The 288,358-nt window shown below is 41.5% G+C and overlaps 8 protein-coding genes, 2 long non-coding RNA genes and 2 pseudogenes across 27 annotated transcripts; 6 read left to right on the top strand and 6 right to left on the bottom strand.

The window, feature by feature from the left end:
* Positions 1–2,310: 2,310 nt before the first annotated feature.
* LOC110980574 (uncharacterized) lies at positions 2,311–54,257 on the bottom strand. 6 transcript variants are annotated; one of them, XM_087135022.1, is made up of 13 exons: positions 54,220–54,257; positions 44,268–44,332; positions 43,984–44,043; positions 37,972–40,310; positions 26,589–26,878; positions 25,744–25,866; positions 20,597–20,824; positions 14,672–14,820; positions 14,016–14,172; positions 12,881–13,246; positions 12,032–12,247; positions 8,913–11,672; positions 2,311–7,146 (listed from the first exon to the last, which is right to left on the bottom strand). In XM_087135022.1, exons 5-13 carry the CDS (start codon positions 26,820–26,822, stop codon positions 6,706–6,708), a joined length of 4,674 nt encoding a protein of 1,557 aa, XP_086991148.1. In that variant the 5' UTR covers positions 26,823–26,878; positions 37,972–40,310; positions 43,984–44,043; positions 44,268–44,332; positions 54,220–54,257; the 3' UTR covers positions 2,311–6,705. The 6 variants fall into 6 exon arrangements, with proteins under 6 accessions (XP_086991148.1, XP_022093086.2, XP_086991154.1 ...); XM_022237394.2 differs by having other exon boundaries at positions 20,600–20,824; positions 54,220–54,255; XM_087135028.1 differs by lacking the exons at positions 43,984–44,043; positions 44,268–44,332; positions 54,220–54,257 and adding an exon at positions 42,030–42,315.
* LOC110980622 (uncharacterized) lies at positions 49,302–58,483 on the top strand. 2 transcript variants are annotated; one of them, XM_087135049.1, is made up of 4 exons: positions 49,303–49,686; positions 53,112–53,240; positions 55,669–55,762; positions 56,620–58,483. In XM_087135049.1, the coding sequence occupies exons 2-4, from the start codon at positions 53,133–53,135 to the stop codon at positions 57,546–57,548; spliced, it is 1,131 nt and encodes a 376-aa protein (XP_086991175.1). In that variant the 5' UTR covers positions 49,303–49,686; positions 53,112–53,132; the 3' UTR covers positions 57,549–58,483. The 2 variants fall into 2 exon arrangements, with proteins under 2 accessions (XP_086991176.1, XP_086991175.1); XM_087135050.1 differs by lacking the exon at positions 53,112–53,240 and having other exon boundaries at positions 49,302–49,686.
* A 2,065-nt stretch (positions 58,484–60,548) lies between these two features.
* Positions 60,549–61,303, top strand: LOC147800728 (uncharacterized; annotated as a pseudogene).
* A 2,475-nt stretch (positions 61,304–63,778) lies between these two features.
* On the bottom strand, positions 63,779–70,308 carry LOC110980546 (uncharacterized). 3 transcript variants are annotated; one of them, XM_087137132.1, is made up of 5 exons: positions 70,079–70,308; positions 66,959–67,570; positions 65,582–65,871; positions 64,884–65,091; positions 63,779–64,366 (listed from the first exon to the last, which is right to left on the bottom strand). In XM_087137132.1, exons 2-5 carry the CDS (start codon positions 67,452–67,454, stop codon positions 64,134–64,136), a joined length of 1,227 nt encoding a protein of 408 aa, XP_086993258.1. In that variant the 5' UTR covers positions 67,455–67,570; positions 70,079–70,308; the 3' UTR covers positions 63,779–64,133. The 3 variants fall into 3 exon arrangements, with proteins under 3 accessions (XP_086993258.1, XP_022093034.2, XP_022093033.2); XM_022237342.2 differs by having other exon boundaries at positions 70,098–70,308; XM_022237341.2 differs by having other exon boundaries at positions 70,156–70,308.
* Positions 70,309–72,568: 2,260 nt separating this feature from the next.
* LOC110980545 (poly [ADP-ribose] polymerase tankyrase-like) lies at positions 72,569–116,598 on the top strand. Of its 3 annotated transcripts, none has more exons than XM_087137112.1 (46): positions 72,569–73,071; positions 74,037–74,136; positions 74,425–74,778; positions 76,181–76,483; positions 77,501–77,966; positions 78,380–78,676; positions 79,140–79,173; positions 79,822–79,917; positions 80,462–80,590; positions 81,677–81,757; positions 82,430–82,593; positions 83,172–83,284; positions 83,695–83,801; positions 85,297–85,456; positions 86,179–86,387; positions 87,120–87,377; positions 87,745–87,891; positions 88,990–89,133; positions 89,468–89,524; positions 90,057–90,123; positions 91,117–91,277; positions 91,713–91,774; positions 92,190–92,302; positions 93,398–93,623; positions 93,956–94,142; positions 94,552–94,628; positions 95,494–95,692; positions 96,091–96,243; positions 96,512–96,629; positions 98,217–98,334; positions 99,364–99,631; positions 100,388–100,514; positions 100,978–101,046; positions 101,156–101,418; positions 101,996–102,159; positions 102,592–102,694; positions 104,690–104,859; positions 106,369–106,519; positions 107,219–107,340; positions 107,478–107,619; positions 109,779–109,959; positions 110,123–110,230; positions 111,523–111,725; positions 114,582–114,671; positions 115,161–115,281; positions 115,639–116,598. In XM_087137112.1, the coding sequence occupies exons 1-46, from the start codon at positions 72,910–72,912 to the stop codon at positions 115,770–115,772; spliced, it is 7,278 nt and encodes a 2,425-aa protein (XP_086993238.1). In that variant the 5' UTR covers positions 72,569–72,909; the 3' UTR covers positions 115,773–116,598. The 3 variants fall into 3 exon arrangements, with proteins under 3 accessions (XP_086993238.1, XP_086993245.1, XP_086993240.1); XM_087137119.1 differs by having other exon boundaries at positions 72,569–73,096; XM_087137114.1 differs by lacking the exon at positions 87,745–87,891.
* A 3,770-nt stretch (positions 116,599–120,368) lies between these two features.
* Positions 120,369–190,330, bottom strand: LOC110980508 (poly [ADP-ribose] polymerase tankyrase-like). Of its 5 annotated transcripts, none has more exons than XM_087133313.1 (46): positions 190,000–190,324; positions 184,903–185,002; positions 184,329–184,682; positions 176,871–177,182; positions 172,066–172,582; positions 171,355–171,651; positions 170,906–170,939; positions 169,146–169,241; positions 168,474–168,602; positions 167,806–167,886; positions 166,909–167,072; positions 166,440–166,552; positions 165,932–166,038; positions 158,618–158,777; positions 157,989–158,200; positions 156,948–157,205; positions 156,466–156,612; positions 155,102–155,248; positions 154,689–154,745; positions 154,157–154,223; positions 153,170–153,330; positions 150,959–151,020; positions 150,475–150,587; positions 147,823–148,048; positions 147,181–147,367; positions 144,630–144,706; positions 142,453–142,720; positions 141,569–141,721; positions 141,197–141,314; positions 140,748–140,865; positions 139,251–139,518; positions 138,222–138,357; positions 137,617–137,685; positions 137,202–137,485; positions 136,572–136,735; positions 134,265–134,370; positions 133,300–133,469; positions 131,634–131,784; positions 131,055–131,176; positions 130,731–130,896; positions 129,729–129,909; positions 129,471–129,578; positions 127,632–127,840; positions 123,216–123,305; positions 122,222–122,348; positions 120,369–121,515 (listed from the first exon to the last, which is right to left on the bottom strand). In XM_087133313.1, exons 1-46 carry the CDS (start codon positions 190,102–190,104, stop codon positions 121,385–121,387), a joined length of 7,422 nt encoding a protein of 2,473 aa, XP_086989439.1. In that variant the 5' UTR covers positions 190,105–190,324; the 3' UTR covers positions 120,369–121,384. The 5 variants fall into 5 exon arrangements, with proteins under 5 accessions (XP_086989439.1, XP_086989443.1, XP_086989448.1 ...); XM_087133317.1 differs by having other exon boundaries at positions 172,066–172,528; XM_087133322.1 differs by lacking the exon at positions 190,000–190,324 and adding an exon at positions 189,465–189,616.
* On the top strand, positions 179,899–182,541 carry LOC147800727 (uncharacterized; annotated as a pseudogene).
* A 1,548-nt stretch (positions 190,331–191,878) lies between the features above and the next one.
* On the top strand, positions 191,879–202,572 carry LOC147800726 (uncharacterized). Of its 2 annotated transcripts, XR_015424420.1 has the most exons (4): positions 191,879–193,594; positions 194,763–195,039; positions 198,468–199,037; positions 199,465–202,572. It is a non-coding gene; the product is annotated as an uncharacterized LOC147800726 (long non-coding RNA). The 2 variants fall into 2 exon arrangements; XR_015424422.1 differs by lacking the exon at positions 198,468–199,037 and having other exon boundaries at positions 191,886–193,594; positions 200,196–202,572.
* On the bottom strand, positions 195,345–224,992 carry LOC147800725 (monocarboxylate transporter 12-like). 3 transcript variants are annotated; one of them, XM_087133342.1, is made up of 6 exons: positions 221,870–222,084; positions 218,803–219,030; positions 199,976–200,116; positions 198,875–199,705; positions 198,381–198,562; positions 195,345–196,408 (listed from the first exon to the last, which is right to left on the bottom strand). In XM_087133342.1, the coding sequence occupies exons 2-5, from the start codon at positions 218,978–218,980 to the stop codon at positions 198,411–198,413; spliced, it is 1,302 nt and encodes a 433-aa protein (XP_086989468.1). In that variant the 5' UTR covers positions 218,981–219,030; positions 221,870–222,084; the 3' UTR covers positions 195,345–196,408; positions 198,381–198,410. The 3 variants fall into 3 exon arrangements, with proteins under 3 accessions (XP_086989468.1, XP_086989465.1, XP_086989460.1); XM_087133339.1 differs by lacking the exons at positions 195,345–196,408; positions 221,870–222,084 and adding an exon at positions 222,683–224,992 and having other exon boundaries at positions 197,930–198,562; XM_087133334.1 differs by lacking the exon at positions 195,345–196,408 and having other exon boundaries at positions 197,930–198,562.
* Positions 224,993–225,519: 527 nt separating this feature from the next.
* On the bottom strand, positions 225,520–238,316 carry LOC110980507 (monocarboxylate transporter 12-like). Its single transcript, XM_087137612.1, has 5 exons — positions 238,041–238,316; positions 236,478–236,709; positions 230,419–230,559; positions 229,360–230,190; positions 225,520–229,069 (listed from the first exon to the last, which is right to left on the bottom strand). The coding sequence occupies exons 2-5, from the start codon at positions 236,653–236,655 to the stop codon at positions 228,918–228,920; spliced, it is 1,302 nt and encodes a 433-aa protein (XP_086993738.1). The 5' UTR covers positions 236,656–236,709; positions 238,041–238,316; the 3' UTR covers positions 225,520–228,917.
* A 16-nt stretch (positions 238,317–238,332) lies between these two features.
* LOC147800724 (uncharacterized) lies at positions 238,333–254,301 on the top strand. The gene is made up of 3 exons (XR_015425554.1): positions 238,333–238,633; positions 240,144–240,485; positions 254,163–254,301. It is a non-coding gene; the product is annotated as an uncharacterized LOC147800724 (long non-coding RNA).
* Positions 243,285–285,813, bottom strand: LOC110980550 (poly [ADP-ribose] polymerase tankyrase-like). The gene is made up of 47 exons (XM_022237350.2): positions 285,600–285,813; positions 280,706–280,790; positions 280,169–280,420; positions 278,091–278,397; positions 277,337–277,621; positions 276,999–277,083; positions 275,817–275,945; positions 274,266–274,385; positions 273,827–273,907; positions 273,415–273,578; positions 272,636–272,748; positions 271,453–271,553; positions 270,845–271,004; positions 269,435–269,643; positions 268,787–269,008; positions 267,965–268,012; positions 267,346–267,459; positions 266,646–266,792; positions 266,158–266,247; positions 265,775–265,810; positions 265,264–265,330; positions 264,476–264,645; positions 262,291–262,358; positions 261,772–261,884; positions 260,327–260,552; positions 259,402–259,597; positions 258,813–258,889; positions 258,334–258,643; positions 257,825–257,977; positions 257,210–257,327; positions 256,606–256,723; positions 255,787–256,054; positions 255,550–255,676; positions 255,325–255,414; positions 254,944–255,215; positions 254,283–254,464; positions 253,502–253,607; positions 252,923–253,092; positions 252,058–252,208; positions 251,267–251,388; positions 249,970–250,039; positions 249,292–249,469; positions 248,314–248,421; positions 247,810–248,009; positions 246,960–247,052; positions 246,053–246,176; positions 243,285–245,333 (listed from the first exon to the last, which is right to left on the bottom strand). Exons 2-47 carry the CDS (start codon positions 280,737–280,739, stop codon positions 245,212–245,214), a joined length of 6,696 nt encoding a protein of 2,231 aa, XP_022093042.2. The 5' UTR covers positions 280,740–280,790; positions 285,600–285,813; the 3' UTR covers positions 243,285–245,211.
* Positions 285,814–288,358: the final 2,545 nt, after the last annotated feature.

The following is a 288,358-nucleotide window of genomic DNA, read 5'->3' as shown; positions in this document are numbered from 1 at the left end:
TCCATACCCTAGGCCAGAATAAAACATCTTACTTGACCATTTAGTGTCTTTACATGTACATAATTTACATAAGCTACATTTACATAAAGGTTCTTCAATGTTTTAACAATATGATACAGTTTAAAGCCCTACATCATAAAATATAATTATTTGCTTTTGGCAAATGTCCAATTAATTCTACAGTTCATTTGAAAGATAGTGTACCTTTAACTCATCTTCATTTTGAATTCAGTTGTACTTTGAAGGTGGACCTAATATTGCACACAAATAACCTACATGTACATGTACACTCATCTTGGTACATGTCATTCCGTTAGTCCAAACAGTTTATCAAGAGGTCCTGGAGGCCGTTTGGACAACTTGGGAACTGTTCCCAACATCCTGCTTCTCTGCTTAAGTGGCACTAAAGTCCATATTCCTGATAATACTAAAGAGTCTTGAGTTTTTGTTTCACAGTAAGTTGATTTACAACTAACATCATGATTTTCTGTGACGGAGGTAAACCAGTAGTGTAACAGTTGTTTTTAGCAATTTATATATGAAAAATCTGCTATATCATAAATGGTATAATTTTAAGTAGCTGTAGTAATCAGAGTAAATTTATACTTAATACTATTATATCAATACTGCTTCAAAATTACAATAATACTTAAAGAGTTACCCTGCGTATAAACGTAAATCAATATTCCCATACAAGGGGCGTGGTTTGGTAGGATCAGCTTTCATTTGTGTAACCCCACCCCCTTATGGATATGTAGATGTCCCTGACATGTGACCATGCATATTCATACACTACAAACTAAATATATACTTAGTATTTTCAAACCAAGAGCCTTCCATCCCTTTTATGCCTGATTACTTCCATAATCTAAGTTTTCTATGTTGTAAGCCCTACAATTTTACGACAGTCATGGCCTGAGCAAAATCACCAATGTGCCCGTAAATCTGTGTTTACAAACTGCTTGTCGACTTGCATCACAGATCCAGTCTTGTTACAAGGATGGATCGAGTCTTGAAAGAACCCGTGCGTCCAGTCCTAACTTAACAGTGTTCATACATGTATCTTTTGCCTCCATCTGCAGATGAAACTTATCTCAAATTCCATGTTCACAAGAATCCTAGTTTAAGGTCCCTGCAACTTCAAATGGCCTTGTTGTGGCAACTAAGGCCAGAGAGAAAAGATACCAAATCCAAACAAATCTAACTCTCCTTATATCTCATATATTAACCACTTCGGACCGGGGCATTTTTCAACGTTGAGGATGCTGGGCCGGCATGACTATCATTTTTTCCGTTTTCAAAATCCTTCAACAATTCATCATTCCATTTAACAGTCGTTTATAGCCGCACAGAGTAATTTTCAGGCACTACTCTAAGTTGACAGGTGACCTTCATTGACTCCCGAATATTTCAGCCAGGCCTGCAGCCTTGTAAACAGAGCCCAGATTGTGCGGTGTTATACAACTGTCTTTTGTTCACGAACCTGGCTCAGTGCACTGCTGACCTCTTTTCAATAGGGGCCAGATTAGCATGCAGCGGTGCTGTGTGGCTCATCGCTTCGGTGGTGGAGAGCTTTTGTCCCCGGTGGTAATCCGCTTGCTCTAAATACCCCAAACCCTGGTATACGGTTTCAAAATAACGCTGGATTATCACCACTTTTGAGAGTGAAAAATGCTGGTCATGCCAAGCAGCCTGGTCTTTTGTTCGGAGTACGGTCTTTTGTTACAGGGCCCTGTTTGTTTTGTCCGAGTTCGGAGACCCCGGCCACACATATAAACCATACGGCTCCGATTTCGGAGTCCCCGGCTGGTAGTGGTTAAGAAAGCCCAGTGTGGCCTTTACATGCTTATGAGTTAAGTTCACATACTTATCCGTAAATTTAAAACAACAAACCTTTTCTTGAAACTTACCATGTACTTTTACTTAAGCCTAACAAATAGCAATGCCGTTTTTCTGATGTAACAATCTATGGTGTACCTCATAACAACTAACAGTAGACTCAGAAAGTGTTATCTTACCACACTGAAGAATATTTTGATGATGAAAGAAATGTATACAGGAAATATAAATGAAGATTATAGTTTGCTAATCTCTACTTTCTACCACCTCATGGTAAAAGAAGCAAATGAGCTAGAAATTGAAGTTGACTTTTATACATACTGCTGTCAAAGGCAATTCAAAACAATTATTATTCTAAGCTCTGACTATGAATCAAGCCTCTTTATGGCAAGAGGCAAGAGGAATGGCTGACCAAGGCAGACAGGTAGGCAGTGGGAGAGGGTTAGGAACAGAGAATGTGGATGATGTAGCTGGGTAGGGGGTGGGATGACAGGTGGAGAGCGGAAAGAGGGACGGGTACTGCAGCAAAGGCAGACCCGGTTACAGAAGGAGGGGCAAGCACATAGATGAGCCTGGAAAACGAGAGGGGAGGGAAGGTTGGTGAACGGGAGGATAAAGCAACGCAGAGAAGGGTGGGAAGAGGGAATGAGATTAAGGTGAGAATGGGATGAGGGTGAGAATAAGGCTAGGGTGGGAATGGAAAGGGTGGGGATGAGGCAAGGGTGTACAGGTGGCAATGGGGTTAGGGTGGAAAGGGGGTAAAGGTGGGAATAGGATAAGGGTGGGAATAGGATAAGGGTGGAAAGGGGACAAAGGTGGGAATAGGATAAGGGTGGAAAGGGGGCAAAGGTGGGAATGGGATAAGGGTGGGAATGGGGTAAAGGGGGAATGAGGTAAGGGTAGAAAGGGGGCAAAGGTGGGAATGGGATAAGGGTGGGAATGGGTAAGGGGGTGGGATAAGGGTGGAATGGGGGTAAAGATAGGAATGGAGTAAAGGTGGGAATGGGGTACAGGTAAGAATGGAGTAAAGGTGGATGGGGGGGGGTAAAGACAGAAAATGGGTTAATATGGGGATGTACTTAAGTGGGAATTGGTAAGAATGGGCATGGGACAATGGTGGGAATCAGTAAGGGTGGGAAAGATGCAGCAGTGAGAACCAAGGGACAGGCGGGCGGGATTGGGGTGAGATGGATAAGGGATGAGGTCGGGCAATGGAATGGTAGGGGCAGGTGAAGGTTTTGCAGGTGGCAAAAAGGGACTCTGTGCTGAGAACAGGCAAGAAGAAAAGGTGAGCAAATGATGGCAAGTGGAAAGCAAAGGGCCAATAAGAAAAGGGTGGGCAAAGGGAATATGAGCTGATTAGTTAGGGGAGGAGAAGTGATGGGCAGGCAAATGAAGCAGCATGCAACAAGAAGGATCAGGGTGGATGAGAGAAAGGGTAAGGCCAGGAGGTGGGCTCAAGGAGCAAACAAGGAATGTTAGGGGAAGGGGAGTTGAGAGTGCAAATGCTCAGCAAATCGGGAGGTAATAAGGCATAAGGAGGAAGTAGTAGGAAGTAAGGGAGAAGCTAGGGATTTGTAGCAAAGTTGTAGTCAAACCCATCACAAGCTCCTTCAAGTCCCTCTGAGCCCATCCCAAGTCAGCCAGTCCTGAACCAAATCACAAGCTATTCAACTGAAGTGTGATAATAGCATGCCTTTGTCAATGTTCTCCCTCTTGCTTATGACTGGTCTTGTGAAGGGACTTGTGAAAGGACTTGAGGTGGACTTGACCACAAACCTGTATGCAGGGACTGGAATGGAAAAGTCAGGCATGGCTGAGGCGGAAGTAGGAAGTAAGGAGAGGCAAAAATGGGGAACAGTAGTGCAGTAGGAAAGAGAAATGATTGGCAGGGAAGGCATGAGAATGGGTCGTGTTCAAAGGTGGGGAAGTGAAATAATTAGCTAGCAGAGTGGTGGGTTGGCAAACGAAAAAGGAGTGGGATGTGGAAAGGGTAAATGGGGGTGAAACAAGGCACAACGATGGGCAAGAGGAAAAGAACGGGACACAAAGTTTGGGTGGTGGCACTGCAGAAAGGAGAATAAAAGAAAGGACACCAAAGGTGGGTGAGTGGAAAGGTGGAAGGGTATTAGGTGGACCGGCAGGTGCGAATGGGAGATGTGAGGGCATGGGTCATGATGAGGAAGGGTAGGGCCACTAAATATTGGAGGGTGGGCCAGATGAGAAATGGAAAGAATGGGGTGATAGCAGGGTGAAGAAGGGAGATTGGAACCAGGTCTTGCCAAAGGGGGCAAGATTGATGAGGTGAAAAGGAAGGAACGGAAAAGAGTAATGCACACTGTGTGACACTAGGCAGACAGAGATTGGTACAGGGGCCAATTTCATAGAGCTGCTTAAGCACAAAGTTTGCTTATTAGCATGAAAAATACCTTGCTTGACAAATCAGGTTACCAGCCGAACCTCCATGAGATGTCTATGGTTTTTTAATGGTATTCACCAGTCTTTTGGTTAGCATGACAATCACATAGATTTTGAGCTGGTAATCTTTGTTTTGTAAGCAAGGTTTCTTTTTGCGCTTAAACAAATTTTGCACTTAAGCTGCTCTATGAAATTGGCCCCAGGGAGGATGACAAAGATGAATGAAAAATAAGATGCCTTAAAGACAAAATAAAAAGAGAGAAGTATGCCATGCTGATTGAATAGGCTTTAAGGATAAGAGAAGCTTATGATTTACTGTCATAGAGGGAAAGCAGGGAAGTGAACAGAAAAATAAGGCTGGAAAAGGGCAGGGAGCAATGAAGGTAAATGTATGGGACAAAAGGTCGCTGGGAGAGAGGTTGGGCAGGGGAAAGGTCTGTGCTTGAGCAGAAATGAGAAAGGATGGACACAGTTTGGTAAAAGGTGGAGGGGTAGAAGAATTATGGAGGGAAGGGGAACTGTGGCAAGATGATGGAAGGGACTGTGTGCAAGAGTAAGCAAGATGAGAATGAATCAAGTTAAAGTAAATGGCAAGACAGAGGAATAAAGTGACGAGGACAAGTCCCAGGGGGATGGAACCAGCCTGCCAAGGCAGCAACCTGCAACCATGGCTAAGACTTAACTCAGAAAACTACAAAAACCGTCTCTCCGTCTCTTGGCAGGACCAAATTTAAAAGACAAATGGGTCCTATGTAGCAGTGGGTATAAATATCAACGTTTAATCTACCGCTAAGTCACAGTGAATGCAGAAACAGTTTTACATGTACTTTGAAAGCAAAAATATAACACAGTATACGAAGGTGCATTGGCTACAGGACACAACTTCAATCATTAAAACTGAAATGGAAACCTAGTGTGTAGCCAATAATCTGTAGACATTTCAGAACACCTTGTCCTCATTTGAACGTGAACAAACAAAGCAAACATTTACATGTATATTTACAACACAACTGCTTAATATCAGGTGTACATGTAGGCTAGTACATAAGGGTGATTCTACAAAGCAGGGGTCCAATTCTTTAATCATGTCCCTGTCACATCTGACAAAGAACTTTGCAAGATTGGAACACAGTCTTTAATTTCGTATAGTGATTGAGTAATGCAAAACACCTGCTACAAACAATAAAATTTAAAATCAATTTCAATGATACTTCCACGTCAGCTTCCATTGGTCAGGTGTAATGGATGTTTTGACCCCAGATTTATAGAATGATCCATAAATCAGATTTACATGGCAAAGCAAAGCTTATACACCAAAGAACATGAGCACATTTTATATATACACTGTACATGTATATGTCACACCAATATATACATGATACAAGGAAATGACACAGGTATAGTTAACTGTATTTCCAATACAGTTGCGAGTATTAATGAATACAAACCGTTTTGTAGCTCTGTATTAAGTCAACAATTTCAGATGCCTGAAACATCTCTCACAAGATGCCACTTACAGACCGTTCATTCTTAGGATTTTCAACTTATCAAAAGGATCTGCTGGGTCTTGGGCAGTCACCCATATGTGTTAGTACGAGTAAATTCAGCATGGAGTAATCTCAGCACGTCAGCCTGGCAATGCAAGCAAGAAGGGGTATGGTGTATACCTGTACATCCAGGGTTTGGGGGTAAACACAATGGGTGACACTTGGACATTCCTAGATTGGATATCCAGTCAAAAACTGGATGGAGAGACACGTGTACATGTAGACTGACCAGCCTACCACAGTAAGATACAAACTCAACTAAGGTGCAAACACACTCACATGCAAGCTCAAGGTGCTTTTAAATGTGCCGTTCCCAGCCATTTGGGTGGTCACAAGTTTTGCGTCCTGTTAGTCCCGGGACCAATCACTGAATATGTACATGTACATGTATAACCTACATGTAATTAAAGTCCAACCTCAGCAAAGGCTTCTAGCTGTAGTGGCTGTTTAGTTTACATGTACATGTAAGTGAAAGAGTTTCACAACAGGTGTTGGACGATTTCATTCAACTTGAGTAACACTGTTTATGTACATGTCCTCTCCACTATTAAGCAGCTAAAATTTAACAAATTTTCAAGTTTTATATGCCATTTTAGAGAACCAGAGGTAATTTTATCGATCCCATTATCTTTTTTTGTTGAAAAAAGTGTACATGTACCGGTACTTCCTCACGCACACATGTATGCATAAGTTAATCACATTAACAGACCTCTGTACTGATGATTTCGTCACTGTATGTGGGTGTGTTCCAGTGGTGTTTAGTGGACCATGGGCCCCTCACTGGCTCCACAGAAAAAGCACTTGTAATCAGAGAATGATGTCACCAGTACAGAGGTCATCATCTGTGAGGGAATGAAAGGTCTGTTTATGAGTACTATCACATACCAACAGCAGGCAACAGCTACTGTGGTGGAGGTCCTCTGACGTAGTGTAGTAAGGGCTCCCAGCTCGGGCTGTGCAGCATGAGATTGTCGGTCAGCGACAAGGAGCAATCTCCAGTTGCCGAGACGATGACAGCCGGCAGGAGCAAGACAAAAAGGATGCAGAAGAAGAGAAAGATGCAGATGGGCAGGCCCAGACAGAGGACGCGGCCAACGTAGCTTGACTCCTGCCGGTGGGCGGAGACAGAGACGTGATCAGAGGTGACGGGAGGAAAACCCGAGCCGGATGCTGCATCCTTGGTGTCAGGGAGAATGAGGGCGGGGTGGGCTGATGGGGACGAGATGAGCTGGCTTCTTGCCTGGTCCTCATCCTCCGGAGATGCTGCATTGGGCATCCAGGTTGGATGGTCAGAGCTACATGTAAGTGGAGAGACGTGGTTCTCAGACAGAAGACTCTCATCCTGTAACAGCAAAACATTCAGAAAATACATCAGCACTGATACAATGATGGCAGGTTTCATTACATGCACAAACCTCCTGTAAAGGTACAGTCCATCATTTTCAGTTGTCCAAAAAGTAACTGGCACAATTATTGTTGAACAGCATGCTTGGTTTGAAAGACGGTCAAGGGACTAAACTCCTGGCAAGCTGTCATTTTGAAGAAAATGAAAGAAAACCTGCCCCCAGATGCTGAATTCGGGCGCAATACTAAACAAGACTCAGCTACTCTTGATCTGATATCAAAATCCTAGAATATAATTTTTCTTGTAAAATCAGTATTCACTGAGCTGAAATTTCATTAGATATGCTGTGGGGCAACCTTCTTTAGACTGTGAGTAATTGTGTTGCCAATTAGAGGAACATACAGCACAAATGACAAATGATGGACTATACCTGCAAACCGGGATCTTGTTATTTTTGTCTAGGAACTGCCAAAGTACACTTTAAGATTCACAAACTTCACATTGTAGAGAGGACACCACAAACACAGCAGTGGACTTGTTGACCGCATGTTTTTTCTTCACGTACACGCTTGGTTTGACCAAACAATGAATTTTGAGGTCACTGCTGAGTGTGCTGACACCATGCAGAGACACAGTTACCGGGTACATGTAACGGCTGTGTTCCACCGTTAAATCCAACAATATTTAACGACCGTTGTACAGTGCATGTATCCTTAACCAGGCTGTCCACTGTCAACTGAAAATACGTGAAAGTTTAAACTGAAACCTGGTGTAATGCTCTCATAACTCTAAGCTTCATATTCTAGTATTAACCCCAACTCCCTAGGGTGTGTGCAAAATCATATTAAAATTGGAGGATTCAGGGCTGTTAGGGTTAATGACATAATCCCAACAAAATGATTAAAAAGTTTGTCTCTGTAACTTGTCTGTGATGATTGTCCATACAAGTGGAAGACAACGAGTTACACGTAGACATCCTCCTTGTTCTAATAATGATAATTTTGTCACACAATCCACGTCCAAAGGCTTAAAATACTGGTCTCACAGTGAATGTTCTGAGAGGAAATGGCACGTTGGCTGTGCTGTTTGCTCGCTTACATCAACACTAGCCAGCTATACTGCACAAAGGGATTTCACTTTCATTTCCTGTGTTAAAAGGAAACTGATATCTGTGACTTCCTGCTTGTGGATAATCAGTAAAAACACAGGAGTTGCTTGAAATATGAAATGCTTGGGGGCTTTTGCAAGTAAAATGGAGAGGCTGAATGTTTAACAGAAGCGCAAATTCAAAGTGTAATCATGTACTTGTTACAACCAGCCTTGTCCTCATTGTTCAACATTACAACCAGCCTTGTCCTCATTGTTCAACATGATGCAAAAAGATTTTTAGGTTGGTGGACTAAAATATTTTGGGGACATGACATACCCAGTACAAGAACACTCCTGAAAGTACGTGTACGTATGAACAGTTGAACAAACAAGAAATACATGTACATGTATGACTTTCGGGAATTGTTTTCTTGCAAAGAATCAGTGTGAAAAAACTGACTCAATCTGTGAAGTACACCTTTAGTATTTTCTGAGCAAACCATAGGGTTTTCATGAAATACATGTACAAGTACATGTATTTTACTGCATTGCCCATTAAATAAAATCATTTATCACATAATCCACATTTTGTTTTAAGAGTAACATTTCTTAATCAAAGAATTTATCAAATGTACGAAGTACATTGAACAAAAAAGTAGAAAAGAGAGACTTACATCTAGTGTACCATCAGCTGAGAAGTTGCCACTGTCGATGAGTTCTGAGGGTGGTGACCATTGCTTTCCATTGGTGATGACACCATAGTCGGTACTTTCTTCATATGCTTCCTGAGGATTGGAGTCTGGAACTATACCATCATCGGTGGCATCAAAAGATGCGTCATCGTGGATTTTCAAGACTTCCAATTTCTGTTCAGAGAATAGACTTGTGATGTTCTTGCCACGCTGGCAATTGGGCTTGAATGTGGAGTCTTGCGTTCCTTTGTTTTTTATGACAGTATCTCTGACATTATCGCTGTTGATGAGGTCATCACTGGGAGCTGTGATATCATGTTCAGAATCAGTGACATCATCACTCTTGGTAGAAGTGGACTGCTCATCCAGCCACAGAACGATGACATCGCGCCAACTGCCGATCTCATTTTCCGGTAGAGGTTTGGCCTGGAGGCGGGCTCCTCGCTCCAGCTCTTCCACTAGTGAGCTTGATGCTTCAAGGAGTTTGTCGGTTTCGTCTGAACACTGGGAGGCAACATCCAGCCAGCTATCACTGGCGGTATCAAGTATATCTTGGGAGTCATCTGTGGATTGTTTAGGTTGATCTGGAGAGCCCCCAATGGACCACAGGTAGCATTTCTGGTGATTGAACTCTCCCAGGATTTGGCTCAGGCTCTTGTCATCGGAGCAAGACTCGGCCAGCTTGGACAGATAGGTGAAGTAGGCCTGCTTCTGGTTGGGCTGATCCATGATTTCTTTCCTCAGTCGTTCTTTGATGGCACTGAAGTCACAACTACTGTCCAGCATTGATTTACTGAAGCTGTATGAACCATTACTGCTCGCTGCACTATCAGATTCTGGAAGTGCTTCACTACATGCACTGATTGCAGTGCTGGCTCCATGCTGATTCACCACTTCCTGTTCAGTGAGGTTCACTTCCTCATTGGGCGCTTCCACACTCTCTGCGTCGGTGCAGTGACCCTGACTGGCTTGGCTCTCCAAGGGGAGTGACTCCAGGAAACCATCTGCTTCCTGTACTTGGTCTATTACTGGACCAGGGTGAGGCGGTAGGCTGTTCACCAAGTCTGGTGTTTCCTGCCCTGGGTTCACACCCTCGGGATTGCACACGGGCAGGCTGGGGAGGTCGTGGGTGGGGATTTGTTGAATGCCGCCTTCCAAGCTGAAGGCGGTATTAAAAGGCAACTCGGGCGGCATCTCCAGAGGAATGATTTCGGGAGGGGTTGGCATATTTTCGTTGATCCACTTTTGGACAAGCTCTTCTCTTTCTATTTCTTCGCTGCTGTCGCTGAACAAATCTGAATCAGAATCTTCAATTTGTTCAAGGAGCGGGAAATCCAGCGGAATGTCAACATCATCTCTTGGGGGACGAGCACCCGGCATAAGAGAATGCGTCAGCTCTGTCACCAAGTCCAGCGACTCATACATATGGGACAAGCTGAGGTCTGTGATCTCAAGAAGGTTGTCTCGGGGAGGGGGAGATGTCACTTTCTGCTGACGTCTTGGTTCCTCTTCACTGAATGGATTGGAGACTTGGCTCAGGCGTCTCCGGAGCTTACGGAGCTCAGTTGAGGGACTTGTGTTCATAAACTTCTCCTGTTTAACTGGACTGCTACTGAGGACTTCGTCAAAGGGGTTGGGTAAGAAACAGGCAGCATGGGAAGGGAAAAAACCTTTCTTTTGACGAGGAGATTTAGCAATGGTGACGCTCGGATGAGACCAGGAGTTGGGAACCGGTTGGGTGGGGTAGGATGCAGGGTAATCATGGGTAGGGATGTCTCTGCTTTGCAAGGTGTGATGGATCACTGGTAGTGAACGGCTGAGATGTTTCACAGGTTTGGGGACAGGGCTCGGGGTGGCAATGGGTTCATCTAAGTCTTCCATGGTGAACACAAGATTACCAAGGACTTGGCCATCATCATTATCATTTTCTTGGATTCTACTCTTGCATCGTTCATCAGTCAACGTCACGTCTACATCCTCTTCATCTTCATCATCTGCTTCATTTACATCGTCTTCCAGTTCGTCATCAGAGCAGAGGCTCTCCAGAGTATCTTCGACCACAGATGACATGAAATCCACCGTTCCGGTACTGTACTTGCCCAAGGTGATCCGGTGGTAGTTTGTTGTAGAGTGGGCTGAAGACGCTTTTAGGGAGTTAGCTCCTTCTCGGAGGAGGACCGGTTCTTGATCCAAGTCTGCCAGGGAAGGCATGACATTGGGGAGCTCTACCGAGTTGGACATTGTGATATCCTCCCTTGGCGACATGGACCAGAATTCCAACTCCGAGTTGCTCCTGCCTCTGATCTCGGCAACATCCGGGAGCATGTTGCCATCGATGGAGGCCTCCTCCAGCCGCAGCTGATCTTCCTCCATCTTGAGATAGGCGTCAATCATCTCATCACTCATCTCCATGATGTCTGGGGTCTGGGATGGGACGGACAGGGGCACCTCTTCGTCTTCCCCCTTCATAGGTAGGACATCATCAAATGCAAAGTCACCAAGAGACACCTCAGATGCATCGCTGATGCTAAAGGCATCATTCTCTGAAAACGCCTCACGGACTAGAAGTATATCATCATAGTTGATGCCATGACCAAGACTGAATAAAGCTGAATCGTCTTTAGCACCAGATGGCTGGTAGGGAAGGAGATCAGCTTTCATGGAGGGCAAGGGATTATTCCCTTTGTCACCAACAGAGGTAGCTTTACTCTGAATATCTTCAGCCACTGCTGTTCTGTTTCCCTGTAACAAAAGCATAAAGACATACATTCACATTTTTTTCAAAAAGGAATTTCAAATCAGCTAATATAAGAAAATATACTAAGAAAAATCATGTTATACGTATTTGTAACCAATATTAATTAAAGGAGCGATAACATTTACAAAGTTGAAATCAAATTTCTACAACAAATGTGTGTGGACTCACTACAACAGTACTTAAACTTTATCACAAGACACATTTTTTGAATTTTTAGAGTGATTTTTTTACAGTGCAATTATGTCCAGATGTTAACTCCGGAACAAAAATGTCAATGATAAATTTCAAAATTTTCCTTAGACATCTGAGCCCCCCCCCACTGACCAGATCTGTGTGTGTTTACCTTGAACGTTCGGATTTTTTCCTCCAGACTGCACTGTAATGCCATGGCCTGCGCCTGGATGGCTTGCCAACGACGCTCCAGGTTAAAAGCCGCCAACTGCAGCGATTCTCGCTCCTTCTCGCTGGCGCAGGCGTGCTTGTCTTTCTGCAGAATCTCACACATGTTGAGAACCACCTGGATGCCCTCTGAATTCTTAGCAATGTCAACCTGAAGCTCCTACAAAGAAAAGGACACCAATCTTCTTAATCTTATCCACCAGTGGATTTTCATTGGACAGCGCTTTGTGATGTCACTGACATGGAAAGTGTTTTTAAATAATTGCTATTGTTGTTATTACTATCAGAAATCAAGAGTTTCTGTTTACTTTTTTCATTCTTTTTGTCTTTTTCTTTTAATTTCACAACATTGAAAGCGATTCTCACACACACAGGTGACAATTCCAGATAGGGCATTTGTTAAATAAGTGATTTTAGATAAATTAAAAGAAAAAATCTGGACAAACGTGGTTACCTTTGTCATCCAAAAACCTTTCAACTTTACTAAATTTACTAACAACAGTGACAGACGCAAGTTATTTAAGCCGTTTATAAGTTATTATGATGAACAAAGAAACTGACTGGAGTGGGCTTCGAACCTGCAACCTCTGGAACACCAAACCAGTACATAACCAACTGAGCTAACCAGCCCTGTGTTGGTGGTTCATCCTTTCTGTCTGTAACTCTGGTTCTAATGTACTAATTGAAGCTTATGAGATCATGAAATAGGCCCTCAGCAAGTTTTTTATGGTTACATCAGACTAGGGTCGTTTGAAGTAAGAAATTTCTGAATGTAGGTGATGGTGACCCATACCTTGTGTGCTTCCAGTCGTTTCTCCATGTGTTCCACACTGCCGGGGCACTTGATGCTTTCCGTGGCAAACAGCTTCCTCTCCATCTCCGTTAGCCACACCTTCAGCTGCACTATGACCTCCTCCACCTCCAGAGTCACCGTCATGACCTCCTCCGAGCTGGCAAAGACAGCTGGGTCCCCTGGGGAGCAGGTGGTGGCCGTCGGCTGCTCCAGGCGAGCCTGGAGACTGGCCCACTGCTCATTGATGGCCTGGAGCTTGGTGGAGACCTCGGCGGTGGTAGAGGGGCGGCGGGCCACGATGCGATGGGCTTTCTTGTTAAGTTTAGCCCGCGTTACTTCTCGGAGGTGCAGCTCTTGTGTATAACCCTGGACAGTCGTCAAGAAAATAGGTTAATTATAAGGAAAAAAGATTTGTGACACTTTGTGACTCTCACCTGATTGGAGAATGTCAATTTATTTGGATTCAACAAAAAGCGCAGTCTAGAATTGTGGTGAGCAGACGCTAATGGAGACTTTTGGTCAAAGAGGGCAGCGGACACACTACTTCAAAGCATGGCAGATATCAAGGAGAACAATGCTTCAAAACAGAGATGAGAACAGCACTTCGTATTATGTGGTGACTTTGATCCAAACATCCTGTCCGATGGACAGAGGTTGGAGTGCAGCAGTCTGTATTTCCTGCCATTGAAAACAATGTAGTTGTATCATTCAGCTGTACGTGTAAGTCAGTGTTGTATTGGAGGTCCATCACAAGTCCCTGCAAGTCCATCACAAGTCATTCACTCTTACCTCATTCACGAGCTATTCCAATAAGCTGTCACAAAAACATTTTGGGGGGAAGAGATGAAGCAATGCCAAGTTTACCAACAGTTATTCAAAAGAACTTGTTATGGGCTACACTGAGTGCATGTATGTCTGTACTGCCAAGAGATCAAGTACAACATAGGCACGAATCTTGGACTTAACCAAAAATGAGGAAATATCCATCTTGACAAGACTTTGTACAGTGTTTTTCACTTTCAGTGGCATGAGCGGGAAGTGAAAAACGAGGAAATCTGCTGATCCAAGGAAACGTTGCACGCCCGACAACACTTTCTGACTTGTAGCTCACCAGTGCACATACTTTGTTCTTTACCTTAAACATCTGTTCCATCCTCTGATCTGACTGGCCTTTCTGGCTGTCCGTCACAGCCATGTTCAGCTCACTCAGCCAATCGGAAAGCTCCTCATACAGAACATCAAAGTCGGGGGAGGAGCTACAAGAAGAATCACTGGCTCCAGTCGAGGCCAACCTTTGAGGGTAGGAGGGAGCATTATGTGTGAAAAAAGGGACCCACCTGGATGAACGAACTCAAACTATGGCACTCAAGAAACTGTCAAGTGAGCGTGCTGTGTCAAATTCCGATTCTGATTAGGCCACTGATATTTACAGTCATAATTCCAGAGGAAAGTGGTATCGTAAAAGGGTTCCTGACAAATAAGATATGATTATCCTAAATGAAGCCAATTCAAACTCTCAAAATTCTGAACAAAATAACTTAGTGTCCAGAGTTGGTATCTGTTTTGAAAAATAAAATCTACACCTGAGCTCTTCCACCAAGATTTTAAACAATTGGAAATTTTCGTACAAAATAATCTGATGGCATTCACGAGGATCCTTCAAAGGCCAAAAATAAATAAGACAAAGAAAAACACCAGGCGACTGCAACTCTTTGCACATTTGCCTAAATGCGCACTTCAGAGAAAATGCCGGGAGTCTCCATACCATACTGGTTCTGGTTTTTCACTTACTTGTTGGATGTGTTGAATGTGTCCACCTGCTTGTTCAAGGCTTTCACACTGACTTCCATGGGAGAGTTGCGCCGCTTGCTGTTCTGAAGGCGGAACGACATCTGCTCGATCGAGTCTATGATCAGCTCAGCATCAAATGACCGGTGACCCTGCATTATGGAGAAAAATAATGGCAGAAAGTTTGTTCATGGCAACGGCAAAAATAAAATTAAATCATACTTTCTTATATCATAATATTATTAAGGCCTTTCCAAAAATTTCTGAATGACACTAAATTTATACTGTTTGAAGATTTTCAAATAATGACTTCTGTATGACATGTATGATTTGTACAGTAGACATTTGATGTACATGTAAGGAGCACTGTTATTGTAATGACACCCTGTTGTGGAATCCAAATGCAATTCCCAAGCCCTAAGTTCCCCAAATTTTGTTTTCTTTGTACTTCTGGTTCTTTTATGACAGGTTTTGGTTTGTCACAAGCTACATTGTATGGCCGGTACCATTTGGACGGTTGACTAATGATAATGGATAACAATGGATAACTCATTTTGTCAGACATCTGTTTTTCGTGGAATTGTGAAGAACAGCACTGAATAATTATGTGCAAATAACAATCTATATAGCACATGATTTAGCATGGATAAGTACCAGTACATGAAACTTTAAAGCAATCACATACATAAGTCTACAGACTGATTTTCTAATTTAAATGCTTTAAACCTGTACCAGTACATGTACATGTACATGTAGAGTTTCATTTTAATGCCATCACTTGAGATTGCCATATGTCAAATGAAACAAACATGGATATGAATGCAGTAAGGTCAACATGTAGGTCAGATACAATTCTGCATGTACATGTAGATGAGGTTATTTGTACATGCGAACATTATGTTAACCACAATGCTACACTGGGTTAGATTCTTCCTTGCAGAAGAGAAGTGTACACGTACAGTACATGTAATGTAGAAACTATTACTGAGAGATTTTCAAATTTTAAGTGAACCAATGTCACAAATACGTGTACCGTACTTCCATGTTGATAAATGACCACCTGGCAGAAATTAAAAAAAACAATGGTGGCAATAATGTGAAAAGCTGGGTAGATGTTGGAAGGACTGAAAGACTTGTGGTTTTCAGAAGTGATACACGGTGTGTGCAGCAAAAGAGGTGAAAGAGGAAGACAGAAGGTCACAAGTTCTTTGGCATTACATGCATCTGAAGATAAGGCAGACAGTAGTTAATGAAATGCCTGTGTACAATGTGTACCTGGTATGTACACATTTTGAGGAGTATTAGGATGGTCTCCTGTACAGGACATTTCCTTCTCATTAGGGAATAGTGAGAATCCAAGCAGACTAATTACCAACTTGATTATGGGCCATTCTATAAATTAGGGGTCCAATTGTTTTGTGTGTGTCCCTGTCACTTCTGACATATGACTTTGTAAGTTCAGAACACATTCTGTAATTTCAAAGGTAATGAATAAACAAATAGAAATACAAACACATAGTTTGGCATCAATTTCAGTGATTTAATGTCCAATTACACACGTCAAGTGTAACAAGGATGCAAAAATGTCACACCTTTGGACCCTGAAATTGTAGAATGACCCTTATACATGTACATGAACATCTCAGTAATTACAATCCTTAAACAAGATGACATAGCAAGTCCTCTTTTTACCTAGTCTAAGAACCAAGTATTGCATCGGACAAGGAGTGATGTGTAGCGAATATCTATGGACATCACATCACACATCTGATATCGTCACATCTGATATAAATACATTGTACATGTATGGTATCTTCATCCCGACAGATGCCTGCTTCTGTATGCTGAGTCACTCTCCTTAACGAGGTTTTTAATTTGGAACTCTTTGCAACACCAATTTCCCAAGCCTGTTCATGAAGCTCAGCCTTCAAGTTTTGTACACAAATGGTTCAAGGGTTGCTTTATTGCCCACTACCAAGAATTTAAAGTCTTAAAAAATCATCTCTTGAATTTTGAAGTACAATGTTACCAGTACTTAAATTTACACACCAGTACATGTACGTGTTCAAGGCCAAAACATTGTGTCTAAAGAGTGCACCTGGGATGGTGCCCAGGACCCGATACCAGACTAAAAATGGTGGGTACCACTGGGTACATGCATCCGGTTCTTTTGTTTTCTTTTTATACACCGGTGCTATGGAAACCTTCTTTGTCAAATCTGAGAGCAGAAGTTCTGAAAATAAAGAAAAACTTTTCACTACCCAGTATGGTACTTCAACATGTACATGTACACATATTTCAAGTGATTCAAAACATTGCTTTTGCATCCAAAGAATGCATCAAAAACTTCTTCTTTTTTAAATATGGGAGTAAAGCATCCATGTGGTGGGAAATAGTGCTTCGTGTCTGGTTTTGAATAATCAAACTCATCAAAGAACACCCAACAATGTCCAGCCATCTAAAATACATGTACATGTATGCACTATAACTGTCTGCTACATGTACATGTACAATGTACATGTATACAGCAAAGCTCTAAAAGGAAAGAATCCCAAAGTACCAGTACAGTCAAATAATGGAAGATTGGACCCCCAAGTGTCAATACCCAGCGGTTATCGAGAACAATGACGCTTATTGCTTGCTACTGGTAATTAGCCCATTCAACCGACTTGCCATGGTCTCACTAAAAAATTCCTGGGGAAGGAGTATGAATTAAATAGGATCGTCCTCCACATGCACACTGGTAATTGTTCCTTTAGGCACTGGTACAAGAATGCACAGAGTACACGTACAATAGAAACATCTGTTACGTCAGAGTGCTTTAGAGTTTGTACACAGTGCACAATGTATATTGTATTTGGGGTTACAAGCAGTGGGAGTCTCTAATGAACGAAATGCACCAAAAGACCCTTTCACTTGAGTGCTGAAAACAGGGGTCCCGTGTAATGAAATGGCACTGACATCATGATTGCAGAGATGCGCACTGTACATGAAGTATCGATCAGGTGATGGTGTATCCTTGTCACCAGATCGCAAGGATCTCTGTGTGATCGTCACATGGATCCAGACCTCCTTCAACATTTCCCATGGATGCGAAATCCTTGGGCTTATAAACCAGGATTAGTTGTGTAAAGCGAGCGATTTTTGTAAAGTTAGTGTGTGTTGAAGTCCAGTACTCATTCACACCTTTGGTTTTGCTGTTGCTACCCGTATCATTCAAGATGGCCGTCCATGAAAATCGCATCCATTAGTGATGGTCTTCTTGCCGTCTAGTCCCACGCATGCATTAGTACAGTGTCTTTATATTTGAGGGGCGGGACCAAGATCTATGCAGTTTGGGCCTTAACTGGAGCCACAAATGCCAAAAACACACAGGACTTTCCTTTCCCTTTAAAAAATTCCATTTGAGCCTTGAATTGGATAAAACTATTTTCTTGACAGCATTTCCGATGATCAAGCTTGACATCTTCTGTTTATAAATCAAACACCTACATTGTGCACTGGGCCCTGGCAACAAGGCTATCACTAACTGGGAGACTGAAGATCATGCTGCTATGTGAGTCCAACGAATGAAAAACGGCTAGAATTGTCACAAAATCAAATTACATGGTAATGTACATGTACAAAAGCTAGCAGACGGACAGGTGCATACCGGTAGCTAGGGGAGCCAACGGGCAAATGTTTCCTTGTCGCTGAATTTGTATACAGATGTCGTGGAAACTTTCCAAAACGCAAGGGAGTACATTGTACCAGTACATGTACTGTATGTACATGTACATCTATATGGCAAGAAAATCGCTGGTACTGTACATGTACCATAAACAATGCATACATGCTACTGCACATGTAATAAAGTTAGACTGGGGCTATAAATAGGTTCCACAGGCTTAAAGTGACACATGCAACTGCACAGATAAAATTCCCTTGCCTCAATCTTGAAAGTTCTATTTTTGGATCTGAGGTCATATACTGTACTAAGTAAATCACTGAATCTTGCAGAGAAGGCAATAAAGGAAATTGTCTTTCCTGCTGACCTGACTTCTACTTGTTTCTCAAAATAGTCTTGTGGGAGCAACCTTCAGTGAACAAAGTTGTTTTTTTTAATCCTGTGAAAAAGTCAGGAAAAAACATGAAGACTTGTGGCGAGGTTAACTTCCATCACATAAGACTGAGTTCATCTTGGTCAATTTGTACCAGGTCCAGGCGTATGGATGTACTGTACATGCAGTCTGACATGTACATGTACATGAAGGTCAAGTAAGATGCAACTTCTGTTAAACAACAAATGTGACATTAGACCACAATCCATTTTCAGTGCAATGTGAAGCAAATGTGAAGTTTATCCACTGCCCAAGAAAATGTTGTCCTTCCCAAGCCATATAAATAAAACCCACAGATTTTTTGAAAAATGCAAGCATTAATTAATCAATATCCAAATATAAATGTACCAGTATGTACTGCTTGTGACAGCCTACATGTACATGCACCGGGTACTGAAGACCTAAGTACCGGTACAGTGTTCTATATGTACCTCTATCTGGTTCGTAAGTGTGACATCACTTCAGTTTAAACCACACCCACTGCACACGTGCACTGCACATAGTTACATGCATTGATTGCCATTTATGTGGAGCCATGGAACCGGAAGTTAACACGCAACTTCTGCGATCGTCCAATGACAGCCTGCGAATCGTGGGCGCGTCCGCCTTTGTTACGAAGTCACTTACGAACCGGATACATCTGAATGGCTGCTACCGCTACATGTACATGCAAGTACAATTCAAACATTTTTCATTTTCACAGTCGTACAGTCCTGAACACTTAAAAATTATCACTCCAATGAAAAAAAATCAGTGTCTGACTTTTAATATACAGTACAAGTAGTCTGGGTGAAGGGTTCCATGTACATTGATATTCAACATTGAATTCTGTCCCTCCATAAGAGAACTGAGTTTAAAGCATTTCTACACTGTACAATGACATGTACAATGTAATGTACATGTACAGTATACATGACAGACATGTTTATGTAAATGTATACATTTTGTTGCGTTCAACAAAAATAAAAAATATCTCCCTCTGCAATAAAAATAACAAAAAATTTGAACCTGAAAAATTCATGAAAACCTCCTCCATGAAATCCTACTTTTCTGTCAACAATGTCAGGGCAAATTACATGTACATGTATTTTTCCAAATATTAAGCAGTACATGTAGTTCAAGTGAATTGTGTGCAACATAAACATTCCACATTGCATAGCAACGTCACATAAACAGACGCAGTTCAAAGATGTGATTCTGAACACTAGCAAGCACAAACCTGCCCATACAAGGACACACAGATACGGTTCAGTGACATCCATCACAAGTGTGTAACCCAAGCACTGTTACAAATCAACACTGGCTTGAACCCATACAAACCATGATCGGAACCACAGAAAATTCCCTAATGAGGGGAAAAAACCCACGCAACAGAGCAAAAAACCAGCGGAACACTTCCTGGTTAAATACATGTAGCGCACACTGTCGGCCAACTTCCCTACCCACACTGACAAAAAAGATGGTGATAATTAATCTCTGCCTAAACCTCATGTGTTATTTTGCATTTAGCTTTCAGCAGACTTGTTCAATTTCACTGTCTTCAAAATATATTTAAAATGGTAGGCCTACAGTGTGTGTATATGAACACAGCACACTAAAGTCAAATGAACTTACCAGACACACACTAATATAAATCCTGAATGGGACATCCCAACCAGAACAACTGCAATTAGAGACTGACTTTATTAGAGCCTTCCCCGATGCAGTGAAACTATGACTGAATTCACCCGAGCAAAAATATCAGCACAGGAACCGGTGCGTAAATGTGACTCAACACTCGCTGGCCAATGACGTGACCAGAAACTAGCGGTCAGGAATAACTGTCAACTACCTTCGAGTCTGATCTGGTGCTAGTCTCCAGGGCCGCCAGCGCTTCCTCTAGCTGTCTGAACTGGGTGTCTAGCCTCTCCTCCAGCCGCTGGTACTGCCTGGCGATGAGGTCCACCGTAGTCTGAAGGTTGCTGGCAAGGTGGGGGTACTGGTAGATGAGGTCTTGTCCCCGGAGTATAACGTTGTCTTTCAGATGCTGTCGGGTCTGAAGTTCCATACCAAAAGCCTAAAGGAAAACAGAGTGTCAGCTTGATTACAGTGATGGAAAAAAAATTGACAACAGGATGTACCTATTTTTTGCAGTAACACCGCTTGGCATTTTTCCCAGGCCAGCTTTAAATGCAGTGAAAGCAAACAAGGTGACTAATGATGCATCATATTCAGTGTTTTTACATATACTCCCTGTCAAGATGCATCACTGGGACACATGGTGGAAACTTGATAATTTATCTCCTTGAACCTTTCATATAAACTAATCAGTACAGAAGACCTTTCGCAGGTCTTGCCATGCCCATGCTTTGTGAAATTGAAGGGGCACTCCAAGTTGGTACACTCTTGCAGCAAGCTGACCGACAAATTGAGCAGGCAATCTGGGCCTATAAGTGCTAGTTGTTGGCAGTTTGAAAAAGACATGTACATGTACTGGCACAATCCTCTCGTGTGAGAAAATTTCCAACACAAATACTCGTATTTTGGGGAGTTGAATTAAATATCATATTCAAAATCCATGAATTTGTTGAATTTGTCTTCTCGGATATGTTTGTTCAGTGAAATACACTCTTAAGCAGGTCACACCACGTAGATCCTGATAAATTTTGAGCGTTTTTGTCAACGATCATAAAGTGTCCAATACCATAACTGCATTGCTCTGAGGCAGCATTATACACATACACGTACATATACATACATGTATACATGTATGGCAGAGACCCATTACCACAGCCAAAGTGAAGTGGATTAACAGTATATGATGAAGATAAGAAAATATTGTTATTACATCAAGACCGGTGAAGGCCAAGTCAACAAAATTATCCACTTAAACAGGATTTCGGCAAATCTCATTAATGTACCAGTACCTATTTCCTGATTTGTAGTACATGTACATGCATCATACTGGTGTTGTATCTGAGACCTTGATGTCCAAGACCAACACTGAGACCGAGGCATGTGAGACGAGACCAAGACCCAGACCCACTCCTTCACGGACCGACCGAGACTAAGACTTCAAGACTGAAACTTTTGCAGGTCGACACCGAGACCAAACATTAAATATGTATTCCATTTTATACAAGCAACATAGGATGATAAAATTACATGTATACCGCACATATAAAATAAAGAAATTACGGAACACAAACATGAACAGATTAAGTTAAATACTTCTTCAAGACTTGACACTTTTCATTTTACCTCTGGGAAATACAATGACGTTGTGATGAGCTGCAGACTTGATACCATTAGCAGGTGTATGGTTTAATTATAACAAATGAACTCCCAAGCCTATTTTCATGTACATTTAATTTCAACTGAGATACTGGTCCATGTACAGTATATGGCAAACTGGTACATGTACGTACATGTAGTTATACATGTACGTGTCATACAAACCTACGGTATTGGGAATAATGTCAAAAGTACCGTTACCCAAAATATGAAATGATCTTTACGTTAATGCAAAATGTCCCAGTGATACTACATTAATGATCACTGGACTCGTTAGAAAGGTCAGTTAGCGGAAAAAATTACCGGTACCTGTGGGGCACAGTGGGGATGTACCCGGTATTATAATTCCATCAGTGCTGAACACATGCTGAAACAAAGCACTCTGGTGCAGATACCGGTTAGCCTGATACAAGCCAAGTTTCCATGTTGTTACCGGTAAGTCTGGGATACTTTGTGCGGGGCTACTGCCAAAACTTGTGAATTTGTTTTACAATGAACATAACGGCGTAGAATGAATGCAGAAGCCACCAGTATCCCGTGTGTCCCATCAAGGTTTCCCATTGGGTACTGAGGAACATGAGGTGGTCCCTAATTTTTTTTTAATAAAACCAAAGTGCCTGCAGCAAATTACCGGTAGCCTTGGTCAAAGCATCCATCACTAGCTACCAGTACACCGCACCGATAGCTATTCGTTTCAACTGATGTTTTTCATATACATGTACATTGGAAAATTTAAAAAATCATATGCAAATCAGCTGAACCCGAATGATCGCCTTAGTTCAACCTTCCGTGAACATGGTGAAAGCTTCAGTTTGTCTTTATTTTTTGCATGATTTCTTGCAACTGACTTCATATGCAAATGTAAAATGAGTGTGGGCGTGCACTTTATAGATTGTCCAATCAGAGATTATCCCAATTTCATCATATTGATATGCAACTATATCATCAAAATATAATGCTGGTTAAGCTTGGCTGAGTCATGGCTGAACTGCATTGGTGTACTAAAACTCTCTTTATATGCACCGGTAATTTATCAGTTACTTGAAGTTTTGTCTCGATCAGCAGGCAACCATGAGGTGTGTGAGTCATGTTAACGACGTCTTTCGTGTGAGTTGAATGTAAATTTGATCTTTATTCTTCGTGTAGCCCTTCCCGTGCATGCTATGCTGCAAGGCACATGGGACGACTCAGGAACAAGTGGAGAAGACGTACAGCTTATATTACGGTGAAACTTTGGACTACTTCTCCATGCTTTGATGTTCTAGACCTCAATACCTGGGAAAATTTCACTAGTGAGTCAACAATCTGAAACACTCCACCGCATGCAACACGCGCTGGGTTCTACACACACACACTTGTAGCATGATGTCCATGACCACATGGTTGCACACAGTACATGCAGCAGTTACTCTGTTAACCAATGAAATAAAAATCTTTTCAATGTAAGCTGGGGTTATTATCATAACGAACACCGCCCAAACCTTTCTGGAAACAGATGAACCCAGGCATTCGTCTTGATTCAACTTATATACATATCCCGCGTGAGGTCGCTGTTCGCCTTGATTTTTCCACCAAAAACATGATTCAAATGGATAGCTACATGTAGCATGTACCATGTATCTAATGACGAATGCCTTGACCGAGGGTAGCAGCAAATACAAATGTTAGTGATTGTAATGTACATGTACATTGTACATGTACATACGTATTGGGTACTCTCACTCTATCGACTATAATGTAAATAAATCAATTTTATATTCTGAGGCCTTCTTTGCTAATAAATGACTAATAAAAAATGAAATATTCAAAAAACAAAATGTTGGACTTCTTTCGTATTTCTTTCTTTTTTTTAAGTACATTGTGCATGTTTTAGTACATTTTATGCATCTTCAACTTGTTGGATTGCAAACAGCATGTGTTCCTGATGCCTTAGCCTCCATGTACTGTACATGTACTGATACCAGTACGATACTCAGGCATACTGATGACAATTCAATTGAGGGTGTGGCACTAGACAAAGCTTTGAAATGCTTTGAGTTAAAATGAAAAGTTTGGAAGTTCTTACAGGCATGCGCAACAATTGAACTGTTCATATGTACATGTAAATTTCAAGGAAAAAGGGCGCTGTCAAACTTAAAACAATCCCCAATTCCCCAAACAACCATGCATGTACATGTCCATGTGCCAGTGTGGTACTGTACATGTACAGTATGTACACATACATGTACATGTACTAGTACCGTACAGTACACCTGGGAGATATCACGTCGGCTTACATGTACAATATGTACTATGTACACACTGAAACAGACAATGTAGCGAGTATTGTCCATTTGGTCAGAGTTAGATTTACACTGAGTACAGTGCACCTTCCTTATCACAATTTGCATCTACTTTCTTCCATTGTGCAGGTAAATGTACATTGTACATACATGCCTTTAAGTACCATGTAGTACATGTACATGTAGAGTAAACTCGGGCTAAGTTAGCACTCTTGGGACTCAAGAAATTATGACGAATTATGCGATGCCGACTTAGAGTTTACCGTGTGTATAGTATCTAAATGTGTGCTTGACTGTATTTTCACATCCCTCGTAAATGATGCATACATGTCATGCATGTGGTATTCAGTCAAACTGAAGCATGCATGATTACAGGGGATCAAGCCTTAAAAAAACTTTTACTTCTTCACTGTCTTTAATCTTACGGGGTAAACTTGGTAGGTGATAGCGTAAAATGAATGTTTTATCTACAGTGCCTGCATCAAAATCATTTCAGTGTTGAACAGCCTGCATCTTAATAAGAGATCTATGACTCTTTTACTGGTAAAAAGTGTTTAGTTTTAAATGTCAAAATTTTGCCTCTGAAGATAAGCTATCAAAAGTTTAATGGTGAGAATGGTAAACACACATGTAATTAAACACCTACCAGCAGATTTGAGTGGTTGAACTGTCAAGAAAGTTTTGCTTCCAGACCAAATGTCTTAAAATTAGAATTACATGTAGTTAATTGCTGGCGATATCCAGCAAACACCCTTGATCCTGCTTGTAATTATGAAAAATTCTTTGGGGAGGGAACGGCAAGTAAATCAATTTATAAGGTTCAACGATGCTTGATGAAATATTGATCCATCTGGACAGATGGCATGGTCTGTATTTTTCTAAGCTCAATCCCTGATTGCCAAATTGTTGGCATGCCATCCAAATAAAGACCAAGTTATATGTACATGTAGTTCATGCAATGTACTTGTAGCCTTTATAGCCACTGCATTACAGTGCTGTACTACATGCAGGAATGGCCCATGCCATAGTGTACATGTACATTGTACCTGTATACACATGTACATGTATTTTTCAAGATCTGAAAGAAAGAATACAGAGCTGAAATCTGCGATATTTTTGTGCCATACCGGTTTATACCGGTACTGAAAAACTGTGGACTGAACAAATTTCCCTTCTACAGGAACACAACACCAGAGGGAAATCACCCTTATGTACTTGCAAGCTAACTCTTGCACGACTGATGCGGCTGTCTGAGTCAAGTGGATGTGGCTGACAGTGGCATGTGTGTCTAGGGGAAACATGTTCTTCATAGTCGCGATCAAAACATCCAGATGCAGCTTACAAATGGCTGTAAAGCTAAGGAACTCATGCAAGTTGTCAAAGTTTGCCCGGGTGTCATCTGCTTTTATGACATACGTACCAGGTATTTTTCCAGCTGTACTCTGATGCTGAGTGTGTTGTCGGAGGGTGCTTTCCACTGCTCTGATTGGTCAATGGTGGCTGTTAACCAGCTGATCAGTCTGTCGAGATCTTCTTGGAATTCCTGTGGAAATCAGAATAAACACAAGATAACTTTTTAATTTCAAACTGTTTCAAGTCAACTCAAAAACGTTCAATATCTCAGGTGTAATTTAGCCTGCACCGTCTGTACAGACCTGTACAGTAAAGATAGCCGTGCTACCCCTATTTGAAATTTTTATTTCATTACATCTGAATAAGGCCACTGAGTTGCTGCCAATTGTTGCCTGCACACACGTACGATACACAAAGGTTTTCAGTTACATTTCAGTTTTCAGTTTCATTTCAGTTACACACTGTACATGTAAGTTACTGGTTAATGAAGGTAGAATGGGGCTAAAAGTAGCCAACGAAATGCCAACACCTACATGTACATGTAACAGGTGCATGTACATGTATTTAACTGTATTAGGATACTGGTACAAGGGACGGCGTCATGCAGACGCTGTTAGATTTTTTTTGGTGGGGGAAGGAGTACATGTGCGAGCACATGCGTGTGCCATCAGCTACATGTATATGCACAATGTATGGAGCTTTACACACTCATATGCATCCCTTTTGTATCAACCTCTCTGTTCCCTGAAAACTATCGGTATGGTACATGTAGATCCACCCCTGAGGGTCATGGACGACTCAAACGTTTAATACACCAACGAGAAAACTGTTTTGAGATTTGTTTGGACTGGATATGTTGGGAATCATTTACTCTATTATGTTCAATATTCAAATATACATGTACATAACTACCTGGCACTCGGCTACAGTAGCAATGTCTCTGACTCCATCTCTCTGGTGTCTCTTCTTGCCTCCTTGATGATTACTGGTAACTGTGGCGACCCCGAGACGCCGCCTGGGCCGAGCCGCCTTCTCTGCTGATCTGGGGGAGGAACGCCTCTTTTTAGTGAGAGGTGAAGCCATGCCAGTCCGCCTCTTCGGTTTGGAGGTTGGTCTTGAAAGGATGAAGGGCGAGTGAGTTGACATCTTGTTCTTGAGAACTGATGCCACGTCTAAGAATGCTTGTATGTTTTAATGGTAATCTGTGGAATATAAGGTGGAAAATTCAATTACATGTACCTGTAGTGCTAACACTACATGAAGATCCTACAGGTACCGGTATGTACAGTTTTATACGAGTACCTAAACACATACATACAGTACAAGTACATGTACATTTATCTTTCAGCAAACTTGAATCTTTGATCTTGATCAGTCAGTCCATGACAACAGGATTTGCGGTATACAACCACATACAGTACAGTACTGTACACAATGTACGGTACATACATGTACATGTACTGTACGTGTACAACGCTACAGTACAGCCCACTGCACTCTCTGTCTGTTCTATGGGTAAATGTACAGTATCACATCTACTGCATACATGTACATGTGTATGTACATGTACCTGTTAAGAGCAATTCAGAGCTCCTCACTACATAAAGTATTGAAAAATTGCGATGTGTGACGCATTTGCTTGAGAGAAATTCATAATCCCACTCAATCCAGTTGAGCAAGGAGTATATGTATACATTTTGTGTTGTGTGTCTGTGTCCTGTGAGCATATCACTTGGCCTCTACCTCATGGTCCACAAATGTAGACATATGTGTATGGGTGTCTCTAATTGGGGCCAAATGTGTGACATGGTGGTCAAAATTTCAAAATTGTCTAAATAAATTCAAAACTTGTTGATATGTAATTGATAGGTACAAATATGCACTAAATGTAAATGATTTTTGCTTTGAATAACTACTTGACGTGTAAAGACTCCATTTGTGCAGTAGAGCAGCAAATTGCTGGTACATGTACCGGTAAATATTTGACGTGTAACAGAGAAACCAAATATGATATGATGGTTCTATGCATGCCAGTTTTGGTTGGTAAAGGTTTCTTTCCAACTGTTGCCAATTTTGGTTTGTGTACATACATGTACCATGTATTCTAATCACAAGTTGTTTTTTCTAGATAGGGTTTCAGGTGGCATAAAAATGGGCAAGTATTTTCCCCAAAAATTCACTCTTTGGCTATTTTTTAAATTGTTTTGCAAAGTTTTGTTTGGTTTAACACAAAGTTGCTTAAATAGCAAATACATATGGCACAGCTCATAGGTATGCATGCCATTTAGCTTGTGCATCTTTGCCAGAACAATTCAGTGTTTTGAAGTTTTTAGTTTAAAGAGCTTTATGGCTCATTTCACGTACCGGTATAACAGAGAAACCGGTTTCTGTTACAAAAGTGAAAACTGTCACAATACAAACATTAATTCAAACTGGGAACTGCATTACATTTTGTTTAACAATGGCAACATTTCATGTCTGCAGTCAATGAATAGTGATCTCAAATTAATTAGGGATACAAATTTACTCTAAAACCTGTCCATATTTCTGATGAATGGGAATTAATGCGAAGCAATTTTGATGTCATAAAGCATTATAATTGTCATCAAACACTGCACATATTGCATTGGGTTCAACATTTGTGAATAAAAAAGAAACCTTTTATAGTGCAAATGAACAAAAACTAAGGATTTAGGCGTATAAAAGAATTCTTGTTAAAGGAAAACCTTGTATTTAAAATGCTGTTATTAATGAGGTTGGACTGCCATGACTAAACGCGTATAAAAACTTGTCACGCACCCACTGGCCTACTCGAAAGTTAAAAACATAACTTCTGTCTTTACTGGAGAAAGAAGAAAATTTCAAAGAATTCAGAGTTGCAGAGATACATGTACTTAGATGCCGGTTCACATTTTCATGCAAGTGGAATGCAAAGAAAGTTTTATGGAAAGAAAGTTTTATGCCAAAAAGTTCAACAAAATGCCAACGTCCGATTTTGTGATTTGAGCTGTATGCTAATGTATGTATGTTGAGGACGTCACAGCGTGCCGGCCTAGCGGACCATTCACAAAATAGCACCAGCATGCCGAGTCGGCGCGGCACACGCGCGTCGGTGACTGTTTCCCGAGAGGCGTAACATGCATTGCCCGTTTCGTGCTTTTTTCAGCAAATACGTTGAGTTTTAGGTAAATTTTACCTTCATGTCTGAAAATCAAAATTTCTCGATGATGAAGGGATGGCGGGAACTTGGCATTTCTGTGTCATGTGACGATCACATGACAGCGCATGCAGGCTTGCAATATGATCCTGACTCGGGTGAACGTTAGAAGTTGCACGAACTTTTTTATTTACAACGTAACAATTTTGCAAGTAACCAAAATATTTTCTGACGAGAATTGACAGGGATATCTTCAGAAATGTTTGGGATCTCAGATACGAGTTAGTAAGAGGTATATTTGGGGGTACTTAGAGTTGATATTTTAGGTTTTTGAAATGAATCGGAACAGCCTTTTGTTTTTTTTACAGCCAAAAATGATTTTAACTTCGCAACAACTGGAGAAATGAAATGTTACATTTTTACATCAGATTATGAAGGCACCTGTACTCTCAATTAAAATGAATTTCATTTGGAGATTTATCCGATATTATCATTTACCTTCTGTTGATAGCTTAGTTAGAAAATAAACGATTTATTTTTTTTGCCAGTGGCATGAAATGTCTTATGAAACAGGTCATCGAAAATGTCACACTAAATACCGAAAAACAGTGAGAAACAATGAGCTTTTTCCCTTGTAATTATTGTGTAAATCAACATTTTTCTAATGTAATCAGCACATACATGTATTAATTGACCAATACGTATGTGAAACTGGTCTTGTTTTAAATGGTCATGGTAATTGTGATGTACCTGAAATACACACTGGCCCCCATATTAAAAGACAGACCCATAACTGTTTCATTCCCCATTTCACACCACACACTGGAATACATGTACAGGTAGGCTATCACAAACCATATGTTCACAAGATTAAAATTATCTTTGACGCTCCCATACTCACGTGAGACTGCAATAATGGCTTTGCCTTCCACAGAAATGCCTGGTCTACAGGCAATGTACCGGAACCATACCAACCTGCAAGAGCACAACTTGCTTTACATCTGACTGGGATACTTTGGTGTTGCCAAATTTCCTATGCGGACTTTCAAAATCTCTTATCACACCCACCCCCACGCCAACAAATGCCGAGGGCAGCCCAAGGATTGGTTGGTTTTGGGCTGAGGGGATGCCTCTGAAGTCCAAGTGCTTGGCAAACAATTTGGTGTCAGACTTTGGCCAATGAGCCATCTGCGTTAATGATTAATCAAGGTAATGTGGAGGAGCTCATCTGAAGAGTGAAACATGAAACCCTTTTTCAAAAGCAATTAGTACTTCAATTGGCATGAATTATGTCCAAGTTCTAAATAAACCAAATGGAATGTTTGTGTTCCTATTCTTTAACTCATTATTCTTTTTCCTACATAGAAATGAAAGAACTGAATGAAAAAACTTGTGCCATACATTAACGTGTACTCGTACAGTACCATAGGTTCCAGTTCTGTACATGTACATATACACAATGTACATGTACAAGTGCTTTGTATATACGTAAACCATCCCTACGGTTCCCTCAGTTTACACTAGTTTGGTGCCATTTGCTGGTTAAAATCAAATTTAAATCTAAATTTCAATTTTGCTTTTCAATTATTTTTAAAGAACTTTTCAAACCAAGTCATTTTACAGTGTGCAAACACTCTTGTACGGAAAAGCTTTACATATACACATGTAACCCAAGTGAACCTTGGAAGACGTGTGAAAAGCTACATGATGTATTTGTTGAATGAATAAACAATTTGTCATTTTGACATACTGTACTTGTAAAATAAACTTAATTAATGTCATTTACACGTACAGTACATAAAATTTACCTGGCTCATGCACATGGTCTGATAAAATAATTATCAATATACTGATATGTTGTTAAAATGGAAAAAGATCTACGTAACATGTCCTAGTACATGTACAACGGAACATATACATGTACACTGTACCTACATGTACCATACACTACCAGTACCTCTAAAACTCATTCCATTTTATGAAGGCAATAAGAAAATAATGTATGAATTTTCTGAATGTTTACAATGTACAAGACTTTCTACTTTTCAAAGACAAGGATGACAAACAGAACGGCAAAAGCTTTAAAAATTTATTGCAATTATCAATTACCAGTAGTTTATTTTATCAAAGTAATTCCTGTTTCAAAAAGCAATTAGTTGCTGACCTTTTGCTCAGCACAGTGGCATCCCAGTTCCCTGCACGGGTGCAGTCTTGGCAGTGGCTGTAGTAGCGGCTACTACATATAAGTATAGGAGTGTGCGTTATTTCTAGCCACAACCAGAAGGTTTGGATGTAGCTTGTGACTCAATGCCTCCAGCAGGCAAAATTTATTGGGATGAAATGTACACAGTAACAGAGCCCACGTGTGGAAACAATAACAGGCTTGGATATTAATGTAGATAAATTTACTAAGCATGTACTCTACCAGCAAGTCCATCAACTTGATTAGTTGGCCCACTGAAAAAAGTCCTGAATTCCAAGAAAAAACCTTCAATGGTGCAAGTGTATTCCATGTATTCCTAAATGGTCTACCAGTATACATGTACATAATATGTACATACAGTAACAGGTTTTCAACGACCACCCCCAAGAAGAACACATCAATTTATACGAGAACTGGTCACAAACAAGTTACATGTACATTATACCCTTACTTGCCAAGTCCAATACATGGCTAGAGATACTGTACATCTACATGTATTTAGGATAATATCTACTGTATTGTGTACAAAGGGAATAGTGTAATGAAACCTTATTCCAAGCTCCAAAACAAGGCCGCACGGTTCAATAAAGATTGATCTTGGACAAAACGCTGCGGCCATTTCAAGATCAGTTTCCTTGAGAATATTCCAAATTTGTGTGGGTGCAACAGTGAAGGTCATCGATGACCAATTGATGTGGCACTGAACCATACATACATGTACAGTATTATGGGCAGCGGCTTGTAATTGAAACTGTGCTGAAGTGCTCAACAGTAGGCAGGAAATAAATCAGAGTTTGCATGATGGAATGTAGAGTAAATGTGCAACTTTGAAACAACATGTCCCGCATGTGTCTCACATGAGTACCGTAGAAACAGTTCTTACATGTACATGTATGTACTGTACAGTGTACAATATGTACAATGTGAGTACATACATGTATATGTACAGTACATGAACTGGTATGTACAATGTACAATGCTATTGTCTTCCAATAAAAAGGAGCAAACTAGAAAGTACTGTCAGTGACTGTGGCACAAACTTGTACGTGCATGTATGCATGTTATTTTTTCCTTATCCAATCAACGATAAAATGTACATGTAATGGATGAATTGCACATACACAGTACATGTACGCACTGTACATGTGTAGGCTTACAAAAAATAAACAAATTCCTGAATTGTATATAAATTTTATGAATTTTTAAAACGCATCAAAAACCTACTGGCACACGTACCGGGTATCCAAAACCTGCACTTACTGTATCTATTCACTTTACCTTTAAAAATTACTGTGTTTGAATACACAAATGCACACCACAGACTAAGTCTTCGATAATGGAAGACAACCTCATTCCCAGGGTCTGCCTCAACCCTGGTGTAACAAGACATTTTCACGGTTCAAACCAATTGTTGGCTGGACGTCAATGCCCCAAATCACACTGCTGATCTGCATGAACAATGAGCATAAACAGTACATACAGTCTATGCTTTAGTATGCACAAAAAACTTCCCCCTAAATAAAATGCAAACCCAGGTCGCTTTCGATGTGAATGACACTGTCGTTGCTGTACCATCCCTTCTGCTTTTAAAATTAATTTTTCCCTTTTTTTTGCAACAACAAATTTTCCACAGATAGTTGTATAAATGCTGAATGAATTATAAATTCAAAAAATCAACGATGTACACAATCATTCATGGTCAGCTCATCTCTTTGACATTCCGAAAATTTCCCTGCCCGACAAGCACAATGACACAGCAAGCCACTGACAGTCCCCGGCCTGTCCCTGAGTCAGCTCAGGCCATCCCTGAGCCATTCCTCCTGGGCTCTTTGCTGGGCATGACCTTTCAGAGCACAGTCTAGGCCTGCAGTGACTTCTAGCATTTACATACAAGTAAGGTACATGTACATGCACAATACGAGCCGTCATTGGCTCATGCTTGCATTCTATGGCAACCTGTATACCGTTCATGAATCAGCATCTTCAACTCTTTTTGTTTAATTCTACATATACATGTACCAGTTTGCACTCTTTGAAAATGATGACTGTATAGCCAAGAAATTATTAACATTAATATCAATAAATGTAATTTTAAAGCCTTAAAATACAGCATGCAGCTCCATTCAAACGGAAAGTTTAAACGGTATGACGGTAACCAAGTGAAATTGTGGGGAATGTTTATCGCCTTAAAAAAGAGTGAAAAATTTGGTTGAGGACTTAACATTTGGGCTTTGGTCTAACTGTACACGTACATGTACCAACAGCGATGGAACGGTTTTAATGTGGGGGAGGGGGGGGCCAAGCCCCAGCCATCAGACTGAAAGGAGTACAATATTCTAAAGTTGCAATGTACATGTACATATACATGTACCTCCAATGGTGGGCCTACTGGTACATGTTTAAAGTGGAAGGGGACATTATAACTACCTTCTCAAAGGTTGGAGGGGGAAAGGCCTGTTCAGCCGCCGGTTATTATTCCTGTAGTACATGTACATGTTTACACATGTACAGTATACATGTACTGCTGATCCCAGTTGACTGGGTTATGGGGGCTACATGTACTGCTGATCCCTGTTGACTGGGTTATGGGGGCTACATGTACAGTCTACATGTACTGCTGATCCCTGTTGACTGGGTTATGGGGGCTACATGTACAGTCTACATGTACTGCTGATCCCTGTTGACTGGGTTATGGGGACTACATGTGTTGAAGATACTCATTATTGCAGCCACAAACACTGTGGGGTCAAATGTTGTCCCATTGATGCAGTTCCCACTTCTTGTCCCCTGAATGCAGGAATGGCCTACCCACAGAGCTGATGCCAGAAACTTACATACTGGTACATGTAAGTGGCTCGGAAAGCCCACATCTACCGGAACCGTACACATGTAACTTAAATCAACAATTTATGCAGTTCAAGTTTCCAAAAGCTACGGTTCGTGTGCATACTCGAGCATATACTGACGTGAAATGGACATGGATTTTAGTGTGGGATAAAATAACCACAACGTGCTGTGATGTACATGTAACCACCCAGTTTTTCAAAGTGACACATGTACTGTGTACCTGTACCATTTCTAATGAAGACTTCATTACAAGCTGACTTTTGGATAAGCTGCACGGTTAAGCTATTGAAAATGCCGACATCAAACATCGTACCTGTGCATGTACCCGGCACCTGTATAACGTTTTATTGATATCCACTGCAAGTATATTCACATTGTAACTTTATTTGTCACTCCATTGGCACTTAGCTACAGCACAATGTACATGTACATGGACGTACACAATATGCAGTATTCCAGGGCATGTGTGCAGATCTTACACACCGACACGGTACACATGTGAATATGAACATGCACCAGTACAGATACCTAGTGAGGACATGTAAACAAAAGATGTTTACACTAAATAAATTACAGGATGTAGGATGCGAAGACATTCTGTGGACTTAATTACCCATGTCCACAGGACATTTCCCCTTCTCAGAAAAAGAGGTTTAGGGGCATCTTTGGGTGAGGGTCATCTGTCGTACAAAAGGAGAGGAACATTTAAGGAAACCTTTTACACAAACCCAAAATCATGTTTCCAGTTCCAGAAAAATTAGTCTTTTCACCAAGTTTTCGTAACTCTACAACAAGAAAGGAATGTCCACACGGTACAATTGTAGAATACCCCGCCACTCACCCCTTCTACCTCGTAACTGGCTACAAGGTCAAAGGTCACATTTGGTTGTTGACTGCCTGATGTCATATTCGCATAGCTGCCAACTCACGACTTCCTTTGGACTTGGACTTTTTTTGCCCTTTTCCAATGAGTTTCTGCTCTCCCCGCCCTTCTTCTCACATGAATCCACGAAGCCATCAACCTGGCCATGTCATATGATGTCATATCTGCGTAGCTGCCAACTCACGACTTCCTTTGGACTTGGACTTTTTTTGCCCTTTTCCAATGAGTTTCTGCTCTCCCCGCCCTTCTTCTCACATGAATCCAGGAAGCCATCAACCTGGCCATGTCATATGATGTCATATCAGCGTAGCTGCTAACTCATGACTTCCTTTGGACTTGGACTTTTTTTGCCCTTTTCCAATGAGTTTCTGCTCTCCCCGCCCTTCTCCTCACATGAATCCACGAAGCCATCAACCTGGCCATGTCATATGATGTCATATCAGCGTAGCTGCCAACTCATGACTTCCTTTGGACTTGGACTTTTTTGCCCTTTTCCAATGAGTTTCTGCTCTCCCCGCCCTTCTCCTCACATGAATCCACGAAGCCATCAACCTGGCCATGTCATATGATGTCATTTCAGCGTAGCTGCCAACTCATGACTTCCTTTGGACTTGGACTTTTTTTGCCCTTTTCCAATGAGTTTCTGCTCTCCCCGCCCTTCTTCTCACATGAATCCAGGAAGCCATCAACCTGGCCATGTCATATGATGTCATATCAGCGTAGCTGCCAACTCACGACTTCCTTTGGACTTGGACTTTTTTTGCCCTTTTCCAATGAGTTTCTGCTCTCCCCGCCCTTCTTCTCACATGAATCCACGAAGCCATCAACCTGGCCATGTCATATGATGTCATATCTGCGTAGCTGCCAACTCACGACTTCCTTTGGACTTGGACTTTTTTTTGCCCTTTTCCAATGAGTTTCTGCTCTCCCCGCCCTTCTTCTCACATGAATCCAGGAAGCCATCAACCTGGCCATGTCATATGATGTCATATCAGCGTAGCTGCCAACTCACGACTTCCTTTGGACTTGGACTTTTTTTGCCCTTTTCCAATGAGTTTCTGCTCTCCCCGCCCTTCTCCTCACATGAATCCAGGAAGCCATCAACCTGGCCATGTCATATGATGTCATATCAGCGTAGCTGCCAACTCATGACTTCCTTTGGACTTGGACTTTTTTTGCCCTTTTCCAATGAGTTTCTGCTCTCCCCGCCCTTCTTCTCACATGAATCCACGAAGCCATCAACCTGGCCATGTCATATGATGTCATATCAGCGTAGCTGCCAACTCATGACTTCCTTTGGACTTGGACTTTTTTTGCCCTTTTCCAATGAGTTTCTGCTCTCCCCGCCCTTCTTCTCACATGAATCCAGGAAGCCATCAACCTGGCCATGTCATATGATGTCATATCAGCGTAGCTGCCAACTCACGACTTCCTTTGGACTTGGACTTTTTTTGCCCTTTTCCAATGAGTTTCTGCTCTCCCCGCCCTTCTTCTCACATGAATCCACGAAGCCATCAACCTGGCCATGTCATATGATGTCATATCTGCGTAGCTGCCAACTCACGACTTCCTTTGGACTTGGACTTTTTTTGCCCTTTTCCAATGAGTTTCTGCTCTCCCCGCCCTTCTTCTCACATGAATCCAGGAAGCCATCAACCTGGCCATGTCATATGATGTCATATCAGCGTAGCTGCCAACTCACGACTTCCTTTGGACTTGGACTTTTTTTGCCCTTTTCCAATGAGTTTCTGCTCTCCCCGCCCTTCTTCTCACATGAATCCACGAAGCCATCAACCTGGCCATGTCATATGATGTCATATCTGCGTAGCTGCCAACTCACGACTTCCTTTGGACTTGGACTTTTTTGCCCTTTCCCAATGAGTTTTTGCTCTCACCGCTCTTCTCTCACATGAATCCGCAAAGCCACCAACCTGGCAGTCGATTTGGACAATCCCAATTCATTTCACGTTGCTTCGTGCTCAGAAAAGGAGACTTCCACTTCAAAGCCATGCAACCGCCAACAGAGGAGTTGGTAATTTACTTCTTTTTTTATTCATCTAACTACAATTTAAGTGCACCTCGTAGCCACTGGCTATGTTGCCAGGCCACAAAAAATGATGGATCCCCACAGTGATCTTTCCCAGGGCTGATTTGTCACGTCTACTGTGTTGTAATTGTGTAACCTTGGGTACGAGGGTGGATAGCCGCGGAGGTAATACTTCACTCATGGAATATGAGTATGCTCTGATCACTGCTTCTGCTGCGATCGTCGATGCTGTTTATATAAAACACTCACGTCATTGTCTTTTCTCGTTTGCTGTTCCATCTTGTCAATACTTTGGTGGGAATAATGTCTTGAAATTCAACCACTCGACAAAACCCCCAATCCTTAATGGATCACAGGTTTCTCTGTTTGTTATAAATCCTAGATTTCCCACCTCCCGCAAAAAATTAAAACATCCGTCAGCAAAGGACATATCAAATTCTTTGAAAAATTTATATCTAATTTATTGTTCAAATGTTTCAATTTGTCAAAGTGTTTTAATTTATCTTGCAATAAAATGTGCACATATTAGTAAATATTATTACCGATATAAGAGCATTCCAGTGGAATCTATGACCATGGTAAAACCATAGCAACTGTTGCCTGCCGTAACAGGGTCTATGGGTTCTTGTACAACCTCGGGGGCAAATGGCACCCTCGGCTTCATCTCGAGTGCCATTTGTCCCCTTGGGTGTACAAAACGCCATGGACCCCATCACCGTATGCAGGCAACAATTGTTAAAAGTATAACTTTGTAATTGTTTGTCACGCACGTTTATGGCAATTATGGTGTAATGGTATGGGATTCCATACTGTTCCCAGGCATCATATGTGAAATACACTGTGCAATGTAGAAGCGGTCCATGTGTATTCCAAAGTCTGCATGTACCGGAACACATCAATACAGGATTCACAGGTTAAAACTACACAACACATTCTTGCAAATAATCCATACACCCTGTACATTTATTGACACACGTGCGCGACGGCAATACGCCAGTCACACTCTGGTAACGTTAGGCCTACATCATGACATGGGCTAGATCACGGATGTACACAAATCTGAAATGACATTGGCACATTCGCAAATACAGTATTAAATATAACTAATTCTTATTCCTAATGTCGGGGCCACCAAACTCAAAAACAAAATAATCTTACCTTCGATACGTTTTCAGTGAAATAACCCGAAACTGATCCACAAATTTCAAGAGACAAATCTGACTAGCTGTACATGCTGTAATGTGTACCGATACACACGAAATGCACTACCAATGCGGTTCGTGCACAAACCACAGAGTGAGGGGGGACGTATCACTGTGGGATCGGTCGGGCATGCCAGAGATACCGGCAACATGCATTATGCACGGCTGAATCGGTTCCACGCTGGAGGTTTCCAAAGGATGACATCATCCCTTGACCATTTATAACCGGCTAAGCCATCATTAGGCTCTTCCATTATTCCAAAGAGAGAGGAGGGTACAACTACAATGCGCTTCAAGTTCGGCTTTGCCGGGATTTAGGCAACAGCCTTTTAAAAAAGGAAACCGAGATTAATTAATTGGTTTCTTGAATGGAGGCTTTGTGTTCACATGATATGAAACTGTCTTCACAACCTAATGTCTTCTCATAGAATTTGTTGGGGATACGATTAAATACTTGTTTTAATCAGTGTCCACATTCATTGATTATCAAAGAAGTCAAAATTGATCAAATTTTAGGTCGACTACCGTGAAACTATATATCTGATTGTAACAGAAATGAACTACAATTGTGCTCGCTTTTGATACTGAGGGAAATGTATTAAAACACTCATATAGTCATATCTGAAGCACAGGATGAAATTGAGAATTGGACGTACGTGTGCATGTATATTTGTTCTGGTTGATGAATTTTACCCTTGAAATTTCTGGCAGCTGTCTAAGTAACAGGCTCAAGTGGAGCATGACAAATCAAGCTAAGTAAAATTCTCTGGTGAAAAATGTGTATACAGTGATTACAAGCCGAGTCTTAATGGCATAAAGTGTAATTGTACTGGTACCCAACACAAAACTGTACATATGCAGGAGCTTGCAGTTGGGGGATCTGATTCTGCATAAATTAGAATACCATATTCATACACAAACTACATATTACTACGTACATTGTTTTAATAGGCCTACATATAACCCCAAGCAGTACTATACAATAAGACACTCATATAATGATTAACAAGTACATCATTAATGTCATTTGCTCATTAACAAAATAACCTTTACATAAAAACCTCTATACTGTTTCACAATGACTGTTCACATTGGCCTTATTTGCAAACAGTTCAATGATTTTTTCCAGCCTCATACCATTCCAAAGGAAAAAAACAGCGCCCATCTTACAAGCAAGAGCAACCCTTGTCCGTGAATGGAACAAACCGAGCCGCTAAATTAGGAAGTTTCCCTTGTAACTGTACATTAGTTATTAATGAGCATCCCAACTAATGCAGGTTGAATGGGAATTATCTCGGCCAATGCGTTAATAACGTATACAAATAGGCCAAAATCTCTGAACTCAACTGAGTTAAATGTATTTCCTTATTCCACTGGCAATCTTTCAGTTTACAGATGATGAAAGCCTTTCTTCTTCCTGTATTTTCAAAGTTCATTTCTAGGAGATTTGAAAGTTCGTTTGAGTAATGAGTTATATTTTCTTTTAAAGTTTGTTTCTGTGAGGAATAAATCCAAACCTGACAATGTATATCTCCTGAAAATTAACTTCGAAAAAAGATATTTCATCAAAAACAAACTTCATAAAGAAATATCTCGTAAAAACGATTTGTTTCCAAAAATAGAAAGAATGTTTCTCCCTGTATATCTCATTAGAATGATCTGGAGAAAGTTTGTCTCGAACTAACAAACTCGGGAAAATATATCTCGTAAAAACTAACGTGGAAAAATATACTTCATAAGAACGACCTTTGAAAAATATAGGCCTACTTCATTTTTGGAAAATAAATACTGGATTGCACTCCTGGGCTTTCGTAAGTTTGAAGTAAATTCTGTTTTACAAGTCCTCTGTCTATTCTATCAATTTCCAGTTAAACTCTCATACAATCAATGCAATAAGAAACACAATCAACATTTGTATTACTCAATAATTACTCCAAAATGATTTCATCAACACGTGTTTTCAGTAAAGCTCTGAACTTGTCAGATGAACAAAGTGATAGGTTTGCTTTGCACAGTAGAGGAATACAAGGAATTAATCACTCGATAGATGTGAGTAACAAATTCTTATTACTAAGCAGAACTAACCTGTAATATTAATAAATTGTTGCTTTATCTTCCTAAAAAATAGTACACGTTTTGCCACCTGTATAGAATGTAGTAAGAGTTCTGGCTCAGTGAAAGCCAGGCGCCAAAAACCCAACTGAAACGGAAAACCATAATTGCGAAACTCCAACAACAGGATCAGCGATGCAAATCAACATGCATGACTGGGTGTGTATACGTCACAGAAGGAGCCTACAATGAAAAAATAAAGAATAATGTGGGTAAATACCAGGTGAAATCCCTGTAGCTCAGAAATGAACGCATTTACAGAATTTTCAGAATTGAAACGCTGTATAATAATACCAGGAACAGGAACCAAATGGAGAGCACAACGTGGAACATGTTCGTGTACAATGGTCGTTCTGGCTTTGCTAAGTCTAATTCCTGACAGACCCTACAAAATATCAAATGTACGTCCATTTTTTGTTGATTTTGTCATCTAAAATCTTCTGTTTAATTTCTGAATCAAACTGCCTTTTTAAATTGATAAATTAGAGATTTGATGATTCAAACAAAGCAGTTCTGTGGTTGTGTTTTGTGTGTTTGGGTATGCACTTCCAGCCTATGCAACAAGTACCTCATATATACTGCTGTTTCATGTAATTTCATTTATTTCATTATTCGGGATTAACATCTCACGGAATACAATAGCAAAGTTTATGAGAGAGAGAGAGAGAGAGAGAGAGAGAGAGAGAGAGAGAGAGAGAGAATGAATACACAACTTGAAGACATAAAAAAGACAAATAAACAGTATTTAACCAGCTCCCGCTCGATTACCCAAAAGAAACATGGTTTCTGTCGAGGGGCTCTCCAACTGGTTAAACAGGAAACAATAAGAACAATAATAAATATAGATCAATACATAAATAGATATGACTTTTATGGCAGTAACATCGTGCAGGGTTGGAGATTTATACATTGGTACAAATGCTCCATGTTTGACTCGGGATCATAAAACAATCACAACTCAAATGTATCTGGAGTCTGGACAAGTTGGAAAATGGGTACCAAACTCTAATAAAACGTGTCCTAATAACAGCATATTCTTATAAAGCTAATTAATAAGGTACAACACCCAGAAAAGATAGGCAGGCAAAAAGCGAAGGGGTTAAATAGCATGAAGCAAACCACCAGCCAAAACAACAACAACAATAACAACAACAACACGCTAAGAAAACAGTAAAACCCTAGGCCAAAGTTAGGAAAAGACATATTAAATATGAGTGCACCATGGTGTTCTTGACAGCTCTATAAATTAGCAGGCTCTTTTCCTCAAAATAAATTGTACAAATAGAAACAGTTTGCATGTGTATATAATTGGGGTGGAGTGCAGGTTGGCACTATGGCTTTTTCCTTGCCTTCCTTCCCTGGAATTGAATCCCACCTAGATCCGAATTGTGGATTGGGTTTCCACTCCCCACCTAATAGACCATTCCACTAATAAATTCTAATTTATGTGCGCATGCGCATACATGTCATGTGGAGGCAGTTAAGTTCTAATTCTACGTAGCTAGATTTTTGTTCGACTTTCATGAGTAGTTATATTTGATACTTCTGCGCAGCGCGATCTATACGTTTTTATATCCAGCAACGTACGTGCATACCTACGCGCTTGTTACACACTTACCGCGGCGTATGAACACGTACGTACTGTACATGTACATGTACATGTACAATGTACGTGTGTACAGTACATGTGCATGTACATGTTCAGTATATGAACATACATGTACATGCATACATACAAGTGCATGGAAATTCTCGACGGAGCCGGTGTACATTTTCATGTGGTTCATGCGTGTATAGTACATGTAAAACTGGGGATTTATACCGTGAATTTCAACATTTTCCTGGCAATTTTATAATGACAAATAGACCTCAGTTTCGATAATAAACTTCATGTTAACTTACTGTACTTTTGAGTTCGTCTTTCCTTCCCGAGTCACTGAATTAAGTTACGCTCACAAGGCCGTAAATTATGCAGGATGAATGGAATCGGTGAGAGTTTGATTTTAGAACAGCTGCAAAAAGTAGAGAGATGGTTTCCAAAGCCATAGACAATGGGAAGTTTGGCAAAATTAACATTACTTATTTTCCGTAATACAGAAATGAATGTTCCTGTTTATATAGAAAAGAATTCAGTCCATCCAAACATTAACTCTCGAATAACGTAGCCTACAGGGACGCCTCCATGTTGCATGTCACTAACTACCAGCGATAACCGGTTGTTTGTTCCCGGCGTTCGAGCAGCCGACCGACGCCTTTATCGAGCTGTTCGTGAACATATGGGAACAAGCCCGCCTGAACTCAGCCTCGGGTGCAGGAGTATGCTCCCCGTCAGTGAGAGTATAACACTCTCGTCGACCTGCGAGTCGTACTGCAGCCGTTCGAGCAAATGGAGTATGTTCGTGTTAACACGAGTAGCTCGCTCGAACGCACCCTAAATGTCCAGCATGCACGGACGTCTGGACTTAAGGGTGCACTGAACCAATTCAAGCTCCACTGAAAATAGTGTAAAATCAACCAAGTTTGGAGCCCCATGGCAGGCAACTGAAGTCCCTGAGGCCTCTCAAACAAAAATCAATGTGTTGTTTGGTCCTTCAGAACTTCATTTGATTTTCAATTTTAAGTAGGTTAACCAATGAATTTTTAAAATATCCGCCAAAAACAAACTCAATCCCCAAAAAGTTAATGTTCCAAAGTCTTCTCAGCGGCCATTTTTCAAATGACATCACTCATCTTCCTCGGGCTCTTCTGACAAATTTTCAATAACATTTTTGTCTGCTTTGCCCCCAGATGGGTGCCCCTGAATCTACAGAGATGATCCCGGACCATACTGGCACAATCCCACCTGTTCTTGGCCCAAACAGACCCCTCTTTTCGAAACAATCTATGGGGGTACTTTTTGTGCGCCTCCGCCACAATTTTCTTTGCATTGGGGCACTGCACATTTAGTACTTGCAACGCCTTTGTATATGAAACAGAAGCCAACCAGCGGCCATTTTACCGAACCGATTACAAATGCGCGGGTTGGCTCGCTGTAACCTCCACATATGATGCAAGATATAGGGCGGAGAGCACCCCCCACCTTTGTGTTGGTCATTGTTTGATCGGAATCTCAGGAATTCTATGGGGGATGTGTTAGGTAACAATAGTCTAGAGTGTGAATAGGGATTGGACACGTTGGGGGAGGTACCCCTCGGTCTCATTTCTTGCTGGGTATACGATCCAGAGTAGTTCGGGTGGTGCATAGTACCCTGAAGTACATGACTATTTAATTTGACATGGTTGGAAAGGAGCCTTGTCAATTTCTTTCGACCTCGTGCGCTCGGGGAGGAAGCAAAGACTGTATTTTTTTATTAAGTGCAGTGTGAAATCCTTTTACACCAGAAAGTAAAAGCTATAATAATTTCAGAGGGTTTTCCGAAGACGAAAGTGAAAAAGTGCAGAAGCTAGGAGAAATAAGGACGTTGAAATTTGCGCCCCTGAACCTTTTCAATACGCGCTCAAACTTTTTACTTCGACTTGTCAGTTATGCGCATGCGCACATAAATAAGAATTTAATAGTGGAAGGGTGTACATTCTGTGGGTTTTTCCTTGAATGATATGTGCGATTTCTCTCCTAACCCTAACAGTGGACGTTTGGTCATCGTCTTCTTAATTGCCATATCATCCTCTTCTCTAAAAAGTCTGCATTCACCCACATTAGAGGCCCGCCAGTGTCAAGTGGTGTGATGCATTTGTCCGCCTTAATGAAGAAAGTGATAAGTTTGTCACATACTCCTGCGGACTGGATTGCTAAAAGAATATCTCACAAAACATAATACAAGTACAATAATAATTATATTACATTACATTACAATACCTGACATAACCGCCACTCATAGAAAATAATATACATGGTGGAAATACAGTGGTCCTTGCTCTGCAAAAAAATACAACATTAAAAATATATATATAGCAAAATACATTAAGAATATACATTAAACATTAAAACACCACTGTTTAAGGTTGATGCAGTTTAAGGTTGATATCGATGATGTGCAAAATTTGTTTAGTATAAACTCCAAAGTACCCGGTGGCCGCTGGCGACGTTGACGTTTGCCAAACAAAAATGTGTATCTAGGGTGAAGTGTACTATAAACTTACCCATAGCCGTTGGGTCCGACCGGACGGCGGACCCCACAGTTAATTCTGGGAGTACTATAGACTTCCTGAAAATACAAGGTATTAATCAATTACTAGAGCATTTCGATAAATAAATTATAAATACAAGACCTGCATTTCCAAAACGAGGGAAAAAACAGCTAAATCAAACTGCACAACTTTAAAGAAGAGAAATTAGGAGGGTTACATAAACTTTACCAGCAGGCAGACTTTTATCGGAATATCTAACAATCTTTAAGAGATGAACACATGGCTATACTGTAACAAATTTACTGTGTCCTTACATTCTGTGTAAAATTCAGACAAATTCGTTTTGATATATTCTCAAGAATTTTTGAGTTCTAACCTTTTGCAGTTGAACTAATAATCTTTACTCTGTATGATGTCCAAGGATGGACGGTGATCTTAGTTGAGATTGAGAGTTAGGCTGCATCCGAATCTGTTGTTTAGAGCTAGGTCTACGTCTTCACTCCATTGAAAGTACGTGGAGACGCGCAGACAATAGACCTAGCCGTAGCTCTGGAAGGCCCGTTTCGGACACGGCCTTAGTTTGTCTGAGTATAGTATTTAAAAGAAAGTTGTTTTGAGGCAAAAATACGATGTACAGCTACCTCAAATATTTACATGTATATGCAGTTACAAAGTTCGCAAAAGGTAGCAGTGAGCCATGTCCAGCCTTGTTCAACAAATTATGTACAAAAGCAAGGTGTGAGGGCCATGACCAACCCCTACTCCAATGTTGTCTAACAAAACTACGCACAGCATGTTGCCACGCCATTGCTGGCCAGTTCCGTTGTTAACAGAAAATCCCAAGGGACAGTCAACAGAGGACGCTTTGAACTTGGAACAGGAAAGGCCCTCAAAACAGTTCCCTTTGGATAAACAAAACGGCCATATCTTGTGGTAACCACTAAGCGAGAGGTGACCCTGGGAACGTGACAGTTTGCCAAGGTTGGTGGTATGGTAAATAGAGTTCGCGTTGCAATAGGCACTGGACTGTTACCTGTTATTCATGGCTGACAAACCTCAATAAAACGTTGTTCCATGAATGCCTTCAAGCAAAAAAGAAACAGGCACTTTTCACATAATCGCTTCCACGGGGGGGGGGGTTCTGTACAATGCCTGATCCCTTACAGACTTATTTGTGACATTAATAATTGAGTACATCTCTAAAGTTTAAATTCATTTCAAACATGGATGAGCAAAGGATAATTCCCCCATGATTCGACACCAGTTTCCACTCCCTGAAGGTCCAGGAGGAAAGTACAACTCAATTTACAACTCAACTGCCTGTGCACTTGTAAACATGCTTGTCTTATCTGTCTTACAAAGATCGATTTTTTCCTAAAATTTCATTGCATAAAATTGGTGTTAATAATCGTGATGCTTTACTGGAAAAACCATTGAAGGTTCAGTATGAACAAAATATTGTTTGTTGTTTTGTTTTAATGGCGCTTTCAGCAACTCAGGCTATTTGCGCCAATAACTGTACGTTTATTCATACACTTTATTAATCAGCATCACATTACGGAGTTAGGAAGAAGGTTCAATTTTAGAGGCAGGAGGAAACCGGAGAAAACCTGCGAGAGCGAGTGTGGACTGGAACCCAAATGCACTTAAAGACTGGACCAAATGCACTTAAAGCCATGCCCCCAACAAAATATTACACTGTAACGGTACGGTATCAGAGGAAATGTAAATGGGGTGAAGAGTCCACCATGGGTCCACATTCCAATTGCCTGTGCAGACCGAACCACGATTCGTAGGCTGTCAAATTCTCTGCTACGAGAGCATTTCGTGCATGTGGATTGGTTGGCATGTAAAGGAGGATGGAATCTACCAGCAGGACTGTCACCTTGTATTCCTGCAAGTGTCAGACCAAACGGGGCCCTTCAAATCGCTCTGTTTTACATTGGGGTGTAAGCATCATGTGTTTCAACCTGGCGATGAGCCTCATGGCTGCTTTGAGGAGATTACTTCTCGAGAGAAATATCTTCAAAACTTATTGGTTAAGCCACAGAAAATTGAATAGAAAACGAAAGATCAGGAAGTGAGCTTTAATATGATATTGTCTTGAATACCTGAAAAACTTGTATTTTGCTTGACCTTTTGAAGTGGGGGTATTCAGCATTGTTGTCTGTGGCAGTTTGCTTTATTTCGAAATTCTTTTCGGGTGACTATCGACCATCCGATCGATTAATAATGGACCGATAACCACCCAGTCACATTTCATTGTGACCATTGGGTAGCTTATGGGTGGAGTGAAGGGGGGATTGCTTTAGGGCCTGGGAGCTTGGCTAGTCGGGCGTTGACAGATGACAGCATATATGGTAACCATATTAGCCTGGTTTGGGGTTTTAGGGGGTTACATAGGTTACTCTTATTTTACAACTTGCTCCACTGAAACCACATAACTTTGGGAGCAATACAATGTCGGTCTAACCATGGAGCTATAAAACACACTATTGGATAGAAATGGGGGGGGGATGTGCCAGGTAACAATAGTCTAGGGTGTCTTTAGGGATTGGACATTAGACATGTGGGGGAGGTTATATTTTAAATGGTCCCTTGTTGGTCTGCACCCCTATCCTGATTCTGGGCTAAAACCTTGCATCCGTTCGCAGACTATAGCCTGCGTAGGGTACTAGCACTTGCCGATATCACAGTATATGGTTGTGATCGACAATCCCGCGCCTTTGAAAATGGTTGAGCATGAGTTAGCGGGCTGGCCATTGACACGGCGCACATGCAGTATGCACGTGTTGTTTATCGGGTGCCTTACCGTTAGGCGAAAGAACGGGGACGAGCAGGGACTTGGGACCTGAAATTTTCATTGTTGTTGGTTGACTGCACGTATTGTCGATGGATGCTCCCCTTATCTGTTTTTGACTATATTTTCAAAGATTTCTGAACCATGAGTATTGAAAGTGGATGTGTGGGAGGGGGAGGGCGCTCTCCGTCCAATATCTTGCTGCATGTGGCATGGGTAAGGAACAAAGGGATGGGAGGATGGAAAAGACTCTGTCAAAGAATAAAGGCGGTGAAAGCCCCCCCCCGTAAAAAAGAGTGCTAAATAGTAGTTTCCTTTTGGAAGTTCATGTTATTGGGCCAACTATCGTTAAATAAGGATAACAAAATTTCTATTTTCTCGAAAACAACACGGCAATATTGTACAAGATTGTTATTTACTTTCTTTCAAGTAAGATCCTCAGGGTGCACCCTCGTATTTAGGCTAGAAATATGTACACTCAAAATATTCTATATTAGAGGGTCCTGAGAGCCACGGAACTGGGGAATTGAAGAAATCTGAGACAGGGACATTTTTTTCATTTTAAGGGTGGTCTGCTTCTGGTGAAAATTTCTCAAAAATTCATCAGTCAACCCTCCGAAAATTGAAAGGAAAATGGAAGGGGACATGTGGAACATAATTTTTCTGTGCAGCCTGAACACCTGTGAATATTTTTTTAAAAAGTGTGAAGTATGGGGATTTAAGCTGACACATACAGCCTCGTTTTCAAACGCGGAAGTGCGCAGATCGACGCTAAAAGCGTCGTATTGGGATCCCTCTAAGTAACATAGAGTGCTCTTTTATTTATATAGTAGCTGGTCGGCGCATAATGGGGCTGTCCGAGCTATGCGACCGTTGCCATGCGCACTGATATTGTGCAAAAGGATCAGAGGGCATTTTGTACGTGCACCGTACCTACCAACTCGTACACGGATTGGTCAACTTGGACGCCGACCAACCCGTGCGTTGACCAACTGGTGCGCAGACTAACTTGTGCGCCACATATAGCCTTTTACACTTCTAGTAGGCTTATCTATGGCACCGCAACGTGACGCGCGCGCTGTTGGTTTACCTCCATAATTTAAGTCTGAACTCTAAGTCAAGTGACCGGAAAACATTAAAAACTGCTCTCTGTTTGACTTTGGTGCAGCTTATTGCTGAGTTAAAGTTTAATCAACAGTACACACAATTTTCTACCAGACTGGGTTGGTGTCACGTTGGGGAGTAAATCCAACATATTATAGCGGGCAAGCAGTTCACAGTGGCATAACTAGGGCTAAATGTCCGTTGGATGCACCCCGGGTGCACAAATATTTTGTCAAAGGCGCACCACAAGAAAATAAGCTGCTGCTTAGTTGAACTCAGCGGAGATTATTCACATACTTCAATGGGGGTTGGGGATGGGGGCACGGGCATCCATTGGGGTTGGGGGCACGTTTCCCCGTCACCGAGGGCAACAAAACGTCATGCTCTAACGTGTCGTATTAATAGTATAATTTGACGTACGAGTAGGTCGGCGTACGAGTTGGTCGGTGAGCGCTTATATGATGCGCAATATGCGGCAAAGGGGGACCTCCCTCTATTGTGTCTTCTTTTGTGTTGATGGAATCTTTGGAATTCCTTTCAGATTTCCGAGGGGGCGCGGTAGGCACAATAGCCTTAGGGTATACAGCTTGTGCATCACATTGGGGGGGAGGTCCCCCTTTACCGCGTGTCGTATTGGGTATCGTACGCTCGGCGCGTGCGTGTTGACATACGTTCGAGTTGACCGTTCGCACAAAAGGCTGGGTATGGTACTCGCCTAACATCATTTTCTTCTCCCGTGTGAAATAAAATAAAGGATTTATTTATTTTGGCCTTGCCCGAAGGCCAGTTCAAACTGGAGACAACATATTTGCAACAAAATCCGCCCGAGTTGAAACGTGTATAGGCCTAATTAAGTTTTGCCGATTCGTAGGACAAATTATACATGTATTGAGCCTGAGCCGGCCTATCATGGACGTCAATTTTCTTTGTATCAGTGAACCAGTTGCAAGAGCTTTGTATCACTGAGATGGGCTCGAGTAAACCTTTTGCACATTTGTCGTAACTAAAATTAAAATAACAACAGCTTCTGGGAAACCATGGAGACACCAGTAACGCATGGAGGTTATGTGTAGTCATAACGTGGCGTTAATGAAAACACAAGATGCGTACACACCCATCCGAAACCTTATCCTTGATTTTCTATAGCTTCTCTCTGTTGGGGGGTTCGCACGGGAATATTCAATTGTGATCCTGGGCTTCCTGGTTACATAACAAGACAAAGACCCATCCCCACAAATAAGAGAAGCTCTACCACATAAGGTGTAATGTCCGTCAAGAGATAGCGCTAGCGCCAGTTGAGATTCGTTTCTTGCTTGGATTAGCTGGATATTGCGCTAAATCGTGACGCCACTCACTGTTGCAGAAAACGTAGTTTACTGTATGCAGCGGAAACCCATTCCAGGACATGTATCGTTTAAGTGTGTTCAGTTCATGTTGAAGACGAGGTCCAGTTTGGTGGAATGAATTAAGGAAGTACATGTGTATCAGAGAACAGATCCTTGTATTTTTCTTCTTCAATATTTTGAGGTAAGATTTTCCTTGTGTTAAAGTTATCTCGCTTCTTTATGAACAGAAGAAAAATTCCAAACCTAGGACCTGCCAGAAATTTAGAAATATGTTGTTACTTTTATTGTATTTCCGTAGTATTTCAGAAGAATATCGTCCAGTAATTATTGAGGACAAGTAATTTAAGCTAGGAAGAATGTAGTCTGATAAACACATAAACTTATGCTATCGTCAAGTGGAACCTCTAAAGTCAAGAGAAACATTAACAAAGTAACTCAGTTGATTTGGTTTGTTTTTTTTCTGAGGACCTTTTTCGGTGTCTCAAGATAAAGAACTTATGTTGTCGGCAGTGGCCTAACTTGTGCCGGGAAATGTAGGGATAGGGGACTTTTTTAGAGGGGAAAGGACGAATTGCCAGGCCATGGAAATTTGAAAAGCGGGTGGTAGGGGTGTGCTGATACCGAGTGACAGGGGAACCATATTCATGATACAGACGTACACCTGTAATATGTATGTACACTCCTGTAAAATCCTAGTTCAGAATGGCGCATTTACGGCTTTTAAAAACTTGTTCTCCTTTTCGAGCGGAATTGAATATATATTTGGTTTTTGGAAGTCTAAAATTCACAATCTGCCTTAATTATTCTCACCACAAAAAAGTGGGTATTGACATAATAGCCCACTCCCCCCCGTCAACAAAAAAGTATGGTTGGGGGAATATACCCCGCATATTACGCTCATGGATGCAAACTTAAAGCGGTAATGATTAGTCCTATAGTCTTGAAACTTCTCCTGAATGAAATTTCTTTCACTATTTCATTTGTAAAATGACTGATTCAATAAAGCAGTTCTGCTTATTTAGTGTCAACAAACGTCAACCTGTGTCAACACACACAAGTGGCGTCAACAAAGTGTTAATTAACAATTTCATTTCATTCATTCTTTATTTCCACCTAATTATATACAGTAAATGTATGACAAGAAGGACAATTGTTGTGGATGGAATCCCAGAGAAGTAGTGCTTGTCGCGTAGGGATCCTATTAGGAAAAGCAACTTGAACAACCTCAACAACTTCAACACTGTCTGAACATTTAAAATCGTTTTATCATACTTTAAACACTCTAGCACCTGCCCCTGTGTAACAAAAACAGTGAATTTGCTTCTAGATAATCGCAGGAAAACGCAAGAATTTGTCGTGATGTATGGGGGCCGCTATCTTTCTTTTCTTTGCCATCCACGCAAAAACAAAATGGCGACCAGTCAGGCTGTGCCACACGCATTAATGAGCTGCATCCGATTGTCTAGGGCTAGGTCTAAGGTCTTTGCTCCATTGGAAATGTGTGGAGACGTGTAGACAATAGACCTAGCCGTAGCTGTGGAAGCCCGTTTCGGACACGGCCGTAGTCCTCGTCGTGCCAGCAGCCGAGGTCCGCGTCGTGTGTCTATAGAGTACCGAAGTGAATACGTCAAGCGCACAATTAGTGTGTAAAAGGCATTGGGTGCGTTCGATTAGCTTCCCAGTGTTACACTCAAGGGAAGCCTCGAAATGAGGGTAATCGAACGCTGCAGTGTACTCGCCAAGGCATTCAGGGGAAAAGGTCAAGTCCCCACCACGTTCCATCATGTACGTCCATGATGCGCGAACAGCATGCGTGACGTCATTACACTCGGGTAGCCTCCAGAGACCCGCCCGGCAGCCGGGGTAGTAGTGGCTGACCAAAAGTACCAAATTGAATTCCTAAAGCTTCTTAGGGCCGGCGACCATTTAGACCCGGTTTGAAAAGCACCCCCCCCGTAAGCTCGCCCTGTTGCAAAAACCCCTTTCATAGAAAGGGGTTTTTGCACGAAGAACAGGCACGAAGATCACGTGATGGCTAAACGAACGCTCTGACTTACACGTGTAAGCTAATCGAACGCACCCAATTCGTATTGTAAGAAAACAGCGCCACCAATGCTGCTATGTTTCTGAGCACATCATTGCACCAAAGTGAGAGTTTGCAACCTAAAGGGGCCAGTTCATACTCCAGGCGACAGCAAAGCGAATTTGGCATCACGAAAGATTTGCAGCGAAATTACACTCGAGTTGACGTGCTCAACTTTTGCTACTTTGTAACACGAATGTTTGATCTGACGTCACAAATTCGCGTTCGTGTTTGCGTTCGTGGTAGACTCGACTCAAGTCGGAATTTCTGTGACGTCTTCATTTATGCTTTCGAGATGCCTATCGTGACCGCGCGCGGTTACTTGCTTCGCACCCTCTTGTGCCCACTTATCACTAAGGGTTTAGTTCAGAATTCCCGACTTGACGAATTGACCAATCGTTTGTAAACAGCGAATGGGCTCATCTACCAAAAGTGGCAGCAGCCAATCACATTGCTGGACTTGTTTTTACGTCGTTCATACCTGCATTATAATGAACGACTACTTTGATCGGTGGAAATGCCATATACATTATGCAAGATCATGTCGTTCATGTGCAGTTTTGAATACCTACATATCACCGACGGGGGTCCGATTGGCTTTTCCGTCAAGTCAGACTTACTGACCGGTCACGCACGACACACGTACGTTGTACAATAAAGGCTTTCAAATGAGGGTGCCTTATAAGGGTTATGCGAGCTGCCGGGCCGAGCGCGACGACAGTGTAGTGCGTACAGGCCGAAGGGACGGCTGCCTTGGGATAATCAAGTAAGTCCGACTTGATTCAAGTCTACTTTCGCGCTGATATAATGAAGCGGCCTTCATAAGCTTTACGTACCTCTTGCAGGCCGACTGTGTACGATTTGATACCAATGTGACACCTCGCGGTCTTGCTGCGCAATAGTAGCTGATCCACTGAACCAGTTACTTGAGGAAGTGTATCCCACAATGCAGTGCGACATGGCCATTTAGACTAAGCATGGAGGAATAAGAAATGTGTTCTTAAATGTACGTTTAGACGAACGAAGTGAAGAGAAGTAGTCAAATTGACTAAAAGTCAAGTCAGTTCTCGACAATAATGGCTAGAATTATGGGTGTGTACTTTTGTCCATTCGCCGCTTTCAACAGTTTTAGAGCGTTTCAACTTTAGCCTAGGGATGCCGATCAGTCTGGATAACAATAGACGGGTCCTTGTGTGCTTGGACACTTCAAAAGGCAAAGTGATTTTGACGAATATTGGCTTCATGTGATGACGACTTCATCAGATGACAAATCACGTGACATTAAACGTGCCCTATTTAAAACTCTATATCTCCCGAACTCTTTTAGGGCACCCCGAGTAACCCGCGATTGTTCGTTTGTGTGCGCATGCCCGTCTTAACCTGCCACGACACCACGGGTTACCGCGAGGAAGTACTGAAACGCGCTGGTCTATTTTGGCCTTTCACAATTTTTATCTTTTTTAATTAATTAATTTTTAATTTAATTTTTTAATTTTTAATTTATTTCTTTTTAATTTTTACAGCTTATAATCGTTGGATACGTCATGCGTTCACCAGTACACTCCAAATGGGTAGCCAACCTAGCTCCCAGAAATGAAGTTTTTTCCAGTTACTACGGGCAGCGCGTGGGCCAAACATTTGATACAGGAACGGTAAGCAGGCTTGGACTACATTGCAGGCCGGTAACAATGACCTTTTGTGGTGGTGGGGGGGGCGAATTTTCAACAAAGCGGACCAAACATAGATCTTTTGCTTTTCATTTTGAAAACAGCACAATTCACTAGGTCGTACGAATAATTGTTTTAGGGCGGTTTATACAAGGAAACTCCCGAAGAGGGGATTGGCCGAGGCGAAAAATTCCCGAGGCGCGTGGCATTTTTTGCCCACAATGTTCTACTATAGCTCAAAATCTTTTCTTGCCTCAAAAGCGGACCTTTTAGTCACGTGAGGGGGATGCAGACGCATCCCGTCACCCCCCTTCCAATACGGGCCTGTATTGGGTCCCAACTTGTCTTCATTATAACCTTGAGCCAAGCACATTGAATAACGTCTGTATGCTCAAGGGAAGATCCAGAAGAGGGGTCAACAGGGGGCATGCCCTCATCCCCGCCAAAGAACACCCTAATTGAAAATAAAAAGAAGTGAAAGGCTCTAGGTCATTTCTTTTTCTTTTCAAAGCGTGTAAAAAGCAAAAAAGTAGCTTCAAACCCAAGGCAGACAGTGGAAAAAATCCCAGAATTTTTGGCCGTAACCAACAAGCCCCCCCCCCGAAATTTGTTTCTGGATCTGCCCTTGTGTATGCTGATATATAATATACCGGAAATGAGCCACTTCGAAATTTCTAATAAGCAAGGAGCACACCTGACGTCCTCGCGCCAATCCGTACCAAGCTATCACTAAGTCGAAACTCCGAGGAAATTTCCCAATTTCCATATTTCGAGTTCACCACAAATTTAAGTTCTCGATTTTTCAACAATCAAGTGTGACCTGTATTATTTGTCTGCATGCAGTGTTGCTCTTCCCGACAGCTGGTCTGTGGAAATCTGAAAAATTGTCCTTTATTGATTACAAGTAATGTAATTTATCTGTCAAAAATATGATCGTCGTATATAGATGTTTATATTGTCTTACCTTGAGGAGACTAATGAATGATATAAACGAGTCGAAGTGCGTGAAGCAAATCAAAATTTCTTGTCATGTTGCACCCAAGTTCGCATCGGCATATGGCACGCGCTGCTCCGCACGTAACACGAGCTGTATCTGGGCCAGCGAAAGCGATTGGGCTCGTAGAGGGATCCCAATACGACGCTTTGAGCGTCGATCTGCAAGCGCACTTCCGCGTTTGAAAACGAGGCTGTATGTGTCAATACGATCAGACGATAGGTAAGGAGTCAAGACATAAAATACATAAAGGTATGTTAAATTCAGACTTTTCAGGCTGCAAATTTTTGTGGAAGAGTCTTTCAGTATGACTCGACAAGTAAAATCAAAAGAAAAAATAACGGCAATTTACCGCGAACTGACGTACCTACGATATTCGTGTATCTGCATGTGCAGTGGGCGTGGTTTAAACTGAAGTGGTGTCACACTTACAAACCGGATACTGCATGTACTGTGTCGACTCCGCGGGCGCGCGCAAGGAAGTTCAACACAGAGAGCCTCGTTTTCGATGCAGATACGCGCAGACGGCGCTGATGTGAAATCCCTCTATTCGTCATACGGGCACAGGCAGAGCCAGCGCTGGTGCCCTGGTTACAATGATCAAACAAGCTGGCGGATATAGTGCCAGTGTATAGTATGGTTTTCTACAGCCGATAATATTGCGTCGCGTTGTGCCGTCGACTCCTTCCTCGTTACTTTTATGCTGTTTAATGCGTTGCGTCGTGCCTTGGCGCCTTTGCGCCGCCTGTCACTGTATGGTTTTCATACAGGGTGGGTTAGGCCGTCGTCGCGTCCTGCCGTCGCGTTCTGATGTCGTGCTGTCGTGTCATCGTCCGTCGCATCTGCCTTACTGTTTCTAAAACTGGCGGGCGATTATCACGGTCATCAGAAGGTGTATGTCACAAGTCCTGGAAAAAATAATGTGCGTGCATAGGGCCTACAAGATGTGATCATGGGTATCAAACTTAACTCTGTTTCAAAGGGAGCCCCCTGTTCCATCAGTAAAGAGGCGACGGCGAGAGTACGACGTGACAGCACGACACGACTCCTCGACGACGCAATGCGTGAAGGTAACAAGAAAAGGCGACTGCACGACGCGACGCAATTTTGTCGTTTATAGAACACCCTAGGATAGTGCGTTGGACATGGAAAATCACTCACGAAAACTTTCGCGACCTTTTCAGCAGTGGCCGAACAAACTTCTAGGGAAATGGAGAAAGGCCTAAACGAGAGGGCGCTTCGAGTAAATACAGAGGTATTCATGTACACAATATTATGTTCTCTTGACGGAATTGTTGTAATCTCGGGGTAAATAGAATTGCGAATTGGAGCCCTAAAGAGACCTGTTTCCTGAAAAGTCAAACCAGCCAATCGCTACTAAGTTTTGAAATGCAATCTCTCTCTCTCTCTTCTTTTCAGAATTCCCTGTACACTTTCTGTGAGCGACTGCTGTCTCCGAGATCGTTTTGCCGTGTCACTTTGGGAATGATATTTTTTGTCACCATTGCCAGTGGTAAGTTCTTTAATACAATCAAGGACCAATGCTGTCAAATTGCGATGTGGTATTTTTTTCAAGCTCTGGAGCACAATAGGAGTTGATTGACCACAACCTCCCTCTGTGTCGCTCAGGGCCGGCCAGGGAATTGGCAATAATAAGCTTTGATTTCTCTAATGCAAAAGAGTAAAAACTCTCTTTCAAACTGCTGAATGAAAACCACTTCAAGGAGCCATTAAAGGGACAACTCGAAGTCCATTGGAACTATGGCTTCACTTATGGGGTAATTTTCACTCGTTTAGAGTGCTGTCAATCGTTTTGGAGTGGCTTTCGCTCTTTTGGAGTAGTTTCTGTAAGGGACTCGCTCTCTTGCCTTCAGATAGAAAGGCCTCTAAGGTTGGGACTCGTGCATCAGATCGCTGTTGGTTGTGATCTCAAGCCTGTAAAGCCACGAAGGGCCTATTTGTTAACTCGTGCGGAAGGCAAAAACTCATTAGGATTTTTTTTATATTTACCACAGTATCTGAATACAGGATAAAAACAGTTCAGATACAGTTTTACATCATGGTCTTCTGTCTAAAGCCCCCCCCCACAAAAAAAGAAAATTAAAACTTTAAAACGAGACCAGTTTAGAAAACAAATTCAGCAACTAGAAAGGTTAATTAAAATATCGTGATATGCGTTAAAGTGCATTTTCCTCTACATATTCTAAACTATCAATAAAAGCACATTACCATAGCGGGTAATTTGTTCCAATTAATAGCACCAGAATAATTGAAAGATTAAAACGATCTATGTTAGGCTTGGGGGAAACCATTAGAGAATGTTGCAATCTGTGGTCAAAATTCTGATTTCTGTCCGACTTTTTGTTACAGTGGCTTTGTGGATTAACAAGACACCACTTGAGTTGAAGCAGGGCGTACCACTAGAAAATTTGGGCGAAGTTCAGAGGAGATCGAATGTAGATGCACAGGAAGACGCCGGTGACAACTCGACAGAAGACTACGCAATGGGTTACAGCTCCTTGTCCAACCAATCATTTGCTGCTGTTGTCCGATCTTTAGCGACGTCCTTACCCGAGAAGAGAATTGTCATGACCACAACCAACAAGGGATTCCTGGATTTCACCGAAAACATGTTAATTAGTATTCAGAAGGTTGGGATCCATCCGGAGGTGGTGGTGATCGCCGAGGATGTAGCCGCATACAAGGCGCTACTCAACCACAGTTACGGGCTGCACGTCTTAAAGCCTCCTGATTTTACAGAAATTCCGGACGAAAAGGATGCTCTTGCATTCGGCGTGGCGGATTACGTGAAATTTATCAACCGGAGGCCAGGGTACGTGCACGAGTTTATCCAGCAGGGCTTCGAAGTGTTTTTTGTGGACTCGGACACCTTTTGGTTCAACGACCCCTTTCCGTATTTCCAAGGCGACCAATATGATGTGGCGTTCATGAGGGACTCACGTAGAGTTTTCAATGCCGGCGTAGGTTTCTACCGGCCAACCAACCGTACCGAGTACTTCCTGCGTCTCTGGGTTTGGGTCCTGGACACGCAGCCAAAACTTAGGCAAGACCAGCACGTCCTCAATTATATCCTTTCCTCTAAGATCAGTCCTGATCTAAAGGTGAGATCTCTGGGATTTCAAAGTTTTCCAACCTGCAAGATTTTTTACAACTGGGAAAAGGAGACGTGTCGAAATGCCACAGTGAAAACTGCTGTTTTTCATGCTGCGTTCGTACCCGATCATGTCAACAAAAGAAGAGTCTTCGAAAACTGCAATCTGTGGTTAGTGAACAAATAAAATCGTTCTTACAAATCGTGCTTCTTAGTCTTCCCACGTCTAAATTTAACTCCAAAACAATTTCATGTCGAAAGATGCAACTACTTGCATGTATGTACTTTATGCACTATTTCCATGTTACAAGGGCACGTTCAACATCGATTTATGCATGCAAATACAATGCTACACTTAAGTGTATCATCTAATCTCTGTTGTAGAATTAGTCTCGAGGAATCACACGAACGCGCATAAGATATCTTTTTAAGTCCTTTATATTTGAAACTAGCGCTGTAAAACCTAAAAGATGTGAAAGGGGGTGCAGCTGTGGGTGAAGAATTGGGACGGAATTAGAATTTAATCTGAAATATTCAGCATTCAGGCAAGCTGTTCGCCAACAAAGACATTAATAGTACATTCCTTTAAAAATTTTCTCCACTGAACTATTTTAGACTAAGGATTCTTATACATTATAACCAGGCACGCCATTTTGATCTATATATCGGAAATTTTAACGTAAAAGTCAGTAAGTCTGTTAATGTAATTTGCAATGTTTTGATGGAAACGGTGTTAATGTTATTTGTTTATACATCAAGCTGGAGCATTCATTTATTGGTGGCACTCGCAAATATAAAATATCATGGAACTTACATGCCAGTAGCATTTGAGTTGAATTGATCGATCTGTTCAAGTGATCATAAATTTTTGGCGTATAGTGACTGACCCAATTGCGAGAAAAACTCCAGAAAGCAAACCTTCAGAGAAGTCAAAATTCATTTGTCTCACAAATTACAACAGTCCTCTCACTTAGGTAATTAAAAACAAATTGCTCGTCCGGCAAGTTTTACCATCGTAATTGTTTTTGTTTCACTGTTGTTATAAACCCATTTTTTAAATGACCTTTTCTGCTTCACTTTTATTGCGGAATAAAAGAACTGTGTATTGTCTTTCTATTTCAACGTTTGTTTTGATTGGTTTGAAATTCTTTCTTCTTTGTTACCGCTTGTTAAAAATTGTTAAAATTGTACAGCGTGAATCACAACTGAAAATAATGGAAGAAACTTTCTAAAACAACGGAAGTTGGTTCTTTAAAATAATGTAATTCGACTTTGGAGTCGAAACTGCAACAATCAATTTCTCTAACCTCTTCAGAACACAATTTTTCTCACTTTTATCCCATGTCTGTAGCCGATTGCATTGTCATTTTAATTAATTCAATTTTTGTGCCTTAAATCCTTATTTAATTGTTCATCTACTTGGATTGACTAGCGCTGGGGGTACTAAGAAACCGAAATATACAAATGGCATTTAATGCGATATCGGTTTTTTTTCAATATTTTGTTTGAAAACGGCATACTTGGTCATTTTGACGTGCTTAGACAAGCAACACATTAATGCCACCAAAGGCAGACATCTCGTTAAACTGCAGTCGATAACTGGATAGGGGACAAGCATTTGAAGCAAGATAAGGGACGGAGAGACCCCCCCCGCCTTTCTCTTGGTCATTGTTTAATCGGAATCTCAGGAATTCTTTACAGACTTCTAGGGGGGATGTGTTAGGTAAAAATAGTCTAGAGTGTGTATAGGGATTGGGCAGGTAAGTGGGGTACCCCTCTGTCCCATATCTTGCCTGGTATAAGGACAAGAGATTGATATACATGTAATTATCAAAACTCCTTTTCCCCCAAAATGGTCCATCTGATGGCTAAAAACCACTGTTTTAAAATTTTCAAGAGCTATGAGTTCCTCGCAATTACTCTAAAGGGAACACTGAGAAAGTATAATTTGAGTCTAAGAAGCTATATCTGAAAAGAGATAGCATTACACTCCGTGTAAAGTAAAAGAGCAGAAATGTACAGGGGGTGCCTTTTGGTTTTCATTAGTAGTAACACCCGTCATGCCCTAATCATGAACACTCTGGATTTTGTGGAGGCTACACAATGTACAAGTATTATGGTCTATAGGAATAATGTGGATTTTTTGATAGACTGTGAGTCAAATTCGTGATCAGCTCGTGCAAAGCTTGTCGCATAGCACAGACCTCCTTCAGAGTTGGTTACCCGACACGTAGGCATATTCATCAACCCACGTCATAAGATATACATCCGTATGTCAAAAATAGTGGTTACCAATTGGACCGAATCCAAGTTGATTGATTGTGAAGTCCTAGTACACGTACAACGTGAGGGTCGTTTTTGCATATTGCAGGCCTGACACACACAGAGTGTCAAAACGTAAGTAGGAGGCGTCTATCTTTTACTTGTGGGCTAAATCTATGTGTTCACTCTGCACTGGGATTTATAAATAAAAATGTGTTCCCTTTAAAAATAATCAAATGTCGTTTATAATGAGTGTGCTTTCTACATTTGAAAAAATACTATTTAGTGACCATGACAGTCTCCCCGGGCAGGGCCAAGGACGGGCGTATACCAACATTTTGGGCCTATAGAGGGATTTCACATGAGTGCCGTCTGCACATATCCGCATCCAAACCGAGGCTCCCTGTGTTGGACTTCGTCGTGCGCGCCCGCGGAGTCCACACTGTACCTACAGTATTCGGTTCGTGAGTGTGACGCCACTTCAGTTTAAACCACGCCCTCTGCACATGCAGATACACGACCATTGCAGGTACGTTAGTTCGCGGTAAATTACCGTTATTTTTTCTTTTGATTTTACGTGTCGAGTCACCCTGAAAGACTCTTCTTCAAAAATTTGCAGCCTGAAAAGTCTGAATTTAACATACCTTTATGTATTTTGTGTCTTGACTCCTTACCTTCAATCGTCTGATCGTAGAATTGAAGCTGACACATACAGCCTCGTTTTCACTACGCGGAAGTGCGCAAACCGACGCTAAAAGCGTCGAATTATCTTCTTCAATAGTCGTTGTGCTTTTCGTCTTAATAAACACTTCTTCCTCCCCCCTTTATTGCACATGAACCCTCTCATATTACTTAGCGAGGACAGGTTCAGAAGTTTACAGTATTCATCACCGAAGCACTGAAAGTTGGATAAAGGTCCCTCAAATATCCATGGCAACGCAAAAGAGAATTCTAATCTGGAGTACGCTAAGGTGTCTGTCCACCGTACTCATGAGAGCGCAATCGCCGCTTCCTAATGCCCTGGTCCTCCATAAATACATGTACCTGCTGTTAGTGTATTTTAATGAGATCCACGATGTCATGAAAGGCAGGAGACTGAGCTGGAGAGCCCAGCTTCAACATCAAGTTATGGAAGGAGGTGTATGAGCAACCATACCCTGGAAAGTCGTTCGTTCTTGGCAAAGAATTGTTACTCACCATCCTTTCAAGTCAATTACGTCTCATGAAAATCGGTCTTCTCTCTTCCACCTGAAGACATATTCTTCACAATAAAAGTCAACTTCTTCCAATCCTTGGCTAGCCCGTACGACTACGTCATAACAACGCTCAGCCAACAGGAGCCCGTAGTGCTAGATGCCGACGACCTTCTGGCCAACCCCGCCAAAACCTTGCATCTGCTATGTGAGGCCATCGGGTTGCCGTTCAGTCAGCAGCTACTTTGCTGGGAGCAAGTCAAAGAGGAACCCCCCTCCAACTGGCTGATGCCGATGTTAACGTGGAGCAACAACAAGGCAGTAGGGATGATTTAGTCTGCATTTGAAAGCACAGGCTTCCATGCCAACAAGGAGACATCTGGTGCAGCAAAGGAGACTGATCCCCTCCCCTGAAATTCAGCAGTTGATCCAAGATGCCATACCGTATTACGAAAAATTGCATAAGCACCGTTTACGGCGGGAGTAGATATCTTTCTACCATGAAAATCGCAAAAATAAAATCCATTACGAAAGAAAAGGAAACGATAGGCCTAATCATTTCAAAATTTGTTTACACAGTAGATCACTCGGAGTACGTCAAGTCGGTCGCCCAGTAATGTGGAACTTGTCACATGCTGTTTGTTCGTTTAGGATGGTTTTTCGACTTTTTCCCAAAATACTGTAGTCCCAACATGAATCTTTGGATCATATGTTATTCAAACAATATGGTGATCAGTCAAGCAATGGTATAACTGTGACTTACGGGTGACTTTTACAAAACGAAAGAGGTACATATGATTATGTCCAATCTGGTATTTTGCCTGATAACTAGATGGGTGGGTTATTATCCGCAAATAATAGCCTGAAGGCCAAATTGCGTGTTGGCCTACCGTTTCAATATTAATTAAAAGTAAAATTTTGTCAAACAATCTTTAGCTACAAAACACCAAAAATAAAAACCTTCACACACAAAAGACAACCATACACTGGCAGTAAGAATATACAGATATTGATATTTAAATTTTGGCAAGGCAGTTGTTCATAAAAAGGAACAGTCTAACAATACCCAAAGTCGAAATGGAACAACCCAAATTCGTTTTTTCAGTGTTAACAAATTACATTTGTTAACGCTGAAACTGAAAAATTAACATTTTTCAGCCGAACAGGACATTGTTCTAAAATTTACCCTCATTTCTTCTCATATCGAAAATAGTTAGCCGTGACCCCCAATCCCCCCCCTCGAAAATTCCTATCCCGATTTTTTTCCTCAGCTCTGAACATTTGTCTGTCGGTGTTGTAAGAGCGCATGCATTTCAATCTTGCTCAAAACTTAGAAATTGTACAAAATCCAACACATTTCTGCTGTGGAAACACCAAAACACCGACTTCTTCAGTGGCCAGTTGCAGCGTGGCACCAATCCATTCATTGTCAGTGCCCGACGCTCGAGTAGAGGGCGGGGAGAGGGATATGTTGGGGGGATGACGATAAATTAAACTTGCCGTGGAGTGGTGACTGGACGCACATTCCTCATGTGTGACGAGAGTTATTTTTCAGTTTCTGAGCAATTTCTTGTCCACTTTCGTTTTCTGCATTTCAACGGCTGGAAGTAAAAACGAAACCCCCTTAAACCCACAATTTATTTATGTTTCCTACAAGCAAAGAGTGCTATGTTGGGGGGGGGGGGGTTAATGCCTAGGCTAATCCCCGACCCAAAGTTGGGGAAGGTAATATTATCCGAATGTCCCTCGGTTTAAGCCCACTGGAAAAGTTAATGAAAATTCTGTACCAACCATTTGGATCTGATGAGCTTTGGCGGCCACTAACTACAAAATTCGTTTAGCTTTGTGAAAGTTGGTATGATATCGTGAAACCTCAGCCACTCTTAGCTGACGTTGAGTGTCCTTTCCTTCACCGCACAGCACTGTACAATGCCCAGAACTTTCTGAAAGTTTACCAAAAAAGGTACATAATGTAAAAAAAAGTACGTAAATTAGGCTAGCATAAGCGGGATTCAATCAAACCCACGCCTTGCCGATCAGTAAGACGTCAGAATCACTGGAGTAGTTATTATCAAAAGAAAAACGACCTTTGACCTCCAGACGACCAAAAGTAAGTTTGCCATACAGCTGGCGTCAGATGTCAACTTGCCTCTTCCAGAAATTCCTCAGGGGCCTCTTTGTCATGCGGACCATAATCCCCTCCGCGTGCTGGACATCGCATGTGATTTTTACGGATTTTGTTCTCTCACTAGATACAATTTCACAAAAATCCACTCTGACAACGGCCCAGATTTTCCTGATTCATATCAAGCTGATCCCCTGATTTTCGTTTGAATTTTATTTCATTGAGATTTTTGTAAACGTCCGCAAATCACAATTCATATTCGAAATAGTGAGTGTAGAGAAATTTAATGGTAAAGTGAAAAGCTTTATGTCATCCATTGTACCTGTACGTCCCTGGTTCAAGTCCAATCAAATTTAATGTGCATGAAGGTAAACGAGTCATACATGTCAATGGCTCCTTGAGGCTGAAGGTTTCAACACGAACTACACGTACACACGTACTTCAACTTAAAAATGTAGTTTAAAACCAACTTCCGTGTGAATCTCAAACATGGAAGAGTTTCATCCTTAATTTAATTTCTTTTTGTAAATTTATTAATTAGGTAGAAACAGTGTGTTGTAGGGAAGTCCACCTCAAGTCCCTGTAAGTCCATCACAAGTTTATTAGGTCTAATAAGCCAATTCACAAGCGATTTAAATCAACCGTGACGAAAGCGTTCTTTGTCATTGTTCACCTGTAACTTCTGATTGGTCTTGCAAAACTTTGTGAAGAGACTTGTGAAAGGACCACAGTAATGGTTAATAAGCATTATGTGCCAAACAAACGTAGACGATTTTGTTTGAATAAAACAGTGACAAGGAAATGTTACAAGTACATACTGCTTGACTAAATTGGATCTTTAGGTTTTTTTCCTTCTGGTTTTTATTCATTTAATATAACAAGAAGTGTTGTGTTTAGTAAAAATATGTACAAATAACAATGGCATTTAGAATTTATTGCAGTATTAAAACAAATACTAGTACATTTTCTCAGACTTTTCAATAAAGAGAATGTATTTTGCATAAACGGTAAATCAACAGGTCCTACAATATTTCTTTTCTGGTTCTAAAAATATAATAAATAAAATCATTCAAATAAAGTTGATACATTTTGTCACAACACAGAATGGTGAGTGAGTGTACAAGTACGCAGTTGAAACTCCTTGAATTGCATAAAGACAGATGTCAGTGCAAGTGAGTCATATTTCAAGAGACTAGCCACCAAGCACAGACTCCTCGTCAGAATCCTGCCGTACCCTATCGGTCTGCGGTATCTTATCCTGTGTTACATGACTACTGTCAGGTGGAGCAGATGGCGACGATGATGGTGTAGATGACCCACTAAACCATCTGGGAGTAACAGAATAAACCAGGGCTGTCCACAGCGAGTCTCCTGTCTTTTCCTGGAGAACTGGATCACTGATGACGCTGTTTGTGACTTGCTTCCCTGTTCAACAGGGCAAATTATTTGCATGTTTAAATTGGATTTCGTCATCTGCAAATGATTACTGCTTTCATGAGATTATTCGCGTGTGACTTGAACCCACAACCTCTTGCTCATCAGATGTCTTTGTTACAGCCTGATGCAAAATTTGATCCCTACGTGGGGCTCATTTCAGGCCACAATCAACATTATTTATAGAATCATACGATTTCATTTTAAGGGGGATTGAACTAAAAGCTTTAGCAGGTGATGACTCCTTGGCAAAATTTTCAAAATTGCACAATTCACAGTCCACTGGATTTAACATGAAGGTTGCCTAAGCATCTTTTCACATCCTGGGAAAATTTACAAGCCTTTTCACCAGAAATGGCAACTTTGATGCACTGTCTTAAACTTTCTAGTCAAAGCCCTACGAAGGACTACAATGATAATGATGGTGGAGCCAGTAATATTAATTTGTACTTTCTCTATCTCCAAATGAAACCAATCTCTCTATCCGAGTGACTGGCCCCAGCATTACCTAGCTGTGTTGCCTGGTCCACTACTGTCTCTGACTTCAGCACCTCCTGGAAGAAAGCTGCCGTTTGCTCTTTGACTTCCCTCTCTCGGAACACGTAGCCTAGCAGGTTTACGACAGCACGTCTGGTCTCCTTGTCGGAGAGTATGGTACTCAGCACTGATTTAATGTAGGCCTGGGAGTCCTCATCATTCAGTGCTGTTACTATTACCTGTTGAGACACAAATGGCCATATTAACCATGATTACAATGTTTCATTCAACACCTGAGTAAATCCCCAGTATCTCATTGATGGTGGTCCATGAAATCATTCATCCAAGTGCACAGCACGGCTGCATTGCCAAAGTAAAAGTTTTGTTCCGAAGCAAATAGTACACAAATAAAGAATGATTTACAATAGTACAACGGTAAGGATAATTTCACGAGGTGACAGATTGAACGCTCAATTCTGAGACAGACATAAATCTTACAATCTACATCAGCAACAAATTTTGTTTACCTTTGTCCATGTCACACTATGAAAACACTCGTTTTTGGAAGATTTCAGACAGTGCAGTGTGTAAGTTCAAAATGAAATTTTATTCAACAGTTTGATGGCAGGAAGGGGAAGAATTCATGATATTCTGAAAATTTTCATTATGATAGATGTCTTGTGAGATCTTGTGTTTGTAATACTTTCAAAACAGTGCATCTGTGCGTACCTGCTTAACTGTGGCTGTTAACTGTGCTTTGGTGTTAGGGTCTTTAAGCACGTCCATCACTAAGGTGTTCATTGCTTGCTTGGTCTCTGCACGCTGCAGCACCTCCACGACAAATTGGCTCGCTAACTGATGCATGGGCTCATCCTTCAGCAGGGCATTCAAGAGGCCCTTGGCAAACTCCTCGGCTCTCTCCGCAACGAGTCGGTCCTCCAGGGAGCGCGTGGCAACCTGGGACACCTCCTCGGCCACGTTTTCACGGATGGCCTCCCGGAAGATGTAGACAGCAATTCCTGAAACGGGTTGATAAAGACAATTAGACTAAAAGTTATGCTGCTAGTACTGTACTTGCTACGAGTACATTCATGACATTGTAATTCACAGTAAATATCTGGGAATAATTTCATAATTACCAAACCCTCACCAAAGAATGTCACACTATATGAGGAAGCAGATTTCCTGTGGACTTACAATTTAATCAGGAAATACATGTAAATAACCATAATAATAACAACACACTTGTAAAATGCCATCTATCTAGAAAACCATTCCAAGGTGCTAATTGTTATCATCTCTGCACATCATCTGAACATTCCTTAAACCATCTGAGCTCTCTGAGGAGTATACTAGCCTGGTGCTGCCATTTCGGCGCAAACGGCTTAACATAACCATGTCAGTCCTCACAGGTACCCATTTACTCCTTGGTGGAGAGAGGCACATAGGGGTAAAGTGACTTGCCCAGGATCACAACATGCTGCCACCACCTGGATTCGAACCCATGACCCAATGATCAGAAGCTATAAACCCTAACCACAGGCCACATGCCCCCAAAGTGAAAGTAAATGCAAACAGCAGCTCATTTCAATCTGCATATACGTGTACACTTAGCTCCTGTACAAATTTTCCCTGTTTTTAAATAAGTGAGCTGAAACTGGCATTTTGGCAATTAATTCTCAGTAAATTCTTACATGGAAGATTCAATTGCAAAAGTCACTTTTGGACTATGCCATGGTGCTGGATGTACATTTCAGACACTTCAACGGTGTCAATTAAGAGACTTATAATCCTCAAGCAGATTTTCATTTTGTTAAAAGGCATCAGCTAGTTGGTACATTGATTTAGTAAAACAATTACCTACTCAGCATTATTACCATTGAAGAAACAGATTCAAAACATCTTGATGTCAGACGTACTCAGAGAAAGTTAACGTTTTGAGTTTCCAATTTTGTATCACAAACTCTGGGCGACCATGTGAGATCGCTACAATAGTTAAATCTAAAGTTAACACACATGTACATGTACCGGTAAACATAATGGATAAATGGAAAAATTTTTTCCCCTTTTCATTGGAAGAACTTTCTGCACAAGCCTAAAACTTACCAATAACAACAACAAGAACCAACCCAATTCGGATGGTCGAATATCCATGGTAACGAAGAGAGTTCTCCAGTCTCTGCATGCGCAGTAACACCGTATCATGATGGGAAACAGCACCTTTGTTGCTTTTGTCATTGGCAGAGTGGGGCCTGGAGATAATGTGGCGTTTACTGGCAACGCTTTTGCAACTTTGGAGCACTGGCATGGATTCCAGAGGGGCCATCCTTGCTGGCCGGGAAATGTTTCTGAGACAAGCTGGTACCTCACATGAAGCAGACTTGTGGAGCTGCAATCGGCAGGGATGGGGGAACAGGTGCACACTTCCATAACATGGAAACTTTCTTGGTGAGATCACAGCACTGTTTCTGGTCCTGGGATAATTTGAACTTCGAAAGCTGCATTGACTGTAACTGCTAAATTTTAAGTACACGTAAATTGTATGCCTTATGGGCTCCTGCATGAAGTGATGGCAGAAGACTCTTGAAAACAGAGTGTTCATGCTTGGTGTCTGACGATGAAAATTATTCCAAGACTTGTGGACGTGCACTCTTTTTGTGGAAGTTAAATTGACTTTGATTTCCAAATGCTCTCATCTTTGAAGTTCTTCCAGGACCACTGAAAAGATGTATGAAGAAATACTTGGAGTGAAGTTGATGAAATTATTTTAAAATTCCTAGAAGATCTGGACTGGAGTAGGAAATACTTGTGAGACCTAAGACTCTGCTCAGCTTGGAAAGCCCCTGGTCTATGGCTCATGGCCCGACGAGATTAGTCAGTTATGAAATTCCCTGCAACATTAGACACAGTGCTGGTTTTCCAAGCTACATGTACGTGTACACCTTGCTACTTGATAAATGTTTTCCATCAACTCTGCAAGTCGAGCCTTTGAGACTGACAGCAAAAATTCTTGCATGCCTATAATAAAGAAGCCTCCTCTATCCCTTGAAGGACTTCCTTTACACCGATGATGCCTTCATTTTTCATATTAACCCCCTCCTATCAAGACTTTGATGGGAGAATCCACCCCCCCTTGACATTTTTTCTGATATCTCTGCAGTGAATTTTTTCAGGTGTTTAGCACATTTGGAGCATTAAAAGTAACTCTTTGTACTCCTTTCGAAACCAATTTGGCAAAAATGGAACATACATGTACGCCTACCATTCTTGCACAGCATGCATTTGTCCGAGACAGGTCAGCCAAAAAAGTACATGTGTATACTTTTTCCACTGCAATGCTCAATGCATACGGGCTGGCAAGCATTATACACATAGTAGCCTTGAACGAGAAGTTATACGGAATGTCCACTTGATGGCCCTGTGCACAAACCAACATGTACCGATATGAGACTTGTCTGAAAAACCTAGCCTCGGTGTTTTTCAAGTAAATGCTTCAGACTTTTCTCAGCTAAATTTCACTTTTTAGGACATGTTATCACTTTTCGATAGCTGTTATAAGCATTATTAAGGGAATATTAGTGTTGCCATATATAGAACTCTTACCCCTTAAAATTCAAATGGCTGTAGCACCAAAACACATGGGTTCGTCAATTTCAGGACACCCTTTTTTGGTTACTTTTACTGGTAAAGATCGGCCCCGAAAAAGTGTGTTACTCGGGCAATGTCTCTTGATTGTCATGACCCTTTTTAGGTTACATTTGGAAGAGTAAATCAGGAGAAACAATACGACTTTCTTAGTAGTATTTATGTCTGCCAACATACATGTAAATGCAGGGTCAACTGGACAAATGCACACACACCAGACTGCGTGACCTTTGGCAATGTTTGGCTGTTCTCTTTGATACTCTTACTCCCTAATCTACCTTCACAACCAATCAGGGATCCACTCTCTGAGGAAACTTTCCAGTGACCAATCACAATACCACTATGTGGATGCATGCGCTCATGATCTGGCTGTTATTTTCAATACTCTTAGTCCCTAATTGGCTCATCTTGATCAATCAGAGATCAGCATTCTAATGAAACCTTTCTGCTACCAATCAGAGACAATCTACGAAGCACTTTTTGACATTATTGCCACGTAAATTTTTCAGCGGATGTGTGCGTGCACAGTCTGTGTCAATGTTGTCATTTTTATCCTGTAACTTCCCTCAAAAATCAAACCCTGCCCTCTTTCTACAAAATTAACCCTGCAGTTTGACAAAATAATGTCATTGTCATCTGATCGACCAGATGAGTTTGAAAACTTCAATCTAATTCCTCCTACAGGGCCTATGTATAGGAAAGGGGTCCCGAAATTTACAAACGGCAACATACGATTAGACCTACATGTAGGAGTACATGTATGTCTGATTAACTTTGAACTTCACATTTATGATAAGGGTGTCACCAAGTCTACATGCATGCGAAGTTAAAAAAATCGAACTTGGCACAGCTGAGGGAAAAAATGTTGCATCCTGACTCCACTTTTCTCATCATATGTCATCTCAATAAAAGTCGGTCATTACAGAAATGATGGAAAACACGAATTCTGGGCTGAGAAACATTTACTGATGTTGTTGGGAAATACAAAAATTCTCTTCACTCCCCATAGACTTTGTACACAACTGCTGAAGCGGAGTCAGGATGTAACATTTTTCCCAGCTGAGTTCTGTCCCCTGCCCCCCCGGCAAAATAACCTGACTCATGTCACGACACAGGACTAAGATTATGGGCCTTGCACAAAATAATATTAGGCCTAAATTCAATATTAGGCCTATTCTGGCAGTTGGACATACTGGAAATTTAGTATAATTAGTAAATTGTTCATTATTGAATAGCATGGTGGGTAAATTTTAGAAATTAGAAGTAAAGCCTGCATTTGATTCATTGACATAAAGCACGAATAAGAACAAAGATTTTACAAAAATATAAATTTTAAACTTTTCAGTTAAAATCCACACTCATTTTTGTGTACAAAATAATCACAGTTTGCTCTGTGTTACACTTGTACAAAAAAAAATCTCAAATCATCCCCACTTCAAATCACTTTTGCTTTGCTCGGCAGAGTCAGATGGAATCCAAATTTTTATCAAAATATTTCTTACGACCCTGAAGACATTCTCTTCAAAATAACATTAAAAAATAAAACAGGATAAAAATAATTCAAAAAATTATTAGCCTCACGCGAGAATGGGATTAAAACCTTGAGTTGCAGACTTATTCAATTACATTCTGCCACAATTTTTTCCAGATTGACTCACGCTCTTTCCAAGTTGCTGTCACTAAGTAAGAAATGGAGAACTACATGTATTCCGGTGGACAATCGGCAATTTAAAATTCGATTTTCCCTCGCTCAGCCTCTCCCAACATGCTCAAGACTACAGCCCTTCGCGATTGACCGCGTGCATGCGATAGTATAGGGCGCCATCAAGAGTTTGCACTACTCACTAATGAGGGTTTTATAGACGGCGGTTTTGCCGCCTGTAGGGGTGCACTGAACTAATTCAAGCTCCATTGAAAATAGTGTAAAATCAACCAAGTTTGGAGCCCCATGGCAGGCAACTGAAGTCCCTGAGGCCTCTCAAACAAAAATCAATGTGCTGTTTGGTCCTTCAGATTTCATTTGATTTTCAATTTTTAGTAGGTTAACCAATGAATTTTTTAATTATCCGCCCAAAACAAACTCACCCCCCAAAAAGTGAATGTTGCCAAGCCCTCCCAGCGGCCATTTTTCAAATGACATCCCTCACCTTCCTGGGGCTCTTCTGACTAATTTTCAATCCCATTTTTGTCTGCTTTGCCCCCAGATGGGTGCCCCTGAATCTACAGAGATGATCCTGGGCCATACTGACACAATTCCACCATTTCCTGGCCCAAACAGACCCCTCTTTTCGAAACAATCTCTGGGGGTACTTTTTCTGCGCCTCGGCCCGGCGGAGAATTTTCCTTGAATTGGGACACTGCACCCTTTATATACACCCCTTTTTCACAGTCTGACACAGAAACAATGCTGAATGGTTGAGAATGTTCCAAAAAACTCAATTTTTGAAAATAAATTGGAAAAAAAAGTCGACTGGCTGTGCTATGGGGAGTAAATCATCAAGGTCAGCCAATAGCAAATGTGCACAAACTGCCTATACATACACTGTACATGTACACTTCTACTATAGTGCAAACAGAAGAATGTCCAATCAGCATTTGAAAATTGCACCTTTCCCCATGAATAGCTTCAACTAGCATGTCCTACTGATAAGGAAGGGTTACCGCTTTGGCCATACACTACCAACAGCAGAGATCAAATACAAGAAAATTATGAAACTTCAGCCATGCTTTGACATGAAAGCTCTACGTAGAATTTATTCCCGTTGACACGCTCCAGCCCAAGAGTTGAAAACCTGAGCCCAAAATAGGGCACTTCCAACACAAGAGTGGAACAAACCACCAAGGAGAGTGTTTCGAGAACTTTCAGTCACCTGCGCATATATCCACAGCTTGGTCAGTTGGTGCGCGGGCTGTACTTGACCATCGAGGAAGTACCCCCACCCTTGGTTAGGGCCCTGTTAGGGTTACCCTTCATAATTAGGGTTGGCCTCCGTTAGGGTTAGCCGTCATTAGGGTTGGCCTCCGTTAGGGTTAAGCTCGGTTAGGGTTGGCCCACGGAAACCATCAAGTCCTTCGGTCACTGCTGATTTCTTGAAAATTACACGCAAAACAGCATGAACAGTGACAGAGTTAATTGTTTTTCAGAATTTCCACATGATTGCATGGGTATTTACCAGTGGAGTGTTGCTGCCAACAATCAAATGTTTCTCATGTCTCACAATTCATAAAACTGCTATCCCTGGCTTGTTCCGGTCTTTCCACCACTGGTGTAACTATCGCAAACGTGAGAAATGATTTTTCAATCCAACCGCCATGACATCCAGGACGCCGCCATCTTGGCAATATAGGGTGCACTGAACTAATTCAAGCTCCATTGAAAATAGTGTAAAATCAACCAAGTTTGGAGCCCCATGGCAGGCAACTGAAGTCCCTGAGGCCTCTCAAACAAAAATCAATGTGCTGTTTGGTCCTTCAGATTTCATTTGATTTTCAATTTTTAGTAGGTTAACCAATGAATTTTTTAATTATCCGCCCAAAACAAACTCACCCCCCAAAAAGTGAATGTTGCCAAGCCCTCCCAGCGGCCATTTTTCAAATGACATCCCTCACCTTCCTGGGGCTCTTCTGACTAATTTTCAATCCCATTTTTGTCTGCTTTGCCCCCAGATGGGTGCCCCTGAATCTACAGAGATGATCCTGGGCCATACTGACACAATTCCACCATTTCCTGGCCCAAACAGACCCCTCTTTTCGAAACAATCTCTGGGGGTACTTTTTCTGCGCCTCGGCCCGGCGGAGAATTTTCCTTGAATTGGGACACTGCACCCGTAGGTGTAGGATTCTATTTCATTAAGTTGGGCCCCTGCTGAGTCAAGGGTGCAAGTTAGTTTAATAATATGCAGTAAAAATATAACAAAAAAGGGCGCCAGAATTTGGATCCAATTATGTTCAAACATATTTGTTGAGTCCGGACAGAATCGTTTTGTAGACGATTGCAATTGTGAAAACGCAATTACCGGGGGGGGGGGGAGAGAATTAGGACATGCATGACATGCACTGTGTGTGGGCGCCGGGCTGGTTGTGACTTGTCTCGCAAGCAATCGAGCAGTCGCAGCTGGGCGGGCTACATGTAGTTGGCAAGTCGAGCCTGATCATGTCAGATGCACATAACTGTGCGTCCTGTGATGAAATAGAACATAACATGTAAAGTTGTATGTAAACCCTGGCTGCAGACGAGAAATAGCCTCCTCACCATGCTCACAGACTCTGTAAAATCTGTTCCTTGCTGGTAATTCAGCCTCACCAAACGAGCGAAACGCACAACTTACTGCCAACCACTTGCATCGGCTATCGACTTAGTCTTAGGCTTGATCAGTTAGTTACGTGTAGGCTTATTTTGGTATCATCTTATCATGCCCAGCAAAGAAACAACAAAACATAGGCCATCATCAGGTACGAACATGATGACGAGGGGGTTAAGGAAGAGTGATGCTTCTTCAAAGAGGATAGGAACTGCTGCATCGTTGAAATTGAAGCCGAAGGTGGTTAAAGAGTCTGTGATGGTGATGACACAGGTAGAAATCATAACGATTAAACATGGTAGGCCAAATGAACATTATCAAAATAATTCACCTAATGTAGCTAGGCCTAATTTACCTCTAGAACTGTGGGGTCCGACATCAGCTCCGTTGAACCCCTCAGTTCTGGGGGTAGGCCTACTTGTTGACGGTAGTAATGTCAGTAATAAATGGTTATTAGACATGGTCAGTCGATCAGCTAGTCAGTCAACCCAGTCATCAGGTTATGCCTGCATGAAATTGTCCCTTTTTTTAAAAACAGTCTTCCACAGCAATGAATCAAAACACCTGCTTGGCTAATGGCAGATGATAGGCAAACGGTAGGGCCTACAACAACAGATTGCACAGCTGTGCAAACCAATTGCACCCAGCATGGTCACGGTGTTGAGTTTGAATTAAACCAATCTGCTAGTGTCTAGTACCATGGATTAATCCCATGCTGTAGATACAGAATCGGCCATTCTCTGTCATGTCTGTGTAATTGCTTTGATCTTGTAGTTTAAGGTGTCCATGTGGTGGCAATCCTTTTTTACTTGTTTCCCCTTGATTTGACTCTGTCAACTGCCAAAAAGTGTAAGAACGTCAGATTACATGTCTTCTACAAAACAAAGGCAGTGGATATTTGTGAACCAGTTACACATGAATCTATGCGTTTGATCACAGCTAACGTTACAGTTGGCTGTTCTCAGAGTGCTGATAAGTTAGGGTACTCGTAAGTGTAGTTGGGAAAGATGCTACAGCAAGAAACTGGGTCGCACCTACCCACCTTCTAGTTTTGAGAAGTAGACCTGAAACAGGCCTGGAACTGACGTATAAAGAATTGTTGCAGAGTCCCAATGCACATAGAGTGTTGTTACCTAAAACCCCCGATATTTTTAGAGCGCAGACTTTTACCATGCCATATCATCAGTAGATTATAAAATAACAAAATGACCTCTAGCAAACTTTTCTGCTTTGTATAGGCCAGAAAGCAGAAGGTTGTAGAGTCTCTTCGCAGCATCCCTTCTCCAATGGGTAGAGTCTCAAGGCTGTCTCCTGCATCTAAGACGCGGAGTGTGGATCGTAAGAAAGATGATATGAACAGGGATTATTGGGATTTCAACATTTTTAGTTTCATTTTGATCTTGTTAATTGCTACTCTACAGGCTAAAGTGGTGGATGGACTTGTTAGAAAAATAAACTGAACACTGAACCTAATGATGATTTGTGGTTATCTTTGAGTTTATTTGATGGGGAGGGTTACATGTAGATCTAAGTGTCTAGGATATTTTATACTAAATTAACTGCTTTGCGTTGTTCACCCATGAATGATTACTTTTGCATTTTTCACAAATATTCATTTTCCTTCAGGATTAGGTCATGAAGATGTTGATGTGCATGTCAGAGACAAAACTCGTAAGACCAGCAAGAATACTTCAGGCCAAGTGATGACTGAACCACCCACAAAGCTCAGCAAGGGCGTTAAGCCTAACACCCAGAGAGGCACCAGAGAGACCCTAAAAAGACCTTCCCAAGTTGAATCTCCAGAGGCCAGAGTGGTGAAATCTCGTAGGACAGGCAAAAACCAGGATGATGTTGGAGTGCTCGCTAAGGAGCCCAAGACTAGAGTCAAGACTCCTGCAAATCGAGAGGTACATGTATCCAAGCAGCTGATGAAGGGTGGAACGATGACCTCTCAAACCAAGCAGACAACTACGAAACAAGGTTTGTAGCAATTAATTCCAAAAGTTGCTATTTAATTACAAGAAGTAGTGGACGCTTTAAGTCTGCATTTATAAACAAGAATTGAAGTTTTTTTAATTCAAAGAGCCCAGTAGCCGATTTCTCAAATCATTTTGCTATGGCATAACTTTATTCATGCCACATTGTTTTGAGTAAGTTGTGCAACAAATGATGACACATTTTGCAAAGTTTACACACCTAGTAAAGCTGTGACTTGCACAACATTATATGGCATATTTTATGCATTCATCTTATGTGATGTAAGTTGCACCAAGCAAATTGAAAATGGAAGATTTTACAAACTGATGTCGTTCGAAGGCTCACCATTGCTTAACGTTACAATATTACAAAGAAACAGCTATTGTAAGAGCTGAGATTCTCATCATTTAAGATGTTTAGATAGCACCTTACCTAGCCACAGGGTACCCAACTGAGCAAAATTGAATGTAAAGTATATTGCATATCTTTGCCAAAACTTTACAGCTTACATGCGGTGCAAAGTTTGGCCACATTTTGTGAAATTGGCTGCAATGCTCCACCTTATGTTGTCAGAAAAACTTAATGACTGAAATTTGATTGAGTTAGTTTCATTGACTTGCTGATCTACACGGATAGCTTTTATGGAAGCTGCCTTCTAGTAAGTGCATTTCTGGTTTGTTTCCTGTCTAATAAATAGCAAAAGGACCCGTGCAATGAATTTTTTTAGACTCACTTTTTGTGCATGTTCTCTCCTTCAATGTATAAAACTGTTTCAATTCTTTTGTGAGTTAAGTGTATTGGAAATTGTCCATGCATTTCCAGACAAGTGAGGGCACTGTTGCTATAATGTAAATCAGTTACGGCACTCAAATTTCGATCTTTTGTAAATCAGTAAGTAGCCTTTTTTCAGAATTGTATTCAAAGAGCAATTCTTACAAAGCAAACAATTGCTTAAAAAATGGCAAATTAAAGCAGTGCAATGAAAAGACGCCAGCATTTTTTGTGCACAAATCAATATAACATTGACATGATTGAGGTCAAGCGTCTTAGATGACATCACGGTTTTGCTCATGGATGTATAAATTTGCCAGAGTACGACAATCAAAACAGCTCCAAAATACAGATTAGACTAACGAAACAAAGATTTCAAAGGAAGGTTAATTGAAACACAAAGGGGTACATGTACACATATACTTGTACAAAGTACTTTCAATATTTGTAATAAAATGATTGTTTTGCTTAGTTCCTTTAAACCTGGGGTGTGTAAATCATTCCAGGCTCACTTATGCAGGGTTCACATAACAGACTGAAATGCACTTATTTAAAAAACGACTTTTATGTACGCACTGAATCTTGTGTGAAACTAGCCACATGACTTTTTTTTAATTCAAATGTCAAAAACAAGGTTCAAAGGGACAGAGCGACTTGAGAAACAAGAATCAGAAGGCAACGAAACGTTCCTCAAGTGGAGAGAAGACGGAGCGACATGTACCTGCTAAGATCAGGAAGGTTGTTAAACCTAACCCCCAGAGAGTCACAAAGAAGACCTCAACAAGGGCTCCTAAATCTAAATCTAAATCTAAACCTCCTGACAAGAAAGCAGTGAGAATGCCGGCCAAGAAGTCCAAGTCCAAAGCCAAGACTACTGTCATCCGAGTGGTTTCCAACAAGCCTAAACTAAAAGGGCAAGCTGTGACTACAAACCAAGGTGTGTATGAATTTATTGGCAGATTGATCCGGGCACATTAGCAACTGGCACTATGCTAACTGACAGCTGGGTATAGGGGCTTTCTCATTGTACTTTGATCACATACCTACATCGATTGTAGTAATAGTGACGTACATGTAACTAGGGTTAAACTTGGATTGGGGGCACAGATTTTTTGGGATGCACTGAAAGCTAATACACTTCAGCTTATGCATTTGATGATCTCAAATGGAAGGGGCCACTCGGGGGCAGCTTATACACCTGATAGTTATGCCACTGAGTTGTAACATGCTTTTATTACTTGTAGTCTTACAGTGTAACACAAAACTGCATTACAAAATGTATTTCGAGAATTGTATCTAGTTCTATCCATGATAATTCCCTTTACGTTGTATTTCTTATTTATATTTTTGTTACCATGTAAAGCACACTTTTTCACTACTGTATTCCAAGATGTGTATAATTGCTTATGGATCTGTAGCCAATTACGGGAGACTCCAGTACATGGCTATTTCCATTCCTTGCCAAATATTTTGAGAATCATTGTTTAATGTTTCTATAAACTTTGACCTTTATGTTTGTGTCTGAATTAATATGCCTAGGCAATGGTCTGGGCTGTGGTTTTTTACACAGGGATCATTTGTGGCACTGGACCAAATCCCCTGCCTCAATTAGAGTTAAGTCTCCATGAAAGAGAAGATGTCTTGGTGGGGACTCTTACTCTGCTTCAATGTCAGATTCACGTTAAGTTTACCTACATGTAATAGTAGGTTTTTAGCGGGCAAACAGATAAAAAATAGCCAAAGTATTAGCTGCAGGCACATTCTTGTAGCCACTTTCTTTTCATATACAGTGCTAAATACCAGTACCTTTTTTTCACAAATTTTCAGGACATGACGTGTTAAAGTGGTGACATTTTGTGACAGTGGCAACTTGTCACAGGAACCCTGAATAGTGAACAGCTGCTTTTGGCATTCTTTCTGTCAATGAATTTAAACCTTTACAATTGTATTTCAGTTAAGAAGTCCACCACGAGGCAAAATGCAAAGAGCAAAGTCAAGACCTCCACTAAAAAGGGAGGGGCTGGTAAACTTCAAAGGGGAGGTAGGAAAGGGGGAAAAGCAAGATCTGAGAAAGCCACCGGCATAAAGGACACAAAGGTTGTCAAGACCAAGAAGGTCAACTTTGGAAAGCTTAGTAGTCGGCAGATGGTGGCCACATCCAACACCAAGAAAAAGACTGTTGCAGGGGACCTGAAAGGAAAGGGCAAGCTGATGGTCAAACCAAAAACGTCCAACACCAAGAAAAGGACCGTTACCGGGGAGGCAAAACAAAAAGGGAAGCTGGTGGACAAGCCAAAGAAGGCAACCAACAAGAGTGGGCTTCAGGTGAAGGGGAAGAAAGTGGCTAAACATCCCAACAGCAGACTGACGCCAAACCTGAACATCAAAGTAGTGGACAAGGATCCGATGTTTGAAGTCAAGTATGTCCCAGTTGTAGATTAAAGTCAACCTATGTCTGTGTTAAGCATTTCTGAAAGACTCACTTTGGAGTCCCCAGGTGTGGAAACTGATTATGAAGCCTGTGCCCAATGAGCCTATCCAAGGCTTAGTTGCAAGTTGACACGTATACATGTACATCCTAATGGTGACTGTGAGTTCTGAATTTCAAAATAGTAAAATGCAGTGTCTGATTGGCATGACCTTCCAGGAGGGTAATACAGATTTTTGAAGGTTATAAGTAAGTGTTGCTTGAAAATGAGAGTTAAAGAACTTCTCATGTTGAATTACAGAGCCTGCTGCCATTTGGGGTTGAATGTTTATCAAGTCAGTCTGTTTGTCATTGCAAGTGAATATTTCAGAGGCTAAAAGCAGACTTTTTGTGTATTTGTCACAGGAATGAGAAGGAGATTCCCAAAGTGTCGGATTACGTCAACTGCAAGCGGGCTATCCGCGCCGTCTTGACCAAGGACAACGCCCTCTTGAAGAAATTGATCAATAACACCAAGGAGATCCCTTCTTTGTTCGTCAGGAGAAGTGTGTGTCTGCAGGATGATGCCCTGGACTATGCCCTCAAGATGGAGAACACCGACGCCCTCAAGCTGCTCATCGCAGAGAAATATTACAACCAAGACAAGCCACGCAAAGCAATGCCTGACCAACCATATCCATCGGACTTCACAGGATATTCAAAGTGGGTTCAACTGGAAATCACTCAAGTTTGAAGACTGGACATTTAGGTTTGAGCCCGTCAGAACCTTTCTGAAATCTGTCTGTTTTGGAGAAAGATTCATCGGGGGTCAATAAACAAACTCTAATTTTCACCATGAAATATTCAAATAATGTATACAAGCACCGCATCAGCACCCCTTCCTGTTTGCTCTGCTTCATGCAACAAAAGGACGTCTCTTTTGCACTGAATTAAGGTCTTGTTCCTACCTTTGGCAATCAGTATTCAAGGCATTAGTACATATATTTCCAAAGAACGTATCACTTGGTACCCATTCATAATATGATCATTATTAATTGATTTCTTAAAATTTTATCTGTCCCTTCTACAAAGGCATTTGGATATTGCTTAATGTATGTCTTTTTTGTGTGCTTTTGACATAATGCCATGTTTGGATGATGTGCTGTGATGGCATCCCATGCAACAGACCCTGTAAAGAAGGAAATGGTGCTTTAACCAAGGTAACAACTGAAGAGTTTTTGTGATTATCATCAGGCAGATTAAATTCTCAGTTCTGATTGATCGATCCACGGCAACAGCCATTGTGACATATAACTGAAAATTGCGCGGTCCATTACAAACGTTACATAATGCGTTATTCAAACTCAACACAATGCGCAATTTTTGCGCTAAAAGCAAAACACACGACTGCAAAATTTACTGTTAATTCAAAGGCGGTGTGTTAGCGCACTGAGGCCCTTATGACATTTTTACTGTTCATCAAGTTTACTTGAAGAGAAAAAAATCAGGCTCGTACTCGTGAAACACAGACGCACTACATTGTTCTATGTTTTCTGCATTTTTAGCTTTATGCCTACCTCACCAGCCCCAGCCCAGAATTGCTCCCTGAAAAATAAACTTTTGATGACCAAACCCCCCCTCCACCTGAACATTTTGCCTCCATTTCAAGTTGCAAGTATGAGCAAATTTGATTCAAAGAGTCAGAAGAGCAAAGTGGGGATTATATTTAGAAGTAATCATTTCTTTCGACACAATGACCATTTCTATGTGCAGAATACATGTATATCTGTTAATGTTGTACAATGTATATGGTTTTACTGAGATCAGTTCAAAAATTGTTTAAATGTGTCTTAAATCTTTTTATTCAGGACACTGAATGTGAAGATGACATCCAAAATATTGTACGATTTGATAAAGCTTTGAACCATGGTGTGTCGATTGATGCCATCTCTCTCTTAGCCGAGGTGAGTTTTTTTATTGGGGTGGGAATGTATGAGAATTGTTGCACTGAAAATGTAAAAATATGTACAGGTCTTTCCTGTATCTTGGCTAGTTCACGGACTTTCCTTCTAAGCGTCAAACCAGTGAAAGATGCATTTATGCTGAGGTTTTGTGCAATGCTCACCTTGGAAAATATCTGACTCTTCACTTTCGCCCAGAAGCAAATTCACTTGAAAAGTTTGAAAAAGAAGCAGCCTTGTAAGATACTTGAAATCTGATATTACAAAATGGTTAAAGACAGCAGACGCACATTAACTGCTATGTTAGTTGCTGAAAATGGAAAAAAATTGTTTGCCAGTTTACAGAAAAGCATAGAATGCCTATTGTGAATACAGGAAACTTGCAAGCTCGGGATGATGAGAAAGCTTGTATTTGAAAGGCTTTCTGCAACACAGTGGAAAGATTTCTGGTTCAAGGATATGGTTCTGAGAAGAATCTTTTTTAGGAAAAATTTGACAGTTCAAGTCATAGCGTAGTATAATAATTTTTGGTGACGTTTTGTTGAAGGGTTCAGGCTATGACTGTACAGGCATGATTCATCGCGCTGTGAGAGCAGGCCACCACAAGTTGGCCTCACAAATGATGAACAAATTCAAAGGTCGTAGAGGGAACGGCTTCATCAAACTTCACGAGGAGGTAGAATGATAGTTATAAATATTCTTTGCATGCGGAACCCCCTCCCGCGGAAATTTCACATAGTTAAGTTGAAGTTTAATCAATGTGCAAAATTGTCCCAACCATTTTAAGGTGAGACGCTTCCTTGCTTAACTTGATGGCCATATTATTTGAGCAGCTAGCAAAAATAAAAGAACTGCTGTATTTTGTGTATCCTGTGGGTTGCCGGGCTCCTTCGGAAGTGTTGTTGTCTTATCTTGATGGGCATACATTGAAAAAGGGGAGAGGTTCGCACAAAGATCGTGTGAAGAGGTCATGAAATTTTATGCTGGTACAATTTGGTATACAATACATTCCCTTGTGTGCTGCTTAGATCACACTGGCCTCCCTTTGAACTGTTTTTTTTGGTCAAGTATTTTGCTATATTTGAAATCTTTCTTTTTAAATTAGTGCCATTTCAGAAGATTAAATAGGGGAATAAATATGTGCTTGGCCGGTCTTAAACGCATGTTAAAGGCCACCTCAGGAGAATGGACACGACTAATGCCCAAGCCGCAGGTGAGGGCATTATCGGCATTCAGTCTCCTGAGTAAGGTCTTAAATATTAGTTTAAGATTCCCATTCATAAATACCTTTTTATTCTGAGAGTCAAAAGAAGTCAACAAATGATGGATTTCCAACAATTTTATTCTAAAACACCCCTGTCCATCTTATGGTGTATTACTTTTGAAAGTTGTCCAATAGAACCCCCTTCAATGAACTTGGCGCGCGCTTGGTGCGTCTCGTGCTCACAGACTCCTGACCAATCAGAACCCATTAAACTGTCTCATATCCATGTGCCAGTACGTGATTTACGCAGCAGGCATTATCACTTCTCACTGGGCATTTTCACATGTTAATACGCAGTCACATGAAATGTTTTGACCAATAGGAATAGAAAAGCTGTCCCAGGTATTTATGGGTATTTGTTAAACATGGGATAAACTCAACTGACTCAACACAAACAGACAAAAACGAAGAATGTGATAAGAATTCAAAACAGTCTCAATGCTTTTGAAGTATTTCTGGTGTTGATGCTCCTTCTGTAACGTTTTGTTTTGCTAATAGGTTTTGTCAGCCACAAAACCTGAACAGCTGACTTCTTTTAAAGCTGAAGTAGTCACCAAGAAATCCTACAAGAATCAGAGGGCAAGTATACATGTACATTCATTAGCCCTGACCCTCCCAGACCCATGAAAAAGCCACTGGGAGATTTCAGTGGATTATACCGGATTGAGGAAGGCAGAGACTGCTTACATGTTCAATGCTTGGAGCTTGCTGTCCCTTGCGAGTTCTAAACAAGATGGAGGATTTTGGAAGACTGGGGAAGGTTCCTACAGTAAAATGTTTGAAGTGATTTGGAATGAGTTATTAACAGTGTCCAATGCGGTCACTGACCAAATTGGGAAATTTTTTGAAGGATTTGGAAAACTGCTTGAAACTTGCCTTACAATAAAAAAATTGAATGCAGTGACAGATCATAGAAGGGGAGTAAATCTTACATTTAGTACTAAGATATTTTTAACTTCTGAAATGTACACATGTATATCACATTCAGGTATTTAAATTGAATATAATGAAGGAAATCAAATACATGTAGAAGCAGAAAGTGTAAAACCTGAATTGCTTATTGTTTAGTGGCCAAAGTAGTTGTAAATTATCAAAATTGTCAAAATAGTTGTACCTACAGTTGGTTGCCTTCCAATCCAATGATAAAGTTTTAAGCATGGCATAAAAATAATCCTCTCTTATTTGAGCAATTAACACACCAACATGTGTTACCAGGGAGATGATACTTTCTGTTGTACAAATTGTTCATAGATAACTCCTCTGCACTGTGCAGCCATCAACCCCAACCCTAAGATCATAGCCAAGTTGTTGTCAGTGTCCCCAGACATATCGTTTCCCGACCAAGCAGGCTTCACTCCCATCCACTATGCTGCAGCATGCAAGAGCAGTGGTCCCTTGGAACTCCTGCTGAAAAGGTATCAATCAAATTGCAGAATAGAACCCCCTAGGGTGTATGTAAAATCATATTAAGATAAGAGGATTGAGGACAGATAGGGTTAATAACAAGGAAAGGTTTGGTAAGTGACCATTAACAATGGTAGCAGAACAAATTTTTAAGGGGGGGGCTTTTGTGAGATATCAGGCATCAGCCATTGATGGACCTGCCAAAAGTAGGGAGGGGCATTACCCCACTTTGAAAAGGTTGGGGGGGCAGTGGCGCCCTGGTGCCCTGCTGCCACCAGTGACCATTAGCCAATGGTTAAATGTTTAATAGTCAACTACTGTTAATTTTGCCCATTGTACATAGATTACCAGCTGAATGCTACAGTACCAGGTTGGCTAATGATCATCGATTAAAGTTGTCTCTGCTTGCAAATTTCTTCCACCGTTTTACTTTCGTGTTTAATAAGTGCAGAAAGAATGTTGTCATTACAAGAGTCTGTGCTGATATTTTCCAACAAACTTTTGAACAACAAGAACAATGCACACAAACGTTTTGATGGCTCAACACCGATGCCTGTGCTTGACCTTTGTTCTTGCCTTTTCTTTTCAGTGGTGTGGACGCTGAAACGCCACAACCCAAGAAACTGGTAACCCCACTAATGATAGCTGCAAAGCATGGCCGGACTAAGAACGTTGAAGTTCTTCTCAAGAAAAGAAAACCTAGTGCGTTCAGACATTAATGACAACCGTCTTAAACCCTAATATTACACACAAAAATGCTTAGCATAACATTGCAAGGCACCTGTCCAAAAACTGGTAAAGGGGGCGGGGAATAGGGGATGGAAGTAGGAAGAAAAGAAGATCTTGCATTGCTGCCTTGTTATTAAATTTGGATATGGCCACCTCTCCCTTTTTGGAGAAAGTGGAGAAACTATCAACGGAAATTATTTGGATGGTTAAGCGTCTGACATACTTTACACACTTTGACTCAGCGGTGATGCCATCATTATGTTAAAAGGCTTCCAGCCAGGAAGTCAAACCCTTATGAGCTTAATCCGATGCTCGATGTCATTTATTGTCAGCATCATTATAGGTCAGTTTCAGGTTGTGTTCTATTTCGTATTTTGTACCAGTTTCAGCTTCTGACCCTCACCCGACACCACCAAAGAGGTTGGGGGTGACCAGGATCATCAAGAGCAAGCACTTTGCCATCCATTATGCTGCAGAGGGTGGACATGTGGTATGTCATTTGCTAATGACAAATTTAGTCGTCCATACCAGGGGCTGCATGTTGCTCTGAGACAGAGGTTGTTGGTAGCACCATGTAATTAAGGGCCCCGAGCTTGACCAAGAGAGGGCACAATTTCTGTTGCCACGAAGGCTCCTCTGGTGGTAACTGCATATTGCTGTTCACAACAAGTGTTGCAGTCACATCGCTACCAACAAAATGAAGACTGCCCACCAACATGGCTCTTTTCAACTGCTGAGGGGTACTTCTGCTCAAGGTGGAATCTCTCAGGAGACGATGGACAGAGCTTACTGTCTGGAAACCTGAATCCTCCTTGTCCTTACAAAAGGCATTTCCTGTTACCCTTAGGGACCTTTGTCTCATTTCAGTGTCTATGCCCAGAATTCAAACCTTCAAATCATATTTGCTGGGGTTTTTGCACTTTATGTGATGAAAAATGAGGGAGGAAAGATATTTGTTGAGAATTTTTTTCAATTTCCCTCACATTCCCAGTAGATCCAAAACATGACGGCATCGTGCTTTGTTCACATGTGTGCTTTCTTATGGGGGATCAGTGGATCGTGTCCCGCGTCAATGCTACAGGAAAGCATGCATAACAAAGCTCGACATTATGTTCCTGGTCTATGCCCTGAACTTATGTCAAAAGACATAAGCATTTTTACCAACCAGTTTGGGGCAAAAATTCACTTTTAACCACTTGCTGCCGCGGAGCCCTGTTTTGAGCACCCTGTGTTTATACGCAGAGCTGGGGTGCCCAAATTGGGACAAAAGAGCTGGTCCGTGCAACATAAAGACCGTACTTTGAACAAAAGACCTGCTGCTGGGAAAGGCCATCATTTTTCGGCTTGCATTTTTTGAAGGTAATCCACCACTGTTTTTAATCAGTATACCACTGTTTTGGGCATAGCGTGCCCGCGGATTAGTACCGCAGACAGAAGTACTCCAGGGCCCCCATTGATGAGCAACACAGCATCGCTGCATGCTAATCCAGCCATGTTTGAAAAGACCCCACTTGCATTCCCTGTGGACAAAGGAAATTACGCAACATCTCACAGTTCTGGCTCTCTTTACAGGGTGGCAGCCCTGACTGAAATGTTCAGGGGTCAATAAAGGTTACCTGTCAGCTTAGAGTATCCTCGAAAGAGTCATTTGTGCGGGTGTAAACGTCCATTAAATGAAATTATGAATTTCTGAAGAATTTTGAAAACTGAAAATCTTGAAAATCGCCCGTTCGTGTGTGCTGCAGGTTTAAAAGCACCCGGCAGCCTGTGGTATTGTTAATTATTTCGACTAACTAGCATATTTTTTGTGCACTCTACATGTACTTAAAATATTGAACAGTGGGGGTAAATTCAGGATTGTTGAATGATGAACATAACAAAGGAGATAATTAAAGGCAAACCAGACAGCTGTGGTTGTAATTGGTAGAGTGCTCAACCAGTGGGTTACTACATTGTAATTCCTCTGCATATCTGTGGAATTCCAGGACTGTGTCAGGAGCCTAGTCAAATATGGAGACGCGGTTGACATGAAGACGTCACACAAGAACAACAAGCTGACACCACTCATGATTGCTGCCGAACGGGGACACCTCCAGCTGGCCAAAGTCCTCATTGAGGAGCTGGATGCGGAGATTGAGAAAAGAGGTTGATGCTTTTAACTTTTCAAGGGCATCACTGTGCCTTCACTATATTGGTATCGGATGAATTATAAAAGGCCAAAATTTGGAATTTTTTGTTCTAAAAAAATTGTGTCTGTGGAAGTCTGCGATGGCATGTCAGGCGGCCTTGAATCCAAACTTTAAAAACCCTCCAGGAGATTGCCAGACCACACACTAGGGACAAGGCCACTATGTTTGCAGGCTCATGTTTGTCAGTTGTAAATGTTGGAAGCTGACCTCATCAAGGAATTGGACACTTTTTGAAACTCCTGGCCTTCTGCTCCTGATTTTCTTTAAAGACCTTATGCAAGAATTATTTGTATTTGTTAAGTGTGTAAATGTAAGGGTCCTTAGTTTACATTTCCAATTAAAATTCTGTCTCCTATGTATTGTCTATAACCCCTGTCATGTTGAACAAACGTGTAAGTTTACGTTTGTTATGTAAATTCCACCATACAATCACCTTATATGTTTTTTCTTTTTTGTTTTAATTGTCTTTTATATTATTATGTAAATTGAAATGTAAGCTTACCTGTGTATACTGATTAATCCTATCTATGTCACCCTTTTTTTTTTAATTCTGTTGTATTTCAGCAATTCAGCCCTTGGGCTTCTATTGGCAGTTTGAATTAAATAAACCAGCAATAATAATAATAATAATAAAAATTTGGAAAGTTAAAAAACATCTTCACTAATTTGACTAACCAGATAGGTTCAAGCGCACCTCTCTGATGCTGGCCTGCATGAACGGTCACTACCCAGTGGCTACTCTACTCCTGAGGAAAGGAGCTGATCCTAACGCCAAGGACTCCTCAGGAAACACTCCAGTCCACTATGCGTCTGCTTATGGCTGGTGGCACTGCCTCAAACTACTCCTCCAAGCTGGTGGGGATCCAAACATCTTAAATACAGACGAGGTATTGGTACCACTAATCAGACTTTTGTCATCATAGTTTGGGTCGTAATGTGGCAATTTTTACATTGCGACAACTCTGAAGTGTTGCGTTTTTGGAATAATATGATTTAAGATTCAAAATTTGCGGCAGACTTGTAACGCTGTCTTCATTGTCAGTCATAACCCCCCTGTAATTTGCACTTGCACACTATAAGATGAGCATGAATTGGAAAATAAATAAACTAAAATCACTTTGTATTAATTTGGAAATTTCTTATGCTCAATTTATTCGGGGTTTCCCCAATTCAATATGAGTTTGGCTCAGGTTATGGCAATTCACTAACAATAACTCATTGAAATTACTGAATGCCCCGTACTTTCTATGCGCTTGAAAACCAACGGACATTGAGGCTTTGGTCACAAGATGGCCATTTCTTATTGTACTACCTGAACTCACATCATTTCGTGAACACTCTGAAACAGGAAGGAGCCTACTTTGCTATAATTACATGTAAAGCCTCACTTTTAAACTTTCAGTCACTTGGAAATTGAAAGTGACGTAACTTCATTATTCAGAAGTACCCATGGTAACACAAGGATAGTTGTCTGCAGTTTGCCCCATTGTGTCATCTTTGTTCCCAACATGAATCAAGTTTTAGAACATTTTTACAGATTGCCAACATTTTCAAGAGTGCTAAATTGTAAATGAGGCCAGTTTGCAGTAACCTGATGCAGAGATGTCGTTCCGCTCCAGTTGTACAATACCCAGATAACTCCCCTGGGTGCTGCCTACATGAAGGGCCACTTTGGGTGCGCAGAGCTCCTGCTGGGCCACCCTGGGATAAACATCAACCGCCGAAACGACGAGTGTGAGACGCTGCTGCTGACGGCATGCTCAAAGTCCACAACTGAGGAGTCACTTAGACAGCTGAAGCTGTTCGTTGAGAATGGAGCTGACATCCACGCATCAGACCTGCATGGAAGGACACCCTTCAGAGTTGCAATAAAAAATGTAAGGATCTCATGGTTTTCATTTGACCCTGCCATTTGTGGATCCTGGGGTCCAATGGGGGCTATGTCCCCCCTGCTGAAAAGGGGGGAGCAATTTTTAAATTCTTTTAGAAGGGAAAGATGATGCCTTTCCTTCACAAAGCATGTAGAAAGCCCCTAAATATAGCCTCGCCCCTGAGAAAGGCCATAAAATGTGGAATCAAGAGATTTCAAAAATTTCTTCAGCTCCTCTCCCCCCAAAATGCCCCCCCAAATATGGTTCTCATTCTGCAGCTCGATTCACCTGTAATTGTGAATCCAGCTAGGTTAAAGGATTTTTTAAAATCCTACTGTACCTACATTTCAATCATATGATATTCTGTTTGTAGGGTATGATCGACTTGCTGAAGTTTTTTCTGAGTAAGAATGCCAACATACCATTGGATGAAGACATTGCTGGTGACAATTTACTGCACTTTATTGCTGGGTCTCGTATTGACGCCTACGATGAAATCTTCAAGTTGCTAATTGAGAATGTGAGTCCAATCTCCCTTCCCCTTGCCCCATTCCAGAAACTGCTTCATACAACAAGAGAATATTGCTTAGCAACTTTTGATAACATGCTTAACATGAAAGTAGCCGCACACCTGTCAATGGCAATATGCATTAAATGGACTGTTGGCTGGTAATGTGTTACATACGGACACACCAAACAATGAGAGCCCTGAGCATCACATGCGACAGCAAAGCAAAATTATGGAAAGAGCAGTGGGATAGTACGGAGCTCTTGAAGTGCCATCAGATTTTTTGAGATTATTTTTGGGATAATGACATAATAAGGCAAGATGTGAAAATCCTGAGATACATGTAATTTATCACGGGACGGCGACATTGTAAAAAGTTGGATGACAACGCCCTTTATCCACGACCTCCTGCAACTAGCGCAAACCTCTTAACCACTCAACCACCGAGCTTGCCAGGCTCAGCTGGCTGGTCCGAGTCAGATGTAGCAAGGGATACCACAAACTATAACCAGATGTACTTTGTAGCGTGAGATGTTAATTCTAATATGGGTTTTGCCCTAACACCTAATACTGGTTCAAACCATATGCATGCACGGTACATACTTTCCCCTACCCCTTTCCCCTTTTTTGTGTCAGGAATGCATGATGTTTTACATCAACAGCTACCCTAACCTTAAGTCTTAAATGTCGTCATTTTGAGTTACTTCCTGTCCTGGTACCCAAGTTACTAAGAATCAGTGATGTGTTCTTGGGCTATGTATTTGTGCATTTTCTCTTCAGTTAAAATGATTAATCTTGACAGTTTTGAGTTAGATTATATGTAGCTGTATGTGTAGAGTGCAACGGCCATCTTGGAAGTGTTCCTGGTCTACTCATGCATATCCATATGGAATGACAGGACGATTTTCCAAGGTGGCTTCCAGTGCTCTCGATCTGTTTGTCACACAGTTTTACCAAGAGTTCGCAATGGGTTCAATCTCAATTTATAATCTTATGGTTTTTTAACAGGTCTTCTGATAGCACCAAGTATACAGTGTTTTTAACATGCATGAGTGAAGGCCGAGACAACCAGTGAACATTACATCTAATAGATATTTTTATTTCGTTCAGGAAAAGACCAGAGACTGTAAAGGTGGCAAGCGGACGCAGAGGAGTAAAGGGTCAAAGGTTACAACTCTGAAGGAAGCTGCCCGGAGGAAGAACAATGAAGGATGCACCCCATTACTCAAATGCATCACTGATCACTTAAACTGGGTATTGTGCGTAACACACTATACTTAGCCCTCTATGAAGTGCCAGAAAACGATGTCTAGATGAGCACAGGCAAATGCCACAGTGTGTCCAAAGAAAGTGTCGGTCTAAATATTCTTGTAAAACTGCAGAGGGAATTGTGACATTTTTTAGTTGTGCTTAAACTCCTATGATGAGTATTCCTCAGAGTCCTTCAAGGCCAACCATTTTACAGACTTTGATATCTAAGATGAATTATTAATTTCACTGTCGTTAGAAAGGAGACGAGACCTTTTGTTGCAGCAATTTTTTTCAGGTGGCATATTAATATATTGTTTATTTCCCACCTTCCCTGAAGAAATTCTGTGGTCGGCACAAGAGTATCGAATGTCCCATATGGAATGCTGTAGTAAAGGTTAGTAACTTTGATATCATAATTAAAGCATATTATAATCAAGTAAAACAAAGATATGTAATACAAATCTGCTGCAAACTGCTTGCTGACTACAATGACCTGAAATACAAATCACAATAAGGAGGGCCTGAGGTTTCAATCCTAGCAGAATCTTTCTCAAAATCTTTGAATGCGAATTCTGATCCGATTTCCAGTCATTTTCTTATGTGTATACGTGATACGGTCCAACTCCAACTTCTTTTTTTCGGTTTCAAGTTGCCTCAACAGTTGACAAGTAACAAGGCTGTTGAAAGCAACCATGTTGGTTCCAAATACATGGAATAGTGTACAGTAAGCTGCAAATAATGTCATTCAAGTGTTCTGATGTAATGCCTGAAGATGTGGCGAACAATAATTCATAGTCAAGTTGAAATGTTACTGGTTTGTGATGTTTTATAGCTTTTTGGGAGTTTAATATTTTAAATTTTCTTCTTTTTATTTTCTGATCTTCCCGCTCTTCTGGTATTGCTGTATCTCCTAACATTGCTCATAGGCATTGATAAATCTTTGCGAATCAGACATCAATGCAGTTGTGGAAAAGGACCTTAGAAATGTGCCACGTAAGTACGGAAACCTTATGACATACAGACTAGTTCATACATTATGAAACATTTATTGGATTGGATGGACTTTGTACGTGTTCAGCTTTCAATTCACCTGGTGACTTTAACACTTGACGTTTCCAATTTTCATGTGAGTAATTATTAACGCACTCTAACTCTAGACTTGCTGTCAGTCCAAAGCTCTAAAATATCTTTCATGGTTCTTCTGAGTAGTCTTCAAAGGAATAGATTTGTTTTTACATTATAGCTGAAAACTATATTGTAGACGTTACCATGCAGGAAGGTAGTCTTGAATACGAGCTTGTGTTAAACCAACCGATCACTGTTTACTGACTGGATTGTACCCATGCCAGTCATTGTGCGCAAGCAAAAGAAAACAATTGCATTGTTAATGATATTGGAAATTTACCTGAACACTCACGATGTATTATGAAAGGTTATACATGAACAATCAAGTCCATGCAGTGCAACCTGAAACGGTCATGATGCGACAGCCAATCATGATGGAGATCTTAAGAAGTAAACTAGATGGGTTTGCGGTATCACCATGGATATATCTCTTTTTTTGAGTATATGGGGTTCTGAAAAGAACCGGTGGTACTCACCATTTTGGACAGTATGCTCTGTCCATCGTCAGGAGATTGCAGGGAGTCTAGTGGTGAGGCAGCTTGTATTGTGTGTAGAGGGCAGTGAGGTGTGGAGAGGATGCTAACTCTGGTTCCAAGCACAGTTAGGTCCTCTAAAGATGGTACCTAGTGACTTCAGCCTCAATCTAGATGTGCCATCCAGTCAGGGTCTGTTGTTTCTGTTGGATCCAGATGGCAATCAGTGATCCGAGGTTGGATCACTGACACCAGAACCCACCTCATGGATGGAGCAAACTAGCGTTTGGGATCACTGATCGAAATCCAGATGTGCATGAAGCAAACAGGCCTCTTGTGTAAGGGATCAGTGATTAAACCCCATTTATGTTGGGAAATGAATTCACAGGAAACTCATGTGCTCTACACATGCTTGCGTCTAAGGAACCAAGCAACGTCTTTTCAACAATCATGGCGATGAAGCCCAAACTGGATGTAGTGAATGCCGAAGGATACACGCCCTTGTTGTGTGCCATTGTTGGTCAACAAGCTCAAAATGTGATAACACTGGTATGTACTAGGCTTACATTAATGTGAGAACAGAAAGTAACATGAAGAATTGATTCCAATAAAGTGTTGAAATCTTTTGGAGATTCGTACATTTTTGTTTATTGTGATTATTGTGAATTCCATTCACTCCTTAAATGAGCATCTTTTCTTCGACTGTATTAATATTAAACCTAGATTTAGACCATGAAAACCTGAAATGTTAGGAAGCCAGGTTGGTATTTCAAATAGGCAAGGTCTTCTAGGAACAAAGCATGCATGCAAGTGGGCTCATGGTCAGCTCAGGCTGATAGAGCAGACCGTGCATTGCATGTTGCTGTTCCTGAATGACCACTGGCACTCTTCATTTTGGGTATGCGCTGTTTGAATACCAAACTGACTTGAAAATCGATTATCATGTTACTGTGGTAACGGAGGGGTGTTTTCCATTCCTTTCAGCTCGCAGCAGGTGCTGACCCTAACTGTTCAGACAAACACAATGTGCTGCTTCTGGCAATTAAGTAAGTACATGTATCAGCGGCATGTACAATGACATTGAAGAGAGTCACTCATCTGTAACTATACAATTGCTTAATTCAGTGTTTGCATCAATTGAGTTCTTTGCAGATGTTCATTTTTGGGAATGGAAGGTGAGCAGTAAATGTAAAAATGAGTATTGATGAAGTTTGAAAAAATTTTTCTCAGATTTCAGGCAACATCTGGTAAATTTTTCAGACATTATGATTATGTGTCACTTCGAAATAGTCAATTTATTCATTTGTAAAAAATGGAAAAGGGAAACAGGGTTATTACCATATGTATCAGTGAGTCTATACCTGTCTGAGCTTTTCAATGAAATGGTGTGGAATACATGTAGCTAGTCATGTGCCTGCGAAGTCATTGAAGCTGTGTGTGTATTTTTTTTTTCTTCTGCAGAAACAACATGCCAGGTATTGTGCCAGACCTCCTCGCTAAAGGTGCTGACATCCATGGGTCCGTGTTTGAGAACAAACAACCCAGCATTATGCATCACATCCCAGTCTACATCAGTAAGTGGCAATCGTAATTCTACTCACGGGTATTCAGAGTGAGAACGTGTGTATAGCTCAAACAAGGACAAGGTTGAGGAATGACTACCATTTTACCACCGGCCAACTGTCGGCTACTAGTGCACTTGTGCAACACCATCCTAATCGAACGACCCTACTTGAACCATTCTGCTAATCTTATCATTCCATTTTATCGGCAATGGTTGTCACTCTCTTTACATTTATGGATCACTTTGTACTGTGTACTTGGTTATGAAAAGAGCTATTGATTCCAAAATTCCAGTCTCTGGTCATTCGGGGGCAGGGTTTAGAAACGAGTTGAAATGTATCACTGCTTTCTGTGCGTAATGCTGGAGTACATATAAATCATGGAATTAAACTGGACAGCAAAAGAAACTTGCCTCTTCTGTCAAAGGCCACACATAAAAATTCACTCCATAGAAATAAACAATATTTGTACACAGGTATGCTGCAATACCCCTTACTAATCACATGCCCAAAAGGAAGTGATTATCTTCATAACAAAGAAGAAATTGACAGGCACAACAACTTGGTTACTGAATCAAAAGTCACAGAATGTAACAGAATGAGCAGTAAGTTTTACACAGAAATCAATGTCACAGGACGAAATAAAGAAGTCACAATCATTACGTTTCAGTAATGTGTATGCATAGTCAGTAAGGATGGCAGATACAGAAACCACTCATGCACATCATTTTGACAAAACAGGTGTTCACTTTGTCATTGGTTTTTTAAAATGTCCATTCATTGGTCATTTTTGCTTGGTGGAGAGTGCTTTTTGTGTGTGACTTTTGATTCAGTAACCAAGTTGCTGCGCATGTCAATTTCTTCTGTTATAAAGATGATCACTCGCTTCTGGGCATGTGATTAGTAAGGGGTATTGCAGCATACCTGTGTACAAAAATTGTTTATTTCTTTGGACTGATTTTTATATGTGGCCTTTGACAGAAGTGGCAAGTTTCTTTTGCTGTCCAGTGTGTTTCATCAGCATTTGTCATAGAGATTACAACTTCATGCTGCTCTCGTACATAATGTTCATCTGAAGAGAGCATGCATCTTTTCTTAATTCTCAAGAGGACTCTGAGGCCCAAGTCTCTGTAGCCGAACAGCTTGTTTCAGCAGGAGCTTCTCTGCATGCGGTGGATGACCAAATGAGGAATGTCTTGCATGCCGCTGTCAACAAAATTGACGGCGAAGGGTCCACGAGGTTCCTGGAGTTCCTCCTGGACCACAAACTGGACGTCTTTGCTGCCGACGAGTTTGGCAGATTGCCCATCCATTATGCATTCACCAAATATGGGTATGTAATATGGAAGAAAGACCATATCTTGTCACAATCGGTAGAGACAGCGATGGAATTTGTGCACACCGGAACCTGAACGAAAATTGTTTTGAGTGAGACAGTGGGTTGGCTAGGTAAAAATTATCTTTCAAAAATAACTTTTAGACCGTTTGTGTTGGGGAGAATATCTAACATTTTTGCAGGAGAGAATTCACATGGATATAAGCGTACTTTTCCAGTTTGCACCCTCTACGAAAAAGAAAAACTTTTTTTCTTAATTGATATTCAGCTATTATTCTCTGGCTTCAATGGGTGAGCTCATCTCCGTCATACATTTTTCCACCTGCCAGAGCTTTTGGCATGGACAAACCAGTCATGGACAGCACCACCCAAAGTTTTGATCCAAAGGAGGCTGTTTCCTTGCTGGCCACAGCCATGCAAGGCAAAAAACTGAACCAGCAGGACAAGCTGGGCCGCACACCGCTCCATCACGCTGCTGAAGTTGGGGCCCTTGACTCCATTCCATCCATCTTTGAGGTGAGTATTCATGGGCTCTAGTTACTGGTCACTGTGGTAGATACGTGACTGAATACGGTACATATTATTTTTGCCATTTGAAACGTAAGCAAATTCCCTAAACATTACATTGTTTCAGGCATGTTTTTAAAATGACTGACTGGTTTATTTTGTCTCTTACGAGGGTAGCACAGCAGTGTAACTTACATGGACTTCTTTTGAGAGATATTCTTGCAGAGGCAAGAAAAGCCAACTGTTGTGTAGGAAATGATACCCACAGTTTTTATTGGTGCAGAGACTATAGAGATTTTCTGGATTTCATTCGCAAAGGAATGCAAGGGATTTATGTCTGTAAATGTACTTCATAAAATAGAATCCTTCGTCTCAAAACAGACCTATTCATTCCGTCACCACAATTTCCCACCTTCAGGGAATAGATGATCTCGATATCAAGGACAAGGACGGATGTACACCGCTGTCAATGGCAATGGTTTGTTCACGAGAAAGGTAGGGGTAGGTACTGATGCAGAGTGATAACTGCAAAAGTTTTCTTGACATCTCACAGCAATTTTGGGGGAATTAGGTGTGCCATTGTGTGATGCTCTGCGTAAGCTAAGCAGCACATGCTTTTCAGGATTTAGTCTCTGGCTTGCATAAATCCGAAATGACATCAAGAGAGGTTTCTTTTTTCAAGATGTATTTTTGCGTTGGGGAGATGTTAATTTATATAATGGGTTTTGTCCTTACCCAACATATATAGGGCAAAACCCATTATATAAATTAACATCTCCCCAATGCAAAAAATACATCTTGAAAATAGTTCGCGGTACCTGCTGCTCCACCTGACTCGGACCGGCCAGCCGACCCCAGCAACCTCGGTGGTCGAGTGGTTAAGACGTCTGCACTAGTAAGCGGGAGGTCGTGGGTTCGAGTCCCACCCGAGTAAGCTTGTGATTTTTTTCGCAAGCTCTCAGACAAGCACTGAGCATACAGTGTTTATTAATAATACATACGTTGGGTAAGGGAAAAACCCGTTATATCAAAGAGAGGTTTCACAGTCAAAACCTGAGTTTAATAGATGTGTCGTTATTGTTCCAGACTCCGACTTAACATTCGATTGGGTTGATTTAGAGTTATAGTTTTCTTGGCTTCCCCCAAATAAGGAGTGGCCGATCCCTTACTCTCACAGTACCCTTCCACCGACATTATCACAGTGCATTTTATGATGTCAAACATGAAAACTGATGCAGCCTGATTAATCTGCTGAGTATGAACACCTCAAACATCAGCATCACCAGTTCCTCTTTGGTACTTACCAGCTCTTGAAAGTTAATTCACTTTACCTCATTTCACCACCCACTCATATTTTCAGGGTGGCAAAGTGGTTGATCGACAAAGGTGCCAACATCAACCAGGAGGTGTTTTTTTGTTATGGAAAGGCAGACAAACGTGCCAGGACTACCGTCTTGAAGGAGGTGGTGCGTGAGGACTGGCACTTTATTATACTGGCTATCATGGACAAGATAGCCTCAGGAGGGGTACCTGGAATTTCCTACCTTGATGCCCTGGAGGTACAACTTCCACATAATAGCCAGATACTGACTACCGTATAAACCACTTGTGAATGGTCCTACGTCACATTCATAAATATCTCTGACAGTTTAGCCACTCTGGTCGGTCGAGAGCCTGTCATGTGGCTGGTCTTAAACAATTATTCATAAATACCGCCGTCAATTTTCTATTCAACAATGCGCAATGTGACTGTGTATTAACATTTAATAATATCTGCTGGCACCTGGATACGAGAGAGTTTGATCCATTCCTGTTGGTTTAGAGTCTGCATGCAACACGACATGTTCCTGCTGATGGCCAATAACCCTGCTAGCTTGTTTAACAGTTTTTAGCAATTTGAAAAAATACTGTGGTCATAAAGTACTGCACACATCGTCATTCTTATCTGTCATGTCAGGACATCCTGGAAGGACAGAAGTTCCAGCTGGCTGATGACTTGATTTGTAAGCTGCCAAAGCCAGACAAGTTGCAGATGACCAACGACAAGGGTCAGAATCTACTGCACCTATTGGCCATTCATGCAGTGGGGGGATCCGACATTCAGGATAAGGTGACGTGACAAACTAGCAGTAGCTCTGCTATTGTTAATGGAGTTTCTTCTATCTCTCTTTTTATATGTTAAATGTAAATACTAGGCCAACACTTATTCACCATTTTAATAGTGAAATGTATTAGCAATTTCATCTTGAACATATTCTTTTTTTTACTTGTCTCAAATTCAAGGCTGTGCTTAAAATAATTCAACTCGATTTTTGTAATCATTTTGCTGAACCACAGATGTTGTTTCAATTTGATTCCGTGCTTTTCTGTCTCTTCAGACTGTCTTGTTTCTCCTTGACAATGGTGTCAAGCTATTTGCCACTGACTACAGGGGCTGTACTCCACTGCACTATGCTGCAGTCAACATGAACGCTTCATTTTGTAAAATCTTTGAAGGTGAGTTTGAACAAATAGAGTGTTACAGGATCATAGTCTTGGCCCAGGACGTCAGTGACTGATAGCAGATCGCCGCTCACTCGTGATTTTGTTTGTAAATTGGGACGCCCACTATTGCACCAGTAGCCAAAGCCCAAAGTTAGCTCACACTAACGTCTTGGGAATTTTGTAGCTCTACACTGGCTTATGTTTTTTCCCCAGCTTTTCCTAGGAAACCAATCAACAGCTAACTTCCTTTGAGCCTTATAATGAATTATGCTTATGAGTTCATGACGTCATTGACGAGAATTGAAAATAAGAATGGCGTCCTGATTTAGAGGCCTGAAAATTTCCGCATAAAATGCCTGTGAGATACGTCAACAGATAATTTTTACAGCTTTGTTGTAGTTCCAAGACCTTACAGTAGTTAAGTCTGTGAATCATCACACGCACATTGTATGCACCGTTACAGGGAACTACCGAACACGGACAGTCACGATGTGATGTCGCTGGTCGCTTTAGCACTGCGAATTTGGCCTATTTTCTTCCAAAACTGGAAATTTTAGGGTAAATGGTCAACAACAAAGTTGTAGTTTGGTTCCCCAGGAAAAACTGGTTGAAAAAAACAAAGGATAATATTAGCCAGTGCTGCAAAATTTCCAAGACGCTAGTGTGAGCTTGTCGGGTTAGTCTACTGTTGCGCTAGAGGGCGTCCCAATTTACCAAAAAAATTGGCATGAGCGGTGACCCGCTATCAGTCACTGACGTCTTGGGCCAAGACTAATCTTATCAAAGCCAAAGGGAAGGCTCTCTCTTAAGAACTCGGCTGTGCCAGGCTTAATTTTGCTGCAACTTGGCATGCATGTAAAGAAACTCTATCATTACAAGTGTCGCATTTAATTTCAATCAGACGTATGGTTTTGTTTGAGCTGTCTCGGAAAAATGGGAGCCGCACAAGAACAGAAGATACTCGATTTTCACAAAATTTGTGTCAAAGTGACCGCAAAGAGGTACTTTAAGAACTTTTAAGGCTAAGCTCATGAAAAAATACACTGCGGCAGTAGGGGCAAAAATGTCAAGGGGTGGAATATACCCTTTCCCGGCTCATTTAGGGTTAAGGCTATTATATTCATTAATTTTTTTTAAAAATTTGCATGTAAAAGAGCAAATTAAGCTTTTTCTTTTCCTGCTTCACTAAACTGTGCATCCTCATGAAATTCGACATTATTAAGGCAAGAAATGATTAAGGTGCTTGTACCACCTGTACCTGCTGATTTGCAATGTGCAAGGTTCTTTATGAAGATCTTCATAAATGCAAGAGTGGCTGTTTGGACTTATGACTCATATTGAAAGGTTGATTGATTATTGATGAATGCCAATGTGGATAATAATTTCACACTAGTGTGACTATAGTTTTTGTAACTTATTTCTTACCCGTATAAAATCATAGGCTATTCCTCCTTTTGGCCACCATGTGAGATCTTGATAAAGCAATAAAAGTACAATAATATTCATCCAGTTTCATTTATATTCATGAGTTGTGACTGACATAAGAAAGAACCTTTTGTTGTACCGGTGAGTGGCTGGATGCTGTTATCTTTTTCTCAGAGAAAGATCCTGTCAGTTTTCAAAGCTGTATCATGTGCACCGACCAAAGGGGCAGGGTACCAGTTGCTTCACTATTCTGGGGAATGTTGTATAACAACAGCGTTGCTGAGATTGTCGAGTGAGTGCATCGTAGAATCATTTCTCACATTCTGCATTTCCTGAACTGCCAACTAGAGGTGTAGGGGCGTTGTCTGGCCCTTGGCAAGTTGTATTTTCCTTTTGGAAGTCTGCCTATGTTGTACATCCCGTTCTTCATTTTGATGATGGTTTCCTTACAACGGTGATTTTCTTTGCATAAACAAGGTCAAAAGCATCAGGATCGTAGTTAAAACCATCATTGGACAATACACAAGACCTGTCACATGTGATGGTGAACAGTGACAAAGGAATGCTGTTGTTGGAATGCACTTGATCAGCTTTATGCCTTGAATTCGGACTAGAGGTCTTTGTCCATGTGTTTGTCTAAAGAGGTCCCAACCAACGATCGTATAGCTATGCAGTGCAAGATGGAGAGAACTTCACGGTGAATACGCGTAAAACGTTGTAATCACATGGGCGCCATTTGGGTAGCCAACAGTGCATGTTAATGCACAAGCACAGGTGCCATGACAACACGCACCCCTGGTGTGCCTGCACCTATGCATTAACGTACATGCACACACTCGAATGGTGCCCATGGTGGTAACACCTTTTTGGCAGAGTTCTCCATCCTGCTCCGCTATGCATCACTATACTATCTTTGGTCTCAACTGTGACACTGACAAGCATCTCCTCTACATGAACATGTATTTGGATCCATACCCTGACAGTAGTTGTAGCTGACTTCACGAAATTGAAATTGGCTTAACTTTATTTAGGCCACATTTTTTGCGTAACTTGCAGCGCAAAATTTAATTTTTGCAGTAAGGCTGATGCGTGATGCAAAGCTCTGCCAACTGTCATGAAATCAGCTGCTGGATGCTCAAGAAATAATATAACTGCACATCTCATGCAGCATGTGATTTTCGTTATTGTGTTATAGTTTGTTGCACAACGTACACTGTAAAATGTAGTAGAGTGACATTTCGTGGAAACGGCTTGTAGACAGTTTTGTGGTAGAGTTGTCAAAAAGAAGTGTGTTTCTTCTTTGAATGACCTGTGTTTCTAGATTGATCCAGAAGCATAAGGGAAGCCTGGATGTCTGTGCAGCCTTCCCCAATGTCAACCTTCTCTGTAAGGAGAAACTAACCCGCTCAGAATCCCTGCAAGATTGGTACCACAATTTACCGAATGACAAGACGACTGACGTCACGCCGCTCATCTTCACAATCCTTACAAATAACTTTGAGAGTTGCAAGCTCCTACTACAGAAGGGTGCCAATCCTAATGTTGTTGACAGGAATGGAATGACGCCTCTTATGCATGCTGTGAGACAGGTAAGGGCAGAGCCAAACTCTGCAGACACTTTTCTAGCATTACTTCTTTCCTTTGTCATTTTGACTATTCTCTTAATAGAAGTTTATTCTCTGTAATATTGGATATTGTCAGGACAATGTTAACCACACCCTTCCGACAAAGTGTGGCTCCTAACGTCAGTTTTGTGGAAGAAATCAAATGTGTGATTTGAAATGAGTGTGTCATCAGAATTTAATGTGGGGTTAAAAACTATTTTTCCCACAGGACTTCTTGTCTTTGAAGATCCACAAATTCATTTCCATTTACTGGTCTTAAGTTTGTGAACGTTTTGTTCAACATTTTTGTCAACAGTTTTCATTGGAGACACTTTCCAAGAGATGTTGTGTAGGACCTGTAAAGTGATAGTGCAGTTTCCATCTGTCACTAGGTGGCCTTGTTCAAGATAAACACCTGCTTGTGTGGACTGATTCAGTGAAGCCTCATTCGGCAGTTCGAGTGACAGCCATATGCCATTCACTTTGCCTGGTACTCGTGATATATTTTGTACACTCAAACTTGATGCCGACTGCTGTGGCACCATGTTCATGCGCATGCTGAAGATATTGCTTACCTTGAGGTGTGCATTGGCAAGGCCTGTCTTGCTTTTAGGAGAGGCATGTCATGTGACATGTGTTTGAGCATGGTACCGATGCAGTAACGACTAGTCTAATCCTAGTCACCCGATCTGTTGATGCACATGTTACAACGAAAAGGGCTGTGATGTTTTCCTCTATTAGAACGAGATTGTCATTGTTCGCGTCTTGATGGATCACACCTACAATCCCAAGGAAGCCGGTATGAAGAAAATCAGTGCTGGCCAGGAGGAGAAGCTACCCTGGACCGCTAACTTGCTGGAACGGCTGAGTATGCAAGATTCAGCTCCTTGTCACACTGTAAAAACTGCTTTGATCATTAACACCATGTCTGATGTAGACATCAGAATGTAGACATGTCATGTTGAAAATCCAACTTATGCCCTAAACACAGATACTAACAAGAGACCAAGGCTTGATTGCTCAGTGGAAGAGCATTGGTATGGTGCTCTGTAGGTCATAGGCTCAGATCCCACCCAAATCAATTTCTTTGTTCATCTTCATAAGAAATATACTTTCCACATTTAACAAATTTCCGATGCGTGTTTTAGAAAAATGCAGCAGCTGTGTAAAATTGCTGCAACCGTCATGTGTCAGTTTTTGAATTGGAATGTTACGTCCTTTTCTGTGTGAGATACGTAGTTGTCGATCACATAGCAGACAGTTTGTTTGGAATGCGTTGGATTCTCTTTCATCTGGCGATATAAAACTTTCTTTTTTTCCTACACTGATAGAGTCTAGCAGCCAAATGACCATTATTTTAGATGGCTATGAGGAAGACGAGAAACAAGATCATTCACAAGGTTGGTGATTCGTGTAACAATGCTGAGATCAGGAGTCTTGTTTCAGGATTTGTGAAAATGATTCAAGTCATTGGAAGGCTGATTTCCAATCCTCGCCTTTCATCCGTAGTTCCCAAATGTAGTCTCATGAGCAGTCTGGACGTAAATGCTGTGGACTCGCTTGGCCGAACTGCAATTCACCACCTGATGAAGACATGCGATTACGGCACGTACGAGAATGTGGAGATGTTAGAAATGCTGGCAGGAGTTGGAGCCAATTTGTCCGAGCAGGACCAAAACGGCAAGACGCCGATGGATTACACCATTGAGACTGGTTCCAGAAAGATGGCCACTGCTCTTCAGAAACTGACTGGAGCTGACGCGCCAAAACTGGTAGAGCTGATTATATTTGTTCATTAAACCACTTTTCACAGTTGGAAATACACCAGTTTTTGCTTTTCTAGTTTATTTCTTTACGAAGGAATAGATCTCTATAATTCCTCATTTCAAAGTGACTTGAGAGTTGAGTCAGTTAGTTTTTTTATGGGACATGTTTTTGAAGGATGTGTACCTCTCAAAACCTGAGTCAAATTCAAGCAGTATTGTTGAAAATTTAGTGCAAGAGCAATGCAAGGTTACTGTGTCGTGTTTTTGACTTGTGTGAACGTTTTCTTGGAGTTGAAAGTGATGCCACTACCTTTGATAGTGGTCTACAGCGTGCTAGCTTGGTTCACACATGGAAGCCTACATGTATATTGCTGGAAACCGGTGTTGTAGTCTAGACCACTTAAGACCATCACAAGACCAACACGAAACTTTCATTCTCAATTCAACTCAAAGAAAAGCATTCCCTGTGTAGTGGTTGTGTTTGATCATTTGTCTGACCTTGAGATGGTCTCGACTGCAACACTACTGACCATATCCAATCATCTCTGTGTTTAAATTCTATACAAATATTGTTTGTCCCAAGCCTGCCACCCCAGCCTGGTCCGACGGTCTGGACTTCCCCTCATCCCAGCCCGATGTGGACGGCGATTCTCAAGCAATGCTAAAGCTTCTTGAGTTGGAACGCAGCAAGGCAAGACAACTAAATGACTCAAGACCTGAAGAGGAGGAAAAAGAAGATGAGTTGAGGTAGGACGACCAGGGTTTGTCATACTGAGGCGACAGAACCGTGTTTTGGCTCCTATTTTACCACAAGCATCCCCCTTTCTCTGTCCAAAGTCAGTTTACAAATTGCACAAGTTTATACCCGAGGAGCTGATTCAATGGGGACAGATTGAGCAGAGGATTTACATTCATGATGGAAATTCAATTTCAGTCTAATGTTTCTATATTAAATTATGAGGCCTTAAAGTGATTATGACAGTATTGTGGTATTTGATATTTTGTCCATTTTGTAGGATCACTAAAGAACTGCATGATTTGTTTATATTTATTTATTGAAAGCTACATCGAGAATGGCATGTCAAAACAAGGAAGAAAAAAAAACATTTGTAATCGTCCCACGGAATTACCTGAATCACCAACTATGTCTTTTACTAGAAGTTGGAATTGTTTTTGAAGGGATGTCCTGATGGATGAAGAACAGAATGTTCGCTACCATGCAAGCATGACCAAAGTAGAAATTGAAAAGCAGAGGAGTTATCTCAGCTTCTACAGCATGCAGGTATGTGTTTCCCTATTTTGGTGTGGTGTTACACTTAAAAACAGGCTTGGGTCCACAAAAAACATTTTGTGTAGCTGTTATTCGGCACAGCAAGTTTTGGTCGTCAGTGCACTTGGTCCTCTTGAAATGCATGCAGGTCTGCCTCATGAATGAGAATTATTTCGCCAACACATTCACATTATGCCAAAAAATCAAGCAGTAAATACATCGCTTGTTTGTTTTAATCTTTTTCAATTGACACAACTCATTCAAGAGCCTCTGCATGTTACTCAGTCATCCAAAAGTGCCATTGATTTTACTTTTCCTCTCAACCCGTTTTCATTGCTAAGTATGGCGTCTTACCTGTTTAATTAGTGATCATTACATTGTCTACAATGTACGTAAATGGATAATTCCAAAGCATACTTGTGACCGCATCAGTTTTAGATTGTTTAAGAGTATAGACAATGATGTTTTTGCCGATGATCTTTCCAGTGTTTGTTGGCGGCAGGTTTTTGATTGCAAGGATGTTAATGAAGCTTGGAATATATTGCATTCATTATTGATGGACATTGTCAATTCGTATACCCCTGAGAGGCGTAAATGAATTCGAGGCAAATCATTGCCTTATCAGTGAGATAAATTGTACGATGTGCCAATGCGATCATGCCCACAAAATAGCTGAACAGTCTGGATCACCAACTGACTGGAATGAATACCAAGTATTGCGCAATGCCACGACATCAAAAATATGCTCCCGCAAGAGCAATGACTTTATGTCCGTGATTGAGTCTGACAAAAATAACCCATCTTCATGGTGGTGTGAATTCTATCACTTTTTGTAGTGGTGAGCACTTGCATTGTCCTACTTCTCAACAGTTGGTGAGCGCATGGCTGACAAGTTTCACTCAAATTTCAGTTCAGATCGGGATTTAACTAACACTGTTGATGCTGCGATGCATTATGACTCTGAGGACTTTCGTTTTCTTATATTACTGAAGATTTTGTCAAGAAACAGATCAGCTCAATGCCTATATGCCCCCATATTTTTGGATCACTTACCTATATTTTGAACCAGTCGTGAAACAGTGGTCTTTATCTTGACGTGTGGAAACATGCTTCAGTTGTTCCCATCCACAAGGGTGGTGATAAGTGTAGCGTTTATTGTGTGTGCAGTCTTTGGGGCAAAAATCTGGAATAGTCTACCCGTCCAGCTTAGAGCTACACACCTCCTTCCTGTTTTTAAGACTGAACATTTTAGTCACCTGTATTAATTGTAATACTTTTAAGCCCCACTTACATGTACATATGTTAGTTTGCTACATCTGTGTTTGTTATAACCAGTACTTCTTGCATTTTAAGTTTCTTAGCTATTTCTGTTGATATTGTGTACTTTTGCTTAACTTGTTTCCTGAATTTTTACAGGAAGAATGTTTCTAGTTTTTAAAATCTATCTGCTCATTTTTTATTGGAGGTCCCATATAAAAATTAATCCTGGCTGTTCAGGCTACCCTGGATAAATATTGGAATATATGAATATATAAATCATTCGGAAATTGACGCATTTTGTCAAGTTTACTCAAGGTCAATGTCCTGTAGTTCAGAGGAGCAAGAATTTCTTTGGTCATTAGTGCATATGTGCAGGTTGGCATGACCAGTCCATTTTGCCATTACTGCACAGATGTACATGTTTGTTTGCCCATGATCAATACGTGTTGGCCACCACCTCTTTGCTAGTAAATCTCAGGTTTTCCTTGGCTTTCAAGTCATCATCAGACCTGAGAGTATTCTTAAAAGCAAATTCCGATGTTCAGTAAAAGTGGGCTTTAGAGTTTCCCCGGACGTGGACGATAGAGATGATGACGATACATTTACCTAATAATGATTGGATGACAGCCCATGTTGAGATGTAAATTGCCTTTTGATTTCAACCAATGCTTCAAATTAGTGCACAACTCGTTAGTATTGTATAAGTGTCCAAAAGTAAACTAATAATATTTTTATCTCTTTTGCCAGTTAAATAAACTTCCAGCTGGCGTCGTAGAGCTTCTTTCCCACTGGGGTGTCATTAATGGTTACCGTGGGGAGACTGGCAAAAAATATTTTTGCAAGAAGGAAGAAGCAATCACCGAGTTTGAGAAGATCTTCAAAGCCAAAAGTGGAAATAACTGGGCAGATGTCAAAAGGTGAGTCACTCGTCATCAGAGCTCAGTTGCAGCTACGTAACTGGGGACCAGGAAGAACAATTCACATTACCACTAAATTTTAAAAGAGCTAAAGTCAACATGCTCACTGCATTGTGGGAAGAGGTCGATATTAAGCAACATCACCAACATACTGTAAATTGTGTATTTCCCACTTTTACAACAAATCTTTTAAATCCCCCTTTTGTCTCTTGATGGGATGCTGCAGTCATTCAACGACTTTTGTTATCAGTTTGCAATGTTGCATCGAAGTCATGCGCTGGAATTCATGTAGTCACTGATGTCTGTCCACTAGCCAGAAATAGACCTTTCAATTTGGGGGGGGATGCCATATTTTGAATTGCTCCTATTTGTAGGTGGGGCCATTTGGTCACCCTAACTTCTAGAGGGGCACTAAATGGATGCCGTTGTGGTTTTAAAACTACATGCCATTAGAGGTCAGAATTCTAGCGAAGATGAATGTTAATAACATCACATATTGCAATGTAAGATCAATAATGCATCATCTTAGCACAAGCAATTTGAGTGCATAATCCAAAGAACAGTAACTAACTGGGAGACAGGGTTTATTTTATGTGTTTTATTTATTCATTCATTTATAATCAACCCAAGGTAAAGCCCTATCGGCTATAAATGGTTCTCCCTCATGGCCCCTGGGAGTAGGAAGGCGACAGTGGGTCGGGGTGTCCAGTTTTAGAAGTGGGAGGAAAACCCGAGATATATATTCCTAGGGAGCACTCATAGAATCAGGTAGGGACTGGAAAGAGAATCCACATGCTGACCACGAGGAGGTTCAAACGAAGGTCACAGAGGTGGAAGACATCTTGGAAAGTAACCCTGCACCAATCTGACTCCCCTTTCATACCTGGACCCAACTTCATGGTGCTGCTAAGCACCTGATTTGATGCTAACAGAGGTTCCACTTCCTAATGGAGAAGCAGTAAGCACAGCAAAAAGCACGCTTAGCTTGGAGGAAAAACTTGCTTAACGTTGTGCCAAAACAATGGATATCTCTATGCACGTACAACTGTAAGCATAACTACAACAGGCACCGCCACAAAACGGTGCTTATGGTTGGCAAAATTTTCTGCTGCAGTAAGCAAGTAATTAACTGGTGACTGTCAAGCAGGTTCGTGAATTTGGGCCCCATCATTTTGTTTGTAAATGAAAGCCTATTTTTTAACTTTACATGTTGGATTTGAAGCAAGCATCAACATGAAATATTTCACATGACACATCCAATAGGTCTCTCTCCAACGACATCACTTCCTACATGAACAGCGTCAATTTTTTGTGAAGCGCATCGACTGCACCACAGTTTGAAGATATTTGGATCAGTATGCGTGAATGTGTAGAACATTCTTCACTCTGCATGCATACACACTTTATGGCACAAATACACAGTTGTAATTTTCCTACAGAGATGGCGTCTTATAAGAGAGATCTATCCAAAGAACCATTCTTTTGCTGTTACCTATTGAAAACCTGCAGTTTTCAGAAGAAGCCCAATAAGTATGCATTGATGGAGTTCAAGCCTTGGAGAGCAAAGAGGAACAGCGCAATCAGAGATTTTCGCTTTGATTTAGAGTCACCGGTGCCCTGCCAACTGCCAGAGGAAATCCAACATGTGGTTCGCATGTGGGTGAGTTTGACTGATTTATATTGGCCTGGTGGTACTAGCAGGTGGAATTTAAAATAGAAGGCTTGTATGTAGTATATTTGCATCACACAGTGCAGAGCCATTCTGCTGTAGCATAGTCATACTTTCAACTCAACCAATATGCTCAGCAAATATTGAATGATGCACCAAGCATCAATATAGGTATGCTTATTCCACTTTTTAAAGAGCACCTCGAAATAAAACATGTTTTTTTTTCTGATTTTATCCGTTCAAATAAATATGGAAGCATCCAAATCAAACGCAGTGTCATTTGTCTTCAGAGCTCAGCTGTAACAAGCCAAAAAGGGCTTTTTTTCTGTTCATGCCAAGATGCGAATTCTGAATGTAGATTGCATCATTCAGAATTTGTTTGGCATGCACAAGGGTTTGTCCACTATGACCACAGGGCGAGGGTTCCCCTCGTTTTCTCTGTTTTCTCCGAAGGACGTAATCTACATTCAGAATGTACACCTCGGCATGAACAGAAAAAAGCCTTTTTAGCTTGTTATAGTTGAGCTCAGAAGACAAATTACACTGCATTTGATTTGGATGCTTCCATATTTATTTGGACACATAAAATCAGAGAAAAAACATTTTTCCTAAGAGGTGCTGTTTAATTAGTGATGGATTTGTGAGAAGAAAGTTGATAGTGAACTAATTTGCAAATTATTACATTTTCAGACAAAGCCGGAGATATTAGAGGAGGCCCTCAAAGAAATAGGGGTTGACACCTCCATCATGAACTTTGGCCACCTTTCCAGAGAAGTGCTACAGAGAGCTAATGATGTCTTGGACCAAGTCAGGTATTACTAGCTATCAAGCAGCCTCTGTTAGAGAGAGTTGGGTGTGGAACGTTTTACCACATTGCGACATTTTCACAAAAACAAGCAATATTTTTCTTTTTTTTCCACAAGCTTTCTTGACTCTTCTGTTTTTGCAGTGAGGTGATGAAAAGGAAAGAGTTGGCAGAGAAACAGGCTAGATTCAGACGCCTCAAACATAGCTTAATCCTGGATAGTGGAGATTCAAAGGAGAGACCAGTACATTTTGATCGCAAGCAACGTCTCGCCATTGTAGAAATGGTAAATTTTGGAGGAATCAAATTTGATAAGGCACTGACTTTGTTAGTATTTGCCAGAGTTGTAGACTCGAGTCACTTGACTTGGACTTGAGTCGCTATTTTTGTGACTCGTGACTTGACTTGTAACTATCAGTTTGGACTTGTGACTTGGACTTGCAAAAAATGACTTGTGACTAGACTTGGATTTGCACATTATGACTTGTTACCCACTCAAGTCAGAAAACTATTCAATATTCAACCATTACAGTTTTCAACTAGGCCTAGCAACTTAATGCACGTTGCATCCTTAAAACGATGCCTTGTCTGCCCAAGGCCACATCCTTTGCTGTAGTAGTCTTGCACTTTATTTGGTTCAGCAATGCTTACATTTTTCATAGTTTTCCCCCCAACTTTCCTTGGGAGCCATTGCTGCATTTAGGTGGTTGTAACACACCTTCAAGACACGCTAATGGATTACTTTTATAGCAACTACTCATATTCAGATATCTGTTGAGCATTCATCCTGTAAATTTCCAGTTTGGGGGAGAAATTGGCCAAATTCATGGTACTAAAGCAAACGGAGACATCATACACCGTGACTGTACTGTGTGCGACAAATATTTCGGTTATCTGCACGCATGGCAAGTTCTTGGTTACTGCCCCAGACTGTAGAAAGATATTTGTGAGTGTTTAACTCAAATTGTCTTAAAAAAATTTTAAACATGATGTTGGCTGATGTTTCAGTTTTGAAACGTCTTTCATGAAGCATGTTGACAGTTTGAAGGTGTTTGTATAACCTGCGCTGATTATCGCTCAAGTGATATGAATAATGCATATCCCAAGATTATCATAATAGTCTGTTCTTGCCCCGGTCAAACAAAATAATTATCCACACCTTCCTCTGTGGTTCATTTCGCAGATTGTGGAATATGGGAGGGATTTGAACCAAGACTAGGCTGTGGGTTGAAATCACACATAGCGCAACTTAACTTGTACTTGGACAAAAACACTTGTGAGTTGTGACTTGTGATCAAATGACTTGTGACTTGACTTGCGACTGGACCAAATGACGTGTGACTTGCAAAAATTGACAAGTTACCACCTCTGCTATTTGCAGTACGAGTTGATTTTGAGTTCCAATTTAAAAAGAGATGCAAAAATAATGTTTGTTCATTAATGACAGGATGTCTTGATGTAGCTGGATCTATCGTTTTGAAGAGGCACAAAATTATAATTTAGGGGACAAACATGTTATTTTAGCAACATAAGATAAGATACAAAATTGGGTTGTTTTCCTGAAGTGAAAAAAATGTATCTGGTCAACAAATTGGTGTTTTGTTCAACATCTCTGTATGGAAGGAAAATCAAAGTGTTGATTTGGACCTGAACTTCAAACCTCTGTCATCTAGTTTTGAATGAGTAATATGAGCAATGTTCTCTACAACCGAGTAGCTGGCCAGTTTCTTTTTTAAAAATGTATTTATTTTCTTTGCTTTTTTTGGTAAACTAGTTTGCTGTTCAAAGACAGTGTATTAGGGTTCATTTACATTATATAGGGATCTCTGTCTGATATTGATCCTAAAACTTTAGTGTTAATCTGCTCAAGATATTTTATGACAGAATTGATAGTAAGACTTTTTGTCAATTTGCAAACAGTCTAGACAAACAAGCTTTCTAAGTTTTCTTTTACACAATGATGTGGTGGCATTAGCCATTGAAATATAGGAAATAAATAAACTTATAGCTCACAGGAACGTAATGAATATGTACTCATTCTAAATCAAAGACAGCACTACTTTAGTATAATTGGATTTGTGCATGTGCTCACAGTAAAGCCTTTCTTAATCCTCACAGTCCTCAATCCTTCAAGTGTTTTGATTAATGAAGGAAATAGCCACAAAATTGGAGCAGCCAATGGATTATAGATAGAAATCAAGACGGCACAAATAGATCATAAAACAGCAATTTGTGATGGTGAAAACATAAGAAAAACATTCCATGGTAATTGTGTCCCGTGTCTGCACAGCCCAATTTTAAGTACACAGAAAATGGCAGGGCAACACAATGTGCAGGCACCTGCATGAGCGCGCAGTGATTCTGTGCCTCGATGAGGCTACATCTTGTCTTTTATTTTTATGGCGTGTCACTGCGCCATTTTGTAATTTCTGTTCATTCACGCAGCTTTATGACCTGAACAATCAGTATCTGCACCAGTTGATTCCTTACGAGAACTTTTCACATGACACGGTGCGGCCAGTTACCATCCGGGATGAGTTGGAGAAGCAGAGAAAGAAACTCTTTGATCTGATGGACCTGGAGATGCTAAACAGGATCTTACTGGGGGCGATGTACAGGAAACAGGGTTGGTCCCACAGTGAAATTGACCCCATCCAAAACATTTGAACTCAAAGTGCCAAAGTTCTGTTTTTGATGCATTCAAGAAAACTGTACAGAAAGGCTGTGAATGAGAAAGTGGAATGATTTACTGGCAGCTGACGTGAAATGCAGTGAATTTGTCTTTTCAGAAATCCATCCCCTGGACTACATTTATCGTGCCTTGGACTGCAAACTAAAACTTCTGGACAAAGATGACGAGGAGGAACGACATCTGCTGCAGTTTATCCACAATTCGAGTAAGTGTTTGGCTCAAGTTTTTACCCCTCAATCTAGTATGGATTCAAACCCCTAGCTAAGGTGCTGTGTCATAGAAAAGCATAGAAGGTACTTGATTGGGTATTCTTTAGCTGAGTAGAAGTGAGCTGGGAACCAGTCATATATAGCTCAAACCCAATGATAATTTAGCTGGTGACATTTGATTGCTTAGCACGATGTGCATGCTGAAATCCGTACTTCATAGAAGATATGTGATACCCCATAGAGCTTTAGCGTGTAGCAGACTACATTATGAGTTCCATTATACGGATGACTGCTCAGGAAACAACTGTGTGACCACTCATGACAGCTCTTTCATGTAGATGACCACTTGGGAGACACCCATATGACCAATCATGACAGCTCCACCATTGTAGATGACCACTTTGGAAAGTGCTGTGTGAGCACTCATGACAGCTCCATTATGGAGATGATCACTTGGGAGACTGCTATATAACCACTCACGAGAGTTCCATCTTGTTGATGACCGCTTGGGAGACTGCTGTGTGACCACTCATGACAGCTCCATTATGGAGATGATCACTTGGGAGACTGCTGTGTGACCACTCACGAGAGCTCCATCTTGTTGATGACCGCTTGGGAGACTGCTGTGTGACCACTCACGAGAGTTCCATCTTGTTGATGACCGCTTGGGAGACTGCTGTGTGACCACTCATGACAGCTCCATTATGGAGATGATCACTTGGGACACTGCTGTGTGACCACTCACGAGAGCTCCATCTTGTTGATGACTGCTTGGGAGACTGCTGTGTGACCACTCACGAGAGCTCCATTATGTTGATGACCTCTGGGGACACCACCATTTATCCACTCAATATGCACAAACCTTAACTCGTAACTGTGGGAAGAGACATCTGTTGTGCTCTGACCACAGCTGAGGATGTGGGGTTTCCTGAACTTACTCAATGAAAGTTCAACTCAATCAAGTTTTACAAATACAATTGTGCATCCCCAGGGGAAGTCTTGGATAGTTATTTTGTTTTTACATGCTCTTTGAAATTGTGCATCTTCGGCAACTTTTGTTTATAAAGGTTTGTAGTAACATTTTTCTTGTTCTAATTTGTGATTTGCAAAATTTCCCAAACAGGTATCAGACCCCATCTTGCAACTGGAGGACCAAGCAGTGTCACCGTACCCTTTATTTCATGTATTTTGCATGGGTTAAGACATCCCAATTCTCAAGTACCCTGCACATGTATTTAAGAAACATCACTTTAATATCTTTATTCCCCCCTCACTGTGTGTCTCCAAGTGACAGGTGATAACAAAGTCAAGGTGAAGGCCATTTTCCGAATGTCTCGCAAAGGCGAGGAGGAGCGACTGCAGTCTTGCCGCTTGGACAACCACAAGCTGCTTTGGCACAACTGCAATTCAGCAAACCTGCTGTCTACCATGAAGCTGGGCATACCAGTCTCCGACAGAGAGTACAAACCAGCCTACTGTAATCTTGGAGAGGTAAGGTTGGCAAGCGGTTGTATGGACCCACCCAATACACAGTGCTTACCCTCGTGCAGTGTTGTAGCCAAGGGTTTTTCTCCTCAGCCTAGTTGGCAAGTAGCATGGATAATAAAACCTCACCCACTGATTCTGTGCCGTGATTGGCTGAAGAGTATTCACATGATAGTCATTAGTTGCGCCAGCAAAGCTGGGTTCAAACCTATTGTGAGGAAGTAGTGTTGGAAAATGCTGGTGAAACTTTTAACAAATTTCATATTCAAACCGAAGTGCATATAACTTCAAATCAAGTAGGATGTGTGGGAGGGGTGTTAAAAACAAATATGTATTGACTGCTTTATCTAGCCGTCATCAATGATCCACAGAGCATTCTGTTTTCCCTCGGCTTCTCTTCCTGGGAAAAGGAAGGCTAGTTTTAACATGCCACTTGCACAGATAATGTTTTTCTTCTTCCAAGAGATGTGCCAAATTCATATATTTGAAGACTCGGACTCATTGAAATGAGAAGCAGTCACAGTTTTAGAGCTGGGAGGAAAACCCCATAGAAATATTCTAGGCAAAACCCACGGTATTAAGTAGAGACTGAAAACCCAATCCACATGTGGACCGAGCTGGGAATCGAGCCCGGACCGCAGAGATGGAAGGCGAGGAAAGAACCACTACATGGTTTTATACTCTACTGTAGTGAAATGGGGAGTCAGGTTGGCAAGGTAGTTCTTTCCTCGCCTTCCACCTCTGTGGTCCCAGGTTCGATTCCCAGCCCGGTCCACATGTGGATTGGGTTTTCAGTTCCTACCTGACTCTGTGGGTTTTACCCAGAATATTCCTTTGGGGTTTTCCTCCCACCTCTAAAACTGTACCTGCTTCTTACTGTCTCCTCTTTACTGTTTACTGATGTTGGTGAATGTGGGTCGTTTGGCGGCTGCCTGAGGCGCCCTTGTCTGCCATCGGCTCAACCATGTTTAAATGTATTCATTGTTCCACGATTAATGTCTTCATTGTACAGTGCATTTGAACATATCTATATGAAATTTGCACGTTATAAATGAATAAATCATTATCATTATTATTAAATTGTGGTGAAAAAGTGAGGATCTCCCTGGTAGTTTAATAATTTATTCAATAATGAATGGTATGGCCTAGTTACCATCAGACGTCTTCCAATGTTGCTGATTTGAAGATTTTGCACATCTCCCATTTAGACCCTACTAATGGTCTAGTAAAGAACAGTCTATTGACCATACCATTAGCCAGTGTGCCATGGTGGGAGAGCCATTCCACACCAGTACACATTGAGTCAAAGTCATCCCTGTGTCATTCATGTCTCCCTTTGTGAGAAGTCCCGCCCCCCTAGTTTCCTGCCAGCAAATATTTATGTCAGTTCATCTTACCCACAGAGAAACTATTGTGCTGTGTGGTTGTAATCCTGATAATTCACCATGTACCTGGAATCATTATGGGATGATCAGTGGAACAAATTTAAACCTGTTTTTGGCACCAACTAACCCTACGCAGGCGATGTGTTGAATAAGGACAGATTGTAACAAGAAACAAGGCTGGTGCTGGAGTAAGGGAATTCAGACCCCACTTCTAGTCCCTTCCCATATGACAGCATCCAGGCCCCCTTGCTGTCTTGTGTGAGGATGGAAACTTCGTCCACCACTTGGCAGTAGACTGCCCCGCAAGTGACCTGTCCCCCTGGCCTTATCTCCAGCTGCTTGTTGGGTTGGCCGAGGTGCAAGCCTAGGTACTGTCAATCGAGACCACAATGATACCATGCCTCAACTGAAATAAGTTATGAGAAATCAGCAGTTTGAATAAGTTGCATGTGAAGCTGAGTGTCTAAGGATTCGTAAAAAGCCCAGAGACGGATGATTACATTTGACTCCCAGTCCTTCTGCAGAATGAACGTTTTATTAACCAAACCTGCCTGTTGTAGATTCAGTGCCTTATCCAGGATAAACTTCACAGATATTTTTGTTACTTTGAAAAGCCAATTTTGAATGGCTAGATTGGAGGATTAAGGATTGATGTGACATTCCGTTAACTTCAGGTTGGTGTGAAGTTATAAACGAGACACCCCGATATTGTTTCGCTGATGAAAATTTCCATATTCTTGAGCAAAACTTTGATGTCATCCCAGGGAGAACCCTTAAGTTACTTTATCCCAGGGATAACCCTTAAATTGCTTTGTACATAAAATGCTGGAACTGTTTGAGTTGTTGTTTTTGTGTACGAGGTTCTCAGAACTGTTTAAAAAGCAATGTGTCATCATAGCAACAGTGCCCTCAGTTGTCCAGAAAAGCATGGACAATATTTTAATTTTAATCAAAAAGTGTCTTTTTTTCCATTACACTTAACTGAGAAGGGATCAGCGGCGTATCCAGCTTTGGCGGGGGGGGGGAATCAAAAGTGAATGCAGCTTTGGGCTCATTCAACATGCTGTTGGGGAGATAAAATATATAAAGCCATATTGATGTTCCCGACATCCTTACTTTTATTTTATGGTATTGTTTTCTTTGGGTTTGGTGCTAATAGTTAAATAAAATATTTGTATTAATATTTGTGTAGAAACAAAGTATCTATCAGGGGAGCAAGTTCCCCCCCCCCCCGGCTGCCCCCTGATGGATACAGCATTGGAAGGTATGTCATAGTTTGAGCAGAATAGCACGTTTGAGACAAATTCCTTTCAACCCAGGAATTTTCATCGTGAATGATTTTCACCCTCTGGCCTCCAATGTCATTTTTAAACATTCCTACAGAGTTAGAAGTTGTAAATAATCATTGCATCATTTCTTGTTGGTTCGTATCCAACAGTGTTCAGTGGTTTTTTTTTTGGTTGAATATTTCATGCAGGGGATCTACACATCTCCCTCATTTGAGGTCATGGCCTCAAATGGACGAATGTTTGGCCATGAAGACTCCAAGTTCTTGCTTATAATGGAGGTAAGCTTGAAAGACACATGAGCTAAGCACAACAAACCATCAAGAAAAAAAGGCGTCTCGTATTGTTGTTTCACTTTTGCCTGCGAGAGAGAAATTAATTTTTTTTTTCAACTTGGTTGCCAGGGGGGGGAGGTATTTTTGGAATACCTCACATAAGTTTGAGACAACCAGGCCATTTCCATAAGGCTGTCAGAGCAGAAAATACAGCAAATACTGGCCGGAAGATTGTACGGAGAAGTGTACAGTATATTTGGAACCATTTTAGTTGGTAACCACAGCCAAATTTCATGGCATTGCTCAACAGATAACAGAAAAGTAATACCGTAGCATAAAATATTGCTAAGCGAAAGTACTATTTCATGGCAGTGTTTGACATGGTTGCCCCTATGATCCCCCTGGCAGTTTGATTCAGGCTGAGTGCCCATGCACAAGTAATTGAAAAAGCTCAAAACGGGGGAGGTAAATATCAACATACACGTGGCTTTGCAGATTGCGGTTGGAAAGACAGACAAGCCCTCATATGGTGACACATGGAAGAAGGAATTCAACAGCGCTTACTGGTCTGGCATAACCAAGATCAACGCCAAGCGAGAACTCCTGCTTCCTACGGGTAGAGTGACACTGAGTTTTGTCTTGCTGCTGGACAGATTTTCTCATTTGAATAAGCCCAGGGGAATCAAAGAAATATGGTGCCAGTCACAGACAATTTGAAAGAACAGTTGGTTTGGTCAGCCGTGTTACACGGTGGCTCTGTCACTGGCACTCATGGCCTGAAATATGTGAAATAATATCTCCGAATTGATTTTACAGGGATGGATTCGATTGTTAGTTATTCTGCCTTTTCACACTGCCAAATTTCCTGCTTTGTAATACAATAAACAAACTAAATTCTATTAATGAGAATAAATAATGTCTAATACAACTTCTCAAACCTGTTTTTGATTTTTCCTTTTTTTCTCACCGGAAGGTGCGTTAATGCCAGTTGGAAGACTGCTCCCCGTTGATGGTTGCTTTAGCCGCCGTTCTCCTAGTTTTTACATAGTTCCCACCCAGGAGCAAGCCTGTCTGCGCTACCTGGTGCAATTGACAGGTGCTAACTGAAGAAACTGAAATAATTTTAGGGATTCATGCCATGCTTTGCAACAGGAAATTAGACTTTTTGATACAACTCTTCAATGTTTTTATAATGTTATTTGAGATATGGTGCAACGTTTCTCCTAAAAGGTCAAATGAATTTGTCAAGTACAACATAATATTATAATCTGTAGTGTTTGTCTTACCTTTTCTAGCTTTTTCTCTCCAGTTTCATATTTTTGTGTTAAAGATTGTTTCAATTACGCATTATGTGGGAATGATGAGTCACCTCAAGGAATATTTTTAAAAGATGGTCCAGATGTTTGTGTACGTGTTTAACTAGCTTGAGTTCGCTGCTTTTTTAAAACAAGGTTTTCCTTTTCATTGCTTAATTTTGTCTCCTTATATGTGTGTATGCTTTGATTTGCATACGGTTGACGAGCCAGTCAAAGCTAAGAAAAAAGAGAAATTTCACTTAAATTTTAAAGACTATGTGGAGAGTTGACATCACAACGTATATTGGCAGCCATCAGAATACAGTAGAAACTAGACCTGTGATTTGATGCGAGACACCAGTAAGAGCAAGCTGAGATTGCATTGACCTTTATTAGCCGTGTCACATTTGAAATGGACAGGCTCTGAAATTTGTACATAAAATAGTCATTTTGATTGATACATTTCATAACAGATAGAGCTATATAGAGACTGTTGTGTTTATCTGTAGTTAATATCAGTTCATAGTGAGTTTACAGTCTTTCAAAAGACTTGTCCAATGTTGTCTGGGATGTTGGGGGAAAGTGGTATTTTGGAGATGGAGTTGAAATAAAAAAACCATATATTTAGGAAAACACAACTTCTGCTTCTAATTACGTGCCTTTTAATTAAGACTTACCTGGGAATTGTGAACCTGAAGTCCTCGAGAGGAAGTTCTAGCTGTTCGCCGAGCTCCTCTGGTTGCTGAGTGTGCATTTGAATGCTGGACGTCCCGCAAATACCAGGATGTGCAGGTTGAGAGGTTCTTCCAACCTGCAGCTTTCATAATCTTCGAAACAGTATCATCTTGGAAGAGACCCCCATGATGATGTTGTCATGCTCCTCGTCTGGTGGGCTTGAACTTCAGCCTTAGGTGCAACCTTCATCTGCGTTGGTCAAAAATTAGCCTGAGTTGCGTAGTGCAACGTTTGCGGCTTGCCTGGTATTGGAGAAACCGGTTGATCGTGATTTGACGTACCAGGCTTAGGCCCACTTGGCTTTGAAAATATGGCTTCAACAACCTATAACCTACCTTGCAATATAGTTGTCACTGAAACTAGCTGATGTGGGTGAACTGTTGTGATGAACAGTTGCATGGAACAACCTCGGAATTCCCTTGGTGCGAGCAATGTAAAACTTTAATATTCTCACAGACTAGGGCACCATAATGCATCCTTTTGAATGCTGGATAAAGATGTCAAGCTAGGAATGAAAATAGGCCCTATCCGGGGGAGTAAAATTTACAGGTTCTTCGTCAGAAACGCAACTCGTGGAATACGGGCGATTCACAATAGTGCGCCTCCAAGAGTTCGCAACACGCGTTGGCCACTCACAACTCATGAAATCTGTCGACCCTTTTCAAACGCGCATTGGGTGGACAGATTTCGTGCGTCGTGATCAGCCAACGCGTTGCAAACTCTTGGAGGCGCACTATTGTGAATCGCCCGTTTTAGCGTATTTGACTTGTTTCATTGGTAAAGGGCGTAAAGTTTACACCTGCGGTGTGAAGTGGAGATTGCAAGGAGAAAAGGTGGTTTCACTGTCAAGTGATCCTAGTGGTTCAAAAGGTGCTTTGGACAGCTTGAGAAGAACTTTGCCAAGGTCCCAACGTGAAATAGGCTGTTTGATTGGTGATCGCTCCACAAACATGCCGTATGTATAGTGGAACAATTTATAAACATCTTTGAACCCGTTGGGTACTGCACCAATGGCCCATCAGTAACCTCGGATGGTGGGAACTTTCAGATTAGACGGAACTGAAGAAATAAAGTGAAAAATCCCCATTGACGGTTAGAGATACAGAATTGGGATCGATAGCTTCATGTGAACACCACTTGAAATAGAGCTGTAGCAGGACTCCTGCTACTGGCTGCCAGGGCTGAAGCGTCCTTTGATAGGCCTGCCGCTTTGAAGGACAGCTTGAAAGCATGCAGACAGGGAGATGAGAACTTTTTGGTTGAAAGAGTAAGTCCGGCTGGTCTGAGAGAACATTTGGCAGTTGGGTTTGGAAATCCAAGAGTTGGGGAAACCATGGTTGTCTTGACCAGAAAGGAGCTATCAGGATTATTCTTCACCTTTCCTCGCCGTTTTTGGTCAAAATTTCGAGGTAGAAGAGAGATTGGAGGGAAGGTGTATCCAAGGAACTTTGTCCAGTTGATGCTGAATGAGTCTGTAGCCCTTGTCATTGGGTGCACATGACGAGAACATTGGTAACTAGCATGGGAGGTAGATAGGTCGATGTGTGAAGTTCCAAGGATACTAAAAAATCTCGTGTAGTGTTGAACGAATAAGTGACCATTCTGTGGGAATTGCAAGGTGCGAGACAACGCATCTGCAATTAAGTAGTTGACAGGTAACTAGCTTGAAGAGGTATGTGACGAGGAATGCACCAGCTGAGGAGTTACCATGATAGCATGCACAGGGAGAGTGAATGAGCCCCCCCCCCAACAGTTCAGGTTGGACACTACTGCGGAATTGTCCGTTTTCACTTGGATGAAATTGCTTGATAGCCTGCTGGGTGTGTGCAATGAGAACCGCAAGAAGCTCCATTGGTTGATGAAGCAAAGGGAGCGGGATGCCACCGCGGAGGTTCTGGCATGAGTGCCATCATCTGAGATGGGATCGGATATGAAAAAATTCTGGAACTGCCGCTGGAAATGGGGTCCTTCCGAGGGTGAAGAGTGCCAGTGGAAGACTAGATGGAGCTACTTTCACAATTCTCGTGAATACCCTTGGTGCTTTATAGACAGGCGGAAGGGAATTCACTGGAATTGGTATGTAACACCCATATGGACTGCAGGAACTTTTAATGCTCTTTAAGCATGGGGGACATGAAGATATTAAGCACTCTTCAGGTCCAAAACGTGGCCCACCAACCTCGAGGAAGAGTTTGCAAAAACTGTTGCCAAAGTCTCCATCCGGAAACGTTTCAGTCTGATGAAAGTGTTCAGGGGACAAAGGTTGATAATCGGTCACCTGTCGCCGGACTTCTGTAGAGTGAGGAAGAAAATTGAAGTGAATCCATTTGAAGAGGGATTATGGCTCTCTTTCCTTTTAGGAAGGATATTTCCTTCTCCAAGGAACTTTAGCGTGCAAAGTCAGAGGGGACTGCAAAATTGTGGAGTTCAGGCGGAGCGCTGGTGAATTATAATTGAAAGCCCACAGATACTGTTTGGAGAACCCAGATGTCTGTGGTAATGTGTGTCCATTCGTGAACAAACTGCAAAAGCCGACGACCCCCCTACTGGTCCCAGGGCTAGTGGAATCTGGTTTTAGTTATTGCCCCTTTGGAACACGGACCTGTTGGGATTTAAAGGAGCGCTTTAGTTTAGAGGGCACCCTGTTGGTGTAGAGGACAGACTGACGACTGTGACTTTGGCGAAGCCTTGGCGAAGGAGACTCTGGATTGACGGAATCGAATGTGTAAGGGAAACAAATACAACTTCTGTTACCTTCATGGGGAAATTTAGATGAGGATCGCGCGGAATCGTGGCAACGCAGATCAAACTTCTCGGCCGTCTTGAGGCTTTTGGTTTTTTGGAGCATGACTTTACCAAACGTGTCATTAATTAAAACGGTCACTTCCTAGAATTATGGGCAGGTCTTCCATTCGCTTTCTAGATCCCGCGAAGGGCCAGAATAGATAATCAATTATCAGTCATTTGCCTTAACAGTCATCCTGGAATGATTTGAACATGCTTACGAGGTCAAGGCCTCGTAATGATGTGTCTTCAGAGACACGAGCTAAGACATCAGAAAGCAGAAAAAAGTTGGATGTTTGACACCGTGGTGAGTATGTCTGTCCGGTGTTTCTAGAGATGTAAAGAGACTCCGGTACGTACAGGCATAGGGCGTGTAGTGTGTGGGGGAGACGTCACTCAAGTGCTTGTGCATGCGTATGGGAAATGCATTTGTAGGTATCGGAGGTGAGGTATTTTCTGTAATAGGACAACATTCGTGCTGCAAATTTGCACATGAACACATTTCAACTGCAAATTTCGGTGACGTAAAATTCGCCTGAAGAATGAACCAGCCTTGTCAGTATATAATTTCAAAAGTGAAGTACACTTATTCGAAGTCTGGTTTTTTTTTAGATATATTCTTTCTAGCTCCGTTTCTACGAGTTGTCTTTCGTAAAGTTCGTTTGTTCCAGGAATGTTTTCTTCAGTTTTCTGCAAAAATATAACTCGTAAAAGCGAAGTCGAAAAACGGTGGCTAAAAATGGACTTCGAAAATATAAACTTTATCCAAACGATCTTCGAAAAATACACTTCACTTTTGAGATAATATACTTATAGCATTACAGGGCTTTCGTACTGCTGTGAAAATCCATATTGTAACTGTTAAGAATTGCACATAAATCACAAGTGATTCTGGCGACTAAATCTTTATTGCAGGTTTTGACATACTTCTAATTCACTCTACCAAACAACGCATAATGAAACATCGAATCACATGACACGTAAACTATGTGGAACTATAGTCATGAAACTTATCTGTGTGAATCTAACATAATTTTAACACCGAAAAAATCACCATGCACGACAGCTAAATATAAATGAATAACATTATTTTTAAAGAAGTGTGAATTTTACGGGAAAACAGGTCTCATTCTTCCCGGCATTTATTCGTTTATGTTTACTTAAATTACAAATTTCAGAACATTCATTTCATTTCCACCTTCAAATGTGACCCACCCAATAAAAGTCACTGCAATCCCACATTACTGGTGTCTCACATCAAATCAAATCAGATAAGATTAGATCAAATCAGGGGTCCAGTCTGTTCTGTAACTTTACTATGATGGATGCCACTACGAGCAACAATGAGAAAGAGTCACTGAAAGTCAATGTTCACTTGCTAAAGTTGGCTTCGTTGTGTTGTTCAGTGATATCAACTCTCGATTTAATCACTAACATTAACAAGGGATAGACACTCTAAACTCATTTCACCTAGGCTGAAAGAATGCGTGCAGTTTCTCTTGATATTTTTAAAGCTTTTGCTGGATAGCCAACAATATTCAGAACAAAACATACGATTCAAGCAACATAAAAGAAAACCTAGATTTGAAAAAAGCAAACTCAAGCCGCATAAATATTTGCACGAACTTTTGGACCATCCTTTAAAAATCTTAAGTTGACTCATCATTCGTGCATGAGTAGTTGAAACAAACATCCCCAGGAAAATATCAAACTTGAGGAAAAACTCCAGAAATGGTAAGAAAAACATAAAAGATTCCATGTTGTATATACTTGACAAATTCATTTGAACTCTCTGGATTAACATATCCTCTATCCTAAATAGAAATAAAGATTTGAAAAATGTATTCAAAACGTCTAATTTGCTGTCGCACAGTATGGCATGAATCCCCAGTTACTTCAGGTTCTTTACTTAGCACCCGTCACTTGCACCAGGTAGCGTAGGCAGGCTTGCTCCTGGGTGGGAACTATGTAAAAGCTACCAAAGCGGCCATGCCGACTGTGAACGGGCAGCGGTCTTTCAGCTGGCAATAACACACCTTACAGCGGAGAAAAAAAGGGGGAAAAATCAGAAACAGGTTTTACAAGTTGTAGTGTGCATCAGTTGTTCTAAGTAATTGCATTTAGTTTATTTACTGCATTACAAATTTCAAAAGGCAAAATGACCAAAAATCAAATCCAATGCAATGAATTCGGAGATTTTAGTTCAAACGTTTCAGGCCACGACTACATGCAGCCACCATGTAACAGTAGTGGAGGGACTGTCTTGAACAATTTGACCTTTGCGTCAAAAATAGCAAAAGGTCACATCAATATGCGTAATCATCATAATTATGATCATATGGATATGAATAGGAATGAGGTGTAGGGTAAAATGTATGGCACAAGATGACATTTTATCTCATACACAAGATCATCTTGTACCACACTTTCTGATCCTGTGCTATTCCTAACCCTTACTAAAGGACATCTTGTGCCATACATTTTACCCTACACCTCATTCTTATTAATATCATATGATAATAATTTTGATGCTTACGCATATTGATGTGACCTTTTGCTGTTTTTGTCGCAAAGGTCAAATTGTGCCAGACGGTCCCCGCACTACTGGTATTAAACTTGGTTGACCAAACCAACTTTTGTTCCAAATTGTCCCTGACTGGCACCGTGTCGCTTGGATATTCTGGGTTTATTCAAAAGAGAAAAATCTGCCCAGCAGCAAGAAAAAATTCCACTTCATTCTACCTGTGGGCAAGAGAAGTTCTCGCTCAGTGTTGATCTTGGTTCTGTCAGACCAGTAAGCGCTGTCAAATTCCTTCTTCCGTTCATAGTTGTTCCATTCACTGGGACTTGCTGTCTTGCCAAGTGCAATCTACCAAACCAGACGTATTTTTTAAAGTTGGCAGAAAGTGTGGTACAAGATGACCTTGTGTATGGGATAAAAGGTCATCTTGTGCCATACATTTTACCCTACACCTCATTCCTATTCATATCCATATGATCATAATTATGATGATTACGCATATTGAGCAGCTTTTTTTACCACACAACGGGTGGGTGAAAGGGCATGAGGCTCCTTACCATGAAAATAGGACCAAAAAAACAGTGCCCAATTTCACTGCTGAGCACACGATTTCATGCTAACAGGGCTTTGCATATTTCATGGAGACCGTAAGCAGCAAGTACAGCAAAAGGCCCTTTTACTCGGTGGAAGAATTTGCTCAACGTAGTGAAAAAATGGAAATCATTGTGCATGCGCACCATAAATACAAACACGCCATCACAGCCATGAAATTGTGCTTATGGTTGGCAAAATATTATGCTTCAGGAAGCACAACTTCTCTGCTGTTAAGGTGCTCTTCCACATGTGCGTCAACACTTGTGCCGTTGTGCATCCGTTAAAATCGCTCCCGGGGCGATTTTGACGGCCAAAGGCAAACGCACGTGTTTTATGTTTATGGAGTTGACTGTTGGGTCCAAGAAAGTGAAAGAATTAAACGCATTAAATAAAGCATCGTGTCCGTACCCAGAAAACGTACGTGTGGAAAGGCGCATTTAAGTAGCCCCGTGATCAATTCAAACGTTTGCAACTTCTTCCATAAATATGTCCCCGAACTATATGAAAGGATTAATTTTTCTCTGTCAGAAAAAAAGTGAAAGCACAATGCAGGCCATCATGACGACACACGAAAGAATCCTCTTTCTGTTTTTCTTTAACGGTTTGATTTACTTAGCCTACCTCCATCAGAAGGAAGAACTTGGAGTCTTTCTGGCCAAACATTCTTCCACTTGAGGACATGTCGTTAAATGAGGGTGATGTGTAGATCCCCTGCATGACATTTTTTAAAGAAGAAGAAAACATCTTCTGAAGACTGCTCACTATACAGACCGACAACAAAATGATAAAATAATGATTGAAAAACTCGTAACCCCGAAGGGATGTGAAAAAACTCACACTGGAGGCCTGAGGGTGAAATTCAACGAGGTTCAATTCGCATTGCCCGGGGTCGAAATAAGATACGTGCTTTTCTGTTCAATGTAGAAAAATTATTTGACATCCCTTTTTCAGTAAAGTGTAATGAAAAAGCACTCTTTAGATATTTAAAACTTGCGCACTTTTCTAGACAACCAATGGCATTGTTGCTATGATGTTTTTCCGTTTAACTTGTGAAAATTTGCTTTATTGACACAACACTGAATCACCAAGAAAAAGAAAATTCAGGTTAACAAACTGGAAAACCGGCATCGTTTATGCACAAAGCAAGTTAAGTGTTTTCCTGGGTAACATCACAGTTTTGCTCATGAATATGGAAATTTTCATAAGTAAAACAATATCAGGGTGTCTTGCTTACAACTTTACACCAACTTGAAATTAACTGAAAGTCAATCGTCTCGGCTTCCTACACATACAAAGTACTTGGAAACCAGATTCAAACTCCTGATTTCTTGGACCTAAGTTTGGTTGTGGTATGGTAACTGTGGGGCTCCTGGCCAACGGTGTCGAGGCTTACAATCGGCCATCTCAACAAGCAGCTGAAAAATAAAGCTAAGGGGACGGATCCATGGTGCGGCAGTCGACTCCCAAGGGATAAACGAAGCTTCCCTCCGAACACAGAACGGCCAGAAGGTGGCTGGATGCTGGGACTACAAGCGGGGTCCGATTTTTAACAAAAACAATATACAGCCTTATTTCTAATGACAATTTGTCTTTACATGTCGTCTGCGTAGGATTAGTTCGTCCGAAGCCCGTTTCGGACACGGCCCTAGTATGGGCGTGCGCGCCTGTGCCTGCCTCCGCATTAACATCCAATGCGCAGGCGTATCGCTGGGCGAATGGCGCCCACGCTGATTAATTAACACCTTTTTGGCAGATTTCCCCATCTTGCACCGTTACCCGGCGCTATAAAATCTTTAGGTCGGCCTTAGCACAGTCCCTTCGCGCCTTATATAGCCTCGTGAGCAGACCACTGCCGCGACTATGCCTGGGAGCGCGCTACATGTGACAAGGAGTGACTAGCATTGCCCAATAACCTACGAGCAATAGGCGCATTGAATTGATGTGATGAACAGTCTTTTTACCTCACGCACGTGCGCATGCGGCTACCACTCTCTGATCTCCAGCCTCCAAACCTCTAAAGCAGCATTTTGCAGCCAAGGAAACAAAATGTGATTTCTTTTCTGTCAGATTTTAGGAGGAGGAGTATGGATCATCTTCGTGATTATTGCCCAAAACGTTTTCCATTGTTTTGTAAATGAAGTGTTTTTGTTGCAGATACTCATAAGCGGTGGCGATAATGTTTCATTGGACTGCAGTTTAAGATTGCCAGTTCTTTTTAAATACTTTAGTATCCAAGGTACAACGAAAACATAATTCGGCACAACGAACAAGGTTTCAATGCGTATGAGAGCCGGCAGCTTGGTCTTTGAGTTGGTGTTTGGGTGGCTGAGTGGTGTCTGGGCCGGGAGGTTAGACCAGTGTGTGAGTTTTCATTTTTGTTGAGGTTCTTTGTTGAGGTGTTTGTGGTGATTGTTTTTACTCGGGTTTTGTTAAGTTTCCTGGCTTCATCTGAGCCGTAAGCACTGTAAGTACGCACTGTTGCTTAGTCGAACTTAGGTCAAAGGATTAGTTGATCATTACATAATGGGGAAGGAATCCATGCCCCTCTCCCAGCTAGTATTCATAAATGCATAAACCGAGGGAGCGGATCGAACGGTGTCAGCCCGATTAATTCATCGGTCATTATGTTTGTCTAGAACGGAGTATGGGATCTTTTTATCAAACTAGATTTTACTGAATCACGCTAATGATCAAAATCCCCACTGATCCGAATTACTTTCACAGCCGTATTTTTACTCAAACAAAAATAACATTTTCATTCACTCTCTGAGGTCCAACGACGTCAGTAAAATGAAGAAGGTGAAGACTGCGGACCGCACTGCATGATCTCGTGCGCGTGCATGTTACGTGGTAGCGTACAGAATATCTTATCGCCCTGTTCTTGGGCAAACTTGGCGTAGCGTAGGAGAATAGGCCTGGCCCCAACCTAGACTCCATGGGTTGCGTGTACGTTCCTTTACCAACCCCTGGTCGTGTAGACTTCGAAAATGACGCTGACTGGCTACTCCGAATGAATATACATAAACGTAAAGTTAATCACACGCATATTTCAAAAGCTACACGCTCGCCCGTAAACACACTGACTACAGGCTTAATTAAATATCCCAAAAAGTAGGCTATTTAAATTATACAATACCGGCGGTTAGATTACGCAAGGCATGGTGCGAACCAACAAAGCGCGGCAAGATCGTACCCATGGGAACGAGGTTGGCCTGACCCCTCTAGCTTTTATGATCCTCTATGTAATAATAATAATAATATGAGCATTTACAAAGCGCACAAATACACCTGAGAAATATAATAGGCGCTCATGGCGCTGAAAAAGTTTAAGTAAATTAATTGCAGCTATGTACAGGAAAATAGATATGCTTAAAACCTAGCACCTTAGGCAAGCTTATAAAATTTTCTCTTGAGTGCTGTTTTGAAACTGCTGAGAGATGTGCTGGACCGGACGTTCGAGGGGAGACTATTCCGCAAACGCTGGGCAGCGATACGGATCTGTCTCCCCAGGATCGGTCCGATCTCGTTACTGCCGGAAGATGCTGGTTAGCAGACCGGAGACCTAAACGACCGGAATTGTGTGGAGACAGGAGTGAAGACAGATACGGGGGAGAAGTGTTACGTAGTGAGCGCTACGTTAGAAGCATTAGTTTGTACATGATTCTATATTTGATGGTAAGCCAGTGGATATGCTGAACGGTGGCAGTTATGCGTGAGGAGCGTTTGGTTCGTGTAATGAGGCGCGCAGCACAATTTTGTTATGCTGTAATAGAGCCTGAAAGTAAAAGGTCACGCAGCGAGCTTCCGGAACCCTCGCGGCACGGTCCTCCTATGGGGATTTTACGTTGGCCGTCCTATCACGTTCGATAATTTTTTGAAGAATAATTCCTAACTGAAACCAGCCAATGAAACACTCATGTTGGAATTTTACCTTTGCCTTCCTCAAGTAATATGTTGGAAAAGTTACACTGAGATATGTAAAAAGTAAATTTTCTTAACAACCTTTCACTTCCGGCGATATCGTACCTAGGTCTCCATGTTCATGCAAGTTTGCTTTCAATGCCCGTGCTCACGGGAAAACGAGATTGTTCAACGTAGCAAATAATTTACCAACTTGCAGTCGATGGGTTCCAGATTCCGTTGAGTTGACATCACGCAGTTGTTGTCAGCAAAGGTTAGATAAAAGATTAAAATCTTTTGTAATTGAAGTAGAATATTGCTTTAAGTTTACTACTTTATAAATTACAAGACTGTTTAAAATATTTTGTCTGGTTTTATTTCGGTTTCTACCAACGGACAACCATAAAATATCACAAATTCTAAAATGTTTGTACGTTATTTATCCTATCCAAGGGTTCCGGAAGCGCGCCATCAGGGGTCAACTTTCAGGCTCTATTGATTCAGCAGTTGTTAATGAATGCCAAAGAGAGGAGATTTGCACATGTCAAAGTGCGAGGTAACGAAAGCGTGTATTAGTCGTTTTGTCGCTTTTTCCGAAAGGTGTTTACAAATTTAACTGAGGTTTGAGAGGTTGTTTGTGATCTACTTCGAAATGTAGGAAGTGTGTGATTGAAAGGTCAATGCAGAATCCATAACGATCCCTAGGTTATGAAATCTTCAAGAAGGAACGATATCTGAGTCTCCTACAGTGATATGGTTAACAGTGACTTTACCGAGTAAAGCTCTTTTATTTCACTACGTAGAGCGCCATCTATCGCCCACGCTGCGCCTTTCACCTAACGCCCTCTGTCGCGTCACAATATGTTCTTTGAATTAGTTTCATATCAAATTTGTTGAAAATTTCATCAGTCCTTTTCCACACCACTTCTTCACAAAAGCTTTGAACCCAGTTTTGCTGACAAAACTATTAAATGTCATGTAACTAGTTCTGAGACAATCATGGCACAGAACCAGTAGGTGAGGTTTTATTATCCATGCTTCGTTCTAGCTGGGCTGATGGGGAAAACTTGACTACGACACTGAAGAGGCTACAGACTGTGTATTGGATGGATCAATACAACTGCTTGCCAACCTTACCTCTCCAAGATTACAGTACCGGTCGTCTGGTTTGTACTCTCTGTCTGAGACTGGTATGCCCAGCTTCATGGTAGACAGCAGGTTTGCTGAATTGCAGTTGTGCCAAAGCAGCTTGTGGTTGTCCAAGCGGCAAGACTGCAATCGCTCCTCCTCGCCTTTGCGAGATATTCGGAAAATGGCCTTCACCTTGACTTTGTTATCACCTCTCACTTGGAGACACACAATAAGGGCCCGGATAAAGACAATAAAGTGATGTTTCTTAAATTCACGTACAGGGCAATCAATGAGTTGAATGTCTTAGCCCATACAAAATACATGGAATGAGGGGTATGGTGATATCATGTGGCCCTCGAGTAACAAGGCAGATTCTGAGAGTTTTCTCTTTAAAGTCCTGATATCATCACAAATATCTTAAGCAACATCTTACTATATATTCTCATTTAAAAAGGCAGCTGAAGATGCACAGATCTGAAGAAGATACAAAAAGACTAAAAGATTGTCAGAGACTATCCCTGGGGATGTATGATATGGATAATAGAACCTGAGTACTTTATTTGTAAGTTCAGGATACCCAACAAATGTACACTGTTTTTCACTTTGGTTCGGCCTCAAACTAACCCTGCCTTCTCAGTGAACACATAAATTCTTAGTGGTAAAGAGATAAATAGACACCGATTCCCCTAGTTATAAAGTCAGGTTTGGCTCTTGTGAGGGGATAACGACTAGTGTTCTGGTCATCTGCATAATAGAGCTCTTAGGAGTAGTTACACAATGGTAAAAGAAGTGTCACACATATTGCCATTGTCTACCTGCATGCATTTTATGCACGTTCAAGTACAAAATTCATGCTCAAAGACAAACTGAATGACTTGCTAAGCTGAACAATAAAGTGTTACCAGCTGAAATACCATCGGGTTTGTACCATCTAGAATTAATTAGCTGAAAGCTCACTTCTGTTCAGCTGGAGAATATACAATTAAGTACTAAGCTTTCCTACAACACTGCACCTACAGTTGTTCTCAAAAGTATTCATACCTTTGGAAAATAATAGAACACAGTCCCAACCGTCAAGCACAGTGGTGGCAACATAATGCTATGGGGTTCCTTCCCTGCTAGTGGCACCGGGAACCTCATAAGATACGGGCACCATAAAAAGGAGGATTCTATCATGATCCTGAATGACAAAGTAAAGCGTCTGCTGAGAAATTCCAGCTTGGACCTGATTGGACATACCAGCAGGACAAATTATGACCCCATACACACCACCAAAGTATTACAGCAGTGGTTCAAGGACAGTGGTATCCATGTACTGGAATGGCAAAGTCAAAGTCCTGACCTAAATCCAATAGAGAATCTGTGGAGGGAGCCAAAGACTGGAGTGATGGCCAGAAGACCATCCAACCTGACCCAGCTGGAGGCTTTCACCAAGAAAGAGTGGACTAACATCACAGGAGACACGCAGAAAGCTTGTGGACACTTGTAGGAACCGTCTTGAGGTAGACATCAAGAACAAAGGTTACGCTATTGACTATTAAGAAAGGACAATGGACTATGTAAACCTGGAGTGTGAATAATTTTGAACAGGAGCAAAAACGAAACCTAGGCCGTATCTATTATTATGCAAATGAAGTTTAGCCAATACACACATGGGTTTGTGTATTGCAACAAACAGAAAAAAGATATAATGGAAGTGCCAACATATTAGCTTTTAAAAATGAAGAAGTATGTTATTTTCCAAAGGGTATGAATACTTTTGATCACAACTGTACATGTAGGCTAAGGGTTTGAATTCCTACTAGAGAAACGGTGTTCAGGAAAAACATTGACACAGACACTCACTGGACTGGTGGATAAACTGCAGCAGATGTCGTTTCTCCTCGTCATCCTTATCCAGAAGTTTTAGTTTGCAGTCCAAGGCACGATAAATGTAGTCCAGGGGATGGATTTCTGAAAACAAAAATCACTATATTCCACTTCTGCTTCCAGCAAAATAATTTCATCTCATTCACAACATGTTCTTCATAAACAGAGCTTTGGCACTTTTAGTTCAATTTTTTTTGGGGGGGAGGAGGAGGTCAATTTCTCCATAAGACTAACCCTGTTTCCTGTACATCGCCCCCAGTAAGATCCTGTTGAGCATCTCCAGGTCCATCAGATCAAAGAGTTTCTTTCTCTGCTTCTCCAACTCATCCTGGATGGTAACTGGCCGCACTGTGATGTGTGAAAAGTTCTCGTAAGGAATCAGCTGGTGCAGATACTGATTGCTTAGGTCATAAAGCTGCGTGAATAAAAAAAAATACAAGATGGCGCAGTGACAAGCCACAAATAAAAGACAAGATGTAGCCTCATCGAGGCACAGAATCACTGAGCATTCCTGCAGGTTCCCGGGTATTGTATTCCCATGCAATTTTTCTGTTCTGCGTATTAGAATTGGGCTGTGAAGACGCAGAATATTATCACCATGGTTGTCAATTCTGGGATGCTTTTATCATTTTTTCCCCACCGCAATTTTCGGTTTTATGATCTATTTTTGCCATATTGATTTATATTTATAATCCATTGGCTGCTCCTATTTTGTGGCCATTTCCTCGATCCAATCTCGATCCATCTCGATCGATCCAAACAGACCTCAATTCTGAAACTGTTCAAGGATTGAGGACTGTTAGGACTAAGAAAGGCATTCCTGACACAGTAAGCACATGCACAAATCCAATTATTCACCAGTTGGTTATCACGAGTTTTACTTGAATCAAATTATGCTCTCTTTGATTCAGGATGAGTACATATTCATTGCATTCCTGTGAGAAAAAAAGTTGTATTTTCCCCTTATTCCGTAAATGTATATCAGATACAGAAATTACTACATAATACAAATGTTTCTAAGCTACAACCTGATTTGCAAAAGAGACAGAAAATTGATAAAATTGCTCATCATATTCATTCAAACTGGATAACAGAGGTTCCAAGACTATATCATTTGGTTTTTCTTTTTTGTGCCTCCTCAAACAATAAAAGCAGCTACATCAAGACACCCTCTCATCAATAAATGCAACAAGGTGGGTGTCTAATAAAAATGTATTCCTCCAAAATTTATTGTACCTTTTCTGCAAAGTAGAGATCTCTCTTATGAGTAAAACGGACTGGTCTTTCCCCCGGTGAAGCTGACATCGCATCTTTAGAATCTTTAACTTGTGGGATTAAATTATGTTTGGAGCGTCTGATTCTACTCTGGTTTTTCTCCAAGTCTCTCCTTTTGATCAACTCACTGCAGGAACAGAACAGTCAGGAATGCTTTTCAGAAAAACAACAAATATTTTGAACGATTTTCTTTTTAAACCAATGTTACAATTTCACGACAAAAATTCAACAGCCCACCCTCCACTGGCAGAAGCTGCTTGATGGACACGTACAAATTTTCATCACCTGATCTGGTCCAGAACTTTTTTGGCCTCCAGTACCGTGTCTCTTGAAAAGTGGCCAAAGTTCATGATGGAGGTGTCGACCTTTGTTTCCTTGAGAGCCTCCTCTAACACCTCGGGCTTTGTCTGAAAATGTAATAATTTACAAATGAGTTCGTCGTCGACTTTATTTCGTAGTGGCGTGGTCTACTTCTCACAAGTCCATCATTAACCAAAGTCAGGAATTACTGAAACTGTGACGGCTCTCCTGAAACTGCTTCCTGGTTCGTATGACGTGACTTGTGACCTAAACAGATAATTATCGCGTCATTTCACTCCCGAGGGTCTCCAATACATGTGTCTATTTTGAGGCAATATTCCATTCGGTAGGCACATTTTTTGTTTCTTGTGAGAATTTGAAAACACCAGAGACAAACCAAGCATTAATAGGTGCAATAAACACAGCTATATATTATTTGTTGAGCTGAAATACCACTACACTACGGCAGTATGGCTCTGTACCGTGTGATGCAAACACAGTTTACACTAAAGAGCCTTCTGTTACAACCGTCAGTATAGCAAGGGCAATAGAAATCAAACTCACCCACATGCGAAGGACATGTTGGATTTCCTCTGGTAGTTTGCAGGGCACAGGTGAATCCAAATCAAAGCGGAAATCTCTGAGTGCACTGTTCCTCTTTGCTTTCCAAGGCTTGAACTCCATCAGTGCATACATATTTGGTTTCTTCTGAAATCTGCAGGTTTTAATAGGCAACAGCAGAAGAACAGTTTTTGCATTGGCTGCACAATGTGAAATTGTGATCATGTTGATGCTCACTTCAAATAAAAGTTATAGAAGTAGGTTTCCATACATAAACTACAGGGCCCAATGTCAAAGAGTTCCTTGAAAGTTAGTAGAAAAGCCACGCTTACTATATCAAAAGTATATTGCTCACTATAAGCTCTGTTTCATGGCAGTACTTCATGCGGTTGTGCTTTCCATAACTCATGCATAGGTATTTCCGTATGTATTTCACAACAATGGGCAAACTTGTCCTCCAAAATAAGCGTGCCTTTTGCTGTGCTTACCGCTTCCCCATGAATTAAATGGAGTCTCTATCCGTCAGCATCAAATCAGGTGCTCGACGGTGTCGTGGAATTGGGTACAGATATGAAAGGGGATTGGTGGGTTAGAGGATTACATTAAAAGATATCTTCCATCGAGTAGCGTAGCTACGATTTCACTCGTGGGGCACCTTAGGGGGGCGCCAGCATCTTATAGGTGCGCCAGCTTTCGGTGGTGTGGGTTTTGAGGGGCAAGCTTTTGTTAGCCTTGTTCCATATCCATTTATCCGTTGTTTTTGGTTTTGTTTTTTTGGTGGGGGCATCTGGAGGCACTGGGAATTTGTGGGGGGGGGCACATTCCTCCCCCTGTCGTGGCTACGCCACTGCTTCCATCTCTGTGACCTTGGTTTGAACCTCCTCCTGGTCGTCATATGGATTGTCTTTCCAGTCCCTACCTGATTATCCCTTGAACTATTTACCTGGGGTTCATATCCCACCTCTAAAACTTGACACCCCCTCACTGTCACCTCCCAATTCCCAGGGGCCCTGAGGGAGAACCGTTTACAACGGGTAGGGTTTTATACCTTGGGTCGAATTTTGAATGAATTAATTAATAAAACATATCAAATAAACTCTCTCCTTTGTATTTTTTCGGATTATACGGCTCAACTTGCTTGTTCCAAGAGGACGAATCACTTATCTTTACAGTACAATATCTGATGATATTATTATAAGTTATTTTGACCTCTCTTGATATAAATAAACTTTGTGCTTTTAATACAATTATTAATCCAGTGAGTGACCACTCTAAATTAGGGTACAAAAATGGCCCCGCCTTGCTCCTACAAAAAGAACAATTCAAAATGATACCGTATTCCCCCAACATTGAAAGGTCTATAATTTCTGGCTAGTGGGCAAACATCAGTGACGACATGAAATCATGCGAGTTGCAGGTTGACAACAGAAGAAGTTGTTGAACAATCGCAGCATCCCGTAAAGTGACAAAAGGGGAGTTAAAATATTTGTTTTTAGAAGTGTGAAATATACATTTTACAGCCAAGCGTGTCGGCGATGTCGCTAGATATCGACCTCTTCCCACATTGCAGTGAGCATACTGATTAGAACTCTCTAACAATGGTTCAACAGTAATTCGAATTGTCCTTATTGGTCCACAGTCCTGTAGTTACAACTAACGAGTGACTCACCGTTTGACATCTGCCCAGTTATTTTCACTTTTGGCTTTGAAGATCTTCTCAAACTCAGCGATTCCTTCTTCCTTCTTGCAAAAATATGTGTTGTTGGTCTCACCATGGTAGCCTTTGAGAAGACCCCGGTGGGAATAAAGCCTTATGATGCCATTTGGAAGTTTATTCAACTGGGAAAAGCAAATACAGTTAAAGGATCAAAAGAAGTCATTAGTTCACTTTTAGACACTTATGATGTACAGCTGATTTCAAAAAGCAATTTATAATTCTCCATGGGTTGTAATCCAATCATTATGAGACAAACGTATCGTCATCATCTCTTTACAGTCAATGCCTTTTTCAGAACATCACTACCTGTAATAAACATTGCTCTACTCAATTGTTGGAAGTACCGACCAATCAATTTGGTTGCCAAATTTTCTGTACACTTTCATCGAAGGGTGAAATTGTGTTGGACTTATATTGACGAAAGCCAAGAAAAACCTCAGTTTTACTAGCAAAGAAACAGTGGAGAACACGCCATATATATCATGAGTAAAGAAACACATACGAGCAGAAATGACCACGTACAGTCTGGCCGTGTCAACCTGCAGACACGCACTGTGCTGAAAAAGAAAATCTTGCTTCCTTAGACTACTACAAGGGGAAGGACTTTGATCTCGAATAAATTTCACAAAAGACGTGGATTTCTACTGATGCATTTTTGATTGATTTCTTATTTTGCATAATGCGAATGCGTTGACTAAAGTTCCACTCACAAACTCATTCATGAGGCATTCCTGCAGGCATTTCAACAAGGTCAAATGCACTGGTGACCAAAAATCGTTACACCGAACGACGGCTACACGAAATGCTTTCTTGTGGACAAACTTAATTTTGTCACAGCAGTGTTGCACAGTACTTGGCTCAAACTATGCGACGGAGAAAGTGTTTTTCCGACACGACGCAGACAAAGAGATACATACCTGCAAGGTGAAGAATCTGCATCCACTCCGATAATCCTTTTCAATTTCCACTTTTGTCATGCTTACACGGTATGGAATATTCTGTTCCTCATCCATCATGACATTCCTTCAAAAACAATTTCAACTTCAGTAAATTACGCAGTTGGTGATTAAAGTAATTGCACGGGATGATTCCAATTGTATTTCTTCCTTTTTCACAATTCAGTCTTTCCACAAATAAACAAATTCATGCAGTTCTTTAGTAGGCTAAAACTGCAAAATGGACAAACTATCAAATATTAACACACTGTCATAATCGCTTCAAAAATGTGGAAGAGTCTACCTATCCAAACAGTCGCTTTAGCAAATTTTCTTTCAGTGCAATGCGCCCTTGATTGGTGTAACGAAGCGGCGCCGCCACACTCATTCTTCCTTTTTGGTGAACCTCAGTGGTGAACCTCAGCCAGAGATCGCTCTCAAGCACCGAGAGCAAAGTCCTGTCTTTAGGCATGAACTTTGCCCTCCCGCCGAAGACGATCCCGGTTGAGGACATCATCCAGTCAACGGAGCCAGCGCTACAACACCTCAGCAAAACCGAAGCAGACGACGCCCGCATCCAGCTCTACCAAGCCCTCAAGCAAGCCAAGACACCCAAGACCAACATCTCAAGACAGGAGCTCGCTGCAATCAAGAATCTGCGCCAAGACAAGTCGATCCACATCCTGCCGGCAGACAAAGGTAACGCAACAGTAGTCATGGACAAGGTCGATTACGATAGGAAGGTCACAGACATTCTCTCTACCCCCACCTACCGTCCCCTCCGGAAGGACCCCACGCCAGCCACTGAGCGTAAGATTGCCAGCAAACTATTGGCTCTCCAGCGTTCTGAGGCTATCCCTCTCTCGTTGTGCAGACAACTGAGACCCTCTAGCTCCACTTGCCCCCGGTTCTTTGGCCAGCCCAAGATCCACAAGCCCGACATTCCACTCCGCCCCATTGTAGCCTCACGAGGAGGTCCTACCTACAACACTGCGAAGCATCTCACTAAAATTCTCAAACCCTTGGTGGGTAACACCCCTCATCATGTGACCAACTCAGACCAATTCGTCCAACACATCCAGAACCTCAACCTACAGCCCAGCGATATCATGGTCAGTTTTGATGTCGTTTCCCTATGACAAATCTGCCATTGTCAAACACTCACACGCCAAGGACCACATCATCAACTGGAAAGACGCAGAACTCATTGTTCCTGTCAACAGATGGCACCCAAGACGCATCAGAGAAGCCATCGAGATCTACAAGCACAACACTGTACCCCAAGACATCGGTTTCAACATTAGCAACATCTGGCGCCCCCTACTCCCCCTACAGACCAATGGGTCACCTATACCCATGGTCCACAGTCCTCCCCCCCACAGCACCCACGGCAACAATGACACGCTTCACTGAGCCCACCAACAGTAACCCACAAGATTAGGATCCAACCACCAGCCAAGCTGTTCCACATCAACGAGTTTCCACTGCACTGAATCCTCTCCACCGGTACTTAAGCCCCACACACTCCAGAGTTCGGCACTCTTTCTCCTGAAGACGAACAGAGCACACTGTTCGAAACGTCGAGTGAACCCCGGTTCTTTTCAGAACCACACACACTCAAAGAGAGAATTTGATTATACATGGTGTCACCGCAAACTTCACATAGTTAGTACTTTCGCCATGCATAGCCTCAAGTCTTATTTAGGGCTTCCGTTGTCGGCAAGTACAGACGCGCAAAGTGCAGCACGGTGGTGTATCTTGAGACTTCGCATGGCAGATGAGCACGATGGCAGTTATTTTTATTGCAAAAACCTTGATGAACAAAATTGCTCTGCCACTCTGAAATCGAATGACACTTATGAACGCTGCCATTTCGGAACAATAGTAAAGTAGTAAAATGCACAACTCGAGAAATTCCAAGGTGTCAAAATGTACACATTAATTAGGCCTAACGATGGCACAAAGAAAAAGGACGAACATGGTGGCGGCACCGCGTCGAAGCACTAGTGGGCGCACTACTGTTGTTTTTTAGTTTTAAGAGAATCGCAAAAGGTGTGAAAGGAAATTTGTTAAAGAAGAGACTGTTTGGGTAGGATGACAGCAGTGGACCTGATAATCTAACATTTTACAAATTAGTCTGAGACATTTCAAAGACAAAGTATCTGCTCGATCCATACCTATTCAATCAGCCCCTAAGGTCTACAGTGAATTTGTAGGCTGTTTCGGACAAAGACAACAAAAGGAATCAGAACAAAATCATCTAAGAGTCACAAACCCTGGTCGTCCTACCTCAACTCATCTTCTTTTTCCTCCTCTTCAGGTCTTGAGTCATTTAGTTGTCTTGCCTTGCTGCGTTCCAACTCAAGAAGCTTTAGCATTGCTTGAGAATCGCTGTCTACATCGGGCTGGGATGAGGGGAAGTCCAGACGGTCGGACCAGGCTGGGGAGGCAGGCTTGGGACAAACAATATTTGTATAGAATTAAGTAACAAAGAGGCGCTAGCATGGTCGTGCCAGACTTATATAACACCTCACAAGTTACAGGAAGGAAAATTACAAGGGAATGCTTTTCTCTCAAAGTTGAATTTAGTTTGAACATCTTGTGATAGTATGGGGTGGCTTGACTGTGACCAGCAAGCTTCCCTGTGTGAATCACACTAGCACGCTGTGGACCACTACAGATGGAAGGGATATAGATTTCATAACTCCAAGGAAACCTCCACAAAACACAATAACACAGCACATAAGTACCCTTGCATTGCTCTGAGAGGTATATGCCCTTCAAGCATGTCTTATACAAACAGACTCAATTCTCAAGTCAGTTTGAAAGGAGGAATTTATCAACGTCTCTTCCTTAATCAAGAAATGACCCGGAAAAGCAAAAACAATTGGCGTATTTTCAACTCTTAATAGTGATTACATGTATTTTGTTAGCATTTAGCGGTTCTGTTGCATCAGCTCCAGTCAGTTTCTGAAGAGCGGTGGCCATCTTTCTGGAACCAGTCTCAATGGTGTAATCCATCGGTGTCTTGCCATTTCGGTCCTGCTCGGACAAATTGGCTCCAACTCCTGCGAGCATTTCTAACAATTTCATGTTCTCGTACGTGCCGTAATCGGACGTCTTCATCAGGTGGTGAACTGCAGTTCGGCCAAGTGAGTCCACAGCATTTACGTCCAGACTGCTCGTCAGACTACATTTGGGAACTGTGGATGAAGGGCAAGTTACAGAATTAAAATAAAGAAGTTGGCCTACCTATGACTTGAATCAGTGATTATGATTTTCACAAATCCTGAGACAAGATTCTTGATCTGAAGTTTTTACAACAATCGCCAACCTTTTGTCTGGTCTTGCTGCTCGTCTTCTTCGTAACAATCTAAAATGATTGTCGCATTGAAATCAGAATCTGTAGGAAATAAAGTAAATTCTGATTGACAATCATGCCCGTATCTTTAAATAAGATAAATACCAGTCCGTTCAAAACGACAGTGTGCTGCATGATCGACAACTACATGTCTCACCTAGAAAAAAATTAAAATTTGTTATCTCAAGACGTAAGACTCCACTGCAAAACTGACACATGGCAGTATTACAGTTTTCTTTTACGGCAAATTTTTCACAGAGCTGCTGCATTTTGAAAGACCCTTCCTGGAAATTTGTCAAATGTGGAAAATTTGTTTATTATTAAGAGATGAACAGAGAAGTTGATTGGTTTTGGATTTGAGCCCATGACTTTTGGAACACCATGCCGGTGCTTTGCAACTGATTAACCAAGCCTTACGTTGGTAGTCTTTGCATGTAAATTTGTCAATATCTGTGCTCAGGGATAAGTAGGATTTTCTGCTTGACATGTCTACATGTACGTTCCTATGCCTACATCAGATACGGTGTTAATGATCTAGTTAAGCAGTTTTTACAATGTGATAAGGAGCTGAATGGAACCTTTCATGCTCATCCGTTCCTGTAAGTTGGCAGTCCAGGGAACCTTCTCCTTCAGGCCGGTGGCAATCTTTCTCATGCCGGCTTCCTTGGGATCGTAGGTATGGTCCATCAAGACGTGAGCAATGACAATCTCGTTCTAAAAAAAGTCACAGCCTCTTTGATTGTAATATGTGCATTGACAGATCCACTGACAAGAATCAGAAGTCATAATAAAACAAAGCTCACGTAAAGGTAACATGACAAGCCTCTCCAAAATACAGAACGGGCCATGTTAATTAAGTGAATCTCCAGCATGCACATGAACATAATGGCACAGCAGTAGGGGTCAAGTTTGAGTGACCATTTTTCCAGCCCTGGTCAATTTCACCCAGCAACCTGTGCACAAAATAAATCATGGGTACCAGCCAAACTGCCGAATGAGGCCTCATTGAATCAATCTATACAAGTAGTTTATCTTGAACAAGGCCATCTAGCGTAAACGTTGTTTCAAGCCAGGCCTGCATCTCCACCTACAGCCCCGTTTCCCCCAACCCCTCTGTTCATGCACCTGGATACTATACCACAAATTGTTGTTTATTTCCATTCATTATATCCTTGTCTCTGTCACAAGACTACACCACCAATACCACAATGACTTCTCTCAGTTTCGAAGTTCTGCAAAACATGGCTTGGAATGTACCTTCAACCAAAGCTACTGACATTTTATTCACAAAGTTAAGACCAGTGAATTGAAATGCGGCAATTTATGCTTGAAATTGACTGTGGATCGCCAATGACAGAAGTACTGTGGGAAAATGGCTTTAAATTCCATTTATAATTTTGATGACACATTTTTAATTTCATGTCAGACATTTTATCTCCTCCATTAAGTCACATTTAGAGCCACACTTTGTCGAGACGGCATGGTAACCGTTGTACGGGCCACATCCTAACCATTATTATGGAGAATAAGCTTCTAAAGAACGACCAAAATGACAAAGAATGAAATACTGCCAGAAAATTATCCGCAGTGTTTGGATTTAGCCATACCTGTCTCACAGCATGCATAAGAGGCGTCATTCCTTGCCTGTCTGCAGCATTGAGACTGGCCCCCTTCTGTAGCAGGAGTTTGCAACCCTCGACGTTATTCATGAGGATCGTGAAGATGAGCGGCGTGACGTCAGTCGTCTTGTCATCCGGTAGATTGTGGTACCAATCTTGCAGAGACTCTGAGCGGGTTACTTTCTCCTTACAGAGAAGGCTGACATTGGGGAAGGTGGCGCAGACATCCAGGCTTCCCTTATGCTTCTGGATCAGTCTGGAAGATGAAAGTCATTCAAAGAAGAAACAAACTTCCATTTGCAACAAATTATGACACAATTAGGGGACCTAATGAAAGTCGCCTACTGCATATAGTCCGCGAAAGGTGTAATAAATTTCGGGGCAGCGTAATATGAAACCGTTTTATGTTGGAAATGTTTTGCCAAACAAGTTTGAAATGAACGATTTTTAAAACTTATCACGTTCACTATAGAGGATATTCACCGACGTCAAATTGTCACGTGACTTTCCACTTGCTTGCTATATTGGCCGTAGAGCCGTGCATGAACTGCATAGTAACACGCAATTTGGATCGCTGTTTGAGAAAAAAAAGACGAATCCCATGAAATAAATAGTGTTTTTGGACACTGCTAATAACTAGGATGGTGTTCACAGTGCACGATATATTTCGAAAGTTTGGCAGTACTGTGAGACGATCGAAAGTCAATGCAAAGTCTGACGTGCGCCTCGTTAGAGAACTGTACTAACGTTAGTCCTACATGAACTACAGTCCTACAGCAATGAAATGCTGAATACTGCACAGTCGTGTGTGTGAGTTTGGAGTCAGGTTTTCACGTCTTATCTCAGCGATACATTTTGCTGTTTTATGGCACACCACTGCACAGCAAACCTTCACCATTTTACAGCGACAGCGAACAAACCGTGCTCGTACGTGTATTTGTGATTGTCATCATACGTCAGATGTTAAATTTCATTACAAAGTTGCCGGTTAAGCAACATTTGTGGAGACCCCCGCCCATTGCATTTGCTACTGTACTGCTTACATACAGCATGAAGTTATGGCTGAAAGCTTTCTTTTCAAGTTATGGACAGTTCTTTTCATTCTTGAGTGTTCAACGGTCAAATTCATGACAAATCATACAACTTTGCATCAAGGGTATGTGTTACGCTTTCACGGTGTGAAATCCCCTACAATTGTTGTTGGTGTGCAACATGGACAGACACCATGAAAGAGAAACACCATCAGTACTGCTTGTCAGTGCCGTGGTTGAGACCTCAAAAGATCATCACAAGACGAACACAAGACTTCTGTCTGAAGTAAAGTCACAATTCGAACAAAAAGCGTTCCTTTGTAATTGTCTTATTACTTGCAATTAGTCTTGCTTGTCCAGTGTCAGGTCTTGTGAATGGTCAAGTGATGATACTGACTTGCACATTGCTGCTTCTGACATGAGCTCAAAATCGAGGATAGAACAATGCACTCACTCGACAACGTCAACGATTTTCCTGTTATACAACATTCCCCAGAACAGCGAAGCAACTGGTACCCTGCCCCTGTGGTCCACACATGTGACACAGCTTTGAAAACCGACAGGATCTTTCTCTGAGTAAAGACAAGATCATTCGGAACACTCAATGAGATAAACTGAGGTAACTTCTTTTTCAGTGACAAACCATGAATATGAATGGAAATAGATTAACATAAATGTACTTCTATTGGTCTACCGAAACCTTACATGGTGGCCAAAAGGCTAAATTGCATACAATTTACAGGTGAAAAGTATAAAGTATATTACAGAATGTATGGTCTTTCTATACGAATATTATTATATGCATTGGCATCTATTACCCGGTATACCTTCCAAAATGGGAATTGAAAAAGCCCAAACATTTACTTCGTGGGATTCTGTGACAGTTCGTTTCTTCAAACTCACCTGCAAAGATATTACAAATTGAGGCATTCATGTTGACTGTAGCATAGTGCAGTGGAGTACAGCCTTTGTAGTCAGTGGCAAATAGCTTGACACCATTGTCAAGGAGAAACAAGACAATCTGAAGCAGCAGAGTATGAAATGAAATTAAAACAACATCCGTGGTTCAAGAAAATGGTCATAAAGCTGGATATTTTAAAAAGCCTAAATTCCATTTCCAATTGCGAAAAATATTTTCAAGATCAAATAGCAAAACGATTTCACTAACGGTGAAGAAATGTTGGCCTGGTGTTTATAATAACATATACAAAGAGATAGGAGAAATTAGATTTGCTGTAGCAGAGTAGCAGAACCACTGCCAGCTTGTCAGGTCACCTTATTCTGAATGTCGGAGCCTTCCACAGCGTGAAGGGCCAAGAGATGAAGTAAGTTCTGTGCCTTGTCATTGGTCATCTGCAGTTTGTCTTGCTCAGACAGCCTGCGAATCAAGTTATCAGCCAGCTGGATCTTCTGTCCTTCCAGGACGTCCTGGCATGACAGATATATGTAAGAATCTTGATGACGCGTGACCAAATGCCAATCAAAGTATTATTCAAAGTAGTAGACGTTGATTAGTAAACCAGCCTTTCTCTTTTGGTAGGGAATGGTTGCATTTTCAATTAATCCACAAAATTCTACAGCCAGTTGCCTGGGATTGTACCACTGGCAGTGTCCAATGTCAACCTCATTTAAGTATTTCTGTTTGCAGTACATGTAGCAGGTATTGATAAACATATGTTCATGCTTCTATGATGATTCCCTTGGCTTTGTAAATATAGAAGGTCTCATCCTTCCATTACCATGACTGACCAAGTAAAGTGCATTCTCCTAGTCGCACTCTAGCAAATAATGCTCCACGGTATTACCAAGAGCTACGAAACGTTACATTAAACAATATTGCACAGATTTTGTGCATATGACTCTCAGGAAGCAACATTTGTAGTGTCCCACTTCGTAGTGAGAAGTGACATCCTGTTGTTATTGCCCATCGGCCAAGCACATATTTAGTCCTATTCTTAAATATGTCAGGAGTCATAAAGTCAAAGCAAGTCAAAAATTCTACTGTTCAATGACTATGCCTAAACAAGTCAGCGCTTCATTATTTAAGACTAGCCACATAACAGACTCTTGACCAACTGGAATGGCTAATCTGTCTATCAAATGTAAAATACCATTTCAAAGTGATTTCAAAGAGTATTTGAGCAGACTGTGATATGTACCTCAAGGGCATCCAGGTAGGAAATTCCAGGCACCCCTCCTGAGGCTATTTTGTCCAAGATAGTCAGTAAAACACGCTCCCAGTCCTCATAAACTACTTCCTTCAAGATGGTGGTCCTGATGAAATGCTTGTCCACCTTCTCCTTCTGCCAGTCCCCATGAACCAACCGCTTCCGGATGGCAGTCCCGAAATACTTGTGAATCTCCTCATAAGAGAAATACACCTCCTGATTGATGCTGGCCCCTTCTCCGATCAACCTCCTTGTCGTCCTGAACAAATGAGTGGGTTGTTTGGTAGAGTTAGGAGAATGGTTTGATGCATTCACTTTGCAAAAGCCATTAATAACTTTGACGTACTTATAAGCAGCAAAGAGGCACTGTTTATGCTGATGTTCAGGGTATTCAGAAATATTATAGCAGAGAATTCAAATAAATGATATTGTAGCAGTAAAGCCTCTGAGGACTTCCCGGGTCGGTCTCGACCAATAGCAGTGAGCGGCCTGACCTCTACGGACCGAGACGCAGATCCGTTTTGGCGGAAGTCTACCGCCAGGCCCGTAACTCGCCACAGACAGATCAGTCTCACACACCCTCAAACAACACAGGGCTGACAGACGGGGGACCAACGGGGAAAGAATGGGGGAACTGGATGCAAGTTTGTGCCTACTCTTTGTTCCAGGACTTTACTCTCCTATTTAGGCGCATAGTGCCTCACCTACGTGCGGTACTAGTAATTAATCACAACATTATAGGTGCCATGATTTATTATCGATCACAAACTAAATCAAGCTCACACAACGTATGAGGCTCCCCCACTGCGACTACTCGATTGGATGATTGCAGCTTACACTATAACTCTGAACCAAACTGCACTTGGAGGTAAACTGTACATGGGGACAGTCGCAGCAGGAAGAGCTTTTTCACTGTGCGTGGAAGAGGGCGACTCTTAGCGCGCAGCCGCCTATAAACACAACGCGCACAACGTTGCTAAGCAACAAGCGCCTAATAGCGCACCAGTGGGCTATGCATTGCGTTACAATATCATTTCTGTTGACAGTACCCTCATTGCTTGAAATGAATGTGGCCGAGTACAACCAATGCTTCTAGCATACAGTCAAATCTTTGCGTAATTTGAGGCCTCTGAATTTTTCAGAACAGTTCCAGTAGTTAATCAGATTTCATTGGTTTTAATGCTTTAAATCATAAAAATCCAATATGATGACGTCAGAGGAGAGTACCTTGAGAGTAAGGGATTGGCCGCTCCTTTTTGGGGGGGAGGGGGGAATAAGACTATAACTTTAAAGTCTGGGCTGAGGTCGTGACCTCCAGCGTGGTAACCCAAATCGGAAATTTGTTAATTAAATGAAAGTCCATATGCCATCACTTTCCATCATATCCTACTTCTGTTCATGCTGAAAAACCAGGTTTAGTCACTTTAAAGTCAGGGCCTCCCCTAGCCAGAAAAACAGAAAAAAATTCCAGCTAGCCTCTAGCCAATTCCCATAAGACTGTGCATTAAGTGGCCCCATGGGTTTATACAAGGCGTTATTTAAAAAGACGATGCCTGGGCCAGGCAGTGGAATGTCTTTTTTATCAGTGACAGCTGTCAGGAACTTGTCAGAGGCCTGTTTTGGCTGTCTTTGAAGTGTTATTTTGGTGGAGGGGGTGTTGTGGCTTGGCCGGCACGTGGCAAGACTCCCCTCTCAAATCAGGAAAGCCTAGGAAACAAGACCCATGACGGTAAAGTGATGTACTTTTTGCGGGTTTTATGAGCTGTAGAGGCTAGAGGACAACCACTAAAGTATTTAAATGCCCTTAGGAAAGAATCTGGGCTCTGAAATCCGAGAATTGATACGGTCTCCTCACTGGAGCAGCTCCAGCAGCCATGTAAAAATCAAACCTAAACACGTCGCAGGGTAAATCAACTGAATTGAAGATCTAGTCGAAATTTGGAAAATGAACAAAATATCTATTAAACCTTTCTAAATATTACTTCTGATAATCAATGCCAGAGACAAGATCATCAGAAGCATGTACTGCTTGAATGCTCATGCGGATAATGACACAATTGTTCACATCTCATTCCCAAACCTCTGCCATCAGATTTTCAAGAATACTGATGCAGTTGTCAAGCTGCGTCAGTTATTATGCAGTGAGGTTGCCTGGACTATATTCCTACCATTCTCGTGAACAAGCCAATGCCATTGACAGCGGTGTACATCCGTCCTTATCCTGGATATCAAGATCGTCTTTTCGCTGAAGATGGGAAAATTATTGTCAAAGAATGAATACATGTATGAGACAAAAGTTTCAATTTTATGCAGAAAATTCACGGGCATAAATCATCTGCATTCCTTTGTTGCTTCGATCCAGACAGTCTCAATACGATCTTTCAACACTCCATGCAAAATTGCCATCTTGAACAATGTAAACACATGCCCAAAAAGTTTTGGAATGTGAAGAGAGCCTGAAAGTAACAGGTCACGCAGCGAGCTTCCGGAACCCTTACGCGGTCTGTCTATGGGGATTTTGCATTGGGCGGACCTATCACGTTAGATATTTTTGGAAGAATAATTCCTTATTGAAATCCCACGAAATACTCATGTTGGAATTTTACCTTTGTCTTCCTCAAGTAAAATATTTTAGAAAGTATGGATCGAGAAAAGTGGACAACCCCATTTTCTCCTGGTAGATTTTTGGGATTTTGGACTTTGCGTATAGCATTTTCAAAAAACTCAATTTTCGGCTAGCAAAAATTTGGATTTTACTTTAACAATTCTCTTGGCGCGTCAAAAATGGACGACTAAAAATTTAAATTCCCTCGAGCAAATTTTATTTGATGCTCCAAAAGAGGAAAACTCTATGGAGCGTCAAAAGTAGACAACCCATTTTCTCATTTTCTGCTGGTAGATTTTCGGGATTTTGGACTTTGTGTATAGTATTTTCAAAAACTGCAATTTTCGAATTTTACTTTAACAACTCTCGTGGCGCATCAAAAGTGGACAACTAAAATTTGAATTCCTACTGGCAAAATTACGGTCATGCTCCAAAAGTGGACAACCCCATTTTCTTATTTTTTGCTCGTAGATTTTCCAGTTTTTTGAAGTTGCACCATCCCCTCTACAGCTCTTAAAACCCGCAAAAGTACATCACAGTACCGTCAGGGACCTTAATCCCAGGCTTTCCTTATTTGAGAGAGGGGTCATTTTTGAAAATGCTTTACGCAAAGTCCGAAATCCCGAATATCTACTGACAGAAAATGAGAAAATGGGGTTGTCCACTTTTGACGCTCCATAACATTTGTTTTTACTCTCCGTGCTTTCTTGAAAACGAAACTGTACAACCTTGCAAAGATTGATCTACCTGCAGTCGATGTGTTCCAGATTCTGTTGAGTTGACATCACGTAGTTGTTGTCAGCAAAGGTTAAAAAAATATTAGATTCTTTCGTAAAAGTAAAATATTGCTTTATGCTTATTATCTTATCCATTATAAGTGTGTAAAATATTTTGATCTGTTTTTATGTTTTGCTTTTACCCACAGACTATCGTATAATTGCAAATCGTAAATGTTCATCTGCATATGCCGCATTACACTGTATTTTAGATTTTCAGAAGTGATGGGTCAATTTTTGGCAGGAAATTTCTCTTTTAGATCAGGTAATTTTTCAGTTTCTATAAACAGATATACTAGCAAATATTTATCCTAGCCCATTTTCCAAGTTGGATTTCTAAGAAAAAACTGAACGAAAAAAAATCTCAAATCTTTGCATGTTATTTTTCCTATCCAAGGGTTCCGGAAGCGCGCCATCAGGGGTCGGCTTTCATGCTCTTTTGCCTTGAATAAACTCTTTTTATGGTTTTGGAAAAATCTACTTTCCATCACACAATATTCCAACGGTCAATAGTTGTTTTTCTCTTAATGGGGGCATAATTTTGCTAAGGAATGATCAAAGTAAATTAATCATTCTAAAAAGGAACGATCATTATATTCCAATCTTTAAAAACAAAAAGTCTCCCTTTTGGCCTTCTTCACCAGGAGAATCGGGGTGTGCTTGATCCCGAAAAGGAACACCAGTATCACTATAGCCTCCATGCTTATCGTGTTGTTTATCAGATCGCACAATGGTCATCGTTACAGTGACCTTGTACTGTAGTCACTTCCATGCGGCTGGGTGCTGGCCTCGGATTTGTCTGATCCTCTTTGCTACCGATTAAGCTTTTAGTGCTTGTGCAGGGTGCTGGGGTGTTGATTTTGCCTACAACAATGGGGGATGTACGTTACGACGTACGATCACATGGGTCAATATGAGCAACAAATCAGAACTGGGTACCCTCTAAAAACGTCCGGATCAGATTGACCCAGAATTGGGTCCCATTTGGTATAACCCTTTTCAGGGTCAAATTATGACCCAGAAAGGGTCAAATGTGACCCGAAAGAAGGTCATATGTGGACTCAGAAAAGGTCAAATATGACCCGAAAGGGGGTCATATTTTGACCCAGAAAAGGGTCATACCGAGTGGGACCCAATTCTTGGTCAATCTGATCCGGACGTTTTTAGAGGGTACCATTTCCTACACAACAGGAAATCTCTCACTGAGAGGTCTCCAAGCTAGTTGCACTGCAATGCTTCCTTCACAGAGGCAAAGGCATATTTGCAACATTTGCTGAGGTCTTATGGGGTGTCAAAAAGGTATCTAGTAGCTAGTTGTCCATGACCATCAATGCTCGCCTTAAAGATGGATTTAATTGACCAATCGGCCCCGACTTCTGCAGCATAATGGAGCGGTGTGCGGCCCAGCCTGTCCTGCTGGTTCAGCTTTTTACCCTGCATGGCTTTGGCCAGCAAGGATGTAAGTGTCGTGGGATCAAAATCTGTGGAGAGGCTGCTCGCAATCCGTGTGTCCATGCCAAAGACCCTGGAAGGAAGAAAATGCATTAAATGGCAAATATGAGCTATGGCTAACCATAGACTTAAATTTTTTATGTAGAAGTTGCGAAATTTGGAAAGTGTACTTATATCCATGTGAGGTCTCTTCTAAAGACCAATATTTAAAATATCCTGCTGAACACGGTATAAAAAGCTCTGTTTGAAAGTTAATTTACACACAGCCAGCCTACTAAAAACAAATCAGTCGATGTTAGGATATTCTCAACACAAACATGAACTCCGATTCAAACTAGGCCTATTCAAACTAGGCCTAACAGGCCTATTACATTGTTTCAAAACACTACCATGTCCACACGCACTTTCTTTTCAAAACACATATCCAATTCCACAGAAAAGCCGCGTTAGAAAGACTTCAAAAATCGTCCTTATGCACTTTCTGGTAGAATAGATGCCCCAAGACTATAGTCTTTGTCTTTAACATACCCATATTTGGTGAATGCATAATGGATGGGCAATCTGCCTAACTCGTCGGCAGCAAAGACGTCCAGTTTGTGGTCCAGGAGGAACTCCACGAACCTGGTGGACCATTTGCGGTCTATCTTGTTGACAGCGGCATGCAAGACATTCCTCATTTGGTCATCCACCGTATGCAGAGAAGCTCCTGCTGAAACAAGCTGTTCGGCTACAGAGACTTGGGACTCATAGTCCTCTTGAGAATTAAGAAAAGATGCATGCTCTCTTCAGATGAACATTATGTACGAGAGCGGCACGAAGTTGTAAAGTATGACAAATGCTGAATGATTTGATGATTTCTACAGTGAGCAACTCCAGAAATTCAGTACAAAACAGTAATCTATGACGACTTGTTCTACCCCAACCCTCCATAAAAATTACCTAGGTTCCGAATATTCTGCCACCAGTCACTGATTTTCTCTTGCACTCAGTTTTATTCCTTCTCATAATGTAACCAACCGAATTTCACGTACTGCGAATTAATTTGGTTAACACGTACATGTCCTTCCCCACATTTAATAGGAATTTCTTTCTTTTATAGCCTGGGCAAATTGTGTACAGCGGGATCTCACGTTAGCCCAGTCTGAGCACATCCGCTTCGAAACTGAGGCTGTCTGTGTTGGACTTCGTCGCGCGCGCCCGCTGAGTCGACACAGTACATGCAGTATCCGGTTCGCAAGTACGTTATTTTGCGGTAAATTGCCGTTATTTTTTCCTGAAAGACTCTTCCACAAAAATTTCCAGCCTGAAAAGTCTGAATTTAACATACTTTTATGTATTTTGTTTCTTGACTCCTTACTTTCAATCGTCTGATCGTATAAAAAATTGAAGCTGGCACATACAGCCTCGTTTTCAAACGCAGAAGTGCATAGATTGACGCTTAAAGCGTGGTATTGGGATCCCTCTTTTGTCGATGCCTATAGCCAAGCATGCGCAGGTTAGGGCGTGGTGCAGCGCCCAATTCAAGACGGCCATTTCTGCGCATGGCATCGTGAGAGGAGTCACACAGAATGCTGTTATCTCTTCGTTTTTTGCGTTTACTTAGTTTATAGCCACATTGCTTTCCTCCTTGGTCGTTTTTCTGAAGTAAAAGCTATTGCTGCATCTAGTCCTGACCGGTGGCTGTAGCCGACGGAAATTTAGTAGTGCGGGACTTCATTCTGGTAAGGAAATTTTTAGATATCTTCCATATGTAATTTTGATTGTTGTAAAGCAAGAATAGGTCAATTGCATGCATTGAATGATAGTGTTTTTTTTCTTTTGGTCAGTCTTTTTTGCAACGTTCTTTAACGGTCAAATCACATTGTGACGGGAATTTGAACAGTCTGAACATAGTTTTTATCATAAAGACAGATCGTTTGGACACGTTGGATATATTTGTCAGTTAGGAGCATAATACCGTTGCTGCCGATAAGAAGCCAGGAATGCTGTAGCCTGTAGATCCCCCCTCACTAATCTTCTGGCAGGTACAAAGCTTAAATGTAAATTTTGTTATTCAAATTAAGAAATTATGGGCGACGTGTGTATTATATTGCACTATAATGTGTCTTCATTTTGATGTACGAAAGGATTCCCCGTAACATGAGATTTCTGTTCAACGGAACATGTTTAGTATTGTAGACTAAAGTCATCAGTGGTTGAGAGATGTGTTTTAAGTGCACGCTACCATCCTGTGAAACACACACTGTTTTATATATGTACTCTACTGTTTTCCATACATTTGAATTTTTTATGGAGTGGTTACCCTCTTCCAATGTACATTTCCAGAATTGCTTAACTTTACAATTATAATACATAAGAATTTTGTAATTTTTCTCAATGCAGATCTGTCATCGTCTGGTAGCCTTGTTCCTCGCCCCTTAGTTCTCATGTGCTAACCTTAGTTTTCGCAGTATCTTCGCCGGGCTCAAATAAGACACACATTTTTTCACCATAAATGTTTATCTTTCCTAGAAATATGTTCAATAATCGGATCCAATACATGTTCCTAATTTCTGTTCTGAGCCCAGTTTAGAAACAAACCATTTGCACCATTAATTCTTTTACTTTTCGGAGATCCTTATACATTATAATCATGTCTCATGGCTTTGGCATATTAACCCCTTTCGTCATGGTTTGGTTTTTCCTGGGACACCCTGTAGTTTTGAGGGAGGGAAGTGTTTATTGTGTCCTTCCATCCAGTGTACAAAACGTGGAATTTCTATAGCCAGCACTAGGGCGGATGGGTGGCTGGGGGCACACTCATAAATTTCTTTTGTAAAACTTCAAATACTCCACACATTGGACCTGACTGTTTGTAGTTGACCCCAAGCCTCATGGCAATTTTGCCATGGTAAAATTGCTTATCATTAAGAGCTTTTTTCATAGCTAAGTACAAAGCGAGCTTCTGACCTAAAATTTGTGCACCAGATGGCAGGTACGGTGAACACAGGGAGTAACAACCAATGGCAAAATGTGAGTTATGATGGGATTACAAGAAAATGGCTCAAGTACTGTAATCAGACATATTGGGGTAGGACAGTGTTGCAAATGTACTCTGGTTATTCAAACTTGTAACCATTCGAGCTGCAGAGAGTAATTCTCATGCTGAGAGCCCTTGTGGGAAAAATTAATGGCACTTACCGATGTAGACTGGAATGAAATGCATAATGCTGGGTTGTTTGTTCTCAAACACGGATCCATGGATGTCAGCACCTTTAGCGAGGAGGTCTGGTACAATACACAACAGGTTGTTTCTGCAGAAGAAAGAAAAAAGACCCGCCACAGCTTCAATGACTTCAGAAGCATTTTACTAACAACGAAGAATACGTATTAAAATCTCAGAAAGGTACAGAGCTACTGATACAAATGGCAACAGCCCCTATTCCATATACAAGTGAAGTAAAAATGACACTTTACCATAATAACTACTGTACATTTATAAGCTCTTTTCTAACTTCACGAAAACCTATTGTTGCATTTACTGGCACACCTTCCACTTCCAAGTATAAACAGCTGTAAAGACTTCTCGATGTGAACACTAAAATTGAGTAGTTGTATAGCTTTACTGCAAAGATAAATGACTCTCGTCAATGTCATTGTACATGCGGCTGATGTATGTACTTACTTAATTGCAAGAAGCAGGGCATTGTGCTTGTCTGAACAGTTAGGGTCAGCACCTGCAGCAAGCTGAAAGTAAATGAAAACACGTCTACTTTACCAGTTATCTGAAATGTACATTCGCCAACAGAGCCAGCTCAGTATTCAAAACAGCAAACAACACAAAACACATTAGAAGTCATTCAAGAACGGCAATATGCAATACCAAGTCTGCCCTATCAGCCCAAGTCGGCCATGAGGTGGCTTCTATGCCTGCTTAGTTCAAAAATGACTTTGCCTTATTGAAATACCAACCTAGCTTACTTTGATTTTATGTTTTCCTGATCTAAATATACATCAAATGTTAACACAGTCGAAGAAAAGGTAGGCCTACTATCCTATTCAGGCACAGAATGCAACTCAACTAATCGTGATAAATGAAAAACCTATTTGAACAAAAGAGCTCATGTCAGGCATTGCAAGCCCAATTTCTCAGAGTATTAGTTGATTTTTCTCAGCCTCCAAAAGTTACCGCCAGAAAGATTTATAAGAAACAGGAGCTTTAACAAAAAAAAAACAAAAAAATTCAAATATCTGTAAAACAACATTCACTGAACATGCACAATCCATTCACAATGATTAATGAACACTTTAGCCTACTTTATTTCAACCTATTCATATATGAAGTGCAATTGCATATATTTCTGTTTTAATGTGCTGTACAATAAGACATTAAACAACAATGCGGCACGTGGCACATGAGAGAACCACTGAACACATCTACCAATGCATGTCCCAGGCTAGGAATTGAATCCATGTAGGGCTAAATTGAAATTTAAATGCTTTACAAAGTTGCCACTGATTGCAGATACAATAATACAGCACACGTCAATCATAACTGCAAAAGTTTTGATTCGTATCTTGCTGTACCATGCGATGAGCTCAGTATCAAGATATACAGGGTGTATCAAGAAAATAATACAGTCAGACAATTAACTGCAAAATGTCTTCTTCTGCATGGGTTGATTAGAGTATCATGCTGTTATTAAAGTTGTGATCATTAACAGATTTCCATGCCTGAGTGACCAGGAGCTATTTTCCTAAAACACTCAAAAAGTGGCCTGCGGAAACACTAGCTTTGTTCAGAATTGGATAAAAAGTCCAGAAACGCAAGTATGGTACGTGCTTTGTTCCTTGGAGTATATTGGAAGGTTTTTTTCAACTTCGACGTTTGACTATCAACGCAGTAATGACAAAGCTGACAGTTTGGGTGGGTTCGATTGGGAACGGGAGCATTATTGGTCAATTCGTCTGTCGCAACAACATGAACGGTGACATGAACTTCCAAACGATCAATGCCAACATCATTTCAGTCATTGATCGAATGCCTCGTTATCGTCGCCAAAGAAATGGGTAGTTTCAAAGGGATTGGTGGGCACAGGATCATTTCAGGATGGTGCTCCACCACACAGGAGGAGAACGGTTAAAGAGCGCATGACAGAACTGTTTGATAACCGTGTGATTGCATTGCCTCGGCCTGTGGAATGGCCACCGAGATCACCCGACCTCACGCCATTGGACTTTTTCCTGTGGGGAAATTTGAAGTCCAAGGTTTTTGTTTCTCCACCAGCGGACCTGGATGACCTTGATGGAAGGATCACTGCCGAGATCAATGCTCTCAGGCAAAACAGAGCAATGATCACGTGTGCTGTCTCCAACATGCTGAGAAGGTCACGAATCTGTATGGAACGAAATGGTGGTCACGTGGAGGACCAAATGGGTGAAGTAAATGATATTTATTGAAGCACACACCATACTTGCTTTTCTAGACTTTTGATCCAATTCTGAACAAAGCAAGTGTTTGTGCAAGCCAATTTTTGAGCGATTTAGGAAAATAGCTCCTGGTCATTTAGGCATGAAAATCTGTTAATGATCACAAGTTTAATAACAGCATGATAATCTAATCAACTCATGTAGAAGAGATTTTCGAAAAATGTTTGCATTTTTATTTTGCAGTTAATTTTCTGACTGTATACTTTTTTATACACCCTGTATATTGGGCACAAATTCCTCTTTTATTTGTTACACCCTAGTTTTGGTCATATTTAGGAGAGCCACACGAATTCTGCTAATTTTCACACAATTTACAACTCTCTCAACAATTTACTCGAATCAATTCTTTATGCTTCATTCTGTTCTCACGATGTAAGTCTGAAAATCAGCTATTATATTTACATACAAGCATTTTCGCATTTTGAGCTTGCTCAGCGACGATGGCACACAACAAGGGTGTGTATCCTTCGGCATTCACTACATCCAGTTTGGGCTTCATCGCCATGATCGTTGAAAAGACTTCGCACGGTTTCTTGGACGCAAGGATATGTAGACTACAAGAGTTTCCTGCGAATTTATTGCCAAAAATAAATTGGGTGTAATCACTGATCTCTCTGTTTATTCACGCGGATCTGGATCTCGATCAGTCATCCTAACACTGGTTTGCTCCATCGATTAGGTGTGTTCTGGTGTCAGTGATCCAACATGGATCACGGTACATATTTCACTCTGGATCCACATGAAACAAATCAGCCCCGAATGGGAAGCACAACCAGACTAGGGTTGAAGTCATATTATGCAAAAGGTGTTGGAATGTTGCGGAAGTCTTGAGATCTTTAAGTTTGGCGGTCGCAGCATCATGACTCTTTTGAATTGAATTGCATGGACTTCAAATTATGGGTATTAAGGTAAATATCTTTATCCTTCAAATTACTTTGCAATTGCTTAAAAACTTGGTAAAATAGAGTGCATGACGCAGCATCGAATATGGCGGCAGTTATCTTTGGATGCAAAAGAAAAAATCCAGTTGCAGGGACATTTATGTGCACAAAGATGTGCGAGGGTACAATCTAGTCAGTACACAGAGATCAGTTGGTTGAACACAGCCTCAAATGCAAGACTACGTGTACCTTCCAGCATGGTAACTTGTCACAATTTGAGCTTTAGTATAAAACAAACCTATTCTCATTTCAGAACTACTCGAAGAACCTAGTAAAAATATTTCGATAGCTCTGGAGCGGCAGTTAGGGTTATTTCATACCTTTTCACATGAAACTTGGAAGCGCTAACTAAATGCTGAACACAATCCAGAGCAGAACCAATTTTGGCCCAAACATTTCATTCATTAGATAGATACACTTGCCTGTGTGTTATAGAATGTTTCTGTACTTACGTGGCACCTTTTTAAAGTCCTTTCCCACAAGTGCGTTGATATCTGACTCACAAAGATCGATCAGTGCCTACACGCAGTGTAAGGAGACATGATAAATAAAAAATAAATTGTACATTGTGAAGTTTCAAAGGTTAATGTATTCAAAACAGAGCCAGGAACAAATTGCCAGAAGAGGGAGAGCATGAGCCGAAGAAAAACGAAGGAAAAATGTTAAACTGTTATAAACCTTTGAAACATCGGAAACAAGGTAAAATATGTTAGAACTACGAGTACGGTAATGCAAATTTTTAGTTTATATGAAACAAACCAAGTGGACGTTTGCAAGGTTGTTTCAAACAGAATAACTTATTAATTGCCGAGGGAACCAGTAAGTTGAAACAAATAAAGATTTACGTATGATGACAGAATTCTGAAAAAAGGGCTTGCCTAGTCTCTCATTTGAGTTGGGCCATACCATGCCTACACTTAAGGAAATGGATAAAAGTCTATTCATAGGTCACACTCAAAATATATTTTACGCAAAATTAGTTACCTTCACTACAGCATGCCGTCTGGGACACTGAGTGTCGTGGTACTCAAAACTGCGTTTCTGGGGGGGGGGATCAAACTGCATATTAACACTAGCTGCCATATCTGCTGCAAAGGTCTCACCAATTAGTTGCTACTGACAATAACCTTAATCATTCATCCTAGATACAAAAGTCTGTAAACAACTTTTGAAACCATTTCAATCGAATATTGTGCACTGAAGTTTGAAGGAAATTGAGGAAAACTCATCATAGAGTTCTGAGCGAAGGACCAGGACTATCTACACACGACAACTAAAATTTTTGAAATTTACTGTGTGGGTCGACAACAATATTAACAGAGGGACACTTTCTTGGGACATACTGTAGGATTTGCCTGTGCTCGTTTAGAAATCATCACATAGTGTAAGCATACTACCCAGAGCAATTTGTGTTCAATAATGCATTCCAGTAATGGGGTGCATCCGTTGTTGTTTTTCATCTGGGCGGCTTCCTTCAAAGTTGTAACCTTTGCCCCCTGGCTCCTCTGGGTTTGCTTGTCACCTTTAGAGAATTTTGTCTTTTCCTGAACAAGATAAAATATCATGTGCATGTATATCTATTAGATTGCCGTCACTGATGTATGTTACAAACACTCTGTTTTCAGTGATGTCCGAGGGCTGGTGAAAAAAAATCCGGACATCATAGGTTTCGCTCGAATCCATTATGAACCTTCGGTAATAAGGTGTGACAAAACGATTTCCTGCATTGGAAGCTTCCTTACGGATATGTATAGACTTTTGCACATAACACTTCCAAGCTGGCTGTTGCATAAACGGCTGTGTGATCTACCTTAAAAGTGTCAAACACTAATTAATCTTTTTAACTGAAAAAAACCCACATCATTTTAAATTAGTTCAACAAGGCATTAATAATACTTGGTAACTGATCATCACAGGAAATAACCAAAAAGAGGTCATTTTAAGGCGTTTGGCTTGGGTTCCAAGTGACGTATGCATCATGGTTGCATTCCTTACACAAAAAGGCAAACCGGGGGAATCCTTTGCCCACAAATGGTTTGAATGATTAGCTGTCACGACAGAACCCTTTAAAATCCCCAACGCAAAGCACATTTTGAACTGGTTTGCTGTACCCACTTGGCGCTGCTCCATCCGACTCTGATCAGCCAGCTAACCTCGGCAAAATCGATGGTCGAATGATTAAGATGTCTGCATTGGTAAGCAGGGGGTCGTATAGGTTTGAGTCAAGCCCTATCAACGGACCAACCAGACTCCAGCAGCAATGTATGACCAGAGAGAGTACTCTTTAGTCCCCCACTCTTCAGCTAAGAGCAACGCAGCAGCCTATTTCTTTTCAATGTGCATCATCATATTTTGAGTCAGAATTGGCCCATTTCTTAATTTATGATTGTTAAGTGAGTCTTATATTAAACTCTCATCCCCTTTTTGATTGTGGAGTGTTTAAATCACACACGTCTCTGAATTGCAATTATTGTTTCCCATGTCTTGATAACTGCTGGCTACTCACTATGTCTGTCCCGTTTTGGCCTAGGTTGCTCTTTCTAAAATATTATTTGCTGCCGTGTGTCATATCTCATGCTTATCGCTTGATGCTTCCTTATGTGACACATTACCAGCCAAGAGTCCATGTAATGCATATTGCTGCTGACTGGTGCGTGCTACTTTTATTTTATGCATGTTATCAAAAGTTGCTAAACTATAGTATTTTGTTGCCTATGAAGCAGTTCCTGAAATGTGGCGAGAGGAGGGCGATTGGACTCACGTTCTCAATTAGCATTTCCAAGATTTCATTGCAGTTGTCAAGGCAAGACCTTGCAATCAAGTGCAGTGGATTATCACCAGCTGTGTCTCCATCCAATGGTACGTTGGCATTCTTACTGAGAAAAAACTTCAGCAAGTCGGTCCAACCCTGATCAAAGAATATCATACGATTGCGGAGTAAGGATAAAAAACAATGGAAGTTTACAGAATAGATTCTACAGATCTTTTTTTTTCTTACGGGAAAAGGGGTTGGAATAATTCTCGGGGGAAGCCAAGAAATGTTGGAAAGTTCTTTATTTAACATTTCATGGCCTTTCTCAGATTTGAGGCTAATTTACGGACCTTTTCCATGCTGTGGAAATGAAAGGATTCGTCCCGAAAGAATCATCTTTTACTCACATTTCAAAAAATGAAAAAAAATGCGACTCTGGCCCCCGGGATCCACAAATGGCAGGGTCAAATGAAAAACCATTTGATCCTTACATTTTTTAACGCAACTCTGAAAGGTGTCCTTCCGCGCAGGTCTGATGCGTGGATGTCAGCTCCATTCTCAACGAACACCTTCAGCTGTCTAATTGACTCCTCAGTTGTGAACTTTGAGCATGCCGTCAGCAGCAGCGTCTCGCACTCCCTGTTTCTGCAGTTAACGTTTACCTTGGGGTGGCTCAGCAGGAGCTCTGCGCACCCAAAATGGCCCTTCATGTAGGCAGCACCCAGGGGAGTTATCGGGGTAACATACCTCTGGAACAGAGGAGAATGACATCTACGTTTGGTTTCTGCAAACAAGCCTTATTAACCAACTGGTCATCTAGAATTGAAAGCGAGTTTATTCCTGTAAAAATGTTCTAAAACTTAATTTGTGTGGGAACAAAGATAATACAAAAGGGGCAAATTGTAAATTACCATTCCTATGCTCCGATGGGTAGTTCGAAATGATGAATAAAAAATATTGTCACCTTCTTTGCCCAAAGTTTGACGTTGAGGCTACACTTGTAATTATGGCAACATAGTCAGGTTTCTTCTGACTTTAGAGTATTTAAGAAATGAAAGCGGTTTCAGGAAGCATCGTACATAGTGAATAAAACATGAGTTGTGTTCACGAATCGGTGTTTACATCGACTGCAGCCATCCCTGATAGCGTCAGTCGCGATAAAGCTCTTCCACATGATCGTGTGTTATCGAAAATTGATTAGGTACTCCCTGCGTCTGGTTACACACACATGTACATGGAAACCAGGCGTTCCTGATAGTGACTTGCCAAATCCTAAGCCCAACTCCTTACTAAATTGAGTAAACCCAAAATAAATCCAGCCTGAGAAATGTACGAATTAACGAAAGGTGCGTTTATTTTATTTTAGTTTCATTAATAATTCATATCCACCCTACACGTAAGAGCCAAATATTGAATGATAATGACAATGAAGACGACATTCGCAAGTCTGCTGCAAAATCTGAATTTTATACCACGTTCTTGCGCTGATCTAACGAGTCTAACTATGATGACAAAAGCCTAATTAGTGGTACCAGCTCGTCTGCATTGAAGATGGTAGGGTCCCCACCAGCATTGAGGAGTAGTTTGAGGCAGTGCCACCAGCCATAAGCAGCAGCATAGTGGACTGGAGTGTTTCCTGATGAGTCCTTGGCGTTAGGATTAGCTCCTTTCCTCAGGAGTAGAGTAGCCACTGGGTAGTGACCGTTCATGCAGGCCAGCATCAAGGATGTGCGCTTGAACCTATCTGGTTGGTACAGTTAGCAATAAGCTTTTTCACAACTTTCCAAATTACAAATGTAAACCTCACAACCCTTATATCTACACAATGAAATGGAAATAAATAATTTTGACTTGTAGTCACAAGTTTAAGGAAAAAGAGGAAGCCAGCATTTTCAGAAAGCAGACCGCTGACTGACATCAGGGTCTGGTGTTTAAAGTTAACAAACCTGACCAACAACGCAATGGCCTTATCACCAGTGTGCAGTATGGCAACCTCCTGGTGTTTTTCAAAGTTTCTTATTCAAAGCCACCTAAGTTGCCATCTCAGACTTTCACGGATTCATTTTTGGAAGGGGGAATTCAAAATTCTGACTTTTTATTTAATCTGATTCCAAAATAGTAAAGGCTCAGTTATGTCATTGAATAAGGATCATATCCCAACCTCTATTCTCAATTTCTCCTCCAAGCTCCTCGATGAGAACTTTGGCAAGCTGAAAGTGTCCCCTCTCGGCAGCAAGCATGAGCGATGTCAGCCTGTTGTTTTCGAATGATGTTTTCACTTCAACCACGGCTCCGTGTTTGACTAGGCTTCTAACACAGTCCTGGAATTCCACCGATATGCAGATGAATCAGTAACCTATTGTTTGAGCACTGTATCAATTACAACCGTTGCTGGTTTGGGTGATCCACTGAGAATTCTATTTTTTGTCAAGGCAAAGCCTAGGGAAAAAAGAATATACCATAAATTGACGAGGAAGGCTCGTTTTACTGCATCAAGAGATAAAGCAGTCATTAGCTGTTCTATAACACTTTTGCCAAAGATTCTGCTATGTAACTACATCAATAAAAAACCATATATAAATATATTCATGGAACATTCCAGCGCGGAACATGGATGATTCCCCGTTTGCTTGTTTGTCCTGTCTACGTGTCATTTTGCCTCTGAGAAAGGAAAGCTCCTGTTGGAATCGAAACGTCAGGCCCTCCACATTTTGTAAAGAAGAACTAGATATGCTGATTGTCCATGGAAGCGGCTTTTTCGCCTATATATATATATTGAAAGGTTTAACTGTGATTAAAACTGGAATTCGATTTCAACGATACTTCTCTGTTAGTTGTAATTTGAAACAACATGTTACTAGGGCCTATTATCTTTTGTACATCATCAGTTCGAAGCAAATTTACTTTTCATTTTTGTTCCGGGATTTATTCTTGATTTTGTTGACAATGTACATTTCTTGATTCACACTTATTTATTTTAACATGTTCATTTCTTCTATTTAGTTTACAATGTACATGTTAGCCCCGAAATCATGAAAATGCATTACGCAGAGACATCACCCTCTCTTGATATTTTACAATGTCGTTAGGGAAAGGAAAATTCGCTAGCAGCCGGCGCATTGAGCTAAGGGTAAGGTGAATGGGCATAACACCTAAGAGGGAGTTGCTTGAATTTAACGGTAAACGATTAAAAAATAACCTCACAAAAGAGGCGATGCCTGCCTCTACTTCGCATGTATCGCCCACCTGAAAACAGAACACTGGGCAAATCTAACAAATTCCAGTGAATTTTTTTACATACGTTTGCAAAATGTTCAAGAACTAAAGCGTAAAAATCGGACCCTCCTATATGTTCGTTGAAACATTTTTGATGACATCACATGCCCCATGATGACTTCATCACAACAATAACGTGACAAAGCACATTGTCTTGTTGTAGTCTGTCACCCATAAGGTATGAAGCCAATCGAATGAATAGAAAATTTAAATTTGATAAGCGAAAAAAAATCAATTCCAAAACTCATAAAAACTCAACCGATGACGTCATTGTAACGTCATTTTAGACTTTGTGTACTGGTACTATTATATATCTACCCAGCAAGTTTCATGACAATTGGACCTTCCACAAAGTGTGTTTCAACAATCACAGTTTTGATGACGTCATCATGATTTCACGTATTTTTCATCACGACGTCACGCATTTTTCCATATTTTGTGCATATACCTATTGCCCACAGATCCTAATACAAAACAATTTTCAACTTACCATATTGCGTTAGTGAGATATGGCGAACACTTAAAAAATTCACATTTATGTATGAAATTGTACGATGACGCCATGATGACGTCACCTCAATTTTTATCTACAACACATTCCAGTACAACCACTTACCAAGTTTCAACCCAATCGGAATTACCATTCTGTAGATTCTGTAGCAGAAAGCGAGTGAGACCCAGACAGTGAATCGTCGACCACCAAGTACAGCTACTGTAGCTGGAGCTCGAACGACCTCATGAAGCAGCACAAACTTGGCCAAAAACTCGGGAATGTAAAAGCAGAGTAGCCTCCAAGAAGGTGTACCTTAGGATCTTATTTGTGAGGGTTCGAGGAGGCAAAAACCCCGGCTCTTCTTGATGGTGGAAGCGACGTTTGATAGACGTCTTGTCTGGAGGGTGTCCTGACGGATTTTTTTTCTCACCACGGCCGGTAAATGAGGAAAACCTCCAGAAGCTTATCCTCGAGGTTGACATGACGGTCATAGCCTCGATGGCATCGAGAGTGTTCGCCTGCCGAGGCTGTGGACTGTAAAGAGACTACCAGTGTCAAGCTGCAACATACCAGTGAAGGAAGATGAACAAGAGGGACCTCACTTTAGGAGACTGGAGTTTCCACAATCCCAGCATCCCAGTGATGTGCCAGAAGTATTTTGGCAGTTGGAAGAGTGACGTGGGAACTGGAATTAGCCATATGCCGTGAGGTCCTTGCTTGGGTAGGCCTTGACTGGACCAACTGCCGCAGGTGGCGGGAACGCCAGATTAACTGTGAATCACGCTTCTGGTTATAACAATCTCCTACACTGTCAAGTTCAGTGAATCTGGAAAATAGACTTTGGAGCCTAAAACAGCGTGGCTGATGTGGCTGAGTCCTTTGAAGACAAACTGGCAAGAAGGATCATCAAGAAGTTTGTGATGGCGCGGGATGGGCACAGATTGGTCTTCCGTGGCGTGCTTGGGAACCTCACCTACCAAAAACCGACTACTTGCTGAGGCAAGGCTGAGGCTCATGAAGAGGCGCCGTAAGAAGGATTTTACTATATATGAGAATTATAGTACCGCCATGGATGCCTATCTGGCCAAAAGCTATGCAGAGGCGGTGAAGGAACGTCCTGAGAAAGCCACACGAGATGAGAAACCTGCAAGAGAGGAAGCTCTGTGGTATTTATCACGCCACCCTGTTGTCCACCCACAGAAGCAGGAAAAGGCTAGGATTGTCTTCGACTGCCAGATTCAAGGGAACGTCCCTGAATGAGAAGCTTTTGCAGTGTCCTATGCTGGCAAACAACTTGGTAGGTGTGCTGACAAGGTTTCGTAAGGAGCGTTATGCTATCGTTGGTGACATAGAGTCTATGTTTCATAAAGTGAAGGTCCCGGAGAACAATTTCGTGATGCTTACGGTTTCTGTGGTGAAGAGACGGAGGCTACTCCAAAGAATCAGCAGCGTTCGGCATGGTTGTTCACTTCTTTGGGGGTAACATCATCGCCCAGCTGTGCAGCGTTAGCGCTGCGTTGTACAGCCCTGAGTCATAATGATTTGATGAAACAGCTGTAAAACCAGTCTTGGACAACTTTGTGATCTACTGGCCACAAGAAGCTTCCGTTTATGGAAGTGGCTCAGCATTGGTCGTGAGGTGTTCTCTGCCATACCTTGCAGCGAGAGGGCGGTGTGCGTCAAGGATTCAGCATTGGATGAGTTGCCTGTAGAACGCACAATTGGTGTGCAGTGGGATGATAAGAGTGACAAGTTTGGGTACAAGGTTGTTGCGAAGGACACCCCCTGTAGTAGGAGAGAAATACTATCAGTTGCCAGCTCCCTGTATGACCCACTTGGATTTTCTTGTCGCCTTTTATTCTCTTGGCAACTTAGGTCTTGTTGCAAGACATCTTTCGGAGTGGCATCGGCTGTAATGATCAAGTTCCTGCAGAGGTGGATCAACGATGGTGTGAGTGGATAAGTGATCTGCCCAGGATGCAGAGACGCAAGATAGACAGGTGCTTCAAGCCCTTGGGCTTTGGCGGGGTGGTAGACAGCCAGCTACATGTCTTCTCAGACGCATCGGAGTGTGCTTATGAGCAGTCACTTACCTTCGCAAGGTTGATGTAAGTGGGTGCGTTCTTTGCCCCTTCGTCATGGGGTAAGTCAGGTTATCCACTCCAGGTGCAAAACATTACACGTTTGGAGCTCATGGCGGTGGTTCGTGTAGTTAAGCTCAGCCAAATTGCAGATGCAGAGTTGAGAGTGCCAGTATCCAAAACAGTATTCTGGACTGATTCTACATCGGTGCTTCAATATATTCGGAATGAAAGCAAGAGATTTCATACGTTTGTGGCAAATTGTATCGCCAAGATCCAGTCCTCCTCAGAAGTATCACAGTGGTTTTATGTGGAGACAGGTTCAAACCCGGCCGATGATGGTTCGGAGGCATTAAAGCTGCTGCGATGACTGATAATCACTGCGGGTTGATTGGACAACGATTTCTTTGGTAGGGAGAAAACCGTTAGCCAGCATTTTCAGTCGCTCTGCGCGGTGATCTACAACACCCTGTGAGGTGTCAAAGGCTGATCCTGAGCTGAAGAAACAGGGGCAAGTTCTCTTTGTAGAGCTGAAGAGGGCGATAGACGACATGATGTGTACATATTCGTCTGAAGTGGACAGTGGCTTGGTTACTGCGACTCAGGATGTATTTGTTTGCTCGAGTTAGAGCTGACAATAATGAGGGGGGGTGGTTTGTCCTTGGAAGAGCTACAGGCTGCTGAGATAGGGACCAGGATTCGGAATGTTCCTTTTGAATATGATGTAATCCATCCAGTGATCCTTGCAAGTGATCACTGCGTTCTTGATCAAACACCATCACTTGTTGGTGGGTCATTCTGGTGTTGGGATGACTTGGTCCTTGTTTCGAGAAAAGTACTGGATAGTGATAGGAGGAGCCACGGTCCATCGTGTGACTGGGAAGTGTTTTCACCGTAAGCGAAGAAATGCAGTGCGAGGCCAGCAGTTCGTGGGAGAGCTTCCAACTGTCAGAGTAACAACTGAAAGGCCTCCATTCACAGTTCTTGGCGTTGACTATTTCGGACCGGGGTGATGTCGTGCGAAGATCTATGGTTGTGTATTCACAGATGAGGTGTTCCTGACCTTTGATACAGAGGTGGAAACAGTCTTGAATGCAAGGTCACTCACACGTCTCAGCCTGGACCCAAAGGATAAGGAGCCCCTGACGCCCAACCAGTTGACGTTTCTGCCACGTCGTCTGTCAAGAAGACCTGGTTCAGGGAGTATCTACTTTTACTGCAGACCAGGCAAAAATGGTCTCAACCTCAACGAAAGTTCGAGGTGAATAAACTGGTGTTGGTGGTTAATAATACGCTTGCCCGTGTATCCTGACCAAGATGGTAGAGTTAGGTAGGTAGGTCAAGGTTGGAAGCAAGTTCCTCATAAGACTTATTGTCAAGCTGCGTCTGTTGGAGATGAGCGACAAGGATTAGCTGATTCGAGGTACCTTCGCGTAAGAGCTCTGACAAGTCCGGGAATGGATGTTGACGGAAGTTGTTGGAAGTTAGGAAAATATTTTTTGGATGTGTAGGATGCACAGTAGTTATTTAGTAATCTTAAACTGTGGACACTGTGCTGTTGAAATCAAAGGTACTCCAAATTAATCAATCATTTGTTACGTGAGGCTAAGTGTTCTTGATGTATATTGGGTGAAACGAAAAGGTGCATTTTTTATGTAGAAGCTATGTTATTAAGATCGGAAGCAGAGCTTATTAGAAAAACGTGTTCGAAACCTAAGGGGACAAACTGCAACTTTAATCTTATGTCACGTGACCCCCGATGACGTCAAATGCGAATGTCCTGGGACCCTCAGTAGTTGGTGAGCTAAGAGTGTGCACTCGAAGTAAACTCCATCAGCTCGATAACAGTGCCAAAGTCAGGCTGTTGAAAAACGTGCACAAAACCTGACGTCATGATGTCATCATGACGTCATTGTTCGCGAAAGACCTTTGCCTTATGTGTTGTGGTTATGTACCGGTAAATAGCAAACTACCGACGGGAAAATCTGCGTACAAGTCTATGGAATTTGAAAACGAAGAACATGGGAAAAAAATCTGTAGAAAAATAATGCTTCTCTCCTCAATGCACAAAAGCCAAAAAAATATAGTAATATTGGCGCACTATGCGGACCCCCCCCAAAAAAAAGAAAAGAAAGAAAAAGAAAAAATCTGAAGAGAAATAATAGCTGTTTCGGCCGGTGCCGAAACACCCCCCAAAAATCTCAATAAAAACAAAAGGTGTTTCAGCCGGTGTCCACAACAGCTAATTCATTCAAATGACCAATTGTAATCCGTGGTTTTGAGGGGCTGATACAACTACTTCAAAAGAAAATTCTGAGTCCAAAGAATAAACAAGCAAACCCAAGTCAAATGCCCAGTGGATGCGGGGGCGATAGAAGTAGAAACAATTCGATGTCCATTGTTTTCAAAAGACTGCAGTTTCTGCTGTGAACATGATGCCATTCAAGCCATTCTGACATACGGCAGGCGAGGCCTTGGTGATACCAACCTAGAGCGTGGCGTATTTGATGTGCAACCCTACTTCTAAGTAGCCTTGGGTGGTCGGATCGGGTGTCGTAACAGACACACACACCCAAGTGTGTATTTGCCTGCAACTGGGGACCCCCTATTGTTCCTCTTTTTGATTGTACTTAAACTTTTTTAGAAGACCACTCATATGTTTTGTACACAGTTGTCAATCGGGGACCCTCTGTCACTCGGGGACCTTATTGTCCTCTATTGTTCAGGGTCTCAATTGAATGAAGAAACAAACTCACACGACTACGCATTTGCACAAAATGCCGGTGGTCATACGCATACACCGTAGGCATATTTTGGTTGCTGCAAGGATATAAATCTTTTGATCAATGTTGGCTGTGCACAACTAGACAGCAAAAACAGCAAATGCCATGTGACTGGCTCTCGGTCAATCAGAATACAGAATCTGGGGTAAAGTGTTGCAAACTCTTCTGACAGACAAGGTCTGGCAGACAAAATAGGAGGGTGCTAATTGATTGAGTAGAACCCTTTGTGTTAACCGCAAGTTTTCCCACTCCAACAGCACCGTCCATGTGTGAGCGGCATGCTTAAAACAGCTCATAATGGCTGCCCCACTGCTAAAACTTCTAACTGCTTCTACAGTGTACAATACTGGCTATAGTTTGAACAATTAACAAAACTTTTTAAAGGTGAACTGGCCTCGAACTGGTTTGTAACAATGAATCCGTGTTTTGACGTAAGTTGAGGATACAACAGACCAATAACATCATGATGTCTGGCCTTATACACTCGAGTGCTTTCCCATGACAATGAGGTGAGACGTGATCAACCGATCCCCCATAGGAAAGCATACACGTAAACAAAGCTGGAAGTCATCCCGTTTTAGATTTATTAATAATGTCAAGGAGAAAGTAAAACTTTCTCAGCTAATCTCTTTCTTCCCTCAGTTTTCATCACAAAAAACACAAAGACCTAAAGCAACAACGTTGATTTGAAATTTTAAATGTTGGACGATGAGACGACAGAATGCTCATTCCATCCTAAGTTTCCTGAGAGATTCTCAAAGAGCCAGCACCAACCTAAGTCTAAAGGCAACCAACTGCCCTCATATGATAGAAGACCAAATTTGTCATAAGTAATAACATACCACATGTCCACCTTCTGCAGCATAATGGATGGCAAAGTGCTTGTTCTTGTCCATCCTGTTCACCCCAAACCTCTTTGGTTGTGTCTGGTTAGGGTCAGAAGCCAAAACTGGTACAAAATACGAAACAGAAAGCAACTTCAAAGTGACCTATAATGCTGCTTAAAATTAATGACATCGAGCATCGGATTAGGTTCCTAAATTCTTAGCTTTCAGGTCTGGGAGCCTCTTGACATAATAAAGATATCACTGTTCAGTCTCTGTCGAGTACGAACACATATCAATCATTCATATAATTTCTCTTAATAGTTTCTCCACTTTGGTAGAAGTGTTCATTTGCAAATCTAATAACAAGGCAGTAATACAAGGTCCCCTTTTCCTCTTGCATTCCCCATGGACCACCCTCCTGACTAGTTTTGCAATTTAGCAATATTTGCTAAGCATTCTTGCAAGTTCATGTCTAGTTTTAATTGGGGTTTCATAATATTGTCAATGTCTGAGCTAAACGTACTAGATTTTATTTTCTTGAGAAGAACTTCAACATTCTTAGTCCGGCCATGCTTTGCAGCTATCATTAATGGGGTCACCAGTTTCTTGGCTTGTGGCGTTTCAGCGTCTACACCACTGGAGAAGAAAAGGCAAGAACAAAGGTCAAGCACTGGCACCTGTGTTGAGCCATCAAAATGTTTGTGTGCATTGTAGTTATTCCAGAGTTGGTTAGAAAAATTTGGCAAATGATATTGTAATCACAACATACCTTCAGCATTTACGAACCAAAAAAGTCAACAATGGCAGTAATTTCCAAGTAGCTGATCATTTGCCAACTTGCTTTGAACTTTTCTGCTAGCCTATACACTAATGTTTCCCGCAAACGGGCAAATGTGCAGGGTAGTTGATTAGTGTTTTTCCATCACCTAAAAGGTTAGCAGGCCAAACTTAGCTTTGGTATTATTTCTATCCTGTATTTGAACTATAAAAACCTCTTCAGCAGAAGTTCCAAAGGACCACTGCCCTTGCACGCTGCGGCGTAGTGGATGGGAGTGAAGCCGTCCTGGTCGGGAAACGATACGCCTGGGGACACTGACAACAACTTGGCTATGATCTTAGGGTTGGGGTTGATGGCTGCACAGTGCAGAGGCGTTATCTATCAACAATTTGTACGAGAATTAAAAGCATCATCCCCCTGGTATTTTGTGTCCCATTTTGGTGTGTTAATTGGTGCTCAAATAGAAAGGATCATTTTTTTATTCTAGGCTTAAAATCTTTTAATAGGTAGGTCAAATTAAGCAATGTGGTTGCAACTACTACTGATATTTGCAACTGTTTTTTACTGGTAAACAATCAACCTTTTTAATACTTATCTACTTTTGTGACTTTTCACTTGGTTACTTGTTTTTTTAGTTAGATACATACATATGATATGAGTTGTTCTTGAGTAGTTTTGGTATTTGTTTACTTTACTGCGATATATATTTAAGTAATTCTGTAACTTTTGAACTGAAACCTTATTTCATTTTCCCTTCCTCCTAATTTGATCATTTATTGAATATTTTTATTGTAAATGTATGCATTTGGAAACCCTACATGAAATATTTAACAATTTTTCCACGATTAACATGACCATTGTTGATAACCAATTTCAGCAAATCAAACATTTTTAGTGTAGGGACCTCCTCAAATCCTTAAAATTCTCCATTGTGCAAGAAGACAGTTTAACTTTGACTTGGAACTGGCAAGGCAAAGAGAGCTCCAAGAAATGAACATGTTGGCCGTCTCTTCCTTCCTCAATTCTGTCTAATCCACTAAAATCTCCTAGTGTTTTTTAATGGGTCTGGGAGGAACTGGGTTAATACTTTCCAATGCTCATGTACACTTGCCCTTTGGTTCTTGTAGGATTCCTTGGTGACTTTTTCGGCTTTCAAAGAAGTTAGCTGTTCAGGCTTTGTGGCCGACAAAACCTATTACCACAAACAAAAAGGGTCACAGAAGGAGCATAAACGTTAGGAATACTTCAAGCAATCAAACCGTTATGGATAATAATCTTTTTTTCCTTTTTTGTGGTGAGTCGGTTGAGTTTATCCTTTTATAACAAATATTTACTCCTCTGAAATGGTACCAGTGATATAAAGAGTCACTAAATTTAGCGACTCGAGTTGAGTCGGACTTGAGTGGAGTCACTGACTCGAGCTATTACAACTCCGAATGTTCCAAGTTTAAAAAGGAAGCTTTCAAATATAGAAAAATGCTTGACTAAAATAAATTTTTCGAGCGAAACGCATGCTCGTGTGATTTCAGATGCACACAAGGGAATGTATTGCATACCATATTGTGCCTACTTGGAATTTCATGACTTTTGGGCAAACCTTTTACCTTTGTCAAGTCTGTACGTGCACACCCACCAAGATAAGAAAAAAAACCATTTCCAAAGGAGCCTAGAACCTACTAGATATGCAAAATACAATTGCTCTTTTAATTTTTTTTATTCAACTCAAATTTCCAGCGTAGGGAATCAACACGCACGGAACATTTATAACTATCACCCTACCTCCTCATGAAGTTTGATGAAGCCGTTCCCTCTACGACCTTTGAATTTTTTCATCATTTGTGAGGCCAACTTGTTGTGGCCTGCCCTCACAGCGCGATGAATCCTGCCTGTACAATCGTATCTAAAACCCTTCCACAAAAGTAGTAAAATATATTGGTCGAAATCATTACAAAAAGCTATGGCTTGAACTGTCAACCTTTCCCTCAAAGATTCTTCTCTGAGAACCACATCCTTGAAAGAATAACTTTCCACTGTGTTTCAGCAAGCTATTCAATTATCATGCCACGTTTTCTAGCATCTTGACAGTCATTCCAGGCATTCTAAGCTTTCTGTAAACTAACACACTGTTCATTTTATTTAAGCAATCGATCCAGCAACCAATGTGCATTTATAGTTTGGTCACTTTGGGATATCAAGTTTCAGGTATCCTAAAGGCTGCTCCTTTCTCAAGCTTGAAAAGTTTGCCTGTAACCAAATTTACTGGGTCCTGAGACAAAAGTGACGAGTAGATATTTTCCAAGGAGTGCAAACTTTGCACAAAACCATGACCGCAATAACTCACTTTTACCGGTTTCAAGCTTAAGGGGAACGTTCTCGAATGAGACTAATAAATCCTTTTCAATTTTCTCCGTGCAATGATCCTTATGCGTTTACACCCAAACAAGAACTCACCTCGGCTACGAGAGAGATTACATCAATCGACACACCATGGTTCAAAGCTTTATCAAATCGTACCATGTTTCTGGTGCCACCTATGTAATCAATGTCCTGAATAAAAAGGAAAACAGACGGACTTAAATTGGAAAATAATGGCGTTCACACTGTCCAGCATTCACATTGAACAGAAAACACACATACTGTACACAGGAAATGGTCACAATGTTACGTAACCATTGTACGAGACATTCGGATTCTGTCAGAGGAACTTAATATAATCCTCATCTTGCTGAATGGATACTTACAGAAACTGTCCAGTTGTAAGCCACCCATCAAACGAATGGGGCTGGGAAGTGTGTAGGGGGATGGGGCACTTCTATTTCCACAGGCCCTCCTCCACCGTTAACCCCAGCACCAATTTTATAGAGCTAATAAGTGTTGTACTTAGTACAATACCATCGTTACTAACATTATGCAGCTGGCTGGGACCTTTTGACATTGGTTCTCATGTGAGTGTTTCCCTCCAGACTGATAAATGAAATCATCTACTGATGACCAGTGGTGTGAACATGCCCTAAGGCTGGGTTTCTTGTCTAGATGGGCCATACCATCTATCGTTGGGGCAACTGTTGTCGAACTATAGTTGACTATAGACCTTTCTCACCCACGTGACTGGATTGCGCCAAATGTAAACAATACCACCACGTGTGGACCGCCGTGACAACGGTGATTGCATACACTCCTATGGGCAGCTTCAACCACATGCAAGCGCACGTAAGACCACTGAATGCTTGACTAGTTAATCTTGAATAAGTATATTGCCATCACAACATTATGCACTCATTACCATCAAATACATCGCGATCCAGCACGATTGTGACGTCACAGGAAAAAGGTCTATAGTTGTCTCTCGAACTCGCTATAACATTACAAAACTGTGCACTATCTACATGCAGATTAACACTATCCAAACTTCACTACTCCCCAGGTTGCATCGTGTAATTGGGGCTTGGTCAATGGCCATATGGTGTTTCAAGTTTCATGGCTTCTGACTAGTGCCCCCCGCTAAAGAGCCCACAAATGGGAAGGACCACCAGCATATAGGGCTGTATAGCTCAGTTGATAGAGCACTGGTATCGTATTCCGGAGGTCGCAGGTTCAAATCCCGCTCCACTCCATTTCTTGGTTATCGATTTAGTATTTATCATTATTTGTAAGCACCTTGTCAGTTTTCCAAAATATTTTGTTTCAAACTTGACCCTCGACCTTTTGGCCCTAAATGCAATCCTAAAGCCTAGTGTGAGAAGTCCATACGTGAAGTAGTTTTCAGGTTATTGCACTGGCACGATTCTTCCATACACACATATACATGCACTTAGTGTGAACATTGCTTACTCCTGTGGTTCAGAAAACTCAGACTGAATGTTTCTTTTTCTCTAACTATGATAACTTTTTCGAATGAAGTTTTTGATGATGATCTCCAGAACTGTTCTCATTTATTTTTCCAGGAATAACCTTGACCCGAAATACCTTGAAAGCTGCTTTATTAGAGAGGGGACAACACGAAGTGGATGCGAGCGAGTCCCCATGAAAACTCCTGACCCTACAAAATATTGGCTTCTTTTTGTAAAGCTGATGAACACAAAAATATTTTCAACACTAGGGAATACATTAGGGATGGTTAGGATTGGCTCACTGCTTTTCGCCGGTAGTGAGTTAATAATTACTCAGCACATTTGCTTTCTTCTAGTTACCATTAATTTGCAGTTTGTTACCTTAGTTAAGGCACTGTTCCCTTCATAACCATAACTGTTCCATGGGTTGGCAACGCCGCACGTCATCCAAACATTGCATGTCAGAAAACACAAATAAAAGACATACCCTTGTAGTGCTAATAGATAAAATGTGAAGATCGATTAACAATGATTATATTATGAACGGCTAGAAAGTAATACACGTTCCTGGGAAATACATGTATTAATGCCGAGAATGCTGATTGCCAAGATAGGAACGAGACCTTAATGCAGTACAAAATAGAAATGATGCTGCATCAAAGCAACCAGCAAGAGGTCCCTGTATATACATGAACTGAATATTCCTTCCTGATTAGTAGCGTTTATCCTGGCTGAATCATTCTCCAAAACACAGATTTCAGAAAGATTCTGCTATTATCAAAACCAAAATATCAGGCTCTCAGACTTGAGTGATTTACAGCTGAACCAACCGTGGATTTGTGTTGAAGTCATTTTGAGATGGTTGGTCAGGCATGGCTTTACGTGGCTTGTCGCGGTTGTAACATTTCTCTGCGATGAGCAGCTTGAGCGCATCGGTGTTCTCCGTCTTCAGGGCATAGTCCAGGGCGTCATCCTTCAGACACACGCTTCTCGAGACGAACAAGGAAGGGATCTCCTTGGTGTTATTGATCAGTTTCTTCAAGAGGGCGTTGTCCTTGGTCAAGACGGCGCGGATAGCCCGCTTGCAGTTGACGTAATCCGACACTTTGGGAATTTCCTTCTCATTCCTAAGACAAATACACGAAAACTCAGCTTTTATCCTCTTACTTTTCACTTGCAATAAGGAGATTGACTTGAGACAAATTAAACTATAAAGTCAAACTAAATGGCAGCAAGCTCCTGCATTCCACACGATAACTTCTTTAACTTTCCTTTTCAAGAAACATTCAAAACCTTATCGGTATGACCTTCTGGAAGTCATGTCATTCAGATGCATTTTAGTAAATGTTTTGAAATTCAGAATTCACACTTGTATGTACACGTATGTACACGTATATACAAATCACAACTCAGCCTCGGATTAGGCTTATTGGGCACACAGACTTCATAATCAGTCTCAATATCCGTGGATTCAAATGCTTGTTTTGTAAAAAGTGTTAAACATGGACGTGGACCGACCATAATCTACAACTGTGACATACTTGACTTCGAACATAGGATCCTTGTCAACCACTTTGATGTTCCGGTTTGGTGTCAGTGTGCTGTTGGGATGTGTGGCCACTTTCTTCTTCATTTGAAGACCACTGCTGTTGGTTGCCTTCTTTGGCTTGACCCCCAGCCTCCCTTTTTGCTTCACCTGCCCCGCGGCGGTCCTTTTCTTTGCATTGGATGTCTTTGGCTTTGGCACCAGACTCCCTTTTTGTTTTGCCTCCTTTGTGACGGTTTTTTTCTTGGCATTGGATGTCTTTGGCTTGACCACTAGCTTCCTTGCGACGGCCCTTTTCTTGATGGTGGATGCGGCCTTCGTCTGCTGACTACTATGCTTTCCAACGGTGACCTTCTTGGTCTTGACAACCTTTGTGTTCTTTACGCTGCTGGCTTTCTCAGATCTCGCTTTTCCCCCTTTCTTACCTCCTCTTTGAAGTTCAGCAGCCCCTCCCTTTTCTGTAGAGGAATTGAATATGCTCTTTGCATTTTGCCTCACAGCAGTCCTCTTAACTGAAATACAATTGCAAAGGTTGAAATTCATTGACTGAACAAAATGCCATGGGTACAGAGGAACATTCAAGGCTCCTGTGACAAGTCATGATTATCACAAAATGTCACCACTTGAACATGTCACGTCCTTTCCAATGTATAAGAGATGTAAATAGCTGCAACAATGTGTATTCAACTAGTATTTTGGCAACTTTTTAAAATTTGCCAGCAAAACCTACTCTTATTTTTTTAAACACTGTATTTGAATCTGACATTGATCCAAACTATGACATCTGTCATGAAGATTGAACTTTAACTTGGGCAAGGATGTGCTCCAGTACCACAAAATGATCACTGTGGAAAACACCACAGCCGGACCACTGTCTAGTCGTATTAATTCGGACACAGATACAGAGGTGGAAACATATATAGAAACGCTAAACAAGGATTCTCAAAATATCTGATCAGGAATGAAAACAACTGAGTACTGGAGTTTTCAGTAATCGGCTATACTGATCCGTAGACAATGATGCACATCTTGGAATATAGTATTGAAAAAAATGCCAGGGAGTAGGGGGAATCAGCCAATGTTTGACCATCTCTGTTTACTGGGTCTTGATACAGCCCCGTCGAGAAAGCCTTTCACGGTGTTTGGTTTGCACCGACCCAAGCCCAGACATTCAGACCTTGAACGGAGAGACTAAAACGTGCCTAATGGGGTTGAGGTGAATCAAAGGTCAACTTTTATTGTGACACTCGTGGGTCAACGCTGCGCAAGACTTAGTTTGTGTTCATTCTTTTTTGTTTTATTTAACTTGCAATGACTCACTTGGAATTTTCTATAATCTTTGTAACTAACAACAGAGTGTTGGGATTTTCTAGAAGCAGAGTACTCCAGGACTTACCTAATATTTTACAAGCTACGTCATTTTACCATCGGCCATAGCCGAATGACATCGCATTTTATAAGGAACTGGAATTTTTTCGAAAAATGTGGCATATATCGTCCCTTTGTCTGGGATGAAGCGGTACTCCATGTCATTCACCTGGCCACAGAGTTTCGTGTCAAGCACCCTCTCCGAGACTACCATGGCTTGCTTGACGGGCTTCGTGAGCCCGAATGAGCCACATTCCAGCGGCTCCCCCTTTCCCCTTGAAGAGTGGATCCAGAATACTTCTCTGCCAGTCCGCTGGTATATCCGCCATGGCACAGGGAGGCATGGTGTTGGAATGACTTGGTGGCAAGATTCGTGGAGGGCAACAGTTTGGAGGCAGATAGGATTGCTTATCTCGAGGCGAAGCGGGTCTCCAGAAGAGATGTGAAGAGGGCTCAGGAGAGGAAAGGAAGGAGTTTGCGGAGGAGCTAAGGAATGAGGAGGGGAGAAGGCAGTTTTTTGGATCGCAAAGCAGATGGCAAAGGATCGGCGGGACGTCTTTAGTACCAACTGTGTGAAGGACAAGAACGGCAACATCGATTTTGACAGTGAGTGCGTGAAGGAGGTGTGAAGGAAGTATTTTCGAAGGATTGATGTACGTGGAGAAAGTGTAGGACTGAGACGTGGAGTGCGAGATTGTTCAGGAATCCAGATGTCGCCTTGGGCGTCATGAGGAGTTGGCCAAAGCGATATCTGTCACAAAGTCAGGAAAATCAGGCGGTCCATATGGAGTTGTGGTGATGTTGAAGGCGGCTGGTGATACAGCTGTGGCTCGGATGACCTCCCGGTTTAACACCATTGTTTCGGATGAAGAGATACCATTGGGCTGGCAGAGTAGTATTCTGGGTTCACTCCTCAAGGGAAAGGGGGACCTGCCGGAATGTGGCTTTTTCAGGGCCATTAAGCTCCTCAAGGAAGCCATGGTAGTCTGGGAGAGGGTGCTTGAGGCATGACTTTGTAGCTAGGTGAATATTGATGACATGGAGTTCGGCTTCATACCCGGCAAAGGGACGACAGATGCCATTTTTACCGTGCGTCAAGTCCAGAAAAAACATTTAGTGACTGGTGTACTTCGGCTTTTGGAGGAAGGTGCTGAGGTGGGCCATGAGGAAGAAGGGGGTTGAGGAGCAGTTGGTGGGAGCGGTGATGTTGCTTTACTCAGGGGTGAAGACGGTGGCGAGGACAGCGGGTGGTGACAGCAGGAGTTTCGGGGTAAATGTTGGGGTGCACTAGGGCTCGGTGCGTGTGCGTGTGGTATCGACTGAGGCGAGAGGAGGGCTACCCTGCGAGGTGCTGTACACAGATGATCTCGTCCTCATGGCAAGGACCAGAGAGGAACTGAGAGCCTAGCCAAGACGACGGCATGGAGGGCAAGCTTTGCTCGGAAGGGTCTGAAGGTGAATGCCGGAAAGACCAAAGTGATGGTCAGTCGCGTGGGCAGAGGGGAGGTGACAAGCTCTGGGGCATGGCCGTGTGGTTCAGACCAGTGCCCAGTGTACAGCATATCGGAAGTGGGTTCACAGGAGGTGCAGTGGAGTGAGGGGCAGTCTGTAGGCGGTGAGCTCAATTTATAGTCGTAAGGGCTGCCGGGGTCAGGTTTCACAGCCGGAAGAGATTAAAGAAGACCTTGAGATTGATGGCCAGAGATACGGTGTCGTTCAGTCGTTCTGTTACCTGGGTAATTGGATTTGCTGAGCGAGGAGGGATGAGCGCACGCAGCGGCATTAGCACGTGTGAGGTGCGGCCGGGCAAAGTTCACGGAGCTTGCTCCATTCTTAATATCAAGGTCGCCACCCCTGAAGGTGAAAGGTCGGGTATACAAGCTACTTAGACTTTGTTCGGAGCTCTATGGTGTATGGCAGCGAAACATGGCCGATGAAAGCGGATCAAGAGGTGGCGATTGAGAGGGTGGAGATGAGAATGTTCCGGTGGATGTGCGGCGTGTCTCTGTCGGACCATGTTTCAAGTGAGGAGTTGAGGCCGAGAGCCGGTATGGTCACGTGAAGCGGGAGGACGCCAACTGGATCAAGAAATGCACGAGGTTGGAGGTGGAGGGGTTCAGACCAGTCGGCCGACCGTGCAAGACCTGGCAGGAGATCGCGTCTGCCGACATGAGACTTCTGGGTGTGAGTGCGGAAGATGGACGACGGCCTTAAAACCGATGATGATGACTAGTTTCCCGTGAGAACTAAAAACCCGCACTGGGTCTGTTAAAAAATCGAGGTATGAATTCCCAGTTTCTGAAAGTACTTTTAAACCGTCTAATGTCTTTGAAGTCTGCTTCTTTAAGCGACTCTGGTGACACTTATGATTTAATAATGTTTCCTGTAGTGATAAAGGTGGGATTTTTTCATAGGATTTCTCTCTTTCCATTCACAAGTTTTTCTTACACTCCTTACACCAACATTTGCATGTCCTATGCTCGCAGTCTGGGCGTGCAAATGTTACAAGCTGATTTACACTTATTGTGTTCACAAGACAGATCTTTTTGAAATAGTCTGTACTGTTTCTAGTCACTGTACCTTGCGTACATGATCTACATTGGTTACATTTGTTATCTTTGTCTTGTTCACGCGTTACCCAGCGTCTGCGACGATCTAAATACGGTTGAATACAAACGGTTACCTCTCCAGTCTTTTTTCTGAATTTAAGGACCGTCCGTCAACCATTTCAGTTTGCAACAACTGCAACACGTTTTACTAATCGTGTCTTGTGTGTGGGTCTTTATTTATTTAGTCATATTTTGTTATCATTTTTTCTCCCTTTTTGTATGGTGAACCCCACTAGACACGCTTCCAGTCAATCCGCTCTGTTCAATGTATCCAGTTCTGGCATTGGGTCGGCGCCGTCAAAGGACCGTGAGCGGCTTTCTTGACGGGGCTGGGTCTTGAGCCAGTAGATACTCATGGTAACAAAAATGTGAATAACAAATACAATTGCAAAACAATGGGAATAATCGTGAATGGAACTAGCCACATTTTTTAAAATACCGGTAGACACTGTAATGCCATCTGGTGCGACATTAAAAATCTAGAAGTAATAAAGACACGTTTATAACTCAGTAGCATAACTATCAGGTGTATATCCTGCCCTCAAGTGGCCCCTTCCATTTGAGATCCCGACGTCGCTTTCAGTGCATCCTGAAATAAATCTGTGCCCCCATTCTAAGTTAAATCCCTGTTAAGCCATTATTACTACAGTCAATAGAGGCATGTGATCAAAGTCTCCATCCCCAGTTATATGTCAGTTTGCACAGTGCACAGTGCTGCTTATAAAATCCACGAAAAGCTGGAATAGTACCTCCACCATACTAGGAGCCTGAGCATTGTGGATTAACGTGGCTGGATTATTCTGCCCCCAAAATGTGTACACACCTTGCTCGGTAGTCGAAGCTTGCCCTTTAGGCTTTTTGGAATACACTCGAGTTACAGCAATCCTGGCCGTAGACATGGACTTCTTGGCCAGGGTTTTTGCAACTTTCTTGTCTGTCCTTTGCTTTCCAGGCATCACCACTTTGGAGTCAGATATAGATTTAGCAGCTCTTGGTAAGTTCACCTTGACGACTCTCTGGGGGTCAAGTTTAATGACTTTCCGTATCTTTGTTGGTAGTTCTGTCATCTCTTCGCTTGAGGTACGTTTTGTTGTCTTTCGAGTTCTGTTTCTCAAGTCCCTTGGTATCGTTGACTCTATGTTTTGAAAAACAAATCAGGAAACTGGTTTCACAGTGATATTTAATAAATAAAAGACCTCCTTCCAAATGAGTATGTTTTCAGTACGCTGCATAACTGTACTTACAATAATCTGCCCACTACAGGTTTAGAGGAGGAAAATTGAAAATGCCCCTTTTAATTTCGGTTAATCTTATTTTCTTTTATTGTTTTGCTAGCTTGATCTGTATTTTTTAGGTTTTGGTTTTTATGCTAAAGCAGGTTTGTATATACATGAACAAAACCGTCATCCCAGATACTTTACCTCACTGTTGAATTGATTTGTGCACAAAACGGCTAAAAATTTTACATTTCGCTGTTTTAACTAATTCTTTGGCAATAGCTTGTTGCAGGCCTAAAAGAATTGCTCCTGGAAACACTTTTGATAAAAGGTTGCCAGGTGGCTTACATGGGTTCAAAATATTACCACGGATACATAAACTGAACAGAGTCTTCCATGATTTCCATCACAGCAAGAGCACCCTCATTTATCTGGAAATGCTTGAACAGTTTTCATACATTAAAAAATACAATGATGCCAAAAAACGTGTCTGAGCAAAATTCATTTGTCCCTTTCCACTGGCGGTGGAACAATTTCAAAATGGGGGCAGTTATTAGACCATCAGGCATCAGCCATTAAGGGATCGATCTATTAAGCCCCATCCAGTTATAGGACCTGCAAAATGTGAGGCCCCCAGTCGAAAAAGTGGGGGACTACTGGCTCCCCGCTTCTGCCGCCAGTGATCCCTTCGCTATTACTAGACGGCAAGCTGGCCAGTTGTAAAAAAAACTTCAACCAAAATCTTTTTACAACAATTTCTCTGGCAATTTGGACGCCAGTACTACCCTGTAAAAGAAACTAGGTACTACAAAATTACACACGTAAAAAATATGAGTTAACAGATACCTGCCCCGCGTTGAAATTTTGCATCGATGCTTTGTAAGAAATGTGACGGGCATACAGTAAATTTGCATCCATTCGTTTGCAAATCTACAGCCTTTCAATTCTACCTCTACAGTAATGGCCTTGTGAAGTTGCTGCTTTAGTAATGTAACTTCCCATTACATTCTGCTTTAGTAATATAACTTCCCATTACATTCTGCTTTAGAAATGTAACTTCCCATTACATTCTGTAAACCAACAACCCTCATTCTAGCTGAAGAATATATATAACCAGTAGTGTGTACCTGAGGGTTCACTGGACCTATTGTATAAAATGTTGGGACCCACTCAAGTAATTTTGTGCAACCACTGCTATGAGAGTCCTTCAATAGTGCTGGCCTTGCATCAGGAAATCAAACAAAGCTGCATACTAAAGGGAAACAACCCCTAGACATCAACTAACACAGAAAACCTAAGTATTCAGGTGCTTTTTCTTTTTTATTGAAGTCTTGGTACCCTGTAACTGACAAATCGTCAAAAATAAATATTTAGCTTTGTCAAAAATTCAACATACATGTACTTCACAATGTTTAAATGCGCTTCAAGAAATACTGAAACGAACGAGGAACTGGCAGGTTTATAGATTGTCCTCCGAAATCAATAGCTCTACCACAATTTTCTTGGTTTAAGAAGCAATTATGACTTCCACTTGAGAAGTTGTTTAGGATTATTTAGTTTAACAAACTGGTAGAAATCTATATGTTAATTCCTTCACATCTGTGGCAGGTTTCAATCTGTTAATATAAAATACAAAACTTCTTCACAAAACTTCTTTAAAAAACTGGTTCAACATACGTTACAATTTTTTCAATGGAAAGGTGTTTGTAGAATTACTTAAACACTAATGTGGTAGTGTAGTACTTGTCAAGTTCCAAGTTCAGTGCCCAACACAAAATTTATAAAAAGGGAACAGATCTGGGGAACATGGATATTGGATGGTGAACGATAAAAGGTAAACAACAAAATAAATGATTACTTCTGACCTTAACGGCTTATTGAAACGTAAGGTCTATGACGAAAATAATTTAACTCAATTTTTAACCAGGAGTGTTAAAATCTGAATTTATTTTGTAATTTTAACTTTAATTTTATCCTTAAAATTGTTTCTTCTTTGCCATTTCAAAATCTGGCTATGAACTTGGTATTATTTGAATATAACGTACAATCCGAGAAAGAAAAAATGTTTCAGAAGAGATTACGGATGAGCTTTACGTAGAGCTCGAATCCACCATCAGAGAGCTAGATCCCTGCCACTGTACATCTGTGCCTATTTTGGGATTTCAACACCCGAGTAGGATCAGACCATGACTCCTGGCCAAGAAGCACTTGCCATTTTGGCGTCGGCAAGCTAAACTAGAACGGTCAAAGGCTCCTAGAGTTATGCTCCTACTACGACCTCTGCATAGCCATAGCCATAGCCGCTCTTTTCTACAAAGGCAAAACATATCTTGGCGGCACCCCAGATCACGCCACTGGCACCAGCCGGATCTCATCATCAACCAAAGACCCTCGCTGAACTGTGTATTGATTCCTCGCAGCTATCACTGCGCCGACTGTGACACCGACCATTCCTTGGTCTCAGCCTAAACAAATCCACCGCTATGGGCAGAAAGGACGCCCACGTATCAATACCAAAACTTCAGTGCCTAACTTGTGCTTTGCCGACTCCTTAGGGACGCCCTGAAAGATTGCCCCACTGGCAACGCTGAAGAGAGGTGGCATCACATTCGCGATGTTATGTACAACTTCACAATGGACACCTTTGGCAAGCGAGAGAGGCAGACCCCAGACACGTTTGAGGAAGGAATCGCCAAACTGGAGCCAGCACTCGCAGCCATGAGAGCAGCGTTGATTGAGCACAAGAAGGAGCCCTCGGAGAAGACACTGGCTTCACTCTGGAAAGCTAGGAATGATGCCAGCAGATTGCTCGACGCGCGCTGCGCCAACGACTATTGGCTGAACCTCTGCATGAGCATTCAACATTCAGCTTACTATGGCAACATTCGAGCCATGTACGAAGGGATGAATAAAGCTTTTGGACCAACCGCCACCAAGTCCGCCTCGCTAAAGTCTACTACAGGTGATGTCATCACCGACCGTGGGAAACAAGTAGAGAGGTGGGCAGAACACTACCAGGAACTCTACTCGGGGCAGAACACTGTCGCTGATACAGCTGTGGAGAGGTCTGGAGCAACACCATGTTGCCCGTCAACACCAAGATGGTGGTGTTTCAAGCCTGCGTGTTCAGCACGCTGCTTTATAGTAGTGAAACATGGACTCTCTACGTCCAACAAAAACGCAGACTCAACACCTTCCACATGGGCTGCCATTAGAAGGGTCTTGGGAATCACATGGCAGGACCACGTCCCAAACAAGGCTGTCCTGACACAGAGGGGCATTCAAAATATGTTTGCTGTCCTTGCTCAGCGGTGAATACGCTGGCTTGGCCATGTGAGCAGGATGGAAGATGGCCGTATTCCCAAGGACATGCTATGTGGTGAGCATGTCACTGGCTCACGTCCTGCTGTAAAGCTTGCCCAGCGCCTCAATGACGTGATCTGAAGGCAGGCGACATCAATTCAATAAAGCTGGGAGGAAGCTTCTGCAGACCGCAGCAGCTGAAAACAGACTGTCAGGGCAGGCGTTCAGAGGGGCGAGTGGAGGAAGGAAGAGCAGTGGGAGGAGAGGAGGGGGGCAGACTGCAGAGGGCAGCATCAGTACCCACAGAGCTTGGCGCGTAATTCACTGGCAGCAACTGCAACAGGACCTGCATTTTCAGTACATGAGTGTATAGCCAAAGCAGGAGCTGCAACTCAACTAGAGACCAATACCAAGGTACATACTTCATTTTCTCGCGAGACAGGCGGATGCCAACAACAGGTGAACCACGAAGTGACGTACCGTCCGTAGACTTTGTATACACGATACGTCAGTTTGTATCTTGAAACTATTCACGACACGTCACGTTGTAGTGCAACCGACGAAACGTATCCATGGGAAATCAGAGAGACCCCTTTACATATTACTCAACCGTACCCCCATCAAAAACACGTTCAGGTGACACAGGAGCAGGATTCCAGTCAATGAAGCAAGTTTGGCAGCTTTTGGACATCGTTTTATACCAAACAAAAAACTTTTTGCCGACGTGCAGGTCTAGGGTGACGTGTGCACTGATCAGAAAACGGAGACTTTCTTGGCCTTATGCCGAATTTTTCAGCTTTCTAAAGAAACCTATGCACTGTATTCTTATCCACGACAAAATTTCCTGTTGGCAAACACTTCAAAATATGATACACCATCTGTTTCTTTCTTTTATGTTTTTGCATCCTCATCCGGAAAGATAACACTTTTTCAACATTCCAGAGTGCTTTTACTAAATGATAAAGAGAAGGGGAAATTGTCATGAACAATCGGGTAGTACAGTGTCTAATAAAGTATTTCGTATTCAAACCTGTTAAAAATGAGTTACAGTTTGTAACTTAGCATTCCCCATGTAGCATGAGGAGTCTTGTTTCGTGCTTAGCAATAATATACTACTAGTTGTAGGTTAACCTTTCCTTGAAAAATGATTAGGATCTGTATCTTTTTTAGATTAGGCAAAGTCAGGGGCAAGCTGTGCAAGCACATATACAATTCTTTTTCGACGTTTTTCAACCAAGCAAGCCTGAGGACTCCAGGGTGGACTGCAGACCTTTTTCTGCTGGCGTTCCCCTTGGTAGACGAGTTTAGGTCCAAGAAGTATCTGCAAGAAAGTACAACTACAATGTAATATTGGAATGACTGAGTATAGGCTTGTAAATGCAGTGTTTAAAATTAAATTGGTCTGGGGTGTGGCTCAAAATATCTATGCTGACAAATATTCAATGAACACTGGAAAAGCACGCCAGCATGGACAAGTCTATGGTTTCTCTCTTTGCTGTGTCAATAGTACTTTTCACCTTGAAAAGTGGAAGCAGCAATACCGTTTGAAGCACAAGTGCCATTTTGGGCTGGGAACTTGTGACTGTGAACCGCCGTTTCATCTTTTTCCATTCCCAACGGAAAAACGTGATCCGGCAGCAAGGCAACGCTGGCTGAAGCTCGTTAACAGAATGGACCCAAAAACAAACAAGAACTGGATTGCTAAATCATTCGATCGCGATGTTCAAAACATTTCCCAGATGGCAAGCCAACTAAAGACCATTCAGATCCGTGTTTGTATCTTGGTTACACCTCAAGTACACCTTCAGTAATGAGGCGACCGCCCACCGAAAGACCTTTCGGTTCTGTTCAGCCTAAGAGAAAAAGGAAAAGGGAGCACGCTAACTACGACCAAGAAGGACCCCAAAGTTGGCGCATGATCACAGCTACACCTACAAATGTGACTGCCAACCAAACTGTCAATGCCGTGGTTGAGCATCAATCAATACTTAACCCAATCTGGGACGCTGAGTATAGAAAAACAAAAATTTAAGTAAACTTGAAGCTCAGCCAACCAAAATTTCTCTGAGGCAGAGATAAGCTGCTTCGTCAGCCAAGTCTGAGGCTTTTAATATTTTCGTTTGGCTGTGTACTGTGTATGGAAAATTCAATCAAATCCTGTAAGGCTGAATTAACATTCTGCTTGATAATATCCTTTTACATATACACATGCTGTGTTACATAGTTCTCTCTGTAATAAAAATGCATTATTGAAAGAGGTGAATGGTTTTAGAGCTTGGTTCTTTTGATCTACATGCACACGTGCCCTGATAATTATGCTATACACTCATATGTGACTTGACTGTGTTTCAACAAGGGCTTTAGCTTACAACTGGTTTACATGTAATAAGCCTTTTGCGAGTTAAATTTGAATAAAATTTGGCACACTGTTAATCCGACTGCACATAAACGTAACAACTCGAATTCCTCAGACTTAAAGACACTGTGATACATGTGATTTGGTGTATCCTTTTGCCTAGCGTGACCATCCCTGGAATAGACTGTTCCCAGCCTTTCTTATCCATTGGTGTGATGCGTCTCTTATGTAACAAAGCAAAAGCTTGCCCTATTAGCCTGATTCATTGGTTTGCAAGTCGGAGCATTCGCTTAAGGCCTTGCGTCGACCTAAGTGAAGGCAAATTTCAAATGGAATGTACATTTTAAGCTGTCTCTAAATAATACCATAAAATGCTAAACCTATCAAAAAAAGTGTAACCCTACCTCAGGTAGCGAAAATCGCAGTTGATTCCGCAGAAACTAGAAGAAAACCCAGTTTAAGCCGAACCGGGCAACAAATGAGGAGATTTCCGACATTTCCGTTTGTTCAACGTTATGGTTTTGCATACAGAGCGCGCTTTCTTGCTTCTGGTTCCCTTTGCATATCAGCGAGTACGACGTAAGGGTGCATACTCATAATAATAGCAAGGAGAGCTTAGACTGGTTCCAAAAACGTAACGAAAGATATTACCTGTTCACGTACATCGGTATGTGAATGAAAGAGCCATTTCCCACGCGCTGCACACTGATGCAATGTAAATTGATAGAATGTAAATGTACCCATAGGTGTGTGCAAAATAAATGTTACTATTGCACAAAAATTTGTCGTTCAAAAATAGTCCAAGAATATAAATTCATGAAATAAAAAGTTGAAATAAAGTTTTTTAAAGGTGGAATAAAATTTAAAAAGGAAAGAATCAAATGGAACAGAATGCTTGCGAAAAGGCACGTGTTGCATTTTCCGCTCTATAAAATATCTGTGAACGATCAATGAAATACATTACTATTCGTTAAAATTCCGTTTTAAAGCAGCGCCGATTCACTGTAGCATGGCCAACAACATAATTTTACGGCTTCGCCTATACCTAAATAAACGTCAATTTACGGCACGTCGTTTTTTTTCACAGCACAAGTGCGTTTGTCTACGTCGTTAAGCCACGTATATGGCGTACAGGTGTAATTTTACACGGAAAACAATTATCCTGGGATTTCACAGCCAGTTTAAACAGTGAAGAAGGTAGTTTTTATGAAGCTAAACGTGGTGATCAAAAAAGTCAAGAAACTAAATATATCAAGTTCTTGTTTTGGGAAGTTTCCATTATATAATAATGTAATTTGTTGCACTATGAGCTCTTTAGAGTAAAAAGGGTAAGTTAAATGCAAAGTTAAGGCGTTTCCTACTTCTTGTAAATAAATGGTAACTTCTGGCCTTAATTTCCACAAACCTTTCTTGGAAGTTGTCCGCTTGGCTTGAGAGGTCAAAGTTCCACCCTTCATCAGCTGCTTGGCTACCTCTAGAGTTGCAGGGGTCTTGACTCTAGTCTTGGGCTTCTTAGCGATCACTCCAACATCTTCCTGTTTTCTGCCTGTATTAGTAGATTTCACCAATCTGGCCTCAGGAGATTCCACTCCGGAAGACCTTTTTAAGGTCAGTCTGGTGACCCTCTGGGTGGCAGGTTCCATGACTTTGCTGTGCTGTGCAAATGGTTTGGTCCTCACTCTGCCAGAAGTATTCTTGCTGGTCTTACGACGTTTGTCTCTAACATGCATTTCAACATCTTTACCTATGTGTTTTGGTCCTAAGGACAATTACAAATCAATGTAAGTGAAAAACAAAATTCTCACACATGGGTGAACAAAAAAATGCAACCCAAACTTCTGAGACACTACCGTTCCCAACTTTTTCAACACAAAGATCCATAAATCGTCATTTGATTAAGTGTTTCTCTGGGGTCGATCTAGCACACTCACTCTTAGCGCAAGAAGTAAAAAGATCACATGAAATTAAAACTGACTTACGATCCACAACGCGCATCTTAGATGTCGGAGACAGCCTTGTGATTCTACCCATCGGAAAAGGGATGCTGGAAAGAGAATCTCCAGCCTTCTGCTTTCTGGCCTGTGCAAACAGAAAGTTTAGTGCTGGTGGTGATTTGGTCATTTTGTTATTTTATAGTCTACTTTACTTAATCTACTCTACTATTATCTTATAATCTACAGCACATTAAAGGTCTGTACTCTGAAAAGATCGAGGGTGCAACCGATCCGACTACCACTACTCGAACAGTTTGTCAGGGACGTCATTACACCCAGGTAGCCATCAGAGACCTATTCGCTAGCTGGGTAGTGGTGGTGGACACCAGGAGGGCAGGCACAAAGATCAGATGATGGCTAAACGAACCCTTTTGTGTAAGTTTGACTTACACGTGACAGGCTAAACAAACGCACCATATTTGGGGTATTTAAATTAGGACTATCAGCCCTGAGTTGAAGTGCACCCTCATCGGCGAAAGAAAGACAAATTGGTATGAAGTTTTTTAACCGGATTCCTGCTAGTCTTACTTCAAAGACCTTCCAGTATTTATTTTGCGACACGAACCACACACGTACACTGTTAGAGGGCGCTATTTTCACGGGAATCGTTATCATAGGAAGTCTAGGCTATTTTGTTTTCATTTCTTGTGTTTTCATTGCTTTTCCCTCGACTTTCCAAGGCAGCCAATCGACAACTTCGTTTGAGCCTTACAGGTATATTTAATTATTCGGCGTACCAATCTCGACGTTGGAAAGTTTCCGCAGAAAATGCCACCTTTAGATTGTTGGAACATGCCTTTGAGATACGCCAATAGATATCTTTATAACAACTTTCCATATTGAACTATTCGCTGATTGTTTACCATATAAATATCCAGGTTTTGGGGTAAAAAATAACCAAATTCGCAGTGATAAAGCGAGCATGAACATCATACATCTTGACCGTATGGTGCGGCATGGCAAAAATTGAAAATGGCTCGATTTGTTTCTTATATGCGCTCATGGCGACATTTGGGCTGTTGTCCCGGGCTACAGAAGGATATTTGGCGAGTGCTAATAACTATGAGCATCCGTAATATGTTCACAATGATGTTGGCCAATGTTCAAATTTTAAAAACGAAGCCTGTGGAAAGTCATTTGCGTAATTTTCGCCGATCACAAGTCACGTGATATGAATAATGCATACCCTACTTTCGCAACCATCTGTTGCCACCCAAGACCTTACAAAATATCCAAGACCTTAGTGTGATAACGATTCAAGAGTTGATACCGCCCTCTACATGTACATGCATAGTCTGGTTCCCTGCTCAAAGATTCCCTGACAACCTTCCCGGTTCTTTTCAGAACCACACATACTCATAAGAGAGATATATTCCTTCGCACGGTGCTACCGCAAGCCTTTCCACCTATTGCTGTCTTTCACTATGAATAGCCTGAAATTCCATCTGACCCTTGATAAAGAATCTTAGGTCAGGCATATAGGTATAACGCAAGGGTCAGAGGTCACAAGTTGAAAGCCTGGATGTTTTCGATTTCATTCCCGTACATGGTGGGTTCCAATTCAGCTGCGTGTTCCCCTGAGTAAGGAGGCGCACTTGAAAAAATCTCAGAAAATTCAAAATCATACATAAGCATTTTGAAATTCTATGATCAATTCAGCAAACATTCCTTCCACGCACACACCCATCAAAAAGTAATTTGTTTGTAACTTTGTTGTTATATGCCAATGCATGATTGTCGACGGTTTACGTTCAAGAAGCCCACCTACTACCCAACTGGGTATAACCGAACATCAACGGTACCATCCGAACATGCAGAATGTAGACAGGACGACTTCGGAATATTGCGGCTATTTCCGGGAAAACTGGAGGAATTTCTCCAGTCCTGGTCACGTGACATTGGGTGATACCGGACCCTTGATTCGTCAAGTAGTCAGATTCATCTGGTCTGGTAGTCAGACTATTCGTGTGACGGTTCGTGTCGTGGAATATGCTTGGAACCAAGACTAAGTTCTTGCACGGATCGGCGTGGATGCAAAGACCATACATTCCAGAATAAAGCATTGCGCGTACTCAGCGGGCTCTATGTCAAACGCGCAAAAATCGTGCGCGCCTATGGAGTAGGTCCGTAGGGGGGGGCGGAAAGAGTTTGATGCATAACAACGATTTAATTTGTAAAACTCCCACCTTGAACAACGAGTTTTTTCCCCTGAAATATATATGTAAAGGCCTCACCTTCCGACTGTACTCGCTTAAAGGAAATACTTCCCTTCACCACGACCTTTTTCCACAACGTTATACAAAACGAGTGATCCGTCCCATTCAAATTTTGTCCATTGCTTTTGGTTTTGCGTATAGTCAAAAATTCTTCACGTTCGATCAAAGGTCACAGCACGTGGAGACGCAGCACGCACAACCGGCCGCGCACACAAATGTGTTTGTATCACAAATGTGTTTTCATCTCGAAAATTAACTTTTCTGATACAAGTGAAAGTCCCATATAAAAAATATGTCATGGGGGTTTAAAAACTCTAAATCAAAGTTGAAATTAAGAAATTATCAATAAAAATATTGCCGGCTGTTCGTGGATCGTGGTCCAACTTCACACAGCTCAGGAACAAAGGATGGGCACGCCATTGCTGCACAATACTGAATGAGAATAGTTTGAACGTAGGGGGCGCCTGTCGCACAATACCCTTCCGTCCCCCCCTGGTTCGTACCATAGGACCGTCAATTTCACTTTCAGTGCCTTTGAAATGCGCGTACGATGCATTTTATGATTGTTTGGGTTGTTTTTGTCAGGAAGAACGAGAGAGTGGTGGGTAGAAGCTCGGGTTTTTTTCTCTCAAGAAATAGTCAATCCCTTGGTCTTGAAGCCTCGAGTCTTCAGATTAACAGACATATATGGAGGCCTATATGTGTCAGTTTTGACGGCTTTTGGGAAGAAACGTTGAGAAAATTGTTTTAAAACGTGAATGTACCCCGATTTGACATTACTTGACTGCGTTCAAAAACTCTTAGCGTCAAGAACCCATTTACAAAGTCACACGGTCACAACTCACACGGAATAGTGACTTGCCATTTTGTAAGTAGTCGATGGTGTGGTCATCGAGTCTCCCAGACTGATAAATGATCCCCAATAAACTTAGCTACAAACTTCTCGAGTATCAGAGTGTTTATGTTTACATCAGTATTCATATATTTATCTCGTTGCTCGTGTATACACTTATTGTGAAAGGAAATAAATAATTGGAGCATTCTCTCAGGAACACTTTGTGAGTAACTACACATTATACGATCGATTTCCACTGTTCCGGGATCGACACTCAACACCCAGTCAAATATATAGCCAGCATGGAACCGATGCCACGTACATGAAAGTATTGAAGTCGTCTATCATGACCATGCACTTCACCATTCGTGTACGACACCTTCCTCTGCTGGAATACGAGGGGATGGGTTAAAATCTGGTAGTGTAGAGTTCTTCTTACTCCAAGAGTCGCAAAGTCATACTTCCTTGGTTCTAAACTGGATCTTACGTTAAATTACTGGATATTTCCTAGGGTTCTGGTCCCTGGTTTTCAAGGAAATTAAGTATGAAATTCTATCAGGTCTGAAATCACTTTCACAAAGACAAATTCGCCATTTCAATCTATGTATATGTAAGCATAGAACCAGACAGATTCATCTCTGTAAAATTTAGAAGTGCCCCAAAAAACACTCACTGAAAATGTATAGTTGCTGCCCAATACATGGACATCACTTAACACCTTGTGCACAAACCCTCTGAGACTGGCCAGAAAAAAGTCGAAGTACTTTCTATATTTACGCTTCCATACCTTCCCTGCTAAATTTGACTTTTAAACTTTTTATCCCTATCCGATGGCTAATAAACCACCACGGGGAAAATGAGTGAAGCCCGTACATGGAACTCTTTCCACATTACCACAGTTGGCACAGGACACTATCAAATGCAAGTATGTCATGAACAGTTTACATTCAAAATGTACATGTAGGCCTAAACTCTACCCACTGACTTCATGAAGGACAAGTAATGTGACATCGTTAGTTGACAGTTGACGTGGGACAAGTCAAAAGAAAAATATCTTTCAAAAATGGATTGCCGAGTAATGGACAGGTCATGGTATTCATACTCCAAGATTCAACCAATTACACAGAAAATTAATGATTCGACCTGTAGATGGATTGATTGATCAATAATGGCCAACACAGATTCACACGAACCTCTGTCACCATTATTATTGGGCACTATTGGTCGATCGGAATGACATTATTTTGTGCAATCTGCTGTGGCATGATTCGCCTACCTGCCAACACCAGTATTCTACTCCATCTTTGTGGAGGATTGCTTAAAGAGGAAAAGTGTTGGAGATTTCGTCCAGGGTTGACTGACGGTAGCTGATCGATTAAACCCAGCCTAGTATAACAACTACATGAAAATACGTGCATCGACATTATGGTGTTCCTCATCATTAGCACTCTGTTCCTACAAAAGGATACAAAGTCTACATCTATGAAACAACTCACCCAGCTAAATTAGCAGGGATGTCCTCTTTCATATCAGAAAGACTGCGTTTTCTGAAAAGTGGACAGGGCCCCGGTTTTTGAGGGAAATTATGGGGAAAACTTCATCGTATAGGTGACGCGTTGAGGAGCAGTGACCGATAACAAATTAGCGAGAGTAGTCTGGTTCCTTGACCTGAATAGAGAGTTTTGATGAATCTCGAAGAATCTTAGTATTATTAATGGCCGGGCCGGGTAACCAGACTTGAAACAACATGGGATGATCCGCCAGTGAGTGGTTGTCGTTCGCAGAACGCGGATTTCTTTTCTTTTTTTATTTTACTTCAATATTGTCAAAATTTGCCTGAACTAGAACGGTGGGGATTAAGGAGCGGATGTACAAGGTCTGAATGTCAATTATCTTGAAAACAAAGTGGACGTTCTTTCCTTATTATAAGAACAGGGTGCTCATGATTAGAAATTCCAACATTATTGCTATTAAAATTACAACATATTAATAATTTTTTAACTTGACAGTTTCTCAAAATATGATTTTTACCTTTGTCATCACAGGCCCTTTAACCGCCTTCGGTTTCAGTTTCATCGATGTAGCAGTTCCTACCCTTCTTTGGGGAGCATCGTTCTTCCTTAACCTCCTTGTCATGCCTGTTGCCTTTTGCTGGGCATGACAAAATAATGTGCCTGACTCAACACGCCAGTATAACTGGTACTCACGCAACTATCAGTGTCAGTGAGTTGCACGTTTCGCTGGTTTGCGAGGCTGAATGTAATGTTTACAGAGTCTGTGGGGAGACTTGTGTTCGCAGCCAGGCTTTGTGTTCTATTTCAGCACAGGACGCGATTGATTCGCAGTGAACACGATCAGACTTTATTTGCATATACATGCACATGTACATGTAGTTGTCTGCCCCTCGATTGCCCCGGAATGTTTGCAGGTCACGACCTGCCCATCACAAGCCCCCGCCCCCACATAGCGCGCTGCGTAGCGGCGCTATTCGTAGACTTGAAATCAAGTCGTTAGTCGGTTCTGTCATCCATATGCTTCGTCATTTTAGTATTAGTGCGGAGCCCGCTCACCGTTGCCCGAGATCCATTCCACACCAATTCTGCCCTTGTTCGGGGGCTGTTCAGAACCGGGTTTTGGTGCACGTCGCGTCGGCCCACGACCCCTGTGCCCGCCTAACGACTTGATCAACCTAATTCTGGATAGATATTCATGTTGCAACTACTGAACTGCATGATTCATATCTTTCCATGTAGAGCGTCAATAGTAGCTTACGCCACGGAACAGACTCTTCCATTTATTTTAAATAGGGATGTCTACAATTGATTAGCTTCTTTCATATTTTGCATTAATATCCCTTTTAATACGACGCTTAGAGACAAAGTATACATAACTATTCAAGAACAAATCTTTAACTATCTTTTTCTGGTAAGAGAATCAATGCTTGTGTAATGACAGGATATCTATTAAGGAGGTCCGCTTAAATTATTAGTTTAAGGACGCCAAGGCAAAGGAAAACAGGCAGATAGAGTCCAAATGTAACTGTCTCAATTATACAGAGTTTTATTTACATGACAACTTTGGGGGTTAAAATATCCAGGTATGATTACAACTAATTACAATTCAAATCCTTTATTCCTAAAATTCCTCAAATTCCCCAAATTCCTCAATTTCCAAAAATCCTCAAATTGCACGAATGCCAGGCCAGTGTGCGACTGTGGACTAAGCCTTCTAAACAGCTGTAGTGCCCACACTGGAAAAGATAATAACGATTACTCGCACAGGACGGTCACCGCACTTCCTTCGCGGGAATATGTTATACATTTCTAACGGGCTGGGCGGCGTGCCAAATAAACTATGGTGCCCCCTAAAACACGTTTTCCTACATTTGTATGGCAAATCATCTGTTTAGGATAATGTCACACACCCTCTTCAATGAACGAGACTGTGGTTGTTGTTAACAAGCGTTCAACTGACCAATCAAAGTGCCCCTGAAATAAATATTCATGTTATTGGGATTCTTAGACAATCACAGTGCTCTGTCCAATTTTGGTAACAAGCCCCATAAGTTGTGCACAAAAGGGCTTGCAAACTGTTCAAGTCGAAAATTTGACACCGTCGGACACGCGTATTGGGGAGCGAGGTTGCACTGACCGTTCCCGCGTGTTTATAAATTGCTCGACAGACCACATCGCGTACGCATAGCGCGGGGAAGGTGAACTACACCCAGCCAATTACCGACTTGGTTTCAAGTCTATGCTATTCGCGACGCTAAACGATCTTTGCCCCCAACATGGTTACGGGAAACCGTGAGGGTTGGTGTATGTGTCTTCCCTTGGCCGTTGGTGTGAGGTGTATACTGCCGTGGCTCGTTTTTGAGCGGTAAGAAGAGTACAGATGGTTGTTTCTAGAGCACACCCATATGTTGCTGGAAGGATGAACGTACTTTGATAAAGAATAAGGCGGGGTGGGAAGCTCGAAGTTAAAAAAGGGACACGAGTGTTCCTAGAAATAATTTGGGTAAGACAATGCAAACAGGAACAGTGAGAATAGGAGGAAGGTTGGATTTGTTGAAGAGCCTGAATTTTCTTTTGCCTGTAAGAAGTGAAAATGTCTTCTAGGGTCTCAGGGTTTCCAGCCCACCATACTTCCTCCCTGCCCACAATTAAATATTCAACATTCCACTTCGTGACGCGCATACATGATTGGACACATCATTCTGAATAGGAAGTCTCTGTTTTCTTCCTGAATTCTGATTGGATATATACTGATCATCAACGGTCTAATGCATTTGGTAATGGTATAAAAAGGAAAGAACACTACCCGAACGTGGTATCATGTTTCGACGTTGCAAAGAGGCATGGTACCTAGCGGCAGTCATTCAAAATAGACTTGTTTTAGTCAAGTGTGGTATTTTCTGGCTGCCAATATGGGTAAAAATATACACGCCTATTTTACTTAATTTATGTGACACAAAAAACTTTATATGAAATCAAGTTTTGTGTGAAAAAGTAAATAGGGCCCACTGATATTGAAAATGGAAACCCCCGACACACTGCCTTTCATACCCGACAGTACATGGTAGATTGAGACTAAGACAAATTTATTTTTGCTGCTGCGCTTCGTTATTATGTCATGGGTGGCGACCTCCGCCCTGGCGCCGTCACGTCGTGGTTGTCCTATATTTTCAGTTTGTATTTATATTTAAACTATTTTTATGACGGCATAGTTCCAGAGGACTCGTACCCTCTGTTCCAAAATTTTTTCATTTTGTTTTATTCAAAACCTTTTTTTTATAAAACTACATATGCAACAGGTTTCGGTAGTTCCAAGAATTAAAAATTCAAGTACTGTGTTGCCGTGCACCAATAACAATATTTATGGGTTTTCGAGTCACAAATTAAAAGCCCAAACAGCTCTCTTGATGTTGATGCTCTGGGGTTAGGAGTGCACAGATTTTGTTTTATTTGTATGTATATATATAACATTTGTAAATAAATACAATTAAATGTTAAACTAAGTTTTTTGGAATACATACTTGTCAAATTAACCATTACATATTTCTTCTTTCATTTGAATAATTACAAAACATCATTTTACCGTTACAAGTAATTGAGCCTTGCTCATCTTAATTATCGTCTGCGGTTGTTTTTGATGATGAATAAACTTTAGTACACGCCTACTTATTTGTTCATTCCTCGAAATGACCTAAAACTAAGTGTTGGTAGGTGGGGCGGGTGGAGGAAAACGAAAGCCTCGTACTGCAGTGTGGCCAGCCTTCTTGTTGGACAGTATCAACGCAAGTGCCACACCCCCAGGCTGCCCCGTTGGTATTTATTTGATAGCGCCCTCACACTATCAAAGGCGGACAGGCCAGTTGCTCGAATAGAATGGTGCCATCCTCTCTTTGCATCTCGCTATAGCAAAGCATTGGAAGGATTCTAGGTCCTTGACTACACGTTGCTGTTGCCAAACCAGCCTTGCCGTCCAAGACATCTTGCCAGAAATCGTCAACCAAACTTGCCAATTTTATAGAACATCTTGCCTAAAATCGTCCGGGAAACTTGCCAGTTGTTTAAGACTGAAAATGTCGACGGAAAAGGATAAATGTTGCGTGTGTCTTATTGGTGTAAGTAGTAGATTTCATGAAACAGAATTGTATGAAAATGACTTGCAGGGTTGTTTTTTGCTTGACGAAGATAGGAAGATTTTGTTGCGTTCTTCTTGCGTGGGGTGTATTTACAAGTATAGGAAATATCATTCAAAGAAATTTGAGGACAGGGTAGATTGTCATGCTCACTGTAAAAAACGTCAGATCGGGGGAAGCGCAGTAAGATTGTACAGAAACGATATGAGGGGCATCAGAGTGCTGTAAACACCCAGGCTTTCGAGTACGGTTAAAAGCAGTGGACCGTAAACCCCTTTACTTGTGCATATTGAGAAAAAGTTGTTGCGTAGTCTTCTTCAACAGGTGCATGGTGAAAGCAGAGAATGATAGCTTTTGTCTTCACTGGTAATGATGACTCGTGTCCCAAAAATTGAATAATGTTGTTTCACGATTAATCTTTTCTTTGTACAAAGACACTCATGGTATATTGAATATAAGAACAAGTGACAAGCATGCATAATGCATTTTGCCCGGTTTATTCAGTAATCTGTAAAGCAGTAGTATCAATTTTTTTGTTAGGAAGTTTTTATTTCTACCCGCACTCAAGTCAAAAAGATATAAGATACATAGCAGGATGCCCTAATAATAGTTGTACTTATGATCTCTACGTGATGCGGGACGCGAATTTTTTCCGTAGGTGGGTGGGTCAAAAGCATGAATTGAGCATGCATATTTGTCACAGGAAGGTTGGGGGCAATTATCAATGGGGTGGACGAAATTTTAAGTATAACATACAACAAAATTACGTGTCTGGCCGAGTTTCATGATAGCTAAGAAGAGTGCCACTCTTCTGCTGCTTTTTTCGGGGGGGGGTAGTTGGTTGGAGGTTAGAGGTTTTCATTTAAGCCTTTACCGAAAGACTACTATGGAATATAATTTTGTAACTGTTCATCAAAGTGAGAGACCAGCAAATTTCACTGGTCTTCATGTATGTTAGATCTTTGGAAGTGAGAGGTCAAAGTTTAGCAGGATATTTCTCTTTCAGGTCATGTAATTTTTCAGTTTTGCTAGCAAATACTTTTAAAAGGCCTTTTCCGACGTGATATTTTCAGAGGTAAACCAACAAAACGAAGAGAAAAAACGCAAATTCTGAAACTGTTTTACGTTTTGTTACCAATCTACGGTTTAGGATGCGCGACACAAGGGGTCAACTTTCAGGCTATATTGGTCACCGCAGCTCATTTTCTTTGATGAGCCCTGAGGTCCTGTACCAAGAGAGGGCGTATCTCCCAGCAACGGAGGCTCTTTCGGGCAAGTTCAAGCACGACTGTAGTCAACTATAGTTCCACTAACACTGCCCGAACGATGGATTGTTTGGACTATCTAAGCGACCATTTGGAACAAGACCCCATGGCATGGTCATATCGCTGGTTATCAATAACGGGTTTCCCACCCAACAGTGAAGTGTGAGTAACGATGAGATATTTTTTTAAATAGGCCGACGGGGTCGTTCCAATGCGCGTGCGCATCATAAAGCAATTGACTACTGGTCGAACTTAAGTTTGCAAGCGAACTTGCCCTTCGGTCGGTGACGTCACTTAGCTGGTTCACAAAAGACTCAGAAATATACGCGTTACGGTTGCGTCATTAACAACAAAATGATGAATACAACAGACATGGCTCTTACCAGCCTATAAAAGGATGCTTCTGTTGCGCTCAAGGGTGGATAATGCTGTCTTTTTTGCACAACACTTAGAATTAACACATACTGTAGGAACGATCCAACTTTGCCAGAAATTGTGGTGAAAAGTTTTCGCACAAAATGACTACAAGTATTCTATTTAGTTCTGAAGACTCGACTTCTTCCCGACAATCATTCTTTTCCCACTACAACGAACTATGAGAGTGAGTCACGGCAAGTTTAATAAATGCATGTATGCTAACTTGCCATAAACGGCTGCGTTGTTTTGGCCAATTTACTTATAAGTCCGAAAGCAACCTTTTAGTGTAGCGAGTGTGTCGAGATTCGATATCATTATAATGTCGACATACTGAAATAGAGAAACAAGGAAAGAATCATATCTAACAACATTTCGTTTTTATTTGTGTCAGTTCCAGGTGACTTTAAAAACGTTTAATAGACTTAACCTGAAGGTTTTGGGGGAGCAGTTGTTTGGAAATGGAGCTGAAGTTTAATTGCCCTATTAACTTCATCCAAAACCATACATTTGGTCCCCCAAAACAAATTTCCCGATTACATGCCTTTCAAAAACAGGGTCGGTAGGTCGGATTTTACCCCTTTTTTCGTGCTCAATATTGTTTACCCTAACCTGGCACGGCTGCCTAACGTGGGGCATTTTGGTTTTGCCTTTAATGCACTGTGAGAAATTTCATCAATCTCTCAATGTTGAGTTCACCTACTTGCTGCAAGATCCGATGATATTTTATTTTGGTCTGATTACCTGATTTTTTTTTAAGTTCACGATGAACTCTGCCAAAATGAGGAAGTAATTTTTTACAAACTTTCTGAATTATTGGGTATGTGAGTGGATGGTGAGTGGATGTGATAATGACTTTATCAAAGTTAACGAATTTCTTAAATGTTACTACTATGTTCGATTATGCGTGAATTTCTGCGTGGACTATTTTGATTTGCGCTACATAAGGGATTCAGAGTTTTCCTGAAATAATGTAGAAAATAAGGTCAATAAGTCTCTAAATAATGAAAAATTAAGGTCTTGAACTGTCACCATGCACAATGCTGGTCACAAGAAGAAACAAGCCAACAGACGTCTGTGCGTTGCGTAGTAAGGCAATTTTGTGGAAACACGTTCACTGTAAGTAGAAGCAGAACAACCTCAAAATAAATTTATGAAAATTATAATTGAAGTATACATAAACCAAGAGATCAAATTCTGTGAATTAACTTCTGAAAATCGGATGTGACTGCTTTGTAGCGTGCCTGCGGTAAAACCATCTGACCGGTACAATGCTTTCGTAGTCAAAATTCAAATTTACTTTTATCCAGAGCGAAATTTCTATATCATCTGCCAAATTTCCTTATTTCTTTAACAACCAAAAAGCCTGAAGTACTACTTATCTTGTTTCGAGGTCAGTTGCAGCACTTGTACAAACTCACTGTAAGAGACCATCTTTGAGCATGCGCTGTAGGTTTTATTGTACTTTGATTCAGATCAATATTGATTTGTTGATTCAATCAAACAACAAATGTTTGATATTTTAGAGAATGTAATTTTATATGAATATCCTTAGAATTTTTAGATTTGGGGAATTTCCTGCAAATTTCCTGATGTTTCATTTACTTAAAAAACCCTTCCAAAGCACAAATTCCCTCAGAACGAGGATATTTACTTGAAGTGGAAGCACTGGGCCGGTAGGCATAGACTGGCCACCTCTGTGCGTTCTCTGTCAATTACTTCTGGCGGTTTGAACCAGTAGGCCTAAAGCACATCCTGTAATACGTACGTGTTTTGAGCTTTTACATCACCACATTAGCAAACCAAGAACGGAACACTGTACAAACATAGGAAGTTTATTCCAGAAAAGAGTGAACGTAAATATGAAAACTAATAAAACAAAAATTTTTGACTTTTTTCATTATCTTTCTAATGCTTGCTGATAAAAATTTCGTTGTTGCTGATCAATATTGGCGTTTTACAATAGTGTGTCTCCACGAGTTTGCAACGCGTTGGCCAATCACGATGCACAAAATCTGTTAACCCAATGTGCGTTTGGAAAAGTCGACAGATTGTCGCGCATTGTGTTGGCCAACGCGTTGCAAACTCTTGGGGGCGCACTATTGTGAATGGCCCGTATTGGACGTTGCACTACACCAAATACGCGCCCATAGAAAGCAGTGCAAAATCAGACCGAAATAGCACCGCCTGTTGACTCTCGTGAAGAGGTTGGCCTCCGGTTTTTTTAACTGGAAATTCAAGATTATGGCCAGAAGATCACTTTTCGTTTGAATTTCATAAATCTTTTTTTATTGGCCTTTCGAGGAAGATACCCCCAAAACAGCAGTAAAACTAAGCGCTCATTTCTGAATGTAGCCGCCCGCCTCTATCCAAAATGGGTTCGCTATTTGGGGCTTTTTGCAAAAGAAATACCTGAACTGGAAACTTTCAGTCCCAAATTCGGGATTTATAGAAATATTTCTATAATGCCTCCTGATTATGGAATGTCTTATTGTAAAAAACCCGTGGGATCACAAAATATTAATGAGCTCGCGCGCTGAAATACAACCATTTAGTGGAACGCACCGTGGAGCTTTAGTTAGCATTACGGCTTGGGTTGTACAAGGTTTGCTAATGAAATAAAATTTTGAAGGGTCGGTCAGTGTCATTTTGTAGTAAGGCAATTCTATTTCCACATGTTCCACTTAACTTGATTTTCAGCTTTCCCTTTTGCTTTGGTTTGTAGTTTCAAATGTTCATATTCAAAAGCGAAATCCTGATGTCCTCCAAGAAGGAAATCTCATTTTGTGGCCCCAGATTTTGTTCACATTGGATCACTGTTGTCTTAGCTCATGACAGTAGGCCAGTGTACGTACTGTAGTGTCTATTTTGGTATTTTCAATAGCGAAATTTGGCGCTTTTAATTTTGCTCACCCAACAGTTTAACTTCAAAGAAGTTTACTCTTTAACTATAAAATCAAATCGCAAGGAATCAAGGGCTACCGTTGCGCAGTAGGTAAATAACTGCTTTATAACATGGATTGCTTCGACGAAAAGTCAACAGTGTAATGAAACTGGTTTAAGCCTGGGACAGATGGAAATGTACACACCTCTGGAATGAAATAACACTGTCGAAACTGTCAAACGTTGTCCACTACTACCTGGCTGTATACACCCGGTTCCATTTTCTTCAGCAGTGGTGTTGATAGCATGGCTAGGGATGCTACGAATGAAAACACTGCCAGAATGCCGAAAAGAAGCGAAAAACTTCCACTGACGTCGTACAGGGCACCTGAACGTGAGGAAAAATCATACACCTAAACTGCAGCTTTTATGCGAGGTTTTTGATACATTTTTTCTTTGTGAGTAAAAGAAGATTTGAAACATGCTTAATTAAGAATACGAAGGACAGGTCTACAGTTACGAAATATTGCGAACTTTGTTGGATTTGTACAAATACACTTAATTGTAATGAGTTTTATAATTTAAAGTAATACATGTATTAAGCACAATAGGCCCATTTGTGATCACTGCAAAATGAGAAAGTTAGAGAGTTCAACAAAATGTCCTCTTCAGTATGTTTGTTGTGGTGTTTTACGTGTACCTGCTGCTATAGGTCCAATAAGATCAGCAACACCTCCGAAGGCAGAGTAGAGTCCTATAGCCGAGCCGAAATTCTCCACGCCAACAAACTCACGCATCATCACACGGTTCACTGTTATCTCAAACCCAAATGCAAGTCCGACCATGACGGCAGAGACGACGAGGTAAGGGTAGGCGTCTAGCAGCGCTAGCAGAACAAAACAGCCACTGGTGAGAATCGATGCTTGGTAGATGACCATGGATGACACCTTTTGATTTAGAAGTCCGCAAAGGGGACGCCCAACCAAACTGCCAATCCCGAAGGCAGTGATAAGAAAAGCAGCCCTTTGGTCTTCAATGCCAAATGAGTTGGCACGGGGGACGATGTACAAGACGTAGGACTCGTAACAGAAGATGTAGGCTGCCTGGGCAAAGCAAAACATTGCCAACCTATAACTTTGACAGAGCAAGTAGAGCCGCAGGACATTGGATACCCTGTAGAATACACGCATCATGGGATTTCTTCTCGGTGCAGATTTTCTGGAAACATCCTGGCGCGCACTAAGTTCTTCCTCGCTTTGTTCATCCGCAGGAACTGTCTCTTTCTTACAGGTTGGCGGCTTTGGACGGAAGGTAGCTCCCGCAGCGCAGACATTTCCAATCAGTGCGCCGGTTACCAACAAAGCTCCCCGCAAGCCATAGGTGTCGATCAGAAGTTGAATGAATGGGCCAAATACGGCCAATCCAAGGCCTTGTCCAGCAGACATAAATCCGCACGCCAGTGGATAGCGTTTGTCGTAGTAGTTAGCGACTATAACAATTGCTGGCGCATAGGCAACTCCATTGCCAATTCCTAGAAAACAACACACCACAAATATTGACTTAAAACACCAACTCACAAATAAAGAAATTCCCCATTAGGCCTAGTTCGTTCTCTCACTGTCAAAGACCGATATTAAATATAGAGTCAAATGTTAAACTGAAAACTTTTGCAAAGATACTTAAGTCGAGTGCACGGTATTTCGATTTGTCCGATGAAATGAATCCACACCGTCCTGTACGCACTTCCGGAGGAGTTGAATAGATTTTTCAGTTAGGAAAATGTCGAGGAAAATGAGCTCACCAACGACTGCGGACATGGCGTACATATGGTAGATATTTTTAGCGAAAGCGCCACCTATCATTCCCACTATGCTGAGCACACCACCAATCAAGGTCGCAATCCGACAGCCAAAGTGATTCCCAAGTATTCCGCCTAGAGTACCTGTAATTTAATCATTCAAGAGAATGGTCTGCAATGAGTGATATTTTTGCTTGGCTTGGCTTTTATTTGTACTTTTCAGAGAGCATAGACGGGAGGTGGAGTATCGTGCGGGATATCTTTAGGCATTCCACCAAGAATGTCTGAGGGTGGACGAGAGGTCCGCCACGGCACAGGGATACATGGTGGTGGAATGACGTGATGGCGAGATTCGTGGAGGAGATGCGGCGTTGCTTTGTTCCTTGGAGGTCATTTTATTTTCATTTTCATTTCATTTATTTACACATTGTTCACAAATACATGTACATAATTATCTACAAAAATGGTTCAACAAGAGAGTGAAGACTGAGGGGGGCCCAAAAGAAGCTAAGCTTGTGAATATGGGTCCCTTGTACATACATATAATGAGCGTTTTGAGCCAAAATACAACATGCATATAATTCTTATAATCATCAACAATTAAAGTGGTTCAAAACAAATTATGGTTCAAAACAAATACTGGACTTACACAATACAGACGAGGACAAACAACGGACAGTACATAATGCCAATTTGAGGACTATGAGGTATCAAGTGTATGTAAAACAATTAATTAAATCAGCAATAACCATTTAATAAAATGGATTTAAAGGTTCGCTTAAAAGTTGAAACATTTTTACTTTGTCTCAATGAATCACTTAATGAATTCCATAGCTTTGGACCATTATATCTAATAGTTTTTTGTGCAAAAGAAGTACGAGTTGATGGGAGGTGAAAACAAAGAGTTTGCCGGGTAAGATGAGTGTGTACATCCAAATTCCACATAAAAATTGAATTAATGGAACAAGGTAACATATCTGAGATAGATTGATACCTGAGGCAACCAAGTTGAAAATGATAAATATCCTTAACTTTCAGGGTCTTATGTTTATAAAACAGGGGATCAGTATGTGCATTGAAACCAGAAAAGTCTATTGTGCGAAGGGCACGTTTTTGTAGACGAAGTAACCTAGCAATATTATTAACACCACAATTTCCCCAAGCGAGTATACCGTAGTTAAGATATGTCACTACTAAGGTATTATACAAAGAAGATAAGACATCAGAAGGAACAAAATGTTCGAATCTAGCAATGACACCGATATTTTATTAATAATTTGACACAAATAATTGATGTGATTATTCCAAGTTAACCCAGAATCAATTACCAATCCCAGAAACTTAAGGCAATCCGTTTTCTCAATATTGAAGTTATTAATCCTGACCCCATCAGGAAGTTCACTGGCAGAGTTACTAAACAGCATATACTTAGTTTTATTAAGATTTAGTGAAAGTTTATTAACCCTAAACCGGTTACAAACTGAGCTAAGTTCAGAATTAACCGTTTCAACCAGGGTGTCAATGCTTCTATGAGAGGTAAATAAATTTGAGTCATCGGCAAACAAAATAATTGAAAATACATCGATTTCGTAAAATCATTTATATAAATCAAGAACAGTAACGGTCCCAGAATAGCTTCCTGTGGTACACCACAACCAAGATTTCTAGAGGCTGAATTAGACCCACCGATAGAAACATATTGACTTCTCAAATAAATAACTTCTGAACCACTCTAGGGATGTTCCACGAATACCATAATGAGAAAGTTTGTACAAAAGTATTTCATGTTCAATAGTATCCAATGCTTTTGATAGGTCTACAAATATCCCCAGAGTGTGTTCATGGTTATCTTTAGCAATGGAAACTTTATCAATAGAATCGAGAATTGCATGGATAGTCGAATGTTTACTACGAAATCCATTTTGAGAACTGGTCAATATTTTAAAACTTATATAGTAAATTAACAATACGGGTATATACACATTTCTCGAATATTTTTGACAAACAAGTCAATATAGATATGGGTCTATAGTTATGAACAAAATTAGAGTCACCACTCTTAAGAACGGGTATAACTTTGGCAATTTTGAGTTGACTAGGTACAATACCGGTTACAAAGGAAGTATTAATAATGTGAGTGGCTTACAAATAGCAGAGATTGAATTCTTAATAGCAGAAATGCCAATGCCGTCATGACCAGTGCTCTTTTTGTTATACAGATTTTTAACAATGTCTAGTATTTCATTCTCATCTACTGGAGTAAAGAAAAATGAATTTGAATTGGGATGGCTTAGAAAATCAGTAAAAGGATCTTGATACTGTGGAATTTTTCTGACAAGATCTGGACCTACACTGACAGGATTACAGGACTTGATAATCATAAAAATTGGTAAATATCTGCTAAAAAATACCTAATTTTGGAGATGGCAAAATGTTAGTGAAACAATTATCAAGAAGTGCAACAGAACTGTCAGTAATACTAGTCGGTTTTACAATAGTAGGAAGAAATGAATAAGAAGTAACTAAATCCATGAAGGCCTGAGAATTAGAATCAGTATAATTAAATAAATTAATGTTGAAATCAACAGTAATACAACAAACCTTTTTATCAGGGGTCATTTGGACTAACTGATTTTACAAGATGTTTAAAAACTCGATATAACTTGCGCTTAGAACTCCTGCAATTATGTCTTTAGCCTTTGAAACTGAGATTTCAATAAACAGAGACTCAAGTATATCATTAGAACAAGTAAGATCCTCACGAATTTCAAACTTAAAGTCACAAGCAACATATAATGCAACACCTCCTCCAGTTTTACCCTGTCTATTGTTCGTAATAAGCTCATAACCTTCAAGATGAAAATAACTGTGGGGGGCACTTTTAACCATGTTTCAGTAAGTGCGATGATAGAAAAACTGTAATTGATCGAGTCTAAGAAAATTTTAACTCATCAAAATGTTTAGTCAAACTACGTATATTAAGATGGAGCAATGATAACCCCTCTTTATCATGATTACATATATTTGGAAACTGATCTGCTGAGCAGTACTGAGAATTATTCAACAAATTAAAAGGATTATTGGGATCAGAAAACACATTGCTAACATCATCTTGGGAATCAAAAGTGGAATAATCAGTATGGGAGGTGCTTGTATCGAAACAGGAGTAATTATGCTTATCCATATCAAAAACAGTCAAATAAAAGTCATCATCTTCTGAGGAATTGAAAGGAAAAACATTACTGATGCACATATGGCATCTCCAGCAAGAACATGATTATCAGTTAAGGTTAAGGAAGTGCATTTTAAGTGTATCCAGGTTTCACAATTGTTATAAAATATCCCATGCTGATTAGATTTTACTGCCAATTTACTAGATGCACAGGGAAACTTTACAGGCATAAGTGAGTACAACTACAAAAACTGTAACAAACCCACAACAAGCAACAATGGACAATGAATTAATCGAATAAGAGATATTTTACAAAGATATGAACGGAATAAATTTATGTACCAGTGGGTTGCAGGTAGCTACATGTATCGTTTATCCTGATGAAGGCACAAATTGACAAGAACTTTGTAGGGATACATGTACATTAATACAAGTACCAGCAAATGGCTAGAAGGCTATGCCCCATAACTCGGGTGCACTGGCACAATTAGTCAATTGAATTATATAAACTCACAATTTAAGGACATCTTCCTTAGAACCAACGACCAATCGGTCGCCGTCCTTCCGCCGTACTTCGATCTAACCATCTTGGGTCCAGGTCCTGTCGGTCAACGGGTGTCGTTTCGCTGTGGAGAGCCAGCCTTGGCGTTCTTTAGTAAGGCTTTCGTAGACGTGACTGTTTGAACCTCTGAACTTAACTCTTAGGCGGTAAAATGCAGCACGCGAGTTGTAGTCTACTAACGTAACCACTATCGGTCGATCCCGCGGTTTTCCGTCTTTATCCGTAGGAGGGCCGATACGGTGTGAGCAATCTAGAGCTTCATTACGTATTTCAAGATCAAGATGCAGCTTAGCTGCTCGAATGATCTTCTGATCCGTGTTCTCGGGCTGTGTCGTTTCTAGAATTCCATGACCAATGAGACATTTTCGCCGGGAGTATTGTTCTTGGTCAGAAAGCCGTTCTTTAATATGGCGGACCTCTTTCTCCAAACTGGCAATTTTCGTATCCCTGCTAAGTAGCTCCAACTCCAAGGCCTTGTGGATATCCTGGGAAACAGTATCGGCAATGGCACTAGACAAAGCAGGTATCAGGATGTCCAAACGTTCCTGAGATCTCAGCACCTCGGTGAAAGCAGCTGTTAAGGCTGCCAGCTCAGATGGAATAAGCTCACCAGCGGAGGCTGGGCCCGACGTCGTGGTTGACGCTGGTCTTTTGGGCATGTTGAAGAAAAGCTCGAAAAAATACAACTTCACTGCAGCTCAAAAGACCACACACTTAAGATTTTGATGTGTGTAGATGTCTGTTGAAACTGCTTGGAGCCTTTCATCGAGGAAACAGGAGAAAGACTAAAAAATGAATAACTTGTCGGGAGCTACCGCAATACACGTCCGTTCGGTCTGGTTACATGGTTACATTGCCATCAGGATTGGAGGCTGATAGGATTGCGTATCTCGAGGCTAAGTGGCTCTCTAGAAGAGAGGTGTGGAGGGCTCAAGAGAAGAAAAAGGAAGAAATTTGCATAGGAGCTAAGGAATGATGAGGGGAGGAGGTAGTTTTTTGGATCGCGAAGCAGATGGCGAAAGGTCGGTGGGATGTCACCGGTACTGGCTGTGTAAAGACAAGAACGGTAACATCGTTTTTGACTCGCTAGTGAGTGCGTGAAGGAGATGCGGAGGGAGTATTTTGAGGGTTTGATTAATGTGGAGAACTTGTGGGATGGCGACATAGAGTGTGATATTGTCCAGGGACCCAGTTGTCGCATCGAGAGTGAGGAAGTTGTCGTGTGTATGACATGAAATACACGTAATAAAAAAGGATTTCAAGATGGCAGCTAGCTACGCACGAGTTTGACAAGTTCACATTCGGTGAGTCCGTTCCAGTTATTTCCCTATCTAACGCTACTCAAGATATAACATGGTGGCAGCACTGGGTTTCTGATATACCTGTGGACATTTGGGGCATACAATTATACCGTCACCGCCTCTTTTGAAACGGCTGATACGTTGGTAGAATTCACCGCACGAGTGACGGTTCAGCACCATGGCACAAACTTCACAACAGGGGGCGCACGCCCGCGCCCCGCTGATCGGTCGCCTCGACCGCTATGATGAGGTGGAAGATATCCGTATGAACTTGTATTTTCAGACAAATGACATTGTTGAGGAGAAAAAGGTTCCAGTTCTACTGAGTGCTGTAGGCCCCCCTGTGTACAAAACTGCTAAAAGCCTTGCAGAACCCACACCAGTTTATACTGAGAAGACATACACAGAACTGTGGGAACTGTTGATCATGCACTATGGAGCCAAAGTCTGGTTGTGTCAGAGCGATTCCGCTTCTATAAAAGGGACCAACAACAACCATCAGAGACCACTGTAAAGTATGCCATGACAGTGCAGAACTTGGCCAGTTTCTTGACGAGGCATTGCGAGACGAGACATTGCGAAACATCTTCTCGCCAAAGATGGACTTACCTTCACGGCTGCAGTGGACCTGGCCAAAACCCTTTAAACAGCTGTCAGAACTTGCGCAAATTTAATTGAGGGCAGCCCTCCCGTTGACTCAGCATCAGTTCTCGCACTACACAGAAATGCCAAGTAACCATACAGAATGCCATTGGGCCCAGCCCAGCTCCAGAACCCAGAAAGGAGGGAAGAAATGCAATAGATGTGGCAGAGATTCCAGTCACCAATCCTGCCCATCTAGTGGCCGGAAGCGCAACTACTGCCAGAAACTTGATCACTTCTCAGTAGTTTGTCGTTCTAAACCAAAGAAGTTGCGTACAGTACAACACGATCCAAGTGACACTGATGAGTGGGACAATGAAAAAAATGATTTCTTCGTTGGATTGGTACACAATGCTGGCAATGACATACTGAATGGGGATGTGTGGAAACACGAAATCCATGTGCAGGGCCAGACAGTACAGTTTGTGCTAGATACAGGCTCAGAAGTCAACATCCTACCTGCTGATGTGCTTGAATCATTGAAGCTCAGTGACATGACATTGTAGCCAACAACACGCCGTTTCAATGGCTACTTTGGTGGCAAAGCCAAACCTCTGGGACTGTGAACTGAAGAAGAATCGTCATTACTCGTTGGTATTCCGGATTCTTGTCAGTAGCCAGCCTGTCATTGGCAAGACAGCATGTGAAGCACTTGGCCAGATACAGCTGGTGTATACCATGACGTAGAGAGAACAGTTCGAAGACACAGGTTGTCTTCAAGACCCATCAGTTGACGTAAAGTTAGCTGAATCACTGTAGCGGAAGGGTTTCAGCAACAAATAAGTTTCAGTGTTAAGCACGTACACATTTGACTATTGAACTCGTTGGTATAATGGTATTTATATCACGAGAGGGCGCTCCGTTATTCTAAATTGAGTACCTGGTATCCGTATGTATGTACTAAAAATAGACCTTGTATCTGGGAAGACGGTGTGTGACCTCGGGTCAGGGAGAACAATAGAATTGGGGTCTTCCGTTGGAGCGTAGGTAAAAAGTTGTCGTTTTGGGGAGTTGGGTTGTTGTTACGTGTTGCTACACTGGAAAACGACATGGCGCCCTGAGTGTCACGAGGGAAGACTCACCACTATATGTTTGCCAGGGGATAATTCTTGAATCAGGGGGGATACTCATCACTTTCACATCATTTATTACCTGTACCTGCTGTGACTGACTGGAAGTCTACTCAAATTTTGGGAGAGCTGGAATAAATGCCAGAATCATCAAAATCAGACAGCCGTGTCTCAGGGCATCTGTTCGTCTGTCAAGAGACAATTGATACCCCGGCTCTACGCGGAGCCCCCTCAACATACTACAGTTTTTGGTAACACGGATGGGGTGGTGTTGATGCAGGTTGGACGCTGGTGCTGTTGATTTTGACGGGTGATTTTCCAATTGCGGGCCGGGAGACTTCAAGCTGTGCGGTAGTGTGCTACGCCGAGGTACTGCGGTGGTGTACGGGGTTGCCAACCAACAGCCAGGCGGCGTGCGTTGGCCGGGCCGACGCGGGTGTGCTGAGCCAGGCAGAGGTTTGTGAGCTGGACCGGCGTAGAGCGTGCTGTACCTGTCGGCGTGCGCGGCCAAGGACGCGGAGCGGTCCGGTGTGTGGCAACGGAGGACGGAGTTCGTCGAGGATTTCTACCGCCAGGAAGCTGTCCATCTCCAAGACCAAGTGGACTGGACTGGACTTAAGTAGTAGTAAATTGCTTGAAGTTTGGTTCATGTAGCGGGTTGTTGCCCAATTGCTGTACATATAAGTGGGATTCCAGTCAGTTGCAGGTAAAACTTGTTGACCTATTAATTGCAGTTCTAATTGTGATTTGGTTTAGTAATTTTGTAAAGTTACTGAGTAACGTTAGTGTACTTGTATGTTGGTGTAATGGCGACCTCGGAGTCTGCTCTGGTCGAGCAGTTAGTTAAAGGGCTAACGGATGCTTTGAAGCAGAGCCGACCCACTGTACAGAGGCCAGTTAAGTTGTCATGTTTTTCCGGTAGGCCAGTAAAACCAGGGGATCCGACAGTCAAAGAATGGCTCGAGGAAGTTGAAATATATTGTCAACAGTGCAAGATACCTGGTTCGGAAAAAGCGCAAATTGTGTTGAACCATCTGAAGAGTACGGCGCGTGATGAGATCAAATGCCATGGAGAGGCAGGGTTAAATTTTGAGTCTCTCAAGAAACTTCTTCATAAGCACTTTGGGGGCTGGGAAACGGTTCAGTCATTGCATAAGGCATTGTATGAGCGTGTACAATTAGAAGATGAAACACTTATGGATTTTTCCAGGGTTCTGATCAGAATGTATGATCGGATACTGGAAGTGGCCTCTGACAGTGAGAAGGTTTCGCTGCAAGGTCTCCGCGACAAAGTTCTAATAGGACAGTTTGTGGCGGGGGCTAAGAGTCAGGGTGTCAGACTTGAGTTAAGGAGATTAGAGTTGTCCAAGTCTCAACAAACATTTCCTGAATTGCGTGATGCTGCGCTGGAGATTTTTCGTGACCTTGAGAGAGCTCCAAAGGCAAAGCGTGCTCAGACAAGGCAAGTCGTCGCAGATTGCGATGAGGAAACACATGATCAGAGATCTGATGTGTTTGTTAATAGTGCAATGGGGAGCAAGGATCCCAAGCATAGTACAGAGTTGCAACAGATGTTGCAACAGCAGCATCAGATTATTAAGTGCCTGCAGGAACAGCAGGCCCAGTTGCAGAAGCAACAGGATCAAGTACTTGATCTTATGAAGCATTTGCTTCGTAGTCAGGAGTCTAAGGTTGTAGACAAGGGTGAAGTTGTGAAACCTTTTGGGAGGAAACAACTTGTTTGTTTCTCGTGCAAGCAACCAGGCCATTTTAAGAGTAGTTGTCCGAACCGAGACAGGAGTGCAAGCACTAGTAATAGTGGCACGCCAAGCCCTAAGGCTACAAACCCGGTTACTGTTCAGTCAGGGGGTGTGCAGCCACAAAGTAGGGGAGAGTTAAACTGACTCCCCTCACCACTGTGGGCCAAGTGGTTGAGGGATTTGAGAAAGAGGCCCCGCCCAAACTTCAGACTGATAAGGGAATGGGTTCCAATGTTAGGTCAGTAGATGAAGTCCTTGATAAACTGGTACGCACCAGTCCAAGGGCGCAGGTAGAATTGGCAGGTGTCCCAGTTAGCGTTGTTCTTGACACTGGGGCGGAAACCTCCCTTATAAGTGCAGCATTTTATAGGAGTAAATTGGCCGCACATGTGACCGGAGTGGAGCCCGTGGGTACCTATTTACGCGTGTTTGGCGTAGGACCTTGTGAGGTACCAGTTGAAGGATATGTCCAGATTCCCCTGAGGGTTTTCAACCAGACGGTTGAGGCACTTTCCTTGTAGTAAAAGAGAGCCCCGAGGTTGGTTTGGGGAGTGGGCGTGGCCCCGTTCTTTTGGGTTGCAATGTTTTGCACCAGTTAAGAAACATGGTGGTAGATCCCTCACACCGAGATGCAGAAGCATGGAATGTGACATTACAGTGGTATAATCTGACTAAAAGGGAGCCGGGTAGGGTTTCGGTAGAGCAAAAGAAGCCTGTAGTTGTCCGTACGGGGCGTTGCACGACATTTATTCCCCCAAGGGAAGTGCGTTCCGTAAAGTGTAATGTGCGTGTACCTTCAAATGTGTGGGAAGGGAAGACTGTGGTGCTAGAGGGAATTCGGGACAGAATTTCGGGAGGGGGAACAGCATCAGCTCAGTTGGATCCAGGGTTAGGCAGTGGCTTAAGGGTCTATGATGCATGTGAAGTTGTGCGTGGGAACAAGGTAAATGTTCTTGTAGCTAATATGGGTGCACAAATGTTAGCTATTCCCCCACATTCTCAGGTGGCATTCCTCAGTGAGGTTTCCCCAGCCGTTCAGGTTGATTGTGATTTGGAGGGTAGTCAAGTGAACGTTTCTGTCAATAGGATAATGACCCTGTCAGGTGATAGTTATTACGACACGGGTCCGGAGGAGCAGAGTCCTCCAGAGTCAGATTCAGTATTGGGGAGCGATAAACCACAGAAGTCTGAGATACATGTATATAAGGATGGAAGTTATTATCAGTTACCACCAGGAGTGGACTTAGGTTCATGTGATTTGAGTAGTGAAGAGCTAGATCGTGTTGTACATTTGATTCAGAAACACGATGCTGTATTTTCTAAGGATTCACTTGACTTGGGTACATGTGACAAAGTTCCACACAAGATACACACTGTTGATGAGGTGCCAGTGAGTCAACCGTATCGTAGGATACCTCCACAGTATATTGGAGAGGTTAAGGAGTTGCTTCAGAGGTTTTTGGAGCAGGGTATCATCCAGAGGAGTGGCAGTCCATGTGCGAGTCCCATTGTTCGCATATGTGTTGATTATCGGAGGCTAAACGCGAAGACGGTACGCGACGCGTTCCCGCTGCCGCGTATCGATGAATCGCTGGAGGCTCTGCGTGGTGCGCGCTACTTTTCATCTCTCGATCTTGCGCACGGGTATCATCAGGTTGTAATGGATACGGAGTCCATTCCAAAGACTGCTTTTCGTGTTCCTTTTGGGTTATTCGAGTACACCCGGATGCCTTTCGGGCTTGTAAATGCACCGGGCACTTTTCAACGCACAATGGAAATGTGTTTAGGTGATATGAACCTCACCGAGCTTCTTATATATCTGGACGATGTCCTTGTATTTTCTGGCGATGTAGAGGAACACATTAGTAGGCTAGGTAAAGTGTTCACCAGAATTGCTGACTTTGGATTGAAGGTAAAAGGGGGGAAGTGTCATTTCTTCCAGTCACAAGTAACTTACTTAGGACATGTTGTGAGTTCTGAAGGCATTTCTGTCGATGCCGACAAGGTCCAAAGGGTCAAAGACTGGCCGGTTCCCACAAGATCTGGGGAGCTGAGGTCGTTCTTAGGATTGGCAGGATATTATAGGAGGTTTATTGCCGGGTTTTCTAAGATTGCAGCACCTCTCCATGAGTTATTGCCCTCATTGGTCAAGGGAAAGCCAGTTGTGAATCAAAAGAAGTTTGAGTGGACAGCGGAGGCCGATGAGGCATTCTGTAGGTTGAAACAGGTGCTCACGGAGGCTCCGGTGCTTAAGTACCCAGATTTCACTAAGCCGTTTGTGCTGGAGGTCGATGCCTCATTGAAAGGCTTAGGGGCATGCCTCGCCCAAGAAGATGAGCAAGGGAGGCGACATCCAGTTGCTTACGCTAGCAGGGGGCTTAGGGGTGCTGAGCGTAATTATCCCGACTATAGTTCGTTTAAACTAGAGTTGTTAGCGTTAAAGTGGGCGATTGTCGATAAATTTCGTGATTACCTTGTGGGGGCGAGATTTACAGTGTTGACAGATAATAACCCTCTTGCACATCTAAAAACTGCAAAGTTAGGGGCGTGTGAGATGAGATGGGTTGCTCAACTTGCTGCATTCAACTTTGGCGTTCAGTTCAAGTCAGGGGTTAGTAATAAGTGTGCAGATGCTCTTAGCCGGTATCCTGGCCATTGTTATTGTTCAGCCAGTGAGGTTGAACAGGTGTTCCAGTCAATGGTACACTCCACTTCAGTTCCACTTCGGGTAGATGTCTCACGGGCTGCCGTTCGTGAGTCAAATGTGCAGGATCACTCTCCAAGCGGAAACCCGCCGAGTGTGTTTCCATCATGGACTTCAGACCAGTTGTCGGCCTTGCAAAAGGACGATCCGGAGTTGGGGATTGTTTGGAGGCGTTGGGAGGCAGGTTGGCGTCCAGGGGAGCCGGTGGCGGATTTGGGTTCTGAGTCACCCGAGTTGAAAGCGTGGGTGTGGCAGTGGCCGCGTTTTGTTGAACGTGACGGGGTTCTCTGCCGTCAGGTCAACGGTCCATTGCATGGAGAGTTGTTTCAGATTTTACTGCCGAAATGTCTCATCCCTCGGGTGATGCAGGGTTGTCATGATGGATGGGGACATCAGGGTGTTACCAGGACTTGCTCACTCTTAAGGAGGCGAGTCTATTGGCCCAACATGGCTACCATGGTACGCCGTTATATTAGTCAGTGTAGGCAGTGTATAACCGCGAAGGCCATGGAACCTAAACCCAGGACGCCTATGCGTCACCTACTTGCGTTTAGACCGCTCGAGGTTGTGGCGATTGACTTTGTGAAGCTTGACAAGGGAAAGGGTGGTTATGAAGATGTTCTGTCATTACAGATGTTTATACCAGATTTGTGCAGGCGGTACCTTGCAAAGATCAACTTGCTGTTACGGTAGCCAAAGCTCTTATACAGCATTGGTTCACTCGTTTCGGGATCCCTAGTAGAATACATAGCGATCAGGGAAGGAATTTCGAAGGGGAAGTAATCCGGGAACTTTGTGCTTTGTATGGGATAACTAAATCTAGAACAACACCCTATCACCCTGAAGGAAATTCACAGGCAGAACGGTTCAATAGAACATTGTTCAGATTAATCAAGTCCCTTAGTGAGCGGGATAGACGCAAGTGGCCTGAGTTCTTGGCTCATTTAGTGTTTGTATATAATGCCACGCCACATTGTGTGACTGGGGAGGCACCGTATACTCTCATGTTTGGGAGAGAACCAACTATTCCTTTAGATCAGCTTCTTGGGAAAACTCACAGTGATTGGGGCCAAGACTTTGTAAAAGAGCAGTCACAGTTAATTGATAGAGCTAACGAACTAGTCAGTGATAGAGTAGCTAAGGTTTGTAACCGTAACAAGGCTGCTTACGATGTGAAAGCTACTGCAAAACCTATTGGAACTGGTACACAAGTGTTGTTGAAGAAATGTGCATTTCGGGGGCGACACAAATTGGCAAATGCATATGAGAGCACACCCTATGTAGTTGTTGGAGTTAATGACCATGGTGATGTGTATCACATCCGACCATTACCGGGAGGGGAACAAAAGAGTGTTCACAGAAGGTTGTTACGGGTTTGTCCGCCAGAATTTGGGGAGTCAAGCAGTAGTAGTGAAACTGAGTCAGATGACTCTGATTGGGGTTTTATTGAAACCAGTGGTAATGCTGCAGAGCAGACTCCGAGTTCGGGTGCGAAGCTGGTTGACCAACAGAAAGTAGGGGAGCCAGCCACGGGGTCTAATAGGGATGTAAAGCCTCTTTGGAGATCCAAGCGGAGTACCCGTGGGAAGCATAAAAACCCATTTCATTTGCCAAGGTCAGCGGTGCGCTGAGTATTTAATACCAAGGGTTGGTTGGTAGTGCCCTGTGTATGGCTGAAGGTTGGTTTAAAGGCCGACTGTTGGGAAGGACTGGGGTATCCAGCTTCCTTGCGGGCGCCCCAACTGGATAGCAGCGCAGTGTCTACAGCCACCGTAGTCAGGTTTGTTGTTAATCATTGGGTGTAATCAAGCGGGCAATGTGTGTTGGTGAGTCCCACTACCAATGGAAGTAGTTCACATATTTGTATTGTTCGGACATAGTTTTGTTAAACGCCTTCGCCACCAGCGTGGATATTTTGATATTGAGTTGTCGAAAGGTACTTATTCGATAAAGTGTCTTGGGGAGGGTGGTCTCACAATTGGCCGTGTGCTAAGAGACCCTCAGCGATATTTGAATCAACTTAGGGAGGCTTCACCTAAGGTGCTTATTCTTGATCTGGGAACCAATGATCTGTGTTCTAGGGAGAATAGTCCGGAGGCGGTACATGTCTCTATGTGTAAATTAGTTAAAGAGTTTTCAAGTTGGGGTATTACGCCAGAGGTTGTTGTATTCTTACCCGTTTTACCACGAACAAGTGGCATGAGAAGTTACCAAGTTTCATTAGAAGAGTTCAATGAAAGAGTACAATGTTTCAATGAGTTGCTAGAGTGTTCAACATTCACAGAGGATAGATGGTGGCTGTGGCGACACAGGTCCCTGAGAAATCCTAGCTTTATCCTTGACGGGGTACACTTAAACCAGTTGGGTATGATGCATTACGAGAAGACACTCAGCCGGCTTGTTAAGTTTTTTGAATTTCGAGTTTTGTAAATTGACCAAAAAAAACCCCTCTGGGTCTACTTTCTAACTTGATGTATGTCAGTATTCTGCTTTGCTAAGAGTAGCAAGAGTTATCATTGTACAAATGGACACATTGTGTTACATGGTCTGTTTTGCTGTTTATTTAACTGAAATTGTTAAAAAAAATCATAGTTTGTATTGATTAGTAATCCCTGCGATCTTCAGGCGCAGATCGTTAAAGTAGGGGAGGATGTAGCGGAAGGGTTTCAGCAACAAATAAGTTTCAGTATTAAGCACGTACACATTTGACTATTGAACTCGTTGGTATAATGGTATTTATATCACGAGAGGGCGCTCCGTTGTTCTAAATTGAGTACCTGGTATCCGTATGTATGTACTAAAAATAGACCTTGTATCTGGGAAGACGGTGTGTGACCTCGGGTCAGGGAGAACAATAGAATTGGGGTCTTCCGTTGGAGCGTACGTAAAAAGTTGTCGTTTTGGGGAGTTGGGTTGTTGTTACGTGTTGCTAACACTGGAAAACGACATGGCGCCCTGAGTGTCACGAGGGAAGACTCACCACTATATGTTTGCCAGGGGATAATTCTTGAATCAGGGGGGATACTCATCACTTTCACATCATTTATTACCTGTACCTGCTGTGACTGACTGGAAGTCTACTCAAATTTTGGGAGAGCTGGAATAAATGCCAGAATCATCAAAATCAGACAGCCGTGTCTCAGGGCATCTGTTCGTCTGTCAAGAGACAATTGATACCCCGGCTCTTATCGGAGCCCCCTCAACATACTACATCACCTACGCCATACCGCGTGACCACTCCTCGCAGAATCCCCTTGCCTCTACTTCCCCAGTTGAAGTAAGAGTTGGAAAGAATGGCTAGCCAGGGTATTGCATTGCGAAGCGCATCACTGAGCCAACAGATCGAGTGGTATGCACACCACTCTGTTGGCTCCAATCGTGATAGCCCCAAAGAAGAACAACCAGATTCGACTGTGTATAGATCTGCGACAGTTGAATAAAGCCGTGCAGAGAGAGCGTTTCACTGTCCCCAGCCTGGAAGAGGCTCTAGGTAAGATCAGAGGTGCACGAGTGTTCTCCTTACTCAATACAAAGCACGATTTTTGGCAGATACCCCTGGCAGTGACAGTCAGAAACTGACAACAATCATAACTCCACTCGAGCTACTAGTGAATCTGGATGGAGTTGTTGTCTAGGCCTACATGGATGATATTCTCATCACTGGCCGAACTCAGGCAGAGCACGATCAATGAGTGCATCACATCATCCAACTGCTACAGAAGGTACCTGCGACTGAACAGGGAGAAATCAATGATTGCTCAAGAAAGTATTACCTTTCTTGGTCTACAGTTGGACAAGAATGGAGTACATGCTGATCCCACGAAAATTGCAGCAATTGTCGAATCAAAGGATGCAGTAAAGAGACTCATGGGCATAGTCAACTGGTTGTCCCGCTCTATCCAGAATGCAGAGTCAGTAGCAGACACTATCACAGATCAACTGAAGACAACGTTGACTGGATGTGGGGAGCATAACAAAAGACTGCATTCCGACAACTCAAAGACAGTCCTCATTAGATCGCTCACACTGGCCTTCTATGATCCCGCTAAGCCTACCATGGTAAGTGCAGATGCCAGTAGCTATGGGCTGGGAGGATGTTTGCTCCAGAAGCAACAGGATGGGACATGGAAGCCAGTGGCCAACGTTGCCGTATCATGAATCCTGCTGAAAGGAAGTATGCCCAAATTGCGAAAGAGTTATTAGCCAGTGCATGCGAGAGGTTCTGTGTCAGGGGGCTTCATGTGACACTACAAACCGACCTCAAGCCACTGGTGTCCTTGATGAAGAGATACTGGATGAAGAGATACCAGCGGACTGGCAGAATGGTATTCTAGTTCCACTCTTCAGGGAAAAGGGGGACCCACTGGAATGTGGCTCATTCAGGGCCATTAAGCTACTAGAGCAAGCCATGAACATCTGGGACAAGGTACGTGAGGCAATACTCCGTGGCTGGGTGAATATTGATGACACGGAGGTCGGTTTTATGTCAGGCAAAGGGACAACAGATGTCATTTTTATTGTGCGTCAAGTCCCAGAAAACATCTAGTAAAGAACAAAAAAGTGAACTTCGGCTTTGTGGATTTGGAAAAGGAATTTGATAGTGTACCCAAGGAGGTGCTGAGGTGGGCGACAAGGAAGATGGGGGTGGAGGAGTCTGTGGTTGGTGAGAGCGGTAATGTTTCTGTACACAGGGGCGGAGACGGAGGTGAGGACCTCGGGCGGTGACAGCAGGAGCTCCGGGTTAAATGTCGGGGGGCAGGTGACGAGCTTTTTGGCATGGCCGTGTGGTGCATGCGGTAAAGGAGTAGCCGCCAACTCTGTCCAGTGTACAGCATGCTGGAAAAGGGTACACAGGAGATGTAGTGGAATGAGGGGCAGTCTGCAGGTGGCCAGCTCAACTTTTACTTGCAGGCGCTGCCGGGGAGAGGTTCCACAGTTGGAGGAGATTGAGGAAGATCTTAAAAGGTTGATTGCGAGAGGTACAGTGTCGTTCGGTCGTTCTGCTACCTGGGTGATTTGCTTCGCAAGGAGGGTGGAGCGGACGCCTTGGTGGTAGCGCGTGTGAGGTGCGACTAGGCAAAGTACAGGGAGCTAGCTCCATTCTTAACATCAAGGTCTCCACCCCTGAAGGTGAAAGGTCGGGTCTACTCCCAGGCTTTGTTCAGAGCTCTATGGTGTATGGCAGCGAAACATGGCCAATGAAAGCGGATCAAGAGATGGCGATGGAAAGGGTGGAGATGAAGATGATCCGGTGGATTTGTGGCGTGTCTCTCTCAGACTCTGTTCCAAATTAGTTGAGGAAGAAAGTTGAGGTGGAAGGGATTTGGAAGGTTGTGAGGAGGAGCAGATTGAGATGGTATGGTAAGGTGACCAAGGAAGACGCCTGCTGGGTCAAGAGATGTATGAGGTTGGAGGTGAAGGGGTCTTGACCACTCGGCCGACCGCGGAAGGCCTGACGGGACTGTCTTCCGACATGCGACTGCGGGGTATGATTGCAGAAAACGCAAGGGACCAGACTAGGTGAAAGGCCAACGTAGTAGGAGCCAAGGCCAACCCCTGCGCAAATTGGACCACGGCCTTAAAAAATACCGATGGGGATGTCGAATTGTGTGCACTGCACGCAAGCTGGCAGCAGAGTGCTATTGTAGCCTTAATTCCAGGGGCTCAAAAACTAACCAATACTGTAAAGTTCATGTGTTTTTTTTGGGGGGGGGGGTAACCCTCATCCAACTATTGGCCTTTAAGATAAATTCTCTGCTTAATCTGCATAAAGGGTAAGAAGCTCTGCTAACTAAACCTTCTCTCTAATAAATTTATAATTATGCACGCATAGGTACAAATGGCCTTGGTGGCGGCTTAATTTCGCTTTTCCGCTTATAATCCCTTGCGCACAGGAAAAATCACAATTGTAAGGTCTTTTACAGAGCACGAAAAATTCCGCTCAGATAAGAAACTCATAGCAGAATGATTCAATGAGATATCTTGAAAAAGAAAACGAACAAAGCCAGAAAACCTGAGAGAAAATTATCAAAATCGCTCCCTGTACATTTTCAATGGTCCTTGCTGCCAAGGTTATTTGTGCACATGTGTGCATAATTATGAATTTATTAGTGAAAAGGTCTCTTTCTTTGACCTTTTGCTAAGTTAAAGACAGGTGTTTTTAAAAATTCTTATTTTCAGCTTCTTTAAACCGCTAAAACGAGGAGAATCGTAGAGAAATTTGATCGTGAAGTGTGAACCCGGACACTTATTCTGCAGTGCCCATTTATGTGCATGCGCGAATAATGATTAATTTATTAATGAATTGGTGCATTACACTGTGCAAAGCGTTGGCCGGTCAGACTTGTAGATCAAAACGAAATCCTAACCGATTTTTGACAAAAATGTAGCTTCAAGAAACAGCCGTGGTAAGACGGCATTCATTAAGGAATAATAAAGAACAGCGCCAACTAAACTAACTGGCATGTGTATGTGCCGGTGCACAAGGACGGTTGGTATACAATTGCAGCATGCCTTACTGTACACAGAATGACCAGCCATTTTGTTTTAAAATTATAGGCTGGCGCCACTCTTTATAAACAGCGCTAGTGAATGCAACCTAGTCTTGGTCTCAAGAAATCCTGTATTCTATCCCGAGATTACAAACCATTACACTGTTTCATTCACATGAAATGATTGTATAAGATGTCATCGACAAAAAACGGCACAGGAGAACAACTCCAAGAACAAAATTTAACAAAGATGAATTTTTACAAATACATGTAGTTTTAATTTGGATGTTCGAGTGTAACTTTGTTGCGTATGTGTATTTTTAGCAAACTACTTGTGGTCAAATCGTAGTTCTCGCCCAAATATCTGAAGCAGGTGCGCCGCTATGTACAGCATGCATCTATTGTGCGCTGATTATTGCACATGTACACTGATGCATAACCCACCATTTTGGTTTACTAAGACACTCATGTTGCAACTCTCTTTATAAACAGCTCTAGTGAATGCATCCTACGACATTGTATTGGTTCTAAGACTTCCGTGTAGTTGATTCATCGATCATGATCCATCACCTCGTTGCATACAGGGCTAGTCTGGTTCCCTGACCAAAGATTCCCCGAGGATTGTTGATAAAATCCTAGGTCAGGTATCATTCAGGGATATATCATGACTCAACTTGTCAAGGGTTACAAGAAAAGTCCTGGGTGGATCCTGTGATTAGATGTACATGCAGGTAATTAATGTTGGAAGTCACTTTGACAACATGCAAGAAACTCTTTAAAAAATGTGGATAGGAAGGAAGCAACACTGTGTTGCATGTGTGTAACCAGCAAAAGGAAATATACCTACAGGGGGAGGTGGAAAAAAGGAGAAATTGTATGACCTTCTGGAACGTATTATTTTGTTTTATGTTTCTGGCGTACATGTTCACACAACGCAATGCAAAAAAGACTTATTCTTGGCATCCTCATGATGACGCAGGGCATGTTAAATTGCCCGTATTGTTAACCATAATCGTCACACGAGCTTGTCCATACGTTTAGATGGTTAAACCAATCATGGAAGAATCGGTTAAAACGATCACTGAAAACTAAGCACGAGAAGGAGGTCCAAATTGAATTTTTACTCACATCCATAAAAGGAGAAGGACGACATAATGCTCGAAATGGCACCAGTCTGAGCAGAGGTGCCCTGAAATTCATTCTGAAAACTGGAGAACAACACCCCGGTACACTGCGTCATCGCTGCGACAAGAAAATGTACAATGGCTGAGGCAGAAAGAACAACGAGTCCCCATCGCTTGCCCATGATAAGAGGGCGCTTTCCAACGTTGTCCCTTCAAAAAATAGCCGGAAAATCTGCAGAGGAAAAGTGTAGTCTTCTGTAGAAATTACATTAAAAGGACAATTGAGTAAAATTGGGCAAAACTCGTTTTAGCATATCCGTACATAATACTAAAAACATCGAATTTTTAACAAATATAAACAAATCTTTGGAAAAGCAAAAAAAAATTAGCACTTAACAAGAAAGACTTTGTCGATTACTTATCCTATATGAGCTTTAAAGCTTTGCATGGTGAAGGCAGCACGTAAGTTATGGAGGTTTGCGGTAGCACCACGGAAGGACATCTCTTTCTGAGCGTGTGTGGTTCTGAAAAGAACCGGAGGGTACTCAACGTTTAGGACAGTATGCTCTGTCTGTCGTCAGGGGACTACAGAGGTTCCAACAGGGAAGCTGCTTCATTGTGTCTGCAGGCGGTGAGGTGTGGAAAGGATGCTAACTCAGGATTCAACCAAGGGCAATTAAGCGGAACATCGGGTGATAGCAGATCAATGTGGTGTGTCAGCATGGGGGAAGGTTGCCAAGGGTATAGGAGACCCATAGGCCTAGGCTAGGGATATGTCCGAGGGTATAGGAGACCCATTGGACTTGGGAGTGAGGATGGGATTCCAGATGTTGCTGATTTGAAACCGATGTCTTGCTGTACTGTGTCGTGTTTGAGGATTTCGATGGTCTCCCTAATGCGGCGAGGGTACCTATGCTGATGATGAGTTCGGCTTGGCTCCAGTCGACCTGGTAGTCTTCGGGTGGGAGTTCTTGATGATGGCTGACTTTTCGACAACTCCTTTCCTGCCATGGGATCTGTGTTCATTAAGTCTGGTTGGGAGGTCCCTGCCCGTCTCGCCTATGTACACTTAACTGCATTGGTAGGTGATCTTGTACACTCCTGGCTTGTCCTGTGGATTGGGCCGGTCCTTGTGGGAGGTCAGCAGGTTCTGTATCTTCATGAGTGCTGTATGGTACACTCGAATACCATGATTGTGGAGGATGCACTGGTTGTGGTGGGAAGTATTGCCTAAGTGAGGAAGGTTGATAGAAGTATCGGACCCTAACTTCATGTAGCTGGCTTTCGGTCTGGCTGACCCTTCGGCCGGGGGTGGAGTTCTTGAGTAAGTTCCTTGTAACAGACATTGTATGCCCTGCGAACAAAAGCTCGGTTGACAGAAAAATTGATCTTGGGGTGATGGAAGGAAGCGCTGTGGAGGCATTTATCTGCATGGGTGGGTTTCCGGTAGACTCAGTGGTTGAGACTGTCGTCCTGCTTCCTAGATACATCAACGTCAAGAAACTAATGTTGCCATCCCTTTCTTCAAAGCTTCAAAGCTCATCTAACGTCGCTCGTGGGAGGTCTTACTACCAGCAAGGTCAAGTCTTACTAGCGCTGTTCAATCACAGGTGCGGATCTAGGGGGCGTGGGGATGCAACCCCCCCCAGGAAAGAAGGGAGGGGGACAAGAAAGATCACATAAATATTCCCATAAAACAACAGTCCTACTTCGGTTACCCAACCTCTGGTTACGTACCCCACGCTCCCCCGTTTGGAAACTCCTGTATCTGCCCCTGCATCAAGCGCTCTCGGTACATTAACAACAACAGTCTCATATACTCAGATGGAGATGTACTTCCATGGTGCCACCGCAAACTTCTATAACTTATTCATCCCATAATGCACTGCGAAAGGGCAATGAGATTTTTTTAATTAAGTGACTAGGGTCATTCGAGTGTAACTGAATTGTGCACTTGTTTTTTCAGTGTAAACCAATGAAATTAAGTAAAGTAATCAAACACCCGTAGTTTACATCGGCACAGCCAAGTCACTGAAAGACACAGTCCTTATATACTGTTGATATATAATCGAGAAATTATAGCCAGTCTCGAATCGCACTTCTCTTTTTTATTTAAAAATTACAAATGGTTCAAAAGAGCATTCATTAGTTTACAATTGCCACGGAATTAATTTCGAACAGCAACTAAAGCACGACTATTTATATTTTTCTTTTCATTTTTTTTTAGAATTGGCGCTTTTAGAATGGGGGACGCTTGGACCAGAACTCACCCCAAAATAGTTGAATAATGCTCAGGGGGTCTGGACTGGGGTGTGTGGCTGTATAAGAGCTGTACCTAAATGGAGATACAGCTTTAGTAAAAGTAAAAAACAAATCATAACCACAGGTGGTCATTTCCAATGAATTCTTCTTAATCAAAGCAATAGTAACCACTCCTCTTGCCCTAATGTGCTGAGGTTTCAGACTACATGGGGGCTAAGCAATAGTTGCGCGAAGTCTCGGAAAGGGTCTAAGGCGAATTGACAACACTCCAACTTGCCAGATCCCTTTGCGAACAGAGCTCTCCCATCATGCTCTTATTGTCTTCTGTCGGCATGAGCGGTCGTGATTTGCAGAAATACCACCCTTGGTTTGTGTTAATGTAGATTATCCACACATAGGCCTACGTGATAGCTTATTCTTTTCTCTTTTTTTGATAGCAGCGTGAGATGTTTGATTTTACGCTAAGCGAAGTATTCCTTTACTTTTGTAATGGCCTGTCAAAGTGTTGGCAGCCACCCACGCGTAGCAAAACAAGACTGTGACGTAGAAAGAGTAGATCTTAAACACATGTCGACAATGGAACGCGCTCAAATTAGATATAACTCACAAATCCCTGTTTTGTTCCTAAATTAGTGATAGCAGTTTAAGCAACTGGCGCGATCATTTATCTGGAGACCTTTATAAAATGGCAACACATTTAGGACATAATATGAAGATTTACGGAGCAGAAAGGTGCATTTTTTCGAGATTTCCAATTGAAATTTCTGTCATTTGTTAAGATGTCTTTGAGAAAAGGTTGGAGAATGTACCTGAAAATGCACCAAAAGTTGACCCGGAGTGGTATGTTTTCTTCGGTCGTTGAAATGTGACGAATCCTAGAGCAGTCCTTGTACAAGCAATATACCAACCTTCGAAAGAAGGTCTTGTTTTAGGAGTTGCCGGTGACACAGTGCTACGATAACAGTGCAAACAATTGCAGTCCCAAGTCCAACGAGGTCATGAACTGCTATATCTTGCTTGACCTATAGACAATGCTATTTCTACGCGCAGAGGTTGTAAGCAGACCAACTAAACGAATAAACTAACACACAAGCACAAAAAAAATTGTATGTGCACACCTCAGCCAACTAGAAAGTTTTTCTCGATTAAGTGTGTCGGGTACCGAAATATGTGCAGCCCACTCATCCTGCGTTTGACACGCTAGTTTCCATATGAGCATTGTTTGGGCACCCACAAAAGCCCAAGATCATAGCTCCAAGTACCATTTGACTCGGAACCTCCATTTATATGCAATCTTTCGGCACCCACAAAGGCCCAAAGCGTCCATAATTCTAAGCACCGTTTGACAATAGAACGCTATATTTATAATTATTCAATGTATAGGCTCAGGGATCAACAACAGCTCCGAGCACCACTTGACGTAGAGCGCTACAGCTCAGTGTAAATAATGACCTTATCCAGAAACAAAATCGCAGATTGGATGGATGCCCCTCTAAGCCTTTTGTCCATTGGTTGAAATTTGTTGCTCTTCATCGGCTGTTTCTTGATTGGAGGATCCCCTTTTTGTCACATTTTTTAATGGATTACTGTGTATAAAATGACCCCCAAACAAAGTATTATACCTGTACATGTACGTGTAATGCGTCGTAGCGGGAAGCTGGCTGCATCCGAATCTGTTGTCTAAAGCTAGGCCTAGGTCTTCACTCCATTGAAACACGCGGAGTAGCACCTAGCAGTAGCTCTGGAAGCCCGTTTCGGACAGAGCCTATTTTAGCTATTTTCTGCAGTGAGTGCGAGAAGGACCAAGAGAGGGCGCAGTTTTCCTAGTGTGACGGTCATAACGTGCTAGTATTATTATTCCCATTCACTTTGTTTAATTACTATACCCCCTATCATATAACCATTTCTTTTATCAACCTGTACAAGCTATTCAAATAAGAGAAGCGCCCTCGTGTTAGTCTTGCTCTGAAAGCTTTTCTTTCATACTCCTTTGTGACGAAGACTCATTCGTATTTTTTTGTCTTCGCTCCCACGGGTAATATTTTTTGTAATAAAATTCACTTTATTTCTAAGACTTCCATTGACTTAGACTCTCAGCTATCGTATTACACTGCCATTATTTACCGTTATTTGCTGATCATTGCATTGATGACCATTTGGTCTATAATAGCAGTATTATAATTTGTCTTTATGAGGGAGTAACCATGAGCGTAATTAACGTTAGATTATTCCAATAATTTGATCAATTGATTACTACTTCCATTTTGTTAATTGCTAGTTTGAGTATCGAAGAAAGTTTCCGAAAAAGTGTTCATTCTGTCAAAATTTGTACAATTAGACATAATTTATGTTGGATTCGTTTACATCGATTTGGCTTAAAACGGAATTTAACTTAAATATCCCGTTTCTGGTTGTACTATATTTACCTCAAGTTATTTAACATAAGGAAAGCTCATTCATACTGTTTTGTCTGTGCTCCCACAGAGTTCTTCGCACTCATAACTCAACTATGTACATGTAAACTGCCACAGGTTTAGCCAGTTTTACACTGAATTAACTTCACTTAAATGTATGTATTTACTCAAGTTTATGTTTATATAATTATTTCTTTATTTATTTATTTACAAGTAATTTGGATTTGTCCCTTTTTCCCCTATAAGTCAGTTTTTATTATTAGTTGTTTTTTGTTCTGTTTTCCATGATACCTGTAAGTGGCGGATCTCCGCTGTTGGATATCAGAATAAATAAATAAAAATAAATAAAGAAAGAATAAACCAGCACAGCTGAGAAATCATGTCGCCCGATGGCTGCCTCCAGGGGGTGGGTCCAGGATTTTCCAACAGGGGGCGTGAACTAAAAATTTCAGGATCGCGTCCATAACAATTAGGGAGGTTGGGTAACGGGGAGCAGAACTGTTGTCTTTTACAACATGCTCACATTTATGGGGCTGGGGTCCTATCCTCTTTTTCCTTCCCCTTCCCTGCTTCTCTTCTCTTTTTATTTGTTCATTAAAGGGTGTGCGCCCTTACGCCCCCTGGATCCGTCTCTGGCCGCTATCTACTCGGCCCAAATCCCAGTCAGGGTCACACCTGTAACGGAATCCCCTTTGATGGGAACTTACTTCACTTCGCTGGTTCACAAACGAGTATAAGTGAAATTCTTGGTTACCAACAACTTCATGAATACAACCAACCAACATTGTTCTTTTCAACAGATAAGGGGTGTAGCTGCTTGTAAGCCCTTTCACACCTTCACGATTTAGCCAGCGTATGCCGACGTATGAAAAATTTGGTGAATTCGCTGAACTATCGATTTTTTTCAAGTTTGGGCGTATACATAGCGTACCCACAACATGTTGGACGTATAGTAACGTATTAGTAAATAAATAGAACGTTTCGACAACTTATAGATAACTTACATACAATAGCTGTAAGTTAGAAACACGTTCAGTAAGTTCTGTGGTCGTCTGGAGCGCGTCAAATACGTGCACATACGTCAAAATGCGTTGGAGATAAGTTTGATATAAGCTACACATAGGTTCAAAGCACGTTACCCATAGGTTAGTAATACATTTTGGGTACGCTAGACATAATTTCGACGCATTAAATGAGTAACTTACAAGTCACCTGTAGGATTTGTGTCAACGATCCCATAGCTTACCTATAACGTATGGCCCGCGTATGCTGGACGTATGAACATGAATAAAATATTTCGACGACCTCGCCGTACTACGATCAAAATAATACCACCGTGCTTCAGCGTGCCCTTAAACTTATACAAAAATTACCCTTAATTTATTCGACGTACACTAGCTATTCAACAACACTGGCTAAATCGTCAAGGAGTGACAGGGCGTTTAGGGTGGATAATGCTAACCTTTTCTGCACAATACTACCAACTTTGCAGCTTATAAATAAGTTGATCATGTTGTTATGAAATTTATGTACTCTTTATGTCTGTACTCTTTGTAGGGGAATAATGCATCTGCTGAAGATTAAAAGATGATCCAGAAATACTTACATTTGTTCCAGTGTCTTGACTTTCATTTTATTCTAGGTTTTCCTTTCTCTTTACTTTCACATAAGGTTTTTTCTCTGAAAAGGTCAGGTTAGTCAGCAAAAACTATAAACTGAAACTGGTGCTAAGTGTGCGTTATCCCTTGTTTTTTTATATGCTGGTGAATATACCGAGAATAATATCATGAATTATAATCTCGATATACTCACTAAACGAAAACGATGACTGAGCTGTTTTGGTCCATTGACTTACGTATGCATCTGTAGTCATATCACTTCCTTGTGAGTTTATAAACTTTTAGGATCATTGACAAAAACAACGCAGCTATCCTTGGCAAGTTGGTATAATTTTGTAGTGACTCTCATTGTTGCTTGTAGTGGCAGCCTATACTACAGTCACAGTAGATACTAGACTTCTGATTTAATGCGAGACACCAGCAATCTGAGATTTCAGTGGCTTTTATTAGCCTTGCCTCATTGAAATTGGACACTTTGACTAGAATTGATGCTCTGAAATTTGTACATAAAGTGAAATTTTTGATTAACATCTATGGAAAAAGACAATAGCCTACAAGAAGTTGAATTTTCAGAACTTAACAGAACAGGGCCTTCTTTAGTTCTTTATGTAAACTTTTCACCACAACTGTAGTACGTGATACATTTCGTAACAGATACTGCTATGTAAAGACTATTGTGTATATATTTGTAGTTATACACTAGTTCCTCTTAAGATAACAAACTTCAAAAACCCGTCTGGGAGGCTTCAGGAGATTTTTTTTTTGAGTTGGAGTTGACGTTTTACCTGTCTCGTTACTTTCATCAAAAGCCCTACCTTTTGTTTAAAAAAGTCTTTCTGCTTCTGAGTGCTCACCTTTTAAAAAATGAGGTCGGTAGGTCGGATTTTCTTTCCAGATTTTAGTTGTGGTCACGTGTACCTTACCGCGGCGCACTTCGATTTTTGGCATCTCGTGCCTTGCCAGAGCGACGTCTACAGAAGTCCTCAAATTTCACAGTAGTTGAAATGTTATCAAGCTCTCAAATTACCACTTCTAAATTTTATATTATGTTCCCGCTACAAAGTTTAAACAAAGTTTTATTTGGCCTGCTTTTGCGAAGTGCACAATGAGCTCTTTTAAAAATAAATGCATTCAAAACTCAGGGAAAAAAACATTTCTTACAAACTTGCAGTTGGGTAGAAGCATGATTTATCTGAGTTTATTACTTTAAACGAAATTCTTAAATGTTGGATTTTCTGAAGTGCGACACGTTAGGGGACACTCCGCTGAATTTGTTCCCCATTTAGGCCACCGATTTTTGAGGTTTCGACTTTATTTCATGACATGAAATTGTTCCCAAAGGTTCGACAGCATGTATTGTGAAGGTAATTGTACCAGAATTTGAATGAATTTAACGTTGTTTTAAACAAAACGTTTGGCAACACTGCAGGAAGAAAATGCGCACACCAGGTACTCCATTAAAAAGCTGTTGAAAGAAAGCCACAAACAGGCCTGGAAAAAAGTTGCCTCAATTAATGAAGACAATATTAAGGTAAAACATTTATAAAACAATGAAGAAATCGGGTCGTGCACACCACTGTGCGCACAATGTTACAGTCACCACAGAACCTGCCAAAAATAGGCGTGTATTGCGGGGTAAACGTATGTGATGCATTTGTGGAGCAAGCGATGAACTTCGCGTTACGGCCGGGAAGTTTGTGGAAACACGCTCGCTTCAAGTATGAGCGGTATAACCTAAAAGTAAATGTCATGAACATGGCAAAAATGCACGCCGAATTCATGTTCCTTGATATTGCAAAAATCCTCTTTCCCAACGAATGTTTGTCGACTTGCAACGCTACTTTGGCTTGTATACATGGACTAATTTCCGCATTTCCATCATGCCATCTTTGGCAACTTAAGTGTGCATTTGTGGCTAGGTTGAGACCAGTAAGGCTTCAATGAGCATTTAACATCACTGTGATAGCGAATTGAATCGTGAGCAAGAAAATGGTAAAACCAACCGACGTTTCTTGAGTCTAAAATAACTAATATAAGCAGCGAAACAATTAAAAAAACATAATTTTTGACGTAGAAAGATTTTTCTAGGGGCGCTTCGTAAATGAAAAGAAGACAACAGGTATAGTTTACTGGCTTATCTTTTTTAACTACAATAAAATTTTTGTGGTCTCTCCGGGTCGATCGGGTAAGGGGAACAGATAAATTTCATTCCCTCTACTGAAATGTGGTTAAGTATGGTTAACCATTGCAAAGTGTCAACAATGAACTAAGCATGTGCCACGTAAATATTTCTTCTTAGTTTACATAAAAGATATGCATGTTACAGTGCAAATGAATCTGATGAATATATTTCCGATAAATTGAAACTTCAATCTCCCCAGCCCTGGTGATAAAGTCATCTGGAAATTCCACATAAATAGGTCAGAACATTAAGGCTGGGGACATCGTAAGGTAGCAATGAAACAAAATTTTAACGGGCGTGCAAGGGAAAAACCTTGTAATGGTGCAGTTCCTGATGTTCTTTTGTGTCCCACACCACCCAATTTTCGGTTTACCTTTTTCATTTTGTGTGCAATTGCAAATTTGCATATTTATGAGCAAAAGTGCGAGTCATCCAATGCATAAACCTCTATGTTTCAGCTGTTTCTGCGTCTTGTCCAAATTTTGGATACCTTTCCGTCCCATATTTTGTTTGTTTAGATGACTCATTGTTGTTTCAGTTCATGACAGTAAGCCAATGAGCAAAGCGTCTCACCGGTATTTTCAATGATGAAATTTTGGGCTTACGATTTGCTCACAAAACCTTAAAGCATTCAATTAAAACGTTTACTTGTCAATAGGAGTAGCGATAAAGAGATGTCAAATCATTTCTTATTATATAGGAGTAAAATGAGATGTCAAATATAGTTTCGCAAATATTAAGATGAGTATAAACATCATGAACTCTTCATTTATCTGTATCTACAGGTACATGGTTGCAATGAGGTTTTACTAAAATTTAAACTATATCAGATGTTTACACAAATAAGTATGTTTCATGAATATAGTTCCACATAATTATGTGTGCTGTCATTTTATCCAGATCCCACGTTGCAGAAGCGTTAACCGATGTTGCATTATGCGTTGTTTGATAGGGTGAATGAGATGTCCCAAAAATGAATTTTGCTCTTCAGAGCTATTTCTTACTTATATGTTCATAAAAGTTAGTGTTATTCAGTATATTTTCAAAAGTAAAGTATATTTTTGGTAAGTTTGTTTTTATGTTGAGCATTTTTCCAAGATAATTTTAAAGAGATATAATTTTTTCCAGTTTGTTTTGTATTTCATGAAAACGAACTTCCAAAACACATAACTCCTAAAAATAAACATAAAAAATATTTTGTTTCTAAAATTAGAAACAATTTTTCTACGGGTAAATCTCATAATCACGAACTGGAGAATATATGTATATCTCGAACAAACAACACTTTTGGAAAGATAAATCTCGTAAAAACGGAGTTAGAATCTTACAAAAAAGGACTTCATAAAAATAAACTTCACTTTTGGAAATACGTACTTAATGACACTAACGGGCTTTCGTACAGGAGCATTAGTTATAAGTGAAGATATCACTGCACCTAAAAAATGCAGTTTTGGCCAAGTCAGTAGACGGACATAACTTGAACAGTCCAAAACTTGTACTAATTTTACAATGTGTAATTGCAATTAGTTGAATCTATGGTCTTCTGAGGTGAAAAACGACTGAGCAATGAAGAGGATTAAGCCCATACAGCTGCATTAATGTGCAAACCTTTGACAGCGAAAACCCACTGTCATCTGGACTGTCAAACGGCGTCCACTGCTACCTGGCTGTATACACCTGGTTCCATTTTCTTCAACAGTGGTGTTGATAGCATGGCTAGGGATGCGATGAACGAAAACCCTGCCAGAATACCGAAAAGAGGCAAAAAACCTCCAATGGCGTCATATAGGGCACCTGAAAGTGAAACAAAATTAATACTCCTAAACTGAAGCTTTTATGCGAGATTTTAATATATTTGTTTGTCTTGTTTGTTTAGAAGCATTGCCAATTTCGTTGCATTTAGATACAAAGGCATTTATTTGTAACGAATTTTTATTCTTTAAAAGTTATTTTAAGCAGAATAGGCCCCTTCCGATCAATGCATTTTAGCGGAATTACGTTTCTCTTTAAAGAGACAATGAAAAGTGTGGAGCGTTCAACAAAATGTCCTCTCCAATATGTTTGTTTTGGTGTTTTACGTGTACCTGCTGCTATAGGGCCAGTAAGATCAGCAACACCTCCGAAGGCAGAGTAGAGTCCTATAGCCGAGCCGAAATTCTCCACGCCAACAAACTCACGCATCATCACACGGTTCACTGTTATCTCAAACCCAAATGCAAGTCCAACCATGACGGCAGAGACGACGAGGTAAGGGTAGGCGTCTAGCAGCGCTAGCAGAACAAAACAGCCACTGGTGAGCATCGATGCTTGGTAGATGACCATGGATGACACCTTTTGATTTAGAAGTCCGCAAAGAGGACGTGCAACCAAACTGCCAATCCCGAAGGCAGTGAGGAGAAAAGCAGCCCTTTGGTCTTCAATGCCAGATGAGTTGGCACGGGGAACGATGTACAAAAGGTAGGACCCGTAACAGAAGATGTAGGCGGCCTGGGCAAAGCAAAACATTGTAAATCGATAACTTTGACAGAGCAAGTAGAGCCGCAGGACTTTGGATACTCCGTAAAATATACGCATTATGGGATTTCTTCTTGGTGCAGACTTTCTGTTTACATCCTGGCGCGTTCTAGGTTCTTCCTCGCTGCGTTCATCCACAGGAACCGTCTCTTTCTTACAGGTTGGCGGCTTTGGACGGAAGGTAGCTCCCGCAGCGCAGATATTTCCAATTAGTGCGCTGGTTACCAACAAAGCTCCCCGCCAGCCATAGGTGTCGACCAGAAGTTGAATGAATGGGCCAAATACTGTCAATCCAAGGCCATGTCCAGCAGACATAAATCCGCACGCCAGCGGATAGCGTTTGTCGTAGTAGTTAGCGACTACAACAATTGCTGGTGCATATGCAACGCCATTGCCGATTCCTAGAAAACAACACACCACACTGACTAAGGAACGCACTAATACATGATCTTTTGCAAGCTCATTTTCAAAGAAATTAAATAAGAAGTCAAATGTTAGGATGAAACTTTCACAAAAGAATTTACTCAAATTGGGTGCACATGGAGCTTCTAATTGACCGATGGAATAAACCTGCACCATCTTGTACGTGCTGAGTGAATTTTCAGTTTTGTCAAGGAAAATGAACTCACCTATAACTGTGGACGTGGCGTACATGTGATAGATATTTTTAGCGAGAGCGCCACCTACCATTCCCACGATGCTGAGCACACCACCAATCATGGTTGCAATCCGACAGCCAAAGCGATTCCCAAGTATTCCGCCTAGAGTGCCTGTAATTTAAGACACTTAGATTTTCCATGAGTGTTTTTTGGGGGAGGGGGCTTAGCTTGGCTTGGATTTTTACTGTATTCACTTGTAACTTTATAGAGATGTCTGTTAAAGTGCTATTTAACCTTAAATCCATGGGCTCAGTTCTAACTATTTCTGCTCTTATTTTTTACATTAAATAATTGTTAAGTTTGTGTGATGGGGGACGTAATCCCTCTACCAATAATGGACCTATCACAAATCTCTTCTATTTGATTTGGGCATGCGGTTAGGAACCCTGCCTATTTCCTTTGTGGGAAGCAAGTGCATTTTTTCTGAATTTCTTATTTTCCACTTCATCAAAGGGTTAAAACTCGGAGGATCATAGAGAAATTGTACATGAAGTTGGTACCCAGATACCAATCCTGCCATGCTATTTTATGCGTGCATAATTATGAATCTATGCGTGAAAAAGATCTATTTGCTTGTGCGAAGTGTCAGCCGGCTGGCCTTGCAGATCAAGAACAAATCCCAACCAACCTTCCACACGGCGCCAAATTTATGCCGACATAAATGTCGCTTCAACGCGCTGTTTTATTTTTGTAATAGCCGTAAGAGGGCGTTGTTCGTTACAGCAAATGCCAGAGCGCCATATAAAAGTCTGGACTCGCAAATACCCTCTTATCGACTTAATTCAGCAGCTTTATACCATGCATCCACGAAAAAAAAAGTCTGTCCAAAGGTTATACACTCAAGACATTGTATATAAGAGAGTTGTGAGAGCCATGGACTTGGGGAATTGAAGAGATATTGCACTTAACCTTTGGCATGGAATTAGGGCTTCCATTTCTGAGCAATTTGGATGAAGGCGGGTCCGAAAGTGGCACTATTTAGATGTTTTTCAGAGGGATTCTTTTACAAAATGATTCTTTTCCAAGTTCCCAAATATTCCTCGTTTAGCCTGAGGGTTGGTCGGCTTTAGGAAACTGAAAGACGACATGCTGAACATCATTTTGCTGTGTGGTCTTAACACCTGTGATAGTTGTATTTTAAAAAGAATTTGAAATTAAAAGTCTGTCAGTGTGATTAAATTCACAGGGGTGCACCCACAAAGGTGGTGGCTTGCTCGCTTGCCATTGTAACAATTGATACCATGAACGAAGTTGACTAACAGTGGCGAACTAGCTTTAGAATCACCTTTGCATCCAGCGCGTTAAGATGTCCGTTCTGTAGCTTGAATGACCTCTACTGGCTGCATAAGGTAGAGGTCCAGACTTTAACATAAATCCGTGCAGAGCGCATTATAGAAAGAGTTGCGGCTGAAATGATTATGCGTCAGTGCAAATGGACTTATTATCACACAATACGCCTCGAGCAGAAGTACCCACTCATAAAAGAGCCGCGTTGGTCTGGAGTAAATGTATGCATGTTGTCGGTAGTGGTGCTTGCGTTTCTTAGTTGTTCGTGAACCAGCGATGCGTAGTTAATACCAAAGGAGCCTCTGTTGTAAGGAAATATCGCCCTCTCTTGGTTGAACTCGAGGCCCAATAGACGAACGCTCTACTGCACACATAATGAACACCCATTTTGATTCCAAAGTGTGAAGTTGTCGCTACTCTCTCTATATACAGCTCTGGCATTCGCCCCCAAAAGACGCCATATTGGTTGAAAAGAGCCATGTTGGTGGCAAGTGTTCATTTTGCTGTTAGCAGAGCGACCGAAATGCGTGCACTTCCTAGTCGTTTGTGAACCGACGAAGTGCATTCCCGAACCGAACAAATATGAAACTTAACCCATTTGGACCTCAAGACAAAAACATCCATAATCAGATTTGGAGAATATCATGAGTTAAAATACTGATTAAAAAGATGTGTTTTCAACCGACTTTTAAAAACATCAAGTGTCACTGATTCCCTGACATACAAAGGCAGACTGTTCCAGAGAGAGGGAGCAACAGCGCCAAATGCTCTGCCACCGTACGAGGAGGTTCTTGGAGGGGGAAACTCCTGCAGCAGCATACGCAATGCAGACCTCAATTGACGAGTGGGTTGATAACGATGTACCAACTCTTGTAAGTAGGATGGCGCCAGTCCATGCACTCCTTTGAATGTAAGGATGAGGGTTTTGTAGATAATAAGCTGAGATACCGGAAGCCAATGAAGTAATTGCAAGATTGGGGTTATGTGCTCACTCCGTTTGCAACGGTAAACCAATCTGGCTGCTGCATTTTGCAGCCTGTGTATGTCGCTGATTGGAAGGCCCACGAGCAGGCCATTGCAGACATCGATTCTCGAGGTGATAAATGCGTGCACTAATTTCTCAGTCGGGGATTTATTAAGATAGCTTCGAATCGAGCCAATTATGTAGATAAATGCCCATCCCACTCGACATACGTTAAAACGGTCCTTAAACGCAGATCACCATCAAAGACCACACCCAGATTACGTGCCTTGTCACAGAAATCCACGAGTAGATCGCCAATCATAACTGGCGGCAAGTTCGCATGGTCGACAAATCGAGAGCTGAAATGAAGGATTTCAGTTTTCTCATCACTGAACTTGTTGGTGACAGCCCAAGCCCTGATCTCACTTACACACTCCTCAAGGCGGTGAATGGCTCTGGCAGCTTCAGTCGGCTTAAAGATCAGATACACTTGCGTGTCATCAGCATACATGACATGGTTGACGTTATGTCTGGCCATGAAGTCACTAATAGGGGCAGTGTAGAAGGTGAACAGACGAGCACCACATACAGATCCCTGTGGAACACCCCATTGTATAAGCTGTGGAGCAGATTCAGAGTCGCCAATAACCACAGTTTGGGAACGATCTGCAAGGTGCGATCGAAACCGGTCAAGGACAGACCCGGTCAAACCGTAGCGATGCTCCAAGCGATCAAGTAAGATGGCATGGTCAATTGTGTCGAATGCGGAGATACAATCAAGGAGAATAAGAACTACCTGTTGATGCTCATCAACGGTGAGAAGAACAATTTGGGAGCTGTGGTAGTTTCTCTTAGATGACTAAAGGCGGCATTTATACATTTTGCAATGATCCAAATAGATTTGACGATGCACCCCCAGACCCGTGGTCCTATACTGTCGTTCAGCACGCCGTTTCAATTGCTTCATGCGACGAAGCTCATCAGAGAACCATGGACAGTTTGGGTGAACAGTGATAGTGTTACTGACAACTGGCGCATGCTTATCAAGTGGACACCGCAGAGTGGAGTCAAACCGGTCAGTTAACTCGGTAAGATCTGAGATATGCTCGTCACGTCGCAAAGATGATTCGATGTCTGCCTGGAAGGCATCCAAGTCGATTTCCCGCAGTTTCCGGTAGCTCACTCGTCTTTTTACAGCAGCTGGGCGTTGTAAATTGAGAAGACACACAAGGGCAGAGTGGTCAGATGGAAGCCCCCGGATGGTACTCACATCAGCTAACAACGGAGAATATCTGCGGCAGAAAACAAGATCGAGCGTATGACCTGAGCGATGAGTTGTACCAGTGACGAGCTGTTGAAGACCAACGCTTTCAGCAATTTGTAAGAGGTTGGAAGCATTTCGATCACCAGGAACATCCAAAAAGCAAGATCTGGCCGGGAATAGGGTAATTGATTCCAGCTATGTTGAAAATTCATCGAAAAACACTGCAGGAGAAGCTCTATTTCTGGCTGACCCAGGCGGACGATAAATGTTGAACATCCTACAGCTCGACGACTTCCTAGATATGGTTACATCCATATATTCAAATGATTTGAAAGAATTAGTTTTATTCACCAATTTATCAAAGCCAAGTTTGAGAATAAAGCAGACACCCCCTCCACGTCGAGATCGTTCAGAATTATGCACAACGTCGTCGTTGGGTAGCAACTGTTTAATATCAGCCAAAGTACAATTGTCATGATCAGTACCAGTAAGCCAGGTTTCCTGAAGGGCCAAAATGTCAATGTCATTACCGGATATAAAATCACAAACTGAAGCGACCTTGTTGTTAATGGAACAAACATTCCATGAAGCAAACTTTGTCCTTGGGGCAACTAGAATTCAACCCTCATGTTGCTACGGTACCCGAATCAGGCTCTCCTGTTGATTATGATTAATGGGGATCAGAGACAAATTAAAGCGCAAGATACCCCGATGGCAGACGTAGCAGTTTGGCCGGCGTTCAGTAATAATTGAGGAAATTTTCCGCAATTTGTGAGTTCCAGCACAACACCCACGTCGAGTTGATTTTTACCACTGACCTGAACAATCCCATTGCATTAGATATACAACGGATTCGATGGCGAGGTCCCGATGCATTCATATAAACCAGTGCACGAAGAATAGCACCACTGTCGTGAATTGCTAGCATAGTTGAAAACACAAAAGAGGTCCGGGCGTATCCACGCAGTCAGACAGAATGTGTTGGCTGAATGTGCACTGGATGCAAGACTGACCCACTACACGTATTGTTACATATGTATACGTATAACTATGATATAGGCGATACAGCAGTAGCAAGCCGAAACGTAGATCTATAAATAATAGATGGCTACCGATGGCTTCTAAACATGTGCCTCAAAGCGATAAAAAGCTAAGAAATTCATAGACAAAGTTAATGTGTGCAGCAGCTCGAGATCAGCGCAACACAATAGCGATCAGTAATTTGTCGTTGGATGACTGACACCAAAATCCGCCCAATTGACCGAGTGAACGAGCTCTTGGATTTCTGATCACGATCCAGATCCGTGTGAAACAAACAGGCCCTATCTCCAGAGAGAAGTATAGCGCGAGCTTCAGATTTTTCAAACATGCATGGCTTTTCAGATGTTTAGAGTAAAGCGTGCAGCTATTGTTCATGAGCATTGGCCCATACACCTGTCGGTTTGTTTCCAACAAGGATTGTTACCGCTCCATCATTTTCTTGGGATAAGTTACATCAACAAGGCACGTTTTCTTATGGAAATACGGCAGTGCACTGGACAATATATCTGGCGTTTTCCGAACGATAACCATGGCTGAGGATAAAACAACTTACGTAAGACTACATTTAAAGAAAGATGTGGGACGGAGAGAACCCCCCCCCGCCTTTGTGTTGGTCATTGTTTGATCGGAATCCCAGGAATTCTTTACAGACTTCGGGGGGGGGTTAGGTAATAATAGTCTAGAGTGTATATAAGGGATAGGACATGTGGGGGGGTACCCCTCCGTCCCATATCTTGCCTGGTGAACGGACACACCTAAAATGTGTGTGGCTGCAGGAAGTGCACGCCGGAAAAGATTGATTGGACAAAACTTTTGAAAGGTTTAATGTTCAGAGGGGTGTGTGCACACGGATTAATATAAAAAAGACACACAGGTAAACAATTCTGATGTAACAAGGGTGACATTTATGTCGCAACTCTCTGTATTCACGATTCTGACAAATGCCAAGAGGGTAGCGCCAGCGGCAGATTTTGGTTTAAACATGGCTGTTCATTATGCGTACACAAAAGCGTGATACCAACTCTCCGTGCGCGCTGGCCCATACTGTCAGGTGGCAGTTCTTCCAACCATTTCTATAGCACGAATCTGACAAATTTAGCAACCTACGACACGCATGTGCAATACAGCTACATAGACATCCATAGAAAACTATCTGCAAAATCTCATCGTTGTGAAATTTCGTTGCTGGTTGCAAATCTTGCGTCTTTCATGGTCAATGGTATCTTACACAAATTATTTTATGTGAATGGTTCCCTTGCCCTTCACGTTGAAATCTGCTTTGCGGCAATACCCCAAGGCTTGACACCAAATGGTCGACTAGATGGTCCAAGCCATCCATCTCTTGTTCGATGTTATTCGAACAATTGTTAACCATTAAAGTCGCTTTGCTAGAAGTTGCCCAGTGTTTTTAGATGGTTTAAAATGGAAATCGGATAAACACTGAAAGACACCAAAAATTGAATTTCTACTTACATCCGTAAAAGGAAAAGGACGATATAATGCTTGAAATGGCACCAGTCTGAGCAGAGGTACTCTGAAATTCATTTTGAAAGCTAGAAAACAACACCCCGGTACACCGCATCATTGCTGTGACAAGCAGATGTACGACGAATGACGCAGAGAGAACAACGATTCCCCATCGGTTGCCCATGGATAGAGGGCGCTTTCTCACGTTGTTACCTTAAAAAAAATAAAGCTGGAAAATCTGCAAAGAAAAGGTGAATTTTGGTTGATGTTACAATAAAAGGGCTACAAAGTAAAATCGGGCAAAGGTTTTTTGAACGCAGCTGTACATAATACTCAATATCAAAGCACGTTGAAATGGTTTCCTGAGTATATGGTAAAATCCAAACATTGATGCTTCTTAGATTACAAAGTAAATGGAAAATGTGGAATATTCTTTCGACCAGGGATGAAACGTGTATACAACAGCTCCACTTTAACAAAAAACACCCAAATTATGTAAAGTAAACAGAGACCAGTCAAGTCACTGAAATACAGGGTACTCAATATCGTTGTGTCTATAAACTAAAGCTAACCTTACTTTTTAAAAATACAATTGATTCATAGTATTTTTTCTTATAGTTTAAACAGCAACGAAATTTATTTCAAAGGACGACCAGTACACGACTAATGCAAAATTCCATGGCCAACGTACGAATCTATGCTGGGACTCGAAATCCTCCATTGTTTTAATTTCTCCGATATTTCTCTGAAAACAAAAGCACTTCTGAAGCAGTGTCGCGCTTGAAATTCGAGACTCTTTGATACACATTACTTTTTTCAATAACTTCTAAAAATTATGTTACTGCGTGCACTTGTTTGAGTAAGTCTTCAGTTTAAAGTAGAATGTGACTTTTAATGAGGAAAATTTCATGGAGACTTTTACACGACCTTGTCAAGTGTTTTGCTGTGTTTGGAATCACAAGCAGTAGCACTCATAAACTTTGTTGGGGACGGGGCTTGGACCAGACTTACCCCAAAAATAGCCCATGACGCCCCCACCATGGATCTGGGGTGTAAGGCTGTATTAGAGCCGTAGCTTAATTTGTCAGAAAGTATGGAAAAAAATTACCAAAACCACGGGGAGAGATGGGAGTCAACCCCGTGAGTTCCTATGAATCAAAACAATAGAAAGCCATTCCTCAAACATGCTGTATTTGGTTTTAATACTTTACTGATGAGGTTTCAAAGAGTAGATAGGGGACCTATGCAGTAGTTGTGCTAAGTCTTGGAAAAGGTATCGACCAGACAACAAAACCAGACAACAAAACCAACAAAACACGAAACCTTGTGCGATCCTTTTGCAAACAGAGCTCCTCATTATACCCGTGATTATTGTTTTCTATCCGCCTGAGCGTCCATGGTTTGCAGAAATATCACCCATGGGTAGTGTCAGGTACATGTTTGGCAACCAAAATGTATATTTGCGACAATTATGTTATGGCGTTTCTATCCTAGTGGTGGTGGTGTGGGTCTACTAATTGAAATGTCTGAAAAACTGTCTTTGAAACTATCGGTACACGTAGGCCCTACCTTATCACGAAAAGTTGACTCGGAGTGGGAGATTTTCCTGGGTCGTTATAATGCTACAAATCCCAGAGTAGTGTTTTGCAGGGGAAAAAAGCCTTCCAAAAACGGCCTTCCCCATAGAAGCACAGCTGATTCCATCGCAGTGCGATATAAAACAACGCAAGCATTTGCAGTCCAAAGTTCGTTGAAATCAAGAACCGACCATGGCCGTAGATCCGGGGGAGGGTGTATATATCCTCCAACGTTTGGGGGGTGGCCTATTGATCCCCACCCCCATTTTTGTTGTGAGCAAAACCTTAAAGCGGATTTTGAAGAATTTTTAGGGCTACCAACGGCTAAAAATTATTGTAACGCAATAGCAACTTGCTGAGTGGTAGCTGGGTGGTACCGTAGTTGTCCAGGGGACAAGTACCCATACGTCAGCCTGGGCTGACATGCCGCGCTGGAGGTTAGCGCAAATCTAGGGCCGTTTTCCAGCGCTCGGGTTCGGCTCCGTCGGAGGCTTCAACTTTTTTTGTTTTTTGTTTTTTGTTTTGACTGCCTGACTTTGAAGTTGCAAGCGCAGAGGCAAGTCGGATTGTGCCACAAAACATCAAGTAAGATGCTAAAGAGCCAAACCTTAATTATATATAACAGGTTTTGCCCTCACCCAACGTACATTAATAAGCACTGTATGCTCAGTTTTTCGCAAGCTCTCGGACAAGCACTGAGCATACAGTGCTTATTAATGTACGTTGGGTAAGGGCAAAACCTGTTATATATAATTAACATCTCCCCAACGCAAAAATACATCTTGAAAAAAGCCAAACCTTAACTTATTTCAATTTAATTTAAACGATTCAGGCCCACAATCGGGATTGGTTTCGCAGACAAAGCCTGAGTCGGAGACGAAGTTGAGTATTGGAAAATGGCCTAGGCGCACCAAGTATAAAAACGCGCGCTCTGTATGGAATTCCATATCTGCCGTCGCCCGTCGTGCGTCGCCGTCGTCTGTGTGGTTGTGTGTGTGTGTGTGTTTTTGGCCACGATTGCAGAGTGGTATTTTTAATTTTGACCCTTGATCGTTTCACATGTACATGTCCTTGTTCGATCGATCCACCATGCCTGACTCTCATTTTAGCAGTAGAACTAGGAGATGTATTCGTTTTTGCAGTTGCGATGAACTCCACTTGAAAGAAAAATTAATATCTTTTCATTTTTAAAGACTGACGACGGTAAGTGACTTTTATTTGAAATAATACAATGTTTTGTTACATAAACAAATTAACAAACTAGACTTTTGTTAGAGTAGATTGTTTTTCTCGATAACTTAGTTACTCTTGACGTAACTTTACTCGTCAACGGCCTGACTTTAGGTCTGTAGCCTATGTAATATTTCTGTCTGTCCCTGCACGATATCCCACAGAACGGAATGTAAATAATAAATTATTTGCACTGTTTGAATCCTTAATAGTTTCCATAAGAGACGAACTGATTCAACATTATTTTGAGGGCAGGTATACCTACGATAAAATCTGTTGTATATTCCAAATTAGACATGACTTGAGTTGCAGGTTGGCTCACAGTACTAGTTAGCCCCATAAATAATGCTGATGTGCTGGACAACCTGTACTCATTGGTCTATCCACCATGGCATACACACCCACAAAAACTGACACATCACATTTTCTGAAACTTAAACCAAGTGGTAATTGCCCCCTAACAATACATTTAATAAACAGTTTGTTATCCACAGCACTGTCTAGTACTTCTGAATTTCAAGGTGAAATTAAAAGGACAAAATGGAATATCTGTATCGGTTGGCAGATTCCTTTCTGGAATTGGATGAAAACAAATCGGCACATTTTTACAATATGCAAATTACAATAAGACTGTGGATAAGTTGGCCTGAACATTTTTGCTGAAAATGTTTTCCCCAAAAAACACTTGGTTGAATTCTGAGAGAGGCGATATTTTCTTGTCAATGGGCAGGAGTAGTCTACCATTACTGGCATTAATTATGGGACTAATATATGCTTTGCAGGTGGGTACTTGCCTATTAGGAAAAAATCCTTAGAAGTGAATGGAATCATCACATTGTCATTTGTTAAACCCCGGCTTTTGCAGGTCCTATGCAACCCATTTGATGGGTGATGGGCGACGGGCGACGGACGACGGACGACGGGCTACGGAAAATGGTATGTTTGGAACTGGTAAATGGCAGAATTGGGACACAACAAAAAGCGAAAAGCGACAGACGACGGGCAACGGGCAATGGCAGATATGGAATTCCATACACTCTGCGTTGGAGCCGGAGAAGTTAGTTCGTTCTAGGTTCGTGCAGAGTCTTAGTCCACGACCAGTGCACCACCAGTTCATTAATTTAACTGTGCACGTGCAGTTACTATAAATGAGAGAGCTGAGCTCACGGAGGGAGGAACTCCGCCCCACGGGAGACATTACTAGGTGGTGAGTGGATGTTAAACTTGAAGCTTAGACCGGTTTTAGAGCTAGAGAATTGCTGACAGAGCCTTATACTTCGGGAAAAAGCCCTTCAGTTAGATAGAGTCCTCCTAAGGATCAGTAGGATATATCACCGCGAAAATTTTATAGGTAGGTTCTAGTGTCTACCCATTCACCAATTCAGTCTGATGATCACAGCCTAGATGATTATAATAACCGAAGAATAAAATATCACTAAATCAGAAAACGGTGTCGTGTGCTGGTTGATAAGTGAGAGCACCCATCCCTACAACCCCCTTCCCTGCCCGATCTTATGTGTCCTAGGTGCCACCACCGTATAGGTTCTCTGAGGTAATGGTGGCGCAATGCCTTGCGCCTTGTGGTAAACTGCCCCAAACGATCCATCTCCCTTGGCCTTCTCAGTTAGACCCCTCGCTGGCGTCGGCCGAGGATAACTCCACTTGCCGCTACAATATACTTCGATTTTAGTTTTCTTTTGAATAAAATGCCCTGGAATTTCGTTTTTAGTTTAACTGTTACCAAGGTACAGTGACTAATTTGAATTTGTACTTTTTAAATTTGAGCATGGACTTTTTAGATCCTTGTCCTCCACAGGACTTGTAACGGCTAAACTCATCTTTATTACAGTGCACGTCTTTGCATTGCTCTAAGACGTACGCACACACACACACACACAAGTGTGTATTTGCCTGCAACCGGGGACCCCCTATTGTTCCTCTTTTGTTTGTACTTTAACTTTTTTAGAAGACCACCCATATGTTTTGTACACAGTTGTCAATCGGGGACCCTCTGTCAATCGGGGACCTTATTGTCCTCTATTGTTCAGGGTCCCCAGTTGAATGCAGAAACAAACTCACACACATAGAAAAATGTATAACAATTGCCCTGTCGTGGATAGTAGCCAAACCATTCCCTGCAGGACAGGATCCAAAAATAGGCCAATGTCCGGTGTGCGCACGAAATGTAACACAATTACAAAGAAGCTGATTATGGTGCCGCTCCTCCGGAGGTCTTCCGAGAGTGGTTAGAGCTTTCGCGACGAAATAATGCAATATTACAGTCCGTCACGATATTTTCGTGTTTGAATTCAGGTATAAGAGAGCTTCTGCTGCATTTATGTTAACATTTCGTCAAATTGGCATTACCTTGGATTCGCAAACCAAGAAACATCCAACTTTTATTTCGAAACAATGGCTATGGATCACACATTTACAGACGGAGGAAGGTTGTGCCTTTTACGATGGGGCGGGTCAAATAGAGGTCAACCAAAAATACTTGGAAAACTAGGGCCAGAAATGACCATCTTCCTTGCCCCTTCTCGAAAGAAGAGAACCATTTTCTAAAATTGAAAAAGGCGAGTTTATTTGTCTATTTCCTTCCCTTTTCTTCAAAGGCGTTTAGGAAGTCCGGTTCTTTTCAGAACCACACATAGGCCTATTCAAAAAAGAGCTTTTCCATATTGCTACAGCAAACCTATTCGCTCTTAACGTGCCTCCTTTGCCAAGAAAGTTTTTAAATCTCATGTCCCAAAATGTAGCCTCACTCCTCAGATATTTCATAAAACAGGCTACTTCAAGTGAAAAACTCTCCAAAGTCCCCCAAGGAAAAAGGCCCCTCCCCCAAAAAAGTGGTTCTGCATCTGTCCTATCAAAGGTAAAACTTTAAACGGATTCTGCATCAGCCCCTGGGAGGGTAAAACTGTAAGTTCGATTGAACCAGCAAAATGTCTTATTTCAAAATGAAAGCGCCTGACCCAACACACTACCAACAGCCTTTAGAGTTTGAACAATTTTTGTGCCCACTTTTTCCATACGTTGGACCCATGAAATAATAATTGAAATGTGTTTGAGAATGTGTTTAAATGCAAAGCGCTTTTGATTAGTACATGCATGTTCAGCTTTCTAAAATCTGTTTAGCATGTAATCACATTCCTAAACGAATAAAAATAAACATGCCACAGTTAAACATGTTTAAAAAAAGTGGCTACAAAAAGTGTTTTGAAATGTGTTTGAACTCCAAGCGCCTTTTACCCCCCCCCCCACTGGGACATATGGTGCTAACTTAGGTGTGCACATGCTCCAAAATGACGAACATAATTCTTTTTCCTGAGAAAAAGAATTGTATACGTAGTACCGTCATACTGATCCATTATTGGCCGATTACTGATACGTTGTCGCTTAAAATTCTTCGAGAGACGATACATTTTCGGTTAAAGTTTTTTCTAATTAAATCACCTGTCGACAGGTTATACATTGTCGATTTTTTATCGGTTGTCGTACGCCATTCGTTGGTTACGACATTCAGCTTCTACAAGGCCCGTAATAAGGAAGCAGGAATAATGGGGGTGCTCTCGTTTGTGTGCAATTGAAATTATCAGCAATTATTATATATGATGGATTTCCAGCGATTTTGTTCTATATTTTTACTTGCATTTTCCCAAACAGCCCCGTCCATTTAATGGTGTATTCTTTGTGCAAGTTGTCCAAAAGAATATCCTTATATGGACTTGGTGCGTGCGTGGCGAGTCGTGTGCACTCTTGACCAATCGGAATCGATTAAACTTTCTTCTATCTAGGTGCCAGCACGTGGTTTACGCAGCGGGCATTATCACTTCGCAGTAGGCATTTTCAAATGTTAATACACGGTCAAATTGCACGTTGTTGAATGGGGAGACTGCCTGAGGTATTTATGAATTACCAGTATTGAATACCGGTAAACGAACACAGAAGACAGCAGAGTTTAAGTCGGAACCGAAACCGTCAAACTCTCCCACGAGACCAAAACTTAACCAATAATGACAATGTTTATTGAAGTTTATTAGATAAATTTTGACAAAGCCCAATTACACAATCTTTCAGTCTAGGTCACAAGTATTCATTTGGGATATATAGTTAACATACTTCAGGGTGTTTCGCTATTAATCCTAAGGATAAAATTTATTTCAGTCTAATGTTCACTATGGTAGCATTAACTTCGTAATCATAGAAACATCACCATGGACAAAATAATTGTTTTTAATTATTCCTTCACTAAACTAAGACCGTATACTACAAAAGAGTAACTGTAGTAGACGGGGAAGTTGATCAGACCTTTGCTAACTACATACACAGAGGAACGAAGTGCTAAAACTCCCAAACCGTATGCTGGCTTCAACAAATTATTATATTTGTGGCTTGAAACCTTACTGTAAATGGGCCATAAACCATCACTTTTATTAAAGAAAGATTTCAATTCTCAGCAAAATACTCGATCAATGTAAGTTTTTTACAAAATTTATATTTCTCAATTTATTTTTTTACTCTTAAACTATGTTTTCAATTTTTGACCAACAGATGTTACTATACTTTAGTATGTCACAACGCCTACAGCAAATAAAATAAATTGTAATTATTGAACTTTATCACATTCGTAAACAGTGATAGTGTCAGCTACACAAAGAATTAAAAAGGCATGCCAAAAAAAAACATAGCAGCGTTTTAAATGGTAGTGTCTCAAAATTATGAAAATGACAAAATACAATTTACTTTTCTGTTTTACTATTCTTTTTTACTTTTAAGTCCTGTTTAAAATTCCAGCTTGAGCAATTCATAATACTTGTAATACGTAATGTAATACGTAATGAATTCTGATTCATTCACTGTTTTAAATATATTCACGAAACTATAATTAAAGTCAATCACAAATTCACTGATACCCGAAAGATTCTTGTAATCTATTTTGTGTACTAATATAAAGCGTAAAAACCCCTGATGAAAAGCTGAACATTTCCAACTAAATCTCCCTTAGCTACATTTAATCATCAGCACTTTACTTCTTAGATTTTACTTTCCCTTAGCAAACTAAATCTACCTCAGCTGAGACCTTCCGAAAAACATTATTGAAACGATTCAAACTATGAAAATGAAATTCATACATAGAAAAACTAGTTAGCAACTTTATTTGAATGTCACGCTAACTGAAATGGACATCTTTTAAAAAGTGAAAGCTTTTAAAAATGTCGAATCAGAGTTTAACTAATGTAACCAATAATAACTACCACATATAACATCAACGTACTATGTAATAAATCAAAAGTTATTCTAAGAGTGCACTTGATATCAAGGAAACGTGCATGGTGGTAATTCCAACCTGTAAAAACGGCACTGGTAAAACACCTGTTTTGTAATTTTCCTTAACAAGGATGATTTGCAAAGTGAAACCTGAAATACAGTTAAACATTTTGTAGTCAATTAATTATTTTTAAATTTATCTTTCTCTTATGCAAGAGGTTACTGGAGAAGGTATGGTAAGTGGTACAAAAACTCATCCAACCTGCCACGCGCGGAAACGCGCGCATGAAAGAGGGTCCACCCAAAAGTAAGGAGCAGTATTTTCTATCAATATATACGTTATATAACTTTTAATTGGATGTAATCAGATTGACCCCACTACTTTAAATCTGTGGAAATTGCAACATGATTGGACAGTGTGTACTGAAAAAGAAAAACAGATGAAAGATTGCTTTGGCCAAGAAAGATATATTAACGTCATCATAAATGACTGCAATACAAATATATCTCTTTATAATTAGTGATGTTTAATGATGAAATTAGATTCTATTCAGCAGGATTTGGACACAATGTCGTAGATGAAATCTCGGACAGATCAGAGTATAAATGCATCGTCCTCGATATGAGTAGATCAAAATTTAATGGCTTTCCACCAACTGTTATTAAGCCATGTGCACAAGATAGCGGAGGCACACTTGTTCTTCAGTGTAGGCCACGTACTCGTTGTAATCAGTGTAACAGTAGCCCGAGTCGGAAGTAATCCAACCGAGGGGCAACGACACACCTACAAGAGAAAACACAAGAGTTAAGTATGTGAAATTAGTTTGAACCTCAAATTTTCAACAATGAAGACTCGTGGTAAGTAAAATGCTAACTGATGAAACGAGGGATATAGTTCTTTTGGGAGACTAATAATAGGGACAACCGCGGTGATGCCAGAATTGCATGTGCTCAGCTCAAATTAAGCCTTGGGTTCAAATAATGGAAAAGGAAGTTATTTAAGTTCGGCCGATGATTAGCTATGTTTTGGTATCCGCATGCAGAAGCACAGATTATGTATGACCGTAGTCTTAAAGTGCGCAAATCAGCAGAAAAAAACCTTGGCTGTCTTTAAATAAAACAATTTATTCAGCTTTGGGGAGCTCAATCGGACGAGCGTAACACACTGCGTCTTTGTGTGTGAGTACAGTAGGGTCGTGCCCAATTTCTCCATAGAGACAACGCCCTGGACACGGTCCAATGAACAAAGTACTAGGAGCGCTAAGTACGTTTTTCGATCGTCCCTACCACACTTGGGTGCATTTTTGCGACTGTGACCGGGAAAAATATTTCTGCTTTGGTCACTGGTTGGAACTTTTGCCAGTTTGGTTATGCCTTTGTGATGTCATTGTTCTGACTAATCCACATCGGCACATGCCTTTACAAGCACCCTGATAAAGGCAGTGGGGACGGGCGAATCATTGACTAAGTGCATTAGAAAGGACATGCTAATCGTGAATCTACCTGAAGGAAGAAACAGTTCGCGCTTGCCGTTAGACCGGTTTCGGCCGGTGACGAATGTGCTGTTAAATTTCTTCTTTTCTTCCGAGTCACGGACGTTTTGGTCTGCTGTCTTGCCAAGTGCAACCTGCAAATTGTTAAAATAAATTAACCTTTTGACGTTCTCAATGCATTGTTGGATTAATGATAAACAATCTTTGGCCTTATTTATAAACGAATGTAACCGGTCAAACATCAGTTGTTTCTCATAAGAGTTTGTCTTATCAATTTGTGAAATAGTTTGTGAAAAATAGCTTAATTGTAAAATGAAAAATGATCTGTGAAACTTTTGATGAGAAAAGTCTGACTCGATTTCAAATATCTACTGATTTGGAAATAGAATAATGTTTGCAGGTGCACTCCTTGAACAGGCTGTGCTTGTTTGTAATTCTAACCCCTTAAAGTGAGGTGAATGTCTAAAAGTTTCATTTCTGTCAGGTTCAATGTTGATGTCGAAAACAGGCTCGAAATACGACTTTCTTGTGACAGCAACAGGGTTGCAATTGTAGCAGTTTGCAAACTTTGATGTGTGTAATTTCATTCTCGAATTCGGGGTACATTTGGTTGCAAAATGAAGGTTGGGCTAGTTGTTTCAGAGACAGTTCGTCCATTTTCATTCCTGAAGACTTAACTTTTTAAATTAGTTATTAGAAAATGTAGGGTTGAAAGCTGCTACATGTACTGCTTTGCTTTATAGCTGACTTCAGAAGATATTTAGTGACTGCCAAAAACCAAATTACTAAATTTTATGTGGTGTTAACTTTGTATATTACAGTAATTTCTCACAGTTCTGGTATTCATGTACTATTCGGAGCATTCCAGGTGCAAAAATCTGACTTGTCCTCGACTGACTCCCTTCTGAAAGCCTTACCTCACACAATAGCATGAAGTGGGAAGGCTGACGATCTTCCCAACGTCTACAGTAAGCAAGGCTCTTGCAAAATGCATCTGACGTGTAGATCCCCTGAATATAAAAATAAGCAACGAGTTACTGTGAGAACTATGGGGGTTGGAGAACAGGGTGCATGACACATCCCCTCCCCTGTGGAAGTATGTGCCCCCTGGGTGCCCATTATGCAGAAGCCACAGTTCATCTGCTTTGAACAGTTCCCCCTTAAAAAAACTCTGTCACTGATTTCTCAAAGTGACTAAAAGTTGACAAGGCTATCTGATGCTGACATTTTGGCAGAGTCGTTTGTAAAAATCTACTGAAATCAGGCTACAATCGAGATGATCGCTGTCGGGTAAAATTCACAAAAAGTGCAGGGAAAAGTTTGTGCCCTGTATATTAAGTTAAGCAATGAGAGAAAAACTTCATCCCCCCTCAATTTTTCGTTTCTAGGAAGGGGCAAACTCCACTTTCGTTTCCTAATTTTGAGGTTTTCATGAAAGGAACGAGTTTTATGTGAATAACTAATTTCTAGTTACATTAACAGTGAGCATTTAACAGAATAATTTTTTAGGCCGGGTCAAGACGTACACCTGAGCACAAAGTACTTTAATAATCAACACAATCTTTTAGTAATCATTTAGTAAGTGGCTAACTTAAAATGCGATTCTCTGACGTTTGGTTTTGCACTGTGTAACAAAATGGGTGCCCCCAGAAGTGTACCCTTGTAATATGCAACTGGGGCCTTTCATTTCTCTGCATTCAGAAGGTGACCTCACTGAAAACAGCGAGATTGAGTGATTTTTCCAGGATTTTATATCTCCATTCCCACCTCTCCAAACCTGTCCCCTGTCAACTGTGCCTCGATGGGGGATATCTTCAGGCCTTTCTTCAGGATGCTGAGCAGGTTAACAGTCCTGCTCCCGTGCCAGAGAAGCTTGTGATTGTCCAAGCCGCAGGACTGAAGTCGCTCCTCCTCGCCCTCACGGGACAGCCGAAAGATCGCCTCCACTTTGGGAGGGTGGTCATTACCTTGGGAAGAGAGCCATCCAAGACCGTTTATTTTTTCAACCAGAACTGTAAGAATTTTGCCACATGTGTCCTTGGACACTGAAACAACATTTCCATCATCAGGCCAATCATTATATATAACCAATCATTCCTATAACCATAAAGTCGGATGAGCAGCTAGAGCTCATCTGTGACACCAATTAGAATACTGTACGCCGACGGGTTGATTTTTGTTTTCAAGGATACATGCAACATCATCGGATTGACTCACAACGTAGCCTGGTGAGTTCTGAAACTCCGTCTGAAACAAACGTTGAATACTCACTAGACTGATGGATATACTGGAGCACATGCTGTGTTTCTTCGTCATTTTTGTCCATGAGTTTCAGTTTGCAGTCTAAGGCACGATAAATGTAGTCCAGGGGATTCATCTCTGGAAAAAAAGTTTGGCTAGATAAACCTCTCAAAAACTGAATCCAATCGTTTCAAATAAAAAGACTACTACAATCGTCGTGTTCAGGTGGGATAGAAAGCTTCCCAAGCTAATGCGAATGGCGACTTTGATTACTAGCCCTATCCATGTGTCATGGGAGAAATTTCAAACAGCTGTGCTTTACTTTTCTCAAACTACATTCAAAATGAGGTAATGATTATGTAACGTAACCAGGTTGCAAGTACCGTGGAGGGGGGCAATTTTTCTGTACAATTGTCGAATTTGGTGAACATTTGTAAAAGATACTCTTCCAGTGGAATACCCAGGCCTACTACGGTTTCCACAACGTTGGCGCTTTAAGAAACACACTATTGCAACATGTCTCCGGGAGACATGTTGCACGGCGTTAGGGAAGGAGGTTGTTAGGGTGCACGCCCCTCCCCCTGTTCACCCAAAAATTAAATTTAAAAAGTAAAAACAAGAAAAAGAGGAAGCGAAAAGACAAACGGAGGGGCCAAAGTGACTGTAAAGCATCATAAGGGTGCCTAAAATCCCGAAATGCCCGGAACCCAAGCCGTAAGGGTATTTTACTATCGCTGCTTTCACTCACGCCCCACCCGTTTTGGAAAATCCGGAATCACACCCCTCCCCTTTTGAAAAATCCCTGGATGCACCCCTGGGGCAATGTGCCCCCCCCCCAGCTAATGTTCAGATAACCGCTGCTTGTCAGGCTGCTTCATAAATGGAAGCTTGGACAACTTTTCGTCTCAACGGTCCAGGACGGGTCAAGCATTTGTGCTCAACCGTATTTTCGATAATTCTCAGTACAAACCACTACTTGGGCTAACTTCCGACCAACACCAGACTAACCTTTCTTTCTAAGTGTTGCCCCCAAGAGGATTCGGTTTATCATCTCTATTTCCATGAGGCTGTAGAGTTTGCTTTTCTGGCTGTTCAGATCCCTGGCGTTGTCTACAGGACACATCATGTCATGTGCAAAGTTCTCGTGAGGAATGAGATAGTAGTATTCGTTGCTCAGGGCGTAAATCTGTGAGAGTCGAATATCAGAAACTAGTGTGAGATGAAGGAGAATCAATCCAGCTAATACCGCCGGGGTAACACTTACAGAGTTCTATGCACAAGTGTATCTCTCTTCCTGGTTCTCACATCCATGAGAAGTTGGAGCTAGAACGAAGGTTGAGGGACTAGAAATAGTCTCCTATGCACGAGGGCCAGCATGTCTCGACCAGTGAAGAGTAAATTTATTAGGCATTGAATGTGAAACCTGACACAGCCGTTGCCAATTAACCAAGAACACTTTCTAGTTCCCGAGCTAACCTCCACACCTTTTCCGTTGTAACTGTCACAATGCGATAAGTTCGCTATAATTGTGAGTGTCATTAAACTGTGTGAAAAATCATTAAACCGCTAAAATTTGTTTCATGCTGCTAATTTGAATACTCGGTAGAAAGACGCTATACATGTATTAGAAAATGAATTGGACAGTCATTTACAGTCAAACTCTAATGACCACTGTCACAAACTTACTTCTTCACGCAAGGCTAGTATTTCCTTGATATCTCCTCCAGGTAAGCAGTTCACCTTTTCGATCACTTCACTGCATTTGGATGATTCAAAACATTAGCGCTTTGTAACTCTAAAGCAGGTTAATCATGAAACATCAATTGATGAAGTCATAGAATGGTTAATTTTCTCCTGCACAAGTCAAGCTCCACTAGAGACTGTCAGGGCCATTACTGCGATAGCACCACATCAACTTCAATGAGGGCAACAAATCGGGAGATTTTGTCATGTCACCTTTACAGCCTTACTACGGGGTACGGCTATAATTCAGGGCTTTTTACACATGTTCAGAAGGAAGCAAATAAAAACGCTCCTTTTGGCGAGGAATGCCCGCCATTTGTCCTCTAGATCCGCCCGTGCTTTGCCAAAATGGTATAGCAACCATAGATAGCAGAGGAATGAAGACAAGTTGTTTTTATCCTCCACGTTACTGGCAGGGGACGCAGGGGACCCCTACGTTTTTAATTGGGGGCAATCCCCCCAGTTTAAGCAGATCTTATCAGGGCAAGGGCTTAAGGCACTGATCTGACGCCTGATGGTTTCACAAACGTCCCGCCATTGTTTCAGATCTATGTGGTTATGACCTTCCAGATTGCACTTGTCTCAATGAAAACGCAGTATGTGAGTATGCAGCCTCCGCCGTACTGGCATCTCAGAGTTCACTTAGTCTATAAGCACGGCAGGCACTATGCCTAGGGCCTGCGAAAACTTCGGGGCCCACGAAAAATGTGAAGGTTTTGGAAATTAAAACACATTATACCCAAACCTACACCCACGCACATGAAAATGGCAAACATGGCTTCTCGAGCTATCAGTTGGGCCTGGATTTATGATAAGTATACAGCTTACTATCGACATGAAAATCGAGGTTTCAGTGCTTATCAATGCCTAGGGAACATCAGTTTCCTGGGCCAGCAGAACAATTAGACCAGGCCCGTGGACCACCTATGTGAAGGGACAAACTGCTGCCAGATAGAGGCTGTGCGTCTACAAGGAAACCACTGAATATAGCCGCATAGCCACTGTATCCAGCTAATTCACAATTCAAAGCGGGACACAGGCTTTGTAATGTATGAATACACATGGCATCCAGGCCGCCTGGTTAGTGGTACTGGTGAACTGGGCATGGTTATTTGAGTGTTGACATGCTCAGTGCGATTAATCATAGCAACAATGTCTCTACAGATCGCTCAAGCTCGTTATTTGACACTTTACAATACCTGTCAAAGTTTCTTGGACGCCATTACAAAGAGCTACCGACCTGATTTTGTCCAAGACATCGTTGGCCTTTTGCAGCACGTCTCTTGACAGGTGACTGAAGTTCATGACAGAGGTGTCGACTTTTGTGCCCTCTAAAGCACTTTTCAAGGTCTGCGGCTTTGTCTAAGGGGTCATGTCAAAAAGTGAATATTTATTCCAAACGAGTGGTATTGAAGATATGATCTAACGTTAACCAAGAGTGAGGGGAGGTTAGATCATGACTTGTCTTCATCGTGAATGCGGAGGCTCAGTGTAATTCTTGAAGACCGTAAGCAGTACGCAAAGCGAAAAGCACGCTTACCTTGGAGGAAAAACGTGCTTCACGGACTGACAAAACAACAAGCCCTACCAACAGCCGAGTACCGCCATGAAAAGTGCTCCAAATTTTCCGCTACCGTAAGCACGATTTTTCTGCTTACTGTTAAGCAGTGCCATGGCTTTAATTCCAATTGTTAAAAGAAACGAGTTTCAGTTATTAACTGGGGTATAAACCATTCTAGTTGGGAAATAGATACTTATAGAAATATTTCATTTATATTTCATTCCCTTGTAATCAGCTTCGTGTCAAATATCGAAACATTCATTTTGTTACCTCATGAAATTATTTGTACCACTTCATTGACAAACTGCCTTCATTTGTACACTAACATGCTACCTCTTAGTAGCAATTTGGCGGTAGTTGTAGATTTGGTATACGGGTCTAAGTATATGCACGATAGCAAGACAGAATAACGATTATCAGTGTCAGTCTTAGTTACCAGTGGCTACCAAGATGCTTGCCCGACGACTTACCAGCTCATGAAGGACATGCTGTATATCTTCCGGCAATTTAGATGGCACCGGCGAGTCCAAATCAAACTGGAAATCTTTCAGTGCATCATTCCTTTTTGCTCTCCATGGGTCCATCTGAACCAACAAGTACTTGCCCGGTTTCTTCACAAAGCTAATGAGGAAAAATAGCGATGGGTTACATGCTTCATCGGAGAAAAGTTTATCACATTCAAACTGCTTCAAGTGTACCGGCATATTGGATAGGGTTCTGGTATGCTTTGAATGCTGCTAGTTCAATTGAAAGCATATTTTACAATATAAAACATGAACGGAAATTATTTTATCCCAAATGTGTAACTCTAGAAGAACCTGCCTTTTTTCCCAGTATCGTCTCAATGTATTTCGATGCCAAGCCTTCTTGCACTCATTTTGATGCAATTTTTTTTATCCAATTTCGTGAAATACTGAATTCTCACATGCCTTTGATACGTTAAAGCAATTATTGACACCATGGTCAATTTTCGACCACACGAGGAGCGAGTTTTCCCCTTAATGCTCTACTTCTGCTAAACATTTGAAAAGTTTTATATCCATACATTCTTTGCGTCTCGGTTGCCCATCGCCCAAGGAGGAAAATGTCTATTTGCAGTAGCCCTGCCTGCTGTGATATTTAAAGTCATACGGGACCACTATTCCATTACGGTTGCTCTGTACAAATCTCAACACAGTGCCTTCCGATATTAAAGGGTGCCATCAGGAATCATGCCCAGTGAAACGTCAATGGATTCGTTTCAGCCTGGGTCTAAAGGGTTCCTTTTTTAAAAGGTTCAATGCAGCCTAATCTCTCTTCCGGTAAACAGAATCACTTAAAGGTTGAATTTGTAACCTTTTGGCATTTGCCCACTCGTTTCCACTCTTTGCTTTGAAGATCTTCTTGAATTCAGCGATGGCGTCTTCCTTGGTACCAAACGGTGTCTTTTGGAACTGTCCAGTATCGCCGATACGACCCCAGCGGGTGAATAACACGAACATGTCCTTGCCCAACTGATGGATCACCTACGGTTTATTTCATGTGAAAAAATGACTACATAATGTGAAATATGTTTTTCAAAAAAGATTATATTAATAAACTTTTCAGGTGTTGTTTTAAACAATATCTTCAATCTGTAATTGATGCTGAAATTTGTCTGACTGTCAGAGTAATGTGTGCCCTGAGTTTGTTTAATTAATGAAGATCAAAGACGAAGAAAGAGATTTTTCAAGATCACACGTACTTTTTATACAACAAAACTATAGAGCTATATGTAGGGTAAGGCACAAAACTTAAAGCAGGTATCGCTCAAGTCTGGAAACCACATCAATCTCAGTTGAAACAATTATAGGAAAATTTACTTGACAAAAGCAAAAATTATATGTTCAAGCACTTTAAACACACAACACAACTATAAACAATTTTTTTTCTCACCTGCATTCTGTAGAAGTTGTTCAAACCGTAACGTCCATACTCTACTTGAACTTTTGTCATGATTATGTCATACCCAATATTCTGCTCGTCGTCCATTACCACAACCCTGTAAGATCAACAAACAAATTCGAAGTTAAATGAGCCATGCGAAATCCACAGGCCATCTTTCATGAACATGCATCTATTGAATTTGAAATGTTGAGTGCGTTCACCTGGTTGTACCTTTTCCAAAGCATTCTCAAAGGGTAACGTAGAATAATTGCTTCTTCCATGCATTTCTCAAAATAAGCAACTGATATCTATTACTGGCTTGGAAATAGAGACTAGGGATTTTTGTACATGCTTGACCAAAAATAACACCCAAGTATCACGATGACAAGGCTTCCAGGTATCTCAACATTTCTCATATTAGGCCTGAAGCATGTTGCAGCTTATTCCGACGAAACTTTTTGTCAGACGGTCGTGGCATATAGAGTCTTCTACACCGAGTATGCAAGGAAACAGATCGTTTCAAGATGACAAGTGAGGAATTGTTATATCCGATATCTTGAAGTAATGAAGTGGCATTCTTAGATCTGTTTTAGAAAACTTCACAGAGGAAATTATGAGCGTTTCCTGCACCTTTGAGTGACTGAAAGAGGTGTTTTTCGATCTGTTTTAGGAAAAGGTGAAAAGTGTGACATTCGAGGCGAATGATACGGAATTTTGGAGTGGTTTCATTTCCTCGTCTGCAAAGATACAATCATTTCAAGGTTTGATGGCATTATTAGCTTGTACCAACCCTCCAGTCTGCATTCCGGACTGCTCATCTACTTTGGGTGTGAAGTCCTCCTCCTGGCATGTCTTGCTACGCTCTGCCTCGAGAAGTGCCACCATCGCCTTAGAATCGTTGTCCACATCGGGCTTGGTGGGGGGGAATTGGAGACCGTCGGACCAGCCTGGGATCACAGGACGAGGGTAGACCTAGAAAGTAAGAAAAACAAGGAATGTATGTACAATAATTACTTCCAACTACAAACATATTGCCTAGGAGGAAATGTTCCTATCAAAATGCAGTCCAATGTACTATTCTCTAGGAAACAAAAAATAAGTTTGACTGGACCTCGCTCAGAACTCAACCTAACCATCCTGATAGATACCCATGCGAAGACGATTTAAACAGCTTGTCTAAAGAAGGCCTTTGTTCAGCATTTTAATAACAAAGTGAGCAAGATACTTCTGGTATTTTTTACCTCTAGTTCAAAAAAAAACAAGCACTTAGCTTGGATATATCCCTTTCTTTTTTAATTGCCCTTTTCGGGACAATTTATTTCGCATTTCAACATCAGGCCTGCAGGATGTATGTCAAAAGAAACAAAAGGTTTCGTTGAATTGATGGGTTGGCATAATTTGTCGTCTTTTCTTATGTTTATGTTTACCAACAGATATACGGTCTGACCTACCCGCTGTCGTGGGGCCACCTTGAGTAATCCCTGCAGTGCAGTTGCCATTCGTTTGGATCCGGTCTCCATTGTGTAGTCGAGTGGTGTCTTGCCTCGACGATCCCGCAGGACCAACTTGGCTCGTTTACCGGCTAATTTTTTCAAGATCTCCTCGTTCTCATAGGTGCCAAAGTCGCAAGTCTTCATCAAGTGGTGAACTGCAGTCCGACCGAACGAGTCGGTGGCATTCAAGTCTACCTCAATGGAAGGCTTAGGCTGCGTCCCTGCAGACGCTATGATGTCATTAAAGTGTACTTGTCAACAACTGTGGTCAACACATCAGCTCGGTTTAACGTTAATGTAAAGCGGCTTGATTGGCAAGATAGTACAATATATACTCACATTTAGGCTTGGCCGTTTGATCTTCATCTTCATGCACCACGTAACCTTCTCCAATAGCAATTCTTGTTGTACTGGAATAGGAGCCGGATTCTGGACCATTGTTGGAATAAAAATGTGAGTTTATATCTTGGTTACCATGCCAAAAATGTGGGTTGACTCCAATTCTATCCATAAAAGAAATCAGGTAGGCTAAACGCTATAAATGGAACTCTGAATAGGGCTTACTTTTCTCTCTCCAGATGTTAGACGTCCAGGGCGACATTTGCACTTCACTGCCACTGACTTTTTTCATTCCTACCTTCTCAGGTTCAAAACTGGGGTTCAGTAACGCACTCACAAGTGCGAGCTCATTCTGAAAACGACAAAAAAACAACTTTCTGCGTCAACTATATTTCGTTTTGAATAAACAGACGAATAGGATAGATACCTTTGGTATTTTGCAGTTTGGGTTACAAAATATACCTGTTTGACGGCGTGCATGACAGGCGTCATTCCATCCCTGTCTGCAGCATTGGGACTGGCCCCCTTCTGTAGCAGGAGTTTGCAACCCTCGAAGTTATTCATGAGGATCGTGAAGATGAGCGGCGTGACGTCGGTCGTCTTGTCATCCGGTAGATTGTGGTACCAATCTTGCAGGGATTCTGAGCGGGTTAGTTTCTCCTTACAGAGAAGGTTGACATTGGGGAAGGCGGCGCAGACATCCAGGCTTCCCTTATGCTTTTTGATCAGTCTGGAAGACGAATGTCAATAGTCATTCAAGGAAGAACGGCTAACTCTTTGTGTAAATTATCAGATGATGGCATGGAATAGTAACAAATAATCAAAATAATGGAAACGTGGTATGTTAAGAAATTGATTTTGTCATTTATTGGGTTAAAATGGTTAATGAATGGTTAATTTGTCATTGTTAGATATTGGATAAGTTTTGGACATTTCAAACTGATTAGTGCTCTTAAATTTCAAATTTGTTTTTTTAAAAACGTGGTTGAATGGGTCATTGAAATACCATCAAAACTGAATATTTACTTTTCAGTCAACATCATGTATTTGGAGAGTTTAAAGATCAAAAATTGTTGTGGGCGGATTAATTTTAAAGAATACAATTCAAAACGTTGATAACACTATGAACATCTAACAAAGGAAGTACGGTGTAATAATAATGGATGCCCATTGTTAGTGCGCTGTGTTTCTTTTGTTAGGTGTTCGTAGTGTAATTTTGAATGACCCATTAGTAGAATTTACAACTTACTGAATAATTTGACTGGTGTTTTTACAACTTACTGAATAATTTGACTGGTGTTGTCACTGTAAGATAGACCCCAGAATAGAGACACGATTGGCACCCTGCCTCTTTTATCAGCACATGTGATACAGCTTTGGAAACTTACAGGATCTTGCTCTGTGGGGAAAAAATTATTAAAGGGTATTCAGTAATCAGTCGTGTAAACATTTTACATAATTTCTTGAGCTGCAGAAGAAAAGAAGAAATGCAGAAAAATCTTGAAACATTTCGGCTAAGCCATGCACGATGCAAAGGAACCCATAAAACTCAATTTTATCAAAGAGACACCTGGAGGAGTCGTGAACGCAGCACCGCCATTTTGTATACGAAAAATACAAACACTAAGAATCCACCCCATGTGTACTGTATACACTATAATATACTCAAACTTAATGCAGCCCTTCCTGGTTTGAGGAAAAATCAGTTTTGTGCTACTAAGAACTCAAGAGAGCAACCAAGACGATGTAACCATTTATGTGATACGATGGCGATATGGCTTAGTTTCCATCTATTGGTCATTAGTAACAAGTCTGAGATTACCAATGTCCCCATCCTCAGGCTGGGCTGGCGTGGGTAGATGGAACTCCAACATGAATTGCTTACCGGCAAAGACATCACACAGCACGGCGTTCTTGTTGACTGCGGCATAGTGAACCGGTGTGCAGCCCCTGTAGTCTGGTACAAACAGCTTGACGCCTTTGCGTAGTAAAGCTGTGGCGATCTAGATTTAACAAGAAAATGACCAGTGCACGGAGGTTCAAAGGAGGTTGCTATATCTTAGTTTCAGTTTCATATTCCTTGTCAATGCTCATGAAAAAACACCAGACTCACAATTTTGCTGTTGCATGTTGGTGACAGCAGATTTGAAAAGGATTTGAACTGTGCTACTTTTTATGTGGTTTCGCTGCCCTTTCCATTTCCGTCCCTCTTTTCAAATTAATGCGTTAAATTGAAACTGCCCAAACCCAGAGCGTTTTTCATGAGTCAAATATAGGATAGCTTGTAATGGATGTGCATATTTGCAAGGTAAATATCGGATGTTTGGTTATGAACACACAAAAAATCAAACTCGCCTGATAAACCATTGGAACGGCGGCTACTGATATCAAATAAATTGGCTTTCCAAAGGGAGTTGAAAGAGTGGCATAGAGGTACAGGAAGTAGTCAAGGGATGGAAACAAGTATCATATTGCATTAAAGACAATTTTTCCCACTGACCCGAGCCTGCAGGCTGGATCCGTCCTCTGCATGGATGGCCAGAAGATGGAGTAGGTTCTGAGCCTTGCTGTTGGTGGTCTGCAACTTGCGTGGCTCACGCAGCTTGCGAATAAATTCATTAGCCAACTGGAAGTTTTGCTGTGTGAGAACAGCCTGCGAAATGAAAACATCAAAAGATCAGATTGAGACCACTTGTATTTTTGTCCTCTATCTCTGCCGGCGAAGGAAACTGAACAGTTTTGTATACTTAAAACTTAAAAAAAGTAAGGGCTTCACAAAGTATTGAGGGTCAACAGTCAAAATACCCTGGTCTTTATAACATGATATTACCCTAGTTACATTTTGACTCCATGCACTTTTTCCTTGCTTGTTCTTACAAATTCTGCAGAACACTTCACTGGGTTCCGGCTAAATTGTAGCACATTCTTCAAAGTGGCTTTCATAATTATAAAGATTTGTTACTTTTGTCAAGGTGAAACATCAAAAGTCCAGCACGCAGGGTCATGTACCTCGATGGCATCTGGGTAGGAAATGCCAAAGTTGGTGATCCGATCCATCATGACGTAAACAGCTCCCTGCCACTCCTCATACACCACGGCCTGGAAGATGGTGGTCTTCGCCTGCGGCTTGGGGGTAGTACGATCTGCCACGGCTTTCCATGTCCAGTACTTGGGCGGGGTCGTGGATGGGGACGAAGATTGGGATGGGTCTGAGGCAGACGCTGCACGCTTTGCGTCATCTTTAGGACTGGCTTCCAGCCCAACCAGCGTCAGTTCTCGGTTGAAATTGGCACCGCGTTGGATTAACCAAATAGCCATGCTGAGTACCAAAATCAACCACAGGGCGTAAGACAAAAACAATCCCGATATTTTGTCATAGGTGATTGAAAAGAAAAAAATGGTGCTTGTCACTGCATGGTTTCGTCCCGTAAGAATTTTTGGTGTTAAACCTCTTGTTTCCAAATAAAATTTTTGTTAAATTGAGTTACCTTTGTTTTCCATTAAGGACAGCCAAGGATAGCGGTGTGTGTCCATCCTGATCTTCAACATCGATGTCGTCTATCCACTACAAAATTTCAAAAAGAGACGACATCAGTTTCATCTCTACTGGTAAAAGAAATATTTGCCGGCAAACAAGTTCATGTATGGTGTCAAAATACAGTAATTTGATTGAAATTCAATTCTGCAAGTTAGGTTTAAAGTTAAAGAATGCATTTGACGGCATTCAATGAACACTTCAGGAAGAGGTTACAACATCTCTGCAGCCCCTCCAGCTTGTTCCTTCTTGATCTCAGTGAATTGAAACCTTCATGCTTACAAGTTTATAATAGACACTGTCATTTTTCATTGATATTGAGGTTCGACTGAATCATCATCAGTTACATTGACAATGATATCATTTATATTTGGGTGCACTGATAACTTACACGGTTAAGCCAACGTTATTTCTATGATGCTGATCACCATTAATTTGGTACAGCATGGAAAAAATTCCGTTTGAATGAGTAAGTCTGACTTCTCTGTAGCGTTTTACATGATTCCTACATCTGATGGCAAAGACCTAGTGTTTCAGCTCACCTCACAGATGTGCATAGCACAGATCATGGCCCCTCGGTAGGCCGCATAATGTAGCGGCGTGCGGCCATACTTGTCTTGTACGTTCATCTTTTTACCGTTCATTGCGGCAGCCAGCATGCTCACAATCTCAATGGGATCTAGGTCGGTGGTGTTGTTGAACTGACCACCACGGAGCGGACTGTCGTCTCCGAAAGGGCTTCGAGAAGGAAGAAGAAACCAATATTTCACTTAATTCGAAAAGAAAGTGAGAAGAATCAGGTTACGCCTCCGTGAGACCCTACTTATTGGTTCATGTAATCACTCTTCAGTTGGTCAACTCTTAGTTAAAAATCGATCCAATTAAAAAATCCCCAAGTTGTCATGTTTAAATAAAAATATTAGTAATTACCCTGAAGTTCTGTTAACCCTGAAACGTTGAAGAATCACCTCTACAATAATTTCTATGATATCATTGTAAGACTTTTTCCCGCGCTAAGCTTTCAGGAGAAATTCTACAAATGTCTTATGGTCCTCTTGACTCCGATTGTTTAAAAATCAGACAGGTATTTCTCAAGAAATGCACATTCTTCCGAGATAGGCACTAGTCCATAGTGTAAGCTTTTGCTGTGCTCAATGCAGGTGGGGCAAGACACATGCGGCCAAAAACTTCGAATGGCCTCAACGACCAAAACATATGTCAGGCGGAACTGAGACTTACGCGTCTCTATATACCGAGTTACGAGAAGATCAGGCGTGTCAAGGCCAAGTTCTAAGGGGAGGCAGATTCTGCCCCTCGTACATTTCAATGATATTTGCCAAGGCAAAATGAATTGCACATTAATTTATTACCACACATCTTCCATTTTAGGGGGACTACATCTGTTCAGGATAACTAGCTATTCAATTTCTACTGCCAGGGTATCTTAAACAAAACCAAAAAACCTACTTGTATTTGTACAACGCATAGTGGATTGGCAGCCTGCCAAAGTTGTCCACGGGGAAGATGTCCACATTTTGGTCTAATAGGAACTCCAACAATTCTGTCGTTAGGTGGGATTGAATTGCGTTAACTGCGTTGTGCAAAACGGTCCTGTTCTCATCGTCAACTGCGTCCAGAGAAGCTCCCGCCGCAACTAGCTTTTCTACAGTGCGAACTTTGGCCTCGAGATCCCCTAAAGAAAAATTTAGCAGGATAATATCACTTTGGTTGAATTTTGGAAAGAAGCAGCAAATCCAGGTATTTGATTGGCTACCCCCAAACCCCCGTTTCCTCATTTCCATTTGAAAATGCTGTATATGCCTCAAATTAATATACAGACAGAGATTTGATCTTGCAGGACAGACTTTTATGAAGCCAAAAGCTTCTTCAAAAATCGTACTAACCTTTTCTATAATGGGGTGGACATGCATGTCACATAATCTTGGGTACGTAGATACATTTTTACCTTCGGTACACAGATAACCAGTAAGGACAATGGCAGTGTTGGGAGGTCTCGAGGCCGGTTTTTCAAGGCCTTGGCCTTGGCCTCACTATGCAAAGACTCGGATTAGGCCTTGGCCTCGAGGGTTGTGGACTCGACTCCAACACTGGACAATGGTGGTTGATATAAGGCAAAGGCAAAATCCGCAACCGAATTTTGGGAGGATTTTTACTTGGGGGGGGGGAACTGGTAACCTTATTTGAGAGTTGAGACTAAAATTGCTTGATTTTCACACGCTTTAGTTATAAAGGCGAATGGGGAAAAAATTACCCCTACGTTTGAAGGAGCATGGGTGGTTTAATGACAAGTCTCTGGATTCGCTAAACTTGAGAACTGATCATTGAGAGTTGGCCGTTTACTGAGGTCTACATCATGTTCTACGTTAGACGTTGAGGGATCCTTTAACCAAAATCATTTGCTCCAATAGTAAAATGGTGAATCACAAGACGTTATAAAGTCAACAGCAGACGAGAAGTATTAGAACCTGAAGGTCTCTATTTCCATCTATGTTTTCACTGCCTAACAAAATGATACGATTGTTTTTACCGTAACAGAAGAGCACAGGCTTCATGCGGTATCATGGTAAGTTTGGACTGGATGATTGAAATTAGGAACAAGTTTTGAAGTGAATAGAGCCTTCTTAATAGGCGCGGCCTTTGCTTCTAAAGGGCTTCATCCAAATTATTGAAGCTAATCTTATTTACCATAACGGCAGGTAGGCTAATGGTTACAGGAATGTTTTCTACGGTAGAGGAATGACTACCAAAAAAAATATTGGACAAAGACCCTACTTCACAGACAAACCAAGCCCTATACCTCTACTTAAGATGGACTGTGTGAAATGCTGAAGGAGTCAACCCACTGTAAAAAAAAAATGTGCCTGAAAGAAGTACGGCTCAGTTGAACTCACCGATGTAGGCAGGGGCGTAGTGCATAATGCTTGGCTGCCCGTTCTTGAATAAGGAGTGATCGAGACTGGCACCTTCGGCGATGAGGTCTGGAATGATGTCTGGTAGGTTTTTGCTATTGATGAAAAAAAACCACTTTACTAGTTAGAAAGCCTGGCCAGATACACTGGTTTCCAGGGATCAAAAACACGCTTTGACATGGCAGATAGCCACACATATTGATTTATTTATCAAAACTAGCAGGAAAGGACGTTATAAGTATTCTAGTAAAACACCTTTTTGAAAATGTTTCTAATTATGCTCAGTCTGTACCCTGATTTTTTACTGGTAATAAACAAAAAAATATCCCTCTGACTTACAGGTCCACAATCCACAATATGGATAATATCAAAATGCTAAGATAAAGTAATCAATTGGCCCAAGAATAAATCGGATCAGCCACAGTGCACTCACAGTTACAAAGTATGAAAAATCCATGAAGCAAACGAAAATCAATGACTTTGATGCGCCAAAAGACTCACCGCACAGCCATCAGCAGAGCATGATGTTGAAACTTGTCACCAGTGTTCGGGTCTGCTCCCTCAGATAGCTGAGAAAAATGACAGTTAACAGGTTTTGTGGCAGGACTAAAGTGTCATTAATGGCAAGTTTTCTGTGATTCTTTGAAGCAACATTCTCGTAATCCTAAGTGTGATCTACAGATCTATTAATATCAGTTTTCCCGGCCGAATTCGTCATGTTCGCAGTACTATTCATTATTGTCCATTTGTATTCCACTGATTTTGTTTCCACTGTTTGCTCCTATGCTTATCTTTCATACAGCAGAGCCTTCAAATTAGTTTACAGGCGTCGAATAGTGTACAGTAACAAATTCAATTTAAAATTAATTTAATTAATTGAACAGTACAGTGCATAACCATCATTCGATTTCGCGCTGGGTGACTGGAATGAGAAATTCCTCCCGAAGTTAACTTTTGTGTTTGTCTATGGGCAATCATGTTCGCAGTTTGAACCTTCAAACTGGAAAACTTTAAGGTAAGAGGAATATACAACAACTTAAGATGCGTATAAAACAGAAAAGGGGACTACAAACAGAAAACACGCTGGAAGTGTGCCCCACGTAAAAGACTTAAATGTATATTTATATATATATCTCTGTGAAACAAATTACACATCAAGAATACAGTATATTTGTTCAAATAGTGATTGCCCCTCTAATCACGTGTAGAAATCAAATTCTCCCTGGACCTTCATCACAGATGCTGAAAGAAAAATCCTTTAGATGCAGTTTACTGATTGGTAATTTCTTTATTTTTACACAAGAAACCCTCTTTCAGTAAATGTGCATGTCTAAAAGGAATTTTTCGCATTCTCTTAACCAATGGCTAATTTTCTTTTTGATCACATTTTTAAAGTGATGTTTTTGCTCTCATGTTTCATTCAATTTTTGCTCATCCCTTTCAGACATTTCCCCACTTTGTCCATATGTGTGATATAAATAAATTTACTTCGCTTTCTTTTCATAACGATTCAAACAGAACAAATACGAATTCACACATAAACACTGATCAATCGTTTTTATAGAGATTTTGACACGTAAACCAAACGTTTCTTTTTATGAAATATTTTGCATAAATTTTGCACAAGAATTTTCACGAATTCAAATTTAAAAATTTAACGTTTAATGAATAACATTACACGAAACTCACAAATGCTTGCCGATTCACAACACTGAACGCTAAAACGCACACCACGCGAGTGTCCGCGCGAATTTGAATGCTTTTAGAGAGTTTTTCCAAATTGAATGCTGACCCGTCACTTTTGAAAAATTTGTGCAATCGCATGCTCTTATATTTCAGCTGAATGATCAGTGTTCCTCTTTGAATGGTGATCTTTGATTGGAGATCTAGATCGTCCATCTATTTTGTGCTAATTTGAATAAAACTGTCGTTAATTTTGTGCGAAGATAATGAATTCGGCCGGGAAAACCTACAGAAACATATCAAGATGATTCATAAAATGATTAATAATTCCACCTCGGGTACACATGTACATGCGTCCCCCGGGTGCTTAAAACGTGACATCCCATATCACAACAGTCAACATTTGTTTTGTCATATCTCTGTCCAGATGTTGTTTTTTCACATTAGTTTTCTAAGGGATATTAGCAGTTAGCGGTCCGTGATTATCCTGTTCACTGTGGGTCCCATGCGTGCGCATATGATACCATGACGAAAAGCGGGCTCGTGTGATGTCCAATAGGGTGACATACATTCTGTCACACAGTCATGTGATCATTCTGAGCCAATGAAAACAACAGAATTCAGATGTATGACAATAGGTTACGTTCAGCTTTGTGAATCTGGGGCCAATTTCATAGAGCTGTTTAAGCACAAAATTTGCTTAAGCAGGAAAAAAACTTTGCTGAACTCAAACTCTATGTGATTATTATGCTTACCCCCAAAAAGCTAAGTACAAACCCAAAACAATATACATCACATGGAGTTTTGGCTGGTTACCTGATTTATCAAGTAAGGTTTCCTCTCCATAAAGCAGATTTTGCGCTTAACCAGCTCTATGAAATTGGCCTCTGGATCTTAAACAAAATGTTTTATTGGTTCATCAATGGCTGTTTTGACAGTTGGAGGGGAAGCCACTTCAGGAATATGCAGTCGTCCTCAAAACCGGGAACCAAAACGTACATACCAATGCTTGAATAGTTTGAGTTTGTCTTGCGTTGATGGCCAACAGCAGTGGGGTGTATCCATCAACATTAAGCACATCCAGTTCAGGTTTCAACTCCATGATCAGCGACAAGGCCTTGCTTGGTGGATATGCAGCAAGAATGTGTAGAGCACACGAGCATGCATGGGGATCTGGAAGCAATTGGGTGTACGAATTGATGAAATACAAAGTATCTGAACCTCATCTCGTGGTAATGATTTAGCAGGGCCAACCATTAGAACTTCAAGCGGATTCCGAGTATAAGTCTATGCAACAAGGACTCTCGCTGGAATGACAAAATACTTTTGCTCGTGCATCTATATAAACATTTTCATTATCATACAACTAAAATGGCAACAAAATGTCTCTCGAAACGCAACATAAAAAATGGAATTGAAAATATTCAGCAAAAAAGAAAAGGGTACCATTTTAAGAGTTGAAATTAAAAACCAAATTGAAACAGACTCTTTAAATACAACAGTATTTTCGATCCATTCTCGACATTTAGTTTAGAAATCAGAAACATAACTGATTACATGCGTTAGGCCAACATGTTTTAGTCCACAGGTGGAATCACAGCTCAAAGGAACGTTCCGTGACAGGTTAATGCTAACGATCGAATTTAGCAGGAGAATAATACCAAAAAAATACAGTTTTAGCGCACATAATCAAAACGGTGTAACAAGTTTATCATGAAATAAAATTTATAAAAAATACATGTACAATTTGGAAAAACTGTCTCGCAATTTGTCTAAACTAACTCTACTTACGGGGAGCAGTTTCTGGACCCTCATCCACGCAGGCATTGATGTCAGACTTACAGAGGTCGATCAAAGCCTGTGATTATGGAAACGAGTACAGATCAGTTCAAAACACATTTTGGGGGTTTCCTGTTCCAATTGTCAATCACATGTTCGCTAAAAGAAAACGTTTGGAAGAAACCATTGCTCACCAGCCTACAGTCATGATCTGACAACAGTGAAAAATCTAAATCTTAGCAACCTTTTGTGCAGAAACACCTGTTACACTGATGACATCACATGCACTTGTACTCACAAATATAATTATTATAAAGATAAAAAAGTCACCACAAACGTCCTCACAATGGCACAGCGACAATCGAAAATCAGGTTCAATGGAACAAAATGGACGATTCACAAGAACAGTATTATTAAACGATTACATTGCATGGGTCCCTTGAAAACAAATTGTTGATATTGTAATAATAATCACAACACTCATTAATTTTCATCACCCACAACAAACGTTACCATCTGTTACCTTTAACATGGCAAACACGTGTTCATCCGAGATGTGCTGTTTGGGAAGAATAAAACATGCTTTATTAAACCAGTCGTGCATTTTTAAAAAAAATAGCTAGTCCCTTTGACCTCTGAACCACTGAAAAATCTGAGGCTTTTGTTTTTGTTTTTGTTTACCACAATTATTTATTATTCACCAAAGGATTGTAAGCTCAAGTACGAATATTGCCATTTTACATGTAGAATGTTTCGCCATTGAGCTACTTTTTGCAAAAAACCCCAACAACTTTAAATAATTCTATTCTTCTCCTAAAATTCTTGGCATCACTACTTCTTTATTTTCCTCTTTATGGAGTAGACGTGGTTTCTGCTACTCCTAGAAAATAAACGAAATTATCTTACATGCGCGTGATTTAAGATGCATCTGAGGAATGGTGTGCATCCCTGCTTATCCTTCATCTTAGCAGCTTCCTCTAGATTTCCGGTCTTGTCCTGGAAATTGGATGATTTTAGCATAAAAACTTTAAACGTTGGGCCCTACTTTTGAGCTACTGAAAGAACAAAGTCAATGTGCAGGGCTCGATGTTACTTTACCAGTGGGACAGGGAAGTGTCTCTCAGGGAATCATTTTCCAGGGGATTAAAAACTTGATTTAAAAAAAAGAAAGAAAAAATAAAAATTCGAAATATATTCCTTTCAATCTATCAAATGCCTCACTTTTAAGTGTTTTGCCACAACTGTTTTCAACTGAACATCCTGAACTCCTGAACTAGCCTGAGTCGTAGACTTCAGAGGTGGAAGGAAAGGTAACCTCTCCCAAGAACTGAACTTGAGCATTGTGATTTGTGATATCAATTTTGAGAATGCTAGACTGTACCACTGTCTCTCACCATGCCGGCAAGAATCTTGATGATGGCAACCTGCGAACTACTGCAGATTTCGGCCATGTGGTGTAGCGGGTTCTTCTCGCTCTTGTCTGCATCTAGGGACACCATTTGCCCCTTGACCAGGAATGTCTTCAGGTATTCCGGGTGACCCTTCAACCAAGGCAAAGTCACCATTACCGGGTGGTTGGTAAAATATTTGGTAAAATAGCTTTTCACAGCTGCAGTACATTTAATCATTGTCCTGAAGACTAAAATCAAGACATTGGTTTGAAATCAAGTGTACTTATATTACGAGTACCGATCGGTACAGGACACAAGGGCAGATGGGGGGGGGCAACAGGGACCATCCCCCCTACAAAAAATAAGGATTTTTAAAATCAAAAACAGGATCTAGATGTTTAGTGTCTTAAATGGCGGCTATTTTGTATGGAAAGAGCTATTTGGTACAGGAAATTGTTTCTGAACAGCTGCTTAAATGTGACTGGTGTGATCACTCAATGCAAAAGTGCACCTTGGACGCTGCTTTACTTGTTCCCCCCAAACTGAATGGGTCTGGATCCACCTTGGACTGGACCACGTAGATTACCTACGAAAAAGTGTACTTCAAATACCAGTGATAAATGATGGCAATCTTTCAAGCTGAAACAGTACACTTCTGACGATAATACTGCTAAATAAAGCCTAGACTTCAGTTGGTACTCACGTTTTGGAGGGCTATACTAATGGGAGTTTTTCCATTATTGTCTTTCTGCCCAGGGTCGCAGCCTTTGTCCATAAACATCTCAATTACTTTGAGGGATGACTCCAAAGGATTGGGCTAGATGATGGAAAAGTATATGACTATATATAACAGGTTTGCCCTTACCCAATGTATATTAATAAGCACTGTATGCTCAGTGCTTGTCCGAGAGCTTGCGAAAAAAACCTCACAAGCTTACTCGGGTGGGACTCGAACCCACGACCTCCTGCTTACTAGTGCAGATGTCTTAACCACTCGACCACCAAAAAAAATACATCTTGAAAAGTATATGACTATTAATCATTTTTCTTATTAATGCGTCGCATTAGAATATAGTTTAAGTATTTGATTTTAAATTAAAATATTTTCAGCATTATCAATTACTTTTCGATTTGGAGTTTTGGAAATTTGAGCATAAATTATTTCTCTCTGATGGTATTGAACGTTACTGGTATTTATCGAGAAAGTAGCGGGCATCATTGGCAACCTGTTTTACCCAGAGACGGCAAGTCCATCCAGGAGGTAAAACAAGTTTTTTATACATGGTCTCGTCGAATCCTTTTTGTATTTTATGATTATTTACCTTAATCTGGTCTTCAGACTGCTGGTTGTGTAATGCAATGAGATGGAGCTGGAAAGAAAATGTTTAAAGGGTAAACAGACTATTAATTAGTGTCACCGTTACATTATTTTATGGTGAAATTATGCTCTTGAATTGCTTCCCCTTGAAGACTATCTTTACAATCTTCTCTGGGCACTTGACAAGATTCTTAACGCTTGAAGCTTCAATGCTCGCATTCACTCTCGCATATGCCTTGCACGTGTCATAAAGAGATACATTCCTGGAGATAATAATGCTCTAACATGTACATTCACATTTGCGACCCACTCTGCAAGAAGGAGTCTTAAGTCGCCAGAGCCATTTTGGAGTAAAAAGTCCTTCAGAATAATTTTTCACAATGTAAAGCAATAGGAACCCACAGCATTTTTCACCATGGAGAATCCACTTCCATCGGGATGCCAAACTGAGCGATACATCAAAACAAAAAGCGCCGAATACAAATGAAAACTCAAAATGTGGCTTTGGCAACTTAAGACTCATTTTCACAGAGTGGGTCACATTTGGTTGTTTGTTGAGATTTACGCACCCTCAAAAAGGTAATAATAATTGTGTCTGAACTCGCGAGTACAATTGATTTGGGATAAAGAATAGTACTTTCAACAAGACCAGATCGCGGTGATCCCATATCAGTCAAATGCAAGAGCAAACGTGTCTATACTTGTACTTGCAAATTTCCTCTTTGAAATATCTACATTAACATGATGTCTTAAATGACATCAAATCTATACGCGTATAAAAACTTAGTAGAAAATGTTTTAAACGTCAAGTACAAAAGCACATTACTGCATTTTGGTCATTGATGGTCTGTGCAAGGACGTCAGCCCCTTTCTTGACCAAGTATTTCAACTGCTCCATTGTGCTTGCAGTCATGTTTTGTTCGCACGTTTTCAGCAGTAGGGTGGCGCCATTTTCGTCTCTGAAGTTAACATCCACGACCGGCTGTTTGAGCAGAAGGTCCGCGCATCCAAAATGGCCCTTCAGATAAGCAACGCCCAGTGGGGGGACCTAGGAAAATGACAAAACCCACAGAGCTTCTTCATTGCCATGATTTGAAGACATATACTTCCCGCTTAAAAACATGACCTGGTTGAGAAAGACTTTTGCTGCCAATTTGAAAGGCACTTTAGCATCCAGAAATCATCAGTAAGGGGTGGAAACCACCGTCTTTCTCGTGATGCCTGATATGAGAGTGTGCGGACAGCTTCACTGTAAGGTCACTATGGTAGTTTACCTACACTGTAACGATACATGAGGGCGTTTTTTATAGTTGAAAGAAAATACTCTCAGTTGCATCACACTGGATGCCTCCACTTTTGAAGCTTGAAACCGGCAATGGTAAACCACCTTTCTTTTTAAAATTTTGAGCCAGTGCAAAACACTGACTGAAACTTTGATTCGTGTAAAACATTCCAAGACATCCTATACATGTACCTTCCAGTCGTTGAAGGTGTTTGGATCCCCACCAGCTTGGAGGAGTAGTTTGAGGCAGTGCCACCAGCCATAAGCAGCAGCATAGTGGACTGGAGAGTTTCCTGAGGAGTCCTTGGCGTTAGGATCAGCTCCTTTCCTCAGGAGTAGAGTAGCGACTGGGTATTGACCGTTCATGCAGGCCAGCATCAGAGAGGTGCGCTTGATCTTATCTGGGGGAATAGTCCAGTTATTTTTCCATGTAAGCAATTTTATTGTCGTGTTTTATTGCAAAAATGAAGGACAAAATGCGTTTTTATGGAATAATGTGCTACGTGCACTATTGTCTGTCTAGGGTTTGAACGAACATCCCGACTTGCTGGCATTATTTCCTTGGTCACTTTCGTGTTTTACAGGAAAAGGCCTACTCGAGCAACATTGATCCCAATTATTGATGATTACTTTTACCTCTTGGAAACTTTACAAGGCGCGCACACCACGATTGAAGACACAGGTACTAGGCAGTAGATTACCACCAACTTTTTTTATAGGTATGCCTGTATGAAGCTACTATGGAGAAGTCCCAGGGGTAGTTTACATATACAATTTGATTCGAGGTTGGACAGCCGATATTAGCTCCATGAGGTGTTGGAAGTGGACAAACTCTGCCTTGAGAACTAGTTTGTCAACTTCCAACATCCCGGGGAGCTAGTTTTGACTATTCAACCGAAATAAAACCACGCGGTACTTGGTTTACTATGCGTCTTACATATTCAGTAAACCTCTGCGAAATAAAACGCATTCAGGATGTATGTGTTTTCACAAACTTTTATTTCATTTTTGCATTCGACCGAGGAGAGATATTAGGTCCTTTGGCATCGTAGTAATTGTTAAGAGCTTATACCAAATTGTGGACAATTTCTTAGTAGAGGAGGCACCTTTATTATCCACAAATTCTCCACTTCCACACGGGAAAAGCTGATCGACAGTTACGTCTGCCACCATCCTTTCATGTGCACATCTTTCTGTACATGTGTGTAACAAAGGCGACAGTTCCTCGATTGCTTTGTAAGGTGCATGCGCAGAAGAACTCGTAGGTTACATAGGTCACCTTGTGCTTATTTTTCTACGCAGGCGCATTTACTCTGTGTGCGTAAAACCTGGGGATGGCACGTGATGATGCATGATCCAATGAAAATTCGGCTCTCGATCATGCATATGTATGAGGTATAGCAACACACTTTAGCCTTCTCCTCCGCTTAAAGGAGAATATGCAAGGGGAATAGTAAAACAAAAACTGAACGGGTTGGTAGTGAATGATTGCTGTGTTTTATTTCTTTCTTGCATTCTTTGCAATACTTTGTCAATTTTTTGACAGAAAGCTCTGAATATCCAAGCTCAAAAGAATTATAAAGATCAAAGGCACAACTTTACCTCGTTTCTCAATAACTGCTCCCAACTCGTCAATGAGGACTTTAACCAGTTTGAAGTGTCCTCTCTCAGCAGCAACCATGAGCGGTGTCAGCTTATTGTTGACCGCAGACTCCATTGCTTCTACGTCAGCACCGTGCTTCACCAAGCTCCGGACACAATCCTTGCATTTGAAAAATGTCCATGGTTTAGATATGGCATGTCAATACTCACATTCATCTGAAACTGGGAATTGGGTTTATCGTACTTTTTAAGTGCAAAACAGTGAAAACCTGGCTCTGAAAAGAGTAAGTCCACCAAAAAAACTCCAAAAGCGTGAAGTTTCCTCTACCGGGTGTGGTTTTAACTCTTTTTAGAGTCGCTTACGCTCTTTTGAAGTGGATTTTTGAGGCATGGGCTCTTTTTGAGAGTGCTTTTGTCACCCTTTTGCCTTTAGACAGTCCACACAAAACAGTTCCAAAAGAATACGGCCGCAACACAAGCTAGAAGGACACAATGTACACGAAGCAAATGTCAGGGAGTAACATTCAGTTTGAACCAAACCTATTGGTAATCGCTCAATAAACTATACTGTTATGAACTGCTCCGACCGCAAACACGAGTTTACATACCACGTGACCCCCCTCTGCAGCAAAATGAATTGCAGAATGTCCTTTTTTATCCTTTCGGTCCACTACCGTCTTGCTTTGTTCATTCTCGGAAAAGGCAGCAGCTGTCATGTAAATAAAATGCCAAAAACTGTCAATTCATACGTTTAAAAATTAACATTCGATGTTTTCATGAAGATTGATGCTACAAAATCCAATAGCACGATCATAGTGACCATGATGTTGATCGCAATTTCAAATTGTGAAATAAGTTAAAGTTTTGAATAAGTTAAATCGATATCCATGTTATAATAATGTGAACAATCATGGTTATTTAGGCTACCCTCACCAGTAATCAAGGTGCTATCCACGTTCACAGGACCTACAATAATAATAATGATGATTTGTAGAGTGCACAGATCTACCAACGTGCTCAAGGCGCTAGTACAATGAAAGTAATTAAATGCCTCATGTCCCTGGGAAGCATAGAGCTTGATGCTGGCCTTTCAGGCTCTTATAACTAATCAAACAGCTCATTCCAACTACCCACAGCTCTTAATAAACGCTCTATTACAATAATATGGTTCCTAAACAGATTCAGCAGCGTCCGTTGGGGGGGGTATGGGAAAAATAACAGGGAAAAGGGGGTCCAGTCAAGCGGACTTGTATAATGTAGGGGGTAAAAGAAAGGGTATCAGCGTTGAGGATGTCCGAGGTTAGAATCCTTAATCCGTTTCCTGTTGGAAAGTCTAATTTAGACAGATAGTATAGTTTTTCGGAAAAAAATTGTCCCCTCGAGTTTGTTTCATTTGAGAAAATTCTCACTTAACCACAGTATAGATTTGAGCGTCACTAATTAGCATGGCGTCACTATATTTTGCTACTTCCACGCAACGAATGTTTCTGTATTGCACTAAGTCTTGTTTCGTAACGGCCTTGGGTAGTCGGAACAAATGAATCGAACTCAATGACCGTCTCTGTCTTCCTACTATGTGATGAGAAACAAGTACGGATAAAGTAACCAGCTCTTGGGTTCGAACCCCCCACCACAGTTTTGGGGGTTACAAATCCTAGCCACATACCTCACCAATCAAGCCCGCAAAATTTTAAGCTGTGTTTGAAATACACACATTCCTTCCCACATGTAATCAACGCTATTTTCATGTTCTTTGTACCAGAACTTTAATGTGTAATAGATAGCACTAACCAGACTTTATATTCTTGATGAGTATTTCGATATTTTGCTCTCGACCATACTTCGCTGCTATCATGAGTGGGGTAACCATCGTCTTCGGCTGAAACTCTTCAGCTTTGGCTCCTCTGCAAGAATAACATGATTGAACCAGGTCAGTTGCTGAAAAATTACGCCTATTCTTAAAATAAAAGGCACTGCCTTATGCCTAACTGGGTTAAATCTGTTTAAGCGCCGATTCAATGGTTATGACTAGACAAGAGATGCAAGTTACACTCGTTCTGAATGGACGCGACGCCATTATGACCACTCCTGATCACCACTTAGCAGAGGGGGGTCTATGACAGTGCAAGGAAGGATTAAATTTTAACATGTAGAAAAATTAACATTCATACTTCAGTATTGCACGCCCAACATAATAAACTGAATTCAGATCACTGGAACTCATTTTTGAATGGCATATCAAACGCATTGATGCAGGACCAAGCTATAGACAAATCCGACGAGACGCCACTCCGAGGGGCCATTCACACAGCTAGCTGTCCCAACCTAAGCGCGCGTGCACTTTGGCAATCGACTACTGCCTACTGGCCAAGGAGGAATTTCACGCCCGCGCACCGCCTGCGTGTGAACAGGACAGCCCCGTAGTAATGCCTTCTTATTTTGGTCGTCGGATTTGTCAATAAATGCAACATATTATTTCACGCGATCGGCTGTTGATGAATAGGTATGATTGTTGTTTTGTTGTAGTGATCTCTATCACACTGAGATTTTTGAGACAAAAGTCATCTTACCTGTTGAGCAGCAGTTCCAGAGGACCACTGCCCTCGCAAGCCGCGGCATAGTGGATTGGCATGAACCCAACATTGTCTGGTTCATACATGTTTGGCGCGAGAGACAACAGCTTGCCTAGGATCTTGGGATTGGGGTTGATGGCTGCACAGTGGAGAGGCGTGATCTGTGAAGTCATAGAATCGGGGAGGGATGTTTATGGTGGCCTTTCATTGGACTTTTGAAAATAATTTCAAAACTTGGAGGTCTTATCCACAATAGAGAGTGACGCCGTGACCACATTTTGATTTGCATAAAAACAATGGCTGGAGTTTGATTGAATTGTGTAGCTCATATCGGTAGAAGTCTGCAAATGTGCTGCTTTACCACGTCATAAAAATCAATACAAGATTATTGCTTGTTTCATTCACTGACCTTGTCATTTTCAGTGGCTTTCTTATTCACTGACACAGCTCGGAATGGACTCAGCTGCTGTGGCTTAGTGGCCAGCAAAACCTAATGTTGGAAAAATATCAAAATTAATGCTTGGAATTCATGTACAATTGCGGCTACGGTGTGCTAAATAGTTGCTACTTATAGGCCCACTGGTTTCCTTAAACAACAAAATACGCATCATTCAAATGAAATCTTAATACTTCAAGTCAAAATGCAATGCAATGTATGTACTACATGCATTTTAATTTCCTCTACAGTCACTCAAAACTTTGACCTTTTATTTTCTTGTGGAAAAACTTCAATTTGATAGGGACTATCAGTAAAGTCGGCTCAGATCCGAGGGACGGGAAGGAAGGAGGTTTTGACAGCCGGTTTGAGACTAGCCTATGGCGAGCCTTCTCGGCGTAGATTTACTCACTTCTTGGTGAAGCTTGTTGAAACCATACCCTCCAGCAGAAGTTGCTTGCTTGATCAACTCGCCCGCCAGTACATAGTGGCCTGCCCTCACGGCATGATGAAGGACGCTAGTCATTTCATACTTTTTAAATGAAAGTATTGAGCAGATGACAAAATTTGTTGCATTTTCGAGAGTAAAGATATCCAGAAATTTTTTCATTGACGACTTGGGAAAACCTATATAAATTGTCCGATTATACATCCTAGAGAGAATCTTACCCTATACTAGACGAGTTCAAAGAAACTATCCTTTTTTCCAAGAGCCCATTATTGATGAAATCTTTTCACATGTATTGTTATATCACCCTTCCTGGGTTTTTTTTGTATCAGCCTTATTTGATTAATTTTTTTTTGTTTTACATTTCATAAAACCATTTAGAAGATCACTTTTAAATCAGAATTGTGCCAACTGGTTAGGAATGGGAAAGGGAAGAGATAGCAAAAGCATTTTATTGATATTAGAGATGGGACTCTCATCAGACCTTTCGACAGAATGTCAATGGGTAGCATTTCCATCAATGACTAGGTTGGCCATATTTGGTTAAGATTTTTTATGCTGTCATCAACAACAGAATGGATAATTCAGGCATAAGCAGAAGATTGCACTCGTCCACAGAGAGCTAACAGATCTCTTGAATGAATCGGTTGGGAACCTGGGTCAATGCCTTAAATCGGCCGGCACAGTGGCCTTCAAAGTCACTTGGACTAATGCCATGGACTTTTTTTCTTGCAGAGCTATCTCAATGACCTCCTGGAAAGGATAACTCACAAAGTGTACATTCTGAGACAAGACAGGCAGTTGACTTACTGCACGGTTTCAACGATGATTCCCCGAGCCCAGCTACATGTATGTATCGTAATCGAACGAGAAGGTGGTGGCGTTGAAAACTGAGAAAACTTGAAGATTTGACTGGCACACTGTTTTGCATGGTAATAAACATCAAGTTTGAATAAAGTAATGAAATCTTTTGTTGTCTTCCTGTCCCATTGCTAACCGATTAGCGCAAATCTAATGATCCCCTCAATTGTCTCAACAGAAATAGGAAGTGTTATTCTAACAATACATGTGAAAACATTTCGAATGTAATGGTACATTTTTAAACAATGGGCAATTAGAAAAGTGTATAGTTTTTACTCACAAGTTTACTTGAAGTGGAAACTGCTTCGCAAATCGCAACCACAATACATGGATCCTATCCATATTATGCGTCAAATCCAAAGGTTTTGACATAAAACAACCATTATGAGAGATCTCCAGGAGATGGGTTTATACTGTCAGGTATCTGACTGACTTAAATGTTTGGATCTTTCCGGTTGTTCGCGGCAAGTGACAAACTGTGTCCTACTCCTTTGTTGCACTTGTGCAAATGCTCTTAACTTCAATTTACTTATTGATAGGTAGGAGTGTTTTATCCTTTATCTGTCTGATCAAAATGAATAACCTAATGGAAATCAAAACGCTGGGTCCCTTATCCAAATTATCACTGAACTAGCACGAGCTTAGACAACCTACCTCGATTGGGTTTTTTTCTGCAATATACAAACTGCAAAGCAGTTTGAGCGTGTCTGGCGACATTCCTCGCCGGACAGCCTTTTCGTATCGGTCCTCATACATAAAAAACCCCGGATAAATTTCAAGATCCTGAGGAGAAAAATGCAGGAAGACATTTGAATAGTAAATACACTGTCATATATTGGCACGATTGAGAACAAAAAAATATGCCTTGGAACAATGGGAGGGCGCACTTATAATATTAAGTGCTGAAACAACGATGTAATAATATTGTATTAATATAGTACACTCAAAATTAAATTATATATTACAATGTAATATGTTAGTATGTTCCCTACTGACTGGCTCGATATTTTTGCCCTTTTTTTCTCAGTATCGATAAACTGAAACACAATGACATGCAAGTTCATGAGTGTTTTGAGTACTCGTATTCATCATGAGAGGACAAGGTACCACTGACCAAGTGGTGCACCAAAGTTGGGCCCCAAATAGTTTGATTTATTTAATGATTCTATTTTCTGAAAAATGAAGACATAATTAGGGTCAAACGTATAGTAGCTCTAATATATGAATCCAATGTGGCCTAGCTGAGGGCAAGGAAGATTGAGCATTATGACCTTTTTGGGGAGGGGAAATTCCAGTCTACCCCCCCCGTCAATTCAGGGTGCCCCACTGACTCACCATGGGAAAGATAACAAATGGTATTTAGGAGTTGTGTGAAGACACCTTCTTTAGGCTTTTTAGACAACCTGAAAATGTTTCCACGACTGATCACGTGGAAATGCACAGGAACGTCTGTCCAGTATAGTCACTTGGTTCTCACTTCAGACACTTCACACATTTTGACGGCATTAAAAATTTTCAGTGACAATCTCTAAATTGAAATGTATCTTTCCTGATTCGCAAACGCGGTATTTGATTTTGGCATCCCCAAACTCGCATTTGTTTTGCATCAAGTATGAAATGGCCTTATACACATTACATAACGATTTGGAATTACCATGGCAAGTAATCTACTTAAAGCATGTGATTTCGAACAAGCAATTTTTTTCAAAATCGCCGTGACTGCAAGGACAAGTCTAAAATTATAGCTTTATGAGAGTAAGCTGTAACCCCTTTGGATAAAAACGTTCATGTATGATCCTGAAAGAGCCGTGTTAAAAGTCAACAGTCCTTTGTTACCTTGGTGAAGGCGTTGTTACCCTCTCTGCCACCTCTACTCATGTTGATTTCACGCACAGCATGACCAAACGTTCGGTAGTTGTATCTATTGGGAGAGAAACGTAATTAAAAAGATAACAGTATTGTGAAATAAGAGGTTTGAATAACAAATAATTCAAATCAGTAGATAGTCCACACCATTTTAAAAAAATGTTGGTTTTCACACCTCACAGGCTGAAAATATAGCCTCTGCTTTATGTACACTTAAATCCCTAAGAGCAATGGACTTGATCACAGTGGTTTTCCATCTGGGTGATAATGAATTTTGTAGGGCTACGCGATTACCAGACTCTTCATACCTTCCTGTTCCTTGGTGTTTCATCATACCAACTGGCATTTCTTTGCGTTCTTTGGAAGCGCAATCTTCTTTGATGAGCAGCTTCAGGGCATTGGTGTTCTCCGTCTTGAGGGCGTAGTCCAAGGCGTCTTCCTTCAGACACACGCTTCTCATAACAAACAAGGAAGGGATCTCCTTGGTGTTATTGATCAATTTCTTCAAGAGGGCGTTGTCCTTGGTCAAGACGGCACGGATGGAGCGTTTACAGTTGACGTAATCTGACACCTTGGGAATCTCTGTCTCATTCCTGGGTGACGGACAAAAAAATAAATGCATGTATCATGCAAAACCCTTTGTGTTTTTAATTCCTCATTTTGTCATTTTTCATGTTCGAAGTCGAATCCAACATAACCTGGGAATTCTGAGGTATTTCTGTCTTTTCTTTACAGAAAACTGTCATCGTTCAGGAGAGTTTGAAAAGAAAGCTAAGTATAGAGCGAAAAAATCAGCCCCATGTTTCAGAAAAGAGTAAATCATTATTTTTTTGTACAAAGAGGAATTTTTCATACAAAGAGGGATATTATTAAGAGGAATTTTTAAGAATATTCGAAGAACAGAGATGGAAATATCCCAACCCATGACGATGATCAATTTGACAGTGACACTGTAGCTTGTGCGCAATTTGTGATGTTTTCACTGTTGAAAAGATGCATTATCATGACAAGAAACAAACGAAATAAAGAATACGTTTGGGGCATAGCAAAAGCACAGCTTACTTGACTTCAAACATAGGATCCTTATCCACTACTTTGATGTTCAGGTTCGGCGTCAATCTGCTGTTGGGGTGTATCACTGCCTTCTTTCCTTTCCCTTTTGTCTCCTTCACGCTACTCGCTTTCTTGGTCTCCGTTGATGTTTTCCCACGCTTTTTCACCGTCTTCGAGACAGACGCTCCTTTTGCCTTGGCCACTGTCTTCCCCTTCTTGGTAGCTCCCTTGGCACTTGTCACTTTCTTGGTCTTCTTCACTGTCTCCCTTTTGCCTCGACTGGGAGTTTTTCGGGCAGGTCGTTGCGGGCGTTTAACTAAAACGCCGACGTGAAGGAAAAAGACAGCACACACAATGCATTAATGCCAGCGGTGAGGTTGAAGGAAAATGAAATATCCACAATATAATCACCACAGGTTCCGAGCGCCCCATAACAGCGTAGGGTCTCTAGTACACATATGTTTGCCTTGAGGCAAATTGTTCGACACGGTGTATAAAAAAGGAATCCCAACTTTAAATGGTTACTGTGGCAAAGCTTTACACTTTCTGGTGTAAAACTTGGTATCATCTCAAAGTTGAGAACAAATGCTATTTAAAGTTGGGTTTCCTTTTTTATACACTCTGTATATCAACTTTTTATATAGGCAAAATCCTCTTCATAGTGAACTCAGGATTTTATGGATTCCAAAAAAGATTCTGACGAAAAAAAAAATGAAATCAAGAAAATTCCTTAAAAAACCCCACCCCGTCATAATTACTGTAACTTTTGCTTAAATCGCGGATTGCTGTTACTGGCCAATTTCTTCGAGCAACTAGAAAGGTCTTTCTACTTATACTTTAATTCAGAAAGAATTCTGTAATGGGCAGCACCAATTTTTCCCTGCAGTCACCTACTGGCCATCTGAAAGCAATAATACTATATGTCCTATGAAGTAAAATATAGCAGGGACAATATTGAGGTATTCACTTATACAACACTTGAAATTTTTCTGGACCATTCTCATAGCCAGGGTTTATGCACAGGGTGTCAAGCTGCGTCCGTATAAGGGATTCTTTCCGATAATTCTAATAATCACGCCGTTTCAACTACTACAGGGTACAGTGACAAAAAAAACAACGGAAAAGAACAAAAGGGCACACGGGGCAATGCTCTAAAAATGTAACCGTTGACGATAAAAGTCAATGATAGAAACTCCTCAGATTGGTTAATTGTGGAGCAGGTCACGTGCATACAACAATTGAAGGCTTCGACAAGTAATACTTCCCCTGCGTGGTATAATGTACAGAAATATCCAGTATTCACACCTCGCACATAATTTGACAAAGACATGGGTTGAAAAGATTGACAGTTCTTCGGCATTTTCAAGGGCTTTCTGTCCACTAAAGGCCTGAGCAGTGGTATAACCATCACTGTGTCCGTCAAAGTCCGCATAATCATACACTGTATTATAGACCTGCCGTTGATGCCAAAGCACGTGGCTAACTGGTTGACAACTAACTTCCTCCCAGGAAGTACCGCATTGTGCAAAGTACCATGTAGGGGAGAGTTTCGCCCTCAAGACACGCCCGTGCACGCAAGGATGGCGAAGATCATGTTGCGCCGGCGTCGACCACTTTTGCTGGTCAAGCCCCACACAATAATACGAACAACAAAGTAAAATAGAGTTAAGCTCTGCAGTATTTGGAGTTATGTGAAACAAAAGGCTGACCTTTCGTCCCAGATGGAGCGACTACAATACACCCCAAAAATGTTACATCGATGTCGCATACAAGGCTAAGTTTACAAATTTTCTTCCCCAGAAATCCAACATCTGCGCATTCAAGGAGAATTCTCATACCTGAATACTTTCCATGAGAGTCCTTTTATCGATGACGTCATCAATGTACATTTTATTTGCCATAATGTGCAAATATGATAACATAACATGACTATAAGGCAGGTTAAATTAGAGTAGGCCTGGGTTTGTACATACACATCGTATGCTTTGAATTCAGCATGTTCATAAAATTAGAAGAAAAAACTGGAAAATCGGCCTGGAGATGCCCCATACCCCTTTAGGAGCTGCACTGGCTATATTGTCTTGTACCTTGATTGGGTTTCTTCTTAGTGGAACTGGCCTTAGCCCGCCCTTTCAGCTTACTGGCAACCACACGTGCCGGAGTTTTGCTCTTTTTGGAGGGGGAACTAGTCTTGGAGGGCTTCGCTGCCTTCGATGAGGCCCTCGCTTTCTTTTGGGGGCTGTTTCTACTGGTAGAATGTTTGGGCTCCCCCGTTGAAGACCGTTTGACAGCCTTGCGAGATTTATCCCTTCTATCGCCATCGTTGCCACTTTTCCTGCCTGAAAAGAGAGATTCGAGATTTTGAAAACAAACAAGTAGTGAATGAAACGCGAGAAAACAATGGCAACCTCAGCAGCAACAGCAGGCTCCTGCAGCGTATCATCGACAGTAGCAGCACCATTGATAATTACAATTATTACGACAGCAATAAGCAACAACAGCGTACATCCGTTGATGTAATTTCTTCCCACCCACCCCCCCCCCCAAAAAATCCTCAATGTCCATTACACATGAGACATGCCAAGTTTTGCTTTCAGTTTTCCTGTTTGTGTCGATCAATTTACCTTGACGTGAAGCTGGTGACGACAGTCTGCCCATCTTTCCCCAGACTGCTTCTCAAGGAAGTGAGGTAGTTAGGTGTTTCCGAGCCTGTGTAAAAACGCGAAACATTTACCGATCACCGATCGTCTCTGCAGCCGTTCTCCGTTTTAAGTTGCTTGAGTTTGACCATACACGGTAACATAACTCTCAAAAATAGGGCAACCTTTAACCGTTTGAATATACCACAAAAGCAACAGCAGTGTTGGATCATAGACGCCCGCACTCTGTGTGAAATGCATGAATTTTATGTATAAAGCTTTTGCCTGGCAATCCATAATTAGTATGATACCAAATTCCATCTTATACCTTCACGCTGAAGGACATGGACCCTTAACACGTTTGCGGAAGCAAGCCCTTAGCTTGTGTACTGTTGTTCATTGTACCGTCATAATACAAAGTCCACATATTTTGTTTATAATTATCAATAGTCGATATCTGTCTCTTGCACGAATGCTTCGGTCGCTGTTGTTTTCAGATTTTCAGAAAGTCAGATTTGGCTTATCTCCCCGTCAACCTCACAATTTTTCTATTTTCAGAACTCTCCACAAACAACTCCCATAATTATGTGCGCGATTATTCCCTAACCACGCCCTCTTCGCTCACACACCTAACAAGAAGAATTTTATTAAGGAGCCAACTAACCAAAAACAAAGTTTTCGATCGGCATAAAGGTTATTCTTACACTCATCAAAGAAAATAGTTTTAAAAACCTGAACAAAACATACCATGCATTTAAACAGAATCAGCAGAAAATGACGACCATGGTTGGTGCGTTATTTAACTCTAACTTTTGGACTGTTCAAGTTTCTTGCCTTCCTACAAGTGCACATGCTTGTGTAAAATTTATTTATTACAAAATTATTTGATTTGATTCGATATATTTGATTTTCTAAGCTGTTTGGCAACTGAAAACTATTGTGATATCTTTGCATTTGAAGCCAATGACTCTCTCTTAATCCTCTCCAAAGCTTCTCCCTCCGAATGGCAACCCCGCTTGCCGTGGCTGTTTCTTGTGAATCAAACGCCTGTAGCTGAAATGGATATTGAAACAATCAAAGTTATTTTTGTGCCAGCCACAGCAGCCCTCATTAAATGTCTTACATACCATTGCCTGGCCGCGGTCATGGGCCCCTGGTTGTAGCCACACAATGGAATGCCACATAAGATTAGCCATTGTTTTTAGTGTGTAACTGGAACTTCCTTTGTTGAACTGACTTGTTACTTTCCTTTGAAACCCTCTCGTAGTTTTAGCCCAGTGTGGATTTGGGACTGGGCGTTGGCTGTGTAAGGTTCCTTTTATTTTTTAGGCATGTTACCAGCGGACAACTCTGCACTGTTTGGGCTCGATTAATGAAATGTAAGTGTTGGATAATTTAGCTCCCCTCCAACTATATTTTGTTTAATGAACTGCTGCAACTGTAAATTACTGCCTTCTGGTTATATTCTTTGCGAGTAAGATTCGGACGCCGTTTGGATATAATACAAGCAAGTCGTGCGTTCAAAGACACAAACATGTCGCATACTTATCTGAACTGAATGGTCATATGAAAACTGATCGAAATGACCAGTACCGCACAAAATGACTAAGTTCGAGGCAACAGTTCTTTATGCACGATGCATGTGTTTGATCATTTCATATATTTTTGACGCCCCGCAACAATTATTATTCCTAAAGGCCTGCTGATGAACTTTGGTAAAATGGTTCATGGCAGAATTACAGTTGCACTTTAACGACTGGTGCATTTGGTTTCGTTTTTGCACGAGGCTGCATGCACAGCTCGCTACATAGTTCTTGGATTCACTCTTTGCTTTGTGGACCACGTGACGTTGGACGACGCGTCTACCCCTATGATCCTGGACACAATTATTATAATGCTACTGTTTGCTTTGATATACCTCACTGACTTCTGGACGCAACCAATGTATACAAGAAAACTCTACCATCCTTTTGATGAGGTTACAATAACCATGTTTCAACAACATAAGAACAAAGTGACAATCTCAACGATTGAGCTTTTACACTTAAAAAAGAAAATCAAAATACACCCCGTGCGGCCCGTGGTAGTTGTCAGGAATCGGTTGGAATAGGAACGGATTATATGTTCCGTAGTCCCAGACGTGGGTCAAGTTGAATGAAGATGGAAAGGTAGTCATTGGCTGTGGGCGTCTTCGAGGGTCTTGCGTAATGAAGCTCTGTATAAGTCCTTACAAAAATGAATCACAGTGGATTCGTGATTGTTTCTGTGAGGATGTACGCATATCCCCGTGCCCTACTAACCCATACGTTCATTTCGTGCAGAGATACCTGAACATTAACCTCACGAAGAGGTAATGATTGTGAACTTGATCTGTTTAGCAAATTAACTTGATTTTTGGTTGTTTGGAATCAAAATGAATCTGTAAAGCTATAAGCCTATAGCTCATTATTAGCAAAGATCATTGTAAATGCACAAAGATTCGGTCTTCCCCCATTCCTCCCTCTGATTCCTATATGTATGAGTGACTTTGTGACTCAGGGGTGTCGCGAGGGGAGGGCAAGAGGGGGCACTTACCCCCCTTAGAAAAAAATGGGGGTTCATTTTAAAAAAGTGGAAAAAACGAAACAAGTAGAAATAAGAGAGGAAATGGGATGAAAAGTCACGGATTTGCTTTAAAAATATCGGCCCTCCACCCTTTAATGGGTTAATCAAAAATCAATTCTCATAAATTTTCCACCCAACGGGGAAAATGTCCCCCCCTCGGAAAAAATCCTGGCAACGGCCATGGTGTGACTGCATACATTCTTTTTGTCATTTCAGCTCAGCCACAAGCGCCTTCACAGTCCCGTGAAGAAGGATTATGTTTTTCGTTACGTTTCTCTCTGTTTGGGTGCCGGGCCCTGTAATAAAGCGCGCGATTTTTTTTTGTGACTGCTCACACGATGCTTCAAGGCCAGTGTGCTATCATACAAAGGTCATGTTCCCAGCGTTATAGCAGAGTGTGAATGCATGATTCCAACAACTCAAATAAATAAATGCTTATTATTTTGTATTACCAGCATCCGGTGTACCACGCGCGCCCTGACGGAAGGGTTAATATCCTTCAAGCCAGGAGAAACGTTGAACTCTGAAAGTTTGTTGGCACGATATGATCCAGAATAACAGACTTCACATATGAATTGAATACGTACATGGACAGTGATACACGACAGTTTGAAAAATTCTTTCTATTACGAAAGACTGCCTTTTTCAAAATTATTTTGAGGCTAATGAATTCGCATTGTCTGGATGAAAATGATTATGTGGAATGAACAACTTAGTGCTGCTGCAATGAAGTTTTTTTCAGACACGTAACGGCTTCCTTGCAACCGTACACTCTCGCTCAGTCAATAAAAAATAATTTGACATCCCTATTTGGTTAAATGCATTAAAAAGGTGTACTTTTTCAACCATTTAAAATTAGCCATGCCTTCCCAGACAACTGAGGGCGCTGTTGCTGTGATTTCATTCAGGGAAGACATGGCTCAGTGCATATTCTCTTCAAAATTGTTAACCCTGAATTCACTCATCAAAACATTTCTGAGAAAGGGTTGATTTCTTGCTCACTGCTGTGCACTTAGACAACAATCTATCACCAAGGAGAAGAAAATTTAAGCCAGCAAAATCTATTCAAAAATCAAGTTTTTGTGCACAAAAAATGTAACATTGAGAGTTTCTTCCTTGGATGACATCATAATTCTGCTCATGAATATGGTCAAACCCATCGGTATAGAACCAACCAGGCAGGAACACACGCTTTGAATAGTGAAACAAAAAGATTCAGCGTGACGGTAACTGGAACAAAGGTGCATTTTGGAGGTTTCCATGGAAAGAAATCCATTGCAGCTTCCCTTTAAACCTGTGGGAAACAAGCACTGTTTAATTCTTGGACAATTTCAGAGAGGACTTGTTAAGCGTTCCAGTATATCCCGTGGGTCTTCAAAATTGTGCTCCCCTGCCAAACCTCTTTAATAAAAAAAATCATTCAGTTGAATACCGGTTATTCCTTTCATAATACGGTCTGTTGAGCTTATGTGAACAATTTCAGTGTCTGAAACTTAGTCCGAAAACAAAAGGTTGCTTCCTGCCGAAAGTGCCATTCAGCTGCGTGTTCCCTAAAGTGGCGCACTGGAACAGGTCTCAGGAAATTCTAAATAAATATATAAGAATATCTCTGAAGTTGCTAGATTCTGATAGCTAATAATTACCTCCACTCACAACTACAAGTTTGTAAGAAAACATTTTCTTACTTTCGGTGCATTTTGAAAGAGTTCATTGTGCACCTCGGGAAAAAAATCGGAAAATTACGCCAAAACAGAATTTCATTTGAACTTTGTAGCGATTAATACACACACTTGCGATTTTTGTGAGTTTGATGAAATTTCACTTATTGTTGAATCTGAGGTGAAAACCAGGCTCTCAAGCAAGGCCCAAGAGGCTAAAAATCAAAATAAACTGTGTTACGGGCAACGCTACAAATCGGTTGAAAACAGCACTGCACATTCTGCATTCAATGGGCATGCAAAACGAACAAAAAATCACAAACACTGGACTGTTCCAACTACATTGCAACCGGTGCAACTCGATCGTTGGATAACAGAGACAACTGCTAACTATCCAGCTACGCTGACCTTATTTTACTGATCTATAACTATATCTCGTGACAACAATGTTATTTTAAACGTGCAACGCACGTTGCCGTCGCCTCCACATTAATCTAAGGGAACATATTTTCCAACATATTTCCAGAAAGGCAAATGCTCAAAGCAGATAAAGCCAAGGTCGCAGGCCCGATGCATGTTGACTTATAAACGTTGCAACAAAAGCATGTTCACGTTACCTCACTTCCTAGTACTGCCTTGACGGTTTCTGCAGCTCGAACGCCGAATTCCGCACTTGTTCTACCCCTTGTGTAGGGGATAGTTTTGAACCTCTGACTTACTCTAAGGGGCTTTGAGGCTTCCTGACCGACCAGATATGTGTAGCCCAAATCTACCCAGATCCCCAGCGCTTTGTCGTTCCAGGTTCCCACCTCAGAATTTATACACTGGAAACAGTCGGATCTCAGTGCCGTTGAATATGACACTACAGACACTGAATTGCGGACCGCGGCGAGGTCGGTAGGCTCGGAACTAGACTAGATGAGTGGGCGTGTAAAAATCATGACCCGACACGCAGCCATTGCGAATGATACGTCACTACATCCAGTCCACGTGATATACACCATAAACCAAACAGAACTAATACATCTTTTTCCCCCGGCTTTTCCATTCATAAAAAATTGTATTTAACGGCTGTTTGATGTTATACGCGACGTACGTGTACAGGCTGGCATGAATGGACTTGTCTGAATGATGTCACTGGCCAGCGCATGTACAGTCAGCTTGCTGTTTTAATGGCGTGTTATAAAATACTTTAGGGACATTGCTACCAATGTTTCCAATAGAAAAGACATTATCGTTGCGCATGATATTGATATTGAACGATCTAGTTTTGCCTCGTGTACCCTCCCATTCTTATATTTTACCTTACACGAACCATTATGCTACAAACAATCGTCTGTATATGTACCATCTGTCGAGATCAAAAGCGAATCACTTGAGACAGTTGCCAGGTACAATATTTTTTAATTAAGAATGATAATCAGTTGTATTTTGACAAATGTTAGAAGATGTTGCTTTTTGATAAATGTTGTGTAAATCAAAGTGAAACTTTGAATTTCCTTCTCTTGTGACTGTTACATGTATAATCTGTTTTGTGTTTTTGGACCTGTCTGAACTAGTCAAAATTGGACAGGGTGGTTCATGAGCGAGCGTTCAAGTTATTCAGTAGTGATCAGCTGTTGTTACCAACAGCTGATCACTAATAACTTTGTTACCAATTACTGTTGCAAACCTTTATAAGTTTCTGATGTTGCATAAAATGAAACGAACCCGTCAGATGAAATTAATCGTATTAAAGTGAAGAAATAAAGCAATGTGTTATGCAAGTCTTGTACCTGCAGCAGCATCCACACATTTCTTTAAATTAACATACGGAACGCCAACGGCGATGTCATCGGACCTGTCACCACAAAAAATCTCTCTTTTTGTTACCCAAAACCCTAGTAGCAATCTGTGGGTTGTATTTTATCGTTACAGTGTATCTTTAAAATATATTTACACATTTCTTTCTCGTTTATGCTGTGATATTTATATGTAACTTTGTGTTGTTGGCCTATATTGTTTGATATGAAATGCCAAACAGAATTTCTTAGTAAGTAATACTGACGTAAATTTTTATTACTATTGTTTTTTATTACACAACTGCCTTGGGATACACAGTGTACTTTCCTTGGGAAAAATGGTTCCTTAGAGCTAGTCTTCATGCCTCTTGGGAGCTTCCCTGTTAAAATGTCGGCCTTCCCGTTGTAAAAAAAAATCCGAGTTATGGCCTTGATTGGAGTCGGGTTTACTCAGCTTCTTGTGTTAAGAAAGTTAGCTGCCGTTCACCACAGCTTCAACGTACATTACGTATTTGGGGCGCTGTCGAAGAACATATCTAGTACACAGCCTATTTGGGTGCAGTGTCCTAATTTAAGGAAAATTCTCCGCCAGGCGGAGGCGCTAAAAAGGACCCCTACAGATTCTTTCGAAAAGAGGGGTCTGTGTGGGCCAAGAAATTGTAGAACTGTGTAAGAATGACCCAGGATCATCTCTGTAGATTCAGGGGCACCCATCTGGGGGCAAAGCAGACAAAAATGTGATTGACAATTTGTCAGAAGATCAGCCTCCGAAAGGTGAAGAATGCCATTTGAAAAATGGCTGCTGAGAAGACTTGGAAACATTCACTTTTATGAAGGTGAGTTTGTTTTGGGCGGACCCAAAAATTAAAAATCAAATGAAATTCTAAAGGACCAAACAATACATTGCTTTCTGTTGGAGAGACCTCAGGGACTTTAGTTGCCTGCCATGGGGATCCAAACTTTTTGAATTTACACTCTTTTCAATGGAGCTTGAATTAGTTTGGTGCACACTCTTTGCAGACCGTTGTCCACTCTTTCTGGGAATATTCGACTGGAGAAGCAGAATTGTCCCGAGCAAGAAAAGTGCCTTGCAGCTTCTTTGAAAAGGAGATTGTTTGGCCGAAAACGATGATGGCAATGTGTAAATAGGCCTAGGCCAGGATCAATTAACACCCTAAATTTGGGGGCTTCTAGGCCTATCTGAGGGAAGAGTTGACAAAATTACGCTTGAAAAATTGGTCCCTTGTGCCCAAGACATTGGAGGGATATCATTTGAAAACTGGCTGCACGCAGGCATGGGATTCGGAACTATCACTAATTGGGTGAATTTGTTTTCTTTTCTTTTTGGGGGGGGTAAATATTTAAAATGTTATTGGCCAACCACCAAAAATTGAGAAGAAATGGAAAGATTATTTTGTTTGACAAACTCCAGTAATGTCGGCTTGCATGTTAGCAGAGCTTTGTTGATTTTACACTGTATCAGTGGGGCTTTAATTAGTGCAGTGCACCCTGCTAGGTCGGTAGGTTGGGAACAAGACGCATCTCATGCTTACGGAAGCCGCGGTAGCGTTGCAGCGGCATCGACCCAGCACGAA

This window comes from Acanthaster planci, linkage group LG01 (genome assembly GCF_054643075.1).
Source record: "Acanthaster planci isolate LZ-2023a linkage group LG01, COTS_SCS, whole genome shotgun sequence".
In the NCBI taxonomy this organism is placed as follows: Eukaryota; Metazoa; Echinodermata; class Asteroidea; order Valvatida; family Acanthasteridae; genus Acanthaster; species Acanthaster planci.
This window is presented reverse-complemented; position numbering and strand designations above follow the sequence as displayed.

Bases quoted from the DNA above. Each gene is read 5' to 3' on its own strand.
- LOC147800725 (XM_087133339.1), bottom strand. From the start codon at position 218,980: ATGGGCAAGCGATGGGGACTCGTTGTTCTTTCTGCCTCAGCCATTGTA. The intron at 200,117-218,802 runs GTGAGTAAAAAT...ATTAAATTACAG, and splicing joins GTCCTTCTCCTTTTATGGAT to GTACTCTAGGCGGAATACTT. The intron at 198,563-198,874 runs GTACACGTAAAA...CCTCACGTTCAG, and splicing joins TATTGGACCTATAGCAGCAG to GTGCCCTGTACGACGTCAGT.
- LOC110980546 (XM_087137132.1), bottom strand. From the start codon at position 67,454: ATGAACACTCTGTTTTCAAGAGTCTTCTGCCATCACTTCATGCAGGAG. The intron at 65,872-66,958 runs GTAAGTTTTAGG...AACCCGTTTCAG, and splicing joins GGTTCTTGTTGTTGTTATTG to GAATTGCTGTCTACATCTTC. The intron at 65,092-65,581 runs GTACGCACAGAT...GTGTCTCAACAG, and splicing joins TAACAGCCACAGTTAAGCAG to GTAATAGTAACAGCACTGAA.
- LOC110980574 (XM_087135022.1), bottom strand. From the start codon at position 26,822: ATGTCAACTCACTCGCCCTTCATCCTTTCAAGACCAACCTCCAAACCG. The intron at 13,247-14,015 runs GTAAAGAACAAA...ACGACTGTCCAG, and splicing joins GGATGGAACAGATGTTTAAG to GGTTATACACAAGAGCTGCA. The intron at 11,673-12,031 runs GTAAACACACAC...CTTTTGTTACAG, and splicing joins AAAAAATCCGAACGTTCAAG to GGAAACAGAACAGCAGTGGC.
- LOC110980550 (XM_022237350.2), bottom strand. From the start codon at position 280,739: ATGGGCAGACTGTCGTCACCAGCTTCACGTCAAG. The intron at 278,398-280,168 runs GTACAAGACAAT...TCGGCGTTTTAG, and splicing joins TAAGAAGAAACCCAATCAAG to TTAAACGCCCGCAACGACCT. The intron at 249,470-249,969 runs GTAAGTTTGTGA...CGACTCTCACAG, and splicing joins TACTAGCCTTGCGTGAAGAA to ATTTACGCCCTGAGCAACGA.
- LOC110980507 (XM_087137612.1), bottom strand. From the start codon at position 236,655: ATGGGCAACCGATGGGGAATCGTTGTTCTCTCTGCGTCATTCGTCGTA. The intron at 230,191-230,418 runs GTGAGTTCATTT...GTTGTTTTCTAG, and splicing joins CGCCACGTCCACAGTTATAG to GAATCGGCAATGGCGTTGCA. The intron at 229,070-229,359 runs GTACACGTAAAA...TTTCACTTTCAG, and splicing joins TACTGGCCCTATAGCAGCAG to GTGCCCTATATGACGCCATT.
- LOC110980622 (XM_087135049.1), top strand. From the start codon at position 53,133: ATGCGTTCACCAGTACACTCCAAATGGGTAGCCAACCTAGCTCCCAGA. The intron at 53,241-55,668 runs GTAAGCAGGCTT...TCTTCTTTTCAG, and splicing joins AAACATTTGATACAGGAACG to AATTCCCTGTACACTTTCTG. The intron at 55,763-56,619 runs GTAAGTTCTTTA...TTTTTGTTACAG, and splicing joins TTTTGTCACCATTGCCAGTG to TGGCTTTGTGGATTAACAAG.
- LOC110980545 (XM_087137112.1), top strand. From the start codon at position 72,910: ATGCCCAGCAAAGAAACAACAAAACATAGGCCATCATCAGGTACGAAC. The intron at 87,892-88,989 runs GTGAGTCCAATC...TATTTCGTTCAG, and splicing joins TCAAGTTGCTAATTGAGAAT to GAAAAGACCAGAGACTGTAA. The intron at 94,629-95,493 runs GTAGGGGTAGGT...TCATATTTTCAG, and splicing joins ATGGTTTGTTCACGAGAAAG to GGTGGCAAAGTGGTTGATCG.
- LOC110980508 (XM_087133313.1), bottom strand. From the start codon at position 190,104: ATGACAAGGAGGTTAAGGAAGAACGATGCTCCCCAAAGAAGGGTAGGA. The intron at 168,603-169,145 runs GTGAGTTCTTGT...CTTTTGTGGAAG, and splicing joins TAATCTCTCTCGTAGCCGAG to GGTTTTAGATACGATTGTAC. The intron at 136,736-137,201 runs GTAATCACTATT...GTTTGTCCCAAG, and splicing joins TAAATGCTAACAAAATACAT to CCTGCCTCCCCAGCCTGGTC.